Source organism: Dendrobates tinctorius, unplaced genomic scaffold, assembly GCF_039654945.1.
Source record: "Dendrobates tinctorius isolate UK_male_01 unplaced genomic scaffold, ASM3965494v1 ptg000030l, whole genome shotgun sequence".
Classification (NCBI taxonomy): domain Eukaryota; kingdom Metazoa; phylum Chordata; class Amphibia; order Anura; family Dendrobatidae; genus Dendrobates; species Dendrobates tinctorius.
Window position 1 is genome coordinate 62348639 of NW_027361698.1, and position 288358 is coordinate 62636996.

At 42.1% G+C, this 288358-nt stretch overlaps 2 protein-coding genes across 9 annotated transcripts; one reads left to right on the plus strand and one right to left on the minus strand.

Moving 5' to 3' along the window:
- The first annotated feature begins 48218 nt into the window (after nucleotides 1-48218).
- NOCT (nocturnin) lies at nucleotides 48219-60929 on the plus strand. 2 transcript variants are annotated; one of them, XM_073572106.1, is made up of 3 exons: nucleotides 48219-48401; nucleotides 57234-57503; nucleotides 59263-60929. In XM_073572106.1, the coding sequence occupies exons 1-3, from the start codon at nucleotides 48353-48355 to the stop codon at nucleotides 60096-60098; spliced, it is 1155 nt and encodes a 384-aa protein (XP_073428207.1). In that variant the 5' UTR covers nucleotides 48219-48352; the 3' UTR covers nucleotides 60099-60929. The 2 variants fall into 2 exon arrangements, with proteins under 2 accessions (XP_073428207.1, XP_073428206.1); XM_073572105.1 differs by lacking the exon at nucleotides 48219-48401 and adding an exon at nucleotides 49958-50337.
- A 17228-nt stretch (nucleotides 60930-78157) lies between these two features.
- Nucleotides 78158-195973, minus strand: ELF2 (E74 like ETS transcription factor 2). Of its 7 annotated transcripts, XM_073572108.1 has the most exons (10): nucleotides 195853-195973; nucleotides 188445-188524; nucleotides 146219-146376; nucleotides 144351-144516; nucleotides 96413-96529; nucleotides 92530-92703; nucleotides 92288-92374; nucleotides 83597-83789; nucleotides 82470-82799; nucleotides 78158-81686 (listed from the first exon to the last, which is right to left on the minus strand). In XM_073572108.1, exons 3-10 carry the CDS (start codon nucleotides 146291-146293, stop codon nucleotides 81062-81064), a joined length of 1767 nt encoding a protein of 588 aa, XP_073428209.1. In that variant the 5' UTR covers nucleotides 146294-146376; nucleotides 188445-188524; nucleotides 195853-195973; the 3' UTR covers nucleotides 78158-81061. The 7 variants fall into 7 exon arrangements, with proteins under 7 accessions (XP_073428209.1, XP_073428211.1, XP_073428208.1 ...); XM_073572110.1 differs by lacking the exons at nucleotides 144351-144516; nucleotides 146219-146376; nucleotides 188445-188524; nucleotides 195853-195973 and adding an exon at nucleotides 107939-108211; XM_073572107.1 differs by lacking the exons at nucleotides 144351-144516; nucleotides 146219-146376; nucleotides 188445-188524; nucleotides 195853-195973 and adding an exon at nucleotides 107442-107502.
- Nucleotides 195974-288358: the final 92385 nt, after the last annotated feature.

The window sequence follows — 288358 nt, forward strand, 5'->3', positions numbered from 1 at the left end:
TGCCTGCTGCTGCTCACACACGCTCTGTATTAACATCAGCCGACCGCTTGGGGCTGGTGTTAATAATCTAGGAAAGGGGAAAATATCCCTGAAGGTTACCAGGCTATTAATATCAGCTCAAAGCTGTTTGCTTAGCCTTTTCTGTTTATTTTATAGGGGAACCCCAAAAAAATGATATAGGGTCCCCCTATAATTTCAAGCAATCAAAGGCTAAACAGACAGCTGTGGACTGATATGAATAGCTAGGGAAAGGGCCAAGGAAATTGGCCCCCTCCCAGGCTAAGAACATCAGCCTTCAGTCGTCCCAGAAATGACACATCAATAAGATGTGCCAAATCTGGTGCTTAGCCTCGCTCTTCTCACTTGCCTTGGTGCGGTGCCAGGTGGGTTAATAGTTGAGGAGTTGATGTCAGCTTGTATTGTCAGCTGACATCAAGCTCAGGGGTTCGTATTGGAGAGATGTCTATAAGGCACCCCCATTACTAACCCAATAATTAGATTGTTAAAAAAACAGCTAAAATATAGACCTTTAATTGAAACAAAGACACTGACACCTTTATATGAAATAAAAATAAAAAAGCAAAGTTATATTCACTTTTGATGCTCATGTACCCTGTAATAGACAAAAAATAATAAAACACCATATTCCTCACCTGTCTGATGACAATCCCTTATGGGCCATGTCCCACGACAATCAGGGTGATTTGGACAGCGGTCACAATAGTGATGCAACCGCTACCCATGCCAGCCAGCTCACACTGAGACAGGAGCATGAGAACACTCCTGTAGTGTGTAGGGGTGACATGAAAAAGGTCATCGGAGTTCATAGCTGATGATCCCCGGCACCACTCACTTTGTTAGAAAGTTCCAACGAGCGCTGACATCAGTGTGGTGATGGGGATTCTTCAGCTTTGAACTCTGGTGACCTTACTCACTTCACCGTTGCCTGTTTTGCCTGCGCTGGTTATCAAAAATAGAAGGGACCCCACGTAATTTGTTTATTTATAGCACAGGCACCGGCAGATGAATACTCTCAGCAGCAAGAGCAGGAAAGGCTGATATCAGCGACACCTGTGATCGATGGTAACCTTTTTACCACCAGTCATAGCTGCTGACTCACATGCTGTCATCTAACAGCATGGGAACCGCAGGGCTCTGACCGGCGGTAACAATCTTACCGCTGATCAGAGCCCATGTTTTCCGCGCTGTCACGCAGATGACAGCATGGCACACAATGGATGTTTATGCCCACATTCATTTGAATGGGGTCCGGGTTCAGGTACCGTTCTGGTACCCGAATCAAACTTTTTTTTAGATGATCAGCAAAACCTGCCAGGCTCGAACATCTACGGGTTCACCCACCACTAGTTATACACAATTAATTGGCTGTCCTGTATTAGTGAATAAACCACATTACAATTTTCTTAATACAAGCAGATTAATTAATTCAATACGCAACTCAACTATTCATGTCAGCGTCTAAGGGAAATGACATCTGATGCCCTAATACTCTGTCATCAGCACAAATGTAAATGATCAGATTACTCACTGGAGATGTGATGGCAATAAGCAATAAGTCTGAATACTAAAAGCAATTGCCAAAATCGATGCCGCGAGTTGTAAGGCTGTGTGCCCACGATGAGTTTTAGGTAAATTTTTGATTCTGTGTATTTTCTCTGCATAAAAAACATAGGTTCTTATAGTTCCAGCAAAGTGGATGGGATATTTAGAAATTTCATACCAATGGTCTTTTTTTTTTTACTTTTTACAAATCCACAGCACATCAACTTCTCTTACATTTGCGCTGAGTTTCATGACCAGATATTTCCCATAGACTTGCACACCAAAAAGAGACAAAAACTGCAGCGTTAAAAACAAAATGAAAATGCAATGTAAAAAATGTAAGTAGGTAAATTTACTTAATAGGTGCAGAAATGGTGCAGAAAATCTTCAACATCAAAAACTCACCAAAGGGCTCATACTCACATGCGAGAAACTAGGACGAGTCTCGCACGTCAATATCCGGCATTGCCGCTGGCACTTGGACCGGAGCGTTTAGCTGCATAGAAATACATGCAGCTGAACGCTCCGATCTGAGTGCCGGTGGCAGTGCCGAGCATTGACGTGTGAGATTCGTCCAAGTTTCTCACATGTGAGCATGAGCCCTTACCTCTACTATCCTATTTACAAGGGTTTACCTATTTGTGGCTGTGGATTTGTTACTAAGTAGGATGCCTGACTGATCCAACTGTTCATCATTCATTTCAGGTTCGAGCCCCATGAGGAGACTAAAAATAGTGTAAAATCAAAAAATATAAAAATTTCAATGAACCCTTTTTCACCCATTATAAAAAACCAAAAAAAAAATAGACTTATTTGGTATCACCATATCCATAAAAGTCCTATCTATCAAAAGATTATCTTACCTACTGTATACAGTAAACATCATATAAAAAAAATTGAAGCGTCAGAATTTGCAATTTTTCAGGTACCATATTTTTTTTAAATGCAATAAGAGGTGATCAAAACAACGTATCTACCCCAAAATGGTGACATTACAACTGTTAGCTCACCAAGCAAAAAGGAAGCCCTCAAACAATATAATCAATGGAAAAATAGAAGCGTTATTGATCGCAGAAAATTACAATACAAACTAGATTTTTTTTAAAAATTTGATACAAGTTTCAGAATTTTTTTCACCTCTTAAATGAAAAAAAAATCTATGGGAGCTTGGTATCATCTTAACTTACTGACCTGAAGAATCATGTTTCTAGGTCATGAATAGCATCAAAACAAAACCATAAAAAAACTTTGGCAGAATTGCATTTTTCTAGCATTTCATCCCAATTTAATTTTTTTTCTCGTTTTTAAAATATTTTATATGGTAAAAAGGAATGATGCTATTTAAAACCACAACTCGTCCCGAGAAAAAGGAACCTCGTAAATGGCCTTGCTGACAGAAGAATAAAAAAGTTGTGCAAATGTGACAAATCTCTCTGATGTTAAGGGATTAAAGGGTTGTCCAGTCCAAATCGATAAATCTGCACTCTGTATGACTGCAGACTTATGTATCCCTTCCAGAGTACACACTACGCACTTCAGGGATTCACCGATTTCTGAGCAAGCATCGGAGGGTATGTATGAGTTAGGCCGGAGTCACACTTGCGATTGCAATGTGAGAAACTCGCGCAAGTCTCTCACCTCAATACCTGGCACTGCCGCCAGCACTCGGGACCGGAGTGCTCAGCTGCATAGAAAGACATGCAGCTGCACACTCCGGTCCCGAGTGCTGGTGTGGGGAAGGTGACAATGGACAGACTTGACTGGAAGTAGGAGGGGACGGTTTGTGCACTATAGACGGAGATTGGCCATGACAGAAGAGTAACAGCTGGAAAAGATAGAAAAGGGAGTGCAGTACCTAGAATTGACCACAAGATGGCAGGGGGAGTGTAGTACAGGACTTGACATCAGCTTAGGGCTTAGGAAACCGCTTAGTCATGGGGGACAGGGAGATAGGAACCCAGGAGGGAAATTCCCAGGGAGAGAGGGGATAAATAGGACAGGACAGGGTTCCAGGGGAGGTTAGTCCCGGGAGAAGCTCAGGTGGAGAGACTCACTACAGAAAACTGACGTCGGTGGAGAGCTCAACCAAGGGACTGACAGGAGAAGACAGTCAGGGGGGTGGCCCTGACACGACGTACCGCAGGACAGATGAGGCCCCGGGGGTACCGATTGGACGACGACCTCGGGCAGGTGAAGCGCTGGCGGTAGATTGGTCTAGGACAGCCCCAGCGAAAGATCCGCGAGGAACATCACCACAACTGAAGGAAAGGTGAAGGTACCCGGGCCTGGATACGGAGAGCTGTAAAGGTGCTGCGGTGTGTGGCTACGGTAGTCAGGAGGACGGCCAGTAAACTCAGACCTGCTGCTGGGTATTGAGGCGAGACTCAAGAGACTCGCGCGAGTTTCTCACATTACACTCACAAATGTGACCCCGGCCTTATACATACTCTCGGCCAGAGCCCGACTAGTGGGAGCAGTTTCCTGTATAGAGTGAGGCCGCGCCCTGACTAGTGATGAGGCCATCAAGTATGCGTGGTCGACGCCTCGCTCCATACTACAGCGTCAAAAATGCAATTAAAATGCAATAAATACCGCAGTAAAAAAGGAAGTGACCTAATTTACCTAATAGCTGCAGAAATTCTGCAGAAAATCTGCAACATTGAAAATTGCACACTGTCACAATTGGGCAAAATGTAGTTCCTTAGAGTGAACTCAGAAATTGATACAGTTCCCCCAATGAGAAAATTTGTCCTGGATATTATTGGAAACAGTCATTGCAAATTTGGGAATGTCCTGGCCAAATAGCGTGTGGACTCCAGAAACTGGAGTGGGGCTAAACTATCCAGAAATTGCCAACAATGTTAATGTTTATAAGCACATATTTCTCATCTTTAAATGATTGGAAACAGGGACAAGTATTGTGGCCTGCACACAGTATGATGCCTCCCCACATAGAATGACTCTATGTGATGCCTACCACACAATATGAAGCCCCATCAATGCACCCACTTACAGAATGATGCTTCCTCACAAAATATGATGCCCTGCAATATTATGATGCCCCCACCGTTCTTCTCACCACAAACACTGATGCCCCCTCTCAGTATAGTGTCCCTTCCCCCCCTTAATACAGTTTACTGCATAAAAAATAAAAATATTTGCCTAGCCCCAATCCCATGATGAGCAAACGCAAAAACTTTATTTACTTCATACAAATTTCGGAATTTTTTTCACCACTTAAATAAAAAAAAAACTATACATGTTAGGCATCTGTGTACTTGTACTGATGTGGGGATCATATTGCCACATCAGTTTTACCCTATAGTGAACTTGGCAAATAAAAAAAATAAACAAAGAGAAATTGTGGAATTGCATTTTTTTTTGTAATTTCACTGCACTTGAAATTTTTTCCCCATTTTCCGTTACAATATATGGTAAAATTAATGGTCTAATTCAAAAGTGCAACTCGTCCCACAAGAACAAACCCTCATGAGGCTATATTGATGGAAAATCAAAAAAGTTATGGCCCGTTGAAGTAGGGGAAAAACAAAAACAGAAAATGGGCATGGCGTGAAGCGGTTAAAAGAAGATCAAAAAGACTAAGCAATGTTTGACATTGTAGTGCATATGCCTTATGGCGGAATCCACCTGAAAAAGACATTGTGTGCATAGACCCTTATTTGTTTTTCTCTTTGGCAAATATATGGTATTTATTTACATATCATAGTCCAAAGTTACGTGATGAACCAGTAAGTACTGTTCCAAGTCAAAAGTCCATATTTGTCTATTAGTAAAATATCCTTCGGTTCACACCCTGTATAAACCGAGGTTTGTATATAGTTTACTGTTTATCACATTGGGAACAGTTCATTACATTCTGCACTGTTAGGGTTTATCTAATATATAAAGCTCAAGTGTGTGTATGTATGTATGTCCGGGATTGGCATCCGCACCGTCGCAGCTACAGCCACAAAGTTTGGCACAGTCACACGTCTGGACCCCAAAAGTGTCCTAAGCTATGTTGAGAGGCGAAATTTTAACCCCGCGCATTCCAATTCACCAAACAATTTTGCCCCTATCTACATAATGGGGAAAAAGTGTATGTATCAAGCCCCGTCCCTCATTATGATGTCATAATGGTTGCCATGGCGACGCTGATGTCATCGTAGGCTGCAAGCCCCACTGCTCATTATGATGTCAAAATGGTTGCCTATCGGATGGAGGATGTGTGATGGGTATATGGGCACTGGACTATGGGATGGAGGATATGTATGACGGGTATATGGGCACGGGACTAAGGGATGGAGGATGTGTGATGGGTATATGGGCACTGGACTATGGGATGGAGGATATGGATGACGGGTATATGGGCACGGGACTATGGGATGGAGGATATGTTTAATGGGTATATGGGCACGGGACTATGGGATGGAGGATATGTATGATAGGTATATGGGCATGGGACTATGGGATGGAGGATATGTATGACGGGTATATGGGCACGGGACTAAGGGATGGAGGATGTGTGATGGGTATATGTGCACTGGACTATGGGATGGAGGATATGGATGACGGGTATATGGGCACGGGACTATGGGATGGAGGATATGTATAATGGGTATATGGGCACGGGACTATGGGATGGAGGATATGTATGATAGGTATATGGGCATGGGACTATGGGATGGAGAATATGTATGATGGGTATATGGGCATGGGACTATGAGATGAATGATGTGTGATGGGTATATGGGCACTCGACTATGGGATGGCGAATATGTATGATGGGTATATGGGCATGGGACTATGGGATGGAGAATATGTATGATGGGTACATGGGCATGGGACTATGGGATGGAGGATGTGTGATGGGTATATGGGCACTCGACTATGGGATGGAGGATATGTATGATGGGTATATGGGCACGGGCTTATGGGATGGAGGATATGTATGATGGGTATATGGGCATGAGCTTATGGGATGGTGGATATGTATGATGGGTACATGGGCATGGGACTATGGGATGGAGGATGTGTGATGGGTATATGGGCACTCGACTATGGGATGGTGGATATGTATGATGGGTATATGGGCACGGGCCTATGGGATCGTGGATATGTATGATGGGTATATGGGCACGGGACTATGGGATGGAGGATAATTATAATTTGCTATAACTAACCACAGTTAGTTACTATGCCCGGGCAGCGCCGGGCTCTTCAGCTAGTATATAATAAAAGTAGACTAGGGACATTCGCTGCAGTTTCTCAAAGTTCTCAAACTCCCTGTTTGCAGAATGCAATAATGATTTTCATTGTTTACTTTTGGTTACCGTACTAAAATTCTAAAACTGCGATTGCAGTAAAGTTATCTAGCTGGTTTTTTGTAAGCAGCCAAGCCCTTGTGTGTCCATTAGTGATGAGCGAGCATGCTCCTCACTCAGTGTCGGATTGGGGTACCAAGGGCCCACCAGTAACATTGACTTTGGGGGGCCCACTTTTCATCTGCATACAAATATTACATTACCCTCGTTCACAAACTTGCCAATATCTCTATATAATAAACTGGGTACTTTGGGTAATGAATGATGAGATGTTGTTTTTTTCTGTACAGAGTGAATCAAGTGAATTATGCCAAATACTGCCCTTACAATGGGGTTGGTGGTCAAGATCTGCATAGGGGCCCACACTTCCCCTGCTCCCCTGTGGGCCAATCCAAGCCTGTCGTCACTACTCAGTGCTCGCCCGAGCATCTCACTGCTCAAGATGCTCGCAGTTCGCCGAGTATTTCCAGGGTTGCTCGGCGGGAGCTCGGGTCCCCGCCCTGCATGTTTGGTGCTCTTTAGAGAGCCAATGAACATGCAGGGATTGTCTGCCACACACTGTAAGGGTATGTGCACACATTGCGGATTTGCCTGTGGTGTTTTTTATGCGGATTTTCATGCGGATTTGTATGCATTTTTGTAAGCTAAATAAAGATATATTATTTAATAAAAAAAATTGTGATTTCATTTCCTTGCCCAACTTCTTCTTTTACATACTCCATTGAAGACCATAATATCATTACATACCATGTTCACATATAATGTATACAGACACAAAACAAATATAAGTGAATATTATATAGATAGATAATAAAAAGCCTGATGTTTAGTAATGGACATAATAAAATGGTAGACAGAGTTAAATAAAGAAATAAAGACACACATGAAATCTGCATGAAACGCAATATCTGTTTAATTTTAAAAAAAGGAAAAAAAATTGCGTGAGCTTCTGCGTAATTTTCTTAACCAGCAGAGGGAAAGCCAGCGACTGGGGGCAGATGTTTATAGCCTGGGAAGGGTGTAATACCCATGGATCTTCCCAGGCTATTAATATCAGCTCACAGCTGTGTTCTTAGCCTTTACTGGCTATTAAAATAGGCGAGCCCACCAAAAAATGACGTGGGTTCCCCCTATAATTAATAACCAGCAAAGGCTATGCAGACAGCTGCAGGCTGATATTAATAGCCTAGGAAGGGGCCATGGATATTGGCCCCCACCTGGCTAAAAACATCAGCTCTCAGCCACCCCAGAAAAGGTGCATCTCCAAGATGCACCAATTCCCACACTTAAACTTGCTCATCCCACTTTCCCTTACATCAACCCCATGGCTTAGTAATGAAGAGGTGTCAATAAGACACCTATGCATTACTAATCCTATAGTTGTTAAATTTAAATAAAGACACAGCCAGAATAAAGTATTTTAATGAACTAAAACACAACACAGTTTGCCATTTTTATTATTACTCCTAATCCATGCGAAGCCCTCGAACTCCTGCAAAAAAAAAAAAATAATAAACCAACACAAATACTCCTTGTTCCGATTTAATCCATTTAAAACGATTGTTCCACGATAATCTCCCGTGTAGAGCAGTCACATCGGGAGATGTGACTGCCCTACCCGGCCTCCGATACACTGACAGAAGATAATCATCTGAGTTTGTGCTCTCACTTTACGGCACTACCGCAGCATGAGAAATTTTTTATGTAGCGGTGCCGCAAGTGACAGCATGAACTCCGGTGATCTCTAGGCGGCAGAGCGATACACTGCGGGAAGATTATCTCCTGTCAATGTATCACCGGAGCCATGTAGAGTGGTCACATCTCCCGATGTGACCGTTCTACACGGGAGATCGTTGTGGGACACTTGTTATTAAATGGATTACATCAGAACGGAGTATTTGTGTTGGTTTATTATTTTTTTATTTTTTTGCAGGAGATCGAGGGCGTCAGGGATTAGCTGTTTGGTGAGTATGAATGTTTTTTTTACTATTGAACACAGTAGCTGGATGATGGGACTACTATCCCTTCATTGGTTAATGCTGTCACTGTTATATGTGACAGCAGACATAGCCCGATGGGACTAGTAGTCCCATCGGATGATGCCTGCCTACACACAGACACCCGCACACAGCCGTGCACACACCCGCAGATCCCCGCAGACAAACGCAGATACACACAGACACCCACAGACAGACACGCACATATTCTCGGCTCACACATAGTTTCCGCCCAAACACAGTCTCCGACCACACTCTCTTCCTCCTGCCTTTTTCGCCCGCACATCCGCAGCAAATCCGCAAATCTTTTTACAACTGCGGTTTGGCTGTAGATTTGACTGACTCAATGGAAGTCAATGGGTGCAGAAATACTGCAGATCTGCAAAAAGAATTGACATTCTGCGGAAATTAAAACTCTGCGAATCCACATTGATTTTTCTGCAGTATGTGCACACAAATTCTGGATTTCCCATTGATTAACACTGGTTGTGCACTACACTGCGGATTTGGTGCAATTCCGCGCGTCCAAAGACGTTGTGAATCCGCAACAAAATCCGCAATATGTGCACATAGCCTAATGCCGCAGCCATGTTGATTATGGCATTACAGTGATTGGCTGGCTGCACAGCGTCATCAGGTCAATAGCAGAACAGGTGACCCCATGCTCGTCACAGTCTGCTCCAGACTCAGGCAGTGTAGGGAGAGTTGCTGCTGAGCTAGGGAGAGATTTGGTTGTTTATTAGTAAGTGTGGGTATACCATCTCTAAACACAAATTCATCTCAACCAACAGTCCTTCTCAGGACATAAAGGTGCATAGAGATCAGTGGTAGGCAGGCAGGCAGTGTATGTGGGAGACTTCATTGCATATAGCAAGAGGGTCGATTCCAGTCCTGTCTGCTGCTGTTGCCTATTACAGATATTAATAGATATAGCCCCAGGTGTCTAGGGCCAGGAATTTTTTTTTTTTTTTTTTTATCTAAATCCTGATTATTTGCTTTAAAATGAATCCAAAGCACACCTTTTTTCTGCTCCATTTGCTTGTTAGCACTGCAGAATACAGCCAGATCTATTCCATATTATAGCATAAAAATCCAGCTATTTTAAACAGGGGTTTGTCCGTCACATGGATCACATCTCAGTGCACTAAAAATTGTGCCATTTCATGCCTCAATTTATTTTTTTTAGCAGTGTTTTAGGCAAGTTATTAAGACCAGTTTTCTGAGAAAAAAAAATAGTTACCTACAGACCAGATATTTCAACCTGTGGTTTGTCGTCAAACGAATCATATATAAGTTTGCTCAAAATTCAGCCATTCAGCCATTTGTAGTGAACATGGAAAATATTGTCCTCCATTTAAAATGGGCAAGGAACGGGGAACTGGATGTGATGGTGATGGTGCATGCAGAGGCCAAGGTTGAGGCTGTGGGCAAGCTGAAATTGTGCCACAACAAACACCCACATCTTCTCACCCGACCTTCCTGTCCCAATTACTAGGGGACCACAGCAGCACACCGCTATTGAATGCAGAGCAGTGTCAATAGGTTGTTGTTTGGATAGCAGATGATGCTTCCAGTCAGCTTGCTACCACCACCACCCTGTCTTCAACACGGTCAAGTCTCAGTAGCCGTGAGTCTGGACTGAATATTCTTCACCCTGATCCTCTTTCCTCCCACCATGCCGAGTGCCCGGAGACCACTGGTCCCACACTTGGACACTCCGAAGACCTGTTCACTTTTTCATTTATTGATTTGGGCCACTCGCCTGGTCCATTTGAAGCAGGGCAAGATGAGATCGCATGTAATGTAATATTTGAGCAGCCATGGTCACACGAAGGCAATGGTGGGAACGTGTCACTAGAGATGGACGATGATGAGACACAATTGCCAGAAAGTCAGGAGGAGGACCAGGGTGCAGAAGTGGAAGACGAGGTGGTGGATGATATAGTAACTGGCCCAACCTGGCAGGAGGACATGCAGAGCAAGGACAGCAGCACACAGGGGGAGGGAGGCGTAGCACCCCAACAGGCAGGAAGAAGCAGTGTGGTTGGCACAGACAGAAGGCGGGCAACTGTTCCCGTAACACCAACACGACAGAAGTTGCCAGTACAATTGTTAGTACTTCCCGATTTTGGTTGTTTTTTAAAGGCTCTGCCAATAACCTCATCACCTGCCAGGGCAACATCAGCAGTGGTAGCAAAACTACCAGCCTGAACACCACGAGCATGATCAGGCACATAGCAGCAAAGCACGTGACTTTATGGGCTGAACTCCAGGGTCCAGGAACACTGCGGGTGACACCACTGCTTCTTCCGCTGTTGTGCATGCAAGCCAATCCCCTGTCCATAGTGCATGCGAAGAAGACTCCTGCCCTGCACCTGTTGTTGCACACACTCAACTAGCACCATCATCAAGCATGTCCACGTCATTGTCCCAGCGCAGCGTTCAGTTTTCCATTCCCCAGTTCTTGTAACGCAAGCGCAAATACGCAGCCAACGTCCCACAGGCCACACTACTAAATTCACACATTTCGTGACTGCTTGCGCTCGAAATGTTGCCTTTTAGGCTCGTGGAGACGGAAGATTTCTGCAACCTGATGGCGGCGGCCGTCCCTTGGTACTCGGTCCCAAGCCGCCACTTTTTCTCCCAGTGTGCCGTCCCCGCATTACACAAGCACGTGTCCCACAACATTAGCCGCGCCCTCAACAATGCAGTTACTGGGAAAGTCCACTTAACCACAGACACATGGACAAGTACTTGTGGGCAGGGATGGTTCATCTTGTTGACAGCACATGGGTTAACTGTCATGATCCAGGTTGGATATGACAGGTTTTGAATAAGTAACCTTTTTTTTCCTTTGAGCTGGTTGCTTGGAGTTGGTTTTGCCCCCGGTGGTCATTGGGGTTATTGTACAGTGGTGTCTTTTGTTCTAGTTTGTCCACGGTGGTGGTGAGCGTTATTGCATGGGAATCTCTAACAGGTGTGAGACTCTGGCTCCTAACTATAAAGGTGTGTCAGGTGTTCTCACTCACAGTTGGTGATATTGGTGTTTTCCAACCATCCTTGGTGAAGGAAGGAGCTAGAGAGTTCCTGGCAGCTCAGTCAGAATCCTGGAGTGGCAGCTATGGTGTCAGTGAGGAGTTCTGGCAAAGCTTGGAGGAGTGGCAGCTATGGTGTCAGTGAAGAGTTCTTGTAAAGCATGGTGGAGTGGCAGCTATGGTGTCAGCGAGGAGTTCTTGCAAAGCTTGGTGGAGAGGCAGCTATGGTGTCAGCGAGAAGTTCTTGCAAAGCTTGGTGGAGTGGCAGCTATGGTGAAAGCTGCACTCAGATACTGGACTCTGTTGCTGGAAAGCTGCACTCAGATGCTGGACTCTGTTGCTGGAAAGCTGCACTCGGATGCTGGACTCTGCTGCTGTAAAGCTGCACTCAGATGTGGGACTCTGTTGCTGGAAAGCCGCACTCAGGTGTTGGATCCGGTTGGAGGAAAAGATGCACTTAGGTGTCGGACTCTGTTGCTTGGAGCATTAGCAACAGAGCAAAGCTAAGTGGTGTTTCCCTGTTTGTCACTTTCCTCAATGTGTGTTTTACTGCAGTGGTGGGATTAGTTTCTGCACCGTCCACTTCACTAGTAAGGGATTGGTTCAGGGCGAGCTAGAGATTCCAGGTATCCTGATCGGCAACCGCTACGGAACCGGCCTAGGGATTGTTAGGAGTGTAGAGACACTGACTCAGGGGAGTGCAGGAGGTTTCCATGTCCCCGTTCCCTATCGCAGGGCCACCATTGTAATTGTTTTCCTGGTTTTCCCCTTTATTCTGAAATTCACCCTGCTGGAGGCGGTGTATCCAGACATATGTGTACTACTGAAATTCGCCTGCTGGTGGCGGTGTATCTGGCTGCACGTTCTATTATTTAAATTCGCCCTGCTGGAGGCGGTGTATCCAGGGTCACGCGTGTCATATAAATTCGCCCTGCTAGAGGCGGTGTGTCCAGTCTCACGTGACCATGACATTATCACCAACCTTACATTTTTTTTTCTGGTAGGCCTTTGACCAAGTTCAGGCCGGTGAGTAATTGCTGCTGAGCCTCACTGAGGTGAATGAGGAGCTGCATGATGTGTTGAAGCAGTTCCAGCAGCAGTTATCAGGGTCTGGGGCCTTCCCTCTGGCTCAACCAGAAAATCAAATTGCGGCTCTGGCAAAGAAGCCCCCAGAGTCCCTACTGGTGAGCGGGACTTGCTCATGCACGTGGACACATCCAGGCAGGTGGGAGGAGTGGGTGTCCCCATAGTGCTACCTGGCATTCCCCGATGTGAAGGGGTATGCCCCTGTGGTGGGCGGATTTGTGTTATAGTCCGCGGGGCTCACGCCAAACCTTCCATACCATCGAAGAAGCTGCCCCTTCCTGGCCGTGTGGAGGAAGGCGACCAGGGAGTGTAAATTTCCTCCATATCCCTGTCCCCTTCTCCTCCAGTTGTGGCTGCAGGAGTGCTGCCAGGGAGTAGGGGCAAGTCTCAACCCTCGCCATTAGCCAACCCAGAGAGGCGCAGACCTCGTAGTAGGAGGGGTTATAGGGTGGTGTTTCCTTTGGTGAATAGAGGGTGTGTGAGTGTGGTGACACAGGGGGACACCTCTGTTGTCAGTTCCAGTAAAAGTTCACAGTATTTGACAAAGTAATGAGTGGCAATAAACGTTCTGGTCCGGACCAGTGTGTGAACGAGCGTGTATGGGTGTCCACCAAATAACATCCAGTGGAAGTGTGTGCGCATTCTTGTCTACATGTTTTACCTCCAAACATGCTCATACACAACTCGCTTCCCAGGACGGTGCTCTGGGGATGTGCAACGCCGCCAGAACATACATTGCCAATACCAGCGGTGCCCATTTGTCTTTAACCTGAAGTACAGGTAGTTGCAGAGATGAGCTCTGGATCTGGGCATCCCCTCTGTAGGTGTTCCCTGATAAGGAGCGGTCTTGAGGGTCCAGAGGCCCCTCATTGAGGGAGAGTACTGTCAAGATCCAGGTTGAATATGACAGGTTTTGAATAAGTAACCTTTTTTTTCCTTTCAGCTGGTTGCTTGGAGTTGGTTTTGCCCCCGGTGGTCATTGGGGTTATTGCACAGTGGTGTCTTTTGTTCTAGTTTGCCCCGGTGGTGGTGAGCGTTATTGCACGGGAATCTCTAACAGGTGTGAGATTCTGGCTCCTAACTATAAAGGTGTGTCAGGTGTTCTCACTCACTGTTGGTGATATTGGTGTTTTCCAACCATCCTTGGTGAAGGAAGGAGCTAGAGAGAGTTCCTGGCAGCTCAGTCAGAATCCTGGAGTGGCAGCTATGGTGTCAGCGAGGAGATCTGGCAAAGCTTGGAGAAGTGGCAGCTATGGTGTCAGCGAGAAGTTCTTGTAAAGCATGGTGGAGTGGCAGCTATGGTGTCAGCGAGGAGTTCTTGCAAAGCTTGGTGGAGTGGCAGCTATGGTGAAAGCTGCACTCAGATACTGGACTCTGTTGCTGGAAGAGAGCTGCACTCAGATGTTGGACTCTGTTGCTGGAAAGCTGCACTCAGACGCGGGACTCTGTTGCTGGAAAGCTGCACTCAGGTGTTGGATCTGATTGGAAGAAAAGATGCACTCAGGTGTCGGACTCTGTTGCTTGGAGCATTAGCAACAGAGCAAAGCTAAGTGGTGTTTCCCTGTTTGTCACTTTCCTCAATGTGTGTTTTAGTGCAGTGGTGGGATTAGTTTCTGCACCGTCCACTTCACTAGTAAGGGATTGGTTCAGGCCGAGCTAGGGATTTCAGGTATCCTGATCGGCGCACGCTGCGGAACCGGCCTAGGGATCGTTAGGAGTGTAGAGACACTGACTGAAGGGAGTGCAGGAGGTCTCCAAATCCCCAGTCCCTATCGCAGGGCCACCATTGTAATTGTTTTCCTGGTTTTCCCCTTTATTCTGAAATTCGCCCTGCTGGAGGCGGTGTATCCAGACATACGTGTACAACTGAAATTCGCCTGCTGGAGGCGGTGTATCCAGGGTCATGCGTGTCATATAAACTCGCCCTGCTGGAGGCGGTGTGTCCAGTCTCACGTGACCATGACATTAACATAGTGGAAGCCAGGACCCAGTCGGATCTTGGGATGGAACATGTCCTCCCGACGCCAAGGATTGCAGGCCCTAGGTCAATCGGGGTTGCCCCCACAGTCTACAGCTACTGCACCTCATCCTCCTCATCTTCAGCCTCCATCTCTGAAATGACCACATCAGTCACAAGCTGGAAACACTGCAGCACTGCCTCAGACAAGCGGCAACAGGCTGTGCTGAAGCTAATATGCTTACGTGAAAAACCGCACAATGCTGAAGAGTTGTGGACAGCTCTGAAAGAGCAGGCGGATCTGTGGCTGACACCACTAAACCTACTGCCAGGCATAGTCATGTGTGGCAAAGGCCGGAACTTGGTGGTGGCTCTGAGGCAAGGCGAGCTCACACACGTACCATGCCTGGCCCACGTGCTTAACCTTGTGGTTCAGCGGTTTCTCAAAACCTACCTGGAGCTGCTGGATCTACCTGTCAAAGTACGCAGCCTGTGTGCCCATTTTAGAAAGTCAGCTACAGCTTCCCCCACCCTTGCCGTGCTTCAGCAGCGCTTGCAGCTTCAGGCTTACCGACTGGTGTGTGATGTTCCCATGCGTTGGAACTCTACACTGCTGACGATAGGAAGGATTTGTGAGCAGAAGAGGACAGTTGTTGACTACCAGAATCAACAAGGCCGCCGGTATTCAGTTCAGACTCCACACATAAGACCTCAGGAGTGGACATGGATGTCAGACATATGTACCATCCTCCAAAACTTAAAGAACGCCACCAAGATGGTGAGCGATGATGACGCCATAATTAGCGTCACCGTCCCGCTTATCTGTCTTCTGAAACGCTCTCTGCTCACAATCAAAGAGGATGCACTGCAGGCAGAGAACGATGATATGGAGCAAGGAACCATACAGGGTGATTACACACAGCCCAGCCTCATCTCATCCCAACATGATTTGGGTGACAATGAGGAAGAGGAGGAGACGGAGGAAGTACAGGAGCTAGTTTCATGCGCTATAGATGGTACTACCAGCACAACTGTCATACCGTCTGTTCAGCATGGATGGTCTGAGGTCAGGGACGAGGAGAGCATGGTCAGTCATCCTTTTGGTGAGGACACGGAAGTCTTGCCTGTTAGCAGTCTGGCACGCATGGCTGAGTTTATGTTACGCTGCCTTGACCATGAACCTCACCTTCTCAAAATTTGGGGTGACAGTGATTACTGGTTGGTGACACTTGTAGACCCATGCTACAAGGAGAACTTTCTATCGATTATTCCCGAGGCGGACAGGTCTACTAAAAATGGGCAATACCAGAAGACCCTTGTTGCGGAATTATTAAAAAAATTCCCATCTGAAAATGCTGGCGGCAGAGGTCACAGTTCTTTGGACAACCAAGGAGTACAGGCGAGAGAGACACAACTCCAATCCAGCAGAGGCAGGAGAACACTGTCAAAGTTCTGGGAGTTTTCTCAGACCCTCCCATTGCACAGGCCCTAACAAGGAGTGCAAAGTTTTGGAAGATGCTGAGGGAGTACCTTGCTGACCGTACCAAAGTCTCCCGTGATTCCTCTGTGCCTTATAATTATTGGGTATCCAAGCTGGACACGTGGCATGAACTGGCTCTCTACGCCTTGGAGGTCCTGGTCTGCCCTGCCACTAGCGTTTTGTCAGAGCGGATTTTTAGTGCCGCTGGTGGAATTATAACTGATAAGCGCATCCGTCTGCCAACTGAAAATGATTACAGGCTTTTATAAAAATGAACAAGGGCTGGATTGGGCCAGACTTCTCTACACCACTGAATGATAGCAGGGTAACAAACTCAAATCCAGTGTCTTCTTGATTTTGGCTATTTGCTGTTGTCCTCCTCCTTCTCCTCATCCTCATCATCCACCACCACTATATCACCAGGGTGACCGTGATCCGTGATGCAACACCCACATAATTTTTTTACAGGGTGTTTATGATGCCCGTAACAAAAATTTTTATACAGTATGTTCATATATGGGCATTACAAGTATAGGAGACCCGCTCCTTTCTAAAGGGAACATTTTGTTATGAGGCCCTCCTCCACGTCTCTACCAAGGGGCATTGTAGTGCCTCCAAATTTTTGGAAGCTCTTGCATTCACTGCATAGGCAAACACTATGGGAGACCCGCTCCTTTCTAATGGGAACATTTTGTTATGAGGCCCTCCTCTACGTCTCTACCAAGGGCCATTATAGTGCCTCCAAATTTTTGGAAGCTCTTGCATACACTGCATAGGCAAACACTGTGAGAGACCCGCTCCTTTCCAATGGGAACATTTTGCTATTAGGCCCTCCTCCACGTCTCTACCAAGGGGCATTTTATTGCCTCCTAATTTTTGGCAGCTTTTGCATTCACTGCATAGGAAAACACTAAGGGAGACCCGCTCCTTTCTAATGGGATCATTTTGTCATGAGGCCCTCCTACACGTCTCTACCAAGGGGCATTGTAGTGCATCCAAATTTTTGGCAAACACTATGGGGGTACCAAATTCATAATAATGGGAACAGTGCTTTAGGGTGGCCCTGCTGTACGTCTCTTCAAAGGGGTATTGGCTGTGTCTAAATTTAGTTCAGGGCAGGCCTTGCATTCAATGCATAGGCAAACAGTATGGGAGTACCAAATTCCTAATAATGGGAACATTGCTTTCAGGAGGCCCTCATGTACGTCTGTTCAAATGGTTATTTGGGTGCGTCTGTAAGCCGGTGCAGGAATGCAGTAATGCAGGGATTGCAGAACAAAGCTGTATAACAATGCTATTTAATTTTTTACAAAAAGGATGGCAATGGTCTCCTCGCAGGGAGCTAATAAGCAATAAACAAAAGAAGTAAAAGGGTTAACGCAACAGTCTGGTATTGAAACGACACTTATCATCATGTTCTCTGGGCCTCATCCGCATAAAGGAACACAGAGAAACACAGTACAACAAACGTGAAAAAATACTCTGCTGCAAAAAAAATTTAAACAATAAACAGCAAGTGCTAGTAAAAAGATGACAACAAAACAGGGTATTTAGTTGATACGTTTTTTGCAAAAAATGTATGCTAAGCCGCTCTACCAAATGCCAAGGTATACCCATCAGAGCAGTCCTATCCAATGTATTTAAAACCTGACCATGTGAACAGTACCTTTATGAGCAGGATTCAGAGAGGTAATGTCTGATGTGGACACGCTTTGTAAGACGGCTTTATATGTGCATGGCCCACATGAGAGGGGTGGAGACCTCCCAAAAACTTGCAAAAGCAAGAAAACAATAGAATACAAACGCATGGGCCATGCACATACAGTGAACAAGTCGGTAAGACAGTGTTTACACCACCAAGAGACTGCAACATAGAGAAACACAATACAAATGTGAAAAAATACCCGCTCCTCCAGTGCACTCTGCTTGGCCGGGCGCACGGCGCTCTGAACAAAGCTGTATAACAATGCTATTTAATTTTTTACAAAAAGGATGGCAATGGTCTCCTCGCAGGGAGCTAATAAGCAATAAACAAAAGAAGTAAAAGGGTTAACGCAACAGTCTGGTATTGAAACGACACTTATCATCATGTTCTCTGGGCCTCATCCGCATAAAGGAACACAGAGAAACACAGTACAACAAACGTGAAAAAATACTCTGCTGCAAAAAAAATTTAAACAATAAACAGCAAGTGCTAGTAAAAAGATGACAACAAAACAGATGGTAGGACAGTTGTAGGGGAAAAGGGGATTCGTGACGCCACCTGTGGTTTTCGGCTAAGGCAGCCGAAGCTGCTCTGCAGATCCTCTGGGACGGTGTTAGGGCAGCGGGGATGGTAAAGCTCTCCACAGGTAGAGCTGTGTCCCAGGGCAGTTGAGCCGGTGACAGTGATGGTGTTTGCAGTGTGAGGCAGGCAGTTGTAAAATAACTCCAAGGACACAGGTGCAGTTTCTGGGTTTTTACTCACAAGTTTCATGTACACGTTGGTCCACTTAGTGCTGCATCCTCCGAAGGAGGGGTCCGGCAAACTCCCAGGCAGATTGGGTACACCTTTCGGGACTCCTCCTTGTGTCTTCTCTCAAGGCCGTGTCTCTGTTCTGAATTCTCCTTACTTTCCCTGCCCTGCGCCTTCACAAGTAGTGCCCCCAGCTGGTAGCCACGGATCTCCTCAGGCGACGTGGGTCAAGCCCCGAGGTCCGTTACTCATACCGCTGCCTTTTGGAGGGTGGTTGTGGCTGTGGCTGAGGCACTTAAAGTTACCTCAGCCTCTGGCTTCCTAGCTGAGTCCTATAATCCTCCACTAGTTTCAGGGGCCGGCTCCCCCACTTCGGCCAGATCCTTCCCTTCTGGGATGCGGGCTCCACTGGTGGCCAGTCGCACAACCCGTGCCCCTAGGAACCCTTCTTCCCAGTCGAGGAGCGTGGACAAGATGTTTCTCTCACTTCCACCCACAGTCCTCTACAGCAACCTTGCTCTCTCGCTGGTCCTGTCACCGACTGACAGTTTCTGGAAGGCTCTCTTTACCTCAGAACTAGCTCCTCCCACCAACTGTCACCTTTCTCAATCTGATTGGATGCCGAACTATCACTTCACTACCTAAGCTCCTCCCACTCTACCTACCTTCTACACTAACCCCCCACACCCTTTCCTAGCCAGTCTGGGATGAGGCCATCATCCCGAAGGGTACACCCAGGTGCCCTGACTAGCTAGTGTGTGTGTTGAGTGCAGTGTTAGGAGTCCTGGGTGGTAATCCCTCCTTACCTGAGGGTGCGATACCACACCTCTGGATGAGGTGCAGTACCTTTCATTCATTGCCTAGGCAAACAGTATGGGAGTACCAGCTTCCTAATAATGGGAACATTGCTTTCAGGTGGCCCTCCTGTACGTCTGTTCAAAGGGTTATTGGATGCTTCCAAATTTGGGGCAGGCCTTGCATTCACTGCATAGGTAAACAGTATGGGAGTACCAACTTCCTAATAATGGAAGCATTGATTTCAGGTGGCCCTCCTATACGTCTCTTCATAGGGTTGCATTCAAATTTTGGGCGGCCCTGCCACTCACTGCATACATAACAACAGTATAGGAGACCCTCTGTTTAATAAAGGGAACAACAAAGTATAGCCGGCTAATGGCTGTCTAACAATAGTAAGGGCCGACTGCTAGCCCTTAAAGAATAGTAAAGGCCGCCTGATGGCCCTATAAAAATAGGCTTTGTGACTTTCAGAGTCCCTTCTTCATAAATGAAACAGGATGTGTCTGATGATGTGTCACACACCACATGGCCAGATAAGGTTGTAAAATGTCAAAATTACATTTCCAAGTGATTGCATTTGTCTTGGTTGAAAGCAATGCTAAAGTTGGTAAACACATCAAAAACGTTGTTGGTTTTTTTTTGGTTATTTATTTTTCCTTATATACAAGTCATTACCCTGGAAAGGATGATCCTTAACATATTTCCCAGGAAAATCCATTTTGTTTTCGATTTTGTATGTTTTATTGTGAGTCTGTATAAGTGGCGTAAGACAACATTGTTCACAGCAGTGACCTGGGAGTCAGAAAAGCTTCTAGGGGTCTTCCCCATGCTGTTCCCATGTCATTTGAGCACTCTTCCCATTGATTTCCACAATTTTTAGTCCATTTGTAGACCGCCGGGGGGGAGGGGTGCAGAAAAATGCTCGAGTTTCCCATAGACTTACATTGGGCTCGTTGCTCGGATCGAGCACCCAAGTTTTCCAATTTGCTCGACCACAGCAATGAGCACCCAAGCATTTTAGTGCTCGCCCATCACTAGTGTCCATTACCTCACTATGGACCGATTTATAGCCAGAAGAAAAGGACATCAAAGGTCCATAATAAATGACAACAACCAGAGATCTTTAACATTGTGAAATAACGTTATAGAATTATTCTGGTAAGTGTACAACTTTTCATTATAAAATGTAAAAAACAGTTTGCTGATACTTAAATACTCATTGAAAAGTTAAAATAAAATCCAAATCAAGGTTTTCAGCCTCTTTGTGTTTAGCAGACTGTACTAAGGCTGCTATTAACTGTTGCATCGGTTGTGTAACGCTTCCTACAACTTTACATAACAGGAAGACGCTAAGTGAACATTACTCAGGTATAGCTAGGTGGACTTGAGGTCATAGTTTTCAGTGCTTAGAACTTGGATATAAAATGCTGACAACTGTGACAAATGTCAGTGAACTTTGCTCCAGGTGTACACTGATCACTTTTAGGCCATGTTCACACTTTGCAGTCTTGATCTAGTTTTTATACATGATTTTTTACACAAGAATAAACCCTAAAAGAATAGAAAGCATAATTTAATTAGTTTTTAGGTGGTCTCTTTAATAAGAAGTATGATGTAACTAGATCAGGGCTTCTTTTACTGTGATTGACAAGACAGTGGGAAGAAGGATTAGCTAAGCTTTATTTAAAACAAATACTTTATTAAAAAATTAATTTGCTAAACATTATTAATTTACAAATTCCCAAATAAGTAATACAAATATACAATACTCCTTATTAGGCTGGAGTCTCACACAACATATAAAAAATCAGTCCGTTTTTAATGGACCACAATCGCACAAATGTTTCATGAACAGTGATCCATATGTCATCCTATTGTAATGCAAGGATGCAAATTTCTCACATCTAAGCATCCGTGTTACATTTGTATGGCATCCGTATGGCGAGATTTTCTTGCCGTCTTGCAAAATGGACATATAATGGATCCTAATGACAGGTTTTAAAACACAAACAAAAGAATAGATATATACACATGGAATACATATATATATATATATATATATATACACATGTCATTGAGACACATATATATATATTTACTTATTTATTTATAGTTCATAGAGTTCTACATAGCATAAGAGCCGCTAAATCAATTGCCAGCTTCTATGAAAACGTTACAGAACCCAACATGAAATGACACATGGTTTACATACAGTAAGCCATTTCATTTCATTTAGTTTTATAAATGTCATTGACTAATAATTAGATTAGTGTATGTGTGTAAAATTTGGGACAGGTAGGTGTTAAATTAACATGTAAATTCGTTGAAAAATATTGAATGGGCTTGCGCGGTATTTTCTCTGCCAGAGAGGGAAAGCCAGTGACTGAGGGCAGATATTAATAGCCTAGGGAGGGACCATGGTTATTGGCACCCCCGACTACAAACATCTGCCCCCAGCCACCCCAGAAAAGGCGCAACTTTAATAATGGAGAGGTGTCAATAAGACACCTATCCATTATTAACCCTATAGTAGTAAAGGGTTAAAAAAGACACAAACACATTAATTAAAGAATATTTTAACGAAATAATTACACAAAGTTTTTGACCAGATTTATTATGCTGCCAATCCAACAGAATCCCTTGTTCTCCTGTAACAAAAAAAATAAAAAAACAACTATATCCATACCTCTCCGCAGTTCAGTCAGGTCCCCCGCTGTAATCCATCACAAGGGGTTAACTAGTTTACAACAGGGCCCGATGCTAATGCTACGGGCCCCGCTGTATACCACTGCAGAATGAATTAAATCATGTCTGCGCAGCCTTCCCGGCTGACCGGAGGTGAACTGATTAGCGTGGGAAAGTTTCTGAACTTTTTCCCACCATGTCAAGTTCACCTCAGGTCAGCCGGGGACTCCGAGCAGCCTCAGTGACGTCAGCGGTAGTCAGTGAGGCTGCGCGGAGTCCTCGGCTGACCTGAGGTGAACTTGACAGCGTGGGAAAAAGTTCACCACGGCGGCTGTCCCTTCAATCCCTGAGAATCGAACACAGAAAAACAAATACATTCAGATCTAGATGGATTCAATGATTTTGTATCAAATACGCAAAACACAGTTTACCACTAATAAGTATATAGTCTTGGTAATACCTTATTGAGTCTGGGTCAAAGATCTAGAAAGATGTATTCACTGAACAGTTTGTGTGGCTATATAGTTAGTATATAGATGGTGTGCTGTATGGACATAAAATAGCCTAGTCTGTCGGCTCACAAATGACATCTCAGAGGTATAGAATTATTCTGAAGACATAAAAATATTGCATGCAGCTTTAGCAGGATATAGTGAAGAAATGCCCCTCAATGCTAAGACACAAAAAAATCATCCAGAAGTTTATACAACTATAAATACAGCTCAATAAACTGACCCTTATAGGAGTAACCTTTAAGCCTACAGACAAAGGGCAAAGTGGAGGGGTACTCCTACAAAAAAAAGTGCAAAGTGATTTAGAGAACTGGTAGCTCAAAATGAAGCAAAAACAATAACTTAGCTGAATGTTCAAATCGAGCCCCTTGTGTCAGCTGAGTAGGTGGATTCAACCCCGGTCCCGACGCGTTTCTCCCCCATAAATGTTTTATTGAGAGTTCATCAAGAGACTTTTATAATGAAAAACATCTCAATGGGTCCACGAGCTATGGATGGGTGACATTGTGTCCACTCCAAAGAAAAATCTGGGCTGTATATGTCAGGTTCCTGTGTTCTTACATAGCAGGGCACCTGTATGATATCACCTACCTAATTCAAAGCCGGTGTGTCTGAGCATTCAGAATCCATAGAACATGTGCTTCTACAGGCTGCAGGAAGCACTTCCGTACCGGCCGTGACGTAATATCCGGAGTATGGAATGCAGATGCATTCCATAGTGTGGCAATTCTATTTCCGGTCGCGGCAGGAAGTGGAACGGAAATGTGTATCACAATATTGAAACGTCACTTCTGGTGCACCGATGTTGATGCGGAGTCATTGTTACCGTATGCCGATGCTGAAAGATGTTATGAAAAGCTGACACCCAAACTATTGAAGAGCAGGTGGCAGCATCATGGGTAACTCATATGACATATTAAAAAGGAAAATTTTGAATTGCCTGCAGCAGGCTGAACTTTGTATCTTTGTTATTGGTACCCCCTCCTTCTGCATTTATTTTGATTTTTGTCACTAAATATTACTCTTATTATGGCAAAATATGAGCGTATACTTGAGACACAATAAAATGGTATAAATTGTAGGTACAGAACTAAATAGCTCTATCGCTTGGTATATACTTTATCTAAACAACATTCCTCCTTCTTGTAAGCTCAAAATTCATATTTTGTGCATTGACTGTGTATAGTACGCTCCATCTCTTAACTTTTTGTTTGTTTTTGTAATATATTATGTGCATACCAGCACTTTGGATGTACATGCAGTCCCGGTAAAAGTTTACCAAGGACAGGACATTGAGTCTAAATGTTGCTGATTGGGAGGTTAATATTTGTTTGAGTACATAGTTCTGTTCTGACCTTTAGTCTAAAAACAGCAACGTATCAGTGGTTTCAAGACAATAACACCATATAAAGTGGACTCCGTAACCTCTGCCCCCAGTTACCCTAAACTTTCTGTTAGGGCCCCGTCACACATAGCGATCTCACTATCGAGATCGCTGCTGAGTCACAAGTTTTGTGACGTAACAGCGACCTCACCAGCGAGATCGCTGTGTGTGACAACGATCAGCGACTGGCGCCCCTGCCGGTATCGCTGATCGCTCTTGGAAAGCCCTGGACATTTTTTGGTCGCTGGTTTCCTGCTGGCCAGCACGCATCGCTGTGTGTGACAAGCGGGAGACCAGCGATCAGGTGGTATCTAAGGTAAACGCAGGGTTTCTAAGCATGGCGCTGTGCTTAGAAACCCTCTGTGTACCTTAGTTACCAGCGCGCTGATTCAGGGAGCTGGTAACCAAGGTACACATCGGGTTTCTAAGTGACGCACGTCCCTTAGAAACCCGATGTGTGCCTTAGTTACCAGCTCCCTGCATCAGCGCGCTGGTAACTAAAGTACACAGCAACGCCGCGCGCTCGGCGTCGCTGGTCCTGATCGCTGGTGAGGCTGTCTGTTTGACAGCTTCTCTCTCTCTCTCTCTCCTTTTCCCGGGCAGCGGTTCCATTAAAATTCTTCATTCGGCAGATCCGTCAAAAAAACGGATCCGGTGGCATCCGTTCACATCAGTTAGGAATGGATCCGCTTTCCGCCTTTTTGGCGGATTTTAACTGAAACAAAAAACTGAAGTGTGAAACAGGCCTTAGATGTTATCAACTAAAGGGAACCAGACTGATGAAACATGTGAACCAAACCCTGGGCAGCAAGTATCACACAGTGGCTGTATGATTTCAGCCAGGTACGTTTCCTCTGAAACATTGTGGCACACAAAAGACTCATTGGACAGGCGGGTCCCCGGGAACCATGGACGAGTATCTTCGCAACATCGTTCAGTCGCTCAACCCACTCCCACCACAAAATTATTGTGAAGAGAGGGTCATTAACGTTAGTATCTGAAGGATTTCAGTACATTGTAAATGTGGTCTTACTCTCATTTTAGAAATGTTAGTCATCTGATGTACTGGCGATAAAAATAATTTTTAAGCTGGCTTAAAACTCATTACAAATGACAAATGAGCATTTTGCTTGTTTGTCAGGTGATTGCTGGTCTGCTTAGACAGGCCGATAATTGGGAAAGAGCATACTTAACAAAGAACAGACTGATATAACTAGTCCATCTAAATTGGCCTCAAAAAGTAATTAAACATTTTATTTTTTGTCCTTTATCTGCTGATCAGTGCAGGACCTGAGACCCTCACCAATTGCTCAAATTGTTTTTCGAGAACGGCGCCGCTCAGGAGACAAGAGTGCCCAGCTCCCGCCTGGGTGCACACACAGAGAGGAGCACAGATTCAATAGAAAATCTAGGTTCATTTCAATCCATGCTCCACTCTGTGTACTCTCTCAGGCTGGAGCTGGGCTCTGTTGCCTCCTAAAATGTGCATTTGTCGGAGTGAACCTAAAACTGCAACCTTTCATCAATGTTTCTCTGCCATTCATGTACAGGGAGATTAGCTACAGTGCCATGGGTTGTAAACTTCTTGATTATGTTGTGCACCATGGACAAAGGAACATGAAGATCTCTGGAGATGGACTTTGTAACCTTGAGATTGTTAATATTGTTCAACAATTTTGATTATCAAGTCTTCAGACAGTTCTCCTCACTTCTTTCTGTTCTCCAAACCTAGCGTCCAACACACAGACACACAATGCAAAGATTGCGTCAGTTTCTCCACTTTTTATCTGGTTTTAGGTGTGATTGTCATACTGCCCACACCTGTTACTTGCCACAGGTGAGTTTGAACAAGCATTACATGCTTTAAACAAAGTTGTTCACCCACAATTTTAGAAAGGTGCTAACAATTTTATCTGGCCCATTTACTCAACGTGTGCACATAGCCTAATAGATAAAATAATACAAGTGTATACCCAATACAAACAGAACAGCAGGGTTAAGGCCTGTTACTGACATACTGTACATTTTTCACATACATGTTATTTCTGTGTTTTTCATAGATAGCACTTACTCATTATAATCTACTAGATTAAGGCCCGATGCTATCGCATCAAGAGGATAGTGACACACCTCTTGCCATGTTAACCCTCAATACACACACACCTCCTCAACACACACTCCTCTCACCTTTCACCATCTCCACTCACGTCCACTCACTCTTTCACTCCACATACGACCCTTTCTCTCTCACTCCATCTCTCATACTCACACCGTCATCGTCGCTGCCCCGACATTTTCCTCCGCCGCCGCGATCCTGGATCCAGACGTTCTCCAGGCCGCCGACATGTTCTTGCGGCGACGCCATCTTGGATTTCGTGAAATCCCGCGATATTCAAGATGGCGTCGCCGCAAGAACATGTCGCTGGCGTGGACGACATCGGGATCCAAAATGGCGTCGGCGTAATATCGCGAGATTTCGCCGACGCCATCTTTTTGGATCCCGAGTCGTGTGCGTGTGTGTGTGTGGTGACGTCACCGGTTACAACTGGATGGAAGTTGTTACAACCGGAAGCTGCTTAGGGCATTTATTATTATAGAAGAGGTTGTTCACATGTCCATATTTTTACCACACTGAGTTTCCTCAAAAATCCCCAGAAATGTCCATTTTTGATCCAAGTCATAGATCAGACATGCCAATGCAACATTTTTTACTGTTTAAGGTTAAGTTCAAACAATGAGTATTTTGTGGGTTTTTGACGCTGCATATTTTCACTGAGTATTAAGATTCCAGCAAAGTGGATGGGATTTCTCTAGTTGTGCATTGAGAGACGCAATTCTAAAGGTACTGTCACACTTAGCGATGCACCAGCGATCCTGACCAGCGATATGACGCGGTCAGGATCGCTCGTGCATCGCTAAGTGGTCGCTAGTGAGCTGCCACACAGGCAGATCTCACCAGCGACATAGCAGCGGTCGGGGGTCGTTATTTACCTGTCAGACGAGGCGATCCCGACTTCCTCCAGCCCACGTCCACGCGTCGCTCGTCTCCACAGCAGGAAGCCCAGCAGGAAGCTGACGGCGAGAAACGGCCCAGGCCGTTCTCTCGCGATCAGCGATAGCCAGTGGGGGAGCCGGTCGGAGGTAAGTATCACACATAGCGATATCGCTAGCAATATCGCTATAACGTCACAAAACCAGTAACGTTATAGCGATATTGCTAGCAATATTGCTTAGTGTGACAGGCCCTTTATGTAGCACAAAGGATGCAGGCCGTATTTGTTTAACCTTTGATCTCAGTTTCCAGACTGGGATTACGTAATGAAGACAGGAGATGAACCTGCATTTTGAAAAAACAGCACTGGAGCACTCCGTTCCCAAGATTCATGTCGTCTTATGGAGGTTTTCTGGGAATTTTATATGGATGACCTTTTTTGTCTTGCTATCTGATTTTTGCATCTATATCCTTCTCTTAATCCTTCTTAAAACCATGTGTGACTGCCTGCTGACAGATTACGGATATGTTCATTGTGTTTACTAGGGTTTTCTAGACCACTAATATTAATTACCTATCCTTATGATAGGTCATCAATATAAGAACGCTGACTCCTGGCACCCTTCTCATCCCCATCAGCTAAATAAACGGACTGCAGTGTATTAGAACTGGCACGGCTCTGTACATCGAGTAGCGGCCTTGAATGCTCTGTCTCATTTAAGTGAAAGGGAGAAATCTGCTGCACCATTCAATGTCAGAATCCAATACACAAAGCAGAGCCTTTAATAAGTTGGACCCCCACCAATCTAATATTAAAGACATATCCTAAGGATAGGTCAACAATATCAAAGTCCCGAGAAAAAAAAACATTAAGCACAATTTTTGTCACATGCCCTGAGAAAATGAATATGATCCTCCTACTTGGCGTTTGGCCAACGGGTCCACAGGACACACCCATCAGATGTCAGTAGGCAGTCATAGGACAGCATACATGAATTGTTGGGAATAGAATCTACAGTAGTTGAAAAAATCAGATAACAATGCACAAACGTGTCAGACACAAGAGTAACAGAGTGCGCACACTCATCAGCAACGGGCAGAGATGCTGCCAGGCATGAATCCTTTATGGTGAGCCTAGGAGCTTATTATTGCAGCGTTCATTAGTGAATCATGGACAGACACACAGGGAATGACGTCACAAGGATCAATCATCTATGTGACTACTACAGTTTACTGACGGCTTTGTATGCGCTGTCCCATATTAAATGTTACTACTCGTCTGCTCTGTTATTTCCATGCACCTACATTGTAAAGATTTCTACATGTCCAAACTAAAAGGTCACTTCCTTCCACTTCAGTTTTCACAATACTTAGCTCCAATGTAATTGCCCAGTAGTTTACCTAAGGATGAGTGAAATGATGCGATGTGAAACAAAATCATGTTGAATTCTTAGTAATTTGCTGAACCCAGGGTAATCTAACAATTTGTGATTCGCTGTGTGTGAATCGTTAAAAAAATCCCACTGCCAGTTTACATAGTGCAGTAGATTGCATCAGCCAGATAAAACTCACTTTACTTTGGGCACGGCCAGGCGGAATACCTCATAATGCCTGGCAGCTATCACAGAGAGTAGCATATCCAATCAGGAGGGAATCTTATAGCCTTCTATAATATCTATAGCCTCTATAAATACAGACGCAGGGAACGAAGCAGCCATTTTGTGATGAAACTGGATAGTGCGAGGACATCAGCACTTGCATCCGAGCTAATGTAGAGGTTCGGGCCGAGCTGGGGGGATGGTCCCTCATCATACCGCGCAGAGACGAACAGAGACAAGTAGAGGCCGTTTTCAGGTACAACAGGTCCAAGTTTATTCGCTCGCTGTCCGCCTGACAGCCTCACAGCACTCAGCAATTCCCTTCAAGGCTCACCGGTTACAATACTCCACAGAACACCGTACTTTCACCAGGGACGTGTATATACGTCCCGTCCCTTCACTCTTGTTGACGCTTTTGACAGGTCCGTCACTGTGGCCACCTTAGGCCCGTAAACCAACAGTAATGTCACTGGTCACAACGTCTTCTTTAAAACGGTATCCGTAACCTCTGTGCCTCGTCAAAATAACTTCTGTGTTTCGTCTATATTGCGGTATTCCTGTCAGGACCACCCCCCTGACGTTCTCTCTCCTCAGTCCCCCTGGTTTGGTTTTCCTCACAGCGCACAAACTGTCATAGTCCTGTCACTGGAGCTCCCCCTGGGGACTGGAACTTTTTGGAACCCTCCCTCAGTATTTATATCTCTCCCGGTCCCCGGTCACTGTAACTCCGCCCCCCATGACCAACGGTTTCTAAAGCCCTAAGCTGATGTCAAGTCCTTTGCTCACACTCCTCCCTGCCATCTAATGGCCAACCCAAGGTACTGCACACCCACTACACTTTCCTAGCTGTTTCCCCACTGTAGTAACTGACACCTGTCTAAACTGTGCAAACCTATCTTTCTCTATTCTGACACATCCGTCCATCAGGTTACCTTCCCTACACTCCCCCTTCCTTTGTCTATTGTCGTCCTCGACAATTCATAATCCCTGCCTTCGTCGTTCTGAAGCTTCACCTACACTCTGTTGTCGGACCAGCTGTTGGGCCAAACCCACTTCCTGCGGGGGCCGAACCATACTGGGAGCACCATACTCTGAGCAGCCTACTGCTAATCACCAGTGCGCACGCCACATGACAACATCTTTCAAATGGGCTAGGAACACCCATATTCTCTCTATGGCGTGTACCTTCCCCTACTCTCCCCTTCTGTCACCTTCCACTAACCGGTATGCCATGATCAAGGCCTCACACCTACCAGATCATTGCCAGCGCCCGCCTTCCTTCTTCAGGGGTGTCCGTGGTGTCGGGGACCTGACCTAGGATGGCTGTCTTTCTCTCGTCTTCCATCTCTTTTACTTTTCTTTCAGTTATATGTCATGGTCAGCGTCCCGATCTCCCAGACCTTCTCCACACATAGACCCTTCTCGGATCTCACACATCCCTTTGGTCCCTCAGACCTTCTCTTACCCGGACCTGTTGCACTTACTTGTGCATATTAAACAATAAAATAACTTTACAATATCACAAGTTCCCCATTTTTATATTTTTTTTTCCATTTTTCTTTGCTTTAAAACTCAACACACAACAGTATAATATCCCAAGCTCTCCTCCCCCCTTCCTTGGACCTGGACACTCTCCCGCTTCTTCGTACCCCCGCTCTGTCAGGCAAACATTTTTTTCACATTTTCCTTTTAAAAAGATACAGAGGAGAGAAAGAAAGAAAAACAACATAACACATTAAACCAACAAAATTCTCTCTCTCCACGTCACTGTCCATAAGACCTGCACAACAGTGCATCATACTCTTAACAGTTTTTGGTTTTTTTCACTCTCAGTGGTCAGAGGTGAGGGCTCCACAGCCGTGGAACTCCTGGGGGAACCGAGAGTGTCCATGCTAGTCCTTTTCACGGGGGTCCGCTTTCCTCGGGCTCCGCCAGTACTGCCACCGCATAATACCCGCGGGGGCAGTATTCTTTATAACAGGAGACAAAGTCCCCTACTTCCAGGGCCCGGCCGTGGCGTATGGAGGCTACGTTTACGTACACCTTTTGGCCAGTCTGATCACGGATAAAACCGTACCCCCTGTCCATGTTGGTGCACACCAGCCGTCCCCGGGATTTTTCCACCGCCATGCCAGCCTCCCCCTTTGAGTGAAGCAGGCTCCATACCTCCTGTTCCCGGATCTTCTTCTGTTTTATCACCTCCGCAACCCAAACGGAGGGTGTCGCGCCAGTCCCAGAGTCCGGTGGGCGGGACCTTGCCGAGAAAGGGCGTGGGGCAGAGGCAGCCGATGGTTTCTGCGGCCCAGCAGCCGCTGGGGCCTGTTGGCGGATGGGAGCAGCCGTGTTTCCGGAGGGCTGATCCACAGGGCCTGTCAAACAGGCCGCAGCTGGTTCTATCGCTGGCATAACCACGGCCGCAGGGTAGGCCGCATCCAAAACTTCCAGCAGAGCCGGAGTGAAGGCCGGTTCTGGTGATGGAGCTTTTACCAGCTGAGGGAGCGCAGCTGCGTCTTCTGTAAACGAGCTCCGCACTGGTGACTCCGGGCGGGATGGTTCAGGGACGGGGGCAGGGGCCTCGCTCAACTCCGCGTATACCATAGGGCCCTCTGCAGCCAGGCCTTCTGGTACGCAGGAGGCTGGGTGCTGCAGCAGAATGGTGGGGGATGCTTGGGAACCCGCTGCCAGGGTCGGGGAAACTCTCACCTCCCCCGGCGCCGCGGCCTCCATCACGTCGCCACGCGGCTCCTCCCGCAGCCTCCGCTCTCCAACTCGGTGTTCAGCAGGCCTAGCTTCCAGGCTCAGGGGCTCCGCGGGGAAGTTATCCGCTGGTATCAATGGCCGCCGCTCCTTCTGGCTCCGCACGGGCTCCGCACCAGCTCCACTTCTTGCCCAGGGACCCAAGGATGACGTTTTCTGGCGCAGTTCATTCTCCCGCCACCATTGTCACTCCAGGCAGCCGATGCCCCGACACCCGCAGTGTCTCATTCCGACCGGTGGGCAGCAATCAAATGGCGCCAAGCAGCCGCACCCAAGCTTTTCTTCGGTGTCACTCCCTCTGTGGGGTGGGGCGTCGGCAGGCCTCTCCACCCACCTGTCGGGGTCCAATATATGGAAGCGTCGGTCTCTGGGCACATACTGCTTCCTTTTGGGGTACGTTGGAGGGGGTCCCGGTCCATTCTGAACAACTGCAAACACCCGGACCTCTCCTCTGCGCTGAAGCAACACCGCCATACTGCACAGTATCTGGTACCGCCCCGGATCCTCTGCTGACCACGCAGATCCGTCACAGCGCTTCCAATTCATATTCCACAGGTAAGTTATTTGTAATCCACAGGTGTTTTTATTCCAAGCAGCATAGTCCAAGTTCTTTTCCATTATTTGAGGCAGGCCTGCCGCAGAAGATGAGGTATTAGCAGCGGCGATCCTGCCGACTACGCCAAATGTAGAGGTGCGGGCCGAGCTGGGGGGGTGGTCCCTCATCATACCACGCAGAGACGAACAGAGACAAGTAGAGGCCGTTTTCAGGTACAACAGGTCCAAGTTTATTCGCTCGCTGTCCTCCTGACAGCCTCACAGCACTCCGCAATTCCCTTCAAGGCTCACCGGTTACAATACTCCACAGAACACCGTACTTTCACCAGGGACGTGTATATACATCCCGTCCCTTCACTCTTGTTGACGCTTTTGACAGGTCCGTCACTGTGGCCGCCTTAGGCCCATACACCAACAGTAATTTCACTGGTCACAACGTCTTCCTTAAAACGGTATCCGTAACCTCTGTGCCTCGTCAAAATAACTTCTGTGTTTCGTCTATATTGCGGTATTCCTGTCAGGACCACCCCCCTGACGTTCTCTCTCCTCAGTCCCCCTGGTTTGGTTTTCCTCACAGCGCACAAACTGTCATAGTCCTGTCACTGGAGCCCCCCCTGGGGACTGGAACTTTCTGGAACCCTCCCTCAGTATTTATATCTCTCCCGGTCCCCGGTCACTGTAACTCCGCCCCCCATGACCAACGGTTTCTAAAGCCCTAAGCTGATGTCAAGTCCTTTGCTCACACTCCTCCCTGCCATCTAATGGTCAACCCAAGGTACTGCACGCCCACTACACTTTCCTAGCTGTTTCCCCACTGTAGTAACTGACACCTGTCTAAACTGTGCAAACCTATCTTTCTCTATTCTGACACGTCCGTCCGTCCGTCAGGTCACCTTCCCTACACTACAGCGATATAGAGAAAAAGTCATAACAAACTGAATGAATTGTACAGATGGTATGTGCTATAGCAATGAAGAATATTAGTGAGGAAAAGACAATAAGGCAGAGATTCAAGTAATAGAGAGAGATTAGCACTGGCACTGATTGATCGCAGTATTATAATGCTGCTGCATTTCATTAAAACATTTTTGAATTTATACAGAATCAAGCCATCAATCTTGCTGAAGGAGTGAAAAACATTCAATGCCTGTCAGCAATTTTTTAGACCCCAAAGTACTGTCATCACAGTAAAGTACCTGTAATGATGATTAGTTCCACACCATAATATTATAAGTACGTGTCTCCATTGTCTTGTAAATAATTGGTGAATTTTATTCAAATGAGCTCGCAAGTGTAGGTCTCTCTCCCTCTTTCTCCTCCCGGTGTTGGCCTCCTGCCAGTGATTGACAGGTGACTCTTCTCTGTGACCTGCTCTTCCAGCCAACATCTTGTGTAGGGGAGTTGTAGGGGCATCATACTGTGTATAGGGGAGCAGTGGGTCCATCATACTGTGCATGGGGGGACGACTCAAGGGACATTATTAATGATGTTAAGTGGACACTTAAAATCCATTATTACTATAGGGGCATTCAGGGTATTGTGACCGTCAAAGGTGCACATGGGGCATTGTTACTTTCTATGTGCAAAATGTTAACGCTGTTTTCTAGGGCACTTGTCCAGGGCATTAATATTTTCTAGGGGGCAATTTTATCATCTGGACGTCACAAGGGAGACATTTTACTATGTAAGGGGCACAGAGGTGGCCTTACTATGCAGAATAAGATGAACACTGTTTTTGTACCACACAGCAGGTACAATAAGAGAGACACATACAGCAGTGACTCAGCATTGGGGTGACCGCAGGATGAGCAGTGTGGGCAGGTTGGGGATAGATGGGGACGATGTGAACAAATGTGTCTTTGTTGTAATCTCTAAAGGTGAGTCCTGGCTGGAGAAGTTGTCATGTTGGTCTGGGCCAGATGGAAAAGATGGGAAAAGTGAACAACTAAACCACAAAGAACGTCAGCTATAAGTCACCAACATTATCTGTATTGTAATCTTCTGTATGATCTGCAGGACTGGTATCTACCACTATATGGCAGTAATATCAGTGTTGGCTTTTGTGTCAAGATTTTTTTTCAGTAACAGCGGTCATCTGCTGAGGTTCCCCTATACCCACGATTAGGGTGCGAAACCATATTTGTAATTAGGGGCCCACTCAGATGTTTCACCCCTCCAAGCTGAAGTTACACCTCTGGAACTAATAATCCTTATAGGTACTGTACTGTGATGACATTACTTCTGGGTTTAAAAACATGCTGACGGGTGTTTATGTAATCCGGGTGACTGAATCCAATGCACAGAGGACATAAGGCAAGAACAGTCAGTGCAAGGTGTAATTTACAGTGGTTATAAGACAATTGGTGATATTAAACAATGGAAATCAACAATGAACCATATAACGATGCAATTGTAATATCAATGAAAGCTCTTACAAGGTGACTACGCCCGTTCACGGGAGTTACCATGTAAATTCTTCTTGCATCATCCTGCAATTCTGGTCCTCGCGAGGGTCACCGGGGTTTCCTGCTAAGCTGCAAGATTTTCTGACGAAGTCTAGTAAAGCGTGTTGAGCCTCCCATACACGAACCACCCCACTCCACACCTGATGTCCTAGCCCAGACCAGCCCCGGTACAATATAACTGGAAGTGACGCCCTGCTCTCTCGCATTGTCGCTCTGCATCCACAGGCCTGCTCCTCTGGTCGCCGTCCCCTCGCGGGTCTTCAGTGCTTGACCATCAGATGATATGTCCTAGGCCTGGGGCAGGAAGGATTGGGTCTCTACTCTTAACAACTGGTCCCTGGAATTTTACCGGTGTATGGCACAGGTCTTGGTCTTGACTGTCGCATTCTGAGCTCTGGGTCTTGACTAATGCAGTTTGGGACTCTGGATCTTGACTGGTACTGTCTGGACTCTGGGTCTCTCCGGGCGTCGTCAGAACCTTGGCAGGCGATGACAGGCACCTTAGTGGCGTGTGTTTTTTACTGAGGCCTGTCATAATGGCCTCGTCGCCATCCCTGATCCGCGTCTGCTCCGCTTTCTTTCTTGGCGCCAAATCCCTCTGCAGTTTAACTCGCAGGGCTTTTATATCCAGGTTCTCTGTTGTGCAGGTCACCTTACCAGGTCCAGCACAAGAACTTGCTACCCCTGCAATTTTTCTGGTACAAATTGGTTCTACAAGGTTCCGCAGGCCAGCAGATGGCGGTCTTTTCACACTAATGTCACGTTACGCAAGGGCTCTTCAGGGGTATCACTGCGTAATCATACATTTCTTGATTGATCCTATTTGGAAAGGGTGAAATAGTGGTAAAAACTGTAAGAGAATTAAAAAATAAAGATATTTAAACTCTTTAGCACAAAATGACGTTAACTGTATATCCAGGCTGGTGACTGCTAGTGTGGAGGGAGCTAAGGAGCTAAATAGGTAGGAAAAATAGCTGGAATGCTTCTTTAACCCTTTTAATAGATCTCTAGAAATAATATGGTAAACGTGTTCATAAAAGAGAAAAGTGTGTTCAAAAACTTGCAAACTGAAGTGTGTGACCTTGGCTTTAGGGATCAAACTGGCTATTAAGTTACCTAGATTACACTATAACTAAGCAAGTGATGCACATTAAGAAATGCTGGATTAATTGCTGAGTAATCAGAAAAGGATCATTTACTTACATTAATCTATTCTAGCTGCCTATTGTTTCCAGGAAAATCATTTGCAAACACACAGGAAATGTTATAAATGAGAAAACATTTAGAAAGTAATTATGATGATTTTATTATAATAATAACCAATAATAATATGTAGGATTATGTAGCCCCTACTGTAAGTAAGCACAGCAGTAATAGTAATCATCGGAATACCTTTACCAAACAAAACCACGAGGCTGCAGAATAAGAGCATAAAGAGATCATGGAACTCACCGTGGTGAGCTGTAATTGTATAATCTATAGCTATATTCCTTGTAATACACACAACTGCTGCAGAACCTCCTTTTACAGACTAATAGGCAGATTTGTCTCCATGATTGATACAAAATTCCTTCATTTTTTTTTTTTAGAAAGAAGACCTACACAATGTCTATTACCGTATGTTCTAAAACGTGGATTATTAATTTTATATTTATTTCATGTATTTCTGACATTACTGAGGTTATGGAAAGAAACCAAGAAGAGAACACCGAACATATGGTGAAAAAAAGAGTGTGGGACATTAGGCTGAAGGATAAAATACCTTTATTAAACAATAGGTGGTAATTGATGGCACTACACACAGCAAAGTGACCGCACCTGCATAAAGACAAGAAATTATACAAGATAAAAAACAATCATCCAGTGTAGGGTTCGAGCAGGCTCACAGGATGCAGTGACAAGACACGAGACTGAATGTGGGGTGAAATATACTTTTATAAGTTTAAAGCCGCAAGGGCTAAACTGCTTCGATGAAACAAAAGGGGAAACACCTATTTGTCCTCGCAGGGACTCGTAAAACAAACATTCAAAACAAAAAGGGTCCTTATACTCTATAATGCACTTAGCCTCCCGGGCGTCGCTCGAGTCCACGAACACTCAGGGATTGCAGATGTGGCTGCCTTGTAATCCAAGATTTCACGGAAGGACTTGGGCTCGTCCGGCCCTGAAGAAACCAAAACGGTGGGGCGCAGCAGGCCCTGAAGGAACCGGAACGATGGGGCGCAGCAGGCCCTGAAGAGACTGGACGGTGGGGCGCAACGGGCCCTGAAGAAACCGGAACGTTGGGGCGCAACAGGCCCTGAAGAAACTGGTCGGTGGGGCGCAACGGGCCCTGAAGAAACCAGTACGATGGGGCGCAACAGGCCCTGAAGAAACTGAACGGTGGGGCGCAATGGGCCCTGAAGAAGCTGGAATGGTGGGGCGCAATAGGCCCTGAAGAAACTGTTCGGGGGGATTAATCTCCCAGGCGTCCGTTTAAAGGCGCTCGTCCCCCAGCCAGGTCATGACGCAGTCCAAAAACATAAAATCTTAACAAACTCTGCTCAGTGTCCCCTCAGTAAGCGGGACAGGGGCTCTGCGGCCGCCTATAGCGAGGTGGCGTCCCCTGATGTCGGTAATGACGGGGTCGCAGCTGTGGGAGAAGACAGGGGGGCAGTGTCCTGGCCACTATACCGGATTGCTGTCTCGTCGCAGCGGTTGCCTGAGATCCCGGTCCTGTCACAGCACGGAGGGAATCAGCGGGCATCAATTTATCTGTATGTATCCGGGGAGGGACTCCCGGGAAGAGTCTCTTATGCGCCGCTCTTCGGACAGTCTCAAATTTTCCTTTGACAGTCTCCTGCCTGTCTCTCTTCCCCACACCGTCAGTTGCCACAGTCCTCCCCCTGCCACACGGCTCTCTCTCTCCTGTCAGGCTCTCTTCCAACTGCCACCTCAGCGCGTCCCCTGCTCCTTTTACCCTCGCCCCGCCCCCTGTTGCCCTGACAACTTCAGTCGCATGTCTCCCTTTGTAATCCCCCTGATGTGGTTTCTTCAACAACCCTGATGGCGGTCCCCCTGGTTCTAGCCCAATCACTGTATGGGGGTCCTCCTCCCCACATTCCCCCACCCTGTAAGCTCGCCAGTCCTCGGGCGAGGGTGTTAGTCTATTGAGATTGGTCTGTAAAGGTGTCAATATTTGTTGCCATACGAACTGGTCTTGTTCATACCGTTCGGGGGGTTTGCCGGCTGTTGACCGCTCGGAGCGTCTAAGTTCGACTGGGGTGGAATCTTCTGGGGTGGTGGACGTCGGTGAGCTGCAAGATGCCGGTGGGTTAATTGTGTCAACTGGCTCATTATTGGGTGGAGGGCCCTTGGGAACTGGAGGGAAATCCTCGTCGTCTGAGTCCCAGCATATGGACTCCGGTTCGGATGTCTTCGGGACGGGTTCCAGTTGCTTCGGGTCGGAAGAAATACACAGGCGTAACATATTACGATGCACAATGCGAGTGGGCAGTGTTTCATCCTGCTCGGGCTGTATTTCGTACACAGGTCCTTCTGAATGGATACGGCGTAGTACCCGATAAGGACTCTCTTCCCAACGTGACTCCAGTTTATTCTGGGGGCGTTGATCTAGTACAAGCACACGGTCCCCGCTTTGGAGATGGGGAGGGGAGGTTGTATTCTTCCCGGGGTGTTCCCAGTCTTGAAGTTTGGTATGTACAATTCGGTGAAGAGTTTGCAACCTGTGGCGATGATTTCGGACCCAAGACGACACTCCGGTCCAGGGCCGAGGCTCTTCGGGGTCCAACTCTACCTCCGTGATCCCTTTACCCTCTCGTCCGAACAGCAGGAAATAAGGAGTATAGCCCGTTACTCGATGTACCCGATTATTATAAACCCACACTAATTCAGAAACATATTCAGGCCAACGAGCTTTCTTGTCACTCTCCAGAGTGCGTAGCATTTGAATCAATGTCCGATTAAATCGCTCACAAGCCCCATTCCCTTGCGGGTGATATGGTGTGGTCCGGGATTTATCAATCCCATAAAGATGATGTAGTTCCTCCATAACTTTCCCCAAAAAACATGCTCCCTGGTCGGAATGTATGCGTTGAGGACAGCCGTACACTTGTATAAAATTTCTGCAAATTGCGGAGGCGGCTGACTCCGCGGTCTGGTCTCGAGTAGGGGTGACCACAGCGAATTTAGTGAAATGATCCACCATGACGAGGCAGTGTTCGTATCCCTGGAATGCGGGACCAATGTGCAGATAATCCACCGTCAAGAGCTCCAAGGGTTCTGAAGTCACAATCGTCTGTGTTGCGGCCCTCTGAGCAGGCGGTTTGGCCAATTCACATAAGCGGCAAGTACGACAAACTTCGTCCACAACAGCCGACAAGCGTGGGTGATAAACTTTCTGTTGTAACCATTGCAAAGTCTTTTTGACTCCAAAGTGGGCCCCTTTTTCGTGAGCCTCTCGAGCCAGTTCGTGTAGTTGAGTTCCGGGCGTAACCACCTGCCAAACAGTCGTTGAGGTTGTTTGCGAAGTGATCTTACGGTACAGTAATCCCCTTCGGATAATCAGTCTCTCCCATTGTCGCAGCATCAGCGACAGGTCTTGGGTCAAAGCTTGTCGTTGAGTGTCAGTGGGTAATTGACCAGCAGCGACCCATTTCCGGAGAAGTCCAACTTCTTCATCTTCTTGTTGCTGTTGTATCCACTTATTACGAGATTGTTCCAGGATGCCCCTGTGGGCCTCTGGGGAAGATACTTTTGCATCAACATTGGTGAGCACGGCAGCGGTAAGAGCGAACGGTATTTCCTCTCCTTCTAATTCTTCGTCTCGATTCTGTCCAGGAGTTGTATGTCGAATCCTAGAGAGAGCATCTGCATGAACATTCTCGGCCCCTCTTTTGTAAATAATCTTGTAATTGTACTTCGCCATTCGGGCCACCCATCGCTGCTCCAAAGCCCCCAACTTGGCGTTTTCCAAATGAGCCAGTGGGTTATTGTCAGTTCGCACTACCACCTCGGAGCCCGCTAGGTACTCTGCGAATCTCTCCGTCATAGCCCACACCACTGCGAGGAGCTCGAGCTTAAAAGAGCTGTAATTGTCAGGGTTACGCTCGAAGTCATGGAGTGAACGGCTTCCATATGCGATCACCCTTTCCCGGCCATCCTGAACTTGTGACAACACAGCTCCTAGCCCGTGAAGACTCCCGTCAGTGTGCAGGATGAACGGCTGAGAAAAATCCGCATAAGCCAACACTGGGGCATCCGAGAGTGCAGCCTTGAGATCTCGGAAGGCCTCTTCCTGAGGGTGTTGCCACTGGATTTTCCGCCCATTGGCCCCAGCGGGAGCCCCCTTCAGCAGGTCATGTAGGGCTCGAGCTCGACATGCAAAATTCTTTACGAAACGACGGTAATATCCAGCTAACCCCAGAAAAGCCCGCACGTCTTTCACCGTCTCGGGGGTAGGCCATTCCTGGATAGCAGCAATCTTCTCCCGGGATGGCCTCACACCCTCTGCCGAAACGACATGACCCAGATACTCAATCTGAGAGCGAAATAGGTGACATTTCTGAGGCTTCACCTTCAACCCGTACTTTTGCAGCCGGCTGAGTACCTGTCCCAACCGCTTCAGGTGGTCCTCGAAGGAGGCGGCATAGACGATGATGTCGTCCAGGTAGATCAACGTGGCCTCAAAATTGAGATCCCCTAGACATCGCTCCATCAATCGCTGAAATGTCCCGGGGGTGTTGGCCAGCCCGAATGGCATTCGATTAAACTCAAACAGTCCCATGGGCACTATGAACGCCGTCTTAGCTCTGTCCTCTTCTGACATAGGCACTTGCCAGTACCCACTGGCCAAGTCCAGGGTCGAAAAATATGTTGCTTTACCCAATGCAGACAGAGATTCTTCTATGCGGGGCAGTGGGTATGAGTCTTTAATAGTGCAAGCATTCAATTTACGATAATCCACACAGAATCGTAGTGTACCATCTTTCTTCCGAACCAACACGATGGGGGCCGCCCAAGGGCTTTGACTTTCCCGTATCACCCCTTTTTGTAGCATCTGAGCCAGCAAAGTTTTCACCTCCTGATAGAGTTGTGGCGGGATCTGTCGATATCGTTCTCGGATAGGGGCCGCTCCTGCTGTGGGGATCTCATGAGTGATGGCGGTGGTACACCCAAAGTCGTCCTCATGACTAGCAAATACTTCATGGTACTGTCCCAGCAATGCTTTTACTTGTGAAAGTTGGGCCGCAGTTAGTCCAGAAAGCTCGGCCCGCATCTGCTCCAAAATATTTCGGCCCTTCTCTTGTGTCGAGACTTCGTGGGCCTGTAGGGTTCGTATTGTTACCTCCCCGGGATCCTCGGGGTGTACTCGTAATTGAACCGCAGCAGCGGGCAGCACTTCTTCTAGAGGCTTTACTAGTTTGGCCAGTACAGTCCGTGCTTTCAGAATAATATCTCGGTCTTCAAGGTTAACGCAGCGGACCAGGGCGGTTCCTTTTCGCACCGTAGCGAGGGAACGGGCCACCAGTATGCCAGGAGGTAAGTGCTCTGAGTGACACGGCTCCACCTGCACCTCTACGCCTTCCAAAGGTATCGGGGCCCGAATTGGCAGGGCCACCACTGTCTGTCCAGGAGGCAGCACAAGCAGGGGTGCCGCTGTCGCGATGACCTTGCCCAGAGCCTCACCCTCCTGGCAGTCCCGATGCACCCGCGCACCTCGCACCAGCTGCTGGAATACCTGTCCCTGAGCTGTGCGAGAACCCCACTGCTTCAGTGTCCTTTGTATGGGATCATTAAGCAACAGGTTACCAAACTCTTTTAAAATATTCATGCCTAGGGTGACGGGGTGTCGTTGATCAGCTTCTCCTTGAGTCAGCACCACCCCTCTGCGGCCGAGGGGTTTACCGCACAACGTCACCTGCACCCACACTACCCCGGCAACCGGAACCGGCAGTTGGTTGGCGGCTACTAGTCTAATCATGGGCCCCCACTGAGGCCTTGCTGCCTCCGGAAAGTTTTGTTGAAAGTACGCTGCGGGCATAGTGGTTACTTGTGACCCCGTGTCTACCAGACACCGGACGGCCCGGCCCTCTACTTCTGCCCAAACTTCAGGACACTTTGCTACCAAATCTTTGGGACTTCCACCACCCCTAGTTGTGGTTTTCGGCTCCGAGCGGCGTCCCCCCAGCCCGGAGCCCTTTAGTTTTAATGGCCGCCGGGGTGGGTATCTCCCACGCCGCGGACACTCTCGGGCGAAGTGGCCTGGTTCTCCACACTCATAACACCGGGCCGGTAGAGATTGACCACCTCGCGGAGAGCGTGACCCCCAGGGACCGGGATTAGCACTGGGTCGTCCAGTCTCCGGTTCGGTTCTTCTCTTTACTTCAGCCAACTCGCTCTTTATATTTTTCAATTCACGCTTCATCTCCTCCACCCATTGAGGTTCCTCAACTGTGTTCGAGGAGGCCTCCACACCTCGGACCTTCCCCACAGGGACCGCCATCCCCAGCTCTTGCTCCTGAACCCGTGCCTGACTTCCCACTTCTGAAAAGTCGATTTGGGGATTCATTCTGATCCGTTCCCTTAAAGCCTGCTTTATCAGTGGATCTCGCAGTCCAGTCACCAGTAGGTCACGTAGGGTTATGTCAACAGGTCCTACCCCTACCCCATCTTTTCTTTCAATAGCCGTATGCAACTCTTGGAGTACATTCATATACTGAGTAATCGTCTCCCCTTCTGCCTGCATCCGGCTAAACAGTCGGGTCCTTAACTCTCCCACATTAGTGGGATCCCCGTGGGTCTGTTCCACTATCTGCAACACCTTTTCAAAAGTGTTGCGGTGCCCCGGGGGTTTCAACATCACTGACCTCCGCACCTCCCCGTCTAGGGCCATGAGTGCCACTTCAGCTTCAAGGTCAGGGGTCATTGGGTGCATCCGAAAAAGCCCCCTCATCCGCTCTGTCCAGCTCCATAGCATAGTATTTGAGCCAGAGAATCTAGGCAGGTTGTTCAACATGGCCCCCAATGAGATGCTGGTACGGGGACCCTCATTATTTACAGAGCTTACAGCTCCCCCATGTTCGGGGCTACCACTGTCCGCGCTCGGAGACTGCATCCTGCCGACTACGCCAAGTGTAGGGTTCGAGCAGGCTCACAGGATGCAGTGACGAGACACGAGACTGAATGTGGGGTGAAATATACTTTTATAAGTTTAAAGCCGCAAGGGCTAAACTGCTTCGATGAAACAAAAGGGGAAACACCTATTTGTCCTCGCAGGGACTCGTAAAACAAACATTCAAAACAAAAAGGGTCCTTATACTCTATAATGCACTTAGCCTCCCGGGCGTCGCTCGAGTCCACGAACACTCAGGGATTGCAGATGTGGCTGCCTTGTAATCCAAGATTTCACGGAAGGACTTGGGCTCGTCCGGCCCTGAAGAAACCAAAACGGTGGGGCGCAGCAGGCCCTGAAGGAACCGGAACGATGGGGCGCAGCAGGCCCTGAAGAGACTGGACGGTGGGGCGCAACGGGCCCTGAAGAAACCGGAACGTTGGGGCGCAACAGGCCCTGAAGAAACTGGTCGGTGGGGCGCAACGGGCCCTGAAGAAACCAGTACGATGGGGCGCAACAGGCCCTGAAGAAACTGAACGGTGGGGCGCAATGGGCCCTGAAGAAGCTGGAATGGTGGGGCGCAATAGGCCCTGAAGAAACTGTTCGGGGGGATTAATCTCCCAGGCGTCCGTTTAAAGGCGCTCGTCCCCCAGCCAGGTCATGACGCAGTCCAAAAACATAAAATCTTAACAAACTCTGCTCAGTGTCCCCTCAGTAAGCGGGACAGGGGCTCTGCGGCCGCCTATAGCGAGGTGGCGTCCCCTGATGTCGGTAATGACGGGGTCGCAGCTGTGGGAGAAGACAGGGGGGCAGTGTCCTGGCCACTATACCGGATTGCTGTCTCGTCGCAGCGGTTGCCTGAGATCCCGGTCCTGTCACAGCACGGAGGGAATCAGCGGGCATCAATTTATCTGTATGTATCCGGGGAGGGACTCCCGGGAAGAGTCTCTTATGCGCCGCTCTTCGGACAGTCTCAAATTTTCCTTTGACAGTCTCCTGCCTGTCTCTCTTCCCCACACCTTCAGTTGCCACAGTCCTCCCCCTGCCACACGGCTCTCTCTCTCCTGTCAGGCTCTCTTCCAACTGCCACCTCAGCGCGTCCCCTGCTCCTTTTACCCTCGCCCCGCCCCCTGTTGCCCTGACAACTTCAGTCGCATGTCTCCCTTTGTAATCCCCCTGATGTGGTTTCTTCAACAACCCTGATGGCGGTCCCCCTGGTTCTAGCCCAATCACTGTATGGGGGTCCTCCTCCCCACACCAGGAACACACAAGAGTAGTATAAGATATATAGATCAATATGTGTCGTATGCTGGTTAGAAATGTACTATCACAATGGGTAATGTGTATAACCAGAAAGGAGATCTACAGGTGCTTCTCACAAAATTAGAATAAAATCAAAAAGATAATTTATTTTAGTTCTTAAATACAAAAAGTGAAATTCATATGTTATATAGGGTCATTACACACAGAGATTTATTTCAAGTGTTTATTTCTGTTAATGTTGATGATTATGGCTTACAGCCAATGAAAACCCAAAAGTCATTATCTCAGTAAACTAGAATACTTTATAACACCAGCTTGAAAAATGATTTTAAAATCTGAAATGTATGTTCAGTAAATGCACTCAATACTTGGTCGGGGCTTGTTTTGCATCAATTGCTGCATCAATGCGGTGTGGCATGGAGGCGATCAGCCTGTGGCACTGCTGTGGTGTTATGGAAGCCCAGGTTGTTTTGATAGCAGCCTTCAGCTCGTCTGCATTGTTGGGTCTGGTGTCGCTCATCTTCTTCTTGACAATGCTCCATAGATTCTCTATGGGGTTAAGGTCAGGTGAGTTTGCTGGCTAATCAAGCACAGTGATACTGTTCTTTTTACACCAGGTATTGGTACTATGAGCAGTGTGGACAGGTGACAAGTCCTGCTGGAGAATGAAATTTCCATCCCCAAAAAGCTTGTCGGCAGAGGGAAGCATGAAGTGCTCTAAAATTTCCTGGTAGACGGCTGCGCTGACTTTGGTCTTGATAAAACACAGTGGACCTACACCAGCAGATGACATGGCTTCCCAAACCATCACTGATTGTGGAAACTTCACACTAGACCTCAAGCAGCTTGGATTATGGCCTCTCCAGTCTTCCTCCAGACTCTGGGACCTTGATTTCCAAGGTCTAGTGTGAAGTTTCCACAATCAGTGATGGTTTGGGGAGCCATGTCATCTGCTGGTGTAGGTCCACTGTGTTTTATCAAGACCAAAGTCAGCGCAGCCGTCTACCAGGAAATTTTAGAGCACTTCATGCTTCCCTCTGCCGACAAGCTTTTTGGAGATGGAAATTTCATTATCCTACAGGACTTGTCATCTGTCCACACTGCCAAAAGTACCAATACCTGGTGTAAAAACAACAGTATCACTGAGCTTGATTGGCCAAACATCGCTCATCACTGGCCAAACATCGCTCACTGGCCAAACATCGCTCATCACTGGCAAACATCGCTCATCACTGGCCAAACATCGCTCATCACTGGCAAACATCACTCATCACTGGCCAAACATCACTGGCCAAACATCGCTCATCACTGGCAAACATCGCTCATCACTGGCCAAACATTGCTCATCACTGGCCAAACATCGCTCATCACTGGCAAACCGCTCATCACTGGCCAAACATCGCTCATCACTGCCCAAACATCGCTCATCACTGGCCAAACATTGCTCATCACTGGCCAAACATCGCTCATCACTGGCCAAACATCGCTCATCACTGGCCAAACATCACTCATCACTGGCAAACATCGCTCATCACTGGCAAACCGCTCATCACTGGCCAAACATCGCTCATCACTGCCCAAACATCGCTCATCACTGGCCAAACATCGCTCATCACTGCCCAAACATCGCTCATCTCTGGCCAAACATTGCTCATCACTGGCCAAACATCGCTCATCACTGGCCAAACATCGCTCATCACTGGCCAAACATCGCTCATCACTGGCCAAACATCGCTCATCACTGGCAAACATCGCTCATCACTGGCAAACCGCTCATCACTGGCCAAACATCGCTCATCACAGCCCAAACATCGCTCATCACTGGCCAAACATCGCTCATCACTGGCCAAACATCGCTCATCACTGGCCAAACATCGCTCATCACTGGCCAAATATCGCTCATCACTGGCTAAACATTGCTCATCACTGGCCAAACATCGCTTATCACTGGCCAAACATCACTCATCACTGGCCAAACATTGCTCATCACTGGCCAAACATCGCTCATCATTGGCCAAACATCGCTCATCACTGGCCAAACATCGCTCATTACTGGCCAAACTTCGCTCATCACTGGCCAAACATCGCTCATCACTGGCCAAACATCGCTCATCACTGGCCAAACATCGCTCATCTCCGCAGCTCCTGGTATCAGTCGTCAGGGCAGCAGCTGTGGAAATGACGGTGGTAGCGCCATAAAGAACAACACCCACAAGCCATTAGAGCGAGGGTCCCAAGGTCCCCTGTGTGAGTAAGGTGCTAGTGCACGTGTGACCACGGCTCTGCTCACTATTGTGTCTCTGAGAGAGCAGTGGTAGAAATGCACGGTCACTGCGCCCATGGGGAGACCGTGCACCTGTCCTTTATTCATACAGAGGGCGGTTGGACCCACAGACACATCATGGGCCCAGGTCTTGGCCATTATCATGTGTGCCACCTATACTGAGAATAAGTATACAGATGTTTATAGGACAACCGCTCAAAAGTTCTGTTCTAGGAAGAAGCCAAACAGCTCATTCCCGGAGTGACGGAGCCCGTCCCAGCTGAATACTGTGTTGTCCCCACTGTTACGCACGTCCATGGTTTGGGCAGCGTGAGTCTGATGTATTTGCATTATATTTTGTTGTGAATGTTCTGTGCAGAAATCGCCATGTGTGAATATAGGCAGATATTACTGCTTCCTTACACTGTGTCATCATGACTACCACAACAATCGTACTGAGGATAAAAATCTGCTCGCTGGAAAGGGCCGAGTGCTGTTTTGTTGAAAAAATAAAAAATATGTTGTGCACTATTAGGGCCCCGCACTACTTTCCATTATCTCAGTAATATCAGAAATACATGAAAAAAACATAATAAATTAAAATATAATAAATACATATCTGTATAGTTTATATTAAGTGATACTGGGGTTCCATTGATTTCTTCCCTCATATTATATTCACTCTGGTATATTCCTCCACGCTTATGCCGACTTCCATGACTTCAGTGGTTATCAGCATACTTTGCTATCTCTTGATATTTGTAGCCTAATATGATCAGACCGGACACGCACATTTGCGACGCCTGTGTCCTGGATCTTGGCTGCCTCCTGCATCTCTGTGTGTCTGATGTGTCATGTCACATGACTTGTTCCCTGATGTCACCGTCACATGACATGGGTGCCGGCGACTTCCGGGTTCCTCCTGGCGGAGCATGCAGAGGTTCCCTCCCCGGTCTCTTACTATTGGCCATTCAAGGTTTTTAAATTTCCTGATTCACTTGGGACGTCATCGCCAGACAAAGGACTTGTTCCGAAACGCGCGTCAGGGTGTGAGCTGCACTTGCATTGTGGACCACCAAGGTAACTTCCCCTGACTGGATATCTGACATCGTATCTGACTGACATCGTATACTGCTGTGCACTGTGTGCATTGATTCTTTGTATACATATCCGTTATATAGTTGTGACTACCTGATTGGTATTATCTGTTTATGCAGTTTTTCTTGTGCACCTTTCAAACTTTCTGACTATTTTGATACCTATGACACCTCCCGTTGGGCACTATTTTTCTGCACGGTTCACTCATGCTGATATACTAACTGACTCATACTTATCTTACATTCTGTGCAGTTCTTTGGCATGAATCCTCTTTTCTTCAATTATATGTGGTAGGCTTTCAACTATGCATTAGCTATAAATGTGTCACACACATTCAGTCTATCACCTGTATCCTTCTCCCTCAGTTATACTTGGTAGGTCATTGACCATCTGGAAAATCTGAAATGTTGGCCTACTGAAAAGAATAGCCTTCAGCTTGTCTGCATTGTTGGGTCTGGTGTCTCTCATCTTCCTCTTTACAATACCCCATAGGTTAAGGTCAGGTGAGTTTGCTGGCCAATCAAGCTCAGTGATACTGTTGTTTTTACACCAGGTATTGGTACTTTTGGCAGTGTGGATGTCATGATCCAGCGTGAATCTGACAGTTTAAATGGATAAGCGAACTTTTTTTCCTTTGGCTAGGTGCCAAAGTGATGTGATTGCCCCCCGGTGGCCATTAGTATTATTACACGTGGTGTCGTTCATTCTAAGTTGCCCCGGTGGTGGTGAGTGGTAGTGCACTTTAGTTTCTTTGGTTTAAAGTGCACTTAATTAAAAATCAGGTGTGAGGCTCTTTAAAAGAGTTCAGGTGTGTTTGATGACTGTTGGTGATATTGTGTGTTAGTCATTCACAAGGAAGCCTGGGTGAAAGAGGGAGCTGAACATGAGTCCTGCGCAGCGCAGCCAGAGGGGACGAGTGGCAGCTATGTGGTCTGCAAGAAGGGCTGGCATGGCGTGGTGGAGTCACAGTTTATGGTGTCGGCAAGAAGTGCTGGCATGGCTTGGTGGAGTGGCGACGATGGTGAGAGTTGCACTCAGCATGCAGGACTTGGTTGCTGAAAACTGGACTCAAGCATGCTGGACTTTTTGGCAGAAGCTGGACTCATCTTTTGGACTCTGTTACTGGGCAGCTGCAACTGGTGGTGGACTCTGCTCCAAGGCTGCACTATGGTGAAGGATCCAGTTATGGTGATTGGATCCGGGTGGAGAAGATGCACACAGGTGGTGGGCTCTGTTGCTAGGAGCGTACGCAACAGAGCAAAGCTAAGTGGTGTTTCCCCTGTATTGTCATTTTCCCTCATGTGTGTTTAGTGCAGTGGTGGGATCAGTTTCCGCACCGACCAATTCCCTAGTGAGGGTTTAGGGCGAGCTACGGTTTTTAGGTTCCTGTGCGTCGCCCGGTACGGAACCGGCATAGGGAACGTTAGGAGTGCAGGGACTCTGGCTCAGGGGAGTGCAGGAGGTCTCCACTTCCCTATTCCCTATTGCAGGGCCCACCATTGTTAATGTTACCCAGGTTACCCCTTTATTATTTAAATTCGCCTTACTGGAGGCGGGGTTTCCAGACTACTGTAGTATGTATAACGTGAAATACCTAAATTCGCCAGTTGGAGGCGGTGTATCCAGCTGCACGTCCTATTTAAATTTGCCCAACTGGAGGCGCTGTATCCAGGGTCACGTGTGTCATATGGGTTCGCCATGACCGTGACATTATCACCAACCTTACATTTTTATTTCTGGTGAGCTTTGGCCATGTGGAGACCTGTGAGTAATTATTCTATGGGGCAGAGCAGATCTGCGGTTATTCTCTCATGCTGAGAATCGGATCACACGCACCTCTACAAGTCTATGGGTGTGTGCGCGACATGGACTGCACTCAGGTGCCATCCGAGCGCAGTCTGATTGCCGCCGTCTCCTCCACACCTGTGCTGCGATTCTCTGATGTGCGAGACCTGGACACTCGGCTCACACTCGCAGTGAGCCAGGCCCGTGGGTTATTATCGCATCCCATAGACTAGTAGGACCCCGAGCTTGTAGTGTGGTCTGTATCCATGGTAACCAGCAGCATACTGGAAGCTGCTATACAAATAACATTTGTACAGAATCAGCGAGAAATGCCCCACTGCCATCCCTGAGGCGCCTGGTGATACCACGGCCTGCGTGGGCCCGTGTACCCGACCGTCCTGCCCACCACACGCCTCTGCGCCAGGATCTCCGGCTATTTATACGCTCGGTAGACTTTGGCGTCATTACTGCTTTCTGCGCGTGTGACCTTTCCCCCACTTCCCATCACTAATGGAACGATCCTCCCTCAATTCAAGGGAACTCCGATGTGGAAAATACCACTACACTTAATAGGAGGGGAGAGCCAAGTACAGTAACGCACAGCTCTGCTCGCTTTTGTTATGTCCGGTTATTATTCACCTGATATATAGTATATAAAATATTACTGTACATCGAAGAGGGTCATACCCTGACTGTGACTAATTAGAACTCTATTAGCAGGGTGATTCTCCAGCTATCCCCCCCTGCCTCAGTGTGGTACGTCCCTGGCGTGCCGCTGCTGTGACGTCACGGTGAGCGGAGGAGAGCACTGGGAGTGGTGCAGATGCTGAGGAGCCGGTATCGCTCAGTCACGGCGGCGGGGAGCGAGCAGTGAGGCCGCGGGCACCTCCGAGCTGAGCCCGGGATGTATCACAGTCCGGCAGGCAGGCTGTGCTCGGCGCTGAGAGACGTGCCCGCACTGTGCGCCTCCTCTCTGCGGCAGCAGCCACACCACTCCCCGGGGAGGAGGAGAGCGCTCTCGCCGCCCGTCCTGGGCTCCCTGGCTGGCTTCGGCTGCTGTCATAGTCTGGCCGGCTGGATCGGGGACGGAGCGGCCAAAGCAGCGTCTAACCCGGGCACAAGCCCCCCTCCAGTGCCGGCAGGCGGAGCGGCCGGGAGCTCTGCCCGATCAGGTGAGCGGGGTGTGGGGGAGGGAGCGGAGGCTGTGCCGGCGGAAACCATGGCAACACTGCGGGGGGGGCTGCAGTGTGATGTCTCCAGGGCTGGCGGCCCCATCTTGTACTGCGCCGGGGACACTGCAGGGTCATGATGCACAGAGCCGCCTGCTGTGGGGATGGTAGTGGCCCCGGTTCCGTCACACCTAGCGACGCTATAACGATCCCGACAGCGATACGACACGACGGATCGTTGCCGCATCGCTATGTGGTCGCTATAGAGATGTCAGACAGTCCAATCTACCCAACGACGGAGCAACGATCTAGCGTGTCATAGCGACCTTTGTAACGATGTCGGGAACGCTAATCCCCACCTTGTCATGCTTCTGAGTCGCTAACGAGGTCGTTAGGCTAGGTGGCAAACGTGACGATACAAGCGACTCAGCGGGACATGAGCGACCAAGGAATGTCCAGACATTTCGGGCACAATCAGCGATACCCGGCAGGGGGGCCGGTCACTGTCACACACAGCGATCTCGCTGGTAAGATCGCTATAACGTCACAGTTCTAGTGACTCAGCAGCGATCTCGCTTAGTGTGACAGGGCCTTAACCCCCAGCATTGTAATAGATGACCAAACCGTGTATGGGGCAGTGCTGTTCTGGTCCATCCCCAGCTTACACCTTCAGCAGCAGCCTGATGGAAGCAGCTGATCTGGGGGGCTGCGGAGTCAGACCCCACCAATGTGATAATGTCATATTGGCCTATTAAGGCCCTGCTCCTCGCTGTCCTCTACTAGCCATTTTCTCCAGGTCCCTGCAGTTTGTCTTCTGTCCCTGGACCGTGCCTGTGAGCGTGCTTAGTGTTTAGACTGTAAAGTGACATTCGGAGGGTCAGGTCCGTTTTTCCCTCTGCCTTGTGTTCCGCTTTTCTGTGCAGATTTCTCGCGCTCAGACGTAGCCATGCATTATGGGACTCCGCTCCGGGGCATGTGGTGTGCCGACCTGTGCTGGGCTGTCAGGAATGTTCTGTCATTACACCCGGCGCGGTCCTGACCTCTCACACACTAGTCCGGATGTGAGCAGGCAGACGTGTGTCCGGTGTGCGTCAGAAATGGGGAACTCCGTATAGGACTATGGCTGGTGAGTGCGGGGGTCTGTGGTGCCCCGGCCTGGCGATGTGCACTTGTCTGCCCAGAGTGGTGGTGTTGTTAAAGGGAATCTGTCAGTAGGTAGCATCAGCCATCCTAGGCCGTCTATATGGACCTGCAGGTCATAGGAAGCTGAATACACTGATATCTGCAATCCAATGTCTTATTCCAGTGAAATCCTCGTTTCCTTATATGTAAACGAGCTTTTCAGCACTATGGGCCGGACATGGCTCTCCCTGATAGTCTGCTTCCCGAGGTTATTTTATAGGAAAGGGGTCAATATCAGTGTGACACATGTAATGACTGACAGTCTGCTATCTTGATCTACATGTCTCACACTAATAACTCCCACTCTTACAGTAATCCCCGGAGGCAGATTCTCATGCAGATCAGCGACGGCCCCATAGCCTGGAAAGCCTATTTACAAGTAAGGAAACACGGATTTCTCTGGAATAAGACACTGGATCGCATATATCAGTGTGTCATTGCGTTCAGCTACCTGTGACCTGCAGGCCCATATAGAAGGCCTAGGCGGGCTGATCCTACTTCCCTCTCTCCGTGTTTGTACAGATCCTTGAGCTCGTCTTAGCAGACACTGTGGCGGCACAGCACCGTCCTCCACATACACTGGGTGCAGAATTATTAGGCAAATGAGTATTTTGATTAATCATCCTTTTTATTCATGTTGTCCTACTCCAAGCTGTATAGGCTTGAAAGCCAACTGCCAATTATGTAAATCAGGTGATTTGCATCTCTGTAAAGAGGAGGGGTGTGGTCTAATGACATCAACACCCTATATAAGGTGTGCTTAATTATTAGGCAACTTCCTTTCCTTTGACAAAATGGGTCCGAAGAGAGATTTGACGGACTCTAAAAAGTCAAAAATTGTGAGATGTCTTGCAGAGGGATGCAGCAGTCTTGAAATTGCCAAACTTTTGAAGCGTGATCACCGAACAATCAAGCGTTTCATGGCAAATAGCCAAAAGGGTCGCAAGAAGCGTGTTGATAACAAAAGGCGCAAAATAACTGCCCATGAATTGAGGAAAATCAAGCGTCAAGATGCCTTTTGCCACCAGTTTTGCCATATTTCAGAGCTGCAATGTTACTGGAGTATCAAAAAGCACAAGGTGTGCCATACTCGGGGACATGGGCAAGGTAAGGAAGGCTGAAAAATGACCACCTTTCAACAAGAAACTTAAGATAAAACGTCAAGACTGGGCCTAGAAATATCTTAAGACTGATTTTTCTAAGGTTTTATGGACTGATGAAATGAGAGTGACTCTTGATGGGCCAGATGGATGGGCCCGAGGCTGGATCAGTAAAGGGCAGAGAGCTCCACTCCGACTCAGACGCCAGCAAGGTGGAGGTGGGGTACTGGTATGGGCTGGTATCATCAAAGATGAACTTGTGGGACCTTTTCGGGTTGAGAATGGAGTGAAGCTAAACTCCCAGACCTACTGGCAGTTTCTGGAAGACACCTTCTTCAAGCAGTGGTACAGGAAGAAGTCGGTATCGTTCAAGAAAAACATGATTTTCATGCAGGACAATGCTCTATCACATGCATCCAAATACTCCACAGCATGGCTGGCCAGTAAAGGTCTAAAAGAAGAAAAAATAATGACATGACCCCCTTGTTCACCTTATCTGAACCCCATAGAGAACCTGTGGTCCCTCATAAAATGTGAAATCTACAGGGAGTGAAAACAGTACACCTCTCGGAACAGTGTCTGGGAGGCTGTGGTGGCTGCGGCACGTAATGTTGATCGTAAACAGATCAAGCAACGGACAGAATCTATGGATGGAAGGCTTTTGAGTGTCATCGTAAAGAAAGATGGCTATATTGGTCACTGATTTTTTTTTTTTTTTTTTTTTTGCTTTTGAATGTCAGAAATGTTTATTTCTAAATTTTTGTGTTATATTGGTTTCCCTGGTGAAAATAGACAAGTGAGATGGGTATATATTTGGTTTTTATTAAGTTACCTAATAATTCTGCACAGTAATAGTTACCTGAAAAAAAAAAAGCCAAATCTAAAAAAAAAAAACCACTCCAACTTCCAAAAATATTAAGCTTTGATATCTGAGTCTTTTGGGTTGATTGAGAACATAGTTGTTGTTCAATAATAAAAAGAATCCTCTCAAATACAACTTGCCTAATAACTCTGCACACGGTGTAGAAGCCTGACTTGCTAGGCACCGCTCGGGTTTTCTATGGTGACTAATAAATGTGTATATCCGCTCATCCTGCAATCAGTGAATCATCTCCACCCGCTGACACGTGAGAAGCACACTGCAGTAGTTTTCATGTGCAGCTGTAGTTGTTGGTTACATCCACGAGATGGCACTGTGCTTTGCTTTTTATTTTTTTTCCCACCCATGTGACTGAGAAGTTTGAATGTCATGGAGGCCCCCATGGTCAGCTGTGCAGCTCTTCCTAGGTGCGTATGGCGGCCTCTTCCTCCTTGCAGCACAGATGAGTGGCTGCTGCCTTATAGAGCACAGGGAGGTGACCGCTTTCCCCCTACAAGAGCTCCTGTCCCTGTGTAAGGGAATGTCGGCTTCACCCTGATCCCAAGGTCAGTGAGGTCACTCGGGTCCAGGAGGGGCTCTGCTGCCATAACCAAGGTCTTGTGTAATGTGCATTTGGCTGTCACTTTCCGTCACACGGACTCGCTCTACATTTTTAACTGTTAATGCACAAGCGCAAAATAGGAGTTCACACTGCTGACGACTGCTGGTGATGTGAAAAATAATAATGAAGGAAGGTAAATTGTCTGGTACTGAACTGGTTCTAAGTAAAGGAATGCGGTTTACTAGGGACGATAAGAATTCGTAGTATGACCGTGGAAGGAGATTGCTGTTTGTCATTGACATTGGACTTCAGATCAGCCTGAGTGCTGACGCTTTGTACGGCTCTTTGTGGTGTATTTGTAGTCTGGTGAACCTTGTACGTTGTGTAATTAACCAGAACGTTGGGTGTTGCTGTGACCAGAAACCGCAACAACTGCCCGTCAGATGATAAAGGAGCGGGAAGCTTATGTGCGATGCCAGGAGCCTTCATGGATAAGGAAGGGTAAATGCTCTGGAGGTTCTCGCAGCTACTACTTACAAGGGGCACAATTTCCATATTCTTTCTTGTCTAACCTTCTACTGCAGAATATACCTGGATATCTGTACAGTAAAACTGTGCACATACCTGACCAGTGACCACCGCTCCATTCTAACTCCTGTTGGTGTTATTTGGGTCCATACTCCGGATACATGATAAATATTTTTTCTTTGGATAACAGCTAAAAGGGTTTGTCCACTACTAGGAAAACACCGTCTTGATCTAAATGTTTGGCCCTGATAAAATAATAAAGCTTCTACGCTCCTCCAGTACCAGCGCCGTTCCAGCGGTGTCTGCGCTCGTGCATGTATGACACGTGGTGCCCAGCGCCCAATCAGTGCTGGCATCACTGTCTCCACCTTCAAACGAATTGAACATGAAGTGTAAGGCTAGTTTCACATTTGCGCTTTTGAGCGTAGCGACGGCCTGCGCACGGCCGCCGCTAAACCCTGCCGCGCCTCCGCCGGTAGCTCCGCCTACCGGCGCATGATGCTGCATGCGTCCTGCGTCCCCTATCTTTTTCACTGGGGGCGCAGGCCGTGCGCAGTATGCGTTTGGCGGCGCATGCGTCCTTTTCACGGTGCGCCGAGTGCAACCAAACTGCAGCAGGTTGCGTTTGGCGCTGGTCGGCGCACCGTGAAAAGGATGCATGCGCCGCCAAACGCATACTGCGCACGGACTGCGCCCCCAGTGATAAAGATAGGGGACGCATGCAGCGTCATGCGCCGGTAGGCAGAGCTACCGGCGGGGGCGGGGCTTAGCGACGGCCGTGCGCAGGCCGTCGCTGCGCTCAAAAGCGCAAATGTGAGAGATCAGCTGCAGCCCGGACTGCCTCTTCTTGTTCAATTCATACAGAAGTGAAGACAGGGGCGCCGGGGTCACATGTCATAACACTTCACGGAAGTGCCGGGACCACAAGTGCTGACACCACTGACCACTGTAACGGTTCCGGCATGGGAGGCGAGTATAAGCTTATTTTTAATTTATCGGAGCCAAACATTTAGGGGTTGTCCTATTGGTGGATAACCTCTACATTGGCCATGATTAAGGGGTTGTCCGACATGAACCTCCAAAGATGGGGTCCCAAGAATAGAGACATTATCTGTCAGTTGCTCCCAATGTGATGGATTCAAGTTGGCCTCTTAATTACATGGAGGGACACTCATCCGTGTGTCTGCCATGTAATACTACAGCTGGGCTATCGGTTGATCATCCTAGGGACACGTGTTGGAAGGGATGATGTGATTAGAAATACTGTCCTGAGACTGGAGTGGTCTGCTGGACTTGTGGATGAGTTGTTGATGGGCCCATCCATTTATATATTGAGGTAGATTAATCGGTGTACACACTTGTTAAGTAGAATATTATATTTAGGACACCCTTTTTCCCTTTATTTATCTTATACATGCAATTATAGCATTGTTTAAAAAGAAAAAAAAAGTGATGGAAAAAGGACTTACGGTAGTTGTTTTATCCCCCGCACCCTGCCGATGAGTATGGCACATACTGCAGTAAGCCACATTTTTGCCACTGTCTTCTCCAAGCTTGTGCCCCCTCCTCAGTGAGCTGGAAGTCTGGCGGCCTTATTTGCAGTGTCTGTACCATAGCTGTCCTTGAATGTCAGTGACGTGGCTTACGGTCTGATTAACATCCATTATCTTCTGATGGGTTTAGAGGGATTAAGTAGGCTAGGTGATATAAGCCATAGTCAGACATGGCTCTGGTCTAGTGCAGTTGAGTAGACCATTACAGGAAGGATGGATCTCCGCTTTTCAGTTACTTTGCCAGCCAAACAAGGATGCCATGGTCTGCCTGTACAAGGTAAGACCCATGAACCCTAGGCTGGTAGTGAGCGCACTCATAGTCTTACATTTACTCCATTTTACCTGTTATGTAACGTTCTGTATTCACTGTTCATGTAAGAATTTATGTGACGCATAGACCTCAGATCCAGCTTGCAGTGAAGTTATCTTCTCTTTGGTGCCAATGTTCCAGCTCTGTAAATTATCTGTAATTTACATGATGAATTTAAAGGACCTTTTCCTCACAAAAGTTGCAGATCTCAGTGGTGGGTGTCCAAGATGAAAAGTCCCTGCGTTAGGTATGATGAACTCATATTGATGTATTCAGCGGAAATATTTAATTGTATCAACTTCCAGACAAAATAAACGTTTCGGTCAAAGCTAGACCTTCATCAGTCATCTGGAAGAGGCAAAATCGTATAGGGCAGCGTCAGGAGAAAGTCTGCGGTATCCACTGCTCTGGCAACGAGCGCCCCTTAGTCTGAGCGGTGGAGACCCCAGACTCTCTTGATTCTGTCCTGTAAGATTGTGCCACTTCCAGATGACTGATGAAGGTCTCGCTTTGACCGAAACGTTTATTTTGTCTGGAATTTGTTATAAACTATTTTCTTTGAATATATCAATATGAGTGCCAAGTACTTTTGCATCATAACCGACGGCTTTGGATTCTACTTCGGCACCTTTTTCTCCAGAAGTGCCGTGTTTATTGTCACATGTACCTGCGTTAGGTAGAACTTGGTGTTTCCGGAATCGCCGCTTTATCCTTATTGGGTTATTGTTTGTTTTTATGTTTTTTTTATTTTTTTGGTTTGGCAGTGCTCAATATTTGTCTTACCCTGTGTTCTTATTCCCCATAGTGTGTTCCATGGGAAACCGCACCAGCCGCCTGTACAGTGCTCTTGCCAAAACGCTCAGCAGCACAGCTGCCATTTCTCAACACCGGGATTATCTTGATGAATCTGAGCATGAACAGCTGGATCCATTGGACCCCAAAGACCTTCTGGAGGAATGCCAAGTGGCTCTGCGGGAACGGCCCGCCAGGCTCCACAGGGAGTTTGTTAGTCGGACTGATGACTTCAGGGGCCCACACACCTTTCGAGTGATGCAGTGGAATATCTTGGCTCAAGGTATTTTGATTCCTACTACTGACACTTGAATTTTGTTTTATGCCCAGTACCTCTGAGCTTTACTACTTCAATTCCCTGAAGGCTTCATCAGGTTTATTCCTAAAATGAAATGTAAAAGTGTCGGACTCTTGCTAAATTAAAATAACAAAACCAGGTAGCATATTAAATGCAAAGAAAAATGGTGCCAAATGGCACACACACACTAGAACAAGCATTCAAGCTCCATGTATGACATGAGAAAATAGGAGGACAGAGGAGCATAAAAATGGCAAAAGTTTATTAATATCATATCAATAGTATTAAAGCCGCCCTCCTTCGCGTGAGATCCAGGCCCGGGACTTTCTGTCCTGCCCCCCTGTCTCCACGCGATGAGAGGGTGACGCCGGGATGTGTGCAGGACCTGGAGTCATCTCGGCGTATGTGCCGCCCCCACACGCTGCCATTGGTTACAGAAAGCATGTGACTTGGTCACATGATCTATTATCGGTGATATAGGAAGGTCCTCTTTGGCATTCACTCACCATACCCTTGAGAAAGCTATCTGACGCTGGGCGAAACGCGCATCGGGGGTCCTTTCCTGATCTTAATTGGTGGTCCACATCGGGTCCTTACTGGTAAGCACCGCCCGGCACTCTTTTATTCCCACATGGGTCATATTTAGTGCCTTGGGTGGCTCTCTGCGGGGACTGTCACTTTATTGCTGTGGCACACCTATGCTTTGGGGGTTGTATGTGCTAGGGTTCATACTTGGTGCTCCGTGCCGGCTTTTAGACTAAAGTTAGTATTTGCCCCCACTGTGACTTTGTACCAGTCCTATTATTTGTTCAGGACTCGCAGCACCTTATATATGCATATAGGGGCAAATTCGTACATGTCTTTGAGCATTGATCTCTTCTGCTGACACTGTGCTTATTGCAATCTACCCCCCCTCCCCCTTGTTGCCTCTTTTCCTTATTTGTATCTATTACTATGTCATGTTGTACTGATATTTTATGACTTTTTGATACTATTGATATATTAATAAACTTTTGCCATTTTTATGCTCCTCTGTCCTCCTATTTTCTCTTGCTTAATTAAGTTATATACTATGTGCAAGAATTACTTAAAAATATAGCAAAAAAAAATACCAGGATCTGGTTTCTTATGACCACTTGCTTACAGCACTCTTATGCCACTTGGAGAAAGCAGAGATGGTTTATTACCATCTAACTCGAAGGAGCAGGAGCTGTTAGGTCTCACCGGTCCCAAATCAGCTCTCCAGGTCATCCTCTGGGCTGGATTTGCCTCGTAATTGTGTCTAATATGCCAGCCCCAAATACAGGGAAGATCAGAAATGAAAGAATAGTATGTAAATAGTGAAATGCCCCCTAAAGCTATTTTTCTTATATTGGGGGCACATTGTTAGAAATTAGAGAAAATTTAAACGAAAGGCACACACCATACTTGTAGTATGCTGGGATTTTAGAAAAACAATAACCACAATCACCAATACAACTAAAGTGAATCAAAGCCACAAGCAATAAATATAGCGGATGTTTTGTAGTTAATATTTTCCTATCGACTCCCAGAAAAATTTTTTGCTACAAAAATAGCTGTTTTGTTTCCAGTGTTATGTCCCTAGAATTGGAAAAAAAAAATCTATCTATAAATATCATTGTTAGGCCATGGAGACCAATTCAGCAGTTGCCTGTTATCCTTTGTTTTAACACTGCTTAGAAATGCAATGACATTGTGTATCATGGTTTGTCTTTGTCTCCAGCTCTCGGGGAAGGGAAGGACAACTTTATTAAATGTCCGATGGAGGCGCTGAATTGGGAAGAAAGGAAGTATTTGATCCTGGAAGAGATCCTCATGTATCGCCCAGATGTCTTGTGCCTGCAAGAAGTAGATCACTATTTTGATACCTTCCAACCAGTTCTTAGCAGATTGGGCTATCAATGCACTTTTTTGGCAAAGCCATGGTCTCCCTGCCTAGACGTGGAACAAAACAATGGGCCAGATGGCTGTGCCTTTTTTTTCCTTCAGGACCGCTTTGAACTTGTCAGCAGTGCCAAGTTCAGGCTCTCAGCTCGGACTTTAAAAACGAACCAAGTGGCCATTGCGGAGGTCCTCCAGTGTAAGGAAACTGGCAGGATGTTGTGCTTTGCCGTCACTCACCTGAAGGCCCGCAGTGGATGGGAAAGGTTCAGACTTGCACAGGGCTCAGATCTCCTGAGGAATCTCGAGTCTGTCACACAAGGAGCCAAGATTCCTCTGGTTGTTTGTGGGGACTTTAATGCGGAGCCCACTGAAGAAGTATACAAGAGATTTGCCTCCTCTAGTCTGAATCTCAACAGTGCCTATAAGGTGCTTAGTGATGACGGAGAAACTGAACCTCCCTACACCACCTGGAAGATCCGTCCTACCGGGGAGTCCTGCCACACTCTGGATTATATCTGGTACTCCCAGCATGCCCTGAAAGTGAACTCGGCCTTGCGCTTGCTTACTGAAGATCAAATTGGGCCTAACAGACTTCCATCATTTAATTACCCTTCAGATCATCTCTCTTTAGTCTGTGACTTCAGCTTTAACATCGACTCCGATAGATTGTTATAATGGTTTCCAGGCCAGACTATGATGTGGAAATCTGAATAAACCTATATTAAGTTATCTGTGACCATTTCCGTACCAGAGCTGGTCCACCACCACACGGGCTACCATCACGTACTCTGTCGCTAATGTTTTAGACATGTATGTTAATTTTTGTATGGTTTTTCATTTTTTCTGTTTTTTTTCCTTCCACATTGAATTGTAGCATTAACCAAATGCCTTTTTGTAATGAGACGTGCACTTGTATTTAATTTATGGCAAATGTTTGTGGGAATGTCACTTTTTCCAAAGTATTTATTTTTCTACTTGAAGCAAACAGCGGAAAAATATATTTATTCTTTATTTAGATGAGAGCCAATGACTGGCAAACTTTTTGTTCAGTGCAATTATACTAAAGTGCAATATAAAAGAATTTACCAGTCCGAGGACCTAATCTAATTCTTATTATTACAGTAATCTATATGTAACGATTTTTATGGAGCAACCAAACTCTCCAACCGTAGGTTGCAAGACTCCATACAAGAAACCAATGCAGGAATATCTAACCCTAGGAAAGGTTCATGATGAATATATTTTTTTTCCTATGAGCAGAGACCTAGAAATGTCTAATATTTTATGTCTCCTCTATATGGAGTATTTTAAAGTTTTGTTAGTTAGATTTGCCTTTTCACCCAAACTGAGAAGTTCAACGCTGGACACCTGAATATTTTTAGTGTGGATTTATAGAAACGCTCATAATTTCTATTACTGTAATCCGTCTCCACCCGCATAGCATTTGATAAAAGGAGTACAAAACACGTGTAAACATGGAGTCTATAAAGGTTTATTTATTGGAAATGGTGTGTGCAGATTATTTTCTCATTGCAATATTTTCTTACAGTCCCCATAAAATGCAATAACTTCTTCTGTATTATCAAAGTGAATAGCGTTGAGGACATCAGTGGGAAGTTCACTACAACTTGGCATAATACAGACTGCCATGTAAGTACCATTACCGATCTTTTCATGGCTGTCTTCACTGAATACAGATTTTACCCATGAATGAGTGCGAGATCAGTCCTGGAGGAGAAAGAAGCCAGTCTCTCTGATAAGCTATATTACAACGTTTCTTATATTCATGTGTACTGTTGATTTGACATATGAAATAATCTTTACGGCTGATCTGCAATATTTCTGTATTTTGTGGATGGAGCTTATTGGGAGGGCATGGCCAGTCATAGCACAACAGGTTTGTTATAATTTACGACAAAAACTATAGCAGAAATTCTGATGATGGCACATGAGGAGCCTCCAGATCAGCTGGATTGATTACCACTTGCGCCTCCTAAGGAATTTGGTTCTTTTTTTTTTTTTCAAAATGGATATAAGAAACAATCTTTATCATCTCCAGAGGGTCGAACTGTGTGAATCTTAGCATGTTGGCATACGGCATGACTTGCTGCAACGCTTTAGCCATCATGCTTTCAAATCTCCCAAAAACACATTTCTCTTAGGCCAGGTTCATACTGCATTAATGCAGTCCGTCAACGCTATGCGTTGATGGACTGCGTTAACAATATAGCATAACGCGATCGCGTTATGCTATACCACTAGCGCAGATGCTTCATCTGCACTAGCAGTGACGGACCTTCGGACGCTGCAGACCGCGTCCGAGGGCCCGTCACAGAATGACGACACATCGCTAGCGCATGCCGATTATGACATGCGTTAGTGATGTGCTCGGTAATGGGAGTGAATGGCAGCGTTAACGGATTGCGTTACATCGTGTTATAACACAATCCGTTAAACGGACTGCATTAACGTAGTATGAACCCAGCCTTAGTGGACTGCAGTTGTGGGAATATAATTCCTCCCATATGCATGCTAGGAGTTGTATTGTAGTGGTAGGTTACTAATATAACTAAGCACTATTTATATATTTCAGGCTTGAGGTTTAGCATGGAGTACCCGCCGCAGCAGAGACCCTAGTCTCTGCTCTATAATGGACAGAGGCAGCGCTGGCCTCCAGCTTGCAGAGTTACAGGAATCTTTCTGGAAGCAGGATGGTGCGTCTAATCTATACTTGCACTGTTAAGTTGCGATAATGAAGATTAGTAGCAACAATTTCAGATGGGGGGTAGATTCTTTCATCCTGTAGGTTGGCTAAGGATGCTTTCACACTGTGTTCAGAGGCTCAGTTGGGGTTTACGTCCGATCCCCCCCGCAAGCCGGTATTTGGGCGTATGTGCCGACAGGGCCCTAGATGCTGACGTGCATCAATTTTCAGGTGTGTAGACCTACTGGAAATAGACACTCAGAGGTGGTACACTGCCTAAGTGTCCATCTCCAGTCGGCATATACACCCGAATATGATGCACTGCAGAGTGCACGTTCACAGAGTCTGCATCATTATAGTCTATGGACCCGTCTGGCGCATGCGCTCAAATCCTGTTTTGTGTGGGGTTTGGATGTAAGAGCCGACGGAGCCACTGGACACAGTGTGAAAGCACCCTCATCGTGAACAAACGCCATGACTGGCCTTGTAACACCGCCATATCTCTTATGATTCCGAATCTCATTTGTGTTGAAAATCAAAATTTTGTGCTATTGAAATGGCAAATGAATTCCCCAGCTCTCAATGTGGGCCTTACTTCAGAAAGCACAATAAAATATTTCTTGTTCAATATATTGTATACCAGGAAAATGTATGACACCTAAGAGGTCATATGACTGGAGGCATAACAAAATATTTAATTGACCTCTGGCCCAGATGTCACCTCTCTGCTGTCCAGAATCCCGGAGTGTCTATCAGCTGTATCCTCCTTCTCCTCTCGCTTCCTCAAGCTCAATGTAGACAAATCTGAACTCATCATCTTTTCTCCATCTCACAGATCTTCCTTACCTGACCTATCTATCACAATTAATGACATCATGCTTTCCCCAGTACCGGAAGTCTGCTGCCTCTGAGAAATCCCAGCAAAGAGCAAACAGATGAATGGCATACTAGGACACAAATCACCACATTACCATGTCTGGCACCTCCCTCCCCTAGCATTCCTCTAACGTCCTGCATGTCCACACATCCATTGATGGAATTTGTGAAATAAAGACGCACAGTTTTTCAGCTATATCGGTGAGTGCTGCATATTTCTTCTTTTTTGCTTTGGAGTAACCCTTGACTCTGCCCTGTCCTTCAAACCACACATCCAAGCTCTTTCTACCTCCTGTTGCCTCCAGCTCAAAAATATTTCCATAATCCATCCTTTCCTCAACCCTCAATCTACTAAAATGCTTGTGCACGCCCTCATCATATCCCGCGTCGACTAGTGCAACATCCTTTTCTGTGGTCTCCCTGCTAACACCCTCGCACCTTTCCAGTCCATCCTTAACTCTGCTGCCTAATTCATCTCTCTCCTCGCTACTCCTCTGCTTCTCCCCTCTGCAAATCTCTTCACTGGTTTCCATTTCCAGCGTATCCAGTTCAAATTACTAATACTTACCCACAAAACCATCCATAACCTGTCTCCTCCAGATATCTCTGAACTAATCTCTGGTCCTCCCAAGACCTCCTCTCCACACCCAACCGCCTCCAAAACTTCTCCCAAATAGCCCCTATTCTCTGGAATTCTTTGCCCCAACATGTCCAACTATCAACCATATTTGGATCCTTCAGACGGAACCTGAAAATCCACCTCTTCAAGAAAGCCTACAGCCTGCAATGACCCCACTACCTCCTCACCGCTACAGGAGATATCACCTCAACCAACACTGGAACTGCTGCAACCCATCAACCTACTGTCTCCTCCACCATCCTGTAGCATGTAAGCCCGAAAGGGCAGGGTCCTCTCTCCTCTGTATCAGTCTGTTATTGTAAGTTTGTTTACTGTAAGTGATATCTGTAATTTGTATGTAACCCCTTCTCACGTACAGCACCATGGAATCAATGGTGCTATATAAATAATAATTGCAAGTCTATATTAACATACAGAAATATTTGGCAGTGACCGAGTCTTCGTGATTTGCACTCTGCGTGCCACTATATTGGATTTGAAATGAAATAACAGATGCAATTGTAGTGTAGACTTTCAGGTTTAATAATAGTGAACCTGTCCCCAGAAAAACACTACTAACCTGCAGATATGGTGTTAATCTGGAGGTGAATAGTGTTGGCATGCTGGCTGGCTCCTGCATGTAGCAGAATGCTGCTGGGAGAAAATGAACTTTGTTCCTCCGGGCAGCATTCAGGTTTCAGTCATCACTGAGATTACAGAGCTGCTGCTGTAACCACTTCCCTGACTGGCTCTGCAGTGTGGGGCTGGGGTATACTCAGCGGTAATTGAACCCGTGCTGGCGTCGTCCCCGTAACTGAAACGGTGCCCCCTGGCCCTGACTGAGTGGCCCCAATGCACAGAGCCAATGTCGGTCTGGGATGGGGGCGTGGTTTCAGTTTTGGGGCGGTGCCAGCACCGGTTCAGTCACCGCTATCAAAATTCAGAGTGGCGGCTGTAACCACGTCCCCAGCATTAGGTCCGGCTAGTAGTTGGAGTTGCAAAAACAGCCGCCGCCCTGACTGAACCGGTGCTGCCCCCGTGACTGATACTGGAATGCTGCAGGAGGAATAAAGTGCATTTTCTCCCTGCAGAATTAGGCTAAAGGCCCCGTCACACTAAGCGACTTACCAGCGATCCCGACACCGATATCAAGGTGTCAGGATCGCTAGTAAGTCGCTATGTGATCGCTGGTGAGCTGTCACACAGACAGCTTCACCAGCGATCAGCACAGCGATGCCGAGCGTGCGGCATCGCTGGCCATCGCTGTAAAAAATAATAAAAAAAATAAAAAATATAGTTATTCTCACCTTCCGACATCCTGTTCAGCCATCTGGCCTCTCTCCACGCTCCGGTCCCAGTGATCCTTTGCATGAATGACCGCGAGACTTTGTTATCCCTCGAGACCGTGACATCTCGTGGTCATTCATGCAAAGGATCACTGGGACCGGAGCGTGGAGAGAGGCAGGATGGCTGAACAGGACGTCGGAAGGTGAGAATAACTATATTTTTAATTTTTTTTATTTTTTACACCTGATCGCTGGTCTCCCGCCTGTCACACACAGCGATGCGTGCTGGCCAGCGGGAGACCAGCGACCAAAGAAATGTCCAGAGGTTTCTTCCAGCGATCAGCGATACCGGCAGGGGGGCCGCTCGCTGATCGCGGTCACACACAGCGATCTCGCTGGTGAGATCGCTGTTACGTCACAAAAGTTGTGACTCAGCAGCGATCTCGCTACCGAGATCGCTTAGTGAGACGGGGCCTTAACTGCCAGGCAGAATAATACTGTTAACCTTGCATATTAACTACTAGTTCCCTTTAAAGGGGTTTTCTTAGCCTGAGGCTTTGACTAGCTGGCTGTGCACTTGTAAGGCTATGTGCACACGTACCGGAACTCTTGCGGAAATTACCGCGAGAATTCCATTCCGCGGGAAAATCGCATTTTAAATTGCCGCGATTTTCCCGTGGAAAAAATAGCATTTTGCAAGCGTAATTAGCTTGCAAAATGCTACCGTTTTCCAAGCGATCTGTAGCATCGCTTGGAGAACTGATTGACAGGTTGGTCACACTCGTCAAACAGTGTTTGATGAGTGTGACCAACTTTTTACTACTGAGGCCGCCTATGCAGCATCAGTAGTAAAAGATAAAGTGTAAAAAAAAAAAAAAAAAAAAAAAAAAAAATGGTGTTCTTACCCTCTGACGTCCCGCGCAGTCGTTCCCAGTAATCCTTTGCGAAAATGCCCGCGATTACGCCCGTTCTCGCGAGATCGCGACGTCTCGCGGTAATTCGCGATGACGTCACGCGAATGAACGCGAGACTTTGCGATCCCGCGCATTTTCGCAAAGGATTACTGGGAACGAGAGCGTGGAGAGAGGCGGCAAGGCTGTGCGGGACGCCGGAAGGTGAGAATAACAATATTTTTTATTTTGAATTCTATTTTTTACTGGGATATGGTACCCAAAGCCCGAAGGACAGTCTCCTCTCCTCCGGACCGTGGGTACCATCTGCAAATGTTCTGCTTACTTTCTGCATGGTGTGCACAGCCACATGTGGGAAGTAAGCGGAACAATGCATTCCTATGGGTGCGGGATCGCCGCGATTCAGCAAAATTAATGAGCATGCTGCGGTTTTTACCGCGAAGCGAGTCCGCCGCGGTAAAAACCGCAGCATTAGCACAGCATTGCGGAATCCCATAGGAATGCATGGGATGCTTATTTTTCGCGGTTAAAACTGCTGCGGAAACGCGAAAAAAACGCCACGTGTGAACTCAGCCTAAGTCCGACTCTATCACCCTTTTGTGATATGCACTAGACTGGCTATAGCTATGTACACTGAGAGCCGGGTGGGGGCAGGGGTCAGCTTTCTCTGCTCTGCTGTATTGCTAAATCTAAAAACTAAGTGATACTTTGCAGGAATCAAGGTCTCTTTGCTTATATTAGGCTGCTCTCAGATGAGGTAGCAAAACGCTGCAGCCAGATTCCCTTTACACTTTGCCATAAGCACGTGAACAGCATGCGCAATGAGGTTGAGATCTGGTGACTTGAGGAGTCGGCCATGACAGAATATTCCACTTCTTTGCCTTAAACTCCTGTGTTACTTGCTCAGAATGTTTTGAACCATTGTCCATCTGTACTGTGAAGTGCCATCCAATCAACCTTGATGCATTTGATTGAATCTGAGCAGAAAGTATCACCCTATATACACTTCAGAATTCATCCGGATGCTCCTGTCTTCAGTCACATCATCAATAAACACTAGTGACCCAGTGCCCTTTGAAACCTTGCATTCCCATACCATCACACTGCCAGCACCACGTTTTACAGAAGATGTGGTGTGCTTTGGACCATGAGCTGTTCCAAACCTCCATACTTTGCTCTTCCCATCATTCTGATTCAGGTTGATTCATCTGTCCTAAGAATACTATTCTACAACTGCGTGGCTTCTTTAGATGATAGACTTAGATATTGAAACCCCTACTGCCTGGAGAGTGTTCTTTGCTTGGGGGGTGTTGTGATGGGGCTTTCCTTCACCATGGAAAGGATTCTGTAATCACCACTGTTATCTTCTATGTATGTCCCCAAGCTCACCAGTGTTTTGTTTTTTTTTGTTGTTGTAAAGAATGTACTAAACTATTGATTTGGCCACTCCTAACATTTCTGCTATCAGAAAGACTAGCAAAAAAAAAAAAAAAAAAAACTTTCTCAAAATTTACCTTCAATTACCAAAGGGAGTCATTTTGACTCCCTACTATATTTATAGTAGGGACTCACTTTGGTAATTTAAAGGTAAATTTAAAAAAAAAAGATTTTTTTTCAAAAATTATTTATTGGCACAGTCTTTTTTTGCATCCTAAATAAGAAAGTCACCGAGCCTCAAGCCAGAATTCGGAAAAAATGAGTCACAGAAGAGACATAAAAATTGCGAGGAGTCAAAATGACTCCATCGGTAGTTCAAGTGTTAATGAAATGTTGCGGCGACTAAAGAACCGTAATTCTGGCGTTTCGATTTTTTTTTTTTTATTTTTTTACACTGCTGCGCCATTTAGCGATCGGGTTAATTTTTTTTATTGATCGATTGGGCAATTCTAAAAGCGGCGATACCCAATATGAGTAATTTTTATTTTGAATGGGGCGAAAGGGGGGCGATTTGACCCCTTTCTGACTGCTGACGCCATGGAGGCTATTGAAGCATGCCAAAAGTAAAAAAAACAAAAAACCTAAAAGTTCAAGTCACCCCCCCTTTTGCCCCTATCAAAATAAAACTATTAACAAAAAAACACACATACACATTAGGTATCGCCGCATTCAGAATCGCCTTATCAATAAAAAAAAAAAAAGCATTAACCAGATCGCTAAACGGCATAGCAAGAAAAAAAAAATTCAAAACGCCAGCATTACATTTTTTTGGTTGCCGCAACATTGCATTAAAATGCACTAACTGGCAATCAAAAGAACATATCTGCACAAAAGTGGTATCATTGATAAATGTCACCTCAGCCCGCAAAAAAATTAGCCTTCACCTGACCCCAGATCACGAAAAATGAAGACGTAACGGTTCTCTGTTAATGGAATTTTTTTTCACCACTTAGATAAAAGAGAACAGACATGTTTGGCGCCTATGAACTCGTAGTGATGGTGTTGCAGCCTCTGTGGCCTCACAAAATGTGTGAATATACTAACAGTCCATGTGATACTTTGTGAAAGGATGTCCACTTGTGTGCAATCTAATGCTAGGTTCACATTTGCGGATGGCCAAGCTGCGGACTTCCTCCGTGAAGCTCCGCCCACTGCCGCACCACCTCCGGTCAGCTCCGCCTACGTCTGCATGCGGCCTGCGTACCTACCTTTAACATTGGGTACGTAGGCCATGCGGATGCCTCAGCATGTGCCGTTTTGACGATGCGGCGTCCCACGTCTAACGCAACATGTTGCAATTTGATGCGGTCGCCGCATCGTCAAAATGACGCATGCGGAGACATCCGCACGGCCTACGTACCCAATGTTAAAGATAGGTATGCAGGCCACTTGCAGACATAGGCGGAGCTGAACGGAGGTGCGGCAGTGGGTGGAGCTGAAGGGAAGAAGTCCAAATCCCTCCGCAGCTCAGCCATCCGCAAATGTGAACCTAGCCTAAGCATGTAACTTATTAAGGCAAGCTTGCTACAGATTTTTTTTTTAGAAGTTTCATCACAAAAGAGGTGAATGCACATGCTGCTAATTTTTAGTTATTTAATCCCATAAATTTAATTTATGCCTATATTTTTCTCACTACCATTTACACTGTTCCAAATTATTATGCAAAAAATATTTCCTCATATTTTCTCTAAATTACCTATATGAATTGCAGTCAGTTATTTTCCAGTCATCTAATATTCTAGTATAATTGCAATGTTTTTGAACAAACTGCCTATGAAAACAGTATAAAACTCAAAATGCATGTTCCAAATTATTATGCACAGCAGAGTTTTCAACCTTTTTATTTTGAACAAAAAAATGGTCAATTGTGAAATTATAAGCATTATCAGCTTATTACAAAATGAAATCAAACAGTTTTCAAGTCAAAACTTTATTCTAGGTGGTTACATTTGCACATAGGACCCTTTGTTCGAAAGAAGCTTCTGAACTCTCTCGTCCATTGAATGTCAGTTTTTGGATGGTTTGTGCTTCAATTGTTTAGCATGTGGACAGAATACCCTCCCAGAGCTGTTGCTTAGATGTGAACTGCCTCCCGCCATCATAGACACTCCTTTTGATGATGCTCCAGAGGTTCTCAATGGGGTTGAGGTCAGGGGGAGATGGTGGCCACACCATAAGTTTGTCCTCCCATAGCAGCCAGAGATGCAGATGTGTTTTTCCCTTCACCCATGACAGCATCACCTGAGAGAGGGATCCGCCCCGCCAGGACAGGAACCTACTGAGCCATAAGGGGCGGCACCTCTCCCCCGCTTCAGTTGGGTTCCTGTCCTGGAAGGAACCCCACTGTCGGCGGTGCCTGTCATGGGCGAAGAAAATGGACCCAGCCCCGTCCCAGGAAGAACAGGTGTCTCACCTGCAGCGCTGGCCGTCGGGTGCTGGATGCACAGTCCCCGGGCCCTCCGGGGTTCCGGGTTCGTGCGGGCATCGGTGGGATCCCCGGGAAGCCCCCACCGCGCCGCCCTCCCCTCGCGCACGCCGCATCTCGATCCCCATAGCAGGGGAGAGACGCTGGCTTCTTCCGGCCGCTGACGTCAGCGGCGCATTGCATGCTGGGTGCGCCGGCTGACGTCAGAGAAGGGCGACGGTTTAATGGCGCCGGGTGCGACGCCGGCCGGCTTTCTGAAGCGGCGGCCGGCGGTCGCAGGGGGGAGGGGAGAGATGCTCACCTGAGTGGAGGCGCGGTATTTAAAGAAGGAAGGTGGCAGCAGACGGCGGTGCAACATGGAGTCAGAGCAGGAACGTTCAGCGTCCCTGCCTCCCTCTCAGCCCTCTGGCAGAAAGCATGGAAGCCATTCCAGCAGCAGTCGCCCCAGCCGCAGGTCGGGGGATTCAGCAAGATCCAAAGAACGCAGGTCACGTGCCCCGACGCAGCCTCCGAGTCCGGTACCCTTGATTTCGGGTGGTGAGTGATCTTCGTGAATGTTAGCATTTATGTTAATAGGGCTTCTGTTGTATGCTTCACCCTGTAGGAAAGGCCTAGGAAAGCGGGAAGCAAGAAGAACAATAGGGATTGTGCTATATGTAAATCTCCCCTAGCAAGAGATTGGCAAAAAGATCTCTGTGCTGCGTGCATTCGGCGGAGGAAGCGCCTAGTTTCGCAGCCAATCTGATATCTGCCCTAAGGTCAGAAATGGAAGGCTCAATTAAGTCCCTATTGAAAAAAGGGGAAAAAACCAGGAAGGATCCCCCTAGTTCCCCCTCGGATTCCACGTCAATCTCATCTCAGGCGGAAAAATCATCCTCCTCAGACAGCGACATGGGGGGTAAACCATGTTTCCCTGTAGAAGACACAGACGCCCTCCTAAAGGCCATCAGAGCTACAATGGGCCTACAGGAAGAAAAGGCGGCTAAAACCCTAGCGGATGTTATGTTTGGGGGGCTTCAGGAGAGGAAAAAAACGGACCTTTCCGGTAAACGAGAAGATCCAGGCACTTATTGAGAAAGAGTGGAAAAAGCCCGAAAAATCGGGGGCCCTTCCATCCACTTCCAAGAGACGATATCCCTTCGAGCATAAGGATGCAGAGATATGGGACAAAATCCCCAAAATAGATGCAGCGCTGTCCAGATCCTCCAAAAGGTCGGCCCTGCCCCTGGAAGACGCAGGGCTTCTTAGAGACCCACTAGACAAAAAGGCGGACTCATATTTGAGGCACGCATGGGAAGCGACAGCAGGAGGACTAAAACCGGCAATAGCGGGTACTTGTACGGCACGCTCCCTCATGATCTGGCTGCAGCAGTTAGAAGAAAAGCTGGCTTCAAGGGTCCCAAGAGAGAAAATCTTATCGGAGATGTATCTCTTGCACGGGGGGGGCAGCAGCTTTTTTGGCCGATACCTCGGCGGACTCTATGCGGATGACAGCCAGGGCAGCGTCACTATCAAATGCTGCTAGACGCGCATTATGGCTTAAGGGCTGTCCGGGTGACCTTCAGTCCAAGGCCAAATTATGCTCTCTCCCCTGCGACGGTCGATTCTTGTTCGGCAAGAACTTGGACGATATACTGGAGAAAGCAGGCGATAAGATAAAAGGCTTCCCCAGATTTCCTATGGATCAGAGGAGACAGCCCTTTCGGAGGGGAAGATTCAATAGGGGGCGCCCTCCCGCTGACAGGAGAAGATGGGAGGATAAAAGAAAAAAAAGAATCGGGATTTATGTTTGGTGGAGGTACCTCCACCTCAAAAAAGTCGCCACAGTGACGCCAGTATTCCAGGGGGGGGGGGGGGGGGGGGGTGGGGTTGGGGGGGAGATTGGCACTCTTTTTCCAAACCTGGGAGATCTCCTCCAACGCCTGGATCCTAACCATCCTAACAGAAGGCCTGAAAATTCCCTTCATCCATCTGCCAAAATCCGTGGTCGTCATCACACCCATCAGGAAGGTGACCGAAGAGCAGGTGGCCTTAGAAACAGAGATCCTGAGCCTGATAGACAAGCGGGTACTCTCCGAGGTACCACGCCTACAGGAAGGGAAGGGGTTTTATTCACCCCTTTTTCTGATAAAAAAAACCCGATGAAACTTTCAGGACAATCATAAATCTCAAACGGCTCAATCTATGGATAAGGAACTCGACCTTCAAGATGGAATCAGTAACTACGGCGGTGAAGCTGCTACACCAAGATTGCTTCATGGCCGTGGTCGATTTAAAGGATGCGTATTATCACATCCCTATCCACCCAGATTACCAGAAATACTTGAGGGTAGCACTTTATATTCAAGGCACGCTAAGGCACTTTCAGTTCAGGGCTCTTCCGTTTGGCATATCTATAGCCTTGAGTTTTCACCAAAGTCATAGCGGAAGTGACTGCCTTTCTCCGGATTCACGACACGGTCATAATACCATACCTGGACGATTTTCTCATAGTAGGCAGCTCAGAGGACCACTGTACAGCGCAGTTGACCCGGGTGATCAACACCTTGCAGGAATTAGGGTGGATAGTCAATTTCAAAAAAATCAAAATTGCAACCTCTAAAACAACAGACCTTCCTAGGATTCGTACTAGACTCAGAAAAGCAAGAGTGTCTGCTCCCAGAGTCCAAAATAGAAAAGGTGCAGAATCTGGCCTTCACAGGCCAAAACCAACCACGTATGACTTTAAGAAGAGCAATGTCCCTGCTAGGTACCCTAACATCCTGTATTCCGGCGGTCAGGTGGGCTCAGTTTCACACCCGGCAACTCCAGTGGGAGATACTAACAGCACAAAGATCGCTAAGAGGGCGTTTAGAAGGAAAGCTGGAGCTTTCCTTAAAAACCAGAGACTCTCTCAATTGGTGGCTGGACAAGAAAAATCTGACCTTGGGAATACCGTGGGACAGACAGACGTCAGATATAATCTTAACAGATGCAAGCTCCTCAGGGTGGGGGGCACACCTAAGGGGCATCATAGGTCAGGGTTCCAGGACGCGTCAAGAAAGGGAAGCATCCTCCAACCTGAGAGAACTGTGGGCAGTGAGCAAGGCCCTAAGTCACTTCATTCCGCTACTCCAGGGTCGAAATGTACGCATCATGTCAGACAACAAGGTAGTAGTGGCATACATCAACCACCAAGGAGGGACAAGATCACACTCCTTAATGGAAGCGGCGACATTCTGAGCAGAGCAGAAGAACACCTACACTCCTTGACAGCCTTACTTATAAAAGGGGCAGAAAACAGAGGCAGACTTCTTGAGTCGCAATACCCTGAAGCAGGGGGAATGGGCGCTAAACCGGTCCATTTTTCAAAAAATAACTCAGCTTTGGGGGAAACCGGTGATAGACCTCTTTGCCAACAAACACAACAGGCAAACAGAAAGGTTCTGCTCTCTAAACCCGAGAGAAAAACCATGGGCAGTGGACTCATTGCACATCCAGTGGAACTTCAGGCTAGCTTATGTGTTCCCCCCAGTGGCTCTGATCCCAACAGTTGTCAGAAAAATCAGAAACGATCAGGCCAGGGTGATTCTAATAGCTCCATTTTGGCCAAAAAGTCCCTGGTTTGCTCTGCTACGAAGGATGTCCCTCTCCGATCCATGGGTTCTACCAGAAATCCCGGACCTACTAGCTCAAGGTCCAATATTCCACGCTCAGGTCAAAGGATTCCATCTGACGGTGTGGAATTTGAAAGGTCACTTTTAACGGATAGAGGGTTCTCCCCCGGGTTGGTGGCCACCCTGCTAAAGAGTAGGAAACCAGTGACAACTAACATCTACGGCAGAACATGGAATAAGTTCCTGCAGTTCTTAGGTAGGCTGTTAGGGAAAGATCCCCCCGATTAATGCCATCCTGGAGTTCTTACAATCGGGGTTGCAGATGGGGTTAGCAGTGAACACACTTAAAGTTCAGGTGTCTGCACTAGGGGCGCTCTACAACTGCAAATTGGCATCAAATAGATGGGTAGCCAGATTTATTAAATCCTGCCATAGAGCTAGGCCTATCCCAATACCCCGGATAGCCCCCTGGGATTTAAACCTAGTGCTAGAGGCCCTTACAAAAGATCCGTATGAGCCATTACATCAGCTACCCCTAAAGTTTCTGACCCTAAAAACAATCCTGTTTAAGCGATAAGCGATTTACAGGCTCTCTCAGTAAATCCACCTTATACGCAAGTCTTTCAGGATAGGGTAGTGTTAAGAACAGACCCCGCTTATCTGCCCAAAGTAGCATCAGATTTCCATCGGGGCCAGGAAATTGTCCTGCCATCTTTCTGCGAGAACCCAAAAAATCTGGGGGAGGAAAAGTTCCATAATCTGGATGTTAAGAGAGCTCTCGTAGAATACATACCTATGACTAGCCAGTGGAGGAGGTCCCAGTCCCTATTCGTAGCTTTTCAGGGTGCCAGGAAAGGCTATGGGGTTTCAAAAGGGACTATTGCTAGATGGATTAGGGAGGCAATTAGTGTAGCCTACACAGCCAGTGGTATCCTGATTCCTGACGGCATCAAGGCTCATTCCACCAGAGCCGCGGCGACCTCCTGGGCCGAAAAAGCAGAGGTATCGATCGAACAGATTTGTAAGGCCGCTACCTGGGCCTCACCTTCAACCTTTTTTAAGCACTATAGGTTGAATCTATCCTCTGCTGACTTAACCTTTGGTAGAAGGGTGCTGCAATCGGTGGTCCCTCCCTAAGGTGTTTCGAATCTCCAAAAATCTCTCAGGTGGTGCTGTCATGGGTGAAGGGAAAACCACCATGGTTACTTACCGGTAGCCGGTTTTTCCGGAACCCATGACAGCACCCATATATCCCCCCCCCCTTTTCACCATATGGGTGTGCACAATTAGAAGGGTGTTTTTTGAGTGTTGTGGTGTTGGATTAAACATGTAACTAACCGGGAAGTCCTCTCAGTGCTCTGTAACCCAACTGAAGCGGGGGAGAGGTGCCGCCCCTTATGTCTCAGTAGGTTCCTGTCCTGGCGGGGCGGATCGGATCCCTCTCAGGTGGTGCTGTCATGGGTTCCGGAAAAACCGGCTACCGGTAAGTAACCATGGTGGTATTTGCAGCATGAGACTGTGCATTATCATGCATGAAAATGGTCTTGCTACGGAAAGCACGGTTCTTCCTCTTGAACCATGGCAGGAAGTGCTGTTTTAGAAACTCCACATAGATTATGGAGTTCATCTTTACCCCTTCAGGGATCGACAATCTCTCTCCCCATGATTCCAGCCCAAAACATTACTCCACCTCCTCCTTGTTGGCACCTTAGCCGTGTTTTCATGGGGTGTCCATCAAGCAGACATCCTCCACTCCATCCATCTGGACCATCGAGCGTTGCACGGCACTCATCAGTGAACAAAACAGTTTGGAAGTCAGTCTTCATGTATCGTTTGGCCCTCTGGAGCCCTTTCTGCTTGTGTGCAGTGGATAGAGGTGGTCGACAGGATGGCTTACCCACAGCTGCAAACCTCTGAAGGACCCTGCCTCTTGTTGTTCGGGGGCAGTTGGAGGCACCAGCAGCTTTAAAAACTTGTCTGCTGCTATGACAAGGCATTTTTGCAGCTGATCTTTTAACCTGACGCAATTGCCTGTTGGAAAGAGTCCTCAATTTTTCCTTATCAGCACGCACACGTGTGTGCTGGGAATCAGCTACATACTTCTTGATTGTGCGATGATCACGATGAAGTGTCTTGGCAATGTTGATTGTAGTCATGCCTTGATCTAAATACTCCACAATTTGTTGCTTCTCAGCAGCCGACACATCCTTTTTCTTTCCCATTTTGGCAAAAAATGTAGGCTGCTTAATAATGTGAAACAGCCTTCTTAAGTAGTCTTGCCTTTATTTGGACACACCTTCCAAACTAATTTGCACAGGTATCTGCAATTGCTTTCAGTGATATAAAGAGCCCTGACACACACCAGCAATGAGATTAAATGACAAACAAAAAAATTCTAACCTTATGACTCCTAAACTCTTTTTGCATAATGATTTGGAACACAGTTTAGTGCTAACACCCCACAAATCAAATTATTTTTGCAAGCCAATGTATACAGGATGCAGTGTGACTAGAAAGTGGGAATACCACTAGAGGTATGGTACCCATAGGAGTCGACGTGTGTTAAATGGCAGCAGCAGGAACATTTTTTTTTTGTTGAACTAAGGCTAGTTTCACATTAGCGCTTTTGAGCGCAGCGACGGCCTGCGCATGGCCGCCGCTAAGCCCCGCCTCCGCCTGTAGCTCTGCCTACCGGCGCATGACGCTGCATGCATCCTGCGTCCCCTATCACTGGGGCGCAGGCCGTGCGCAGCATGCGTCCTTTTGACGGTGCGCTGACCTGCGCCAAACGCAACCTGCTGCAGTTTGGTTGCGCTCTGCGCACCGTCAAAAAGGCGCATACTGCGCATGGCCTGCGCCCCCAGTGATTAAGATAGGGGACGCATGCAGCGTCATGCGCCGGTAGGCAGAGGCGCGGCAGGGGGCGGGGCTTAGCGGCGGCCGTGCGCAGGCCGTCGCTGCGCTCAAAAGCGCTAATGTGAAACTAGCCTAAGACTGGATGTTGGCTGCCTCTAGTCTGATCTTGGACCCCCTCCCATTTGCCTCACAGGTGCTGCAATCAGCTCTACCTGTCCATAAATTGTAGACTTAGCCCAGTAGTGACATGTTTGTCCAGAATTGTAGGCTGGTGGCCCAGAAGTGGCTTATATTGTAGAGCAGGGACCCATCAGAGGGAGGTCACCTTGCCATGGTTGATGGGCATATATAACTGGCCAATTTATGCACTAAGGACCTTCATTTTTCATCTATGACTGTAAGAAAAAAAAAAAAATTGGGGGAAACTTTTTTGGAGAAGTTTAATCTAAATTGAATGTTAATGTTTTTCGGTGTTTTCACATGGCCGAGATTCACACCAAGTCCCACCCTGGCTCTCACCAGCTCCTTTAAATTTGAGTGAAAACGCCAAGAGTCACAATATTTTTCCGAACTTAGCATTGCGCAAAAATTGTGACTCTTCAAATCATTTCACAATAGTTTTCCAGCCTAAAATTTGATGAATCGACTCGACCTACAGAAATAAGCATAAGTATTGCTGCACTGTTCAACCACATTGGGAACATGTACAGGGAGGACAATCCATCCTAATGTATGATCAATGCCAGCAAACGCCACACATGGTATCAAGAGGAGCTGTAGCGATCATGCCCAGCGTTTGGTATTTCTGTGCTATATTGTAGCAACACAAGATTGAAGCTACTGATCAAACCAGCATTGCTGGAAGGAAAGGATTAATAGGGTTGGCAACAGAGTGCACAATACAAGACATTTGGCAAGTGCAGGATAAACCACAGACTGGAGTATGGCTCCATTCAGAACGCTGTCTTTTTTGGTCAGTATTCTGTCTGTGTGTACAATGAACACCAAACTGAGCCAACAATGACCAAACAGTATAATATACAGCTCTGGCAAAAAGAGACCACCACATCAAAACACTGTCATGGCCAGCCCAATCTCCAGACCTGAACCCTAATGAAAACCTCTGGAATGTAATCAAGAGGATGATGGATAGTCACAAGCCATCAAACAAAGAAGAATTGCTTAAATTTTTGCACCAGAAGAAGTGTGAAAGACTGGTGGAAAGCATGCCAAACACACGAAAGCTTTGATTAAAAATCGTGGTTATTCCACAAAATATTGATTTCTGAATTCTTCCTGAGTTAAAACATTAGTATTGTTGTTTCTAAATGATGAACTTGTTTTATTTGAGATCTGAAAGCACTGGGGGTTTTGTTTTTGTTTTAAATTTTGACCATTTTTCTTTGTCAGAAAAAAAAAAAAAATATATAAAATGTATTGCATGGAAATTCGGAGACATGTTATCAGTAGTTTATAGAATAAAAGAACAATTTACATTTTACTCAAAAATATACCTATAAAGAGAAAAGTCAAACTGAACATTTAAAAGCGGTCTCTTAATTTTTGCCAGAGCTGAGCTGTATATAAAAATCCAATCTAAACAAAAAAAAAAAAAAAAGAATAAATCACATACATATATATTTGTTTTATAATAAGTTGCAGCTTGTAGTAGCGTTAGTACAGACATGACTGGCCTGTTTTTTTATGCAGCCGTCCAAAAGTCACCAAAGGCATCATTGTTACAGATTTATGGGAGTTACAATTCTCCTGACCAGAACTTGACAGCTTCATATTGTACATACCCATGAGGACCATGACCAGTCTGTGAATCACACAGCGAGACACATGGATGTGTGAATGCGGCCTAAAGAGAGCACCTATGACACCACTATCACTTCCTATACCAAATTTCTGTTTCTCTACTGCTATAGGAGAATTAAAAGTTAATAACTAGCCAAAACTTGAGTAATTTTTCAGACTGAAAAAGTCATTCTTGGTAAATAAGTGACTGTTTAACAATCAAGTCTTGAAACCCTTTTATTTGAGAATATTTGCAGCCCCCCCTATTCACTGCTGTTAGAGATCTCTAACTGCGACAATTTACTGGGTACCAAAAGAGGGTAAATCTGGGCACAATAAGCAAAGGTCAGGCCATCTGTAAGAAGCCACGCATTACTACAGGTCTGCCTAGAAAATCATTGACAGATCCCAGTGTGCGTTGTCTATGTGGAACGCATCACTTTACACTGTAGGCTACTTTCAGACTTGCGTTAGGAGGCGCAGCGCCGCCGCTAAGCTCCGCCCCCGGCCACACCTCCTCCGGTCAGCTCCTATGGGCGCATGACGCTGCATGCGATCAGCGTACCCTATATTTAGCGTTGGGTACGCTGGCATGTTTTTGCCAGAATATGTGCCCTTTTTGCACTGCGCCGAGCGCACAAAAATGCAACATGGTGCGTTTGGCGCACGTCGGCACAGCGCAAAAAGGGCACATGCGCCGGTAGAAACATACCCAACGCTAAATATAGGGTATGCTGATCGCATGCAGCGCCATGCACCCATAGGAGGAGCTGACCGGAGGTGTGGCCGTGGGCAGAGCTTAGCAGCAGCCCTGCCCTGTGCCTCAACGCAAGTCTGAAAGTAGAAAATACACAACTGTAGAAAAAAAAAAAAGAACTTTGAATATGATACAACACTGGGAAACTGGACAGTTAGGAAATGCATTGCTATATATAGTGAAGAAATCCAGAGTAAGCGGCATTTTATTAATCAGTTGTTATACTGGGTGTTCTGCAAACTTAAAGGGAATCTGTCACCCCTTTTTTGAGATATCATATAATATCATCATTCAATTGAGTGTCACATATGGATTCTCTTAGTACTTTTGCTTCCCCCTGACCCCGCACCTTTCATGTATAAATACCTTTTTTTATATCGGTTCAGATGTATTTTGTTAACTGCCACGCTCCGGTCCGATGGGCGGGGCTTATTCAACTGCTCCCCCTCCCTGTCTTGCTCTACACAAGAAATGCGTAGAGCAAGACGGGGGGGGGGAGCAGGTGAATAAGCCCCGCCCAGCGGACCGGACAGCGGCAGTTTATGTGACACACAATTGAATGATATCATTATATGATATCTCAAAAAAAGGGGTGACAGATTCCCTTTAAGAATCTGACAGTTTTTGCTACCCTATCTGAGAGGAGCATGAGATACCAATTCCACCAATGGGTGACTTACTGGGATACTTGCTACAGTTTTGATTTAAAAAAAAAAAAAATCCTATTTACCGCAGACCTACCAGTTCTCATGCTAAGCTCTGTAAAACCCTACCCACACCACTGATTGCACCTTTCTGCCTATGCAAGGTGTAGCTAGAAAGCTGTCAGTGGTGGGGGCGGGGTTATACAAAGCTCAGGCATCAGAATGACTACAAGGCAGCAGGTTGACTAGTCCTCTTGATAAAAGTCACTTATCAGCTGGAGATTATCACTTATAATTAACATACTGCTGAAGTCAGGGTCTCTGCCCCTACATTATGCTGCTCTCAAATTAGATGGCAAAAATCTGATGATTCCCTTTAGAGTTCAAGATTCCATGACTTTCCAAGAAATGATAATCCAGAACCTTTCAGGCCCCTATTGTATAACAGTACAATGAAGATCAAGTGATATCATCCATGATGGTAAAACAAAAACAAACCAAAAAGACAAGACAAGGAATGAAATTCATTTTCTATATTGCAGTAAAATCTACTTGAATACACTTTGAAACAAGAGTACAACAAAATAGAATATACTTCAAATGTTGAATATACAAACTATTGTAGTTCATTCTGAACACTGGTACTTTATCCCTCCCTCCCCTAGACTGCCCCAATAACTTCAACTAAAAAAATAGCAGGCTTCAAAATGCTTGCACTCCAAAAAAAATAAAAAAGGGCTCATGCGTGTGGTGACCTCTCAGATGGATAGCAGGAATTGAAATGTATGTCCGGATTCCGTGTGACAGGAGCAAGTTGCCGTACTTTTGCCTGTCGTGCCCATAGTTTAACCCTTCACTGATTAAAAGGCTGGCAGCTCATGTATGCTTTTAGACTTTCAGCCATTTGATATTTAAAAAAAAAAAAAAATCAGACTTTATTCTACCATATAAAATATGTTACAAGTAATTCTATGCCAATACTGTGCTAGGTACAAGTTTCTTTTTTTCTCTCCATATTTTCTATAATATAGTTATATATAAAAAATTGCTTTACACAAGCCTTTAGCTTATTCCGACGAAAAATAAAAATTGAATCAGTCTAAGGCTTCCACATGAAATCCACTTCTTAACCCAAATCTCTTTTGCACATTGCGCGTAAAAATACAACAACTTATAAAAGAAGTCTCTTTTACACGCGCCACGTCACGTACTTGTATAGCAGAGTTGCCACATAGCACCAGTTCAATGAGGGCTATTTGTACACAGTGGTATAAATTGCTGGTATAAAAAAAAAAACAACCAAACATAAAAGAACTCATATATACTGTATATATCTATATAAAGAAATAAAAACCTGATCATATACAATTCCACTTTGACCTAATCTTTGTTTTGGGAGCATAAACAGCCACTCTGCAAAGTAATTTTAGTGTTCCGTCTTATTTAGTGCACCTTAAAAATAGATCTATGTATATATGGATGAACACTTTGGTCCCTTTTCAGTTTTCTTTTGCGGTCACGTTTACTGGTGATCTTAGAGGCAATATTCCCATCAGTATGTGAACCAACATCCATCCGCTCACAGAATTGTCTTTTACACGCCACATATACACATTGTCTGTCACTTGCTTTAAAGTCTCGCTGGACTGGAACCACCTCCTGCAACTTCCACAGAAAATGTTTTGTCAGTTTGACCCAAATCTTACACCCCGCTGGTGGAATGCTCCTCACTTTTCACAGACCACCGTCCCTTCTTGCTTGACAGTCACAGGCAAAGTAATTCCTGCAGGAGAACTAACCACCACAACATGAGTTACTGTATTGCCCCCATCGGATGGATTATCCTCTTTAACCAGCTGATAGGTTTTCATTTCTCCGTCCTGCCTGCTCACCAGTATGTCCGATTTTATTTCTGGTCCTTTAATAAGGGTGCTAATGACTCGGGGTGGCGTCTGGCACCGAGCCTGTTGTGCAGGCATAGCTAGTCTCATAACAGGGGTCCCATGGGCGATGGACACAGGCGTAAGTGCTCTCACAGTCAGTGGTGTGCCCAACAGATTCAAGCCCCCAGCACCACTTAAGTTGGGCTTTGTCTGCAGCTGACACTGGGTGAGCTGAGAGGTTGGGATGGTTATTATTTTGGCAGGTTGCACTGTGAATTTGTCACTTTCTGAGGAAGCTTGCATCATCGTTGGTATTGTCTGGATTACAACCTTTGGAGCCGATGCAGTTGTAGGGCTGGTATTGGCTAACAATGGGGACCCTGGGTTCATGGACTGGACGGCCAAAGTGGAAATTTTCTGGCCCAGGGAAGTCATCACAACAGGCACTTGCATTGCAACACGAACAGTCCTATAAAGAAACGTAAAAATATCAAAATTACTCTGCGCCAGGCTACAAACACCCATACACACAAAAATATCTATCATTATATATCTATCTCTATCTACATACATACACACACGTTGGTAATAACTTTGTGTGGCAAGCAGGGTTGCTAATTAATTCTCAGTAATCCTTGCACAGTCCATAGAAAAGGGACTTTTTCCAATGTCCGCAAAATAGTACTATAATTATATTAGAATTCAATCCTAATCTTATCTTTATACATCAGTGTTCTGCACTATAGACAACATCACTTAACAGCTGAATGAATCTTTACTCAGGAAAGACCACAATGAAAAAACAAATATTCAGGTTGGCAACCCTGGTGGCATGTCTTGGATACCAGGCTATCAGACCGAGTATATTATCCATCCTAACAAGCCTATAAGATAATTGACAGGTGGCCAGCAGAGGGCGCTCTAAGTAAAGCAAGTGCTGCCTGGCACCTAGTAGACATATATGATGGACCATGAAGTTTCTGCTGAAACCAGGGTGAGAATGAAATGTCTTTTTGCTGGTGCTGAAGTAGGCAGGACATATAGACTATAAGGATAACTTAGTAATACCCCATTTATAGAGCAGTGTCAGTATATACATGCTGAGTAAAGAAGCAGGTTATTGGCATATTATCTGGTGGGGTACAGAAGTCTTAAATGATGTGCTCTGCATGGCTCTGTTTGGCGACAAATTCAAAATAATAAAAAAAAAAATTACTCAATGTACTATGAAAACCTGCAATGAGATACTGACCTCTGTGCTGGGTTTGGTGTGGTGCTGGTGGGCGAGAGAGGAGGTGCCTCACTGACCGGAGAAACCAAGCTTACTATTCTAGGCTTTCTTGGCGATGTTTGTTGAGTCGGGTTTTTCTCTATCCGAGCTGGCATAGACATTTTAAGTATGCCCTCTGCGGGAATAGATACACGCTCCAGAGACTTGTCATCAATTGCAGACACCATGTCTTCCGTGCAGGCCTCGGCTTTGTCATCTTCTATGACCACAATGTTCTTGGGCATCTCTTTGAACTGGTACACGAGCCGCTGACCCTCCACTTTTGCTAGAATTCCTCTTTGATAGTAATATCTAGAGGATGAAAGTCAATACAGTAACACGACTACCCGCTTATGTAAGGCAGACAATGTAAGTTGAGTTCATATACGCATTTGCAGTTGAATCTGCTTGTAGACCTGCAGCCACTGAGACACTCATTCAGGATGTGCCTAAATGTTGTATTGTCCACCCGAAAAACACTTTCAATAAGTGACATGCTCATAAGTGAAACCATTTTAACATCCTTGGCTTATAAAAAAAAAAAAAAAAAGGGAGCAGGAGACAATTGTGTTGGTGCATTATACATGCCAGACTTTATTTTTTATATAAACACTCACCATAATGTGTGAGGCTAAGTGCATACGTAGCAGAAATTTTCTACTGAAAAAACAGGACTCCCTTCCCAGAAACCATGCTTTTTTTCCCCGCGATTTTTGCGCGTTTTTTTCCCGCATGGTTTCTAGACACATGGAAAAAGCCAGAAACGCGAAATTAATGAGCATGCTGCGTTTATCGCGATGCGGTTTTTTCGCGGTAAAAAAAAAAAACACGCATCAATGTGCACAAAAAGTGCTAAAAGCATAGAAATGAATGGGAAGCTTTTTCGCATTTTTCCCGCAGATTTTTTGGCAAATTCACGGGAAAAACGCGAAAAAAAACGCTGTGTGTGAACACAGCCTGAACATCCCCAAGAGTATCTCTACAGTGTCTGGGCAGCATTTACAAACACCCTGCACTGCCTTCAGATATGGTTAGGCGTGAATTCAGGGTAATTATTCTGACCGCTCTCACAGTTATGTTCTAGTTTGTAATGGCGGTGTCCTACTTACCGTAAAGCTCTCCCCATAGTCTCATAGTTCATGTCTGGTTTGTTTTTGTGTTTCCCCCAAAGTTTTGAAACTGCTTTAGAATCCACCAGCTTGAAGATGCCCTTCTCCCTTTGTGTCCACTTGATGTACCTGGGGCACGTATTCTTATCTTGAAGCAAGTCTAACAGGAACTCCCACAGGTAAGTTGTATTTCCTAGAGAAACCCAAAAATATTTCTTCAGTCCCAGCAGTCACATGTACTGTACATATCAGCAGAATACATTACTTTCCCCATAAACAGTCCAAAACGAGCAGTGTGCCTCATGATTCTGCAAACTGTACCTCTATTTTCACAACAGCCATCTGGTCTGCAGAACAAGAGGAGTAAGGCCTCATTCAGACGTCAGTTTTTCCTCATATGAGTGCCATCGGTGCTTTTCACCGATACCACTCGTACCTATGACACTCTATGGGGCTTGTTCGCATATCAGTTTTTCCTCAGAACAAGTGGTCCATTTAAAAGAATGGAGACTTGTCCGGGGGGGGGAATCCTACCACACTGGCATGATAGAGCATGGTCTGGTTTTCAAGAGAAGGTGAAGCTGCAGAAACTCTTTCCTCCACGTATGAGAACACTGGCACTGATCAAAGCCTGATCAGTATTTTCTCATACATGGAAAATACTGACATCTGATTTAGGCTGTGTGCACACGATGCATATATCCAGCGTATATCCTTAAAATCAATGAGAAAAAAAAACCGCTGTGCAGACACTGCGGATTTTTCCGCGCGGTTTTCCTGCGGCACAAAATCCGCAGCATGTCACCACACAAAAACCGCAAGGAAACCGAAGGAAAAATGGAAGAAATCCGCAGGAAAAATGCAGGTCATTTGACCTGCGGATTTCTTCCATTCTGCACAGAAAAATCCGCAGGGCTAAAAACTCCATCTGCACTCAGCCTTAGGTCCAACTTATTGGAGTAAATATAAAAACAAAACAAAAAAAAACAAAAAACACAACAACAACAACATAACAGGAGACAACGGCATCTACTAGCCAATCTGTAAGAGTGACCTGTTCTATCTACATAGTCTGCATGTGTGCACACTGATGATCTAATACAGAACTCGCAAAAAGTAGTAGATCCCTAAACCCTAAGGGTATGTTATGTGCACACAGAGTTTTTTGGCTCTGCGTATTTTGTAGTAAAAACCTTTGCCCTGCGGCTTCACACCTCATATTGGATGAGGTGTGAAACTGCAGCGTTTCTGCACTAAAGAATTGACATGCTGCGGATTGTAAACCGCGGAAAAATCCGCAGCATGTGCACTGCGTTTTCCAGTTTATCATTGAAAACAAAGGTACTGTACAACGTACCTAAATCTGCTGCGGACCCGCAGCTGCATAAACGCTGCAGATCTGCAGCAGAATCCGCACCGTGTGCACATACCCTTAAAAATGAGACCAGATTAATTTTTTCTGTTGACAGCCATATGAGGACCTGTGTTGTAGTTTTTGATATCAGTAACTTTATAACAGAATGCACTGAAAACGGAGTCATGGGTGGGGTCGATTCAAGTGAGGTGAAACTGTAAAAAAAAAAAAACAAAAAAAAAAAACATGCAAGTATTGTCTTTTTATTCCATTTTATTTGGTTAATTGTGCTATAAAAATGGCCTGCCAAAATGATTTTCCAGGTCAGGACAACTACAGTGATACAAAACATCGAGCTGCCATTTTATGAGACGCATATTTTAGTGGTAGATGTAGTTCTTACAATATAGAGGTATATACTATGTTTTGATCACATTATTGCATTTTTTCTGGATAGTGCGGTGACCAAAAAAATGGAATTTGGCGCTTAATTTGTTTTGTTTTTTCCTTTCCCACATTTTTATACAGCTCTATTTTATATTTTGATATTGCGGACTTCTACAGACACAGAAATAACAAATCTATTTTCTTTTTTAATCTATTTTTAGATTTTGGTTTAAGAGGACTTGAACCTGCAAACATTTGCTCACAAGTACCATATACTGCAATAGGTCAGGGCCTTGTCTTATGGAAATCAATCAAAACCATGAGAGGGCCAAAGAGTGCCTGGAACAGACACCTGGTCAGGATCATTCGGTTTAACCCCTTCACCATCTTGGGATTTTCAGTTTTTCTTCCCAGAGCCATAGCTTCTTATTTTTCCATCAATATGGCTGTGTGAGGACTTTTTTTTTTTGGAGGAACAAGTTGTACTTTTGAATTACACTATTGGATTTACCAAAAGTGTACTAAAAAAACGGAAGAATCCAAGTGCAATGAAATTGCAAAAAAATGGGCAATTGCACAATTTTTTTTTTTTTTTGCCGTGTTCACTAAATGCTAAAACTGACCTGCCATTATGATTCTCCAGGTCATTACAACTTCACAGATACCCAACATGTATAGGTTCTTTTTTATTTAAATGGGAAGGAAAAAAAAAAAAAAACAAAACACTAAGAATGTGTATTTTTAAAAAAAAATAAAATAAAGAAAGCACCATTTCCAAGACCCACAGCATCTCTATTCTCCAATATCTGGTGTTGAATGATGGCTTTTTTTTTTCGTGTGTGTGCCGAGATGACGTCTTCATTGATACCACTTTAGAATAGATATGATTTTTTAATCACCTGTTATTGCATTTTATTGCAATGGTGCAGCAGCCAAAGAACCATAATTCTGGTCTTTTAATTTTATTGTTACGCTGTCTAATAAATTCTTTTTACATTTTAATACATCGGGCTTTTCTGAGCGCGATACCAAATTTTTTTATGGTTTTATTATGAATGGGGAAAAAGGGAGCAATTTGAACTTATATTTATTTTTAAATTTTTTACTTGCTTTAACCCCTTCACTACCAAGGGTGGTTTGCACGTTAACTCCCGGGCCAATTTTTACAATTCTGACAACTGTCCCTTTATGAGGTAATAACTCTGAAACGCTTCCATGGATCCCGGTGATTCTGACGTTGTTTTCTCGTCACATATTGTACTTCATGTTAGTGGTAAAATTTCATTCATATAACTTGCGTTTATTTGTGAAAAAAATGGAAGTTTGGCGAAAATTTCACAATTTTCCACCTTTGAATTTTTATGCCCTTAAATCACAGAGATATGGCACACAAAAAACTTAATAAATAACATTTCCCACATATTTACTTTACATCAGCACAATTTTGGAACCAAAATTATTTTTTGTTAGGAAGTTATAAGGGTTAAAAGTTGACCAGCGATTTCTCATTTTTGCAACACCATTTTATTTTTACGGACCACATCACATTTGAAGCCACTTTGAGGGGTCTATATGATAGAAAATACCCAAAAGTGACACCATTCTAAAAACTGCACCCCTCAAGGTGCTCAAAACCACATTCAAGGAGTTTATTAACCCTTCAAGTGCTTCACAGGAATTTTTTGAGTATTTAAAAAAAAAATGAACATTTAGGCTGAGTGCAGACGTACTTTTTGGTCCTGCGGATTTTTCCGTGCAGAATGGAAGAAAACCGCAGGTCAAGTGGCCTGCATTTTTCCTGCGGATTTCTTCCATTTTTCACGCGGTTTTCCCCCTGCGGATTTGGTGACAGGGGAGATAGAAAACCGCACAAAAGTAGTAACATGCTGCGGATTTTGTACCGCAGGAAAAATCCGCAGCGTCTGCACAGCTTTTTTTTTTTCCATTGCTTTTAATGGTACTGTACATCACAATGCGGATATGCAATGTTTCTGCGCGGTAAAATCCGCTGCAAATCTGCATCGTGAGCACACAGCCTTAACTTTTTTTCACAAAAAAAAATACTTCAGGTTCATTTTTTTTTTATTTTACCAAGGGTAACAGGAGAAATTGGACTGCAAAAATTACTGTGCAATTTGTCCTGAGTACGCTGATACCTGATATGTGGGGGGAACCACTGTTTCGGCGCATGGCAGAGCTCAGAATGGAAGGAGCGCCGTTTGACTTTTACAATGCAAAATTGGCTGGAATTCAGATCGGACGCCCTGTCACGTTTGGAGAGCCCCTGATGTACCTAAACAGTGGAAACTCCCCACAAGTGACCCCATTTTGGAAACTAGACCCCCCAAGGAACTTATCCAGATATGTGGTGAGAACTTTGAACCCACAAGGGCTTCACAGAAGTTTATAACATACAGCGGTACAATTAAAAAAATCATATTTTTTCCACAAGATGATCTTTTCACCCCCAATTTTTATTTTCCCAAGGGTAACAGGACCCCAAAAGTTATTGTGCAATTTGTCCTGAGTACGCTGATACCCCATATGTGGGGGTAAACCACTATTTGGGCGCATGGCAGAGCTCGGAAGGGAAGCAGCGCCATTTGACGATTTTGGCTGGAATTGAGATCGGATACCATGTCGCGTTTGGAAAGCCCCCGATGTACCAAAACAGTGGAATCCCCCCACAAATGACACCATTTTGGAAACTAGACCCCCCAAGGAACTTATCTAGATGTGTGGTGAGCACTTTGAACCCCCAAGGGCTTCACAGAAGTTTATAACACCCAGGCGTGAAAATAAAAATATCTTTTTTTTTTCCACAAAAATATTTTTGCCCCCAATTTTTTATTTTCCTAAGGGCAACAGGAGAAATTGGACCCCAAAAGTTGTTTTGCAAATTTTCCTGAGTAGGTTGATACCCCATGTGGGGGTAAAACACTGTTTGGGCACATGGCAGGGCTTGGAAGGGAAGGACCACCATTTGACTTTTTCAATGCAGAATTGGCTGGAATTGAGATCAGACGCCATGTTGCATTTGGAGAGCACCTGATGTGCCCAAACAGTGGAAACCCCCCAATTCTAACTCCAACCCTACCCCAACACACCCCTAACCCTATCCCTAACGGGAAAATGGAAATAAATACTTTTTTTAATTTTATTATTTTTCCCTAACTAAGGGGGTGATAACGGGGGGTTTGATTTACTATTTATAGCGGGTTTTTATGTTTGGCAGCTGTCGCACGCTAAAAGACGCTTTTTATTGTAAAAATAGTTTTTGCATCACCACATATTGAGAGCTATAATTTTTCCGTATTTTGACCCACCGAGTCATGTGAGGTCTTATTTTTTGCGGGACGAGTTGACGTTTTTATTGGTACCATTTTCGGGCACGTGACATTTTTTGATCGCTTTTTATTCCGATTTTTGAGACGCAGAATGAGCGAAAACCAGCGTTTCATGAATTTCTTTTGGGGGGGGGGTGCGTTTACACCGTTCCGCGTGCGGTAAAATTGATAAAGCGGTTTTCTTCTTCGGGTCAGTACGGTTACAGCGATACCTCATTTATGTCTTGTCGCTTTTATGCAATGAAAATTTTATATAAAAAATAATTATTTTTGCATCGCTTTATTCTGTGAGCTATAACTTTTTTATTTTTTCGCTGATGATGCTGTGTGGCGGCTCGTTTTTTGCGGGACAAGATTACATTTTCAGCGGTACCATGGATATTTATATGCGTCTTTTTGATTGCGCGTTATTGCACTTTTTGTTCGGCGGTATGATAAGAAATCATTATTTTTTGCTTTGTTTTTTATTTTTTGAAGGGGTTCGCTGAAGGGGTTAACTAATGGGACAGTTTTATAGGGTGGGTCGTTACGGACGCGGCGATACCAAATGTGTACTTTTATTTATTTTTTTTTATTTCCAAAAAATGAATTAATTGTGGAATATTTTTTTTCTTGAATTTAGCGTTTTTTTTTAAATTATTTTTACACTTTTTTTTTTTACTTTATTACAATGTCTCAGAGGGGACATAACTGTCCTGTGACAGATCCCAGATCTGTCACATCACAGATCGCTGTGACAGATCAGCAATCTGTCAGAGGCAGTGTGCAGGTTTCCTCCTTGCCTGCGCTTTGCAGGTATGAGGAAGCCAGCTTCCTGCAGGCCCCCGGAGGTCCCCGCCGCCATATTGGATCCGGGGACCTGCAGGAAAGGAGATCCCTGCAGCAGCGCTGCACATTGCGCTGCTGTGGGGGGCTCAGGGAAGCACGGAGGGAGCCCCCTCCCTGCCGATGCTTCCCTTTAACCCCCGGTACACCGCGATCATGTTTGATCGCGGTGTACAAGGGGTTAACGTGTCGGGGGCGGTCCGTGACCGCCCCTGACACATTGTGCCGGGTGTCTGCTATGATAATTAGCTAACACCCGGCTGCGATCAGTGGCGCTCACCACGTGGGCGCCGCTGATCGCATTAGACGTAATATTCCGTCCATGGTAATTAGGGCCCAGGGCACATGGACGGAATATTACGTCCAATGAAGGAAAGGGGTTAATAGTTTCCTTAGGAGACTTGATGCTGCTATCTTCTGATCGCTTGTGCTACACATAGTAGGGCTTCAGCCCTGCTTTGTGTAATAGAAATGATCATCTGCAAGGAAAGTTGGCCACAGGTCAGGGTTCATAGCAAATCTGCAATGACAAGCACAGGGGGTCTTCTGCAGACCCCCAGTTGTCATCCTAACCCATTGGCGTCCGGCCAATTTGTGACACACTTCCGGTGCACTCGTGTTAAATGCCACATGTTAACAGCCTTAGGTGGGTCGAGACACCACCCTCGGCTGTTAGGGGCACGTGTCAGCTGATTAAATCTGAGGCAGGAAGGGGTTAAAAGCAAATTGAACAGCACTCCCTGCCACCTTGGGTTTGCCTCAAGTGATTTGTGAACTGCTAGCACAGCTGGTAAGTTCTTAGAATATCAAGTATTTGTAGCTCATTTCTGATCGCAATTTATTAGGCCTGCATAGCTGGTGATTGTGGATGGAGATGTTCAACGTTCCCCATTTGATGTTGAACTACAGGATTTCCAGTATATAAGCAGATCCCTGAACATCTCCAGTCAAACATCAGCCATAAATGCCTAGAGAAGAGCTTTGAGAAACCAGAAATGTTTCCTAGGGTTTTTTTTTGTTTTAAATAAAAACAAATACTAGATTTCCTGTGATGGATATCTCCATTAACCTCTATATTCTCCAAATAAACCTGTGCACAAGCAGAAATAGACTTTCTTTTGTATAAACTGAGTATACTCTGATATGAGCAGTGGTCATTGCGCAGGGGATAGGGAAAGTGGGGGGTTAGGGAAGGTGAGCGTGATATTGCACATTGTAAGGGCCTCGTCACATATAGCGACGCACCAGCGATCCCGATAATATGACCTTGTCAGGATCGCTGGGGTGTCGCTACATGATCGCTGGTGAGCTGCCAAACAGGCAGCTTCAGATCAGCACCAGCGACACGCGGGTAACAAGCAACGCACGTCGCTTTGTTACCTACTGTGTACCTTCGTTACCAGCTCGCTGGTGCAGGGAGCTGGTAACCAAGGTAAACATCGGGTTTCTAAGCGGCGCGCGGCACTTAGAAACCCGATGTGTACCTTGGTTACCAGCTCCCTGCACCAGCGCGCTGGTAACTAAGGTATACATCGGGTTTCTAAGCGCTGCGCACCGCTTAGAAACCCTCTGTTTACCTTAGTTACCAGCTCTTGCTCGCTGATCTCCCGCAGCGATGCATGCTGGCCAGCAGACCAGCGATCAAAAAAATGTCCTGGCCATTCCAGGACGATCAGCAATACCCGGCAGGGGGGCCGGTCGCTGGTCAGTGTCACACACAGCGATCTCGCTGGTGAGATCGCTGTTGCGTCACTAAACTTGTGATTCAGCAGCGATCTCGCTAGCGAGATCGCTATGTGTGACGGGGGCTTAAATGGTGGCTCCTGCATTATCTACTTCTCTCATTGTAAACCTGACAGATGAGCCTGCTGAAAAGTCTTTAGCAAATAACAGGAAATGTGAAAACTGCAAAATTTAGGACCAAGTCACACTACTGTATAACACAGCCACGTGATAAGATAAAACATCACACAGAACTCTGTCCAGTGTTATTATACGGGGCAGCGCAGATCTTTGATTATTTTCTTATGCTGATTCAGCGGAGAGAACAATCACAGCATGCTGCGATTGGTAGCGAGACTCTACTCACTCGCACCCATATGGGTGTGAATGAAACATTGCACTGCACTCAGATATCACCCAAGTGCAGTGTGATTCCCACCGACAGCAGAGGAGATGGAGAAATTAATTACTGTGCTATCCGGTCATGCGAGAGGCTCGGAGCACAGTAGCCTAACACTCGGCTCCCACTCGCAGCAGAGCAGGAGCAGAGAGTCATTAGGATATCACATCCCATGCTATACGACGATGTGGCTCCAGAAAATGAGTTGTAAAAAGGAACTTGTCATTAGATTCATGCTGCCTGAATTACAAGCAGCATGAATTAGACAATGGCTTTGTGGTGGCAGCCGGGTATGTATTACTCTGAAAAGCTAGCTGGGGGGGTTATAGAGAGATCTGACTAGTCTGGTGTAGCCCCCCCACTGGCTTCTTTCATCCCTCTTCCAGTCGGCTGCCATTCTCTCCCATACGTGTACAATGGGAGCGACCTGTCAAGTAGAGCAGGGAGAAACCAGTCCGGGACCGCACCGGACTAGTCAGAAGTCTATAGTCCCCAGATGGCTTCTCAAATTACATGTTCTCCGAAACGCTGCAGCTTTTCAGAATATATTACCTAGCTGCGATCACACAGGCAGACTGATTCATGCTGCAGGAATCAGGAAATCATGACAGGTACCATGTATTGTTTTTTCTTTCTTTGCTTTAAGCTCTTTTTACCTTTTCCTTCCCGTGGTTTCTTCTTTATTCCCAAATCTGGTGAACCGTTGGCAAATGTTGGCTGCTGTATCTTTGGTTTACGACCAGCTGTACATGGAAATACAGTAAAGGTCATTAGAACACTTAATTGATAGAACAGGATACATCTAAAGTTATTACTGCTCCCTACTGGAATACAGCACTCCATTTTAGATGCAGGCATCAGAAAAAGATAAAAGTCTGTAGAAATGAAGTGAAATTACCTTTTTTCTTTTTCATGGGCTCTCCAAGCTCAATAGATATCGGGATGGGGGAGGAATCCATGGGCTCAGAGTCCTCAGTGGACACTTCCACCACAGTCTCCGTGATCACGTCTGGCCTCATGGCAGCATGGATGAACTCTGGGGTGGACACACATGGTGGTACATACACTTCTACTGTAATAGGAAAACAAATACACACATCAATTTTCCCCATCATGAACCTTAGGTGTAACACTGCTGCCTACCTGTTTAATGGAGTGGATGGCGTTACCATAGCTAGTGAAGCTGTACACAGGGCCAGCTCTGAGAAGCTGCCATCTAACTGGACTATATTTATTGGGCAATAATATTACTAATGTGTTTGCACAAGAAAACAAATCGCTGGTGTTAAAGTGCTTCTCCATAGATCTACTTCACAGTAGCAAAAACAGTGACAGCTGTCTTTCCATGTACACATAGTAAAATGCTAGGTGTGCGTAAAAGAAGTTGTATGGGGGTTATTAACAAATTTTAATTATTAGGGCAACAAATACACATTTTTTCAATCAGTGCTTAATATTAACCCCGTAACGAACAGGCATACTTTTGTTTTTGCATTTTCATTTTTTTGCTCCCCTTCTTTCCAGAGCCAGAACTTTTTTAATTTTTTGTTCAAAATAGCCTTGTGTGGGCTTGTTTTTTGTGGGACGAGTTGTAATTTTGAACAGCACCATTGCCTTTAACATATCATGTACTAGAAAATGAGAAAGAAATTCCAAGTGCGGTGAAATTACAAAAAAAAGTTCAATCACACACTTGCTTTTTGGGTCTTTTATTTTTTTTTAACCATGTTCACTAAATGCTAAAACTGACCTGCCATTATGATTCTCCAGGTCATTACGAGTTCATAGACACCAAACATGTCTAGGTTTTTTTTTTATCTAAGAGGTGAAAAAAATTCCAAACTTTGTTTTTAAAAAAAAAAAAAAAAAAAATTTGTGCAATTTTCAGACACCCGTTGTGTCCCCATTTTTCGTGATCTTGGGTCGGGTGAGGGCTTGTTTTTTGTGTGCTGAGCTGACATTTTTAATTATACTACTTTTGTGCAGATACGTGCTTTTGATCGCCCGTTATTGCATTTTAATGCAATGTCATGACGACCAGAAAAACGTAATTCTGGAGTGATTTTTTTTTTCCCACTACGCCGTTTAGTGATCAGGTTAAACCTTTTTATTTTTATTGATAGATCGGGCAACTCTAAAGCGGCGATACCAAATGTGTATGCATGATGTTTTTTTATTGTTTTATTTTGAATGGGGCGAAAGGGGGGCGATTTGAACTTTTATATTTTTAAAACTATTTTTCTTTAACTTTTGGCATGCTTCAATAGCCTCCATGGGAGGCTAGAAGCTGACATAGCCCGATCGGCACTGCTACATAGAGGCGATTCTCAGATCGCCTCTATGTAGCAGAATTACAGACTATGAGCACCAACCACCGGGTGGCGCTCATCGCAACCCAGCATCAACAACCATAGAGGTCTCAAGACGACCTCTGGTTGTCATGCCGACACACCGGTGACCCGCAATCACGTGACGTGGTTCACCGGTGAGCGCATTTCCGGCCGGAAGCACTTGTTAAATGCCACTGTCAGAGTTTGACATCGGCAGTTAACTAGTTAACAGCCGTGGGCGGATCACTACTCCGCCCACGGCTATTGCAGGAACATCAGCTGTTCAAAACAGCTGACATGTCTCGGCTTTGAGTTGGGCTCACCACCGGAGCTCAAAGCGGGGGATACTGCCATCGGACGTACTAAACCGTCTGATGTCAGTAATGGGTTAAATCTTCACTTTGTTTCATTGCAGCCATTTGGTAAATTCAAAAAAGTTCATTTTTTTCTCATTAATGTACACTCTGCACCCCATCTTGACTGAAAGAAACAGAAATGTAGAAATATTTGCAAATTTATAAAAAAGAAAAACTGAAATATCATATGGTCATGGTCACATGCTGTCCATTTCCTTGTGACCCTCCTTGAGATGATTCTACTCCTTCAATGGAGTCCAGCTGTGTTTATTTAAACTGATAGGACTTGATTTGTAAAGGCACACACCTGTCTATACAAGACCTCACAGCTCACAGTGCATGTCAGACCAAATGAGAATCATGAGGTCAAAGGAACTGGCCAAGGAGCTCGACAGAATTGAGCCAAACTGAGCAATCGTGGGAGAAGAGCCTTGGTGAGAGAGGTAAAGAAGAACCCCAAGATTACTGTGGCTGAGCTCCACAGATGCAGTAGGGACATAGGAGACAGTTCCACAAAGTCAACTATCACTACAGCCCTCCACCAGTCAGGCCTTTATGGCAGAGTGGCCCAATGGAAGCCTCTCTTCAGTGACAGACATATGAAAGCCAGCATAGAGTTTGCTTAAAAAAAAAAACAAAAAAAAAAAAAAAAAAAAAACATGAATGACTCCCAGCCTCTGAGAAATAAGATTCTCTGGTCTCATGAGATGAAGATAGAACTTATTGGAGATAATTCTAAGCAGTATGTGTGGGAAAAAAAACAGATACTGCTCATAATCTGCCCAATACAATCCCAATAGTGAAACATGGTGGTGGCAGTATCATGCTATGGGGATGTTTTTTAGCTGAGGGGACAGGATGACTGGCTGCAATTGAAGGAAACATGAATGTGGCTAATTACTGAGATATACTGGATGAAAACCTCTTCGAGTGCTCAGGACCTCAGACTTGGCCGAAGGTTCATCTTCCAACAAGACAATAACCCTAGGCACACAGCTAAAATAACAAAGGAGTGGCTTCAGAACAACTCTGTGACCATTATTAACTTGCTCATTTTGAGCCCTGACCTAAACCCAATTGAGCATCTTTGGAGAGATCTGAAAATGGCTGTCCACCAACATTCACCATCCAACCTGACGTAACTGGAGGGGATCTACAAGGAAGAATGGCAGAGGATCCCCAAATTCAGGTGTGAAAACCTTGTTGCATCATTCCCAAGACGACTCATGGCTGCACTAGTTCAAAAGGGTGCTTCTACTCAATACTGAGAAAAGGGTCTCAATACTTACGACCATGTAATATTTCAGTTTTTTTTTTAATTTGCAAAAATTTCTACTTTTTTTTTTTTTTTTTTTAGTTAAGGTGGGGTGCAGAGTGTACATTAATGAGAAAAAAAATGATCTTTTATGAATTTACCAAATGGCTGCAATGAAACAAAGAGTGAAAAATGTAAAGGGGCCTGAATACTTCCCTTACCCACTTGTAGGATGTAATATTCGAGACCCCCAGTACAAGCACAAAAACAGTTTTGGAGTATTCGAGCTGTGCTTGTATTACAGGGGCAGGATTTATCAGACCAGACACCATGTATTACTTACATTGGACTGTCCATAAGTTTAGAGGGGCTGAACGCCATAGTGGCCATAATTTACCTACAATTTTATCTGATGACAAACCGCATAAATGGATTGTCCACTACTCAGGAACAGTTTATCAATTACTATATTCCGCCATGTAAAATAACAGCCTGTACACCCCTAAGGTGTTGGCGCAGGGTCTCCCAGGAATTGCATGATGTCATGTCAGATGAGCACTGCAGCCAATCTATGGCAGCTAATGGATGGCATCACTCCCTTCAGACCAAACTGCCATCAGGAAGAAGTTACCAGCTATCCTGTGGATTGGTGATAAAGGGGTTGTCCAGTGAAAACAAGTTAACTTGCTCACTTCTACTGTGCTTTTGCTTGGATCCAGGAGTGAGCAAAGTGGTAAGTGGCACAGGACAGGAACTGGTTAATTTCATATTTGTTCAACTGTGCAAGAATCAAGCTTGTAAGCATGTCAACACAGCAAGTGAAGGGAAAACAAAGAGTACCTGGGGGGCTCCTGGAATCCCGGAGGATGGTGGGGGACTCCATGTGTAGCAGAGCCTCGGCTGCCTCAATGGTCTTATCTGTGCAGTGAACATTGCTGCTGTGTACAGACGCTTCGACTGTGAATGCAGAAAAACGGGTCATTAGAGATGGAAAAGTTTTCTCACGTAATACTTTAGGATCATTCTGGTCGTAATTACATACAAATTCAGATAGGAGTGAGTTTATGTTCCTGATATACAGCACTGAGGCACCTTAATTCCTTCTTTCACAATCCAGAAGTACTTGTAGCCTCCACTATGGAGAACATCACTCTGCAGGCTTGTCACTTTTCTCATCCAGAGGCAGTCATAATATAAAAGGTGGCTCTTGCCAACGCCCAAACTACTAATTGGCAGTAATGAGTTTAGTTTTTCTCAATCGAGATGTTCCTGATTTGTGCTGATGAATAATGCACTTCACGACTACACAAGCCTGCAGAGCATGCACATGGAGAGACGAGTTATACTTCACCGTAGCCTGAAGCAACAGTTTTCCTCTGCAGTAGCGTGCAAATCCATTCCAGACTCCAGAATAGCGACTGTGCCTTGTTAAGCAGTGATATGGAATTAGGGTGGAACGGTGCACAACCACACTGGGAGCATAGTGAAGAACATGCTGGCTGAATTAACCAGAAACTTACAGACCCAGTCACCACACAATGTTTATGCTATGCATTGCAATATAGTGTAAGTTTTACAATACCTACTAATCGCCATCTTGCCTGGTTTCTAGAGCTCTTTTGCCCCATGTGCCCCGCTTTACTGGCTCTGTGCTGCTCACCCAGTGTCTATAGATGCGAAGGCGACATCCAGCCATGGCTCCACGTCATGTGCGTAAGAAGAGGACCCCCGAGTGGTCTTGGCAGCCAGGGAAAGTGGCGATAGGTATATTTTAATACATTTACACTACATATGCAAATTCTGCTGAGACTTCTTTATTTGCTGCTGAACAGACAATACAAGAACTTTTCTTCCCCCTATTTCACACATGGCTGAAAATGGTCAATTTACAGTGTAAAATAGCAGCCACAACAGTCACCCACCACATAACAACTATGGACATTGATTTTGGCTTTTCACAATGGTGAACACTTGGTTTTTGAAAAGAAACTTAAAATTAAGAAGAAAAAAAAAAAAATCATTTATTCACTTCAAGTTAGCAGGTTTTGATCACCCGTCTTAAATTTACATAAGGTTCCAGAACATGGCTGGTGGACAGAGAAGTTACAGGGAATGGGAAGGCGAGTAAAGGTACTGTCACACTAAGCGATATCGCTATAACTTGTGACGTTATAGCGATATTGCTAGCGACATCGCTGTGTCTGATACTTACCTATGACCCGCTCACCCGCTGGTTATCGCTGATCGCGCGAGAACGTCCAGGACCGTTTCTCGTCGTCAGCTTCCTGTGGAGAGATGAGCGTGGAGCCAGGCGGTAGGACGCAGGATCGCCTAGTGTGACAGGTAAGTAGCGACCCCCGTCCCCTGCGATGTCGCTGGTGAGATCTGCCTGTGTGGCAGCTCACTAGCGACCACTTAGCGATGTACCAGCGATCCTGACAGCATCATATCGCTGGTCGGGATCGCTGGTACATCTCTAAGTGTGACAGTACCTTAAATGTCATTTTTATTTGCAGCATTATGGCCATAAGTAACGTTAAAGGGGGTTCTACGTTTTAAAGTAGTTACCACCCAGCCACGGGATAGGTGATAACTTGTTGACTGGTGGGGATATGACTGCTCGACCCTGCACCAATAAGCAGAAGAAGGAACTATTGTCCTTGTTAAAATGGAGTAGCAGAGCACACACTCAACCACCGCCCCATTCCTTCCCTATGCGCTCAGCTTTTTTTCTCATTTGTCTATCGACTTGCTAGGCAATTTCAGGAACTCTGCACCAATGTTTTGCTGTGACAGGTACTGTGAACAAAGTATCCAGAACATGTGCCATACTTTACGGTAAACATATTTCATAGCTTTGCACGTTATTGGTGTTCACTGATTGTAGGAGATTGGAACGCAACATATTGCACGCTTATGTATATCTTCTGGCAGAAAAATGTGGCTTTTTATACTTGCGCTGCATTGTGTACTGATCTGTAATGAGAGCTGTGTGCAGTAGGTTGGGAAGCCGGTGTCACTTCATACACAGGGCAGGCATAGCAAACTAGGGGAGCATCTGAGGACAAGAATGCAACAGCAAGAAGGAGACTAAACGAGTGAATCACTAGCTTTTAGCCAAGACTGAATTAACAGGTAAGGAATCATATGTACAGCTGATTGCTGACAGGTAATGCTTCAGGGAATTCAGGAGAGATGGAATGAAAAATAGCGGTGCTGAGAAAACAGCAACAGCAAAAAACACTAAAGCCATGCTGTGTAACCAACAATACAGAATTGGGGGGAATGTTGATTTTGTGACAGACTTTAAAAAGCGTTTAAAATCGGCAAGCCAGCTCAGCACCTGCTGCCACCCACCCACCCTGAAGCAAGGTGCCATCTCCTATTCCTCTGGCCATTTATGGCTATGTGCACACAGCTGATCCCTTCCAGCAGCGAGCGGTGCATGAGCCTATCTTTAGGTGACCCTTTCTTATTCTTCCTGCACAACTATTTCAAAGCAGGCCACTTTACAGACCATACTGACTGACCTGGACACGCTAGAATATACAGTATAAAAGGCTGGGATTTGTCAAGACTCATTCATGCTGTGATTAACCATAGCATCTCAGGAGGATACTGGCACTTCAGCAAACACTGTACTGTATTCCAGCCTGTTCTCATTGATATATACCGTACCCAACGTGTCAAAACTTCTGACATGCCAATTTTCATATGCAAGGTTCTGAGCGGCCACCACAACTGAAACAAAGAAGCACAAGTGCTCCTTTGGCAGTAAGAGGCCCCCTCCTGAGCTCGTGGACTGCTCGGCTCCGAGACGAGAGCTGAGCAGAGGTCATAGATGATTGGGCAATTTTCAGTTGTACACTTGGGCCAATCTGTTTCCACAATCAGTGGGGGTTCACCACTATTGAAAACAGGATCTGCAGCACTGGGCAGCAGCCATACACTGTTCACATGCAGTGGTGATAACAGCTGATGGGTGGGGGTGTAGGACCCCCACTGTTCTTGTGCAGGCAAGTGCAGAGCGGCGCTGGAAGAAAACAAATTTGCAAGATGACTTCACCACATTCAAACAGGCAACACTCGATTTCAAATCTGCCCTCACCTCTGCTAAACAGGCCTACTTCACAACCCTCGTATCTTCCCTATCTTACAACCCCAAACAGTTATTCAAAACTTTTAACTGCCTTCTCCGCCCACCACTGCCTCCTCCAACCTCTCTCATCTCTGCTGAGCACTTTGCCACACACTTCAAAAATAAGATTGGCCAAACAAGGCAAGTCTTCATCGCTCAACCACCACAACCCCTTTGTATACCAGACCAATGCCCAAACCCCATAACCTCACTCTCCAACATCACTGAAGGGGAGCTTAATTGTCTCTTCTCCAAATCGCACCTCACAACCTGTGCACTCTACCCCATCCCATCTCCTCTCCAGCCTCACCATCACACTTATCCCATCCCTAACCCACCTCTTCAACCTATCACTAACGTCCAATACCTTCCCTTCTGCTTTCAAACATGCCACAATCACGCCTATCCTTAAAAAGCCAACCCTCGACCCAACCGCTATGTCCAGCTATCGCCCAATATCGCTACTCCCATTCGCTTCCAAACTCCTGGAACAGCACGTACACGCTGAACTTTCCTCCCACCTATCATCTAACTTGCTCTTTGACAATCTACAATCTGGTTTCCGCCCCCATCACTCCACTGAGACAGCCCTGACCAAAATTACTAACGTCCTACTTACAGCCAAATCAAATGGACAATACTCTATACTCCTGCTTCTAGACCTGTCCTCTGCATTCGACACAGTTGACCACTGCCTCCTACTACAGATCCTCTCCTCCTTCGGCATCAAAGACCTCGCCCTATCCTGGATCTCCTAATACCTTTCCACCTCCTCATCCCACCCTCTCTCTGTTGGAGTCCCCCAAGGCTCTGTTTTAGGACCCCTACTCTTCTCAAACTATACACTTAGTCTGGGGCAACTCAAAGTCCCACAGATTCCAGTACCACCTTTATGTGATTACACTCAGATCTACCTCTCTGGCCCAGATGTCACCTCTCTGCTGTCCAGAATCCCAGAGTGTCTATCAGCCATATCCTCCTTCTCCTCTCGCTTCCTCAAGTTCAATGTGGACAAATCTGAACTCATCATCTTTCCTCCATCTCACAGATCTTCCTTACCCGACCTAGCTATAACAATTAATGACATCACACTTTCCCCAGTACCGGAAGTCCGCTGCCTCGGAGTAACCTTTGACTCTGCCCTGTCGTTCAAACCACACATCCAAGCTCTTTAACTCCTGTCGCCTCCAGCTCAAAAATATTAACAGAATCCGTCCTTTCCTCAACCCTCAATCTACTAAAATGCTTGTGCATGCCCTCATCATCTCCCGCCTCGACTACTGCAACATCCTTTTCTGTGGTCTCCCTGCTAACACCCTTGGCACCTCTCCAGTCCATCCTCAACTCTGCTGCCCGACTAATTCATCTCTCTCCTCGCTACTCCTCCGCTTCTCCCCTCTGCAAATCTCTTCACTGGCTCCCATTCCCTCAGCGTATCCAGTTCAAATTACTAATACTGACCTACAAGGCCATCTATAACCTGTCTCCCCCATGTGTCTCTGAAATAATCTCCCGATACCTTCCCTCACAATCTCTGGTCCTCCCAAGACCTCCTTCTCTCCTCCACACTTATTCGCTCCTCACCCAACCTCCTCCAAGACTTCTCCCGAATAGCCCCTATTCTCTGGAATTCTTTTCCCCAACAAGTCCGACTATCAACCACATTTGGATCCTTCAGACGGAACCTGAAAACCCACCTCTTCAAGAAAGCCTACAGCCTGCAATGACCCCGCTACCGCCTCTCTAATCACTACCGGTGATATCACCTCAACCAACACCGGAACTGCTGCAACCCATCAACCTACTTGCTCCTTCCCCACCATCCTGTAGCATGTAAGCCCGAAAGGGCAGGGTCCACTCTCCCCTCTGTATCAGTCTGTCATTGTTAGTTTACAGTAAGTGATATCTGTAATTTGTATGTAACCCCTTCTCATGTACAGTACCATGGAATCAATGCTGCTATATAAATAAAATAATAATAATAATGGCCAATCATAACGACAGGTCATTGATATAAAAGTAGAGGACAACCCATTAAAGTCTTTTTTTTTTTTTTTTTTAAAGATTGGCAGAGGCCTACAAATACTGAAAGTTGTACATGGGAGGCAATTTTTATTGAATACGGTCATTTTCCAGATCTGTACACATATGTATGGAGGATGTCGTGTTCCATCTGCATTGCTTTGCCTCTTAGACAAGAGAATGAAAATGCAAGGCTATAGTAAGCAAATCCATAGGCATTACTACCACAACATGACCACCAAGTACATGTGTGTGAATTATAAATAATGTAACAAAACCGCAAAAACTACAAAAAAAAAAAAAAAAAAAAAAAAAAGGGGGGGGGGGGGGGGGAAAATCAATGCTTTCTTCAAATAGTGGATATGCGCTAGTAGTTTAACCAACATCTGTCGTCTCTACCTTGATAGCAGCAGGGCCAGGCAACTCCATTTATAAAGGGGTCCACAGGGTTAAACCAAGGTGCCCTTTTACACAGCTGTATGCAGCGCTACATTTCCAGGTAAGATCTCTGTAATATGTTAAACAAGCTCTAACGGATATATGTGACCACAATCTAAAAAAAAAACCTTAGCGAGAGAAGCAACAAATGTAAGAAGAAAGTCTGCACAGCGGTGAAGACTGGACAAGCTCTACTGAAGAAGCTGGATCCTGCCCGAAAAACCGCTCACCCTGCCAGTAGGATAATAAGCAGTTAAGACCTTTAGAGAAAAAAAAAAGAGCGGCCACATTTGGCAGGCGGCCTGAGTCTGCTCCTGGTAATCAGTCACTAGTGGGTGTTTACTATGAATATCACAATGCCAAATCCAGGCGGCAGGAGGAGCCGGGAATGTGCCAATCCAGGCTTACACAGCACTCACTTATGTAGTAAACGTGACTCGGATTACTAATCTGCATCTATAGATAGAGAAGAAACACACAAGCAGAATAATAAAACCTCTAGCGCACACTGGCAGCAGCAGAACCACTCCGAAAAGTGAAAGCCTCAACAAGCCTGTGCTGATCCTGGCCCTTGGGTGCCAGCAGGCAAGATATGCATCCTACATATATTATCTCTATCCCGAACCTCTAAAAATGAAGGCACATGGTGACAGTGATGGAAACAGCATGTCAGTGAGGAAAGACGTCTAAAAGGGACTGACAGACGTCATTTGTGTCTCCTGAAAGGCTGGACCTTTCAGGAGGCCATTATGATAACCACAAGTTTACAGCTCAGGACAGAAGCAGAAACCGGAGGTTTATTTCTGGAAACAGGCAATATGAAGTGATAATCCCCGGCACGATTAGTGACAATGCTCCGCCAACATTTCTGGAGTGTGCGGCTAGACTGACATGATGACTGCACTTAGTTTGCCCCATTAGAAAAGCATGATGTCCTACATCATCGCTGAGGTGCAGCTAATAATAAATCCTCAGGCTTTGTGGATCTGTCACCAGATTTCACAACATGAACAGCATAACGCACATAGATACGCTACACCTAATGAGGCTGTGATACTTGTTTTGAAAATACATGTCAGGAATATCTGGACGATTCTATTTTGAAAGCTTTCTTGCTTAATAAAATGCCTTAATGTTTTAAAGTCAGGATGATAGGTCCATTCAGACATGAATTTCCAAGTGAGTACACCTGTCTCTTCAGGTCTAAGATATATTTGATAGTGCAAGATCTGGTGATAGACACACTGAAATGCTACATATAATCAAACAGTTAATTTTGGAATATGGTTGAAGCAGAAAAAAATGCAAAAACAGGACAACTTTCCATATAAAGGCATTTATGTTTCTAAAAACTCAAGACTATAAACTCAGCATGAAAAGACCACAATAGAATGTATTCACTGTATTCCATAATGGGTTTGACAGTGCCACAGAAGCCAGGAGTCTGTCACTCCAAAATGCAAACTAAACCACTTAAACATTTATATAGGTGATGTAACCGCTATAAAAATCAGGCCAACCGTATACATTTTAGTGTATTAGTGGCTGAGAAATTGACTTTTTAATTCATACGCAGGAGTCTTTGAAGCTCTCTTAGCATGGCCAACACCTCAGTGAAGTTACGCCCACCACATTTTGCATGTTTAACACCCCCCTAATTCACAATGCTCACTTGCCCAGAGTGAGCGCTCCTGAACGCCATCTGCGTCCCTGCATATTGATGGAGTGACCTCAGGAGTAACACAAGAGATCTTCTCCACCCTCTCTGAAGTCACTTGTTACACATCCAGGTGCATCAGTGTAGAAAGGGTCAGCCATAATCAAGATTTAGGGCTCATAGCAGGCTGAATCCACATAGTGGAGGAACCGCTGCCATAGACACTGTGTGCGACTGAGCTCTGGCAGTGTCAGAGCAAAAGCAAGCAAATAGCTCAGACAGGGCTTACTCTGGTGAAGCGAGGGCTGTCAATCAGGAAAAGAGCTAAAAGTGCAAAAAGGGTTGGGGTGCAACTGCACTGAGTCACTGACACCATGGGTGCACAGAATCACCCTCATTTGCATATGGACTAAGTTAATTTCCCAGCCATCAACCCTCTTTGTTGGCGCAAACCTAAAATGGCATGAATGCCAAAAAAATATAAATTTTAGTTTAGCACTAAAATTTTGCAACCATTCAAAGCTTTTCAAACCAGCATTCTGGCAGAAAAGCTTTGATGATACAAGCCCCAGGTATATACTGCTAGAATGATTTTTACAGGAGATATTTACCCAGTTATAAAGGGGATGGATGTCATTTGGGGTGACAGACTAAGTTTAAAGGAGTGTTACCATTTGCTAAAATGAAGTCATATCGCCTAGAGCAGGGTTCCCCAACTCCAGTCCTCAAGACCCACCAACAGATCATGTTTTCAGGATTTCCTGAGTATTGTTCAGGTCATAATTGCTTCTGTGCAATACAAAGGAAATCCTGAAAACATGATCTGTTGGTGGGCCTTGAGGACTGGAGTTGGGGAACCCTGGCCGAGTGCTGCCATATCATGGCCAATCTTCCATTGCAGGATACAGTACATACATCTCCTTGGGGTCTATTCAAACTATGCTTGCAGTATGTGTCAGTAGAATTTTTGCCATGAATGCCCCTGATGTATGCCACTATATGCTCACGTTAGAAAGATAACTGTACATTCACACAGTACAAGATATCGTATTTTCCCCCGTATGGAAAAGCACAGTAAGGGGTAAAAAAAAAAGTTATTCTCTTGCATAACTTGTATGTCCTTTAGGTCTCTCATCCAAACCGGGACCTAATGGACTCTACTTTTGCCTCCATAGATGGTAATGTGAATAATTGTATAGATTTCACTGAAACTCAATTACACAAAATACTGAATGTTCACAAAACATCAGTAACCAAAAACAGCTGCTATATTACTACTGATTTCCATGGAAGAAATCCAATGCTTCAATGCCCCACAGGCTGCAGTTACAGCCATGTATTAATATCATCTACTAATATAAAGGGAAGGTGTGTGGCCATCAGAACTGTGTAACCCCGGGCTATGATCCAGTCTGTTTCCATTCAGGGTAACATTCCTAAAAGGCAAATGCAAAAATCATGTGGCCTTCAGCTACAACTCTCCTTTAAGCCCCCCGTTACTCACTGCGATATCGCTAGCAATATTGCTGTAAAGTCACCGATTTTGTGACGTAGCAGCGATATTGCTAGCAACATCGCTACATGTGATACTTACCTCCTACCGGCTCCCCCGCTGCTCATCGCTGGTTGCGGAAGAAGGTCCTGGATCATTTCTCGTCGTCAGCTTCCTGCTGTGACGACGAGCGACGTGGGCGTGAGGACATCAGGATCGCCGCGTCTGACAGGTAAGTAGCGACCCCCGACCCCTGCTATGTCACTGGTGAGATCTGCCTGTGTGGCAGCTCACTAGCGACCACTTAGCGATGCACCAGTGATCTATATCGTTGTCGGGATTGCTGGTGCATCGCTGTGTAACGGTACCCTTAGGTTAGTTTCACATTAGCGTTTTTTTTGCGCAGCGCATCGGGCGCAAAGAAAAACGCGTTTTTAGGTGTGTCATTTTTTCCATTGTCTAGAGAACATTCTAGACTTGTTTTACTCGAAAACGCATGCGCAAAAAAACGCAACCGTGCGCAAGACCATGCGCACGCATGCGTTCCCATAGACTTCAATGTGTTGTTTTTGCGCATTCCTTGCGCATGCGTTTTTTTGCCGAGACAGGGCGCACCAAAAAATGCAATATGTTGCGTCTGGCGCGAAAGACAAAAAAACGCATGCGCACGAAAATGCAAGTGTGCGCAAGACCATGCGCACGTCATGTTAAATATAGGTGCGCTGTGCGCATGCGCACGGCTGCGCACAAAAGCGCAAATGTGAAACCAGCCTTAGTAATGAAGAGCCGTTTAACATCCTGCTTATCTTGATGGATGGGCCAAGATGACAAAAGCTGGAAAGAAAGCGGAAAAAACAGTCTTTCCAATACACTGAAAAAAAGAGTAAACCAATTTTTTAGAGTTGCACTGTCAGGTTATGCATGTGTCCAGTTCCAAAATAATTATTCATAAATGCGTTAGTAGCAAAAACGGCACCATTTCCCAAAGTGATGGGAGCCGTTTGTTACCGTGAGATGAGATAACGTCTGTATGTGCTCTTTACAGCAGTGTCGTCTTTTTTTTCCCCAGAGGGTCCCAAGAACATAACGGTAGTTTAAATGATCCTCTTGTACTCTTCCAAAGAGAGATATCTCAAAAAAAGTACAAACGCCTGAATCACAGTTTTCACACTAGTGTCAGTCCATTAGTAAAGGCCCCCTAATCCGCAGATATCCAGGCACGCTTACATGAAAGTTTTGAACCAGTTCAGAAAGTTGTAGTCTGTCCTCGGGATACTTGGTGATCACTCACTGGGGGTCCTACTAGTAATGACAATGGAGCTCTGCGGTGTCCCGTCAGAATGAGCCCCATCCCGATCATTCACCAGTTGTGTAAATTTCGGCCGAAACTAGAAAATGCCTCTCTGACAGCTTACAGCCTGCACTAGCACCACGGTCCCCTCACCACCACCCTACTGTCCCCTTCCACAATCTCCGGTAGACTGGAAGCCCCTGTGGGATTAGAGCTTGTTCTCTGCAGTTTATATTTTGTATGTAACCCCTTACGTAAACACCATGGAATCAACGGTGCTCTAAAAAGAAATAAGCCGGGTCCATTTACAGTCTATGGAACTGCCAGAGGTAAATCCGAGCCCAGCACCATCTTCAGCGGCCCCATTGACCATAAATGGAGCAGCGGGGCGCATGCTGGGGGGCTGCAGACCTCCATGCTTAAGATGAGATGGTGTCTCAGTGGTAGCACCCCCTGAAATCAGCAAGTAACGCCGTGGGTACTTAGTAGACACCATGGTGCGCTGCAGGCAGCCTGTGCTGGGGGACAGGGAGGTTTAGCACCTGACAGATATTCTATATACTGTGCCACCACCATGGGGTACAGCAGGGCCACTGACAACTCTCTCACACACAGCCATTGTGCGGGGCCACAGCGCTGTCCCGGGCTCCGCACGCGCTCACAGCCCTGCTGCTGACGCCCCGCCCCGCACTTCCGTGTTTACATCTCTTCTCTTCCCTCCAATTCCATCCGCATTGTGAGCTCACACTCCGCTGCCAATCAAAGCCGTCCTGAGCGCCCATTGGCCCGCGGCCCATCCTCTCCGCCGCACCCTCATTGGTTGGCGCTCACATTTCGAACCATCCCCGGGAGCGGATTGGCTGCGGGCGCTGTCCATCTCACGACCCTCCTGCCCGTTTGATCTCTGCGCTTCCGCTATGAACGGGTTTTTTTTAAAGGTTACATAAAAAAAAAATAAAAATGGCAAAATCCCAGCTGCCGCGCTCCCCGCTAGCCGGCCGCCGCGCAGGCGCCGCAGCACCAGGGCCGCACAACCCGCGGAGCGCTGCACTCGGCGCCGGACCGCAGCGCTGAGCCATGTGTAGAGCCCGGGACGCGGCCGCAGCAGACAGCGTGGCATCACAAACACACTTCCTGGTCCGCTGCCTGCACAGCCCCACCGCTGCGCCCGGCCAAGGTGATCACTTCCTACCCGTCCTCCATCACTCACTGCCTGCAACGTGCGCAGCTGCATCCCACCCCCTTCCATCTCAGCCAGTGCCCAGCACTGGGCCGGGGCAGGCGGTGCATGCTCACTGTGCTGCCCGCGCTCGCCTGCATGCGCTCACCGGCTCTGATGAGCAGGTCCAGCTGGTTGGTCGGTCCTTCATGCAGCGACGTCGCCATGTTTATCCCGGAGCTTGTGCTTCACATTGAGTCACAGCAGCAGCACAGAGGAGGAAGCGGGTACAGTGCGTGTGCGGGGGGGCGGAGCCACGGCGGATCCTTCCGCAGCCACAGGAAGGCGAGCGCTGCCCCCACCGCGCGTGCTGCGGCCGATCCCTCCGCCTCTCATAGGAAGTGCCCGCACACTGTATGCTCTCCTCCCGCGGAGGGCACCCACTTGGGACCGAAGCTGCCGGCATTAAATGCAGGTCTGGGCCACAATGCCAACTCTACACCTGCCCTGCCGGGACTACGCAGAGGAAATGGCTACAGCTCCAGGCGAATGGATGTGTCTCCATGGTTACGGAGTACAAACAAACCCTGTGGGGTCCGCCCTTGGGGGGCCCATGAATCCCAGGCTCCAGCCTGTATGGGGCCCGCTCAGGAGCTGAGTCTGTAGGATAGGGAGGGCAGCGGGGCACGCTTATTAGGTTTAACCTCTTCAATGCTGTGGCCAAGCTTGAAGCAAGACTTAAAAGACTGCAAGGGATGGTGGGGGCATCAGTCCCTCATGCAATGCACAGTGGGGTACACACCACCTCCCCCAAACAAACAGCAAAGTGAAAATAATAACCTCTGGCATTGGGGACTATGGAATTGGCAGAATAAAATAGGGGCACTGATAAGGTGAATGACTGCCAGATGGGGGGAAATAATAAACCAAGAATAGCAGTGTGACCAAGAGATGGTCATAAAGAGCGGTCAGAGGGTCGTATGTAGCGATGAGCGAGCGAATAGTAGTGAGGACACTATGTTCGAGTCCCCCGTGGCTGCATGACAGCCGCAACACCTGCAGGGAGCGGCGGTGTGCCAGGTAAACTCCTCCAGGAGTTGCGGCTGTCATACAGCCAGGAGGCCCTGGACCAGGAGGATGTTGCCTGGTTACGGGAGGGGCAAAAAGGTGGGTATTGGTGTGTGAAGGCACTATGGGGCTTTATTGCTGACTGCATTACAAAATGTAACATTTCATTATGAAAAATGAATTAAAGGGCCACCTTCAGTTTAATTTTTACTTCTTAAATCAATAGGACACTGGAAAGATTTTTCTGATAACGGTCATATTTCTCCTCCAGGATTGATTATTTTTTAAATTGGCAATTCATGGGTAATATCGGTGTTCAATGAGGAAAGCTTGTTCCATTACTGAGATAGGAGATGGCTACTGCTGAGAGGTGGCGCTGCAGGCAGAGTTCCTCTCCCTACTCTTACATTGAATTTCATAAGCACCACCTGCCATCATCTACCGCAGTAATATCATCTGTCCTCACTGAATACAGATTTTACCCATGAATGGACAATTTAAAAAAATAAATGATCAGTCCTGGAGGAGAAAGCAGCAGATTTCTATGATGAGATATATTACAAAGTTGCTTCTTTCTGTGTATACTATTTGTTCATTTAAGAATGAAAATTAAAATGACGGCTACTCTTTAAGCTTTGGGAAATCTTTAGCTTTTTTTATGGGCAGCTTGTTAATATATGATTAATATACCACACCACCCATTAGGTTCTTTTGTGTAAATATATTATCGGCACCTCCAGCACTTTGGATGGGTGCAGTGGGTGCTGGAAAGCAATGAGCCAAAGACATCCCATCCATGCATTACATTCTGTAGAGAGGAGTCTAAGAAGTGATTATGGCGGTCTGGGCCAGTGGAAAAGTAAAGGGAAAGTGATAACCCAAGCTACTGTCACACATTCAGTATTTAGTGAGGGTTTTAACTCAGTATTTTTCACCCAACACCAGGAGGGGAACAATCAAAGGAAAGTATAATAGAAACACGTCGCCACTTCTGGATCTAACACCCACTCCTGGTTTTGGCTTACAGATACTATGTTAGCAATAGGGTTACATAGGACTGAAAGTAGCATCTACTATAGTTGCAGAATAGGAAATGTGCCTTTATTTTGGCTGTCATTACTTTTATTTTTAGAATTGAGGAAGGGGTGTAGCCAACAAACATGGAGTGGTTTCTGCCAAAAATTGTGCAACTCACTTTGCTATATCTCCGCAAAGGCAATTTTTAAGAGTTAGCAAGTATGAGTTTTTCACATGACAGGTTCCCTTTAACCTGCAGGTATGGGGTATATCTGCTGGTTAGTAGCATTCAGAAACCATGCGGCTGCCGCATCAGGACCCGGACTGCCGGGGGGAAATGAACTTTAATCCCATCAGCAGCCTTGGGCCTTTCAGTCATGGTAGTGTGGCTTTAATCACCGCTCAGTGCACAGCGACTGTTATCTCACTCCCAGCATAGACTGCTCTGTACTGATTTACTGTAGAGCCAGCAGTCGGTCCTGGGTGCACGGTCACAGTCGCTGCTCACTGTGCACTGAGCGGTGACTAAAGCCACACTACCATGACTGAAAGCCGGAGGCTGTCAGGAGGAATACAGCTCATTTCTTTCCAGCAATCAGGCTCTCAGTGCGGAGACAGAACGGCTTCTGAACGCCACTAACCTGCAGACTGACCCCATACCTGTAAGCTAATAACAGTTTTTCACATCACAGGTTCCCTCTGAAGTATCATGACAATTTAAGAAGTTTATCAAATCTCAGAAATTTTAGTTAGTAGGGTCTGGGAGCTAAATTCCACTGGTTGCTGAAATGGCCAGATGAGAGCTGTGGCCTTTTGGCTGCTTTGATGATAAACTCTCCCTTTAAAAAAGACCACGTACAGACTAAAGCCCCATTCAGACATCAATGTTTGTTCACATAACCAAAAAACTGTAGGAGTGTCATCAGTATTTTGGATCCAGTAGTAATCAGTGTTTGGCCAGTGTTTTATATGGAATTTTCATGTATGGATAAATAAACTATAAAGCTTCTCCTAAATATTGCAATGAATATCAAGGACTGCACACGTCATAGTCTGATTGGCCATCTGTGTGCTATGTGTTTATCATGAACTGTTGAGAAGAAAAGGTGAAGAAACCTTTATCATTTTTTTTCACATATAAGAAAATCAGACCCCATTCTGATGAAACTCGGACAACAATCACAAAATTATCAAAGCTAAGTAACAGAAAGCATACAAAAGAAAGTTTTATTTAAAACAACATACCAAAAAGACACAGCTGAAAAACCCAGGTATATAACAGCAGGACAAGGACGTAAAACGTCTTGCACACGTGCACACTGATGACATCAGTGTGTCATCAGTGTGACACGTACCAGGAATCAGTGGTACTGTTCAGCACCCGATGCCGGGGAAAGCGTGAAGACACCTCACATCATTGTCCCCTGCTCATGCAGCGATCAACGCAAGTAGGGGACAAAGTTGAGAGTTGTATTCAACTAATGACAGTGAGAGCAGGTGGCGGCTGATTGGAGTATTTATCAGCGAGCACCTGCGCTCTAAATAAATAATTTATCAGAAATGCAGGGGAATCCACAACAGTTTTAATTTTTTTAACCAGCCAGTAGTGATGAGCGAGTATACTCGTTGCTCAGGTGACCTCTGAGTATTTTGACGTGCTCGGAGATTTAGTTTGTGTCGCCGCAGCTGCATGATTTGCGGCTGCTGGACAGGCTGAATACATATGTGAGGAATGCCTGCTTGTTATGGAATCTCCATATGTATTCAGGCTGGCCAGCAGCCGCAAATCATGCAGCTGAGGCAACGAAAACAATCTCCGAGCATGCCAAAATACTCGGAGGACACCCGAGCAACGAGTATACTCGCTCATCACTACCAGCCAGGCAAAACTGACAGCTACGGGCTGCAACCCTCAGCTGTCAGCTTTAGCAATGCTGGTTATCAAGAAAGGTCCCCATGCGTTTTTTTAATTATTTCAATAATTAAAAAAAAAACGGATTGGGGTCCCCGCCTTTTTGACAACCAGTCAAGCTAAAGCAGACAGCTGGGGGCAGGTATTCTCAGGCTGGTAAAGGGCCATGGATATTGCCCCCTCACCCAGCCTAAAAACAGCAGCCGCCCCAGAAAAGGCGCATTTATTAGATGCGCCAATTCTGGCGCTTTGCCTGGCTCTCCCTACTTGCCTTGTGTCACCTTTGTATTGTCCGGTGACATCAAGCCCATGGTTTAGCAATCGAGAGATAAGACATCTATCCATCACTAATCCTATACCTATATGGTAAATAAAGACAAAGTCTTTTATACGAAATAAAAACAAAACACACGTTTCGTTTTTTATTTAATAATAACAAAGACAGTTATACTCACCTAACGCCCATTCCATTGAAGCCTTCGTCTCCTGTAATAAAACAAAAACAACCATTTCCCTCACTTGTCTGTCATTCTGTCTCACGCTGTAATCCATATCTAAGATACCTAAATAGTATTCAACCTGGACGGTGCCAAGATGAGACCGTCCAGGCTGAAGACCACTGGAGAATGAGCTGCTGCGAGTTCATCCTCAGTGGAGCAGCGGTGACCTCATTGAGGTTACCGTGGGTCACTGAGGCTGCGTTCCCAGACTGGCCCCTGAACTGTGGTGACCTCAGCACCATGAGAAAAAGTCTCAGTGCAGCGCTCAGCTCAGCAATTTCACCGTGAGACATTTCTCACAGACAGTGAACTCACTGAGCTGAGCGCTGCACTGTGAGATTTATTTCTCACGATGCTGTGGTTACCGCAGTTCAGGTGCCCATTGGGGACACAGTCTCAATGATGTCACAGCTGGTCACTGATGCTGCGCATGCAGCAGCTCATTCCTTAGTGGTTCTCAGCCTGGACGGCCGCATCTTGGCACTGTCCAAGTTGAAAACTACACTGCTCAAAAAAATAAAGGGAACACTTATCAACAGAATATAACTCCAAGTAAATCAAACGTCTGTGAAATCAAACTGTCCACTTAGGAAGCAACACTGATTGACAATCAATTTCACATGTTGTTGTCCAAATGGAATAGAAAACAGATGGAAATTATTGGCAATTATCAAGACACCCTCAATAAAGGAGTGGTTCTGCAGGTGGGGACCACAGACCACATCTCAGTACCAATGCTTTCTGGCTGATGTTTTGGTCACCTTCTTGCCACAGCTCGCATTGATGTGCCATCCTGGATCAGCTGCACTACCTGAGCCACTTGTGTGGGTTGTAGAGTCAGTCTCATGCTCCCAGAGTGTGAAAGCACAACCAACATTCAAAAGTGACCAAAACATCAGCCAGAAAGCATTGGTACTGAGATGTGGTCTGTGGTCCACACACATTCAGTTTTATATATAGAGATTTATAGTGCAAGTGGCGGCTGATGAATACTCCCATCAGCAGCTCCCTGCTGACACGGTTGTTAGTGGCAGCAGGTGTAGGCTGATGGGAGTAATAGTCCCTGCTGTCATTTTGATCACCTGAATGCAACTCATCATTCTCCCCTGCTTGCGCTGATCGCCGGCAGAGCAGGGGAGAATGATGAGAGCTGTCTTCAGCACCAGGGATGAGCGCTTACTGTAGCGCTTCTTCCCTGGTGCCTGTCATGTGATACTGATGTGGTACACGTGTGCCGCAAGTACTACACACACAAACACATGGACACTGATATCTCTGGTACCGGATATATCAGGACATGTGAAACCAGCCTAATGGCAGATTTGCAAGTTTCTGGAAAACGCCCATGGAGTCAAAATTGTCAGTACACCTGCAGATAAATTCCGAGAGAGGTGTAATTTTATAAAAATGGGGTCACTTGAGGAGGGATTCTGCTCTTCTGGCACTTAGGGGCTCTATATATTTGCAAAGTATTCTATGAAAATTTATTCTCCAAGAGTCAAATAGTGCGCCGCCCCTCCCAAGTCTCGTCATTTGGCTTAGCAGTACTGTACAACCACATATGGGGTATTGCCACATTCAGCAGGAACTGAGTGACAAGTTTTGGTGCCATTTTTACCCATTTTCCCTTGTGACAATGTGAAATCTGGGGCTAAAACAAAATGTTTGAGGTAAAACTAATTACTTTTTCTTCACCGCCCAATGGTATAAACTTCTATGACATACCCATTGAGTCAATATGATCATTTCCCCCATAGGCTATGTTCACACGTTGCGCTTTTGCTGCGTTTTTTTCTGCAACAAAACCTGCTCTCTTGGCAGTAAGAAATTTACTGCTAAGAAGCAGGTTTTGCTTGTTTTTTGTAGCATTTTTGTCATGCTACGTTTGTCTCTTGTTCATGCTGATAAAGTTTAGTGCCCACCCCCCAAAAAAAACTACAGTATATACTCGCGTATAAGCCGAGATTTTCAGCCCATTTTTTACTTACCCCCCCGGCGCGTCTCTGCAGCCCCCCCGCTTCTCCAATGCCTTCCTTCAGCGGTCACGTGGTACCGCTCATTAAAGTCAAGAATATGCGCATATTCATGACTTTAATGAGCGGTACCACGTGACCGCTGAAGGAAGAGTTGCCGGAGACGCAGTGGCTGCAGAGACCGCGCCAGGAGGGGGTAAGTGTATGCGATATTCACCTGTCCCCGGACCATCGCTGCATGCTGCTGTCCTCCGCGTCCTCTGTCAGTGATGTTCAGGCAGCAGAGGGCGCGATGACGGAGATAGTGTGCGCCCCGCCCTCTGCTGCCTGAACGTCACTGACAGAGGACCCGGAAGACAGAACGGGCGCAGCGATGGACCAGGGACAGGTGAATATCGCAGATGCCGGGGCCCTGAGCCAGCGGTGGCAACGGCACCTGTCCCCACCTGCTCAGGACACCGGCACCTGGCCCCCAGCGACGAGAGGTGAGTATGTCATTTTTTATATATTTGCAGCAGCGGCATATGGGGGCATAATCTATGGAGCATTTTATGGGGCAGCATATGGGGGCATAAGCTATGGAGCATCTTATGGGGGAATAACTCGGGTCGGCTTATTCATGAGTATATACGGTAATTCTACATCAGGTTTTGGGACAAAAAAAAGCAGGTAAAACCTGATACCTGCATTTTTTCACCACCCATTATTGTCAATGGATGAAAAACGCAGAAAGAAGTGACATGCACAAAATACGGATGACAAAAAAAACAAGCTATGTGCATGAGATTTCTGAGAACTCAGACATAGCTGGTACTGTCAAACAACTCAGAGATCAAAGGAAGAGGGTATTTGTTTTTTACAGCAATGGTGTTGAGACGTCTGTAGTCAATGCAGGGGCGCAACTCTCCACTCTTCTTCTGCACGAAGAAGAACCCTGCACCAGCCGGCGACACAGATTTTCTGATAAAACCTCTTGCCAGGTTCTACCGGATATACTGTGACATAGCTTCCATCTCGGGAAGAGATAGAGCATACACGCGGCCTCTAGGAGGTTCCGCGCCTGGCAATAGGTCTATCGGGTAATCGTATGGACGGTGCGGCGGAAGCGTCTCCGCAGACTTTTTGGAGAAAACGTCCGCGTACTGCCGGTAGAGTGTAGGAAGCGCGGAAAGGTCCACGGACACTTCTGTGGAGGCTACTTGGACACTGCCCCTCATGCACCTCCCCTCACAGTCCTTGCTCCAACCCAGTATATTCCCCGAAGACTGAGAAGCACCTGGTCGATGCCATCTGGCAAAATGAACAGGGACAAGGTCTCATGGTGAGATAGAGAGACCAAGAGGTGCTGTCTGGTGGGTGACCTGAGATGGTAAAGGCGCACCATTAACCACCCTGATAGTCATGGGATGGGGCAGTAGCACCAGCAGAATAGCGTGCTTTTGGGCAAAGGACGAACACATGAAATTTCCTTCTGCCCTGGAGTCCACCGTGACCTATACCTCCCAGGTGGAAGCACCGCTATCTAACATCCCTCTGAATACCGGCTTGGGAGAAAAGGGTTTCATATCAGATAGACCCCCTCCTACGACCACGGGGCGTGGTCGTTTTTTCGACCGCTGTGGACACGTGTTAGCCGAGTGACCAAACTGCCGGCACTGATAACAGCATGCGGAGCTTCGCACCGAACGCGGCTTACAGCCGGTGCGAGACACCTCTGTGGGTTGAAGAGGTGTGGAGAAGGCAGGAGCCAACCTAACCCTCTGTCTGGATTGAGCTCGCTTCAACCCGCGCTCTATATAACGGAGATCAATGCGGGTGGAGATAGTAATCAGCTCCTCCAGAGTTACGGGAACCTCTCTGGTAGCTAAAGCATCTTTAACATGCTCCGCCAAACCCCTCCAGAACACAGGGACGAGCGCCTTATCAGGCCACCCCAACTCGGAAGCCAATGTCCGAAAACGAACGGCGTAGTGGCTGACCGAGAGGTAGCCCTGTGTTAAAGCTAATAGCTGGAGAGAGGTGTCGTGAGTGACCCGTGGTCCCAAAAAGTCCTGTTTTAGAGAGGTGAGGAACTGAGCAGCGCTCAGAACCACGGGGTCACCACGCTCCCACAGCGGCGTGGCCCATTCTAGCGCCGTGCCCGACGAGGGAGATGATAAACCCCACCTTAGCCCGCTCTGTAGGGAATCAGCGGCCAGTAACTCAAACTGGATAGAGCACTGGCTCACGAAACCCCTGCAGGCGGCGCTGTCGCCAGAAAATTTATCGGGCAACTGGAGGCGGGACATTGTCGGAACTGGCGTGGGTGTGGGGACACGCGAGACAGCCTCTTCGACTGCCTGGACAGCGGCCACTGTAGCATTCGCAGCTGAGGTTGAGCTCTCATGATAACACAGGCCCCACTCTCATACATAAGAAAAAAGGACACAGGACACCGAGTTCTAAGTTTGGCATAAAATGGCCATGGCGTTTATTTTGAGTTACTCAACAACCAATTTTATTTTATCATAACCATTAAAAACCATTAAATACCTCCATCACTGAATAAAATTATTACTCTCATGACCCAATCCTCCCTAAAACAGGGAGATTATCTCACAAATAAACGACACGACAATACAGTGAAATACTTTTAACAGGGCGGGAGGGAGGGATCTTGAAATCTTCTTGAGGTAAACTGAGGTAACTGTCTCACACAGCTGATTATATATATAACAAGTTCTTCCTGCTCATACTCTGTCAGCCAATCAAAACAGGTTTAAAAAAAAAAAAAGAGCGGGAAGCCAAATCTGCCTGACAACAGTGAACCTGCTCATGAAATATCACAGCTTACTGAAACTTTAACTCTTTGTAAACCAGAGCTTAACAAACCAACTGAACACCATCAAATTAATAGTTATGGGAGCCGCGTTATCATGTGACCCCCCTTGTATTCACTAAGGGGAGGGCGTTCAATAACCGCCAAACTGCTCTCCAGCTGCCGAATGTACTGCTGTAGCTGCTGCAGGTCCGCCATTACTAGCCAGACTCTGGCACTAGCATAATGTTAGGGACGGCGGAATGCGCTAAAAATTAACCCCTTTCTGCCATGAGACGTACTATCCCGTCCATGTGCCATGGGACTTAATTCTCAGGGACGGGATAGTACGTCATGGCATTTAATGCGACATCGCGACGTCAGTCGCGATGATCGCATTAAAATTCCGACGCCATCCTACCTTATGGTAGATGGCCTCGGCATCCAGGGGTCTGTCACCGCCCTCCATCCCGATCGCTGTGATTGGCTGTTGAAATCGAAACAGCCAATCACAGCGCTTCTCATTGTTTCAGCCAATCGGCGCGGCTGAAACAATGATGTGCTAGGCTGGGATCGAGTACCGGAGTGGCATCGATTGCGCCAATCGCAGGGGACAGCGGCGCTATAGCGCCGCTCTGCCCTGCCAGTATCGGTCCGGATCGGTGCTGTATTAGCACCGATCCTAGGCAGGGACCTGATACAGGACCAGTAGGGCCTGCAGGAGCTGGTTGGCGCGATCGATTAGATCGGCGATCGCTCCAACCACAGGGCACAGCAGCTGTCACTCTGTGACCGCTCTGTGCCCTCCTGATGACCTGGGCATGACCTTCCTTTGAATCGGAGCTGTGAGCTCCGATCCTAGGCGGTTGCCATGGTCACAAGGCAGTGCAGGGATTGGTGGATCGATATTATCATTCGATCCCACCAATGGCAGGTCACAGCAGCGATGTGACCGCTCTGTGACCTGCCCCTGACCTGTATGACAGCTCTGCAGGGGGTCCTCACACTAGCTGAGGATTCCCTAGAGAGCGGTCATACGTCTGGATCTCCTGGTGTGCTGGGTATTGTGGAGCCACAGCAGCTTGTAGCATCACAATACCTGCTAAAGAAAAAAGAAAGAAAACCTTACAACTGTAAGTATTGCCTGATCCCCGATCCCTGCCCAATCTAGCTTCACCCCCCCAATCTAGCTTCATCCCCCCCCAATCCCCCTTCCCCCTACCCCCTCTTTTTACCCCCCTCCACCCCCCCTTTGCACCACCTCCGTGCGCGCACATTTAGCAGCCGCCGAGCGTTGATTGGTGATGCAGTTCACCAAGCAACACTCGTGCTTGCTTTTTTTCCCAAAGCCCCCTTTGCGCCAGCTCCGTATTCGCATCCTACAGCCGCCAAACTTTGATAAGTTGACATAGTTCACTTATCATAGCTTGTGCTTGCTGATTTCCTTTTTTTTTTTTCACCCCCTCTTTGCACCACCTGACTACAAGCGTAAGTGCTAATCCCTGTCCGATCTCTCTTCATCCCCACCCTTCCCCCTTCCCCCTCTTTTTACCCCCTCAATCCCCCTTTGCACAGTCTCTGTGCACATTTAGCAGCCCCCTTTGCGCCACTCCGTATTCGCATCCCACAGCCGCCAAACTGTGATAAGTGACATAGTTCACTTATCATAGCTTGTGCCTGCTGATTTCCTTTTTTTTCACCCCCTTTGCGCCACCTAACTACAAGTGTAAGTGCTAATCCCTGATCCCTGTCCGATCTCTCTTCATCCCCCCTTCCCCCACTTTTTACCGCCTCCATCCCCCTTTGCGCCGCCTCTGTGCGCACATTTAGCAGCCACCTTTGCGCCAACTCCTTATCCGCATCCCACAGCCGCCAAACTGTGATAAGTGACATAGTTCACTTATCAGAGCTTGTGCCTGCTGATTTCCTTTTTTTCACACACCTCCCTTGCACCACACCTGTACGCACACCCAGCAGCCGCCACTGAACTTTGATAAGTGACGCCGTTCACTTATCAGAGCTAGGGCCTGCTGTTTTAGACTTTTCTTTTCACAGGTATTTTTCTCCCCATTTCCTATTTTCTTTTAGCTTTTTCTTACAGGATAGTGTGCACCAATCACTAGCCCCCCACACATACACATAGTTCTAAATAAAGTACACCCAAGCACCACTTTCACAAAAAATGTCCCGCCCATTGCGTTCGTCCCAAGAGCGCTATTCAATGGAGGAGGCATATTCTTACCTTGCCTCCGACACTGATAGCGAGGATGACGATCCGACTTTTCTTTATTTTTCGTATTCTTCATCCTCTTCCCCCTCCTCATCTTCCTCCTCGGGTCCTGCGGAACCGCCACGCAGACGCTCCAGGACAGAAGATGAGGCAGCGCCCACCATGCCTGAAGCTGATTCAGTAGACCCTGTATGGACTTCGCCCCCCGAAAATTATGAGCCACTGATTCCGTGGCAGAATCAGGAATCAAGTTTGACACCACCGGCCTCACAGAAATTGACTTTTTCAAAGTCTTTTTCTCTGAGGATTCTGTTAACCTCATGGAGGAGCAAACTAATTTGTACGCTCGTCAATTTTTGGCGGAAAACCCGATTTCAACATATTCCAACTGGTCTCCTGTGGACGCAGTTGAAATGATGCAGTTTTGGGGCCTGGTCCTCCACATGGGGATACTGAAGAAGCCGGAAATTCGGCAATATTGGAGTGTTGATATTTTATACAACACTCCAGTGTTCCGAATGGTCATGGTCCGGACGCGTTTTAAGGCCATCCACAAGTTTCTGCATTATACCGATAATGCACTGTGTCCCGCACGAGATGACCCCAACTTTGACCGTCTGTTCAAAGTTCGGCCGGTCATCGAACACTTCACCAAAAAGTTTGCTGAAGTGTAAGTGCCCCAAAGGAACATCAGCGTGGATGAGTCCTTGGTCCATTTCAAGGGAAGGCTCGGATTCCATCAATACCTGCCCAGTAAGAGGGCCAGGTACGGAATCAAACTCTACAAACTTTGTGAGAGTACCTCAGGGTACACTCACAGGTTTAGAGTTTACGAAGGAAAGGACACCAGGATTGAACCCCCTGAGTGTCCCCCTGTCCTGGGAGTGAGTGGGAAAATTGTGTGGGATTTGATTCACCCACTGCTGGATAAAGGTTATCACCTCTACACTGATAACTTTTATACCAGCATCCCACTCTACAAATCCCTCTCTGCGCCAGGTACCGCAGCCTGCAGTACTGTCCGCAAAAATCAGAGAGGCCTTCCGAAGACGCTACTTGGGCAGATGCTCAGAAAAGGTGAGAGCAGAGCCCAATGTAGCGACCACCTACTGGTGGTCAAGTACAAGGACAAGAGGGATGTCCATCTCTTGACCACCATACACGGTGATGGCAGCACCCTCTCTGCACTGTACGGGGTACCTCCACACAGGTCAGAAAACCGACCTGTGTAGTGGGGTACAACAAAAACATGGGGGGGCGTTGATCTCTCCGATCAATACCTCCAACCGTACAATGCTCTCAGAAAGGCAAGGGTGTGGTACAAAAAGCTGGCCGTGCACATCGTCCAAATGGCAATGCTCAACGCATTCCTGCTGTCACAATGTGCACACCCCACCAATACGTTGTACCTTCATTTCCAGGAGGTAGTGCTCAGGAAGGAGCGGGTCCCAGTACTTCCGGAACTGAAGGTACTCGTATCGTACCAGGTCAGCATTTTCCGGGGGTGGTCCCGCCAACTGGTAGAAAAGGTAAGCCGCAGTGATTTCAGGTTTTTACCCTCACTCATGCCTTTTTAGTTTGTGATTGTTCAGGTTGGAACTAAGATTGCCACCAGCATCTATATTCTTTTTCCCTTAAGCACTTCTTCTGAGGTCTTACAATTGACTATTACTAATTGCTATTTTCTCGCTATTATCCAGCTACATAAAGAGAACTTATAAGAGGATTTTTTTTTTTTTCTATAACCACCCAATTTAGATTTCCCTCTTCTTTGAGTGTTCCAAGCGCACACTAATATTATTAGTTATTTTACCTTATTTCTTTGACACCCTTGTGACAGGTGTCTTAGTGTTTGCTGCTGGAATTACACTCATACACAAGCGCCACTGAATCTCCATTTGTATATGGGAAATGTTATTTAGCAATTACTTTGTGTCACATATTTCTCTATTTTAAGGGCATAAAAATTCTAACGTCCTGCATGTCCACATATCTATTGATGGAATTCATGTGAAATAAAGACGCACAGTTTTTCAGCTATATTGGTGAGTGCTGCATATTTCTCCTTTTTTCGCTTCACATTGAAGTACTGTTGATTCACAGAGTCGCTAAAATCATGAACATAAATGCCGAGCCTGTTGACCTCACAGGACTCAGCGGAGTGCACGCACGGTATGTGGTCACAGGACTAAACCCAAGACTCAGGGCGATGTCCGTCTAGACCTACTGTGCGTGCGGCATCGCTACCGCGGACGCCAACTAGTGCTGCTACAGCAGCGTGGCACTGAGCCAGCCGCAATGCAACAGTGCCCAAGAGGGGCGCACTGTCTGACGCTAGTACTGTGGAGGATGTGCCGTGTGGCCAGTAACTTGCCACTGACTGGCGCTGACTCTATAACTAGATACCTATACGCGCTCGTAATATCAGAGGGAGGGGAATCTTAATGAGTCATTTGCAGTCCATACATCCATCACCATTCACACAGTAGCAATTAGAGTCTATACTAGCACACGGCCATGTGGACCTTTAATAGCCGTGCACTTCCGGGACCTTCCAGATCTCTGAGAAGGACCAATCAGATCAGAAGAAGGACCTGAGCACGTGACTCCCAATCTCCAATGGGAGATCGTCTCGTGAGCATGCCCAGTAGCGTGACAAGAGGACTTAGCCTCTGGGGTTGCTTGTTGCAGGACAGCCTGCTTTGCTATTGTTGACCCAGAGGTGGAAGCAACAACCAGTCCTACAGAGCTGGTCTGAGCAGAGCGCCTGAGACGCCGAGATTGCTGTGCAGGCTCCTGAACGGTCGGTGGAGAATGGGAGACCGCTAGATGCAAGGCTCTGGATTCCCGCTGTGCAGCTGCAGGAACCCGACGCCTAACAGAAACTTGGCAAAGCAGATGCATGATGCTTGCTTCTCTTTGACATCAAAAGATATCCAGTAGTGCCATCAGCTCAGAATTTGCAGTAACCAGTGGAACCCAGCTCTGCCCATCTAATTTTTGAGGAAGCCTGGCCAGAGCCAGAATTTCTTACATGGTTACATAGGTCGATCAAGTTTAACGTTTCTCCACCAGTTATACATTCTTTATCACTAGATTATTCATAACCCACAATGCCATTTGTTGTGAAATAATCATGCAGCTATGGTGTCTGCCATTACTACCTCTTGGGGTAGGTCATTCCACAGTCTGATAACTAACTGTAAAGAGCCCTTTCCTATTTAGATCCCAGAATTGCCTTTCCTCTAACTGTAATGAATATCCCCATGTCCTTTATGCCATCTTTTGAAGGAATAAATCATGTCATGTCAGTCCTTTGTAGTGACCACACATGTAAATGTCATCTCCTCTGAGGCATCTTTTTTCTAAGCTAAACAAGAATTGCAGGCAAAAGCCATACCTTTATCATAGAAACAAGACTAGGTGACTCATTATGCACAAAAACATAGGAACTAAGATGCAGAAAAATAGCAGCAAGTGCTCTGGACTGATGAGTGAAAATGTGAAATATCTGGCTGTAACAAAAGGCTGTTTTTTTCGCCAGAGCGCTGGAGAGTGGTACAATAATGAGTATCTGCAGGCAACAGTCAAGCATGGTGGAGGTTCCTTGTATGTTTGCGGCTGCATTTCAGGAAACGGAGTTGAGGATTTTGTTTTGATGAGTAATGGTGTCCTCAATGCTGAGAAATACAGGCAGCTACTTATCAATCATGTAATTCCAGGGGTAGCCGAGATCCCAGAGAACATGACTCGGGACAATTTTTACCGTCTCCAGTCTTGGGATCGCCGTTATTCACCGAATAACGGCGATCGAAAAAAAAAAGTCCGGTTTACCATTCATTTCTAGGAGAGAAAAATTGGGTCCTCTGATACCACCGCCATCCCCGGACCCTCCTCATCATCTTCCTGGAAGAAAATGGCGGGCGCATGTGCAATGCGCCCACCGAGATCTGCCGGCCGGTACCCAGCAACAATAGGATATTTTTCCTATTGGTTCATTTTGATCACTGTGATAGGGTCTATCACAGTAATAAGAAAAATAGTAAATCAAACCTCCCTTTGTCACCCCCTTAGGTAAAAATATTGAAATAAAATTTTTTTTTTTCATTATTTGTGACTAGAGTTAGGGTTGGGGGGGCTAGAGTTAGGGCTGTGGTTGTGTTGGGGTTAGGGTTGTGATTAGGGTTTTGGATTAGGGTTAGGGGGATTTCCACTGTATAGGCACTTCAGGGGGTCTCCAAACGCGACAGGATGCCTGGTATCGATTCCAGACAATTTTGAGCTCACTCCCTTCTGAGCCATGCCATGTGCCCAAACAGTTTCTTTCCCCAACGTACGGGTTATCGGCATACAACAAATTGTGTGGTTCATTGGGTATTTTCTGTCATACTGACCCCCAAAGTCACTTCAAATGTGAGGTGGTCCCTAAAAAAAAAAATGCTTTTGTCAATTTTCTTGTAAAAATAAGAAATAGCTGGTCAACTTTTAATCCTTATAATGTCCTAACAAAAAAAATTGTTTCCAAAATTGTGCTGATGTAAAGTTGAAATATGAAAAATTTTATTTATTAACTATTTTGTGTGACAAGACTCTCTGATTTAAGGGCAAAAAATTAAAAGTTAGAAAATTGCCAAATTTCCATTTTTTTTCTATAAATAAACGCAAGTCATATCGAAGAAATTTTACCACTAACATGAAGTATAATATGTCACAAAAAACAACCTCAGAATCAGTGGAATCATTTGAAGCATTCCAGAGCTGTAACCTCAAAGTGAAAGTGGTCAGAATTGTAAAGTTTGACTTGGTCATTAAGGTCAAAATTGGCTTGGTCACTAAGTGGTTAAATAAAACAGCTTTGTTTTTGATACTCTGGCTTTGACAAAACTTTATTGAAATACTTGCATGCAGATTACATGTGTTTTTTATGCAGAAACTCGTAAATGCATTTTTTTTTAATAATGGAATTTCTGCACCTAATGCAACTAAGTGTATGGGGAAATTCTGCACAGAAAACTCAGCCTACCCGCAAGAGAAAGTGACATGTTGCGGACTTGAAACACACCACAGGTCAGTTTACGCTGTGTTAACAGGGGGCACAGGGTGCATGAGATTTCTATAAATCCCATCCACTTTGCTGTAACTGTAATACACTGTGTTTTTGACCTAGCAAAAGTACATAGTGTTAAAAAACGCACCAAAAACTCATAATGGAAACGTAGCCTTAAGCTTCAATAAATGCCATGTAGGTGCACAAATGCCAAATGTGGGTTGGTCCGTTTTCCCAAGCAACATCCAACTAAAAGGAGCATCCAGTAGTGATCATCTCGCTTTATTATGGCATCACAATTACAGAAACCCCAGTATAGATCTGGCTCTTGGTGAAACTGCCACCTTCTTTTACTTGAATCTGCAGTCGTCCGATTGTTTATACTATATACTGTAGCAGTATACAGTAAAAAACTTACGGTCTCGTATGAATACTAGCCAGAGGCTAGTCGTCACATGAGCACAATCCTGGCAAGCAGAAGGTCATTCATCAAACTCATGTCAGCCATAGCAACCCATTAGCACCCCACCATAGCATTGCAGGGGGACCAATGGGCGCATGGAAAAGCATATCCTCACCTTTGAACTGTGCATTGTAAATGCTACTGTCAGAGATTGAGAGCAGCAGGCATAGCTCAGGTCCACTTGCTGTTAAAGGCAGAGGAGGGCTGTGTAGTACAGCCATCTTCTGCCGGGAAACTTGCATGCTCAGTTCCTGGACTTGCATGAAAAACAGGAACCTGACATACGACGGCAGGATCCAGGCAGAGGAGGAGAGTGAAGTCTGATCTGTGCTCAGACTGCTGTCACTCACAGCGGTAGCTCCGCCAATGACGTGTGCTACGCAATTCGTCAGATTCTTGTTTCGAGATTGGAAGTAGAAGAGCCAGAATCACAACATAAGATTAGATGCCCCACAAAGAAATGAGCTTACAGGAGCAGGGCAGGCAATAGGAGGATATTAGAAAACTGATTAGTTAGGGAGTGTTAGGGGAAATGTAAGGGGGTGAAATGAGTAGTGAAAACCACGAAACTATAGTACAACGCAGGTGCCGCATTTCAAAAGAAAACTGAGGAGGCGGCGCCAAATACGAAATGAGTGATGGATGCGAGGCGACTGTCAGAGGGGGAAAGACCTGCCCCCTGTCAAAATTCAGGTATTTTTGAACAATTTTATTAACGATTATTTCTGCGGTGGAACGGAAGCTAAGTAACAGAGCCCCCTTGACAGAATGCAGCATTAGTGCTGCACAAGGTGTCTCTTTTACTTAAAAAACGCCTGAGGGGTGACAGGTTCCCTTTAAGTTATGAAATGGCCAAGTCAAAGTCCTGACATTAACTTGGCATCACAGCCAGTTTTGGCCTTTATGATAGACTTTTACCCCCCCACTTTTCTACTGTCAGCTCCAACATACCTTAATTTTTTCTGAGACAGTGAAGAGAAGATTTTTCCAAGATTAGTGGTTAGTCAGTCAGTGGCATCATTTTGGAGAACATATAGCTTATTGCCTAAATTTTATGAACACCTTATGGGAAGCAATATAAACAATTTTTTTTTATTTTTCGTTGTAAGGCCACATGCAAACGTTGAGTATTTGTTGAGTTTTTTTATCTCCGTATTTGTCAGCCAAAACCAGGAGTAAGTAAAATATTCAAAAGTGTTGCACGTGTTTCCTCTGATTGTTCCACTCCTGGTTTTCTCTTACAAATACTGAGGTAAAAACACACCAAATACTCAACGTGTGCAGGTTCCCAATGGCCACGAGCACACCTTCTGTATTTAGTCAGTATTTTATATCAGTATGTGTAAGCCAAAACCAGGAGTGGAACAATCAGAAGAAAAGTATAATAGAAACACGTCATCACTTCTGTATTTATCACCCACTCCTGGATTTTGGTTTAACCCCTTACTGACATCAAACGGTTTAGTACACCGATGTCACTATCCCTCACTTTAATGTGGGCTCCGGGGGTGTACCCACCTCAAAGCCGGGACATGTCAGCTGTTTTGAACAGCTGACATGTGCCCATAATAGCTGCCCGCAGCTATTAACTAGTTAAATGCCGCTGTCAAACTCTGACAGCGGCATTTAACAAGTGTTTCCGGCCATCTGGCTCTTGATCGCGGGTCACCGGTGTGTCGGCATGACAACCAGAGGTCTCCTTGAGACCTCTATGGTTGTTGATGCTGGATAGCTATGAGCGCCACCCTGTGGTCGGCGCTCATAGCAAGTCTGTAATTCTGCTACATAGAGGCGATCTGAGCATCTAGTCTCCCATGGAGGCTATTGAAGCATGCCAAAAGTTAAAGAAAAATAGTTTTAAAAATTTTTTAAAAAAAATATAAAAGTACAAATCACTCCCCTTCGCCCCATTGAAAATAAAAAAAAAAACACCCAGATATGATATCGCCGCGTTCAGAATCGCCCGATCAATAAAAAAAAAAAGGATTAACATGATCGCTAAATGGCGTAGCAGAAAAAAGAATCAAAACGCCAGAATTACGTTTTGTTTGGTCGCCAGAACATTGCATTAATGCATTAACGGGTGATCAAAAATCGTATCTGCACAAAAATGGTATCATTAAAAACGTCAGCTCGGCGCGCAAAAAATAAGCCCTCACCCAACCCGAGATCATGAAAAATGAAGACGCTACGGGTCTCAGAAAATGGCGCAATTTTTTATTTTTTTTTTTTTTTTACCAAAGTGTGTAATTTTTTTTCACCACTTAGATAAAAAAGAACCTAGACATTTTTGGTGTCTATGAACTCGTAATGACCTGGAGAATCATAATGGCAGGTCAGTTTTAGCAATTAATGAACCTAGCAAAAAAGCCAAACAAAAAAAAAAACTGTGGGATTGCACCACACTTGGAATTTTTTTTCCCGTTTTCTAGTACACGACATGGTAAAACCAATGGTGTCGTTCAAAAGTACAAATCATCCCGCAAAAAATGAGCCCTCACCCGGCCATATTGACGGAAAGTTAAAAAAGTTATGGCTCTGGAAAAAAGGGGATCGAAAAACAAAACGCAAAACCAAAAAAAAGCTCAGGTCATGAAGGGGCTAAAATACTGATTCAATACTGAATGTGTGAACGTCACCTTAATCTGTGGTCCGTACAAATATGGCGATACCAAATTTATATAGTTTTATTCATTATTACCTTGTACAATTACTTCACTGAAAAAAAAAAAAAAATTATATACACACTATATATATATATATATATATATATATATATATATATATATATATATATATATATATATATATATATATACACACACATACACATACATACAGAGCTTGGCCTAGTGCTTTTTCTGTGGGGATGTTGCAACGACATATTGAGTGAGGACAAGTCCAGGAACAGAGGGGACCACAAGGCTCCCCCGCAAGCCAGGCCTTTCAGCTACTAGTAACTGACTCATATGTTCTGCTTATATCTTTTGTGCTACCACTATTGCATATCTGACCATTGTAAACGTATAACCGTTGTGTATACAGTGTCTTGTCTAGTGTGCCCTTAAAGCAATTAAATATATATTTTTTCCTTTGTCTGATCTTTTATCTCAATCCACGCATCCATCTCTCGGTTTAATTTTCCATGCTACCGGGGCTGGTTTTCTGGCCCGATATAATTCACGTTAACGGATCGGGCTTCTATCGAACGAGGAACTGTTGGCAGTTCTCCCGGCTAACAAAGTTCTGTTTCACTGGGGCTAGTGAAAAGGGTTTCTCAGCTTGTCAGGGTTGTAGGCGAGTGTGATGCCAAGTCAGGGACTGTGTGGGCCACCTCCTCTCACTCTCTGGGCCCAAGAGGACAGGAGGTGTCTGTGTAAAACTATGCCAAGCTGACCTTGCGTGTCCCGAGGGGGTTGCTACAAGTGCAGACACCTTACCACGTGATCTCGCTGACGTAATATTGACGTCAGGCGGGGTGGTGAGGTGAGGATCCTTCACACATATATACAAATAATAAAAGACTGACAATCACTACCAAACAGAAAACAGGTGTGTACAGGTGCATACTAATAGTAACAATCCCCATATATAACCAACAAATGTCCCTGTCTGCAGTCTGAGGTGAGGGGTGAGCGGTGGGGTGTGGCCATCTCCCTGCTAGCAGTAGTAGCCCACTGATAATGTCTCCTTCACTGCAGGGCTACTAGCAGGGAGCAGGCCATGACCCCTGACTGCAGACAGGGAGACATTATTAGGGGGCTGGTTTGACAGCTGCTGCTCCTCACTGCTCAGCCCTCCATCTGGGACATTACAGCAGTGTGCAGCTCCATGCTGTTACTATCAGCCAGTCTGATAGCTGTATCTCCTCTTCTCAGGCTGGCTAACCAGGGGGAGCAGCACACTGGTGTGTGATGTATTGTAAACTGCACTGGGCATCTTATCTTTATAGTGCATGAGAGAGACACTACAAAAAAAAAAATTTTTTTAATCTCCCCAGAATACCCCTTTAAACCACATGCACATGTTCAGTTTTTGGTCAGTATTTTACCTCAGTATTTGCAATCCAAAACCAGGAGTGGGTGATAAATCCAGAAGTGATGACGTGTTTCTATTATCCTTTTCCTCTGACTGTTCCACTCCTGGTATTGGCTTACACATACAGAGGTAAAATACTCAAATACTCAACATGTGCACATGGCCTGTAATATTAACTGGTGCCCTTTTGTGGTAAATGTGACTTTTTGATCACTTTTTATTAACTGTTCAGGCAGCATTAAAAAAAAAAAAAAATACAATGTTTTTATTTTTTTCGAAACTCCAGGTTGTCAGGTTACCTTTTTGTTGTGAAGTGATAAAAACATGGAATTACCAAATTATAAAAAATTTTTGCAATGTTTTGCTACTTTTCCCATTTATTTACTTTTTTGTTACCATATTGCGATACCTAAAACTTTTTTCCACAGATGGAGCTGTACAAGGCCTAGTTTGTTTGGTGGGACGCGCTGTACTTTAAACTGGTCCCAGCAGGGGGAATGTCTCAGGCTATGAAGGCCGTCTTCAGCTCTTCCCGGCGCGGCTCAGGTCCTGCCCCGCCATCTTGTGACTGCAACTTCTGACTGACCAGAAGTCAGAGGTAACGGTTACAAGCTCTCAATGCAAATCTATGCGAGACATAACCTTACTGTGAGGAGGTGACATGCCTAATAATCCATGCACAGAAAATGGTTGAACGCTTGTGTGATGACAGATTAATAATTTGGTTTTTTGAGCTTTACAGTACAGTTAAAAGGGTTTTCTGCACCATGCAACAACTTTGCAGAGACTGGATCATGCTGAATCCTAAAACCATTAAAGAGCTCTAGGATGAACATTGTAAATCATTACAATACATGGAGAATCAGAACTATATGGTAAACTAGTAATTAGGTCCACGGCTCCAAAACCAAAAAAATAAAAGGGGAAAATTAATAGGCACAAAAGAGATAGAAATTATTATCATTAAGATAATAGTCAAGAATAGCTACATGAAGGAAATATACACGCCCCTGTGTAGTGGACATGTGCCTCTCCAGGGTCCTGTGAGGACACACGGTGTACAGTATGCACTCCCACTGAACTAGACAGCAGGGTGCCGGGTATGCCATACACCTCATCCCATACACATGCGGTACTGTAAGTATGCTGGAATAGTAGAAATTGGATATTTTCTGGGGTAGTTTCTAAATGAATATTTATTAAAACAAAAATGTGAACACAGCCTAAATGTATGGCATCAATTGTCTATAACAGAGGTTCACACATGCTGGATTTTGCGGAGCATTTACACCGGATTTCACCCTTGCTGCATTAAAAGGGTGAAATCTGTGGTGAAAATCAGCAACAGAAATGGTCATTCAAGTACATTCAAGGGCTAGTGCAAAAACGGGGGGTTAGTTTGTTTTTTTTTATCTACAGGATAGGGGATAATCTGTTAATAATTTGGGGTCTGATCGCTAGGAACCCCAGCCTTCTCGAAACCAGTCCTGTGCTGAATGGAGCAGAGGTGTGCTCTGCCGCTGAGCCAGTCACTGCCTCTGCTATATCCGGCAGTCCAACAGACAATGAATGGAGCAGAGGTGTACTCTGCCGTTGAGCCAGTCATTGCCTCTGCTATATCCAGCAGTCCAACAGACAATGAATGGAGCAGAGGTGTACTCTGCCGTTGAGCCAGTCACTGCCTCTGCTATATCCGGCAGTCCAACAGACAATGAATGGAGCAGAGGTGTGCTCTGCCGCTGAGCCAGTCATTGCCTCTGCTATATCCGGAAGTCCCACAGAAAATAAATGGAGCAGAGGTGTGCTCTGCCACTGAGCCAGTCATTGCCTCTGCTATATCCGGAAGTCCCACAGAAAATAAATGGAGCAGAGGTGTGCTCTGCCGCTGAGCCATTCATTGCCTCTGCTATATCCGGAAGTCCCAAAGACAATGAATGGAGCAGAGGTGTGCTCTGCCGCTGAGCCATTCATTGCCTCTGCTATATCCGGAAGACCCACAGACAATGAATGGAACAGAAGCTGAGCATATGTATCTCGATTTTATTCAAGACCACTTGGGGTCCTAATACGGATATTCCCAACAATTCTGAGAGCAAGGCTGTGGAACTCACAAAACGGGGCTCTGCTAGATAGATAGGATAGAAAATTGTTTTTGTTGAAATGACCCTTTAAAGGATCTGCATGGCAGGTCAGTGTATGTTTGGAAGAATGCAGCTGAGACGTGTTGGGGCTCATACTCACTGGCGATAAAATCGGACGATTGCAATCCGATTTTAAATCGGATTGCACTCTGACCAATGTTAGTGAATGGGTGACATCTCACTTGCGATTTTTTTCTCAGCCAAAATCGGTCTGAGAAAAAAAATCGCAGCATGCTGCGATTTGCAGCGATTTTTGCCAATAGAAGTCAATGGGTGCGATTAAAAAAACGCACCAAAAACGGACCATCTGTTTTCCATCCGTTTTTAATGGATACATCACCATTCTGTGGTATAGAACACTGTAAATGGTCCTGTAAATGACTGTAGAAAAAGAGTTGCAGGGGAAAAAAAACGGATGGAAAAATAAAAAAATCGCATAAAAATCGCATGACGCTGGCATAACACTCCACCCTTTTTTCCAGTCCAGAAATCGGACCGTTTTTTTAATCGCCAATGGGTATGAGGCCTTACAATCATATACACATGCCTGCTGCTATATTCTACTGCAGATTTTACCTTTGTAAACCTACAAATGAAATCCACAGCAATTCCACTCCATGTGGACTCACTGATAAAGAGTCAGATTACAGTCAATAATTAATATTTAAAAAAACATTGTGTAAACCACACAAGATCTGAGATCAAGATAAACCCCTTGTATGACTGGTAACAAATATGAGACTCCAGGCAGTTTCACTTACCCGAGGTCAGCCGCTTAGTGTACATTAGTACTTCTTGTATGATTAATAGCTGTTTGCAATACAATATATATTCTATTAAAATATGTTAATGTCACAGCCCATGCAACTTCTGATAGTGTGTAGTTTTCCCACCTACAAAGAATGGAGACGTCTGTAATTTTTATCACAGGTACACTTCATCTGTGAAAGAGAATCTTACAAAAATCCAGAAAATCACATTGTATAATTTTTACATATCTAATTAGCATTTTATTGCATGAAATAAGTATTTGATACAAAAATAGAACTTAATATTTTGGTACAGATGCCTTTGTTGGCAATTATAGAGGTCAGACGTTTCCTGTAGTTCTTGACCAAGTTGGCACACACTGCAGCAGGGATTTTGGCCCACTCCTCCACCCAGATCTTCTCCAGATCTTTCAGGGTTCAGGGCTGTCACTGGGCAATATTGAGTTTCAGCTCTCTCCAAAGATTTTCTATTGGGTTCAGGTCTGGAGACTGGATAGACCACTGCAGGACCTCAAAATGCTTCTTATGAAGCCACTCTTTAGTTCCCCTGGCTGTGCGTTTCGGGTCATTGTCATGCTGGAAGACCCAGCCACGACTCATCTTCAGTGCTTACTGAGGGAAGGAGGTTGTTGGCCAAAATCTCTAGATACAGGACTCCTTCAATACAGTTCAGTCGTCCTGTCCTCTTTGCAAAAAAACACCCCCAAACTACAATGTTTCCCCCACACGTTCCTTTGTCAAACCACAGGCGAAATACGCGCTGGGCACACGCAGTGAGTGTTGGGTTAGTATATTTATCAGTCCTCTCCATGCTTTCTTACATTGTTTGTATTCCATTTGTACCTTTATACTCCTCTGTACATCTTTCTGGGCAACTGGCAATTCCTAGGCATTTATCACTTTATTTTCTTCTCGGAAGTTTGTCAGTTACTTCTATGATATTATACATCATAATTTTCTCACTAAGTATTTAACTATATTGAAACAGTCTGTGAGCACTAAGCATTTTACCTCGTCTTATGAACTGTGACAGTCACTTTAATCATGCTGTACAATGTTCCATATGGATTGCATATTATCTCATTCCTCTACTTATTCTGCCAGTTTTTTCCTGTACATTTTTCATTATACCCTTTAAGTCGGGACTGATCTTGATTTGCATGGCGCCATCTCAAGTTGAATCATTAGACTAATATAAATTCAGAGTTTACTAATATTACTATACTTACCTGACTCTGGTTACCCATTATATCATACATGTACAGTGCGTTGAAAAAGTATTCAGCCCCCTGGATCTTTTCAATCTTTTCCCACATATCATGCTTCAAACATAAAGATGCCAAATGTAAATTTTTGGTGAAGAATCAACAACAAGTGGGACACAATTGTGAAATTGAACAAAATGTATTGGTTATTTTAAATTTTTGTGGAAATTCAAAACTGAAAAGTGTGGCGTGCAATATTATTCGGCCCCTTTACTTTCAGTGCAGCAAACTCACTCCAGAAGTTCATTGTGGATCTCTGAATGATCCAATGTTGTCCTAAATGACTAATAATGACAAATATAATCCACCTGTGTGTAATCAAGTCTCCGTATAAATGCACCTGCTCTGTGATAGTCTCAGGGTTCTATTTAATGCACAGAGAGCATCATGAAGACCAAGGAACACAACAAGCAGGTCAGTGATACTGTTGTGGAGAAGTTTAAAGCCGGATTTGGATACAAAATGATTTCCAAAACTTTAAACATCCCAAGGAGCACTGTGAAAGTGATCATATTGAAATGGAAGGAGTATCATACCACTGCAAATCTATCAAGACCCGGCAGTCCCTCTAAACTTTCATCTCAAACAAGGTGAAGACTGATCAGAGATGCAGCCAAGAGGTCCATGATCACTCTAGATGGACTGCAGAGATCTACAGCTGAGGTGGGACAGTCTGTCCATGGGACAACAATCAGTCGTACACTGCACAAATCTGGCCTTTATGCAAGAGTGGCAAGAAGAAAGCCATTTCTCAAAGATATCCATAAGAAGTGATGTTTAAAGTTTGCAACAAGCCACCTGGGAGACACACCAAACATGTAGAAGAAGGTGCTCTGGTCAGATGAAACCAAAATCGAACTTTTTGGCAACAATGCCAAACGATATTTTTGGCGTAAAGGCAACACAGCTTATCGCCCTGAACACACCATCCCCACTGTCAAACATGGTGGTGGCAGCATCATGGTTTGGGGCTGCCTTTCTTCAGCAGGGACAGGGAAGATGGTTAAAATTGATGGGAAGATGGATGGAGCCAAATACAGGACCATTCTTGAAGAAAATCTGTTGGAGTCTGCAAAAGACCTGAGACTGGGACGGAGATTTGTCTTCCAACAAGACAATAATCCCAAACATAAAGCAAAATCTACAATGGAATGGTTCACAAATAAACGTATCCAGGTGTTAGAATGGCCAAGTCAAAGTCCGGACATGAATCCAATCGAGAATCTATGGAAAGAGCTGAAAACTGCTGTTCACAAACGATCTCCATCAAACCTCACTGAGCTCGAGCTGTTTGCCAAGGAAGAATGGGCAAGAATTTCAGTCTCTCGATGTACAAAACTGATAGAGACATACCCCAAGCGACTTGCAGCTGTAATCGCAGAAAAAGGTGGCGCAACAAAGTATTAAGTTAAAGGGGCCGAATAATACTGCACGCCCCACTTTTCAGTTTTTGAATTGCCACAAAAATTTAAAATAACCATTAAATATCGTTCAACTTCACAATTGTGTCCCACTTGTTGTTGATTCTTCACCAAAAATTTACATTTGGTATCTTTATGTTTGAAGCATGTGTGGTGTAGTGACCACTGTGTCCGCTAGGGGGTGCTGTGTGGGTGTCCCAGGATGGGTGTACAGGCACATCCAGTGTGGTAACAGGAGTAGGGTGCTAAAGGACCATTATGTATCCCAAGGTGGGTGGGCCTTGGGATGAAGGCTTGATTATGTACTGATCAGCAGAGCTACTGCTGATGTTTTGTTCCAAAGTGTTAGGGAGAAGCCTTCAGGTGATTGGTGAGACGGGTGGGATCAATCACCTACAAACCCGGACAGGGGAGTATGTCTAGAACGCCATAGTATAGTGTATGTGTGTGAATGGTTGTAGGATCTGCGATGAGGTCATAGCCATGTGATCCGGTGGGCGTGGCTACGGACCATATAAGGTGACCAGGGTAGGTCACATGAGTGAATGCTTGGACCCGGTTGGTCCGTATGAAAGGTCTCGATAGACCGACTGCAGGAAGATGTGTCTGCCTTCCTGAGTGCACGTGGGGACGCTGTGTATCATGGCTGCATGTGTCTGAGAGTTCCCAGGAGAGGGAATGAACGTCAGGACTGAGAGCAGCTATGAGGTAACCCGGACAGGGGAAATAACTGTGAGGCTAGAGAGCCTGTGTACCGGACATAACAAAGCCTGTATGACCACAGGGATAACAGAGCGGAGCTCTGTCATGGACGCTATGCTGTTTGGATATGAACTTTCTGTTGCATATTGCTTTGGTTTATGATGACGAAGAAACCGCATGGACTATGTTGATGTTTTTATGAAAAACCCGTACCGGACCTGGTTATTTGGCTGCAAATCGAGTAAACCCCTACCAGAATGACAAGTGCTACCTTACACATGATATGTGGGAAAAGGTTGAAAAGTTCCAGGGGGCTGAATACTTTCGCAAGGCACTGTATGTAAAGATTATGTAATTTTTCAAAATCCACTACATGTGCATTTCATTATTCTTTTACCTTGCCGAGTCTTTTTTAAATTTTTTCTTTATGTAATTGTTGTTATTCTGTGATGTAATTAATAAAATGTATACTGTTTCTTTGACATAGATTGTGAATCATGTTATAGGTTACAATTCTAATAGGATACACAACGGAGTTGGTTATTTATGCATTTATTTCTTATATAACGTGTTTCTCCAGCAATGCTTCAAGGTTGGGATGATGTTCTTGGGGTTATACTCATCCTTTTTCTTCCTCCATATACGGTGAGTGGAGTTGTTACCAAAAAAATTCTAGTTTCATCTGATCCCATGACCTTCTCCCATGCTTTCTCTGGTTATCCAGATGATCATTGGCGAACTTCAAACGGGCCTGGACATCTGCTGATTGGAGCAGGGGAACCTTGCTTGACCTGCAGGATTTTGATCCGCGACGATGTAGTGTGTTACTAACGTAATGTTTTAGTCTGGGGTCCCAGCTCTCTTTCAGGTCATTGACCAGGTCCTCCAGTGTAGTTCTGGGCTCATTCCTGAGCTGTCTTAGGCCTGTTTCACACTTCCGTTTTTGTGTCCGCCAAACGGATCCGTTTCCGTTTTTTTGACGGAAACTGATGCAAACGGATCCGTTTTTAAAAAAACGGATCCGTTTTTTTGACGGATCCGCGGTAACCACTAATGGAAGTCTATGGGACAAAAAAAACGGATCCTGCAAAAAATGGCGGATCCGTTTTTTTACGGAAACCAACGGATTTTGACGGATTTGAAAAAACGGAAGTGTGAAACAGGCCTTAGAATCGTTCTTACCCCATAAGGTGAAATCTTGCATTGACTCCAGACCGAGGAAGATTGACAGTCATCTCATGTTTCTTCCATTTTCTAATAATTGCGCAAACAGTTGTTGCCTGTTCACCAAGGCCATGGAGGAGAGGTTGGAGTATAATTCAGTGACTGTGTGAACAGCTGTCTTTTATACAGGTAATGCATTCAAACAAGTGCAATTAATACAGGTAATGAGTGCAGAGTAGGAGGGCTTCTTAAAGAAAAACTAACAGGTCTGTGAGAGCCAGAATTCTTGGATTGGTAGCTGATCAAATACTTATTTCACGCAATAAAATGCAATTTAATTACCGTATATACTTGTGTATAAGCCAAGATTTTCAGCACCTTTTTTTGTGCTGAAAACGCCCCCTTCGGCTTATACACGAGTCACGGTCCAGAAAGCCGGCGGTGGAGGGGGAGCGGCGGAGCAGTGGCAGGAGCCGGCGGCTGTGGCACAGTGACAGCTGCAACTACAGCCACCGGCTTCTTGAAGACATCATACCCACCCTCCTCGTGCGGTCCCTGGTCCCTGCATCTCCGATGGTCTCGGCGTTAGCATCTTCTTCCTGTGCAGACTGGTCACGTGGTACCGCTTATAAAAGTAATGAATATGCACGCGTCTCCACTCCCATAGGCGGAAGCACATATTCATCACCTTAATGAGTAGTATCACATGACCGCTCTGCACAGGAAGAAGATGGCCGCTACCATCGGAGATGCAGGGACCAGGGATAGTGCGACGAGGGTGAGTAGAACGGCGGGGGGTGAGCGAGCCAGCCAGCCAGCCAAATACAATGATGGGGACAATGATGGTGCACAATACAATGATGGGGGACAATGATTGTGGCGTGTGTGTGAGAGCCCAGCCAGCCATGTATACAATGAGGGGACCGGAGGAGCCATGCATACAACAGGGGGAGCCACACATACCAGTCACAGGGATAAGGGGACAACAGTACGGGGGTGCCACACATAGCAGGATGGTGATGAGGGGACAATGCATACCTGGATTATACTCGAGTCAATAAGCTTACCCAGTTTTCAGTGTCAAAATTAGGTGCCTCGGCTTATACTCGAGTATATACGGTATGTAAAAATCATACAGTGTGATTTTCTGGAACTTTTTTTTAATGATTCTCTCTCTCACAGCTGAAGTGTACCTGCGATAAAAATGACACACCTCTCCATTTTTTTGTAGCTGGGAAAACTTGCAAAATCGGCAGTTTATAAAATTCTTATCTTGCACACTTATACATTTATGTGTACAAAACTTGATTAAAAAGAAAACTGGGTAATTAAAAACAAAGCCATGAGCAGTGTGAATAAGACACCACAGAGACAAAAATGGAGACCAAGATGGTATTGCAATGAATCATCGTACAAGGCCCCCTGAGAAAGCAATGCCAAAACGTTTCTTGGAGCTGACGCCACCACAGGGACTAGGAAGACCAACGGGTATGGAATCTTAATGATCATTGTCACAATGCTTATGTGCACTTTGGCATGGCTGTGTAGTGCACTGGGCACTTTATATTACCTCTTGTTAACTCCGTGCTCCAATTTGACTGCAGGAAATTTTATTTATGACCTCCAGGTGATCACATCTCTGCAAGGTCTCCTTTTCCTTTGCATTGGCACAAGCATTTCAGACATTTTATGCATTGGAAATGTGATTCATTTTGCAGTCATAATTATATATACTTATAACTCATGTACTGCTGGTTTTGCACATTATTAATCTAATTCACTATATTATGTATACATATTTGTCTCCCACCCTATTTACAATCATTCATAGGATTACGATCTTGGGCTCCATTATTATCTCTACGGTGTCTTATTGACGCCAATCATGGCTTTGTTGTTAATTAACCCATTTTCTTTTTAATCATGTGTTGTACTCTAGTTAATAAATAAATATAAATATATATATATAAATATATATATATATAAATATATATATATATATATATATATATATATATATATATATATATACATATATACACACACACACACACACACACACACACAGTACCGACCAATATATTATATATCTTATATTCTAGGTTCTTCAAAGTTGCCACCTTTTGCTTTGATTACTGCTTTGCACACTCTTGGCAATGGTTTTCACTTCACAGGTGTGCCCTGTCAGGTTTAATAAGTGGGATTTCTTGCCTTATAAATGGGGTTGGGACCATCAGTTGTGTTGTGCAGAAATCTGGTGGATACACAGCTGATAGTCCTACTGAATAGACTTAGAATTTGCATTATGGCAAGAAAAAAGCAGCTAAGTAAAGAAAAACGAGTGTCCATCATTACTTTAAGAAATGAAGGTCAGTCAGTCTGAAAAATTGGGAAAACTTTGAAAGTGTCCCCAAGTGCAGAGGCAAAAATCATCAAGCGCTACAAAGAAACTGGCTCACATGATGACCGCCCCAGGAAAGGAAGACCAAGAGTCACCTCTGCTGCAGAGGATAAGTTCATCCGAGTCACCAGCCTCAGAAATCGCAGGTTAACAGCAGCTCCGATTAGAGACCAGGTCAATTCCACACAGAGTTCTAGCAGCAGACACATCTCTACAACAACTGTTAAGAGGAGACTTTGAGCAGCAGGCCTTCATGGTAAAATAGCTGCTAGGAAACCACTGCTAAGGACAGGCAACAAGCAGAAGAGACTTGCTTGGGCTAAAGAACACAAGGAATGGACTTTAGACCAGTGGAAAGCTGTGCTTTGGTCTGATGAGTCCAAATTTGCGATCTTTGGTTCCAACTACCGTGTCTTTGTGTGACGCAGAAAAGGTGAACGAATGGACTCTACATGCCTGGTTCCCACTGTGAAGCATGGAGGAGGAGGGGTGATGGTGTGGGGGTGCTTTGTTGGTGACACCGTTGGGGATTTATTCAAAATTGAAGGCTTACTGAACCAGCATGGTTACCACAGAATCTTTCAGCGGCATGCTATTCCTTCCGGTTTGCGTTTAGTTGGACCATCATTTATTTTTCAACAGGACAATGACCCCAAACACACCTCCAGGCTGTGTAATCATAGAATCATAGAATCGTAGAGTTGGAAGGGACCTCCTGGGCCATCTGGTCCAACCCCCTGCTCAAAGCAGGATTCGCTAAATCATCCCAGTTAGATGTCTGTCCAGCCTCTGTTTGAAGACTTCCATTGAAGGAGAACTCACCACGTCTCGTGGCAGCCTGTTCCACTCATTGATCACGCTAACTGTCAAAAAGTTTTTTCTAATATCTAATCTGTGTCTCCTCCCATTCAGCTTCATCCCATTGCTTCTAGTCTTTCCTTGTGCAAATGAGAATAAAGTTGATCCTTCTACAATGTGACAGCCCTTTAGATATTTGTAGACAGCTATTAAGTCTCCTCTCAGTCTTCTCTTTTGCAAACTAAACATTCCCAAATCCTGCAACCTTTCCTCATAAGACAGGGTTTGCAGACCGGTCACCATTCTGGTCGCTCTTTTCTGAACTTGCTCCAGTTTGTTGATGTCTTTTTTAAAATGTGGTGCCCAAAATTGGACACAATATTCCAGATGAGGCCTGACCAAAGAGGAGTAGAGGGAAATAATTACTTCACGTGATCTAGACTGTATGCTTCTGTTAATACATCCTAGAATTGCATTTGCCTTTTTTGCTGCTGCATCACACTGTTGACTCATATTCAGTCTGTGATCTATTAGTATACCCAAGTCTTTTTCACATGTGCGGTCACTTAGCCCTATTCCTCCCATTCTATATATGCTTTTTTCATTTTTATTGCCCAGATGTAGTACTTTGCATTTCTCCCTGTTAAAAACCAATTCTGTTAGTTGCTGCCCACTTCTCCAGTTTATTTAAATCTTTTTGAATCCTCTCTCTCTCTTCTCTAGTATTAGCTATCCCTCCTAGCTTTGTGTCATCAGCAAATTTAATCAGTTTACCCTCAATTCCTTCATCTAAATCGTTGATAAAGATGTTGAACAATACAGGGCCCAGGACAGAGCCCTGTGGTACCCCACTTGAGACATTCTTCCAACTGGATGTGCAGCCATTTACGACCACTCTTTGGGTCCGATCACTAAGCCAGTTATGAATCCACCTAACAGTTGCCTTGTCCATTCCATACTTAGTCATTTTTTCAATAAGGATTGTATGAGAGACTTTGTCAAATGCTTTGCTGAAGTCAAGATATACTATATCTACAGCATTTCCTTGATCCACCCAATCAGTAATACCGTCATAGAAGGAAATTAAATTAGTCTGACATGACTTATTAGTTACAAACCCATGCTGACTCTGTTTAATCACTTCATTCTTATCCAGGTATTGACATACATGTTGTTTAATAATTTGTTCAAAGATCTTTCCTGGTATAGAAGTCAGACTCACCGGCCTATAGTTGCCTGGGTCCACCTTCTTCCCCTTTTTGAAGATAGGAACAATATTTGCTCTTCTCCAGTCTTCTGGCACTTCTCCTGTTCTCCAAGAATTTTCAAAGATTATGGAGAGGGGTTCAAAAATTTCTTCTGCTATCTCCTTCAGTACTCTGGGGTGTAATTCATCTGGACCTGGAGACTTGAATTCATTTAGGTTAGCTAAGTGTTTCCTCACTATCTTTCTGTTTATAGATATCCTGGATTCTTCTATTCCCTTAATAGGACAGTGAATAACAGTTGATGTTACATTTCCTTTCTGAGAGAAAACAGATGCAAAATAGGAATTTAAAAGTTCAGCCTTCTCAACATCCTGTCTTACCATTTCATAATTTTCATCCTGTAAAAATCCAATAGCATCTTTGACTTTTCTTTTACTTTTGACATATCCCCAAAATCCTTTATTATTGCTTTTGACATCTCTTGCAAGCCTCAATTCATTTTCAGCTTTAGATAATCTGATTTGTGCCCAGCAGGTTCTGCAGACAGCATTATATTCTTCTTTAGATATGCCTCCCTCTTTCCATTTTATAAACATTTTTTTCTTCCTTTTTAGCCTGTGCTTAAGTTCTGTGTTCATCCATCCTGGTTTCCTTAAATGCTTCCTATTCTTCCCTCTTTTCGGAATTGTTAACAACTGTGCTTTGAGAATTTCATTTTTAAAGATTTCCCATCCTTCCTGGACATTTTTGTCTTTAAGGATATCCAGCCATTGGATCCCTCCAATTCTCTTTCTGAATCCCTTAAAATCTGCCTTTCTGAAATCTAACCTTGACGTCTGAGTCTTCACAGGTCTTCCGCCTCTAGTTATCCAAAATTCTAAAATAGCATGGTCGCTACCTCTTAGGGTCCCAGCCACTTTTACCTCCTCAACCATTTCCCCCCTGTTTATAAGGATTAGATCCAAGAGATATTTGACCAAGAAGGAGAGTGATGGGGTGCTACGCCAGATGACCTGGCCTCCACAGTCAAAAGACCTGAACCGAATCGAGATGGTTTGGGGTGAGCTGGACCACAGAGTGAAGGCAAAAGGGAAAACAAGTGCTAAGCATCTCTGGGAACTCCTTCAAGACTGTTGGAAGACCATTTCCGGTGACTACCTCTTTAAGCTCATCAAGAGAATGCCCAGAGTGTGCAAAGCAGTAATCAAAGCAAAAGGTGGCTACTTTGAAGAACCTAGAATATAATACATATTTTCAGTTGTTTCACACTTTTTTGTTAATTATATAATTCCACATGTGTTAATCATAGTTTTGATGCCTTCAGAGTGAATCTACAATTTTCATAGTCATGAAAATAAAGAAAACTCTTTGAATGACAAGGTGTGCCCAAACTTTTGGTCTGTACTGTACATACATACATATATAAATTCTCAATTTGTGTGCATTAGCACTGGAGAAGCGTAGGGGAATTGAGGGTGGTCATATCCAGGTATCTTCCGAGCGGCACAAGCACACAATAGAGCCTGCTAGCGGCACATCACTCCTCATCTAACTAACCAATCTGAGACTGCAGCAATGATCGATTACCTAGGAATTGAACTGTACCCTACAGAACTAAAAATTCTGCTATACTTGAGAAAAAGGATTTCTAAAAAGAGATAGTTACCGTATTTGTGTTTGCAAGCACGTTACAATTTTTACCATTTTAGAATTAAAAAACCTCTATAGAGGGAACATGTTAGTAAGATCAAACCTCCTAACCCATCTCTGTGGACACGAAAGTTGTAATAAATGACACCTTGATACCTCCGATCCAATATCTTATTCCATATCCAAGAAATCCAAAATTTCTTAATAAGTAAATGAGTTGTTAAGATCTATGGGTGGGTACAAATCTGTATGAGAATCTGCCACCAAAGTTTATTTTAAGTAAAAGTGGGCACTACCAGTGTGAGACATATAACTAACACAGAACGGTAGAACTGAACTTTGTCTCCTTACAAACTCATTTTCTGTAGCTCTCACTGCTCAGCACTGGTTACCTGTGAAATGGAACCTGAAGCACTGAGAGGAACCCGAAGATGTGTCAGTAAAGGTGCAGTCAGACTGACAAATTACTCGAGCGAGGATCGCATCGCAATCCTTGGACTGGTCGTCAGCTCTCCGGACCCGAGCATGACAGATGCATAGAAATACATGGTGGCATGCTCAGGTCAGGAAAGCCGTCTACCAGTCCTAGGATTGCGATGCGATCCTCTTGCGAGTAATACAGCAGTCAGACTGCACCCTTATAATCACACAAAGCTCTGCAGTGAGAGCAGAGCACGCCTATTACACATCACATGGATATTGCCCCTTCATATAAAATAATCACTGGAGGCAGATTGTCATGGAGATCAGTGTTCAGGCCATAGCCCTGAACAGCTCATATTCTTATAAGAAAAATGTGGATTTCTGTGAAATAAGTCAACGAACTTCAGATATCAAGGTAAAGTTCTACATAACTTTCCATGACTAGCATGTCCATATAGATGGCTTGGGAGGGTTGATCCTACTGATGACAGATTCCCTTTAACCCTTCCTCTAGACCAGACTACCAGCATTACCACTGTAGCTAACCACTAAGCTCAGCCACTGTGCCAAGGCGGGAGACACACATCTCTGAGCTCACTCATTGGTTAGAGCAGTGATGTGTGCTCATTATGTCACTGCTACAGCCAAAGCACTGAGACCGGAGCAGTGATGGGAAGGAGAGGCTGAACCCAGAGAGGGCGAGAACCTGTTGAGTTTGTTATTTTCCGCAGCTTAGGGCCTATTTTCCTGAACGTGTACAACCCCTTTAAGCTGCTTTACTACCCTAGGCCACCAAGTATGGCAGCGTTAACTCATTTAATACATTAGCACAACAAGGAATACCTTGTTAACACTCATCCAGCACCTTAGACCACCAAGGATTAACTCTTAACTACTCTAAACCCAAAAATGAATGCATTAAAATGGTCTTTGTGTTCAGCCTAACACATGCTTGAAAAATGGGCACTCATATTTAAGTGAAACGCTCTATGTTTGAGAAGTGGGCACTCCTATATATGTTCAAGCCAGCAACGCAACATCGTTGGTGGCCTGAACATGTGTGCTCCCGATGCAGCTATAACGCAGCCTTATCGTGACAACCAGAGCGTGGTTGCCACAATGCCCCTTGGAGCTGAACTGTCAGCAACACTATAGCACTACTCCTTGGCTACTGCGCAGACCCAAAAAGCCGTTCTACTGCAATCTATAAGGCTGGAGGATACCCCTAGACCCACAACAGTAGTCAGTCAGTTTGCCCGTGAACTGTAAAGAATAAAATCTAAAAGGCCAAATAATGAAGGAAAAGGTAACAAAGAGGCAATTCATAAAGTTGCATCTTTTTACAACTATTACCTAACCAGACCAAATTAAGATAATGGGAATGACCCTTTATATGTTCCACTATTCCTGCCCACCAGGAAAATCTACAGTATTTCCTAATTAACGTTGACTATATTTTCCTTGCTTTCTATGGTCTAAAAGTTAATAAAATGCAAAATATATAGTGCATCTAAAATCACTGCTAAAGTTAATTTCCAAGTACTATGTGACATAAATAACTATAACAGTCCAGGAAAAGCAGGTGGCACCAACCTATCTCCACGGTCTCAGTCTCTACCTCCTGTTCTTCTGCTACATCTTGCATCATGAAGGTCTCGTCATCATACACCAGGACCTGAGCAGCGTACCCTTCCTCCAGGATGGCACTGGGAACTGGCTCCACAATGACAGCTGGGTACTCAATTTCCTGAACGTCTTCCTGTCAGGACCAAAATAATGTAAGAGATGGGAATGTATGGTAAGAAACACGACCTCTGAAATTAGTTCTATTTTGGGGAAGATTATTGGTTTATAGAATTCTATAGTTCTGACTTGATGAACCTAAATAATGGAATGATGTCATGAGACAGTTTAAATTAAAAGTAGGAAATACCTATTAGTCATGGGTATATATATCCTATCTTTATTCAGATCCTACCACTTCCACTGGTAAATTATCTTACATGACCAAATGGGAATAGGAGGTTTGGCAGGGATCAAGCCAGATCCTGCAATTGTTTTATACCTTACATACAAACACTGACAGAAGTCATTTTGGGGTGTTATATCGTTCCTTCCCATCTGTCCAAGCATATGCTTTTTCAGACTCACATTTTTTAAGGCAATGTGGTAGAGAAAAGACATTAGTTCAGGTTAGTACTATCTATTCGGGATAAGGATAGATGACCAACTAACAAGTATCTTGTCTGATTCCCAGGAGAAGTCTGATAAGATAAGGTATCATGGAAGCCATATTAGCGTTTATGGTGGTGTAGACTTTTACTAGTTTATCTGTGTCTCCAGTTTACTGATCTGCAGAGTTGAGCAAAAAGACTTGCAGGATCCGAATGTAGCGGCCACATTGGTAGTCTGTAGCTGTTAAACCAGAGCCTTGCAATTCTTTTTTGCAGAACTCATGTTTAGCTTCCTTTGTAATACATTGCTATACACATTCTTATACAAGGCTGAATGTGGTATTTTACTGGTCTTTATACCGTAATGTTTTCTATCACTTATAGGGGTTGTCTGGGACTTAAAAATTGATGATCTGTGGTTAGAATAGGTTATCATTATGAGATAAGTGGTCTGACAACCAGTATCCCCAGAATAAGCTCAAATCTGATCTGGCAGTGGACGAACATAAGCTATGTATGAGGTGGAACGCAGCAGTCACCAAGTGTTAAGTCCTGACTAATCCCTTTAATGTAGTTAAAAAAAAAGGAAGGTGGACACATCTGTAGATAACCATGTGCTCACTCCCCTACTATCTACTGAGCACTGATTTTACCTTTAATGCAAAGTCATAAAAATTGAAGGAAACAAACTAAAAATCGAGATGCAAAATGTCACAAGCTGCGTTGACCTTAGTAAGAGGGAGCCTGCAGCGTGTGATGTTTTACCACTCAATTTTACTTGCTATTTTATATTTGTTATTTTTTATTTAATAGATCTGTGACATTACAATAAAGAGAGTTTCAGTATGTGCTAGAGATGGTAAGACTTAATTCTCACGTCCCTTTCCATCAGACACGAGAGAGGTATGTGGCCACTGCATGGTAGTGGGAGTACTGCCCCTTCCCAGATGACATCCAAGGCTCTTCTTTTGATTAGCTGCCCTGGCGAGATATCACACGATTGTCACACAGCAACAATGGCCAGTGAATCAAAAAAAAAAAAAAGAGCCATACAGGTAAGAGGCGGTATTCCCACCAAGCGTAGCAGCCACAGACTAATGTCGTGACCAATAGAATGGGGTGCACGGGAAAATTCACACCATCTGGAGTATTTACTGCACCCATCAGTTTACCTCTTTGTAGTTTGGTATAGTTTGAGGTCAAGGTCCCAGTTTGTATTGTGTTATATATTGCCCTGTATATAGGTGAACTGATTGTACCTAATTATAATGTCAATTTTTTCCTCACCTGCTCAGGATTTTCCACGCCATTGCTGACATAGCTCCCCACTGATCCACCACCATCTAACACAGCGGAGGTCATGTTGCATCCCCTGACTCTCGCTGCAAGCAAACTGGTCAACCAGTCGTCCCAAGAACCACTTGAATCAGAAGTTCACAATGATCCTGTAAAAAAAGAAAAAATATGGCAACTTTAAAAAACATGTTTAACCTGTGTTGGATACACCTCATACACACCTTACCTTTATGTAGCAATATTCTGACTTGGATAGATAATGTGCCAAATATACAGAAGTACAAAAACTTACAAAATAGAAGCTGCAGACACACAACAGAAAATGTAGACTACTATGCAAATGGCCATAATTTAAAAAAAAATATATTTTCATGACTTCATGCTGCAGCTCCTTTACTAATCGATTCCACAGCAAAATCCACATACATGCAAAATTTATTTTACTTACATAGGTATAAATCTTTATATATAAATAAATGAATGTATGTGTGTATGTATGTTTGTGTGTGTATGTATGTTTGTATGTGTGTATCAGCCACGCCCACTCCACACAGACCCACTCAATCAATAAGCATCTTTAATTTCACCAGAGCTGTGATTGGTTGCTATGAGCAACAGTTTTCCCACTCCACAACACCTCAGCAGACACTGGCCGGATGGGAGAAATCTAGCATCCCCGGGAACATAAGCTCCCAGCCATTGTCTGTTCCCCCAGAAAGGAGCAGAGAGCACATGACAGAAATGAATGCCCCCCCTGCCCATATACCCATCACACATCCTCCATCCCATAGGCACATTTTCCCCCTTAAAGGGATCTCCAGTATGGAAGTTCGGATAAATCCCTCAGCGCTCTGATTCTGACCCCAGACTTCTATTAAAGGGATCTCCCAAATGGAAGGGAGGGCAAATCCATTCAGCACTCTGGTTCTGACCCCAGGCCCCTCTTAAAGGGATCCCCGGCATGGAAGTGAGGGCAAATCCACTCTGCGCTCTGGTTCTGATCCGAGGACTCTTTTAAAGGGATCCACGGTATGGAAATTAGGACCGTTCCACTCAGCGCTCTGGTTCTGACCCCAGACTGACGGGATGATGTGGCATATTAGGGGAAGTAGTCTGGTGGCTCTGACGGGATGATGTCAGATATTAGTGGTAGTAGTCCGGTAGCTCTGGCTGACAGGATGATGTGGGATATTAGCGGTAGTATTCCGGTGGCTGTGGCTGACGGGATGATGTGGGATATTAGTGGTAGTAGTCCGGTGGCTCTGATGGGATGATGTGGGATATTAGTGGTACCGTGTTTCCCCGAAAGTAAGACCCTGTCTTACATTAATTTTACCCCAAAAAGTCCCACCCTGTCTTACTTTCGGGGGAGGTCTTACATTAGCCGAAAAAAAATGACAATTTCTTTTTAACCAATAAATTAACATTTATTAACATGCTGTTATACCCCATAACAGTGCCGTATCCCACTGCACACAGCCCCACACCCCATAACAGTGCCGTATCCCACTGCACACAGCCCCACACCCCATAACAGTGCCGTATCCCACTGCACACAGCCCCACACCCCATAACAGTGCCGTATCCCACTGCACACAGCCCCACACCCCATAACAGTGCCGTATCCCACTGCACACAGCCCCACACCCCATAACAGTGCCGTATCCCACTGCACACAGCCCCATACCCTATACAGTACATGTTTCCCTACTTGGTTTTTAAATGCTGGACGTTTTCCTCTGCGGTGCGGCTGTGGGTGCGGAAGGCCTGTGCTGCAGGGAACGCTGTGCCAATCAGCAGGGAAACAGCGGTGACGTGGGGCTGGGGCGGCCAATTACAGCCCGAGCTGCTGGACCAATCAGTGCTCGAGCCGGGGGCCGGCGGTGACGTGGGGAACAGGGGCGGCCAATGAGCTGTTGAGCTGGGCGGATTGCGGGGTTAACACGGCGAGTTAACCCCATGAGCGCTGGACCTGCCCAGCTGCACCTGAGGACACCTCTGGAGCCTGGGGACCCAATGGGGGACAGCGGCGGCCCAAAGGTAAGGGCCTTACATTTCACAGCGGCCCCCAACCCTGCCTTACATTCGGGGGAGGCCTTACATTGAAGGACCCCCCCGTAACCCCCACCCTGTCTTACTTTCGGGGGGTCCTACTTTCGGGGAAACACGGTAGTAGTCCGGTGGCTCTGGCGGGATGATGTGGAATATTAGGGGTAGTAGTCTGGTCGCTCTGGCTGACAGGATGATGTGGGATATTAGGGGTAGTAGTCCGGTGGCTCTGACTGGATGATGTGGGATATTAGTGGTAGTACGGTGGCTCTGGCTGACGAGATGATGTGGGATATTAGGGTTAGTAGTCCGGTGGCTCTGGCTGATGGGAAGATGTGGGATATCAGGGGTAGTAGTCCGGTGGTTCTGGCTGACGGGATGATGTGGGATATTAGGGGTAGTAGTCCAGTAGCTCTGGCTGACGGGATGATGTGGGATATTATAGTGAATGTGGCTATGCGGAGTGGGTGGGGCTATACACCCAGAGATTATCGCTGGACTCTTCAGCTAGTAATATTAGTAATATATATTTGTATAAACTAGAGTTGAGCGACTTTTGGTTTTTTAGGGTCGAGTTTCGTTTCGTGAAACCCGACTTTTCCAAAAGTCGGGTCGAGCAAGATCGGCCGATTATAGGGAAAAGTCGGGGTCGTCCCGAAACACGAAACCCAATGTAAGTCAATGGGGAATAAAAGTCGGCAGTGAGAGGAGGACAGGAAACACACCTACAGTGCCCATTTGAATGCCAAAAGCATCAATTCTTCTTACTTAAGCTTGTCAACCTTAATTAACTTCATAATACAAGTTATGCACTGAAAAATGGGGGTTATTTGGCTAAAGTTGTGGGGGGGTAGGGCTGGCTCCAGGTTTTCATGTGCCCTGGGCGAAAGAGCGCCCCTTTAACACATACCACAACTCATCATGCTCCGATACGGCAGAGAAATAGCGGTATAGTACAATGAAAAATACTTCACTTTTTACATGTCATGACGAGGCCCATCTATTTCTCCATACAGAATCATTGGTCCCATATAATGTTTGAAACAGTATATGATGAGCTCCACATAATGCTACAGTATATGTTGGTCCCCATGGATGAAGCTCCACTGTCTTATGGGCCCAAGTAATGCTCCAAACATAATGGGCCCCATTTCTAATGCTCTAATGTATAATGGGCCCTGTAAATGCTGCTCCAGTGTCTGATGTCCACCTTTGGAATGTTCCAGTGTATGGTGGGCCCCATCTATCATTTTCCAGAGTATAGTGCTCCCCAAAAATTGCTGTCCCAACATTGAAAACAATCAAATAAGTCTCCTCGCTAGGGAATCCCTGTACTAGTCTGGACTCCTCGTCGTCCCCATCTTCCATCTCACTGCACAGTATTTCAACCTTGCAAGTGCTGTGATCCTGAGCAAGCAGGGGGGGCCCACTCGTTGGCACGGGAATGGCACAGGGCCCCTGATAGTACGGTGGTGTGTCTGATGGCGGGTGGGCCGAACCTGCACTTTCATCTGCAGCTTCCTCTTTGTCACTGTGTAAGATGGAACTGTATATGGGAAGGGTAACCTGAGTTTCATCAGGGTCAGATTCAGGCCGTGTAGCGTGCGAGGGGAATATAGTGGTCTGGGTCAATGTACCAGCAGATTCATCGAGCAGTGGCTGGGCATCAGTGCACTTGTGTCGCCCCCAGGAGTACGGTCGCCACAGTGGCATTACCTTCCTCCTAGGGAGTGTGATGTCATGCTTTGGAGCAACGAAGGATCTCTCTAGCAGGTTAACTGATTGGGCGGCGTTATTCCCACGAGTCATGACCCTCCAAACAGCGTTCATGAAGGCAAAGTGTTTGTTTTATGTGGGCAGTATGGTTGCAAAGCTGAACCTTAAAGGAATGTCCAGAAGGGCACCACCAGGAGTGGAGCCTACGGTTAAATTCGACTCCACCTGGGAAACCTCAACCATGCCAGCTACAGAACAGATGCACACATTGCAAGCTTAATTCCGTTAACGAATGAGACTCCGTCATGCCCCGCGGTCCGAGTCCGGCTTACTAGAGGGACACGTGAGGCTCTGGCACATGAGATTGGCCAATAACTGGTGTGTCATGCCCTTACATGTCCGTGGCTGCATGTGCGCTACACTGAAAAGGCCAGCGTTTGTCGCTTACAGGTGCAGATAACCCGCTGAACAACGTTAGTGATGGGGATCACTGATTACAATTATTACCCGCGAACGATGATTTCCCAGTAAATGCAGGTCAACTGCAGTTCCGGAATTAGGCCTAACCGTCATTCCTGAAAAAATGAAAAACTTACGTGTGCAAACCACAGGTGCTGTAGCTTGCTTAACAGCTCGCCAGCCGTTCTCATGCCCAGTATGGATTACACGTGATTGCACAAAGGTGAGAAAGGGTACCGTATCCCCGGATAACATGTATGGATAGCGTACACATTCAAAATATATGCCTATACATCAGGAGGCAGGCTCAGACGGTGTTAGGCCCAGTATGGATTGCACGTGATTGCACAAAGGTGAGAAAGGGTACCGTATCCCCGGATAACATGTATGGATAGCGTGCACATTCAAAATATATATCTATACATCAGGAGGCAGGCTCAGACGGTGTTAGGCCCAGTATGGCTTGCACGTGATTGCACAAAGGTGAGAAAGGGTACCGTATCCCCGGATAACATGTATGGATAGCGTACACATTCAAAATATATGTCTATACATCAGGAGGCAGGCTCAGACGGTGTTAGGCCCAGTATGGCTTGCACGTGATTGCACAAAGGTGAGAAAGGGTACCGTATCCCCAGATAACATGTATGGATAGCGTACACATTCAAAATATAGGTCTATACATCAGGAGGCAGGCTCAGACGGTGTTAGGCCCAGTATGGATTGCACAAAGGTGAGAAAGGGTACCGTATCCCCGGATAACATGTATGGATAGCGTACACATTCAAAATATATGTCTATACATCAGGAGGCAGGCTCAGACGGTGTTAGGCCCAGTATGGCTTGCACGTGATTGCACAAAGGTGAGAAAGGGTACCGTATCCCCGGATAACATGTATGGATAGCGTACACATTCAAAATATATGTCTATACATCAGGAGGCAGGCTCAGACGGTGTTAGGCCCAGTATGGCTTGCACGTGATTGCACAAAGGTGAGAAAGGGTACCGTATCCCCGGATAACATGTATGGATAGCGTACACATTCAAAATATATGTCTATACATAAGGAGGCAGGCTCAGACGGTGTTAGGCCCAGTATGGATTGCTCGTGATTGCACAAAGGTGAGAAAGGGTACCGTATCCCCGGATAACATGTATGGATAGCGTACACATTCAAAATATATGTCTATACATCAGGAGCAGGCTCAGACAGTGTTAGGCCCAGTATGGCTTGCACGTGATTGCACAAAGGTGAGAAAGGGTACCGTATCCCCGGATAACATGTATGGATAGCGTACACATTCAAAATATATGTCTATACATCAGGAGGCAGGCTCAGACGGTGTCAGGCACAGTATGGATTTGACGGCCCAGACTACACAGCGGAGGAGCAGGGAGACGTAAAGATTGCAAATGCTGGGGCCCTGCCCAAGCAAGGGGGGCCCACTCGTGGGCGTCGGTACTGGCACTGGGCCCCTCATAGTACGGCGGTGTGTCTGACGGCGGGTGTGCACCACCACCGTCAGAGACACTTGATTGCACTATGAGGGACCCTGTGCCAGTGCCCGCGCCCAAGAGTCGGCCTACCCACCTGTCCAGGGCAACGGCACCACTAGGTGGTGACCCCGGCCATGGGGGGGGGGGGGCAGCACAGTTAGGGAGTTTTAGAAAGTGGCATATGTTGATGTTGGACATTCAGCTGATGCAAAAGGCGAAATAGGTCAAGTCCCAGGAAGAGGTGGACCAAAGCAAGCCATTTTTCTGTCACCCTATGTGTCATCGGGGGAAGGTGGGACAAAATCCTTGGAAACCCATGCATGGTTCATTTTAATGAAGGTTAGATCATCCACATTTTGGGTTGACAGACGGGTCCTTTTTTCTGTCAGGATTGATCCAGCTGCACTGAAGACTCTTTCCGATAGCACACTTGCAGCTGGGCAAGCGAGCTCCTGTAAGGCATATTGTGCCAATTCAGGCCAGGTGTCCAGTTTAGCGGCCCAATAGTCAAAGGGGAATGACCTGTGTGGGAGAACATCAATATGGGAGGAAAAGTAGTTTGTAACCATAGTTGACAACTGCTGTCTCCTGTCACTTTCCATCGATGCAGTATTACCAGTTGTGTGAGCGGTACTTGAAAAATCAGTCCACAACATTGTCATGAAACCCCTGTCTCCAACGCCACTTCTGCTGTGTGCACCATGAACACCTCTGCCAAGCTGCCCCCGGCCCATACGGCTCGTGTGAGAACCATCACCGCTGCTGTGTGCTGGGAATGCCTCAAGCAACCGATTTACCAGAGTTGCTTGTTTATTAGCCAATATTAGGTCAAGGTTCTCCTGTGGCATGATGTTTTGTGATTTGCCTTTATAGCGTGGATCCAGGATGCTGGCCAACCAGTAGTCGTCATCGTTCATCATTTTGGCAATGCGGGGGTCCCTTTTTAGGATCTGCAAGGCATAATCTGACATGTGGGCCGGTGTCAATGATGCACTGCGAGTGCTGGGTGAAGGAGCACTTTCTGGCAAATCCACATCCCTCCAGTCACGCACAAACCCTGTACCAGACCTTGCCACGGCAACATTTTCACTTGCCCCACGAGATGCATCCTCCTCCCCTAAGTAATCATCCCCATCATCATCCTCCTCCTCCTCCTCTTCTTCCTCCACCTCGTCCAGGAGAGGTCCCTGAGCAGACAATGGCTGAATGTCATCAAGGATTCCCTCCTCCTCTTCCTCCTCATCAACATTGGCTGCAGACGCCTGCTCCTTAAGGTGCGTCAAAGTTTGCATGAGCAGACGCATAAGTGGGATGCTCATGCTTAGGATGGCGTCGTCTGCGCTTACCAGCCGTGTGCATTCCTCAAAACACTGAAGGACTTTACAGAGGTCTTTCAGCTTCGACCACTGCACACCTGTCAACTCCATGTCTGCTCTCAAAGTGCCTGGCCGTGTATCCTCCCACAAATGCATTATGGCCTGCCTCTGCTCGCACAGCCGCTCCACCATGTGCAGGGTGGAGTTCCACCTTGTTGCAATGTCGATAATGAGCCGGTGGTTGGGAAGGTGGAGCAATCGCTGCAGCTTCTGCATACAAAGGGAGTGTACAGGCGACCGGCGGATGTGCGCGCACAGTCTTCGCACCTTCTGGAGCAGGGCTGTTAACTCCGGATAATTTTTGAGGAAGCACTGCACCACCAGGTTCAAGGTGTGAGCCAAGCAAGGTATGTGGCTGAGTTTTGAAAGGGCTATGGCTGCCACAAAATTACGGCCGTTATCACTAACTACCTTGCCTGCCTCAAGATGTACACTGCCCAGCCATGACTCAGTTTGTCGCTTCAAGTACTCGGCCAGCACCTCGGCGGTGTGTCTGTCGCCCAAACACATCATCTGCAACACAGCCTGCTGACGCTTTCCACTAGCTGCTCGATAGGGGGACACCTCGTGTGCAACAGTGGCAGCTGCAGATGGAGTGCTCGTACGACTGCGCTCTGTGGACGAGCTTTCGCTTCTGGAGGAGGAGGAGGAGGGTCGAACGCCTACAGCCAACTGTTTCCTATACCGTGGGCTAGGCAGCACTGTCCCACCACCGCTGTCCCCTGTGGACCCTGCATCCACCACATTAACCCAGTGCGCAGTGATGGACACGTAACGGCCCTGGCCATGCCGACTGGACCATGCATCAGTTGTGAGGTGCACCTTTCCACTCACTGACTGCTTGAGTGCATGGACAATGCGGTCTTTTACATGATGGTGGAGGGCTGGAATGGCTTTGCGAGAGAAGAAGCGGCGACTGGGTAGGTCATAGTGTGGTACTGCATAAGCCATGAGTTCGCGGAAAGCTGCGCTTTCCATCAACCGATAGGGCATCATCTCAAACGAGATTAGTTTGGCAATGTGGGCGTTCAAACCCAGTGTACGCGGATGAGAGACTGAGTACTTTCTTGACCTACTCATAGTGTCTGGGAGGGTGAGCTGGACTTGAGAGCTGCATATGGTGGAAGTAGCGGTGGACAGGGCGGACTGAGAGAGGGTTGATGATGGTGATGGAGTTGGTGTTCTTTCTGATGGCCTAGATTCAGTATTTCGTTGATATAACAGTGGGATTCCCTGACTGCTGTGGCCTTGCAACGACACCTCAACATTTGCTGCTGTGCTAACCGGTGGGCTTACAGTGGGGGAAACAATGTAGCGTTGCTGACTACCTTCTTTGTGATCAGTTGCACATGTGGCACTTGTGGTTTGGTGTTGTGTCCACGCTTGCAAGTGCATGCTGGTTAAATGTCTAAGCATGCAACTGGTATTCAAATTTTTCAGATTTTTCCCTCGGCTAAAGGTCTTTGCGCACTTCTTACAGATAACCTTGGCCTGATCATGAGGATTTTGTTCAAAAAAGTGCCAAACTGCACTCTTCCTACTTTGGCAGACATTTTGTGGCCTAGCACGCTGTGATCTTTTGACCCTCTGGACAAGCTGTCGAGCAACTCTTTTGATTTTTGGAACCTGTCTTTGGAGTGCTCCGGGCCTGCCAGATAACAGCTGTTGCGATGTCGATGTCTGCTGTGGATGCTCCTCATCTGAGCTATTGGAAGCAGCACCCTCTTCCCCCAATGGATGCCAATCTGGGTCAACAACTGGGTCATCCATCACCTCCTCTTCAATGTCATGTGCACCTTCCTCTGTGTCACCGTGTATGGTGGTATAGTGTGCGGGAAGGGGCACTTGAGTCTCATCAGGGTCAGAATCTGGCTCTGTACACTGCGAGGACAATGTAGTGCTCTGAGTGAATGTACCAGCAGAATCATCCATCAGCGGCTGTGCATCAGTGCACTCCATGTCAGATTCATCTTGGCCTGGGTAATTCACCATTTCACTTGATAATCCAGGCATGGTATGTGAAAACAGCTCCATGGAGTAATCAGTATTATGGCCTGCGTCATCCTTCAATCTTGGTTGGGGTGAAGGACACAAGGAAAGGTGTGGTTCATGAACATGAGCCTCCAATGACGACTCAGTGCTTTTATTTTTTACAACTTCAGAAGAGGAGGCGATAGAGCTGGAGGCTGAGTCAGCAATGTAAGACAAAACTTTTTCCTGAAGCTCTGGCTTTAAAAGCGGTTTGCCAACTCCTAGAAAACTAAGCCTTCGAGGCCTTGTGGAGCCAGACGATGATGCAGGCTCAACACCTCCTGCATTCGGTCCTATTTTGCTTTTGCCACTACCATCAGATCCACCACCAACACCATCATTACCAGCTGCCAACCCCCGCCCAATTCCACGGCCTCTTCCACCAGCCTTCCTCATTTTTGGTAGAAATGTAGACAAAATCCAACAAACTATATAGTAATGTAAAACAAGGTACAAGGTGTCTATAGGACAGGGCAGATTTTGAGTTTCTGTAGACACTTGTGGACACTGGACACTTTTGGATTGTGTGAGGCCCACTGAATATCACAGCGCTATGTCACTGGCTCGATGTCGCAGGTGTGAAAAATGTTACTAGAGGATAACGGAGATTTTGAATTTCTGCACACACTTGTGGACACTGGACACTTTTGGATTGTGTGAGGCCCACAGAATATCAGAGCGCTATGTCACAGGCTCGATGGCACAGGTGTGAAAAAAGTGACTACAGGATAAGGGAGATTTTGAATTTCTGCACATACTAGTGGACACTGGACACTTTTGGATTGTGTGAGGCCCACTGAATATCAGAGCGCTATGTCACAGGCTCGATGGCACAGGTGTGAAAAAAGTGACTACAGGATCACAGAGATTTTAGAATTTCTGCACACACTAGTGGACACTGGACACTTTTGGATTGTGTGAGGCCCACTGAATATCAGAGCGCTATGTCACAGGCTCGATGGCACAGGTGTGAAAAAAGTGACTACAGGATAAGGGAGATTTTGAATTTCTGCACACACTAGTGGACACTGGACACTTTTGGATTGTGTGAGGCCCACTGAATATCAGAGCGCTATGTCACAGGCTCGATGGCACAGGTGTGAAAAAAGTGACTACAGGATAACGGAGATTTTGAATTTCTGCACACACTAGTGGACACTGGACACTCTTGGATTGTGTGAGGCCCACTGAATATCAGAGCGCTATGTCACAGGCTCGATGGCACAGGTGTGAAAAAGTGACTACAGGATAAGGGAGATTTTGAATTTCTGCACACACTAGTGGACACTGGACACTTTTGGATTGTGTGAGGCCCACTGAATATCAGAGCGCTATGTCACAGGCTCGATGGCACAGGTGTGAAAAAAGTGACTACAGGATAAGAGAGATTTTGAATTTCTGCACACACTAGTGGACACTGGACACTTTTGGATTGTGTGAGGCCCACTGAATATCAGAGCGCTATGTCACAGGCTCGATGGCACAGGTGTGAAAAAAGTGACTACAGGATAAGGGAGATTTTGAATTTCTGCACACACTAGTGGACACTGGACACTTTTGGATTGTGTGAGGCCCACTGAATATCAGAGCGCTATGTCACAGGCAGAAATTGGCTAGTGTATCACAAACTACAAGGTGTATGTAGAATTGGGCAGAATAGGAATCTCCCTAGAGTGTAGGTCTGTAAGAACGGAACAAGTCCTCCACTTATCCTTCCACAGTGACACACAGATAGCTTCACTGTGGCCGTGATAACAGCCGTTACACGGTACTGAGAGGAGCGTGCACGTACACGGCTGTCCGGTGTACGTAAAATTGTCAAGCTCCGTGTTTTTTAAGTATACGGACTGACACACGCTGTCTCTCTATAGTTTTGAATGTGATCAAACAGCAAATATATTTAACTGTTTGAAAGCTAGACAAAACTAGTAGGTGCAGGTCTGTAAGAACGGAACATGTCCTCGACTTATTCTCACAGAGTGACACACAGATAGCTTCACTGTGGCCGTGATAACAGCCGTTACACGGTACTGAGAGGAGCGTGCACGTACACGGCTGTCCGGTGTACGTAAAATTGTCAAGCTCCGTGTTTTTTAAGTATACGGACTGACACACGCTGTCTCTCTATAGTTTTGAATGTGATCAAACAGCAAATATATTTAACTGTTTGAAAGCTAGACAAAACTAGTAGGTGCAGGTCTGTAAGAACGGAACATGTCCTTGACTTATTCTCACAGAGTGACACACAGATAGCTTCACTGTGGCCGTGATAACAGCCGTTACACGGTACTGAGAGGAGCGTGCACGTACACGGCTGTCCGGTGTACGTAAAATTGTCAAGCTCCGTGTTTTTTAAGTATACGGACTGACACACGCTGTCTCTCTATAGTTTTGAATGTGATCAAACAGCAAATATATTTAACTGTTTGAAAGCTAGACAAAACTAGTAGGTGCAGGTCTGTAAGAACGGAACATGTCCTCAACTTATTCTCACAGAGTGACACACAGATAGCTTCACTGTGGCTGTGATAACAGCCGTTACACGGTACTGTGTGAGGAGCGTACACCGCTGTATGGTGTGAAAAAATGCACGCTCAGTACCTCAGCAGGACAAAAAAAAAAAACTGGGATTGCTTTTAAAAAAGCAGTTTGCAGAGCAGTGGGTAAACAGCAATGCAGCTGTCAGGAAGCCTTAGAAGGCAGCCTAACAACTAACACCGCTGATCCACCACAATATAGCCTCCCCTTGCACTGCACGCACAGTGACTGGTGTGTTGTACAGGCAAAATCGCTAGCAGCAGAAGCAGTTTTTTTTCTTCTTCCCTGCCTAACGCTCTCCCTAAAGAATCAGCAGCAGCAACCTCTCCCTATGCTAAGATCGGCAGAAGTAAGATGGCGGTCGGCGTGCACGCCCTTTTATAACCCCTGTGACTCCCACCAAAGCAAGCCAATCACTTGCATGCCCTTCTGAAAGATGGTGGTGACCCCTGCCTATGTCATCACGTTGCCCACAGTGTCCGTGGATCCTGATTGGCTGAAAAAGAGCGCAAAACAAACTTTTGAAACGCGACTTTGGCGCGTAAGTCGCCGACCTCGTGACCGACCTCATCCTAGGGTCGGGTTTCGTTTCATGAAACCCGACTTTGCCAAAAGTCGGTGACTTTTGAAATTTTTCGACCCGTTTCGCTCAACTCTAGTATAAACTATTTGTTGAGAATTTCAGCCCGAGTATGGCAAGGGGTGAAATCCGCAATAAATACCAAACAAGGAAGTGACATGCTGCAGACTTAAAAATTTACAGTGCAGATCAGAGATCTGATATTTTTTAATCTTATTAATCCTTTAAAAGACCAGACTGAATTTAACCTTAAAGTGGTTGTCTGATATGTAAAATGTCTTTTGCACATATCTATTTTAAACCCCTAACCACTTCTGTAATTTGCTTAACTTTAAAATACCCTACAGTTCTCCTGAAACAGTAAATCACTTTATGTGCTTTTTTTTAACTCCATTTCCTCTGACGTTTTGTTTTAGGGGAGTCACAAACAGGATGATGGCCCTGCAGTCACTTCTCCCTTCAAGTTACCCCTCCTAGATCAGAACGTCATTATGGTACAGCGCTGTGGTCACTTACCACAGTTTTTTTTCATTGCTGCCCTCTGATGACAGTGAGGTGATGGAAACTGTGAGAGAGGTCAACGCCGGCCCGCAGCTTGTTTCCATGATTTAAAACATCATCGGGTGGCAGTGATACAGGGTGAGTGACCCAGCTTGTGGATGGGAGTTTGTCTATCCTGCTCTGCTTTTTGCCTTCTCTTTGGTATTTATTTACCCGGCGGTAATGATTCTACTGCTCATCAGAGACAATGTTTGCCACGCTGTTATGCACATGTCAGCATGGCAAATGTTGGATGCTTGGGGACCTCATTAAAGTGAATGGGGTCCGGGTTCGGATACTGTTCGGGTACCCGAACTTTTTTTTTTTTTTTTTTTAAACTGTTCGGTCGAACTCGAATATTCAGGGGTCCACCCATCTCTACTATCCAAGTTTAGCACATGTTTACAAATGTTCTATGTGTCCTCATTTTGTCACACAACACACATCTATGTAGTAATCCAGTTCAACCCAAACATGCTGCAGTATGTCCCCATCGATGGTCATTAAAGCAGCGGTAAAGCTCATCCATTATTGCTAGCAGCACGGAAACAATGTCCTTGAAGTACCCTCAAATAAAGAAGTCAAGCACTGTCACACCGGGAGACCTGGGGGGACATCTGAAGAGTGCTGAGTCAACACCAGTACAGCGCCTAATCCACCAGTTGGGGAGGTCATCGTCAAAATAGCGATGCACCTCTAAATGCTAGTAGGGCATCCTGTGTCCCAACCACAGAATGCTCTGGACGACAGGTGGGTCACTTTCATACCATCTTCGGAACGCTCACTGCACGGTAACGATTGATTTACTCTTCTGTTACTCAAACACAAAATGCTTTCTCTTGCATAGTCGCCATTTTAGGATCTGATGCCACCCTGCCACCTGGCGAGTCTCAAGTGAGTCTGCACGCGCGAGTTACAAACTCTAAAACATGACCTTTCAATACGTTCTCATTACAAAACAAGTTAAATGTATAAATTTGCAACAATATGAATGCAAAACCTGATAAATCTTTTATAATCACCCTGTATTTATTGCCACCCACTATGATAGTGGTATCTCTGGAGCCTAAAAAAAAGAATCAAATCCCTATGTATTAAAATAATTTAAAAAAAATAAACACAAGAAAAATCTCAAATCTGCACCAAAAACACACAAAAAAGGGGATGGAGGGGAACGAATAAAAAAAGGTGCACAAACAAAAAGAAACAATATAATCAGAAAAGATTGTGATTGCAGACACCTGCAGAAAACATGCAGGATAAGTGATCACAATATTATCAAACTGAATTTTACTTTACTTGGATGTGATAATCACAGCTAAAGCTAATCTGTTAGCAAGAGATTGCTCCAGCGCTACTTGAAAATACGAAAAATAACTATACAGCGTAGGATACACACAGACAGAGACTCGCTAACCTCATCAATTCACCTTACCTTGCTCTATTTCCAGGTATTATAGTAGAGATTATTTGATTATCATTTTTATGGATTATTATGTAAATATGAGCAAAAAATCTTTTCAAGGTTAACAAATTTGGATAAGAAAAAAAGTGCAAATACTTGCTCCGATTGCAGTAGTTTAACCTCATATAAATGGCAGTCAAAAGTGACCATTGCATCTCTTTGATTTGACAGCAGGACTCTGTGACTCCAAGGTGTCACCATCACCCCAGGTTACATTCGTTAGGAGTGGACGGCGTTGTTATGGCAGCCTCAGGATGTTATGGCAACAAAGGGGGCCTGTGGCAGGTCCTTCATGGGGAAGCGATAAAATGACAACTGATACAATGCATTACACAAGTAGTGCAATGTTTTGTACAAGCGATCAATCCACCTTAGGTTCAAGTCCCCTAAATGGACTGATAATGAATGTGGAAAAAAAAAAGTTTTACAGAATTTTGAACTATTAAAAAAAAAAAATATTTTTTTTAAATGCGTCTTTAAGGGTCCAAACAAATAAAATATACCGTAATATTTCTCACACAAAGTGAAAACTGTAAAGAGAAAAAAAAATGTAAATCCATTGTCAATCCATACCCTCATATTCCATCAAATGAAAAATTAAAAAAATAAAGTCACGGCTTCCAGAATTTTCAACACAAACTAATTTTTGAAGTGTTTTTAAATGTAGTTAAAAAAAGACGAAAAAAAGCTATAGAAACTTGTCATCACCACATCCGTACAGACCTACAGAACAAACTAAACGTGTCATTTTCACTGCAAAGTGACCATCGGAAAAACAAGACCAAACACAATGACAGCAATTTCCAATTTTCCAGTATTTTATATGGTTAAAGGGATGTTTAGGTACCCAAAATGTATTTTCTACTTATCCTTACACCCTGACCACTTTTGTAATTTTGTTTATGAAACAGCATTCTACACTTTTCCCTATCTTAGAAAATACACCATTCATAGCAGCTACTACTGTATTGCTGCCAGAAAAAAGAGATTCCAGCTAAAATCAAAGAATATTTAGAATTTAGAGTCCTCAGTGGTTGACACCTTTTAATGGCTAACTGGAAAGGTATCAACCACTGAGGACTCTCCGTTCTAAATATTCTTCTATCTACTGGCTAACAGGGTACAAAGATATACAGTATATCTTTGATGTAGCTAAAATCATTCATCATTTAATGTTAATAAATTGTTAATGCACCTGTTAAGAGTGAGTCACCGTAGGAGGCAAAAGCAGAAATACAAGCCAAGTCCAGAAAACCAGAGAAGTTGGCAACTATCAGATTGCAGACCCCTGAACCTATCAACACAACTAGCAGTAGCCGTGGGGGTTTCCTACGATGCCCTAGACCCCTCGATCACAGCCGGAGAATTACATAGGCCTAAAGAAAGAAAGGGGAAATCTAAGCTGCCCCAGAGCAGACCCCAAAGCAATAGGCAGCCCCCAACATATAATGACGGTGAAGCAAGATGAAAATACTAACACAGACAGAAAGATAGACTGAGCAGAGACGGGGCCCAAAACTACCTAGATAGGAAAGGACAGGAAGGTTGCTGTCTGCAATCTGCCAAAACCCTATCAAAGACATAAGCCAACAAGCTGGTATGAAAAAGGCCCTGAAGCAGCTAGGCTTCAAAAACTAAATCAGCACTCAGGTATTTTCAGAAGACAGAGCTAAATGAATTCAGCACACCCCAGCAGGGAATGGCAGAAATCCAGAAAAACAAAGCAAAACAAAGTCAAAGCACCAAAGCAAAAGGCTGAGCAGCAAACTTAGCTTTACAGGCGCAGGAATTCAGACTGGTCTCCAAGGATCCCACAGAGAAATCACCCGCAGGGCAGAAGGGCGTCGGCAGCCTTATATCCAGTCAGTAACTCCACTCAGCCAGTCATCATCATCAGCCTCAGGTGTTTGATAATCAGGCTCACTACCTTTCTTTACCAGAAGAGGGAGTTCCTCGGGCCTCAGTAATGAAGGGGAAAATTAACTCACAACATGCACCTATATGTAAGGCCTGCACCTATGGATACACATGAGTCATTATCAGCCTATATCCCAACATTTAGGACCATTCTCATTGGACTATGTATACCAGGGTTCCCCAACTCCGGTCCTCAAGGCCCACCAACAGATCATGTTTTCAGGATTTCCTTAGTATTTGCAGGTGATGATAATCGCTTCACCTGTACCTGTACAATACAAAGGAAGTCCTGAAAACATGATCTGTTGGTGGGTCTTGAGGAATGGAGTTGGGGAACCCGATGTATACTATATAAAGGACCTCCCCCTTGTACTAAGACACACCCCCCAGAAGAAGCACAAGCGAAACAGCGCATGGGTCTGGGGAGGAGCAGCTGTTCCTTGGTCGTCCTGCTTTATCCTGGCTGTTTCCACTGTCTAAGGCGAAGCAGCTCTGTCACTATCATGATACATGTCTTGTTTTGCTAATGCCATGCTAGCTGAAACCACAGACATTGACTGATGTTTAGGAGGCATTGAGATTTAAATGCAAAACATTGTATACAACAAGCTACTCTTATATTTTGATTTGAGCTTTTTCTTGTGGATTTCTCTAGGCTGCGGTAGTGCCATGTCAGTTTTCAGCACTTACATGCTGTAGGTCACTATACTTACAGGTGGTTGGTATCTACTTAATGACTTTGGCCACTGGCCTCTTGTGTGGACTTCTGGAGACTTCCCCTGTGAGTGAAGAATATCTCCACAGTAATTATACCCCAGAATTTTCAGGCAACCCAGCTTTTTCATGTGCGCTTCCTCCATTGGAGGCCTTTTGTTTTTCCCCATTTAGTTTTTTTTTCCCGTTTTGTCTTTTGAATGTGTTTTAACAATAAATGATAAATGATTTTAGCTAGAATCTCTTTTTTTCGGGCGGCAATATGGTAGATGCTATGATTGGTGTATTTTCTATGGTTGTAGGAAGTGTCTAGCATATGTAGGGATGTGACTCGCTTAGGTGCAGCGGGAGACAAACATGAGGCACGTTCCTTTAAAATTTCACCAGGTTTATTACTCCATAAACCATAGACAGCATAACACTGAAATGTAACCTTCACTTCAGGCAAAGGAACAGAAATGTCCGTGGCTTCAGACTCGGACTGAGAGTCTCAGCACATGCTGGGAGCTGTAGTCCTCCCCATATACACTCTCTGTAGTGTCCCACCTGGACACATGGAAGTCTGTCCACACTCAGACAGACTCACTCTCACACTCTCTCACATGTGCCAAACACCTCAATTACATAGCCCTGTAACCACACCCAAAGGGGATCACATGGCTATGACATCACTAAAGGTTGTATAGACACACACAGGCTTCCCTGACACAGTGTAACAGAAAGATCAGCAGTACCTCTGCTGATCAATACACCCTGGAGCCTGCATCCCAAGGCCACCCACCTTGAGACCCATAATGGTCATTTAGGACCCTGCTCCTGTTACCACACTGAATGTGCCTGTACACCCGTCCTGGGACACCCACACAGCGCCCCCTAGCTGACATAGTGGTAACTACACCACACATAGTATATGCTCTTTTTTAGGCATTGGTGATTAACTTTTCCCTATCTACCTAATCTCTGAAAGGGAATCTGTCAGCAAGTTATCTAAGGACAGCATGAGGTAGGGGTTAAAGCACAGAATTAAACGATGTGTCAATTATCATGTTGTGTGCTGTTTTCTTACACTGAAGATTTGATCACTGGGACATATCATTACTGTGACTAGCTGGCAATGAGCACTAGTCTGACTCCGCCCCCTCCTCTGATAAGCAGCTCACTATGTACATACAGAGCCTGGAGTGGGCGGGGGCAGCTTTCTCACTGAATCCGATTGAAAAATCCTCCAGTCAAATTTCCAGACAAAAATTGAAAACATTATCCCAGTACGATTAAAATAGACTGGATACCAGTCCTTAATCATGGATGACTAGTATATAGTCTGAAATGTGTAGGGAATTTATATACCATTGCTGGATGCACCAAAACTGAGGATGGCACTCTTCAATTTTTTATCTGGATATTTGGCTGGAGGATTTTTCCACTGGATTCAAACAGCAGTGGATGTTGCCAGTGTCTGCAGAATCATAGCAGGGCTGAGCTGGTTTCATTCTACTACTCAGCTTTCTTAAATCTGCTACATACTGCGTCTAAGAACTCTGCGTCAGAACTGGTGCACCCAGTAAACTAAGGAATACATCAAAACATTCAGGGTCTCTGCATCACACCGCTCTCAGATGAGGTAGAAAAATGCTGCTGACAGATTCCCTTAAATGTGATTTTTTACTGTTCTTACTGTGACATTTCGTTTGAGAGGAGCTTCCAACGTGAAATCACAGGAGGCGGGCACTGCACTCGCTCCCCCCAGCGTTTATCGTCCTTCCTGGAACAGGACGTCACATGGGGCAGAATTTAAGTTACTCACCAGTTTGTTGCATGGTCGCCCCCTCTTAAGATGTCCTGGATTCTGGACGATGGACACTGTGGCCGATGCAAATGCAGCACGTTATGAATCCCCCCAGCACACGCATTGTGCACTGCGGGGATTCGTTGGTTTCAGACCGGGGGGTATGTATGTGCTATACCTACTCCAGGCCAGTTGCCGCAGCCTCTGTACACTTGTATATGTGTATGGTGTGATGCTGCGCCCACTGGCCGGGGGGTATACATAACTCATACATATCCTCTGGTCCCTGAGTCACAGAGGGACTGCAGACTTATTTTTTACTGGATAACCCCTTTAAAGAAGCAGTCCCATTAATATTCTATTTTAGTGTGAGTGTATTAATACCGCTGCTAACTCCGGTATGCAGCTCTGTTCTTCCCACGTCACCGCAATTGTGACTAGCTGGCTCGCTCTATGTTTGCGCCGGAAGTCTCGTTTACAATGTAATCCTATGGAGCCACAATAACACCACTGCTATCTCCGGTATCCAGCTCTGTTCTTCCCACGGTCTCTTTTGCAAGTCTACGGAGCCACATTTTGACACTCCACAGACCTACACTGCAAAAGCTACTTCTGGGTCACGCAGGACACAGCTTGATCCGGAGAGTCTGCAGAGCTGTGACGTCACCGAAGAGAAGTGACGTCACTGAGAAGAGGAGCAGAACAGTGCTGGACACCGGGGAGAACAGCAGCAGGTGAGTATATCAATACACATGCACATATACACAGATTTTGTGAAATAAAAAATATTAAAAACAAATATTAATGGGAGAGATTCCATCAGTCAGCCCGCCATGATGGCCCGAGTTTGATTTCTGAGCTCCTCTTTGGTGATTGATGACCACAGAACAGAATAAAGTTGAATGTGCAGGGAAACAATGATTCAGTGAAAGCTAAACTAAACCCGATTGCAAAATTGATTTTTAGCCCCAACTACATGCATTTAAAAGGGTTGTCTGATACCAAAAATGCCCTTTTATCAATGTCTGTCTTTAACCCTTAACCACCTTTGTAATTTGCTTTATTATAAAATTCCCTACCATTCTTTCTATACAGGCAGCAGTAAAGGAAGAGCATGTTTACCCCCAGGATTTTACTTCTTACTTATTGCCTATAGCTAAGAAAAGCTTTACAGGTTGTCTAAGGGTACTGTCACACTTAGTGATGTACCAGCGATCTCGACCAACGATATGACGCGGTCAGGATCGCTAGTGCACCGCTAAGTGGTCGCTAGTGAGCTGCCACACAGGCAGATCTCACCAGCGACATCGCTGGGGTCGCTACTTACCTGTCAGACAAGGTGATCCTGACATCCTCCCGCCCGCGTCGCTCGTCGTCACAGCAGGAAGCTGACGACGAGAAACGGTCCAGGACTACCGATATCGCTTACTGTGACAGGCCCTTAAGGCTCGGATCACAGCTTGGCTTTTGATGTCATATGAGGTGTACACAAGCTATTGCTTCTCATTCCAAAAACACATATACCGTGTGCCTTACTTTTATTGCTGCGTTCCCCTGTACAGAAAAGGCTGGGCAGGCTATTCTTTCCTGAAGGATTAAAAAAAAAAAAAAAACTCAGAGTATGGCATATGCCAGAAGGGTATTCATTTGGCTCACACTTGGTACATGGGGCCTAGGAGACGTACTGCCGCAGCGTACACACTCTGAATTCCTGGCACTTCCATCAGACGTTTAGGAAAAATGAGATTTAGAGAAAAAGGGTATTAAAAATAATCTAAAGTCTTACTCTCAGCATTTCAGACCAGAAAGAAAATTGTGCAGCATTACCTTTGTAACACTACGGTGAGATCCCTAAATTTATTAGTAAGAATCAGAATGTCCATTCTCTCCCATAAAGTTGAAATACAGGGTAAATGGCACTTTTCCATTGGTAAGCGTTGTATGGACATTTTGATAATATAAACTTACAATGAAATCTGCACCAAGGACTCGCTTTCAGACCCTTCTCCTCGTTCCAGAACATCCACTTTTACTGTCCTCTTGATGCAGGCAGGTCATAGTGGCAATGACCATCAGAACAAAGCTAATCATCAATCTATTGTTAAAAACAAATCTGAAAAGCAAACAATGCTGGAATTGTGCAAAAGCAACCAGTTACCTCTAAAAATGGTATTTACCTGTAGATTTAATGGTAATACACAGGTAAATAGCATGCAAATGCTGCACAGCCGGCTAACTGGAGTAGTAGCAACGGGTAGAAAGTGAAGGAGGTGCAGGGGGCGGTTACTTAGTCATGGCTCACTACAGTGAGGGCACTGTAATCACTCTCTGACATACTGACTGATATTCAGCTCTGCGCATACTCTGTCAGCTGTCAATTAAAGAGCAGGAGAGTGATTACAGCAAGCTCACTGTATAGAGAGCGCTGATTAACTGCTCCCTGCACCACCCAATGACTGCAAGCAAGCAGCTGCAGGGAGAAATATGAATGTAACTTATTTTCTCCCTGTAGACACTGCTCCAGTAAGCTTGGAATACATGATTTAAATAATATTTACCTTAGATTAACATTAGAGCTGTAGTTAAATATTTTTAAAAATGTTTTAGTCCCTTTAAAGGGGTTGTGTCATGTGGAAAAACTCCCATCTGCCATGGCCTACTCAAGTCATCTGGCATAGGCCCTGCAAAAGTAGTTGGCTAAAGGGAACAGATCATTAGAAAATTAGATAATTTAAAGGGGTTATCCAGAGTTTTGGTTATATTTTGATCTAGGACTAAGAATTTACAGGCAGGTAAATTGCTAATTACGGTACCTGCCTGTTCTGCTCCTGTTGTCAATTCTCCTTCTTCTGGCGACACAATGCTGAATGACAGCCAGCTGTTAATCAACATGATGTTGTCAGTGACGCCCCATTGACAGAGCAGACTGGAAGTGAAGGCACTGCTCTGTTGATATGAAGCCATAGAGTCATCAGCTAAGTAAGCAGAGATCATCACCGTACAGAACAGGCTGGTAGTTAGCAATTACCGGATTTTAAATTTTTAAACCAATAGGAAAGATTAACCAAAGTCCTGGATAATCCATTTAAATCCTGCTTTTAGTGTTTAATAAATTAAAAAATAATTTGTTTGATTTTGTTAGTATTTTACAACTCCCTATAATCAATAAAGGAATCTTCACCGCGGTCACTGAGCCTCACAACAAGCAGAAAATCAGATCCCCAATTCTATTGGTTCTTCTACGGGGTCTGGAGGGCTTTATTTCTGCTGTATAGCTAAATGCTGGCATGACATGACTGCTCCATAATTATGTAGAGAAAATAAAAACAGCATTATGGATCAATGTCTGTAAGCCACAGCCATGCGTAAATCAGTGGAACATAAACAAGAAAAACTGTAATTAAAATATTTGTATATCTTCCACGATTTTGCTTTCATACCCTTTGCAAAATACACTTGTATGAAAGTGGCCAATCACAGGATTCAGCAATCGCCTCCGGTCTTGGCAGAAACCACCAAGCGGTCAGGGCTGGAGCTATGGGGTTTCAGCAGGTGGGAGGGTCATAATGTCATAGACACTGCTCACTTCTGGTGGAGAATGAAAGGATCCGAATATCTCTGGAAAACCTTGTTAACTAACAGGACTGATTCTTGTGAGCCAGCCCTCTTAAACCAGTGAAAGACATATGACATGAGATGCAAATAAAATGGTGGCTCCCTAACAAGTCTATACATGTATAACTAAGAAATCAAGATGGAAATTAAAGGGTACTTTTTAGAATTAACTGTCCTGTGATTGCATATAATGAAAAACACCACATCTGTCCACTATAAGACTTTAGCCAGTATCTCTGAATTTGCAATTGACTGAGCTGCTGGGAGGCGATCAGCTGTTATGCTATACACATCACAGCACACAGAGAGATGGATTCCTGCTTATTGTTCGTTACTACACTTCATTAGTGCACAGAAAAAAAGCATTAAAAACATATGTGACATGCACAAGTGTGAACAAGTCAGTAAGACAATGCTCACACCACCCAATGGCTGAAACACAAGAGAACACAAAATGACAAATTTGCAAAAATACTCTGCAGTAAAAAACATAACAGTGATCAGCAAGTGCTGTATAACAAATACAGGGTATTTGGTCGATACGTTTTTTTGCAAAAAATGTATGCCAAGAGTATTTTTGCAAATTTGTCATTTTGTGTTCTCTTGTGTTTCAGCCATTGGGTGGCGTGAGCAGTGTCTTACCGACTTGTTCACACTTGTGCATGTCACATATGTTTTAATCCGTTTTTCCTTGCTAAGCATGGTTTGGGAGACCCCACCCCTCTCCTGTGTGACATGCACATAAATGAGCTGTCTTACACCACAAGCCCATATACTAGGAGGCGCCTGTCTGTATCCTGTTCATTTAGACACTGTTCACACGTTCAGGTTTTAAATAGAATAGATAGGGACTGCTTCGTGAAGGGTTACCGTGACGTGGTGAAGCGGCTTGGCATACATTTTTTGCAAAAAACGTATCGACCAAATATCCTGTATTTGTTATACAGCACTTGCTGATCACTGTTATGTTTTTTACTGCGGAGTATTTTTGCAAATTTGTCATTTTCTGTTCTCTTGTTGTGTTACAGAAAAAAAGCAGCAGCAATGAGGAAATTACACAGTGACACTGAGCTGTGTAGATGTGAATCCAGCACCAGGGGCTAAATGAGTTCTTAGAAAGCTCAGCCAAATCTTTTTGTGTCTCCCCGCTGCTTGCTTTCTCAGTGTGCTCCTGAATACCTCTCCCTTTTTCATAGACTATAATGGGTTCTGTAATGTAATGCCACTATGAGTTGGCAGTCTTTATTGTCTGAATAAGACGGAGCTGAGCTGGGGTTTTGTTTTTGTTTTTGCTTTTTGTAAGATTAGTAAGCAGAATAGACAGGAAAAATGTGTCATGAGTGCAGAATAAAGATGAACACATCAGTTCACGTAAGCCTGGTCCAGCAAGCAGTAATCCGTGGCCACCACACGAGAGCACTGCCGGAATCCCCGACACCTCTTCCAATTTGTAGGATCAGCGTTATATTATCATTGCAGTGTGATGCACACATAACGTTGTGTGAGGCCTACTAATCCGAATAGGCACAGAGGATGCTAGCAAGCAGATGGTTAGCAGGGCTCCTGTCCAGTGGTTACAGACTGCTGACATGGCAGCTGGATCAGAGTGCAAAGATTCTATTTGCTCATTTTTAGCGGGGAAGGAAGCAGATTTCCGTGATAAAATGTATTCCAAAAGATTCTTATATTCACCTGTACTAATGATTTATGGAAACTCTGCTGAAAGTACAGTGCCTTTTTAAGTTTATTAAACAGAAAATGATTTCAATAAGTAAAAAATTAATAAAGCGGGACTCCCACTAAATGAACCTCTCTCGCCAGACAAAGATGTGCGCTTTTCTATACCGTAATTATTTCACTTCATTATCTCCAAAAGAATTACGGTATGTTACTACTTGCTACGATGGCAGAAATAAATGTTACTGTTTTTTCCTCACCATGTAGTTATTGAGCTCCGTTCTAATATAGGCATAATAGAAAGAATAAATCTGCGTTCCTAAACACTGCTCGGATTCTTTGTAGCTACAATATGGGCCATTGTTAGAGCCTGGCCTAGATCCAGGGCTCCGAGACAGATGTGCAGAAAGAGTAACTGGGGAGGGAGCCCATGGAAAGGGAGCGGCTCTGCGCGGATCACACTACATGTCCCTGCGCTCCCTACCCAAGCTGCTGCCAGGCGACCGGTAATCTTCCCGTTTGGCTCAGCACTTCCGACATTCACCCATCAGAGAACAACAGCAAGTGTAAACAGGCAAAGGAAATGCACCGTAATCAGCCGGTTTAGAATCCGGACACACCATAGATAGAATGGGGGAATACACCACCTATACGCTCTATGAATTGACCTGCGCTGCGGATTTTAAATCAAACGCCAAAACAAACTCCATTTGTTGCATATTTTAAAGAAACCTGCAAAGTTGAAAACATCAGAACACACTGTACTCCACTCCGCCGGTGCTCTCTAGGCGAGTCCTTGCCAGTCTCTGTATACAATGGCCTCCTGCAATGACATCTTGTCCTGTGTGACCGCTGCAACAGCAGTCAGGGTAAGAGGTCGGGTGGTGCGAAACCAGCAGGGGACCAATCAGGAGACACAGATTTGCCAGAAGCGAGCAGTGTTTCTTGTTATTTTGGTGCCTGCACAACAGCAAATCAGCAGAGAAATCTGCACCAAAATCCTCCCAATTTGATGGGGATTGCTGCTACACCCGTCCCTGGTGGAATTGCTACAGAAATCTTTCTCTGTGTGAACATACACGTACAACTCCAAAACATCAAGAAATGTATATGTAAAAATCATGGCATCATTCACTACCAATACAATTTACATTCAAGATTGTCCTCAATTTCACATCAAAGCATAGCATTGTCAATAAAGACAATAGATAAGTACAATAAACATGAGCAATAGAAGACGCACATAAGTACAGAGGAGAGAGGACCCTGCCCGCAAGGGCTCACAGTCTAATATTCTCGGAAGGAGCCAATAGCCATAAAAGTTCCCAGGCTATTAATATCAGCTCACAGATGTTTGCTTAGCCTTTACTGGCTAGTTTACAGGGAACCCCAGAAAAAAATTGACATGGGGTCCCCCTATAAAATCGAACCAGCTAAGCAGTCATCTGCAGGCTGATATTAATAGCCTGGGAAGGGGCCATGGATATTGGCACCACCCAGGCTAAAAACATCAGCTCTTAGCCACCCCAGAAATGGCGCATCTTATAGATGCGCCAATTCTGACACTTAGCTTCACTCTTCCCACTTTCCCTGTAGCGGTGGCAAGTGGGGTTCATATTTGTGGGGTTGATGTCACCTTTGTATTGTCAGGTGTCATCAAGCCCACGGCTTAGTAATAGAGAGGCATCTATAAGACACCTACCCATTACTAATCCTATAGTTGCATGGTAAATAAAGACACAGTCAGAATAAAATCCTTTATTTGAAATAGTCACACAGACTCCTTTATTGAATTTTAATTTACCATAATTACTGAATGCCCAATCCCCGACGCCCTCATCTCCTGCAACAAAAATAAAATAATAAACCAACATATAATACTCCCTGTCCAAAGTAGTCCATTTACCGAGTGTTCCACGATGAACTCAGGTGTAGAACAGCCACATCGGGAGATACACTGACAGGAGCTAATCGCTCCCTTAGTGTATCATTGCACTGCAGTGAGAACTTTCGCACGCAGCGGTGCCGAAAGTAAAAGCACTGGAGCTGATCAGCTGATGTACTCCGGTGAACTCACGCCGGTACCGGAGGTAGCGTTACCGCACACACGCAGACACCTACATACAGCCGCACACACACACACAGACACCCACATATTCTCCGCTCACACACTCTTCCTCCTTCTGACATTTCCTTTTCTGCAGCGTTTTTGCCAGTACATCCGCAGCAAATCCGCAAACCTTTTTACACCTGGGGTTTTGCTGCGGATTTGACTGACTCAATATAAGTCAATTGGTGCAGAAACGCTGTACTGTAGATCCGCAAAAAGAATTGACATGCTGCTGAAAATAAAATGCTGGAAATAAGGAGGGAAATATTCGTAGCATGTGCACATCAATTCAGGAATGCCATTGATTAACATTGTAAGTAATCACTTGGGTTTTTGGAGCATTTCCGCACAGAAGAAAACGCTGCGTAAACACAACAAATACGCAACGTGTGCACATAGCCTTAATAATATTCTAATTCACCGCACACTCAAATGGGTTTCATGCGAATAAGTGTCCATTTTATTATGCATAAAATATCGACATGTCGCCATTGCAGCCAGGCGCGGGAGCGCTGCTTTACAGCAATATAACACCAGCCACCGTTCTTGGGCTATTTTCTTGGGAGTTCTATTCTTCCCTCTGCACCTTATCCAAAGATCCAACTCTGGATTCAGCGATAAAGTGATAAAGGCTCGGACTGAGCCGAAACGTCGTGTTTATATCGCTTCTACTTTATGCTATATATTCTTGTTTGGCTCCCACATATTTTATGCATAATAAAATGGACACTTATTAGCATGAAACCCATTTGAGTGTGCGGTGAATTAGACTATTATTGGGATTAGGACCTATTGGTCCATTACACCTGCACCTCGTTATTGGACTAGAGTGCACGCTAACCTCCCAGTTTGCACATAGCCTTAGGGTGTGTGCAGACGCTGCGGAATCCGCTGCGGATTAATCCGCACGGATTTTGCAAAAAACACAGGTCAAAAAACCTGCGGATTATCTGCGGTTTGGTCCTGCGGATTCACCATCTCCACAATGGTGGAGATAGGAACCCGCTGCGGATTACGCAGAAAGAATTGACATGTCAATTCTTTCTGCGGTTTCAAAACCGCAGCAAATCCGCGCGGATTTTTCCGCAACGTCTACACAGCGTTTTTTTTTTACCATTCATTTGAATGGTACTGTACACCGCAGCTAAAACTGCTGCGGGTCCGCAGCGTGTGCACATACCCTTAGACAGCCTGAACACGTGGGGATTCAGTAACAAACTGGCAATGCCCACGTGTTCAGGCTAACAGCCACAGATCATACAGCCGCAGGGACTTGAACATAATATACGAGCACTCCCAGATACTCTGATAACACCCAAGCATGCTCAGATAAGACGTCCGAGAACGTTTGCTCATCACCAATTTACCGTTTGTTCCAAAAACACAAACCTGCAGTCGTAAAGTTTAAACAGGTCAATAAACGACAGCTGATCAGTTTGCAAGTAGCCAATTGGAGTTTGATTAATGGCCATGGTCCATTTGTCTAAAACCAGCTTTAGGCGCAGTGGGTAATTAGAGTCGTAATTGCTCGGTTTTTTTATTCCATTGGAATTAAAGCCCCCCCCCCTCCTGAATGCAGGCTGTATACAAAGGTCATGAAACACACAGTCAGTCGGATATTGTAAGGCCTCTTTCACACTTCAGTTATTTGCATCAGTCATAATCTGCCAAAAGGACGGATGGCGGATCCGTTGTAGTACTGATGAGAACGGATGCCACCCGTCCGTTTTTTTGACGGATCCGCAAAATGAGAGAGAGAGAGAGAGAGAGAGAGATTGTTTTTTTTGTCCGGCACCCAGAAAGAATTTCAGGTTAAATCAGTGTCTGGAGGATCCGCCAGAGAAAAAAACGTTGCAAGCTCCGTTTTGAAATCTTTGGGGATGGTGACGGACAGCAACTTTTGGCGGATCCTCAAAAAAAACGGATGCAACGGACGGCAATCCGTCACAATCCGCCATTAATGGAAGTCAATGGGGGAAAAAAACGGATCCTCAGAAGAAAATTGAGGATCCGTTTTTTTCAAAACCTGGCGGATTGTGACTGATTGTAAAAAACTGAAGTGTGAAAGAGGCCTAATCCATAAACAGGCCCCGAGATGCGGCCATCCTAACCTAAAGGAAATGTGACAAAAAAGGGCAAAGGGTTGTATGACAAAATGAATACATAGTTACTGTAGTTTTCCCTGGGACAATGGGGACTGGACTGGAGAAGCCTCTGCAAGAGAAATATGCGCCTAAACCAGTAACCATAATTTTAATTTTTATTTCAGATATCAATATTACACATGGAAATAAGATATGGCATATTAAAGATTCTTAGAGAATTTGGCTTCTTTCTCTGCCAGGATTGATCATCAGTTCTCATAATTGTAAATTCACGGGTAAAATCTGTATTGGGTGAAGACAGATTGCAATTTTGCTGAGAGGAAATGGCATATTATAGTGATGAGATTCTATGTGGCGGGGGAGACGCGATAAGGAGGGAGGAGTTGAGGCAGAGTTTTGCCCCTCCCATAAATGGCCCTTTAAGTCAATATCCAGCTCTTTACGAGTTTACAGATATGACAAGGGAAATACCAAGGCCAGGTATCCATCCACAGACAGCTGTTTCGGGGTGTTGCCCCTCATCAGTGTGGAGTAGGATTCTGGCTAGGTGGGGGCAATGCCTATTAGACCAACATCACAAAACAATCACTGACCTCACGGAGACCAGTCAAAGAAAACACTGCGGCAGCCGGCAAAGGTGCTCAATCACAGTGAAATCCTAGGTGCATTGCTCCCTGGGAAATACGAATATGCAAATAAAGTCTGTGGAGCCTCATTTAAGAGTCTCAAACACGGGACTAGCCAGATCTTCCTCCAGGAAAGGACCCAGCCAAGGAAACCCAGCCAAGGGAAGGAAACAGCTGTCTGTGGATGGATACCTGGCCTTGGTATTTCCCTTGTCATATCTGTAAACTCGTAAAGAGCTGGATATTGACTTAAAGGGCCACTTAATATGGTGGCAATGGTGGTTCCCGAAAGGAGCCACTCCTTGGCTGGGTCCTTCCCTGGAGGAAGATCTGACTAGTCCCGTGTTTGAGACTCTTAAATGAGCCTCCACGGACTTTATTTGCATATTCGTATTTCCAAGGGAGCAATGCACCTAGGATTTCACTGTGATTGAGCGCCTTTGCTAGCTGCCGCAGTGTTTTCTTTGACTGGTTTCCCTGAGGTCAGCGATTGTTTCGTGATGTTGGTCTACTAGGCATTGCTCCCATCTAGCCAGAATCCTACTCCACATTGATGAGGGGCAACACCCCGAAACAGCTGTCTGTGGATGGATACCTGGCCTTAGTATTTACCTTGTCATATCTGTAAACTCGTAAAGAGCTGGATATTGACTTAAAGGGCCACTTAATATGGTGGTAATGGTGGTTTCCGAAAGGAGGCACTCCTTGGCTGGGTCCTTCCCTGGAGGAAGATCTGACTAGTCCCGTGTTTGAGACTCTTAAATGAGGCTCCATGGACTTTATTTACTATTGATTTATGAAATAAAAACTAAAACCCCGTACCAAAATACAGTGGGGAAAATGAGTATTTGATACACTGCCGATTTTGCAAGTTTTCCCACCTACAAAGAATGGAGCGGTCTGTAATTTTTATCATGGGTACACTTCAACTGTGAGAGACAGGATCTTAAAAAAAAAAAAATACATAAATTACATTCTATGATTCTTATATAATTTGTATTTCATTGAAGGAAATAACTATTTGATACAATAGAAAACAGAACTTAATATCTGGTACAGAAACCTTTGTTGGCAGTTATAGAGGTCAGACGTTTCATGTTGCTCTTGACCAGGTTTGCACACACCGCAGGGATTTTGGCCCACTCCTCCATACAAACCTCCTCCAGATCTCGGGGCTGTCGCTGGGCAACACTGAGCTTTAGCTCCTGCCAAATATGTTCTATTCATTTTATTAAACAGTATTGCAACAAGTACAAATCATGATGAACCATACAGATTACAGCATATCATTCAGTATCACAGTTGAAAATTACAGACCCTCCATTCTTTGTAGGTGGGAAAACTTGCAAAATCGGCAGTGTATCAAATACTTTCCCCACTGTATAACACACAGTTATGTCACATGTCATGTCCCTGACTTCGATGCGGGCTCACAACCCGAGCCCGCATGTTTGTTGGCAGATAATGGCTGAATTATTCAGCCATTATCAGCCTCTAACATCTGCAAGTGGAGTCCTGCCCGCGGCTGTTAACTTGTAAAATGCCACTGTTAAGCTCTGGCGGCAGCATTTAATCCGCGCCGGTAAAAATGACAGCTCAGGCAACAAAAAAATCCCTCACGCAGCCCCACATTCTGAGAATGGAAAACTTTATGGGTCTCGGAAAATGACGGCATAAATTGTTTTTGCTTTTTTTTCCCACCACTGACTTACAGAATGATTTTTTGAGCACTGAGCAGGGTTGTGTGGTCTGTAAGCAAAACCTCCAACTCCAACTGCCTCACTGCTGAGCATGTACATAAAGTGCAGCACAGCTTCATCTCAACTAAAAGCCAAGATCAGGAACAGAACAGACATTTATACAGTTGTGGCCAAAAGTATTGACACCCCTGCAATTCTGTCAGGTAATACTCAGTTTCTTCCTGAAAATGATTGCAAACACAAATTCTTTGGTATTATTATCTTCATTTAATTTGTCTTAAATGAAAAAACACAAAAAGAATTGTCCTAAAGCCAAATTGGATATAATTCCACACCAAACATAAAAAAGAGGGTGGACAAAACTATTGGCACTGTTCGAAAAATCATGTGATGCTTCTCTAATTTGTGTAATTAACAGCACCTGTAACTTACCTGTGGCACCTAACAGGTGTTGGCAATAACTAAATCACACTTGCAGCCAGTTGACATGGATTAAAGTTGACTCAACCTCTGTCCTGTGTTCTTGTGTGTACCACATTGAGCATGGAGAAAAGAAAGAAGACCAAAGAACTGTCTGAGGACTTGAGAAACCAAATTGTGAGGAAGCATGAGCAATCTCAAGGCTACAAGTCCATCTCCAAAGGCCAGAATGTTCCTGTGTCTACCGTGCGCAGTGTCAAGAAGTTTAAAGCCCATTTCACTGTGGCTAACCTCCCTAGATGTGGATGGAAAAGAAAAATTGACAAGAGATTTCAAAGCAAGATTGTGCAGATGTTGGATAAAGAACCTCGACTAACATCCAAACAAGTTCAAGCTGTCCTGCAGTCCGAGGGTACAACAGTGTCAACCTGTACTATCCGTCGGCGTCTGAATGAAAAGGGACTGTATGGTAGGAGACCCAGGAAGACCCCACTTCTTACCCCGAGACATAAAAAAGCCAGGCTGGAGTTTGCCAAAACTTACCTGAAAAAGCCTAAAATGTTTTGGAAGAATGTTCTCTGGTCAGATGAGACAAAAGTAGAGCTTTTTGGCAAAGGCATCAACAAAGAGTTTACAGGAGAAAAAAAGAGGCATTCAAAGAAAAGAACACGGTCCCTACAGTCAAACATGGCGGAGGTTCCCTGATGTTTTGGGGTTGCTTTGCTGCCTCTGGCACTGGACTGCTTGACCATGTGCATGGCATTATGAAGTCTGAAGACTATCAACAAATTTTGCAGCATAATGTAGGGCCCAGTGTGAGAAAGCTGGGTCTCCCTCAGAGGTCATGGGTCTTCCAGCAGGACAATGACCCAAAACACACTTCAAAAAGCACTAGAAAATGGTTTGAGAGAAAGCACTGTTGACTTCTAAGGTGGCCAGCAATGAGTCCAGACCTGAATCCCATAGAACACCTGTGGAGAGATCTAAAAATGGCAGTTTGGAGAAGGCACCCTTCAAAATATCAGGGACCTGGAGCAGTTTGCCAAAGAAGAATGGTCTAAAATTCCAGCAGAGCATTGTAAGAAACTCATTGATAGTTACCGGAAGTGGTTGGTCGCAGTTATTTTGGCTAAAGGTTGAGCAACCAAGTATTAGCCTGAGGGTGCCAATACTTTTGTCTGGCCCATTTTTGGAGTTTTGTGTGAAATGATCAATGTTTTGCTTTTTGCTTCATTATCTTTTGTGTTTTTTCATTTAAGACAAATTAAATGAAGATAATAATACCAAAGAATTTGTGTTTGCAATCATTTTCAGGAAGAAACTGAGTATTATCTGACAGAATTGCAGGGGTGTCAATACTTTTGGCCACAACTGTAGGACATTTCCCCTATTCCCGACCCCACAGCACTGGTCACTACTGAGCATGTACATAAAGTGCAGCACAGATTCATCTCAACTAAAAGCCGAGATCAGGAACAGAACAGACATTTATAGGACATTTCCCCTATTCCCGACCCCACAGCACTGGTCACTACTCAGCATGTGCATAAAGTGCAGCACAGATTCATCTCAGCTAAAAGCCGAGATCAGGAACAGAACAGACATTTATAGGACATATCCCTGACTCCGACCCCACAGCATTGGTCACTACTGAGCATGTGCATAAAGTGGCAGCACAGATTCATCTCAGCTAAAAGCCGAGATCAGGAACAGAACAGACATTTATAGGACATTTCCCTGACTCCGACCCCACAGCATTGGTCACTACTGAGCATGTACATAAAGTGCAGCACAGATTCATCTCAACTAAAAGCCGAGATCAGGAACAGAACAGACATTTATAGGACATTTCCCTGATTCCCGACCCCACAGCACTGGTCACTACTGAGCATGTACATAAAGTGCAGCACAGATTCATCTCAACTAAAAGAAGATCAGGGACAGAACAGACATTTATAGGACATTTCCCGGATTCCCAACCCCACAGCACTGGTCACTACTGAGCATGTACATAAAGTGCAGCACAGATTTATCTCAGCTAAAAGCCGAGATCAGGGACAGAACAGACATTTATAGGACATTTCCCTGACTACGACCCCACAGCATTGGTCACTACTGAGCATGTACATAAAGTGCAGCACAGATTTATCTTAGCTAAAAGCCGAGATCAGGGACAGAACAGACATTTATAGGACATTTCCCTGATTCCCAACCCCACAGCACTGGTCACTACTGAGCATGTACATAAAGTGCAGCACAGATTCATCTCCGCTAAATACCGAGCTCAGGAACAGAACAGACATTTATAGGACAATTCAGAACTTTCCCAAATTCTTATGAAAATATTAACAGCACATCCTGCATTGCACTGTACTTCGGTACCTAATTTATTATCTATATTTTAGGAATCGGTCCATTTTATACAGACTCTGCATAAAGTGCAGCACAGATTCATCTCAGCTAACAGCCGAGATCAGGCCCAGAACAGGCATTTATAGGACATTTCCCTGACTCCCGACCCCACAGCACTGGTCACTACTGAGCATGTGCATAAAGTGCAGCACAGATTCACCTCAGCTAACAGCCGAGATCAGGAACAGAACAGACATTTATAGGACATTTCCCTGATTCCCGACCCCACAGCACTGGTTACTACTGAGCATGTGCATAAAGTGCAGCACAGATTCATCTCAGCTAACAGCCGAGATCAGGGACAGAACAGACATTTATAGGACATTTCCCTGATTCCCGACTCCACAGCTCTGGTCACTACTGAGCATGTACATAAAGTGCAGCACAGATTCATCTCAACTAAAAGCCGAGATCAGGGACAGAACAGACATTTATAGGACATTTCCCTGAGTCCCGACTCCACAGCTCTGGTCACTACTGAGCATGTACATAAAGTGCAGCACAGATTCAGCTCAACTAAAAGCCGAGATCAGGGACAGAACAGACATTTATAGGACATTTCCCTGATTCCCGACTCCACAGCTCTGGTCACTACTGAGCATGTACATAAAGTGCAGCACAGATTCATCTCAACTAAAAGCCGAGATCAGGAACAGAACAGACATTTATAGGACATTTCCCCAATTCTCAACTCCACAGCTCTGCCTCACTAGTGAGCATGTACATAAAGTGCAGCACAGATTCATCTCAGCTAACAGCCGAGATCAGGAACAGAACAGACATTTAGGCTATTTTAAAACCACACTGAAAACCGGACTCCTTCCCAGAAATCGCGTGGTTTTTTCCACGCGATTTTATCGCGATTTTGCCGCGATTTTCTCAAGCACTTTCCAAGCGATTTGAAGCATCGCTTGGAAAGTGATTGACAGGTTGGTCACACTCGTCAAACATAGTGTTTGACAAGTGTGAGCAGCTTTTTACTATTGAGGCCGCCTATGCAGCATCAATAGTAAAAGATAGAATGTTGAAAATGAGAAAAAAATAATAATATCGGGGTATATTTACCTTCCGATGTCCCGCGCTGCCTTCCCGGGCCTCAGCGTTCCCAGCGATGCCTTGCGAGACCTGTGATGACGTTGGTCTCGCGTTGCTATAGCGATCTCACGAGACCGCTAGAGTCACGCGAGACTACGTCATCACAGGACCTTGCCACAAGGCATTACTGGGAACGCTGAGGCCCGGGAATGCAGCGCGGGACGTCGGAAGGTAAATATACCCCGATTTTTTATTTTTTATTTTTTTTACAGGGGTATGGTACCCAGGGCCTGGAGGACAGTCTCCTCTCCTCCACACCGTGGGTACCAACCGCACATGAAACGCTTAACTTCGCGCATGGTGGGCATAGCCACATGCGGGAAGTAAGCGATTCTCATGCATTCCTATGGGTGCGGAATCGCGGCAGTTCTTTGCGATTCCGCACAAAAGAATGAGCATGCTGCGATTTTTTCCCAAATTCTTATGAAAACATTTACAGCACATCCTGCATTGCACTGTACTTCTGTACCCAATTTATTATATATATTTTAGGAATCAGTCCATTTTATACAGACTCTGACTCCACATCCCTGATTGCGAGGTCAGTTTTACCGTATTGTGAACATTGTAAATAATAAACCCAAAATACAACTGGGAAATTGAACTCTTTGAAACACATGGAATGACATGACATGTTAAAAATGAGAAAAAAATAAAATCGGGGTATATTTACCTTCCGACGTCCCGCGCTGCCTTCCCGGGCCTCAGCGTTCCCAGCGATGCCTTGCGAGACCTGTGATGACGTTGGTCTCGCGTTGCTATATCTCGCGGTGCAATATGTATATTATTTCTTTATAGATAGTACCTGGGGTATTGTATTTTAACACTGATCAATTTTTCATATAGATTTTTTATTTATCCATAATTAATCTACATTTTTTTTATATATTTCTGTGTTTATTTGCTGTCTTTGTGGGCACCTTGTTCTTCTTTATAGTGTTACATTTTACCCTCACTAAAAGATAGTTTAGCCTAAAGTTTTCTTTTTCTTGTCCAACTACTTCTTGACCCTTGTTCGGTGTTTTTCTCTTTGGTTTTAACACTATTTCCAAATGGTCTGCCATTCTTTGTGATACAGCAGATAAATATCACCTTTGACTATTTCAATACCTTCATCATCGGTGATATACATCTATTGCCGTGTCCAATACGTGCTCTTTTTTAAATTTTGAGCTCTGTGTAACTTCCACACCTCTGATTGGCAGCTTTCTGCCTATGCACAGTGTACAAAGCTGCCAACCAGTGATGGGGTGGAGTTATGCAGAGATCATGAACAATGAGGAATACATGGTAGCAGGTTACTAGCCCTTTAGTGAGAATTTCCTGCTGATAAAACAAGATTTTATCAAAACTACAGCAAGTAGCACAGTAAACGACATATCGCTGTTGCTCTTAGATTAGCTGGCAAAAACAAGGTGATAGATTCCCTTTAAAATGGCTAAACATTTACAATTTCACAATGCTATGAGAACGGCTTGATCTCTGCTGTGATCTTTGGCCTAGCTTTGACATTATGCAGACCTGTTATTCAGCATGAAAAAGTTTTGCACTCCAGCAGCGGATAACAACTTAATAAATCCAAAATTGGGCAGCATCGGTCATTCTCATCCTTGTCATAAGAATACAATGATAGTTGGCAGAAAATGGCCTAACTCAATTTTCTAGCCGTCCATAATCTGTAATGTATGGGACAGCTAAGAAGTACACATAAGGGCACAACATGCAGAGTTCACTGTAGGGAAGGTAATGTTATAAAATAAAGAAATCATCATTTCCTACCCCTTCAATCTCCTGCTGCTGTGGTGGTCCCCACCAGTACCAGAAGTGATGACATCCCACCCATGAGTCACCTGACGTGGCAGCCAGTGCTGTCATAATCCTTTCTGGGGCATTTGAGGGGTGATAATGCGTATTATATTATGATATTCCTTACCCCAAATAATAGAAATACCTACCACTGCAGCTAATACAATTACTTTATAGGATTACACGATGGCTCCCACCAGCCAACCATCATTGTCAGACAAGCCCTTGTGGCCAGTGCCAGAGTCACCGGACCGGCCGCCCGCAGAATGAATCAGAAGCAAGAACCATGTAAATCCAGAGTCCTGCAGACGTGTCCTTATAATGTGCATCTGGAAAACACAACAGAATGTATCTGGACCATCAGCACTGACACAAAGCCAAGGGGAGACGCTGCAGCAAAGGGGACGCTGCTTCAAGAGCCGCAGGATTCAGCAGAGAATCTTTACAGCCATAGGTGGCTGTTCTAGAAGGACAGAATACCCGGCGAGTCCATCGGCCTACACATTGCTGCTCATTGTACTCTAATCCATGCTAATCTGAGAAACTTACCCAGCAATGGTGCCCTCCACTAAACACATTACATAAGCATGAAACACAATGTAAACAGAAGGCACAAAGCCTCACTCTCCGAGTCACCGCACTTCTCTACAGATTGGTTACCCTGATGGAAATCATTAACCCCTGGGCCTCACGGCCTGTTCTAGCCTTTATAACAGACTTTTTAAGATACCAAATTTATATCTCTTTGTTACTTTGTACAATAAATACATTGTATACACTTGAGAAAAAAAAAACATGATTTGTTTCTGTGTGGCCACATTCTGAAAGCCATGCGTTTTACAACTGTCCCTCAGCAGCGCCGTAGAGAGCTTATTTTTGGCGTGATAAAGTGTACTTTTCATTTATATCATTAATGCCGCATACAGCTTTTTGGTCGCTTTTTATTATTCACTCATTGGAGGCAAAATAAACAAAATAAAATATTTCACTTATAAATAAACACCGATCACAGTTAGGTATAATCATCATGTTATCTTTACTCTGTTTTTTGATCACCATATTTTGATATCCTTTAGGCTGTGTGCACACGCTGCGGATTAGGTGTGGATTCATCCGCGCGGATTTTGTAAAATCTGCAGGTGAAACCGCAGGTCAAAAGACCTGCGGTTTTACCTGCGGATTGCTCTGCGGTTTTGCCCTGCGGTTTTTCATCTCCTCAATAGAGGAGATGGCAAACCGCAGGAGAATCCGCAGAAAGAATTGACATGTCAATTCTTTCTGCGGATTGAAAACCGCAGATAATCCGCGCGGAAAATTCCGCACCGTCTGCACTGCGGTTTTTGATTCCCATAGGGAATCATGGTACTGTACACCGCAGCAAAAACTGCTGCGGGTCCGCAGCGGCCAAAACCGCTGCGGAACCGCAGCAAAATCCGCAGCGTGTGCACACAGCCTAATATGTTTTATTTTTGTGTAGACGTGTGAGGGCTGTTTTTTTGCCGGAAAAGCTGTAGTTCTTATTAATCCCGTTTTTAGGTACATATATTTTTTCAATCACTTTTTCATTCATTTTTAATAGTAGATACATACAAAAAAAAAGGGTTCACCTTATAGTATAAGGCCTTATTCAGATGTCAGATTTTTTGTGTCCGAGAAAATCAGACCAATTGCTCTGATCAGAGTGAGGTATAAGAGTCATCCGATTTTCTCGTAGTTGGAGGAATAAAAAAAGAAAGAAAAAAAGTTCCTCGACCAAGTGGAATTTGGCATTTTGAGGAGTTATTGGACTGAACGGGCCAATATACTGTGTCTTGCACAGGGACCTTTTTCGGTCTCTGTCTGCCACTGGAAAGGTTGGATAAAAATGTATATATATGTATATATATACACCTTTATATCTGCAATCTCATTTTATTCCAGAGAAATCCACATTTTTCTTAATATGGAAATGAGCTGTTAAGATCTATGGGCTGGACCTAGATCTCCCTCAGGATCTGCCTCCAGAGCTTACTTTAAATGAAAGGGGTGTTACCAGTGTGAGACATGTAATGACTGACAGTCTGCTCTCCTGATCTACATGTCTCACATCGGTAATACCATCTTTCCTTTCAAATAAGCTTTGAAGGCAGAAAATGTAGATTTCTTCAGAATATAAAGGTATCATTTTATTCACCCACCTATGACCTGCGTTCCCACACAGATGTCTTAGGAGGGTTGATCCTAAGATTCCATATAAATCAATTTAGCCTAAACTATACAGCAGTAGGTCATATTATAGGTATCACAAAACTCAAGATAAAAACTCGAGCAGCGCGAAACGGCCGTTGTCAGCCTTTCTTGCACTCCTTATGTCAATCCCCCGACTTGACATGTTTATGATATGTCAATAAATCAGTGAAACTTCCATCTCGATGAGTGCGACCTTTTCTCTTTGCATATTATAGATATGTAAACATTTGTTTTCACTTTTTAGTTAAAAGCTGAAAAATCCACTCTACAAGCCATATCTACAAAAAGTTTTTTTTGCGGCACACTGTAAACAGTAGGACAAGAAAGATATGTTAGAGAACAGTAAGGCTGTGTTCACACGTAGCGTTTTTTTTTTGCGTTTTCACAGTGATTTTAAACGCGCGATTTTGCCGCGAAAACGCAAAAAAAAAAAAAACATCCCATGTATTCCTATGTGATTCCGCACATGCTGTGCTAATGCTGCGGATTTTTCCGCGGTGGAATTGCATCGCAGAAAAATCCACAGCATGCTCATTCTTTGCATTCCTATGTGTGCAGATTTTCCCGCGATTCCGCACACATAGGAATGCATTGTTCTGTTTACTTTCCGCATGTGGCTGTGCCCACCATGCGAAAAGTAAGCAGAACATTTGCGGATGGTACCCACGGTCCGGAGGAGAGGAGACTGTCCTCCGGGCTGTGGGTACCATATCCCTGTAAAAAAATAGAATTAAAATAAAAAAATCGTCATATTCTCACCTTCCGACGTCCCTCGCAGCATCACCAGGCCTCACCGATGCTCCCGGCAGGTCCCATTCCCAGTGATACATTGCGACAATGACCTTTGATGACGTCGCGGTCTCGGGAACGGGACCTGCCGGGAGCATCGCAAGGTTCGGGAAGGCTGCGGGGGACGCCGGAAGGTAAGGAAAATACCATTTATTTTTTTTGATTATTTTTAACATTAGATCTTTTTACTACTGATGCTGCATAGGCAGCCTCAATAGTATAAAGTTGGTCACACTCGTCAAACACTATGTTTGACGAGTGTGACCAACCTGTCAATCAGTTTTCCAAGCGATGCTGCAGATCGCTTGGAAAAAGCTAGCATTCTGCAAGCTAATTACGCTTGCAAATCGCTAGTTTTTCGGCGGGAATTAAAATAAAAATGCGGTTTTCTCGCATATTTCAGGCGGAATGGAATTATGGAATTCCCGCAGAAATTTCCGCGGCAATTCCACAATGTGTGCACATAGCTTTAAGGTCCTGTCACACACAGCGAGATCACTAGCGAGATCGCTGGTTTTGTGACGCAACAGCGATCTCGCCAGTGATCTCCCTGTGTGTGACACGCATCAGCGACCGGCCCCCCCACGGGTATCGCTGATCATGCAGCAATGTCTTGGGCCATTTTTTGATCGTTGGACTCCCGCTGGCCAGCACGCATCGCTGCGTGTGGCAGCGGGAGACCAACGATCAGCGAGCTCCCAGTGCTGTAAGCAGACGCTGGGAGCTGGTATACAAGGTAAATATCGGGTAACTAAGCGCGCCGTCACTTAGTTACCCGCTGTGTACCTTAGATACCTGCGTGCTCGCACAGGGAGCTGGTAACCAAGGTACACAGTGGATAACTCAGTGACGCGCGCGCTTAGTTACCCCGCTGTGTACCTTAGATACCAGCTCCCAGCGCAAGCACACAGGTATCTAAGGTACACAGTGGGTAACTAATCGACGTGCTTGCTTAGTTGCCCGATATTTACCTTGGATACCAGCGTCCTCACTGGTCCTGATCGCTGGTGAGTCTGCCTGTTTGACAGGTCACCAGCGATCATGTAGCGAGGCACCAGCGATCCTAACAAAGTCGTATCGTTGTCGGGATCGCTGGTGCATCGTTTAGTGTGATGGGGCCTTAATTACAGCATCTGGTAACTAATCAGCAATGTTTCTTCCTGTATCTTAGGCAATCATTATCTGAAAGACTTACATGAGGCTGAGTCCAAGCCCATGATACCAATAAAAAGGCCATCAAAAGTTCAGATCAGAGACACGCTGGTACAAGTGAGGACAGTTTTGGCCAATAAAGGACTGATGCTCTTTCTATAGTTCTAGGACTGTAGCTTATTTCCATCAGTCCTGTCCTCACGAATACAATCAGATGAGGGACCAGGTCACTGCTTTTCACATTATCAGCACACGGAATTCTCTGAATCGCTGTAATAATATATACTAGTCTCACTATGGCTCTCCCCATCACATCAGTCTAGTTCAGATAGCAGCCTTAATTACAGAAGTTAGCCTCCGGAGACATACTAATACACAATCCTGCCCTTGTACCTGTGATCTCTGCCCTCTCCACCCCCCCCCCCCCCCCCCCGTGTGATAAATAGGAATCACCAAGCTTCTATTCTGCCGCGGGCCAAAAGGTATACCGGTAATTTCTCTTTCAGACACTTTTTCAGTCTTTATGTGAAACTGACATCTTTGGATGCAAATTTATGAAGGTACTTTTGGTGGAAAACCCTCATTCACGACAGGTCTACTAGTCAGCCCATTCAAGCAGCAACAAACCCGAGACCTGTCACCACTACTGCTGCTCCACATGAAATACCATTTCTGGAGCGACTACTGTTGAGCAAGGCTGAGGTTGAGGTTTGGAGATGTGCACAAGGTATCTTGAGGTTTAGGCTTCCAGGATATCCAATTTGCACACATGCCTTGTACCACATTTATTTGTGTTTTAAGACACTCTTTATACCTTGAAAGGCAAGAGGATGGCGCTTAAAATGGCACATTCTGGCAACATTTTGGCCCACAAAAATTGTCTAATGCAAGCCTATCAAGAGATGGGATAAATCTAGACACAGGTCTATGTGTTTCAAGCTCACACACTTTTAGTCCTGACCAAGGCTCCCCCGATAGCCTATTTTTTTTTTTTATATTTGTTTTAACATCTCAATAAAACTCATGTTTTAATATATTAACCCATACGCTGCGGGTGTTGGATTTTTTCTGCCTTCTTCCGTCATCTCTACAGATGCGTCATACGTATCATGAAGCACGAGCCCCGTTATATATTTGGCACATTTTGTCCAAGATGTCTACATACCAAAGTGATACCAAAATCTGCCCCAATCTATTGTGATGTTCCTGTTATTCCTCTGGAGTATTCATGAAAACACTGACAAATAGGCGGACAGACTGACAATCGCTTTGTTCTCCCAGAGATAAGCCGCCGGCAAAGATGTCTGTCGGTGGCTTTCTCATACAGAACACAGAAGCGCTCGGACAAACAAGCGCTTCTGTATATGGGAAAGTCGTCTGAGATGGCCGTCAGCCAAACGATCAACATAAGAATCATTCGACTGACAGCCATCTAATGTGGATGGCTTTATAGACACTAGACACACACCCAAATGGTTATACCCATATTCCAATTTATTCATAAATTTCTAGGAGGAAAATCAGAGGAACAGCACAATGCAGATTTATATAGAGAGATGATCCGAAGCAGCAATTTCATTAACTACAATTACTTCCTAATGTAATTTCACGGAATAAAAGTACAACACTGCAACCACAGTCAGCAGGAAAGTACACAATGCGCAGCACATGGTGATGGCGTTGACTCATCTGACTTCTGCACGGTAATGGACAACTTTCCTTGACATTAGCCTCCTTCATATGCTGAATCACACAGTCCATGCACAGATGTTACAGGCAACGGATAACAAAAAATAGGCTATTGCAGCTTACCAGGGCTGTGTTGGTGTATTCTGGGTAAGACGTCAGGGCTCACACTAATGATACGCTACAACAAGTCCATCAAAGCATACCTAAAAAAGAAGAAAGCCTGTCATTTATGGAGTAATAATAGCCCCAAATTATCACTGCAATGAAATCCCAATTCACATAATGCATGCAAAGGTGCAACGCAAGGATCCGCAAGTTAGAACACGATATTCTTGGGTAAGTCAAGCGTTCCAGTCTGCAGTCTGGTTGTTATCAATTGCTATACACTGCTGCTAAATATAAAGGGGTTTTACTATCTTGTAATGGATTGGCCATCACTACATGATTGATGGGAGTCTCAGCTCTGGAACCAACAATAAGGCTAGAAAATAGTGGGGGTCTCTATCCTGGGAAGGAGCCCATTCTTAACCTACCAATTATAAAATGATGGCATATCATTACCTATCACTTTAAAAGGGTGTAAAACAAAAAGTGTATTCCAGAAGGGACCTCCAGTACTTTTATATTGATGATCTGTCATTAGGTATCCAGTAGGAGCTGATCTGCAGTTTTGGGAAGCAGCCCCTTACCAATATATGAAGCTGTGCTGTATAGTGTCTTACAGTTCCAGCATCATGGATGGGATTTATAGAAATCTCACACCCAATGTGATTTTTTTTACTCAGCGTAAACTGACCTGCGGTGCGGCTACCAAAACCACGACATGTCAATTTCTCTTGCGAGTACCCGAGTTTTATGTGCAAATTTTCCCCAAAGAATTGCTTTAGATGTAGAACATCAGCTTCTAATAAATTTATAAAAGTTTTTTTCGCTGCAGAAACATCTGAAAGCACATTAAAGCCGCACATGACTACATCAATAACGTTTTAGCCAAGCCAAATACTAGGCGGTATAAAAAAAAAACAATTTTCATTAAAACGTGAAATACCAAAAGGAGACAAGAAAAGCAGCGCCAAAAACAAACTAAAAAATGCCATGAAAAAAAAAAATCATCGAATTTACATAGTAAGGCCGGGATCACACTACCTTGTGTGATGCCAGAAACTCGTACGAGTCTCTCACGTCAAGACCGGGCACTGCCGCCGGCACTCAGGACCGGAGCTGCAGCTGCATAGAAATACATGCATAACAATACATGCAGCCGCAGCTCCAGTCCTGAGTGCCGGCGGCAGTGCCCGGTGTTGATGCAAGAGACTCGTGCAAGTTTCACACATCACACACAGTAGTGTGATCCCAGCCTAAATGAAATATCGGATGCAACTCTGGAATGCTGCAATTTTTTTCCTCGAAGAGACCCTGTCCAATCAAAAAATTGGAAAACTGTACAGTATAATAGAAAAAGTGGTCCAAGTGCGATCCAATATTTTGTCAGATCGCACTCGGAACGAAAATACAGTCGTCTGCACGACCCCTTACAAGGATTCTTTTTTCGGGGGGCAATCGCCATCTTACCAACGTGGCTGGTTACAATGGCTGTGCAGTTTTTCCGGGTAGAACACTTGCAAAATCAAATAATCATTTAAAGCAGAAATTAAAAAACCGCAGCGGCTGCCTGGGCCTGTTAATCTACTAAAGGATCAGTCATTTATTCAAGTGCTATCGCGGGGGTAGGGCAAGACCACAAGCTGCAGATGAAACTTAACAATCGTGCATCTGTTGGCCAGCCACATGTGTGCAGGGTATGTGCACACATAGCGGATTACCTTTTCGGCGCGGATTTGGCTAAATCCGCAGGTAAAATGACCTGTGTTTTACATTCGGATTTAGTGCAGATTTTGTGCGGATTTCCCCTGTGTTTTGACACTTGCGGATTCCTATAATGGAGCAGGTGTCAAAACGCAGAGGATCTGCACAAAGAATTGACATGCTGCGGAAATGAACCCGCAGGGTTTATGCTGCGGATTTTTCCGCAGCATGTGCACAGCGTTTTTTTATTTGAGCTTGACTTTAATGGTACTGTACACCGCAGCAGAATCCGCTGCGGATCCGCACGGTAATCCGCAACGTGTGCACACACCCTTAGAGAAGCCCAGCATGGAGCAATCAGCTGGTCATGGGGCCAGCTACTACCGTATTTGGACAACCCCTTTAATTTTTGTCTTTTCATCAATTATCATGAGTGGCATGGGTCTTCCTAGGGTAGGGGCACATGTAGCAGTCGCTGCGTGGCTGAGATGAGGCCACAGTGTGGTCCTGTAAGAACAGTTATAGCTGCTGTCGATACATTGTAAGGCTAGGTTCATATTGCGCTATGGCGCTGCGTTTAACGTATCCGTTACATAGCGGCATTAACGCTATGTAACGGATGTGTTAATGCACCCATAGACTGCCATAACGTAGAGCATTGCTAACGCATGTCATAATCGGCATGCGGTAGCGATGTGCCGTCATTCTGTGATGGACCCTCGGACTCGGTCTGCAGCGTTCGGGGGTCCGTCACTACCAGCACAATTGCATAACGCAATCAAAAATAAGGAGTAGCGCTAGCACAGTCCGTATAACACATGCATTGAACGGACTGCTCTAACGCAAAATGAACCTAGCCTTAGTGAGTGAAGATGTTTTTGCACCACCGCACTGTCATTAACGATATGCAATCGATTTGCACTCACTTTCTTATACCGGGTTGTCACTGAAACGGTCATGTCGGTGCCATACCACGTCTGCACCCCGCTCATGCTCTGACCGTAGCACTACGTATGACCCTTAATGAAATTAATCTAATAAAAATACAGCCCCCTAATCGCTCCCCATATGCGACTAACACTATCCTCACAAGGATAAAGTGACCAAAAGCAGCAGCTGAAAAATGATGCAACTATACGAAATACATCAGAATCCATTTTTTATCCTGCAGTGAATAAAACATAAGACGGCTTTAAGGCATGATCTAATTGGAAATTCCAGCAACCTCAGCAGACAGGCATCATCCCCCAGTAAGCTGCTTCACGTACTCGGAGGGTTCCCTCTCCTTTGGCCACTTTAGACTACAAGGACAAATGTAAGAAGCCCATATGCCCGGCAAGACTGTCTATAGTTCATGAATCTTAGGCTCTGTCCATACTGCGCTTATGCCCACTTATAGAAGCATAAGCTCAGGAAGTATGCACCCAATACTAGTCACTGTCAGGATGGGTCCGAGACATCCGTCCACCATAAAGACCCACTGTAATGAAACACATACACACACGTGGTCAAAATTGTTGGTACCGCTTGTTTAATGACAGAAAAACCCACAATGGTCACAGAAATAACTTGAATCTGACAAAAGTAATAAATAAAAAAAATCTATGAAAGTGAATTTAAAAAAAAATAAAACTCATGAAATAGGCCTGGACAGAAATGATGGTACCCCTGAAAATAATGTGACAAAAGGGACATGTTAAATCAAGGAGTGTCCACTAATTAGCATCACAGGTGTCTACAATCTTGGAGTCAGTGAGTGGGCCTGTATAGAGGGCTACAGATACTCACTGTGCTGTGAGGAAGCGAAGGAAAAAGTTGTTTCAGGAGATTAGAAAGAAAATTATAGACAAACATGTTAAAGGTAAAGGTTATAAGACCATCTCCAAGCAGCTTGATGTTCCTGTGACTACAGCTGCACATATTATTCAGAAATTTAAGCTCCATGGGACTGTAACCAACCACCCTGGACATGGCCACAGGAAGAAAAGTGATGGCAAATCAAAGAGACGGCTAATATGAATAGTAACAAAAGAGCCCAGAAAAACTTCTAAACAGGTGAACTTCAAGCTCAAGGAACATCAGTATCAGATCGCACAATCCGTCATTGTATGACCCAAAGTGGACTTCATGGGAGATGACCAAGGACGACACCACTGTTGAGAAAAAAATCATAAAAAAGCCAAACTGAAATTTGACAAACTACATGTTGACAAGCCACCAAGTTTCTGGGAGAATGTCCTATGGACAGATGACACAAAACTGGAACTTTTTGGCAAGGCACATCAGCTTTATGTTCACAGATGGAAAAATGAAGCATATCAAGAAAAGAACACTGTCCCTACTGTGAAACATGGAGGAGGCTCTGTTATGTTCTGGGGCTGCTTTGCTACATCTGGCACAGGGTGTCTAGAATTTGTGCAGGATACAATAAAATCTCAAGACTATCAAGGGATTCTAGAGAGAAATGTGCCTGCCCAGTGTCAGAAAGCTTGGTCTCAGTCGCAGGTCATGGGTCTTGCAACAGGTTAGTGACCCAAAAAAACACAGCTGAAAACACCCAAGAATGGCTAAGAGGAAAACATTGGACTATTCTGAAGTGGCCTTCTATGAGCCCTGACCTAAATCCTATTGAGCATCTTTGGAAAAAGCTAAAACATGCCGTCTGGAAAAGGCAACCTTCAAACACGAGACAACTGGAGCAGTTTGCTCTTGTGGAGTGGGCCAAAATACCTGTCAAGAGGTGCAGAAGTCTCATTGGCAGTTACAGGAATCATTTGATTGCAGTGATTGCCTCAAAAGGTTGTGCAACAAAATATTAAATTAAGGGTACCATCATTTCTGTCCAGGTCTATTTCATGAGTTTTATTTTTTTTTAATTCTGTGGAAGCATGGTTGAAAAGCAATGTCTGACTTTCATTTGATCATTTTCATAGATTATTTATTATTACTTTTGTCAGATTTAAGTTATTTCTGTCACCATTTGGGTTTTTCTGTCATTAAACGAGGAATATCAACAATTTTGATGTGTGTATACTGCATGCTATAGCACACTGTGTAGCAAAGTGCAGTCTGATGCCCAACCCTACACAGGAAAATTAACTTATGCCAACAATGAAGACACTTTTGGCCTCTGCCTGGTGACTGGGAGCCTATGGGTGTGTTACAGTATATGCCAGGAAAAGTCCCGCATGTACACTGTAGGCTCAAGGTACAGACTGCGTATATAGGTGAGACATGAACACTAGACAGTAAGTGGCCCCCTCCTGCCCACTGAACTTATAGACAACTTACATGGGTGTTTAATAAAAATTGTGCAAACATTCGCTGCCACCATAAAGCCGCACCGTATGGTGTACGGTGCATCCATTCCAGTGCATTAATGGCTCTGGGTACTGGGCCATGCATCCGTACAGATGTTACTGCCACATCCCACTGGTATTTTAGAAACCCACAATCACTACTAGAACTAGAATGGCCCTCGGTGTAGATTTTCACCCCAAAACACATGGCGAAAAACAAGTCTACCAAATCTACGTCAAAATCACAGACTAAAAAATAAACATCCTTACCAGATCTAAACGAGGCTGTCATTTTTAGGCCGAGATCACATTACCGTGTGTGATGCAAGAAACTCGCACGAGTCTCTCACATCACCACCCGATGCTACCGCCGGCACTCAGGACTGGAGCTGTGGCTGCATGTATTTCTATGCATGTATTTCTATGCAGCCGCAACTCCGGTCCTGAGTGCCGGCAGCAGCGTCGGGTGGTGATGTGAGAGACTCGTGCGAGTTTCTTTTAGTATCACACATGGTAATGTGATCCTGGCCTTACAGAGAGACCACTAGTAAATAAAAATCTAGCCACCTTATGTACATTTATAGCGGCTATCCAGGATTGTATTAATTTTTTACTATGGACTCAAGAACTAACAGACAGGTACTAACTGCCATCTGTTCTGCCCAGCACAGATCTCTGCTGGCACAGGGCGGTCACTGGCTGCTCCTGACAGCGATTCTGCAGTTTCTGCTGATGTTATGTCAACAGAGCAAGACAATTGGCTCCCTGCTGCCTAACTGCGGGGAGCCAGCTCTCAAACAACGTGATGTCAGAAGTCACGCCCCATCGACAGAACACCCTGGAAGAATAGCTGCTTTTTTGACGTGTAGCAGCTGAATCAGTGGCAGGAACAGTTAGTGATCTCTCTGATCCCCAATATGCAGTGGTTGGTACCTACTAAAAATAGTCCAAGAACCAGAGTCAGGGTGATGGGCACCAAAAGCCCACTAATACAAGTGGATAACTGAAGACTGTCAGGGGGTCCGATCCTGTAAAAACTACTGTAGCAGAAATTGTTGGATAAAAAAGTGACACTCACTTGCTACATAGGGGTTGGAGTGCCCATGCTAACCCTGTCCTGAAAGTGCCCACAATGAGCCCCGGAGGTGGTCCATGGAAAGAAGCGACCTAGTCTGATGAATCGCCTTACGTCGTGTGTGCATTGTATCATTGGGAACAGGTGGCACCACCGTGGACTATGGAGAAAAGGTAAGATGGTGTGGTGCCCTGACCAATGTTCTGCTGGTAAACCTTGGGCCTCATGTGGACGTTACATGGCAGGTACTGCCCTCTGATCCTTCATGGCCCCAGTAGTCACCAATGGCAGCGCCGGCTTTCATCGGACAAACGAGTTTCGTGTTCAGGAAAGGTCTGAGTAGCAAACATGACACAGAGCACCAGGAGATGACCGGCCATAATAGACCTGGATCACTATGTGACGGCACATCTGTGCCCCGTGCAGGAACAACAAGTCCAAGAAGAAGCCCGGCCGTGCAGCACACCCCAACTCTCGCTCCACACAGGACTTTTCAGCCACATGTTAATGACTGTGGGAACCATTTCAGGGGAGCGGGCACCAACTGCTGGGTATGAGCGCAGTCATCTGTCTTAATATGTCCGCCAGCCTTGTTCCCGTGGCAGTGACCACAAGCTTTGCCAGTCTTACTGTACGTGGTAATGGAGGAGTCAGGGGACAAGAATGGTGGCCCAATGAGCAGCCATGTAAGCGTGTGACAACCGCCGGAAGGTCCATGACAACGCTGCTCTGGAAAGGCGTCACCAGCCGCGCACCTACAGGGCTGACGCTAGTGCACACAGCTGTCACCAGTGACGGCAGGTCTTACCTGTGGGCAGCCTCATGCCCTCACCAGTAATGGACTCCTCATTGGGGCACAAGTAAAAAGCGAAAGGAGCAAACAAGTGAGAAGCAGAAGTGGCAGCAGCAGCCAACTTCCCAGGCCATGGAGTGACAAGCCCTGGGTGCTGTGCCCACATCCTGCAGCTCCCCGCCTCTCCCCTCCCAGGCACGCTGCACTGGGTTCCACAACAAACATGTAGGCCCCAGTGACACCAGGCACATCCCCACCGGCCGGGACTCGGCGCCCAGGGCTCAGGATGGCAGGCTGCGAGGCGCTGCGGTGGAGGGACGCGGACCCCCGGCCTGTTAACCCCTAAACGTGCGGAGGGGAATCGCAGGCACTGGAGGGGTTAAAGGGCAAGGGCGGCAAAGCACAGATAAGCGGGGCACACGGGTGACCAGAGCAGGGCACAAGCCTCGCACCCCAGGAGCACCGGAGCTGCCATCATGCCCGCCGACTGCACGGGGCGCTGTCACACAGGGCAGTGAGGGGCGCAGCGCTGCGCTCTCCCGGCCGCGGCACCCTTACCTTGCCGAGAATGAGGTCCCGGGGCACGGAGCGACCGCTGGAGAGTGGGGGTGGCAGCGGTGACAACAGAGCGTCAGAGGCGGGGAGGAGGCGATGTCAGAGCGGAGATACACCGACTGTGTCACAGGAGGAGGAGGCGGGACCACGGCAGCTCTGCCCCCACCAGCCGAGCCCACCGGCCCCGGGACTGGAGGACCTGTCACCCACGCGTGTCCTCCCACTAATAACCACTACTAATAATAACTAGTACTAACCATCACTGCTAATAATCTCCGCTATTACTAATCATTGCTACTAGTAAAAATAGCTGCAGTGCTGATAATCTACTAATAATACTGATAATCTCCACTACTAATAATACTGATACTCTCCACTACTAATAATACTGATAATCTCCACTACTAATAACACTGATACTCTCCACTACTAATAATACTGATAATCTCCACTACTAATAATACTGATAATCTCCACTACTAATAATACTGATACTCTCCACTACTAATAATACTGATAATCTCCACTACTAATAATACTGATAATCTCCACTGCTAATAATACTGATACTCTCCACTACTAATAATACTGATAATCTCCACTACTAATAATACTGATAATCTCCACTACTAATAATACTGATACTCTCCACTACTAATAACACTGATACTCTCCACTACTAATAATACTGATAATCTCCACTACTAATAATACTGATAATCTCCACTACTAATAATACTGATAATCTCCACTGCTAATAATACTGATAATCTCCACTACTAATAATACTGATAATCTCCACTACTAATAATACTGATAATCTCCACTACTAATAATACTGATAATCTCCACTACTAATAATACTGATACTCTCCACTACTAATAATACTGATAATCTCCACTACTAATAATACTGATACTCTCCACTACTAATAATACTGATAATCTCCACTACTAATAATACTGATAATCTCCACTACTAATAATACTGATAATCTCCACTACTAATAATACTGATAATCTCCACTACTAATAATACTGATAATCTCCACTACTAATAATACTGATAATCTCCACTACTAATAATACTGATACTCTCCACTACTAATAATACTGATAATCTCCACTATACTCTCCACTGCTAATAATACTGATACTCTCCACTGCTAATAATACTGATAATCTCCACTACTAATAATACCGATACTCTCCACTACTAATAATACTGATAATCTCCAATACTAATAATACTGATAATCTCCACTACTAATAATACTGATACTCTCCACTACTAATAATACTGATAATCTCCACTACTAATAATACTGATACTCTCCACTACTAATAATACTGATAATCTCCACTATACTCTCCACTGCTAATAATACTGATACTCTCCACTGCTAATAATACTGATAATCTCCATTACTAATAATACTGATAATCTCCACTACTAATAATACTGATAATCTCCAATACTAATAATACTGATAATCTCCACTACTAATAATACTGATACTCTCCACTACTAATAATACTGATAATCTCCACTACTAATAATACTGATACTCTCCACTACTAATAACACTGATACTCTCCACTACTAATAATACTGATAATCTCCACTACTAATAATACTGATAATCTCCACTACTAATAATACTGATAATCTCCACTACTAATAATACTGATACTCTCCACTACTAATAACACTGATACTCTCCACTACTAATAATACTGATACTCTCCACTACTAATAACACTGATACTCTCCACTACTAATAATACTGATAATCTCCACTACTAATAATACTGATAATCTCCACTACTAATAATACTGATAATCTCCACTACTAATAATACTGATAATCTCCACTACTAATAATACTGATAATCTCCACTACTAATAATACTGATAATCTCCACTACTAATAATACTGATACTCTCCACTACTAATAATACTGATAATCTCCACTATACTCTCCACTGCTAATAATACTGATACTCTCCACTGCTAATAATACTGATAATCTCCACTACTAATAATACCGATACTCTCCACTACTAATAATACTGATAATCTCCAATACTAATAATACTGATAATCTCCACTACTAATAATACTGATACTCTCCACTACTAATAATACTGATAATCTCCACTACTAATAATACTGATACTCTCCACTACTAATAATACTGATAATCTCCACTATACTCTCCACTGCTAATAATACTGATACTCTCCACTGCTAATAATACTGATAATCTCCATTACTAATAATACTGATAATCTCCACTACTAATAATACTGATAATCTCCAATACTAATAATACTGATAATCTCCACTACTAATAATACTGATACTCTCCACTACTAATAATACTGATAATCTCCACTGCTAATAATACTGATACTCTCCACTACTAATAATACTGATAATCTCCACTACTAATAATACTGATAATCTCCAATACTAATAATACTGATAATCTCCACTACTAATAATACTGATAATCTCCACTACTAATAATACTGATAATCTCCACTGCTAATAATACTGATACTCTCCACTACTAATAATACTGATAATCTCCACTACTAATAATACTGATACTCTCCACTACTAATAATACTGATAATCTCCACTACTAATAATACTGATAATCTCCACTACTAATAATACTGATAATCTCCACTACTAATAATACTGATAATCTCCACTACTAATAATACTGATAATCTCCACTACTAATAATACTGATAATCTCCACTACTAATAATACTGATACTCTCCACTACTAATAATACTGATAATCTCCACTATACTCTCCACTGCTAATAATACTGATACTCTCCACTGCTAATAATACTGATAATCTCCACTACTAATAATACCGATACTCTCCACTACTAATAATACTGATAATCTCCAATACTAATAATACTGATAATCTCCACTACTAATAATACTGATACTCTCCACTACTAATAATACTGATAATCTCCACTACTAATAATACTGATACTCTCCACTACTAATAATACTGATAATCTCCACTATACTCTCCACTGCTAATAATACTGATACTCTCCACTGCTAATAATACTGATAATCTCCATTACTAATAATACTGATAATCTCCACTACTAATAATACTGATAATCTCCAATACTAATAATACTGATAATCTCCACTACTAATAATACTGATACTCTCCACTACTAATAATACTGATAATCTCCACTACTAATAATACTGATACTCTCCACTACTAATAACACTGATACTCTCCACTACTAATAATACTGATAATCTCCACTACTAATAATACTGATAATCTCCACTACTAATAATACTGATAATCTCCACTACTAATAATACTGATACTCTCCACTACTAATAACACTGATACTCTCCACTACTAATAATACTGATACTCTCCACTACTAATAACACTGATACTCTCCACTACTAATAATACTGATAATCTCCACTACTAATAATACTGATAATCTCCACTACTAATAATACTGATAATCTCCACTACTAATAATACTGATAATCTCCACTACTAATAATACTGATAATCTCCACTACTAATAATACTGATAATCTCCACTACTAATAATACTGATACTCTCCACTACTAATAATACTGATAATCTCCACTATACTCTCCACTGCTAATAATACTGATACTCTCCACTGCTAATAATACTGATAATCTCCACTACTAATAATACCGATACTCTCCACTACTAATAATACTGATAATCTCCAATACTAATAATACTGATAATCTCCACTACTAATAATACTGATACTCTCCACTACTAATAATACTGATAATCTCCACTACTAATAATACTGATACTCTCCACTACTAATAATACTGATAATCTCCACTATACTCTCCACTGCTAATAATACTGATACTCTCCACTGCTAATAATACTGATAATCTCCATTACTAATAATACTGATAATCTCCACTACTAATAATACTGATAATCTCCAATACTAATAATACTGATAATCTCCACTACTAATAATACTGATACTCTCCACTACTAATAATACTGATAATCTCCACTACTAATAATACTGATACTCTCCACTACTAATAACACTGATACTCTCCACTACTAATAATACTGATAATCTCCACTACTAATAATACTGATAATCTCCACTACTAATAATACTGATAATCTCCACTACTAATAATACTGATACTCTCCACTACTAATAACACTGATACTCTCCACTACTAATAATACTGATACTCTCCACTACTAATAATACTGATACTCTCCACTACTAATAATACTGAGAATCTCCATTACTAATAATACTGATACTCTCCGGTACTAATAATACTGATATTCTCCACTACTAATAATACTGATAATCTCCACTACTAATAATACTGATAATCTCCACTACTAATAACACTGATAATCTCCATTACTAATAATACTGATACTCTCCACTACTAATAATACTGATAATCTTCACTACTAATAATACTGATAATCTCCACTACTAATAATACTGATAATCCCCACTACTAATAATACTGATAATCTCCACTACTAATAATACTGATAATCTCCACTACTAATAATACTGATAATCTCCAATACTAATAATACTGATAATCTCCTCTACTAATAATACTGATAATCTCCACTACTAATAATACTGATACTCTCCACTACTAATAATACTGATAATCTCCTCTACTAATAATACTGATAATCTCCAATACTAATAACACTGATACTCTCCACTACTAATAATACTGATAATCTCCACTACTAATAATACTGATAATCTCCACTACTAATAATACTGATAATCTCCACTACTAATAACACTGATAATCTCCATTACTAATAATACTGATACTCTCCACTACTAATAATACTGATAATCTTCACTACTAATAATACTGATAATCTCCACTACTAATAATACTGATAATCCCCACTACTAATAATACTGATACTCTCCACTACTAATAATACTGATAATCTCCAATACTAATAATACTGATAATCTCCTCTACTAATAATACTGATAATCTCCACTACTAATAATACTGATACTCTCCACTACTAATAATACTGATAATCTCCTCTACTAATAATACTGATAATCTCCACTACTAATAATACTGATAATCCCCACTACTAATAATACTGATACTCTCCACTACTAATAATACTGATAATCTCCACTACTAATAATACTGATAATCTCCACTACTAATAATACTGATAATCTCCAATACTAATAACACTGATACTCTCCACTACTAATAATACTGATACTCTCCACTACTAATAACACTGATACTCTCCACTACTAATAATACTGATACTCTCCACTACTAATAATACTGATAATCTCCACTACTAATAATACTGATACTCTCCACTACTAATAACACTGATACTCTCCACTACTAATAATACTGATAATCTCCACTACTAATAATACTGATAATCTCCACTACTAATAATACTGATAATCTCCACTACTAATAATACTGATACTCTCCACTACTAATAACACTGATACTCTCCACTACTAATAATACTGATAATCTCCACTACTAATAATACTGATACTCTCCACTACTAATAATACTGAGAATCTCCATTACTAATAATACTGATACTCTCCGGTACTAATAATCCTGATATTCTCCACTACTAATAATACTGATAATCTCCACTACTAATAATACTGATAATCTCCACTACTAATAACACTGATAATCTCCATTACTAATAATACTGATACTCTCCACTACTAATAATACTGATAATCTTCACTACTAATAATACTGATAATCTCCACTACTAATAATACTGATAATCCCCACTACTAATAATACTGATAATCTCCACTACTAATAATACTGATAATCTCCACTACTAATAATACTGATAATCTCCAATACTAATAATACTGATAATCTCCTCTACTAATAATACTGATAATCTCCACTACTAATAATACTGATACTCTCCACTACTAATAATACTGATAATCTCCTCTACTAATAATACTGATAATCTCCAATACTAATAACACTGATACTCTCCACTACTAATAATACTGATAATCTCCACTACTAATAATACTGATAATCTCCACTACTAATAATACTGATAATCTCCACTACTAATAACACTGATAATCTCCATTACTAATAATACTGATACTCTCCACTACTAATAATACTGATACTCTCCTCTACTAATAATACTGATACTCTCCACTACTAATAATACTGATAATCTCCTCTACTAATAATACTGATAATCTCCACTACTAATAATACTGATAATCTCCACTACTAATAATACTGATAATCTCCACTACTAATAATCCTGATACTCTCCACTACTAATAATACTGATAATCTCCACTACTAATAATACTGATAATCTCCACTACTAATAATACTGATACTCTCCACTACTAATAATACTGATAATCTCCACTACTAATAATACTGATAATCTCCACTACTAATAATACTGATACTCTCCACTACTAATAATACTGATAATCTCCACTACTAATAATACTGATACTCTCCTCTACTAATAATACTGATACTCTCCACTACTAATAATACTGATAATCTCCTCTACTAATAATACTGATAATCTCCACTACTAATAATACTGATAATCTCCACTACTAATAATACTGATACTCTCCACTACTAATAATACTGATACTCTCCACTACTAATAATACTGATAATCTCCACTACTAATAATACTGATAATCTCCTCTACTAATAATACTGATAATCTCCACTACTAATAATACTGATACTCTCCACTACTAATAATACTGATAATCTCCACTACTAATAATACTGATAATCTCCACTACTAATAACACTGATAATCTCCACTACTAATAATACTGATACTCTCCACTACTAATAATACTGATAATCTCCTCTACTAATAATACTGATAATCTCCATTACTAATAATACTGATACTCTCCACTACTAATAATACTGATACTCTCCACTACTAACACTGATAATCTCCACTACTAATAATACTGATAATCTCCACTACTAATAATACTGATACTCTCCACTACTAATAACACTGATAATCTCCACTACTAATAATACTGATACTCTCCACTACTAATAACACTGATAATCTCCATTACTAATAATACTGATAATCTCCATTACTAATAATACTGATACTCTCCATACTAATAACACTGATACTCTCCACTACTAATAACACTGATAATCTCCATTACTAATAATACTGATAATCTCCATTACTAATAATACTGATACTCTCCACTACTAATAATACTGATACTCTCCACTACTAATACTGATACTCTCCACTACTAATAATACTGATACTCTCCACTACTAATAATACTGATAATCTCCACTACTAATAATACTGATAATCTCCACTACTAATAATACTGATACTCTCCACTACTAATAATACTGATAATCTCCATTACTAATAATCCTGATAATCTCCACTACTAATAATACTGATAATCTCCATTACTAATAATCCTGATAATCTCCACTACTAATAATACTGATACTCTCCACTACTAATAATACTGATACTCTCCACTACTAATAATACTGATAATCTCCACTACTTATAATCCTGATAATCTCCACTACTAATAATACTGATAATCTCCAATACTAATAATGCTGATACTCTCCACTACTAATAATACTGATAATCTCCACTGCTAATAATACTGATAATATAATAATAATAATCTTTATTTATATAGCGCCAACATATTCCGCAGCGCTTTACAGTTTAACAGTTTCAAAACACAAGTCATAAGTAACAACGCTAACAATACAATAATTAAAGCAAAATAAGACGAAATAAGACGACCCTGCTCGTGAGAGCGTACAATCTACAATGAGGTGAGGGAGATACAGAGTACAGGTGTGTATTTACAATGGTGTATTTACAATGAAGGTCCAGCCATCTTGCAGGAGTGAAGGATGGATGGAGATAGTGAATGGGCTACGCACACACACTTACACAGAGAATGACTTTGATTAGTGAATGTGATAGGCCGCTCTGAACAGGTGTGTTTTGAGGGAGCGCCTAAAACTATGCAAATTGTGGATAGTCCTGATTTCTTGGGGTAGAGCATTCCAGAGGATAGGAGCAGCACGGGAGAAGTCTTGGAGTCGGGAGTGGGAGGTACGGATTAGTGCAGAGGTTAGTCGAAAGTCGTTTGCAGAGCGCAGCGATCGGCTAGGCCGATAGACAGAAATGAGAAAAGAGATGTAAGGGGGTGCCGCACTGTGGAGATAATCTCTGATAATCTGAGATAATCACTGATAATCTCCACTACTAATAATCCTGATACTCTCCACTAATAATAATACTGATAATCTCCAATACTAATACTGATACTCTCCACTACTAATAATAACTAGTACTAACCATCACTGCTAATAATCTCCGCTATTACTAGTCATTGCTACTAGTGATAATAGCTGCAGTGCTGATAATCTCCACTACTAATAATACTGATAATCTCCACTACTAATAATACTGATAATCTCCACTACTAATAATACTGATAATCTCCCCTACTAATAATACTGATAATCTCCACTACTAATAATCCTGATACTCTCCACTACTAATAATACTGATAATCTCCACTACTAATAATACTGATAATCTCCACTACTAATAATACTGATAATCTCCATTACTAATAATACTGATAATCTCCACTACTAATAATACTGATACTCTCCACTACTAATAATTCTGATAATCTCCACTATTAATAATACTGATAATCTCCACTACTAATAATACTGATAATCTCCTCTACTAATAATACTGATAATCTCCACTATTAATAATACTGATAATCTCCACTACTAATAATACTGATAATCTCCACTACTAATAATACTGATACTCTCCTCTACTAATAATACTGATAATCTCCACTACTAATAATACTGATAATCTCCACTACTAATAATACTGATAATCTCCTCTACTAATAATACTGATAATCTCCACTATTAATAATACTGATAATCTCCACTACTAATAATACTGATAATCTCCACTACTAATAATACTGATACTCTCCTCTACTAATAATACTGATAATCTCCACTACTAATAATACTGATTATCTCCACTACTAATAATACTGATAATCTCCACTACTAATAATACTGATACTCTCCTCTACTAATAATACTGATAATCTCCACTAATAATAATACTGATAATCTCCACTAATAATAATACTGATACTCTCCACTACTAATAATACTGATAATCTCCTCTACTAATAATACTGATAATCTCCACTACTAATAATACTGATAATCTCCACTACTAATAATACTGATACTCTCCACTACTAACAATACTGATAATCTCCACTACTAATAATACTGATACTCTCCACTACTAATAATACTGATACTCTCCAATATTAATAATACTGATAATCACTACTAATAATACTGATAATCTCCTCTACTAATAATACTGATAATCTCCACTAATAATACTGATACTCTCCACTACTAATAACACTGATAATCTCCATTACTAATAATACTGATAATCTCCATTACTAATAATACTGATAATCTCCACTACTAATAATACTGATACTCTCCACTACTAATAATAGTGATAATCTCCACTACTAATAATACTGATACTCTCCACTACTAATAATACTGATAATCTCCACTACTAATAATACTGATAATCTCCACTACTAATACTGATAATCTCCACTACTGATAATACTGATAATCTCCTCTACTAATAATACTGATACTCTCCACTACTAATAATACTGATAATCTCCTCTACTAATACTGATAATGTCCACTACTAATAATACTGATAATCTCCTCTACTAATAATACTGATAATCTCCACTACTAATAATACTGATAATCACTACTAATAATACTGATAATCTCCTCTACTAATAATACTGATAATCTCCACTAATAATAATACTGATACTCTCCACTACTAATAACACTGATACTCTCCACTACTAATAATACTGATAATCTCCATTACTAATAATACTGATACTCTCCACTACTAATAATACTGATACTCTCCACTACTAATACTGATACTCTCCACTACTAATAATACTGATAATCTCCACTACTAATAATACTGATACTCTCCACTATTAATAATACTGATACTCTCCACTACTAATAATACTGATAATCTCCATTACTAATAATCCTGATAATCTCCACTACTAATAATACTGATAATCTCCATTACTAATAATCCTGATAATCTCCACTACTAATAATACTGATACTCTCCACTACTAATAATACTGATACTCTCCACTACTAATAATACTGATAATCTCCACTACTTATAATCCTGATAGTCTCCACTACTAATAATACTGATAATCTCCACTAATAATAATACTGATAATCTCCACTACTAATAATCCTGATACTCTCCACTAATAATAATACTGATAATCTCCAATACTAATAATGCTGATACTCTCCACTACTAATAATACTGATAATCTCCACTGCTAATAATACTGATAATATAATAATAATAATCTTTATTTATATAGCGCCAACATATTCCGCAGCGCTTTACAGTTTAACAGTTTCAAAACACAAGTCATAAGTAACAACGCTAACAATACAATAATTAAAGCAAAATAAGACGAAATAAGACGACCCTGCTCGTGAGAGCGTACAATCTACAATGAGGTGAGGGAGATACAGAGTACAGGTGTGTATTTACAATGGTGTATTTACAATGAAGGTCCAGCCATCTTGCAGGAGTGAAGGATGGATGGAGATAGTGAATGGGCTACGCACGCACACTTACACAGAGAATGACTTTGATTAGTGAATGTGATAGGCCGCTCTGAACAGGTGTGTTTTGAGGGAGCGCCTAAAACTATGCAAATTGTGGATAGTCCTGATTTCTTGGGGTAGAGCATTCCAGAGGATAGGAGCAGCACGGGAGAAGTCTTGGAGTCGGGAGTGGGAGGTACGGATTAGTGCAGAGGTTAGTCGAAAGTCGTTTGCAGAGCGCAGCGATCGGCTAGGCCGATAGACAGAAATGAGAGAAGAGATGTAAGGGGGTGCCGCACTGTGGAGATAATCTCTGATAATCTGAGATAATCACTGATAATCTCCACTACTAATAATCCTGATACTCTCCACTAATAATAATACTGATAATCTCCAATACTAATACTGATACTCTCCACTACTAATAATAACTAGTACTAACCATCACTGCTAATAATCTCCGCTATTACTAGTCATTGCTACTAGTGATAATAGCTGCAGTGCTGATAATCTCCACTACTAATAATACTGATAATCTCCACTACTAATAATACTGATAATCCCCACTACTAATAATACTGATAATCTCCACTACTAATAATACTGATAATCTCCACTACTAATACTGATACTCTCCAATACTAATAATCCTGATACTCTCCACTACTAATAATACTGATAATCTCCACTACTAATAATACTGATAATCTCCACTACTAGTAATACTGATACTCTCTACTACTAATAATACTGATAATCTCCACTACTAATAATGCTGATAATCTCCACTACTAATAATACTGATAATCTCCTCTACTAATAATACTGATAATCTCCTCTACTAGTAATCCTGATACTCTCCACTACTAATAATCCTGATACTCTCCACTACTAATAATACTGATAATCTCCACTACTAATAATGCTGATAATCTCCACTACTAATAATACTGATAATCTCCACTACTAATAATACTGATACTCTCCACTACTAATAATACTGATAATCTGCAATACTAATAATACTGATAATCTCCACTACTAATAATCCTGATACTCTCCAATACTAATAATACTGATAATCTCCACTACTAATAATACTGATACTCTCCACTACTAATAATCCTGATACTCTCCACTACTAATAATCCTGACACTCTCCACTACTAATAATCCTGATAATCTCCACTACTAATAATCCTGATACTCTCCAATACTAATACTGATAATCTCCACTACTAATAATACTGAGAATCTCCACTACTAATAATACTGATAATCTCCACTACTAATAATACTGATAATCTCCACTACTAATAATACTGATAATCTCCAATACTAATACTGATAATCTCCACTACTAATAATACTGAGAATCTCCACTACTAATAATACTGAGAATCTCCACTACTAATAATACTGATAATCTCCACTACTAATAATACTGATAATCTCCACTACTAATAATACTGATACTCTCCACTACTAATAATACTGAGAATCTCCACTACTAATAATACTGATACTCTCCACTACTAATAATATTGAGAATCTCCACTACTAATAATACTGATAATCTCCACTACTAATAATACTGATAATCTCCACTACTAATAATACTGATAATCCCCACTACTAATAATACTGATAATCTCCACTACTAATAATACTGAGAATCTCCACTACTAATAATACTGATAATCCCCACTATTAATAATACTGATAATCTCCACTACTAATAATACTGATAATCCCCACTACTAATAATACTGATAATCTCCACTACTAATAATACTGATAATCCCCACTACTAATAATACTGATAATCTCCACTACTAATAATCCTGATACTCTCCACTACTAATAATCCTGATACTCTCCACTACTAATAATCCTGATACTCTCCAATACTAATAATACTGATAATCTCCACTACTAATAATCCTGATACACTCCAATACTAATAATACTGATAATCTCCACTACTAATAATCCTGATACTCTCCACTACTAATAATACTGATAATCTCCACTACTAATAATACTGATAATCTCCACTACTAATAATACTGATAATCTCCACTACTAATAATACTGAGAATCTCCACTACTAATAACACTGATAATCTCCACTACTAATAACACTGATAATCTCCACTACTAATAACACTGATAATCTCCACTACTAATAATACTGATAATCTCCACTACTAATAATACTGATAATCTCCACTACTAATAATCCTGATATTCTCCACTACTAATAATCCTGATACTCTCCAATACTAATACTGATAATCTCCACTACTAATAATACTGATAATCTCCACTACAAATAATACTGAGAATCTCCACTACTAATAACACTGATAATCTCCACTACTAATAACACTGATAATCTCCACTACTAATAATACTGATAATCTCCACTACTAATAACACTGATAATCTCCACTACTAATAATACTGATACTCTCCACTACTAATAATACTGATAATCCCCACTACTAATAATACTGATACTCTCCACTACTAATAATACTGATAATCCCCACTACTAATAATACTGATACTCTCCACTACTAATAATACTGATAATCCCCACTACTAATAATACTGATACTCTCCACTACTAATAATACTGATAATCCCCACTACTAATAATACTGATACTCTCCACTACTAATAATACTGATACTCTCCACTACTAATAATACTGATAATCTCCACTACTAATAATACTGATAATCTCCACTACTAATAATTCTGATAATCTCCACTACTAATAATACTGATACTCTCCACTACTAATAATACTGATAATCTCCACTACTAATACTGATAATCTCCACTACTAATAATACTGAGAATCTCCACTACTAATAATACTGAGAATCTCCACTACTAATAATACTGATAATCTCCACTACTAATAATACTGATAATCTCCACTACTAATAATACTGATACTCTCCACTACTAATAATACTGATAATCTCCACTACTAATAATACTGATACTCTCCACTACTAATAATTCTGAGAATCTCCACTACTAATAATACTGATACTCTCCACTACTAATAATACTGAGAATCTCCACTACTAATAATACTGATAATCTCCACTACTAATAATACTGATAATCTCCACTACTAATAATACTGATAATCCCCACTACTAATAATACTGATAATCTCCACTACTAATAATACTGAGAATCTCCACTACTAATAATACTGATAATCCCCACTATTAATAATACTGATAATCTCCACTACTAATAATACTGATAATCCCCACTACTAATAATACTGATAATCTCCACTACTAATAATACTGATAATCCCCACTACTAATAATACTGATAATCTCCACTACTAATAATACTGATACTCTCCACTACTAATAATCCTGATACTCTCCACTACTAATAATACTGATACTCTCCACTACTAATAATCCTGATACTCTCCAATACTAATAATACTGATAATCTCCACTACTAATAATCCTGATACTCTCCAATACTAATAATACTGATAATCTCCACTACTAATAATCCTGATACTCTCCAGTACTAATAATACTGATAATCTCCACTACTAATAATACTGATAATCTCCACTACTAAAAATACTGAGAATCTCCACTACTAATAATACTGAGAATCTCCACTACTAATAACACTGATAATCTCCACTACTAATAACACTGCTAATCTCAACTACTAATAACACTGATAATCTCCACTACTAATAATACTGATAATCTCCACTACTAATAATCCTGATATTCTCCACTACTAATAATCCTGATACTCTCCAATACTAATACTGATAATCTCCACTACTAATAATACTGATAATCTCCACTACAAATAATACTGAGAATCTCCACTACTAATTATACTGAGAATCTCCACTACTAATAATACTGATACTCTCCACTACTAATAATACTGATAATCCCCACTACTAATAATACTGATACTCTCCACTACTAATAATACTGATAATCCCCACTACTAATAATACTGATACTCTCCACTACTAATAATACTGATAATCCCCACTACTAATAATACTGATACTCTCCACTACTAATAATACTGATACTCTCCACTACTAATAATACTGATAATCTCCACTACTAATAATACTGATAATCTCCACTACTAATAATACTGATAATCTCCACTACTAATAATTCTGATAATCTCCACTACTAATAATACTGATACTCTCCACTACTAATAATACTGATAATCTCCACTACTAATACTGATAATCTCCACTACTAATAATACTGATAATCTCCTCTACTAATAATACTGATACTCTCCACTACTAATAATACTGATACTCTCCACTACTAATAATACTGATACTCTCCACTACTAATAATACTGATAATCTCCTCTACTAATAATACTGATAATCTCCTCTACTAATAATACTGATAACCTCCACTACTAATACTGATAATCTCCACTACTAATAATACTGATACTCTCCACTACTAATAATACTGATACTCTCCACTACTAATAATACTGATAATCTCCACTACTAATAATACTGATACTCTCCACTACTAATAATACTGATACTCTCCACTACTAATAATACTGATAACCTCCACTACTAATAATACTGATAATCTCCACTACAAATAATACTGAGAATCTCCACTACTAATTATACTGAGAATCTCCACTACTAATAATACTGATACTCTCCACTACTAATAATACTGATAATCCCCACTACTAATAATACTGATACTCTCCACTACTAATAATACTGATAATCCCCACTACTAATAATACTGATACTCTCCACTACTAATAATACTGATAATCCCCACTACTAATAATACTGATACTCTCCACTACTAATAATACTGATACTCTCCACTACTAATAATACTGATAATCTCCACTACTAATAATACTGATAATCTCCACTACTAATAATACTGATAATCTCCACTACTAATAATTCTGATAATCTCCACTACTAATAATACTGATACTCTCCACTACTAATAATACTGATAATCTCCACTACTAATACTGATAATCTCCACTACTAATAATACTGATAATCTCCTCTACTAATAATACTGATACTCTCCACTACTAATAATACTGATACTCTCCACTACTAATAATACTGATACTCTCCACTACTAATAATACTGATAATCTCCTCTACTAATAATACTGATAATCTCCTCTACTAATAATACTGATAACCTCCACTACTAATACTGATAATCTCCACTACTAATAATACTGATACTCTCCACTACTAATAATACTGATACTCTCCACTACTAATAATACTGATAATCTCCACTACTAATAATACTGATACTCTCCACTACTAATAATACTGATACTCTCCACTACTAATAATACTGATAACCTCCACTACTAATAATACTGATACTCTCCTCTACTAATAATACTGATAACCTCCACTACTAATAATACTGATAACCTCCACTACTAATAATACTGATAATCTCCACTACTAATAATACTGATACTCTCCACTACTAATAATACTGATACTCTCCACTACTAATAATACTGATACTCTCCACTACTAATAATACTGATACTCTCCACTACTAATAATACTGATACTCTCCTCTACTAATAATACTGATACTCTCCACTACTAATAATACTGATACTCTCCACTACTAATAATACTGATAATCTCCACTACTAATAATACTGATAATCTCCACTACTAATAATACTGATACTCTCCACTACTAATAATACTGATACTCTCCACTACTAATAACACTGATACTCTCCACTACTAATAATACTGATAATCTCCACTACTAATAATGACTAGTACTAACCATCACTTCTAATAATCTCCGCTATTACTAATCATTGCTACTAGTAATAATAGCTGCAGTGCTGATAATCTCCACTACTAATACTACTGATAATCTCCTCTACTACTAATACTGATACTCTCCACTACTAATAATACTGATACTCTCCACTACTAATAATACTGATACTCTCCACTACTAATAATACTCATACTCTCCACTACTAATAATACTGATACTCTACACTACTAATAATGCTGATAATCTCCACTAATAATACTGATAATCTCCACTACTAATAATACTGATAATCTCCACTACTAATAATACTGATAATCTCCACTACTAATAATGCTGATAATCTCCACTACTAATACTGATACTCTCCACTACTAATAACACTGATAATCTCCACTACTAATAATACTGATAATCTCCACTGCTAATAATACTGATAATCTCCACTGCTAATAATACTGATACTCTCCACTATTAATAATACTGATACTCTCCACTACTAATAATACTGATAATCTCCACTACTAATAATACTGATACTCTCCACTACTAATAATACTGATAATCTCCACTACTAATAATACTGATAATCTCCACTACTAATAATACTGATACTCTCCACTACTAATAATGCTGATAATCTCCGCTACTAATAATCCTGAAAATCTCCGCTACTAATAACACTGATACTCTCCACTACTAATAACACTGATACTCTCCACTACTAATAACGCTGATACTCTCCACTACTAATAACGCTGATACTCTCCACTACTAATACTGATAATCTCCACTACTAATAATACTGATAATCTCCACTACTTATAATACTGATAATCTCCACTACTAATAATGCTGATAATCTCCACTACTAATAATACTGATAATCTCCACTACTTATAATACTGATAATCTCCACTACTAATAATACTGATAATCTCCACTACTAATAATGCTGATAATCTCCACTACTAATAATACTCATACTCTCCACTACTAATACTCATACTCTCCACTGCTAATAATACTGATACTCTACACTACTAATAATACTGATAATCTCCACTACTAATAATACTGATAATCTCCACTACTAATAATACCGATACTCTCCACTACTAATAATACTGATAATTTGAGTTGAGCGAAACGGGTCGAAAAATTTCAAAAGTCGCCGACTTTTGGCAAAGTCGGGTTTCATGAAACGAAACCCGACCCTAGGATGAGGTCGGCCACGAGGTCGGCGACTTACGCGCCAAAGTCGCGTTTCAAAAGTTTGTTTTGCGCTCTTTTTCAGCCAATCAGGATCCACGGACTCTGTGGGCAACGTGATGACATAGACAGGGGTCACCACCATCTTTCAGAAGGGCATGCAAGTGATTGGCTTGCTTTGGTGGGCGTCACAGGGGTTATAAAAGGGCGTGCACGCCGACCGCCATCTTACTTCTGCCGATTTTAGTTTATGGAGAGGTTGCTGATTCTGTAGGGAGAGCGTTAGGCAGGGAAGAAGAAATAAAAACTGCTTCTGCTGCTAGCGATTTTGCCTGTACAACACACCAGTCACTGTGTGTGCAGTGCAAGGGGAGGCTATATAGTGGTGGCTATATTGTGGTGGATCAGCGGTGTTGGTTGTTAGGCTGCCTTCTAAGGCTTCCTGACAGCTGCATTGCTGTTTACCCACTGCTCTGCAAACTGCTTTTTTAAAAGCAATCCCAATTTTTTTTTTGTCCTGCTGAGGTACTGAGCGTGCATTTTTTCACACCATACAGCGTCAATGGGTCTCACACAATCCAAAAGTGTCCAGTGTCCACTAGTGTCTGCAGAAATTCAAAATCTCCCTTATCCTGTAGTCCCTTTTTTCACACCTGTGCCATCGAGCCTGTGACATAGCGCTCTGATATTCAGTGGGCCTCACACAATCCAAAAGTGTCCAGTGTCCACTAGTGTCTGCAGAAATTCAAAATCTCCCTTATCCTGTAGTCCCTTTTTTCACACCTGTGCCATTGAGCCTGTGACATAGCGCTCTGATATTCAGTGGGCCTCACACAGCGTCGGACTGGCCCACCGGAGAACCGGTGGATTCTCCGGTGGGCCCTGGCATCTGGTGGGCCCTGGCACCTGCTGGCATACAGGGCCAGCAGTTGCCTAGGTCCCCCGCTGCTCCAGGGGCCCCCAGCCAGTGGTGTGTCGCACACCATGCAGCTGCTATGGGGGCCCCTGCCAGCGGAGCAGCAGCGGGTGTCAGGAGGCAGGAGCCCCTGTCCCCGCTGCTAAAGAGAAATGAATATTCACTGCGAAGCAGTGAATATCATTTCAGGTCTCCACCCCCAGAGGCCCCGCCCCCAGCCCAGTAAGCCGCTCTGCATCAGGGCCGGCGCCGCCCTCAGTCCTCTCTGCTCCTGGCTCACAGCCAGTGCGCGATGACGTCATTACATCGCGCACCCGCTGTGTGTCTGGCAGAGGGGGCAGCTCCTGACACTGAAGCCGGGATCAGCGTGGGAGCGAGGAGGAGAGGTGAGTATTGTGTTTTGTTTGTTTTTTTTATCTCTCTCTATCTGTCTCTATCTATCTATCTCTCTATATATCTCTCTCTCTCTTCTATCTATCTATCTATCTCTATCTATTATCTATATCTATCTATCTCTATATCTATCTCTATCTATTATCTATATCTATCTATTTCTATATCTATCTCTATCTTTATATCTATCTTATATATCATCTCTATATCTATATCTATTTCTCTCTATATCTCTCTATATCTATCTATTTATCTCTATCTCTATATCTCTCTGTATATCTATCTATCTTTCTATCTCTATATCTATCTATCTTTCTCTATCTATCTATTTATCTCTATCTATTATCTATATCTATCTCTATATCTATCTTTCTATCTCTACATCTATCTCTATATCTATCTATATCTATCTATTATGTCTATCTATCTATCTCTATTATCTATATCTACCTATCTCTATATCTTACTCTATCTCTATATCTATCTGTTATCTCTATATTTATTTATTTATCTATCTCTATCTATTATCTATATCTAAATCTATCTCTATTTATCGATCTCTGTATCTATCTATCTCTCTCTATATCTATCTCTCTATCAACTCTATATCTATCTACCTATCTATCTCTATATCTATCTCTATATCTGTTTCTCTCTATATCTATCTCTCTATCTCTCTCTCTATAGCTATCTATCTCTATATCTATCTATCTATCTCTCTATATCTATCTGTTATCTCTATATCCATATCTATCTCTATATCTATCTATCTCTATATCTATCTTTCTATCTAACACTATATCTCTATATCTATCTCTATATCTCATTATCTATCTATCTATCTATCTATCTATCTCTATCTTTATCTATCTGTCTATTGATCTATCCATCTATCTCTATATCTATCTATTATATCTATCTATTATCTCTATCTATCTATCTATCTAGCTATCTCTATATATCGATCTATCTTTCTAACTCTATATCTATCTCTATACATATCTCTATATCTAGCTATTATCTCTATATCTATCTCTATATCTATCTTTCTATATCTATCTGTCTCTATATCTCTCTCTATATCTATCTATCTATCTCTATATCTATCTATCTATCTCTATATATCTCTATATCTATTTTTATTTATAGCCATCTATCTATATATATTTATCTCTATATCTATCTATATATGTCTATATTATTATTATTATATCTGTATATCTCTTATCTATCTCTATCTATTATCTATCTCTATCTCTATATCTTTCTATCTATAGCTATCTATCTCTATATCTATCTATCCATTATCTATTTTCTATCTATCTCTATATCTATCTACCTATCGATCTATCTATCTTTCTTTCTATATCTATCTTTATATCTATTTCTATCTATCTATCTCTATCTATCTCTATGAATCTTTCTATCTATATCTATCCATTATCTACTTTCTATCCATTATCTATTATCTATCTCTATATCTATCTATTTCTACATCTATCTTTCTATCTATATCTATCTAACTCTATATCTATATATCTATATAGCATTATACCCTATGAGGGGGTGCATTATTCCCTATGAGGGGGGCAGTATTATACCCTATGAGGGGGCAGCATTATACCCTATGAGGAGGCAGCATTATTCCCTATGAGGGGGTGCATTATTCCCTATGAGGGGGGCAGTATTATTCCCTATGAGGGGGGCAGTATTATACCCTATGAGGGGGGCACAGTATTATACCCTATGAGGGGGTGCATTATACCCTATGAGGGGGTGCATTATTCCCTATGAGGTGGGCAGTATTATACCCTATGAGGGGGGCAGTATTATATTCTATGAGATGGCTGCATTATACTATGTGAGGGGGCTGCTTTATATTCTATGAGTGGGCTACCCCAACTCCTGCAACATAATTAAGACATGTACAACCTTATATTATACCCGGATATTAGCGTGTTTTACCGCATAATTGGTGGTCTGGTATTTAACTCTATGCAGCTACATAGTGGGCCCCAAGAATGATTTTCTCTGGTGGGCCCAAGGTGTTCCAGTCCGACGCTGGCCTCACACAATCCAAAAGTGTCCAGTGTCCACTAGTGTCTGCAGAAATTCAAAATCTCCCTTATCCTGTAGTCCCTTTTTTCACACCTGTGCCATCGAGCCTGTGACATAGCGCTCTGATATTCAGTGGGCCTCACACAATCCAAAAGTGTCCAGTGTCCACTAGTGTCTGCAGAAATTCAAAATCTCCCTTATCCTGTAGTCCCTTTTTTCACACCTGTGCCATCGAGCCTGTGACATAGCGCTCTGATATTCAGTGGGCCTCACACAATCCAAAAGTGTCCAGTGTCCACTAGTGTCTGCAGAAATTCAAAATCTCCCTTATCCTGTAGTCCCTTTTTTCACACCTGTGCCATCGAGCCTGTGACATAGCGCTCTGATATTCAGTGGGCCTCACACAATCCAAAAGTGTCCAGTGTCCACTAGTGTCTGCAGAAATTCAAAATCTCCCCTGTCCTATAGACACCTTGTACCTTGTTTTACATTACTATATAGTTTGTTGGATTTTGCCTACATTTCTACAAAAAATGAGGAAGGCTGGTGGAAGAGGCCGTGGAATTGGGCGGGGGTCGGCAGCTGGTAATGATGGTGTTGGTGGTGGATCTGATGGTAGTGGCAAGAGCAAAATAGGACCGAATGCAGGAGGTGTTGAGCCTGCGTCATCGTCTGGCTCCATAAGGCTTCGAAAGCTTAGTTTTCTAGGAGTTGGGAAACCGCTTTTAAAGCCAGAGCATCAGGAAAAAGTTTTGTCTTACATTGCTGACTCAGCCTCCAGCTCTATCGCCTCCTCTTCTGAAGTTGTAAAAAGTAAAAGCACTGAGTCGTCATTGGAGGATCATTTTCATGAACCACACCTTTCCTTGTGTCCTTCACCCCAACCAAGATTGAAGGATGATGCAGGCCATACTACTGATTACTCCATGGAGCTGTTTTCACATACCATGCCTGGATTATCAAGTGAAATGGTGAATTACCCAGGCCAAGATGAATCTGACATGGAGTGCACTGTGTTATGATGTGAGGCTGGGAACCTCCGGGAGCTGAACCCTCAGGACCGCGACGACGAACCTCCCCTAGGCGAGCTGACCAGGTGGACCACCCCCTATACAGGGAGTGTAAGGGGCAGACCCAAGGGAGACTATCGCCGCGGAAGCTGATACCCGGGGACAACCGGAGGATGACGTAAGCCGGGGGAGGACTGGAGAACCGGTGGGAATGAAGACGACCACTGGGGAGACTGCTGTTGCCGCGAGGAGGAAGGTGACCACCAGGAGGGATGCTGGAACATGTAGCAGAAGGGAAGCTGGAACAGGCGGGCGAGGACAGGAACGGAGTAGACCTGGAAAGGAACACGAGAGGGTAACTGACAGGCAGACTAACGGGAAGTCAGGAGGAGTACAAGGCACAGAGACAGACAGAGCGCTAGGAGACATGGACCCGATATCAGAGCGCGAAGCACAATTGATAATCAGGCAGGGAGCCTAGGGAGAGGCTGCCTGATATAGGGCACGCAGGAGGACTTCCGGGTTAGGGAGAGGCGGAGTCTGGGATCCGAGGGATAGGACGCCTGGACAGGGGGGGCGTTCGCCTGCGTACCTGGAGAGAGGCAGAGGAGGCGGGCCGAGAGGACCGGAAGTGCCTGGACAGCGTGGAGCCAGGGAGGAGAGCGGAGACCGCCGGCGTCATGGCAACAGGGGACGCAGCCGAGGCGGGCGGCGCGGCGGCGGCAGGAGCAGGGCCCGAAGCAAGGTCAGGACGCGCTGTGGTGGCAGCGGTCCGAGCGGCGGCTGCAGAGGCCGGAGGACGCGCTGGGGAGGTGAGCGTGACACACTGATGCACAGCCGCTGATAGATGATTCTGCTGGTATATTCACTCAGAGCACTACATTGTCCTCGCAGTGTACAGAGCCAGATTCTGACCCTGATGACACTCAGGTGCCCCTTCCCGCACACTATACCACCATACACGGTGACACAGAGGAAGGTGCACATGACATTGAAGAGGAGGTGATGGATGACCCAGTTGTTGACCCAGATTGGCATCCATTGGGGGAAGAGGGTGCTGTTTCCATTAGCTCAGATGAGGAGGAGCATCCACAGCAGACATTGACATCGCAACAGCTGTTATCTGGCAGGCCCGGAGCACTCCAAAGACAGGTTCCAAAAATCAAAAGAGTTGCTGGACAGCTTGTCCAGACGGTCAAAAGATCACAGCGTGCTAGGCCGCAAAATGTCTGCCAAAGTAGGAAGAGTGCAGTTTGGCACTTTTTTGAACAAAATCCTCATGATCAGGCCAAGGTTATCTGTAAGAAGTGCGCAAAGACCTTTAGCCGAGGGAAAAATCTGAAAAATTCGAATACCAGTTGCATGCTTAGACATTTAACCAGCATGCACTTGCAAGCGTGGACACAACACCAAACCTCAAGTGCCACATGTGCAACTGATCACAAAGAAGGTAGTCAACAACGCTACATTGTTTCCCCCACTGTAAGCCCACCGGTTAGCACAGCAGCAAATGTTTAGGTGTCGTTGCAAGGCCACAGCAGTCAGGGAATCCCACTGTTATATCAACGAAATACTGAATCTAGGCCATCAGAAAGAACACCAACTCCATCACCATCATCAACCCTCTCTCAGTCCGCCCTGTCCACCGCTACTTCCACCATATGCAGCTCTCAAGTCCAGCTCACCCTCCCAGACACTATGAGTAGGTCAAGAAAGTACTCAGTCTCTCATCCGCGTACACTGGGTTTGAACGCCCACATTGCCAAACTAATCTCATTTGAGATGATGCCCTATCGGTTGGTGGAAAGCGCAGCTTTCCGCGAACTCATGGCCTATGCAGTACCACGCTATGACCTACCCAGTCGCCACTTCTCTCGCAAAGCCATCCCAGCCCTCCACCATCATGTAAAAGACCGCATTGTCCATGCACTCAAGCAGTCAGTGAGTGGAAAGGTGCACCTCACAACTGATGCATGGTCCAGTCGGCATGGCCAGGGCCGTTACGTGTCCATCGCTGCGCACTGGGTTAATGTGGTGGATGCAGGGTCCACAGGGGACAGCGGTGGTGGGACAGTGCTGCCTAGTCCACAGTATAGGAAACAGTTGGCTGTAGGCGTTCGACCCTCCTCCTCCTCCTCCTCCTCCAGAAGCGAAAGCTCGTCCACAGAGCGCAGTCGTACGAGCACTCCATCTGCAGCTGCCACTGTTGCACACGAGGTGTCCTCCTATCGAGCAGCTAGTGGAAAGCGTCAGCAGGCTGTGTTGCAGATGATGTGTTTGGGCGACAGACACACCGCCGAGGTGCTGGCCGAGTACTTGAAGCGACAAACTGAGTCATGGCTGGGCAGTGTACATCTTGAGGCAGGCAAGGTAGTTAGTGATAACGGCCGTAATTTTGTGGCAGCCATAGCCCTTTCAAAACTCAGCCACATACCTTGCTTGGCTCACACCTTGAACCTGGTGGTGCAGTGCTTCCTCAAAAATTATCCGGAGTTAACAGCCCTGCTCCAGAAGGTGCAAAGACTGTGCGCGCACATCCGCCGGTCGCCTGTACACTCCGTTCGTATGCAGAAGCTGCAGCGATTGCTCCACCTTCCCAACCACCGCCTCATTATCGACATTGCAACAAGGTGGAACTCCACCCTGCACATGGTGGAGCGGCTGTGCGAGCAGAGGCAGGCCATAATGCATTTGTGGGAGGATACACAGCCAGGCACTTTGAGAGCAGACATGGAGTTGACAGGTGTGCAGTGGTCGAAGCTGAAAGACCTTTGTAAAGTCCTTCAGTGTTTTGAGGAATGCACACGGCTGGTAAGCGCAGACGACGCCATCCTAAGCATGAGCATCCCACTTATGCGTCTGCTCATGCAAACTTTGACGCACCTTAAGGAGCAGGCGTCTGCAGCCAATGTTGATGAGGAGGAAGAGGAGGAGGGAATCCTTGATGACATTCAGCCATTGTCTGCTCAGGGACCTCTCCTGGACGAGATGGAGGAAGAAGAGGAGGAGGAGGAGGATGATGGAGATGATTACTTAGGGGAGGAGGATGCATCTCGTGGGGCAAGTGAAAATGTTGGCGTGGCAAGGTCTGGTACAGGGTTTGTGCGTGACTGGAGGGATGTGGATTTGCCAGAAAGTGCTCCTCCACCCAGCACTCGCAGTGCATCATTGACACCGGGAACATTGGCCCACATGTCAGATTATGCCTTGCAGATCCTAAAAAGGGACCCCCGCATTGCCAAAATGATGAACGATGACGACTACTGGTTGGACAGCATCCTGGATCCACGCTATAAAGGCAAATTACAAAACATCATGCCACAGGAGAACCTTGACCTAATATTGGCTAATAAACAAGCAACTCTGGTAAATCGGTTGCTTGAGGCATTCCCAGCACACAGCAGCGGTGATGGTTCTCACACGAGCCGTACGGGCTGGGGGCAGCTTGGCAGAGGTGTTCATGGTGCACACAGCAGAAGTGGCGTTGGAGACAGGGGTTTCATGACAATGTTGTGGACTGATTTTTCACGGACCGCTCACACAACTGGTAATACTGCATCGATGGAGAGTGACAGGAGACAGCAGTTGTCAACTATGGTTACAAACTACTTTTCCTCCCATATCGATGTTCTCCCACACAGGTCATTCCCCTTTGACTATTGGGCCGCTAAACTGGACACCTGGCCTGAATTGGCACAATATGCCTTACAGGAGCTCGCTTGCCCAGCTGCAAGTGTGCTATCGGAAAGAGTCTTCAGTGCAGCTGGATCAATCCAGACAGAAAAAAGGACCCGTCTGTCAACCCAAAATGTGGATGATCTAACCTTCATTAAAATGAACCATGCATGGGTTTCCAAGGATTTTGTCCCACCTTCCCCTGATGACACATAGGGTGACAGAAAAATGGCTTGCTTTGGTCCACCTCTTCCTGGGACTTGACCTATTTCGCCTTTTGCATCAGCTTAATGTCCAACATCAACATATGCCACTTTCTAAAACTCCCTAACTGTGCTGCCTCCCCCCCCCATGGCCAGGGTCTCCACCTAGCGCACAACACCGTGCGAGTGCCGTTGCCCTGGACAGGTGGGTAGGCCGACTCTTGGGCGCGGGCACTGGCACAGGGTCCCTCATAGTGCAATCAAGTGTCTCTGACGTTGGTGGTGCACACCCGCCGTCAGACACACCGCTGTACTATGAGGGGCCCAGTGCCAGTACCGACGCCCACGAGTGGGCCCCCCTTGCTTGGGCAGGGCCCCAGCATTTGCAATCTTTACCTCTCCCTGCTCCTCCGCTGTGTAGTCTGGGCCGTCAAATCCATACTGTGCCTGACACCGTCTGAGCCTGCCTCCTGATGTATAGACATATATTTTGAATGTAAAAAAAAAAAAAAAAAAAAAAACAAATCTGAACTGAGACAAGTAAGTTAATGTGTATGCACAATGTAAGTGCATTTTAACACATGACCATTAACCAGAGAAAACAGAAAGCAAAAAACACAAATATCCTGAACTAAAAGTAAAAAATATACTGCAAATAATGCATAAAGGTAATAATAATAATAATAAGGGTATTTAGTAAACATAATTTTGATCAAAATAATGTACAAGCCATCCCGCCACGTCACGGCAACCCTTGTGGGACAGTCCCTACTCTAGTATTTAAAACCTTATCACTTGCCAAGTGGCGTGAATGTGAATAAGGGTCGAGCGGCTGACCCACTTGTAACAGCTTAGGCCAGACTGGATGGCTTTCCCAGCTCAGAAAAAGGGCGGTCACACCCCTATATGCACTGAATGCACAATGAAATGAATAAAAAAAAATAAAAAAACAAATCTGAACTGAGACAAGTAAGTTAATGTGTATGCACAATGTAAGTGCATTTTAACACATGACCATTAACCAGAGAAAACAGAAAGCAAAAAACACAAATATCCTGAACTAAAAGTAAAAAATATACTGCAAATAATGCATAAAGGTAATAATAATAATAATAAGGGTATTTAGTAAACATAATTTTGATCAAAATAATGTACAAGCCATCCCGCCACGTCACGGCAACCCTTTTGGGACAGTCCCTACTCTAGTATTTAAAACCTTATCACTTGCCAAGTGGCGTGAATGTGAATAAGGGTCGAGCGGCTGACCCACTTGTAACAGCTTAGGCCAGACTGGATGGCTTTCCCAGCTCAGAAAAAGGGCGGTCACACCCCTATATGCACTGAATGCACAATGAAATGAATAAAAAAACAAATCTGAACTGAGACAAGTAAGTTAATGTGTATGCACAATGTAAGTGCATTTTAACACATGACCATTAACCAGAGAAAACAGAAAGCAAAAAACACAAATATCCTGAACTAAAAGTAAAAAATATACTGCAAATAATGCATAAAGGTAATAATAATAAGGGTATTTAGTAAACATAATTTTGATCAAAATAATGTACAAGCCATCCCGCCATGTCACGGCAACCCTTGTGGGACAGTCCCTACTCTAGTATTTAAAACCTTATCACTTGCCAAGTGGCGTGAATGTGAATAAGGGTCGAGCGGCTGACCCACTTGTAACAGCTTAGGCCAGACTGGATGGCTTTCCCAGCTCAGAAAAAGGGCGGTCACACCCCTATATGCACTGAATGCACAATGAAATGAATAAAAAAACAAATCTGAACTGAGACAAGTAAGTTAATGTGTATGCACAATGTAAGTGCATTTTAACACATGACCATTAACCAGAGAAAACAGAAAGCAAAAAACACAAATATCCTGAACTAAAAGTAAAAAATATACTGCAAATAATGCATAAAGGTAATAACATTATTTTGATCAAAATTATGTTTACTAAATACCCTTATTATTATTATTATTACCTTTGTGCATTATTTGCAGTATATTTTTTACTTTTAGTTCAGGATATTTGTGTTTTTTGCTTTCTGTTTTCATATATTTTGAATGTGTACGCTATCCATACATGTTATCCGGGTATACGGTACCCTTTCTCACCTTTGTGCAATCCCGTGCAATCCATACTGGGCCTAACACCGTCTGAGCCTGCCTCCTGATGTATAGACATATATTTTGAATGTGTACGCGATCCATACATGTTATCCGGGGATACGGTACCCTTTCTCACCTTTGTGCAATCACGTGCAAGCCATACTGGGCCTAACACCGTCTGAGCCTGCCTCCTGATGTATAGACATATTGTGACATCTGCCTGCGGTCTGGGCTGCAGCCGGACAACACCCCGAGAAACACTGATACCCTTTACCCCTATACAGGGATCTGGATTTATAGCAGAGCCCAGGAGGTGCTGTCTGAATAGGAGCAAAGACCAGAGCAGGACGGTCGCCAGAAAGGTGTTCCAACACAGGACACAAAGGCAATGATATCTGAGACTAAACCAGTCAGGCAGAAATGGTATAAGCACGGTAGACAGCAGCAAAGATAGATACCAGGTCGAAGCCAGAGTCATAAACCAGGAGAGTCGCAGAGGTACCGAATCTTTAGACAGAAGCAGAGTCAGAATCCAGGCCGAAGTCAGTGTCATAAACCAGGAGAGTCGCAGAGGTACAGAATCGTTAGGCAGAAGAAGAGTCAGAATCCAGGCCGAAGTCAGTGTCATAAACCAGGAGAGTCGCAGAGGTACAGAATCGTTAGGCAGAAGAAGGGTCAGAAGTCCAGGCAAAAGTCAGAGTCAGTCAACAGTAATTTACACAGTAACACGCAGGGGAACCAAGAATATATTCGGCGGCCTGCAAGAGCAGTCCCAAGGTATTTGAGGGATCAGGTCATCCCTTACAGGCCCGTGGCCTGATGATGTCATCCGGACCGCCCCCAGGACCAGGCTGGATGGTAATGCACCAGCCCCTTCATGACTGACCGAGTAGGGAAGCCTGCGTCCAGCGGACGCCTGCGCAGGAGCCTCGTGACTATCGCTGCCACCACTCGGGGTTGAAGCACAACGCCTCCCAGAGACCAAGGCCGAGACTGCAGGCCACGGGTCAGACGTGATAGGACAGTCCGGCGCCTCCTAGTGGTCGAGGCTGGAACAGCAGGCCCTGAGTCTGACGGTGATGTGATAGTCCGGCGCCTCCTACTGGCCGAGGCCGGGACAGCAGGCCCTGAGTCTGACGGTGATGTGATAGTCCGGCGCCTCCTACTGGCCGAGGCCGGGACAGCAGGCCCTGAGTCTGACGGTGATGTGATAGTCCGGCGCCTCCTACTGGCCGAGGCCGGGACAGCAGACCCTGAGTCTGGCGGTGCCGTGACAGTACCCCCCCTCTAAGAGGGGCCTCCGGACCCTCAAAACCCGGTTTGTCAGGGTGGAGGAGGTGAAACCTCCTAATCAACCGCTTTGCACGAATGTCACTAGCGGGGACCCAGGACCTCTCCTCTGGGCCGTAGCCCTACCAATGCACCAAATATTGTACCGAGTTTCTCACTAGACGGGAATCAAATATGCCCTGGACCTCGTACTCCAAGGCGCCCTTGACCAAAACTGGAGGAGGAGGGGACCGGACGGGACGAATTGGGGAGCGGTATACCTTGAGGAGGGACTTATGAAAAACGTTAGGAATTTTAAAAGACTGCGGGAGCTTTAACCGAAACGCTACTGGGTTAATTACCTCTAATATTTCATATGGGCCGATGAACCTGGGACCCAGTTTGGCCGACGGTACCTTAAGTTTGATGTTTCTTGTAGAGAGCCAAACCTTGTCACCAACTCCCAGGTGCGGCCCCTGGGATCGTCGTCTATTGGCTGCCGAAGTCTGTCTAATTTGAGCCCCTTTAAATTGGAGTTTACTTCTGACCAAATAGTCTTTAGACGATGTATATTTTGCTCAACCCCTGGGATTTCCGACATCTTGGCCGAAAATGATCCAAAGCGCGGATGTAGTCCGAGGTTACAGAAGAAGGGGGTGGTTTTGATGGAGTCTTGGTATCTATTATTGAGAGCGAACTCTGCCAATGGCAAATGTTCCACCCAATCTGACTGATGTGCTGAGACATTTCAGCGGAGGTATTGCTCCAGCGTTTGGTTGGCACGCTCAGTTTGACCATTCGTCTCGCGATGGTATGCCGAGGAAAAGGACAACTCAACACCAATACGTCTACAGAACGCCCTCCAGAACTTCGAGACGAACTGGGTACCCCTGTCGGATACGATATTTGCCGGAACGCCGTGCAAACGTACAACGTGAAGAACAAACAACTTACTTAAGGTTTCAGAGTTGGGTAAGCCAGACAGGGGAACAAAGTGAGACTGTTTACTGAACCTGTCCACCACCACCCAAATACAAGTTTTCCCCTCGGAGGGTGGCAGGTCTGTAATGAAGTCCATGGAGATGTGGGTCCATGGACTTTCAGGGGTGGGCAAGGGCTGAAGCCAGCCGGCAGGATGGTTATGGGGGGACTTGGCGCGGGCACAGACTTCACACGCTGAGACGTACTCCTTACAGTCCTTGGCCACCATTGGAATCCAAAAGTTCCTGGTTACCAGCCTAGTGGTATTATTGAGACCAGGGTGGCCTGCCAGGACGGAGTCGTGAGATTCTTTTAACACTCGTAAGCGAAAGGTAGCTGGGACGAATAATTTTTTGGGGGGCGTAGTGTCAGGAACTTGTTCTGATGACCTACGGATCTCCTCCAGAAGGTCCAGAGATACTGCCAACACGACAATGCCATTAGCCAATATGGGAGCTGGTTCATAGTCCTCGGTGTGTGTGTGACAAAACCTGCGGGAGAGGGCATCTGCCCTCACATTTTTGGTTCCGGGGCGAAAGGTGATTAAAAAATCGACCCTGGAGAAAAACAAGGCCCACCTGGCCTGCCTAGGGTTTAGTCTTTTAGCCGACTCTAGGTAGGTTAGGTTTTTCTGATCGGTAATAACAGTAACTTTGTGTTTGGCGCCTTCGAGGAGCTGGGTTTTTCTTTGTAGAGAAAAAAGATGGTGGACTCAGACCATGCATTGACTACCGTGAGCTGAACGCCATAACCGTAAAAAATCAATACCCGCTGCCACTCATTCCAAAGGTGGACATCAGACACTGGAGCAGCATTTACAGGGCCCATTATACACTAGAGCATTAGAAATGGGGCCCATTATGTTTGGAGCATTATTTGGGCCCATAAGACAGTGGAGCTTCATCCATGGGGACCAACATATACTGTAGCATTATGTGGAGCTCATCATATACTGTTTCAAACATTATATGGGACCAATGATTCTGTATGGAGAAATAGATGGGCCTCGTCATGAGATGTAAAAAGTGAGGTATTTTTCATTGTACTATACCGCTATTTATCTGCCGTATCGGAGCATGATGAGTTGTGGTATGTGTTAAAGGGGCGCTCTTTCGCCCAGGGCACATGAAAACCTGCAGCCAGCCCTCCCCCCCCCGACAACTTTAGCCAAATAACCCCCATTTTTCAGTGCGTAACTTGTATTATGAAGTTAATTAATGTTGACAAGCTTAAGTAAGAAGAATTGATGCTTTTGGCATTCAAATGGGCACTGTAGGTGTGTTTCCTGTCCTCCTCTCACTGCCGACTTTTATTCCCCATTGACTTACATTGGGTTTCGTGTTTCGGGACGACCCCGACTTTTCCCTATAATCGGACGATCTTGCTCGAACCGACTTTTGGAAAAGTCGGGTTTCACGAAACGAAACGCGACCCTAAAAAACCAAAAGTCGCTCAACTCTAGTGGTGAGTATCAGTGTTATTAGTAGTGGAGAGTATCAGTATTATTAGTAGTGGAGATTATCAGTATTATTAGCAGTGGAGATTATCAGTATTATTAGCAGTGGAGATTATCAGTATTATTAGCAGTGGAGATTATCAGTATTATTAGCAGTGGAGAGTATCAGTATTATTAGCAGTGGAGATTATCAGGATTATTAGTAGTGGAGATTATCAGTATTATTAGTAGTGCAGATTATCAGTATTATTATTAGTGGAGATTATCAGTATTATTAGTAGTGGAGAGTATCAGTATTATTAGTAGTGGAGATTATCAGTGTTATTAGTAGTGGAGAGTATCAGTATTATTAGTAGTGGAGATTATCAGTAGAGTTGAGCGACTTTTGTTTTTTTAGGGTCGAGTTTCGTTTCGTGAAACCCGACTTTTCCAAAAGTCGGGTCGAGCAAGATCGGCCGATTATAGGGAAAAGTCGGGGTCGTCCCGAAACACGAAACCTAATGTAAGTCAATGGGGAATAAAAGTCGGCAGTGAGAGGAGGACAGGAAACACACCTATAGTGCCCATTTGAATGCCAAAAGCATCAATTCTTCTTACTTAAGCTTGTCAACCTTAATTAACTTCATAATACAAGTTACGCACTGAAAAATGGGGGTTATTTGGCTAAAGTTGTGGGGGGGTAGGGCTGGCTCCAGGTTTTCATGTGCCCTGGGCGAAAGAGCGCCCCTTTAACACATACCACAACTCATCATGCTCCGATACGGCAGAGAAATAGCGGTATAGTACAATGAAAAATACTTCACTTTTTACATCTCATGACGAGGCCCATCTATTTCTCCATACAGAATCATTGGTCCCATATAATGTTTGAAACAGTATATGATGAGCTCCACATAATGCTACAGTATATGTTGGTCCCCATGGATGAAGCTCCACTGTCTTATGGGCCCAAATAATGCTCCAAACATAATGGGCCCCATTTCTAATGCTCTAGTGTATAATGGGCCCTGTAAATGCTGCTCCAGTGTCTGATGTCCACCTTTGGAATGTTCCAGTGTATGGTGGGCCCCATCTATCATTCTCCAGAGTATAGTGCTCCCCAAAAATTGCTGTCCCAACATTGAAAACAATCAAATAAGTCTCCTCGCTAGGGAATCCCTGTACTTGTCTGGACAGGTGCTGTAGCTTGCTTAACAGCTCGCCAGCCGTTCTCACGCCCAGTATGGATTGCACGTGATTGCACAAAGGTTAGAAAGGGTACCGTATCCCCGGATAACATGTATGGATAGCGTACACATTCAAAATATATGTCTCAGGAGGCAGGCTCAGACGGTGTTAGGCCCAGTATGGATTGCACGTGATTGCACAAAGGTTAGAAAGGGTACCGTATCCCTGGATAACATGTATGGATAGCGTACACATTCAAAATATATGTCTCAGGAGGCAGGCTCAGACGGTGTTAGGCCCAGTATGGATTGCACGTGATTGCACAAAGGTTAGAAAGGGTACCGTATCCCCGGATAACATGTATGGATAGCGTACACATTCAAAATATATGTCTCAGGAGGCAGGCTCAGACAGTGTTAGGCCCAGTATGGATTGCACGTGATTGCACAAAGGTTAGAAAGGGTACCGTATCCCTGGATAACATGTATGGATAGCGTACACATTCAAAATATATGTCTCAGGAGGCAGGCTCAGACGGTGTCAGGCCCAGTATGGATTGCACGTGATTGCACAAAGGTTAGAAAGGGTACCGTATCCCTGGATAACATGTATGGATAGCGTACACATTCAAAATATATGTCTCAGGAGGCAGGCTCAGACGGTGTCAGGCACAGTATGGATTGCACGTGATTGCACAAAGGTTAGAAAGGGTACCGTATCCCCGGATAACATGTATGGATAGCGTACACATTCAAAATATATGTCTCAGGAGGCAGTCTCAGACGGTGTTAGGCCCAGTATGGATTGCACGTGATTGCACAAAGGTAAGAAAGGGTACCGTATCCCCGGATAACATGTATGGATAGCGTACACATTCAAAATATATGTCTCAGGAGGCAGGCTCAGACGGTGTCAGGCACAGTATGGATTTGACGGCCCAGATTACACAGCGGAGGAGCAGGGAGAGGTAAAGATTGCAAATGCTGGGGACCTGCTCAAGCAAGGGGGGCCCACTCGTGGGCGTCGGTACTGGCACTGGGCCCCTCATAGTACAGCGGTGTGTCTGACGGCGGGTGTGCACCACCACCGTCAGAGACACTTGATTGCACTATGAGGGACCCTGTGCCAGTGCCTGCGCCCAAGAGTCAGCCTACCCAACTGTCCAGGGCAACGGCACTCGCACGGTGTCGTGCGGTAGGTGGTGACCCCGGCCATGGGGGGGGGGGGCAGCACAGTTAGGGAGTTTTAGAAAGTGGCATATGTTGATGTTGGACATTCAGCTGATGCAAAAGGCGAAATAGGTGAAGTACCAGGAAGAGGTGGACCAAAGCAAGCCATTTTTCTGTCACCCTATGTGTCATCAGGGGAAGGTGGGACAAAATCCTTGGAAACCCATGCGTGGTTCATTTTAATGAAGGTTAGATCATCCACATTTTGGGTTGACAGACGGGTCCTTTTTTCTGTCAGGATTGATCCAGCTGCACTGAAGACTCTTTCCGATAGCACACTTGCAGCTGGGCAAGCGAGCTCCTGTAAGGCATATTGTGCCAATTCAGGCCAGGTGTCCAGTTTAGCGGCCCAATAGTCAAAGGGGAATGACCTGTGTGGGAGAACATCGATATGGGAGGAAAAGTAGTTTGTAACCATAGTTGACAACTGCTGTCTCCTGTCACTTTCCATCGATGCAGTATTACCAGTTGTGTGAGCTGTATTTGAAAAATCAGTCCACAACATTGTCATGAAACCCCTGTCTCCAACGCCACTTCTGCTGTGTGCACCACGAACACCTCTGCCAAGCTGCCCCCGGCCCGTACGGCTCGTGTGAGAACCATCACCGCTGCTGTGTGCTGGGAATGCCTCAAGCAACCGATTTACCAGAGTTGCTTGTTTATTAGCCAATATTAGGTCAAGGTTCTTCTGTGGCATGATGTTTTGTAATTTGCCTTTATAGCGTGGATCCAGGATGCTGTCCAACCAGTAGTCGTCATCGTTCATCATTTTGGCAATGCGGGGGTCCCTTTTTAGGATCCGCAAGGCATAATCTGACATGTGGGCCAATGTTCCCGGTGTCAATGATGCACTGCGAGTGCTGGGTGGAGGAGCACTTTCTGGCAAATCAACATCCCTCCAGTCACGCACAAACCCTGTACCAGACCTTGCCACGCCAACATTTTCACTTGCCCCACGAGATGCATCCTCCTCCCCTAAGTAATCATCCCCATCATCCTCCTCCTCCTCCTCTTCTTCCTCCACCTCGTCCAGGAGAGGTCCCTGAGCAGACAATGGCTGAATGTCATCAAGGATTCCCTCCTCCTCTTCCTCCTCATCAACATTGGCTGCAGACGCCTGCTCCTTAAGGTGCGTCAAAGTTTGCATGAGCAGACGCATAAGTGGGATGCTCATGCTTAGGATGGCGTCGTCTGCGCTTACCAGCCGTGTGCATTCCTCAAAACACTGAAGGACTTTACAAAGGTCTTTCAGCTTCGACCACTGCACGCCTGTCAACTCCATGTCTGCTCTCAAAGTGCCTGGCCGTGTATCCTCCCACAAATGCATTATGGCCTGCCTCTGCTCGCACAGCCGCTCCACCATGTGCAGGGTGGAGTTCCACCTTGTTGCAATGTCGATAATGAGGCGGTGGTTGGGAAGGTGGAGCAATCGCTGCAGCTTCTGCATACGAACGGAGTGTACAGGCGACCGGCGGATGTGCGCGCCCAGTCTTCGCACCTTCTGGAGCAGGGCTGTTAACTCCGGATAATTTTTGAGGAAGCACTGCACCACCAGGTTCAAGGTGTGAGCCAAGCAAAGTATGTGGCTGAGTTTTGAAAGGGCTATGGCTGCCACAAAATTACGGCCGTTATCACTAACTACCTTGCCTGCCTCAAGATGTACACTGCCCAGCCATGACTCAGTTTGTCGCTTCAAGTACTCGGCCAGCACCTCGGCGGTGTGTCTGTCGCCCAAACACATCATCTGCAACACAGCCTGCTGACGCTTTCCACTAGCTGCTCGATAGGGGGACACCTCGTGTGCAACAGTGGCAGCTGCAGATGGAGTGCTCGTACGACTGCGCTCTGTGGACGAGCTTTCGCTTCTGGAGGAGGAGGAGGAGGAGGAGGGTCGAACGCCTACAGCCAACTGTTTCCTATACCGTGGGCTAGGTAGCACTGTCCCACCACCGCTGTCCCCTGTGGACCCTGCATCCACCACATTAACCCAGTGCGCAGTGATGGACACGTAACGGCCCTGGCCATGCCGACTGGACCATGCATCAGTTGTGAGGTGCATCTTTCCGCTCACTGACTGCTTGAGTGCATGGACAATGCGGTCTTTCACATGATGGTGGAGGGCTGGGATGGCTTTGCGAGAGAAGAAGTGGCGACTGGGTAGGTCATAGCGTGGTACTACATAGGCCATGAGTTCGCGGAAAGCTGTGCTTTCCACCAACCGAAAGGGCATCATCTCAAACGAGATTAGTTTGGCAATGTGGGCGTTCAAACCCAGTGTACGCGGATGAGAGACTGAGTACTTTCTTGACCTACTCATAGTGTCTGGGAGGGTGAGCTGGACTTGAGAGCTGCATATGGTGGAAGTAGCGGTGGACAGGGCGGACTGAGAGAGGGTTGATGATGGTGATGGAGTTGGTGTTCTTTCTGATGGCCTAGAATCAGTCTTTCGTTGATATAACAGTGGGATTCCCTGACTGCTGTGGTCTTGCAACGACACCTCAACATTTGCTGCTGTGCTAACCGGTGGGCTTACAGTGGGGGAAACAATGTAGCGTTGCTGACTACCTTCGTTGTGATCAGTTGCACATGTGGCACTTGAGGTTTGGTGTTGTGTCCACGCTTGCAAGTGCATGCTGGTTAAATGTCTAAGCATGCAACTGGTATTCAAATTTTTCAGATTTTTCCCTCGGCTAAAGGTCTTTGCGCACTTCTTACAGATAACCTTGGCCTGATCATGAGGATTTTGTTCAAAAAAGTGCCACACTGCACTCTTCCTACTTTGGCAGACATTTTGCGGCCTAGCACGCTGTGATCTTTTGACCCTCTGGACAAGCTGTCCAGCAACTCTTTTGATGTTTGGAACCTGTCTTTGGAGTGCTCCGGGCCTGCCAGATAACAGCTGTTGCGATGTCGATGTCTGCTGTGGATGCTCCTCATCTGAGCTATTGGAAGCAGCACCCTCTTCTCCCAATGGATGCCAATCTGGGTCAACAACTGGGTCATCCATCACCTCCTCTTCTATGTCATGTGCACCTTTCTCTGTGTCACCATGTATGGTGGTATAGTGTGCGGGAAGGGGCACCTGAGTCTCATCAGGGTCAAAATCTGGCTCTGTACACTGCGAGGACAATGTAGTGCTCTGAGTGAATGTACCAGCAGAATCATCCATCAGCGGCTGTGCATCAGTGCACTCCATGTCAGATTCATCTTGGCCTGGGTAATTCACCATTTCACTTGATAATCCAGGCATGGTATGTGAAAACAGCTCCATGGAGTAATCAGTAGTATGGCCTGCGTCATCCTTCAATCTTGGTTGGGGTGAAGGACACAAGGAAAGGTGTGGTTCATGAACATGAGCCTCCAATGACGACTCAGTGCTTTTACTTTTTACAACTGAAGAAGAGGAGGCGATAGAGCTGGAGGCTGAGTCAGCAATTTAAGACAAAACTTTTTCCTGATGCTCTGCCTTTAAAAGCGGTTTGCCAACTCCTAGAAAACTAAGCGTTCGAGGCCTTATGTAGCCAGACGATGACGCAGGGTCAGCACCTCCTGCATTCGGTCCTATTTTGCTCTTGCCACTACCATCAGATCCACCACCAACACCATCATTACCAGCTGCCAACCCCCGCCCAATTCCACGGCCTCTTCCACGAGCCTTCCTCATTTTTGGTAGAAATGTAGACAAAATCCAACAAACTATATAGTAATGTAAAACAAGGTACAAGGTGTCTATAGGACAGGGGAGATTTAGAATTTCTGCACACACTTGTGGACAGTGGACACTTTTGGATTGTGTGAGGCCCACTGATATCTGAGCGCTATGTGACAGGCTCGATGGCACAGCTGCCTGTGACCAAAGTGACGAGAGGATAATGGAGATTTTGAATCTCTGCGCACACTTTTGGACACTGGACACTTGTGGATTGTGTGAGGCCCACTGATATCTGAGCGCTATGTGACACGCTCGATGGCACAGCTGCCTGTGACCAAAGTGACGAGAAGATAATAGAGATTTTGAATCTCTGCGCACACTTTTGGACACTGGACACTTGTGGATTGTGTGAGGCCCACTGATATCTGAGCGCTATGTGACACGCTCGATGGCACAGCTGCCTGTGACCAAAGTGACGAGAGGATAATGGAGATTTTGAATCTCTGCGCACACTTTTGGACACTGGACACTTGTGGATTGTGTGAGGCCCACTGATATCTGAGCGCTAAGTGACACGCTCGATGGCACAGCTGCCTGTGACCAAAGTGACGAGAGGATAATGGAGATTTTGAATCTCTGCGCACACCTTTGGACACTGGACACTTGTGGATTGTGTGAGGCCCACTGATATCTGAGCGCTATGTGACAGGCTCGATGGCACAGCTGTGACCAAAGTGACGAGAGGATAATGGAGATTTTGAATCTCTGCGCACACTTTTGGACACTGGACACTTGTGGATTGTGTGAGGCCCACTGATATCTGAGCGCTATGTGACAGGCTCGATGGCACAGCTGCCTGTGACAAAAGTGACGAGAGGATAATGGAGATTTTGAATCTCTGCGCACAGTTTTGGACACTGGACACTTGTGGATTGTGTGAGGCCCACTGATATCTGAGCGCTATGTGACAGGCTCGATGGCACAGCTGTGACCAAAGTGACGAGAGGATAATGGAGATTTTGAAAATCTGCGCACACTTTTTGACACTGGACACTTGTGGATTGTGTGAGGCCCACTGATATCTGAGCGCTATGTGACATGCTCGATGGCACAGCTGCCTGTGACAAAAGTGACAAGAGGATAATGGAGATTTTGAATCTCTGCGCACACTTTTGGACACTGGACACTTGTGGATTGTGTGAGGCCCACTGATATCTGAGCGCTATGTGACAGGCTCGATGGCACAGCTGTGACCAAAGTGACGAGAGGATAATGGAGATTTTGAATCTCTGCGCACACTTTTGGACACTGGACACTTGTGGATTGTGTGAGGCCCACTGATATCTGAGCGCTATGTGACACGCTCGATGGCACAGCTGCCTGTGACCAAAGTGACGAGAGGATAATGGAGATTTTGAATCTCTGCGCACACTTTTGGACACTGGACACTTGTGGATTGTGTGAGGCCCACTGATATCTGAGCGCTATGTGACAGGCTCGATGGCACAGCTGTGACCAAAGTGACGAGAGGATAATGGAGATTTTGAATCTCTGTGCACACTTTTGGACACTGGACACTTGTGGATTATGTGAGGCCCACTGATATCTGAGCGCTATGTGACACGCTCGATGGCACAGCTGCCTGTGACCAAAGTGACGAGAGGATAATGGAGATTTTGAATCTCTACGCACACTTTTGGACACTGGACACTTGTGGATTGTGTGAGGCCCACTGATATCTGACCGCTATGAGACAGGCTCGATGGCACAGCTGCCTGTGACCAAAGTGACGAGAGGATAATGGAGATTTTGAATCTCTGCGCACACTTTTGGACACTGGACACTTGTGGATTGTGTGAGGCCCACTGATATCTGAGCGCTATGTGACACGTTCGATGGCACAGCTGCCTGTGACCAAAGTGACGAGAGGATAATGGAGATTTTGAATCTCTGCGCACACTTTTGGACACTGGACACTTGTGGATTGTGTGAGGCCCACTGATATCTGAGCGCTATGTGACACACTCGATGGCACAGCTGCCTGTGACCAAAGTGACGAGAGGATAATGGAAATTTTGAATCTCTGCGCACACTTTTGGACACTGGACACTTGTGGATTGTGTGAGGCCCACTGATATCTGAGCGCTATGTGACACGCTCGATGGCACAGCTGTGACAAAAGTGACTAGAGGATAAGGGAGATTGGATTGCTTTTAAAAAAGCAGTTTGCGGAGCAGTGGGTAAACAGCAATGCCAGCGTGTCAGGAAGCCTTAAAAGGCAGCCCAACAACCAACACCACTGATACACCACAATATAGCCTCCCCTTGCACTGCACACACAGTGACTTGTGTGTTGTGCAGGCCAAATCGCTAGCAGCAGAAGCAGTTTTTTTGTCTTCTTCCCTGCCTAACGCTCTCCCTACAGAATCAGCAGCAACCTCTCCCTATACTAAGATCGGCAGAAGTAAGATGGCGGTTGGCGTGCACGCCCTTTTATACCCCCTGTGACGCCCACCAAAGCAAGCCAATCACTTGCATGCCCGTCTGAAAGATGGTGGTGACCCGTGCCTAGGTCATCACGTTGCCTACAGTGTCCGTGGATCCTGATTGGCTGAAAAAGAGCGCAAAACAAACTTTTGAAACGCGACTTTGGCGCGTAAGTCGCCGACCTCGTGGCCGACCTCATCCTAGGGTCGGGTTTCGTTTCATGAAACCCGACTTTGCCAAAAGTCGGGGACTTTTGAATTTTTTCGACCCGTTTCGCTCAACTCTACTCACCACTACTAATAACACTGATAATCTCCACTACTAATAATACTGATAATCTCTGCTACTAATAATACTGATAATCTCCATTACTAATAATACTGATACTCTCCCCTATTAATAATACTGATAATGTCCACTGCTAATAATACTGATAATCTCCACTACTAATAATACTGATAATCTCCACTACTAATAATACTGATAATGTCCACTGCTAATAATACTGATACTCTCCACTACTAATAATACTGATACTCTCCACTACTAATAATACTGATAATCTCCACTACTAATAATACTGATAATCTCCACTACTAATAATGCTGATAATCTCCAAAACTAATAATACTGATACTCTCCACTACTAATAATACTGATAATCTCCACTGCTAATAATACTGATAATCTCCACTGCTAATAATACTGATAATCTCCACTACTAATAATACTGATAATCTCCACTGCTAATAATACTGATACTCTCCACTACTAATAATACTGATACTCTCCACTACGAATAATACTGATAATCTCCACTACTAATAATGCTGATAATCTCCAAAACTAATAATACTGATACTCTCCACTGCTAATAATACTGATAATCTCCACTACTAATAATATTGATAATCTCCCCTACTAATAATGCTGATAATCTCCAATACTAATAATACTGATACTCTCCACTACTAATAATACTGATACTCTCCACTACTAATACTGATAATCTCCACTACTAATAATACTGATAATCTCCAAAACTAATAATACTGATAATCTCCACTACTAATAATACTGATAATCTCCAATACTAATAATACTGATACTCTCCACTACTAATAATACTGATAATCTCCAATACTAATAATACTGATACTCTCCACTACTAATAATACTGATAATCTCCACTAGTAATAATGCTGATAATCTCCAATATTAATAATGCTGATACTCTCCACTACTAATAACACTGATACTCTCCACTACTAATAATGCTGATAATCTCCACTACTAATAATACTGATACTCTCCACTGCAAATAATACTGATAAGCTCCGCTACTAATAATACTGATAGTCTCCACTACTAATAATACTGATAATCTCCACTGCTAATAATACTGATAATCTCCACTGCTAATAATACTGATACTCTCCACTACTAATAATACTGATAATCTCCACTGCTAATAATACTGATAATCTGCACTGCTAATAATATTGATAATCTCCACTACTAACAATACTGATGCTCTCCACTACTAATAATACTGATACTCTCCACTGCTAATAATACTGATAATCTCCACTGCTAATAATACTGATACTCTCCACTACTAATAATACTGATAATCTCCACTGCTAATAATACTGATAATCTCCACTGCTAATAATACTGATACTCTCCACTACTAATAATACTGATACTCTCCAATACTAATAATACTGATACTCTCCACTACAAATAATACTGATAATCTCCACTACTAATACTGATAATCTCCACTACTAATAATACTGATAATCTCCACTACTAATAATACTGATACTCTCCACTGCTAATAATACTGATACTCTCCACTACTAATAATACTGATACTCTCCACTACTGATAATACTGATACTTTCCACTACTAATAATACTGATAATCTCCACTACTAATAATACTGATAATCTCCAATACTAATAATACTGATACTCTCCACTACTAATAATACTGATAATCTCCACTACTAATAATGCTGATAATCTCCAATATTAATAATACTGATACTCTCCACTGCTAATAACGCTGATAATCTCCAAAACTAATAATACTGATACTCTCCACTACTAATAACACTGATACTCTCCACTACTAATAATACTGATACTCTCCACTACTAATAATACTGATACTCTCCACTACTAAAAATACTGATAATCTCCAATACTAATACTGATACTCTCCACTACTAATAATACTGATACTCTCCACTACTAATAATACTGATGCTCTCCACTACTAATAATACTGATAATCTCCACTCCTAATAATACTGATAATCTCCACTACTAATAATACTGATAATCTCCAATACTAATAATACTGATACTCTCCACTACTAATAATACTGATAATCTCCACTACTAATAATGCTGATAATCTCCAATATTAATAATGCTGACACTCTCCACTACTTATAATACTGATACTCTCCACTACTAATAATGCTGATAATCTCCACTACTAATAATACTGATACTCTCCACTGCTAATAATACTGATAATCTCCGCTACTAATAATACTGATAATCTCCACTACTAATAATACTGATAATCTCCACTGCAAATAATACTGATAATCTCCACTGCTAATAATACTGATACTCTCCACTACTAATAATACTGATAATCTCCACTGCTAATAATACTGATAATCTCCACTACTAATAATACTGATACTCTCCACTACTAATAATACTGATACTCTCCACTACTTATAATACTGATAATCTCCACTGCTAATAATACTGATAATGTCCACTGCTAATAATACTGATAATCTCCACTGCTAATAATACTGATAATCTCCACTACTAATAATACTGATAATCTCCACTACTAATAATACTGATACTCTCCACTACTAATAATACTGATACTCTCCACTACTAATAATACTGATAATCTCCACTACTAATAATACTGATAATCTCCACTACTAATAATACTGATACTCTCCACTACTAATAATACTGATACTCTCCACTACTGATAATACTGATACTCTCCACTACTGATAATACTGATACTCTCCACTACTAATAATACTGATACTCTCCACTACTAATAATGCTGATAATTTCCAATACTAATAATACTGATACTCTCCACTACTAATAACACTGATACTCTCCACTACTAATAATTCTGATACTCTACACTACTAATAATGCTGATACTCTACACTACTAATAATGCTGATAATCTCCAATACTAATAATACTGATACTCTCCACTACTAATAATACTGATAATCTCCACTACTAATAATACTGATACTCTCCACTACTAATAATACTGATAATCTCCACTACTAATAAAACTGATAATCTCCGCTACTAATAATACTGATAATCTCCACTACTAATAATACTGATAATCTCCAATACTAATAATGCTGATAATCTCCTATACTAATAATGCTGATAACCTCCAAAACTAATAATACTGATACTCTCCACCACTAATAATACTGATACTCTCCACTACTAATAATACTGATTTTCTCCAATACTAATAATACTGATAATCTCCACTACTAATAATACTGATAATCTGCAATACTAATAATACTGTTACTCTCCACTACTAATAATACTGATAATCTCCAGTACTAATAATACTGATACTCTCCACTACTAATAATAATAATGATAATCTCCACTACTAATAATGCAGATAATATCCAATATTAATAATGCTGATACTCTCCACTACTAATAATACTGATACTCTCCACTACTAATAATGCTGATAATCTCCACTACTAATAATACTGATAATCTCCAATACTAATAATACTGATACTCTCCACTACTAATAATACTGATAATCTCCAATACTAATAATACTGATAATCTCCAATACTAAAAATACTGATAATCTCCACTACTAATAATACTGATACTCTCCACTACTAATAATGCTGAAAATCTCCAATACTAATAATACTGATACTCTCCACTACTAATAGTACTGATAATCTCCACTACTAATAATGCTGATAATCTCCAATATTAATAATACTGATACTCTCCACTACTAATGATACTGATACTCTCCACTACTAATAATGCTGATAATCTCCACTACTAATAATACTGATAATCTCCACTACTAATAATAATGATACTCTCCACTACTAATAATACTGATAATCTCAAATACTAATAATACTGATAATCTCCACTACTAATAATACTGATAATCACCACTACTAATAATACTGATACTCTCCACTTCTAATAATACTGATAATCTCCGCTACTAATAATACTGATAATCTCCACTACTAATAATACTGATAATCTCCACTGCTAATAATACTGATAATCTCCACTGCTAATAATACTGATACTCTCCACTACTAATAATACTGATAATCTCCACTGCTAATAATACTGATAATCTCCACTGCTAATAATACTGATAATGTCCACTACTAATAATACTGATACTCTCCACTACTAATAATACTGATACTCTCCACTACTTATAATACTGATAATCTCCACTGCTAATAATACTGATAATGTCCACTGCTTAAAATACTGATAATCTCCACTGCTAATAATACTGATAATCTCCACTACTAATAATACTGATAATCTCCACTACTAATAATACAGATACTCTCCACTACTAATAATACTGATACTCTCCACTACTAATAATACTGATAATCTCCACTACTAATAATACTGATAATCTCCACTACTAATAATACTGATAATCTCCACTACTAATAATACTGATACTCTCCACTACTAATAATACTGATACTCTCCACTACTGATAATACTGATACTCTCCACTACTGATAATACTGATACTCTCCACTACTAATAATACTGATACTCTCCACTACTAATAATGCTGATAATCTCCAATACTAATAATACTGATACTCTCCACTACTAATAACACTGATACTCTCCACTACTAATAATTCTGATACTCTACACTACTAATAATGCTGATACTCTACACTACTAATAATGCTGATAATCTCCAATACTAATAATACTGATACTCTCCACTACTAATAATACTGATAATCTCCACTACTAATAATACTGATAATCTCCGCTACTAATAATGCTGATAATCTCCTATACTAATAATGCTGATAACCTCCAAAACTAATAATACTGATACTCTCCACCACTAATAATACTGATACTCTCCACTACTAATAATACTGATAATCTCCACTACTAATAATACTGATAATCTCCACTACTAATAATACTGATAATCTCCACTACTAATAATGCTGATAATCTCCAAAACTAATAATACTGATACTCTCCACTACTAATAATACTGATAATCTCCACTGCTAATAATACTGATAATCTCCACTGCTAATAATACTGATAATCTCCACTACTAATAATACTGATAATCTCCACTGCTAATAATACTGATACTCTCCACTACTAATAATACTGATACTCTCCACTACGAATAATACTGATAATCTCCACTACTAATAATGCTGATAATCTCCAAAACTAATAATACTGATACTCTCCACTGCTAATAATACTGATAATCTCCACTACTAATAATATTGATAATCTCCCCTACTAATAATGCTGATAATCTCCAATACTAATAATACTGATACTCTCCACTACTAATAATACTGATACTCTCCACTACTAATACTGATAATCTCCACTACTAATAATACTGATAATCTCCAATACTAATAATACTGATAATCTCCACTACTAATAATACTGATAATCTCCAATACTAATAATACTGATACTCTCCACTACTAATAATACTGATAATCTCCAATACTAATAATACTGATACTCTCCACTACTAATAATACTGATAATCTCCACTAGTAATAATGCTGATAATCTCCAATATTAATAATGCTGATACTCTCCACTACTAATAACACTGATACTCTCCACTACTAATAATGCTGATAATCTCCACTACTAATAATACTGATACTCTCCACTGCAAATAATACTGATAAGCTCCGCTACTAATAATACTGATAGTCTCCACTACTAATAATACTGATAATCTCCACTGCTAATAATACTGATAATCTCCACTGCTAATAATACTGATACTCTCCACTACTAATAATACTGATAATCTCCACTGCTAATAATACTGATAATCTGCACTGCTAATAATACTGATAATCTCCACTACTAACAATACTGATGCTCTCCACTACTAATAATACTGATACTCTCCACTGCTAATAATACTGATAATCTCCACTGCTAATAATACTGATACTCTCCACTACTAATAATACTGATAATCTCCACTGCTAATAATACTGATAATCTCCACTGCTAATAATACTGATACTCTCCACTACTAATAATACTGATACTCTCCAATACTAATAATACTGATACTCTCCACTACAAATAATACTGATAATCTCCACTACTAATACTGATAATCTCCACTACTAATAATACTGATAATCTCCACTACTAATAATACTGATACTCTCCACTGCTAATAATACTGATACTCTCCACTACTAATAATACTGATACTCTCCACTACTGATAATACTGATACTTTCCACTACTAATAATACTGATAATCTCCACTACTAATAATACTGATAATCTCCAATACTAATAATACTGATACTCTCCACTACTAATAATACTGATAATCTCCACTACTAATAATGCTGATAATCTCCAATATTAATAATACTGATACTCTCCACTGCTAATAACGCTGATAATCTCCAAAACTAATAATACTGATACTCTCCACTACTAATAACACTGATACTCTCCACTACTAATAATACTGATACTCTCCACTACTAATAATACTGATACTCTCCACTACTAAAAATACTGATAATCTCCAATACTAATACTGATACTCTCCACTACTAATAATACTGATACTCTCCACTACTAATAATACTGATGCTCTCCACTACTAATAATACTGATAATCTCCACTACTAATAATACTGATAATCTCCACTACTAATAATACTGATAATCTCCAATACTAATAATACTGATACTCTCCACTACTAATAATACTGATAATCTCCACTACTAATAATGCTGATAATCTCCAATATTAATAATGCTGACACTCTCCACTACTTATAATACTGATACTCTCCACTACTAATAATGCTGATAATCTCCACTACTAATAATACTGATACTCTCCACTGCTAATAATACTGATAATCTCCGCTACTAATAATACTGATAATCTCCGCTACTAATAATACTGATAATCTCCACTGCAAATAATACTGATAATCTCCACTGCTAATAATACTGATACTCTCCACTACTAATAATACTGATAATCTCCACTGCTAATAATACTGATAATCTCCACTACTAATAATACTGATACTCTCCACTACTAATAATACTGATACTCTCCACTACTTATAATACTGATAATCTCCACTGCTAATAATACTGATAATGTCCACTGCTAATAATACTGATAATCTCCACTGCTAATAATACTGATAATCTCCACTACTAATAATACTGATAATCTCCACTACTAATAATACTGATACTCTCCACTACTAATAATACTGATACTCTCCACTACTAATAATACTGATAATCTCCACTACTAATAATACTGATAATCTCCACTACTAATAATACTGATACTCTCCACTACTAATAATACTGATACTCTCCACTACTGATAATACTGATACTCTCCACTACTGATAATACTGATACTCTCCACTACTAATAATACTGATACTCTCCACTACTAATAATGCTGATAATTTCCAATACTAATAATACTGATACTCTCCACTACTAATAACACTGATACTCTCCACTACTAATAATTCTGATACTCTACACTACTAATAATGCTGATACTCTACACTACTAATAATGCTGATAATCTCCAATACTAATAATACTGATACTCTCCACTACTAATAATACTGATAATCTCCACTACTAATAATACTGATACTCTCCACTACTAATAATACTGATAATCTCCACTACTAATAAAACTGATAATCTCCGCTACTAATAATACTGATAATCTCCACTACTAATAATACTGATAATCTCCACTACTAATAATGCTGATAATCTCCTATACTAATAATGCTGATAACCTCCAAAACTAATAATACTGATACTCTCCACCACTAATAATACTGATACTCTCCACTACTAATAATACTGATTTTCTCCAATACTAATAATACTGATAATCTCCACTACTAATAATACTGATAATGTCCACTGCTAATAATACCGATACTCTCCACTACTAATAAAACTGATACTCTCCACTACTAATAATACTGATAATCTCCACTACTAATAATACTGATAATCTCCACTACTAATAATGCTGATAATCTCCAAAACTAATAATACTGATACTCTCCACTACTAATAATACTGATAATCTCCACTGCTAATAATACTGATAATCTCCACTGCTAATAATACTGATAATCTCCACTACTAATAATACTGATAATCTCCACTGCTAATAATACTGATACTCTCCACTACTAATAATACTGATACTCTCCACTACGAATAATACTGATAATCTCCACTACTAATAATGCTGATAATCTCCAAAACTAATAATACTGATACTCTCCACTGCTAATAATACTGATAATCTCCACTACTAATAATATTGATAATCTCCCCTACTAATAATGCTGATAATCTCCAATACTAATAATACTGATACTCTCCACTACTAATAATACTGATACTCTCCACTACTAATACTGATAATCTCCACTACTAATAATACTGATAATCTCCAATACTAATAATACTGATAATCTCCACTACTAATAATACTGATAATCTCCAATACTAATAATACTGATACTCTCCACTACTAATAATACTGATAATCTCCAATACTAATAATACTGATACTCTCCACTACTAATAATACTGATAATCTCCACTAGTAATAATGCTGATAATCTCCAATATTAATAATGCTGATACTCTCCACTACTAATAACACTGATACTCTCCACTACTAATAATGCTGATAATCTCCACTACTAATAATACTGATACTCTCCACTGCAAATAATACTGATAAGCTCCGCTACTAATAATACTGATAGTCTCCACTACTAATAATACTGATAATCTCCACTGCTAATAATACTGATAATCTCCACTGCTAATAATACTGATACTCTCCACTACTAATAATACTGATAATCTCCACTGCTAATAATACTGATAATCTGCACTGCTAATAATACTGATAATCTCCACTACTAACAATACTGATGCTCTCCACTACTAATAATACTGATACTCTCCACTGCTAATAATACTGATAATCTCCACTACTAATAATACTGATACTCTCCACTACTAATAATACTGATAATCTCCACTGCTAATAATACTGATAATCTCCACTGCTAATAATACTGATACTCTCCACTACTAATAATACTGATACTCTCCAATACTAATAATACTGATACTCTCCACTACAAATAATACTGATAATCTCCACTACTAATACTGATAATCTCCACTACTAATAATACTGATAATCTCCACTACTAATAATACTGATACTCTCCACTGCTAATAATACTGATACTCTCCACTACTAATAATACTGATACTCTCCACTACTGATAATACTGATACTTTCCACTACTAATAATACTGATAATCTCCACTACTAATAATACTGATAATCTCCAATACTAATAATACTGATACTCTCCACTACTAATAATACTGATAATCTCCACTACTAATAATGCTGATAATCTCCAATATTAATAATACTGATACTCTCCACTGCTAATAACGCTGATAATCTCCAAAACTAATAATACTGATACTCTCCACTACTAATAACACTGATACTCTCCACTACTAATAATACTGATACTCTCCACTACTAATAATACTGATACTCTCCACTACTAAAAATACTGATAATCTCCAATACTAATACTGATACTCTCCACTACTAATAATACTGATACTCTCCACTACTAATAATACTGATGCTCTCCACTACTAATAATACTGATAATCTCCACTACTAATAATACTGATAATCTCCACTACTAATAATACTGATAATCTCCAATACTAATAATACTGATACTCTCCACTACTAATAATACTGATAATCTCCACTACTAATAATGCTGATAATCTCCAATATTAATAATGCTGACACTCTCCACTACTTATAATACTGATACTCTCCACTACTAATAATGCTGATAATCTCCACTACTAATAATACTGATACTCTCCACTGCTAATAATACTGATAATCTCCGCTACTAATAATACTGATAATCTCCACTACTAATAATACTGATAATCTCCACTGCAAATAATACTGATAATCTCCACTGCTAATAATACTGATACTCTCCACTACTAATAATACTGATAATCTCCACTGCTAATAATACTGATAATCTCCACTACTAATAATACTGATACTCTCCACTACTAATAATACTGATACTCTCCACTACTTATAATACTGATAATCTCCACTGCTAATAATACTGATAATGTCCACTGCTAATAATACTGATAATCTCCACTGCTAATAATACTGATAATCTCCACTACTAATAATACTGATAATCTCCACTACTAATAATACTGATACTCTCCACTACTAATAATACTGATACTCTCCACTACTAATAATACTGATAATCTCCACTACTAATAATACTGATAATCTCCACTACTAATAATACTGATACTCTCCACTACTAATAATACTGATACTCTCCACTACTGATAATACTGATACTCTCCACTACTGATAATACTGATACTCTCCACTACTAATAATACTGATACTCTCCACTACTAATAATGCTGATAATTTCCAATACTAATAATACTGATACTCTCCACTACTAATAACACTGATACTCTCCACTACTAATAATTCTGATACTCTACACTACTAATAATGCTGATACTCTACACTACTAATAATGCTGATAATCTCCAATACTAATAATACTGATACTCTCCACTACTAATAATACTGATAATCTCCACTACTAATAATACTGATACTCTCCACTACTAATAATACTGATAATCTCCACTACTAATAAAACTGATAATCTCCGCTACTAATAATACTGATAATCTCCACTACTAATAATACTGATAATCTCCACTACTAATAATGCTGATAATCTCCTATACTAATAATGCTGATAACCTCCAAAACTAATAATACTGATACTCTCCACCACTAATAATACTGATACTCTCCACTACTAATAATACTGATTTTCTCCAATACTAATAATACTGATAATCTCCACTACTAATAATACTGATAATGTCCACTGCTAATAATACCGATACTCTCCACTACTAATAAAACTGATACTCTCCACTACTAATAATACTGATAATCTCCACTACTAATAATACTGATAATCTCCACTACTAATAATGCTGATAATCTCCAAAACTAATAATACTGATACTCTCCACTACTAATAATACTGATAATCTCCACTGCTAATAATACTGATAATCTCCACTGCTAATAATACTGATAATCTCCACTACTAATAATACTGATAATCTCCACTGCTAATAATACTGATACTCTCCACTACTAATAATACTGATACTCTCCACTACGAATAATACTGATAATCTCCACTACTAATAATGCTGATAATCTCCAAAACTAATAATACTGATACTCTCCACTGCTAATAATACTGATAATCTCCTCTACTAATAATATTGATAATCTCCCCTACTAATAATGCTGATAATCTCCAATACTAATAATACTGATACTCTCCACTACTAATAATACTGATACTCTCCACTACTAATACTGATAATCTCCACTACTAATAATACTGATAATCTCCAATACTAATAATACTGATAATCTCCACTACTAATAATACTGATAATCTCCAATACTAATAATACTGATACTCTCCACTACTAATAATACTGATAATCTCCAATACTAATAATACTGATACTCTCCACTACTAATAATACTGATAATCTCCACTAGTAATAATGCTGATAATCTCCAATATTAATAATGCTGATACTCTCCACTACTAATAACACTGATACTCTCCACTACTAATAATGCTGATAATCTCCACTACTAATAATACTGATACTCTCCACTGCAAATAATACTGATAAGCTCCGCTACTAATAATACTGATAGTCTCCACTACTAATAATACTGATAATCTCCACTGCTAATAATACTGATAATCTCCACTGCTAATAATACTGATACTCTCCACTACTAATAATACTGATAATCTCCACTGCTAATAATACTGATAATCTGCACTGCTAATAATACTGATAATCTCCACTACTAACAATACTGATGCTCTCCACTACTAATAATACTGATACTCTCCACTGCTAATAATACTGATAATCTCCACTACTAATAATACTGATACTCTCCACTACTAATAATACTGATAATCTCCACTGCTAATAATACTGATAATCTCCACTGCTAATAATACTGATACTCTCCACTACTAATAATACTGATACTCTCCAATACTAATAATACTGATACTCTCCACTACAAATAATACTGATAATCTCCACTACTAATACTGATAATCTCCACTACTAATAATACTGATAATCTCCACTACTAATAATACTGATACTCTCCACTGCTAATAATACTGATACTCTCCACTACTAATAATACTGATACTCTCCACTACTGATAATACTGATACTTTCCACTACTAATAATACTGATAATCTCCACTACTAATAATACTGATAATCTCCAATACTAATAATACTGATACTCTCCACTACTAATAATACTGATAATCTCCACTACTAATAATGCTGATAATCTCCAATATTAATAATACTGATACTCTCCACTGCTAATAACGCTGATAATCTCCAAAACTAATAATACTGATACTCTCCACTACTAATAACACTGATACTCTCCACTACTAATAATACTGATACTCTCCACTACTAATAATACTGATACTCTCCACTACTAAAAATACTGATAATCTCCAATACTAATACTGATACTCTCCACTACTAATAATACTGATACTCTCCACTACTAATAATACTGATGCTCTCCACTACTAATAATACTGATAATCTCCACTACTAATAATACTGATAATCTCCACTACTAATAATACTGATAATCTCCAATACTAATAATACTGATACTCTCCACTACTAATAATACTGATAATCTCCACTACTAATAATGCTGATAATCTCCAATATTAATAATGCTGACACTCTCCACTACTTATAATACTGATACTCTCCACTACTAATAATGCTGATAATCTCCACTACTAATAATACTGATACTCTCCACTGCTAATAATACTGATAATCTCCGCTACTAATAATACTGATAATCTCCACTACTAATAATACTGATAATCTCCACTGCAAATAATACTGATAATCTCCACTGCTAATAATACTGATACTCTCCACTACTAATAATACTGATAATCTCCACTGCTAATAATACTGATAATCTCCACTACTAATAATACTGATACTCTCCACTACTAATAATACTGATACTCTCCACTACTTATAATACTGATAATCTCCACTGCTAATAATACTGATAATGTCCACTGCTAATAATACTGATAATCTCCACTGCTAATAATACTGATAATCTCCACTACTAATAATACTGATAATCTCCACTACTAATAATACTGATACTCTCCACTACTAATAATACTGATACTCTCCACTACTAATAATACTGATAATCTCCACTACTAATAATACTGATAATCTCCACTACTAATAATACTGATACTCTCCACTACTAATAATACTGATACTCTCCACTACTGATAATACTGATACTCTCCACTACTGATAATACTGATACTCTCCACTACTAATACTGATACTCTCCACTACTAATAATGCTGATAATTTCCAATACTAATAATACTGATACTCTCCACTACTAATAACACTGATACTCTCCACTACTAATAATTCTGATACTCTACACTACTAATAATGCTGATACTCTACACTACTAATAATGCTGATAATCTCCAATACTAATAATACTGATACTCTCCACTACTAATAATACTGATAATCTCCACTACTAATAATACTGATACTCTCCACTACTAATAATACTGATAATCTCCACTACTAATAAAACTGATAATCTCCGCTACTAATAATACTGATAATCTCCACTACTAATAATACTGATAATCTCCACTACTAATAATGCTGATAATCTCCTATACTAATAATGCTGATAACCTCCAAAACTAATAATACTGATACTCTCCACCACTAATAATACTGATACTCTCCACTACTAATAATACTGATTTTCTCCAATACTAATAATACTGATAATCTCCACTACTAATAATACTGATAATCTGCAATACTAATAATACTGTTACTCTCCACTACTAATAATACTGATAATCTCCAGTACTAATAATACTGATACTCTCCACTACTAATAATAATAATGATAATCTCCACTACTAATAATGCAGATAATATCCAATATTAATAATGCTGATACTCTCCACTACTAATAATACTGATACTCTCCACTACTAATAATGCTGATAATCTCCACTACTAATAATACTGATAATCTCCAATACTAATAATACTGATACTCTCCACTACTAATAATACTGATAATCTCCAATACTAATAATACTGATAATCTCCAATACTAAAAATACTGATAATCTCCACTACTAATAATACTGATACTCTCCACTACTAATAATGCTGAAAATCTCCAATACTAATAATACTGATACTCTCCACTACTAATAGTACTGATAATCTCCACTACTAATAATGCTGATAATCTCCAATATTAATAATACTGATACTCTCCACTACTAATGATACTGATACTCTCCACTACTAATAATGCTGATAATCTCCACTACTAATAATACTGATAATCTCCACTACTAATAATAATGATGCTCTCCACTACTAATAATACTGATAATCTCAAATACTAATAATACTGATAATCTCCACTACTAATAATACTGATAATCACCACTACTAATAATACTGATACTCTCCACTTCTAATAATACTGATAATCTCCGCTACTAATAATACTGATAATCTCCACTACTAATAATACTGATAATCTCCACTGCTAATAATACTGATAATCTCCACTGCTAATAATACTGATACTCTCCACTACTAATAATACTGATAATCTCCACTGCTAATAATACTGATAATCTCCACTGCTAATAATACTGATAATGTCCACTGCTTAAAATACTGATAATCTCCACTGCTAATAATACTGATAATCTCCACTACTAATAATACTGATAATCTCCACTACTAATAATACAGATACTCTCCACTACTAATAATACTGATACTCTCCACTACTAATAATACTGATAATCTCCACTACTAATAATACTGATAATCTCCACTACTAATAATACTGATAATCTCCACTACTAATAATACTGATACTCTCCACTACTAATAATACTGATACTCTCCACTACTGATAATACTGATACTCTCCACTACTGATAATACTGATACTCTCCACTACTAATAATACTGATACTCTCCACTACTAATAATGCTGATAATCTCCAATACTAATAATACTGATACTCTCCACTACTAATAACACTGATACTCTCCACTACTAATAATTCTGATACTCTACACTACTAATAATGCTGATACTCTACACTACTAATAATGATGATAATCTCCAATACTAATAATACTGATACTCTCCACTACTAATAATACTGATAATCTCCACTACTAATAATACTGATAATCTCCGCTACTAATAATACTGATAATCTCCACTACTAATAATACTGATAATCTCCACTACTAATAATGCTGATAATCTCCGCTACTAATAATACTGATAATCTCCACTACTAATAATACTGATAATCTCCGCTACTAATAATACTGATAATCTCCACTACTAATAATACTGATAATCTCCACTACTAATAATGCTGATAATCTCCGCTACTAATAATACTGATAATCTCCACTACTAATAATACTGATAATCTCCGCTACTAATAATACTGATAATCTCCACTACTAATAATACTGATACTCTCCGCTACTAATAATAGTGATAATCACTACTTATAATACTGATAATCTCCACTGCTATTAATACTGATAATCTCCACTGCTAATAATACTGATAATCTCCACTACTAATAATACTGATACTCTCCATTGCTAATAATACTGATAATCTCCACTATACTCTCCACTGCTAATAATACTGATACTCTCCACTGCTAATAATACTGATAATCTCCACTGCTAATAATACTGATAATCTCCACTGCTAATAATACTGATAATCTCCACTACTAATAATACTGATACTCTCCACTGCTAATAATACTGATACTCTCCACTAATAATAATACTGATACTCTCCACTACTAATAACACTGATAATCTCCACTGCTAATAATACTGATAATCTCCACTGCTAATAACACTCATAATCTCCACTACTAATAACACTGATAATCTCCACTACTAATAACACTAATAATCTCCGCTACTAATAATACTGATAATCTCCGCTACTAATAACACTGATAATCTCCGCTACTAATAATACTGATAATCTCCACTACTAATAATACTGATACTCTCCACTACTAATAACACTGATACTCTCCACTACTAATAACACTGATAATCTCCACTACTAATAATACTGATAATCTCCAATACTAATAATACTGATACTCTCCACTACTAATAATACTGATACTCTCCGCTACTAATAATACTGATAATCTCCACTACTAATAATACTGATACTCTCCACTACTACTAATACTGATACTCTCCACTACTAATAATACTGATAATCACTACTAATAATACTGATACTCTCCATTACTAATAATACTGATAATCTCCACTACTAATAATACTGATACTCTCCACTACTAATAAAACTGATACTCTCCACTACTAATAATACTGATAATCTCCACTACTAATAATACTGAATATCACTACTAATAATACTGATACTCTCCACTACTAATAATACTGATACTCTCTACTACTAATACTGATACTCTCCACTACTAATAACACTGATAATCTCCGCTACTAATAATACTGATACTCTCCACTACTAATAATACTGATACTCTCCACTACTAATTACAATGATAATCTCCACTACTAATAATACTGATTATCTCCGCTACTAATAATACTGATAATCTCCACTACTAATAATACTGATAATCTCCACTACTAATAATACTGATAATCTCCAGTACTAATAATACTGATACTCTCCACTACTAATAATACTGATACTCTCCACTACTAATAATACTGATAATCTCCAATACAAATAATACTGATACTCTCCACTACTAATAATACTGATACTCTCCACTACGAATAACACTGATAATCTCCACTTCTAATAACACTGATAATCTCCGCTACTAATAATACTGATAATCTTCGCTACTAATAATACTAATAATGTCCAATACTAATAATACTGATACTCTCCACTACTAATAACACTGATACTCTCCACTACTAATAATACTGATAATCACTACCAATAATACTGATACTCTCCACTACTAATAATACTGATACTCTCCGCTACTAATAATACTGATAATCTCCAATACTAATACTGATACTCTCCACTACTAATAATACTTATTCTCTCCACTACTAATAATACTGATAATCTCCTCTACTAATAATACTGATAATCTCCACTACTAATAATACTGATAATCTCCACTGATAATAATACTGATAATCTCCACTACTAATAATACTGATAATCTCCACTACTAATAATACTGATAATCTCCAATACTATTAATACTGATACTCTCCACTACTAATAATACTGATACTCTCCACTATTAATAATACTGATAATCTCCACTACTAATAATGCTGATACTCGCCACTACTAATAAAACTGATACTCTCCACTACTAATAATACTGATACTCTCCGCTACTAATAATAGTGATAATCACTACTAATAATACTGATAATCTCCACTGCTAATAATACTGATAATCTCCACTGCTAATAATACTGATAATCTCCACTACTAATAATACTGATACTCTCCACTGCTAATAATACTGATAATATCCACTATACTCTCCACTGCTAATAATACTGATACTCTCCACTGCTAATAATACTGATAATCTCCACTGCTAATAATACTGATAATCTCCACTGCTAATAATACTGATAATCTCCACTACTAATAATACTGATACTCTCCACTGCTAATAATACTGATACTCTCCACTAATAATAATACTGATACTCTCCACTACTAATAACACTGATAATCTCCACTGCTAATAATACTGATAATCTCCACTGCTAATAACACTCATACTCTCCACTACTAATAACACTGATAATCTACACTACTAATAACACTAATAATCTCCGCTACTAATACTACTGATAATCTCCGCTACTAATAACACTGATAATCTCCGCTACTAATAATACTGATAATCTCCACTACTAATAATACTGATACTCTCCACTACTAATAACACTGATACTCTCCACTACTAATAACACTGATAATCTCCACTACTAATAATACTGATAATCTCCAATACTAATAATACTGATACTCTCCACTACTAATAATACTGATACTCTCCGCTACTAATAATACTGATAATCTCCACTACTAATAATACTGATACTCTCCACTACTAATAACACTGATACTCTCCACTACTAATAATACTGATAATCACTACTAATAATACTGATACTCTCCACTATTAATAATACTGATAATCTCCACTACTAATAATACTGATACTCTTCACTACTAATAAAACTGATACTCTCCACTACTAATAATACTGATACTCTCCACTACTAATAATACTGATTATCACTACTAATAATACTGATACTCTCCGCTACTAATAATACTGATACTCTCCACTACTAATACTGATACTCTCCACTACTAATAACACTGATAATCTCCGCTACTAATAATACTGATACTCTCCACTACTAATAATACTGATACTCTCCACTACTAATAACAATTATAATCTCCACTACTAATAATACTGATTATCTCCGCTACTAATAATACTGATAATCTCCACTACTAATAATACTGATAATCTCCACTACTAATAATACTGATAATCTCCAATACTAATAATACTGATACTCTCCACTACTAATAATACTGATACTCTCCACTACTAATAATACTGATAATCTCCAATACTAATAATACTGATACTCTCCACTACTAATAATGCTGATACTCTCCACTACTAATAACACTGATAATCTCCACTTCTAATAACACTGATAATCTCCGCTACTAATAATACTGATAATCTTTGCTACTAATAATACTAATAATCTCCACTACTAATAATACTGATACTCTCCACTACTAATAATACTGATACTCTCCGCTACTAATAATACTGATAATCTCCAATACTAATAATACTGATACTCTCCACTACTAATAATACTTATACTCTCCACTACTAATAATACTGATAATCTCCACTACTAATAATACTGATAATCTCCACTACTAATAATATTGATAATCTCCACTGATAATAATACTGATAATCTCCACTGCTAATAATACTGATAATCTCCACTACTAATAATACTGATACTCTCCACTGCTAATAATACTGATAATCTCCACTATACTCTCCATTGCTAATAATGCTGATACTCTCCACTGCTAATAATACTGTTAATCTCCACTGCTAATAATACTGATAATCTCCACTGCTAATAATACTGATACTCTCCACTACTAATAACACTGATAATCTCTGCTACTAATAATACTGATACTCTCCACTACTAATAATACTGATACTCTCCACTACTAATAATACTGATAATCTCCACTACTAATAATACTGATAATCTGCACTGCTAATAATACTGATAATCTCCACTGCTAATAATACTGATAATCTCCACTACTAATAATACTGATAATCTCCGCTACTAATAATACTGATAATCTCCACTACTAATAATACTGATACTCTCCGCTACTAATAATAGTGATAATCACTACTTATAATACTGATAATCTCCACTGCTATTAATACTGATAATCTCCACTGCTAATAATACTGATAATCTCCACTACTAATAATACTGATACTCTCCATTGCTAATAATACTGATAATCTCCACTATACTCTCCACTGCTAATAATACTGATACTCTCCACTGCTAATAATACTGATAATCTCCACTGCTAATAATACTGATAATCTCCACTGCTAATAATACTGATAATCTCCACTACTAATAATACTGATACTCTCCACTGCTAATAATACTGATACTCTCCACTAATAATAATACTGATACTCTCCACTACTAATAACACTGATAATCTCCACTGCTAATAATACTGATAATCTCCACTGCTAATAACACTCATAATCTCCACTACTAATAACACTGATAATCTCCACTACTAATAACACTAATAATCTCCGCTACTAATAATACTGATAATCTCCGCTACTAATAACACTGATAATCTCCGCTACTAATAATACTGATAATCTCCACTACTAATAATACTGATACTCTCCACTACTAATAACACTGATACTCTCCACTACTAATAACACTGATAATCTCCACTACTAATAATACTGATAATCTCCAATACTAATAATACTGATACTCTCCACTACTAATAATACTGATACTCTCCGCTACTAATAATACTGATAATCTCCACTACTAATAATACTGATACTCTCCACTACTACTAATACTGATACTCTCCACTACTAATAATACTGATAATCACTACTAATAATACTGATACTCTCCATTACTAATAATACTGATAATCTCCACTACTAATAATACTGATACTCTCCACTACTAATAAAACTGATACTCTCCACTACTAATAATAGTGATACTCTCCACTACTAATAATACTGAATATCACTACTAATAATACTGATACTCTCCACTACTAATAATACTGATACTCTCTACTACTAATACTGATACTCTCCACTACTAATAACACTGATAATCTCCGCTACTAATAATACTGATACTCTCCACTACTAATAATACTGATACTCTCCACTACTAATTACAATGATAATCTCCACTACTAATAATACTGATTATCTCCGCTACTAATAATACTGATAATCTCCACTACTAATAATACTGATAATCTCCACTACTAATAATACTGATAATCTCCAGTACTAATAATACTGATACTCTCCACTACTAATAATACTGATACTCTCCACTACTAATAATACTGATAATCTCCAATACAAATAATACTGATACTCTCCACTACTAATAATACTGATACTCTCCACTACGAATAACACTGATAATCTCCACTTCTAATAACACTGATAATCTCCGCTACTAATAATACTGATAATCTTCGCTACTAATAATACTAATAATGTCCAATACTAATAATACTGATACTCTCCACTACTAATAACACTGATACTCTCCACTACTAATAATACTGATAATCACTACCAATAATACTGATACTCTCCACTACTAATAATACTGATACTCTCCGCTACTAATAATACTGATAATCTCCAATACTAATACTGATACTCTCCACTACTAATAATACTTATTCTCTCCACTACTAATAATACTGATAATCTCCTCTACTAATAATACTGATAATCTCCACTACTAATAATACTGATAATCTCCACTGATAATAATACTGATAATCTCCACTACTAATAATACTGATAATCTCCACTACTAATAATACTGATAATCTCCAATACTATTAATACTGATACTCTCCACTACTAATAATACTGATACTCTCCACTATTAATAATACTGATAATCTCCACTACTAATAATGCTGATACTCGCCACTACTAATAAAACTGATACTCTCCACTACTAATAATACTGATACTCTCCGCTACTAATAATAGTGATAATCACTACTAATAATACTGATAATCTCCACTGCTAATAATACTGATAATCTCCACTGCTAATAATACTGATAATCTCCACTACTAATAATACTGATACTCTCCACTGCTAATAATACTGATAATATCCACTATACTCTCCACTGCTAATAATACTGATACTCTCCACTGCTAATAATACTGATAATCTCCACTGCTAATAATACTGATAATCTCCACTGCTAATAATACTGATAATCTCCACTACTAATAATACTGATACTCTCCACTGCTAATAATACTGATACTCTCCACTAATAATAATACTGATACTCTCCACTACTAATAACACTGATAATCTCCACTGCTAATAATACTGATAATCTCCACTGCTAATAACACTCATACTCTCCACTACTAATAACACTGATAATCTACACTACTAATAACACTAATAATCTCCGCTACTAATACTACTGATAATCTCCGCTACTAATAACACTGATAATCTCCGCTACTAATAATACTGATAATCTCCACTACTAATAATACTGATACTCTCCACTACTAATAACACTGATACTCTCCACTACTAATAACACTGATAATCTCCACTACTAATAATACTGATAATCTCCAATACTAATAATACTGATACTCTCCACTACTAATAATACTGATACTCTCCGCTACTAATAATACTGATAATCTCCACTACTAATAATACTGATACTCTCCACTACTAATAACACTGATACTCTCCACTACTAATAATACTGATAATCACTACTAATAATACTGATACTCTCCACTATTAATAATACTGATAATCTCCACTACTAATAATACTGATACTCTTCACTACTAATAAAACTGATACTCTCCACTACTAATAATACTGATACTCTCCACTACTAATAATACTGATTATCACTACTAATAATACTGATACTCTCCGCTACTAATAATACTGATACTCTCCACTACTAATACTGATACTCTCCACTACTAATAACACTGATAATCTCCGCTACTAATAATACTGATACTCTCCACTACTAATAATACTGATACTCTCCACTACTAATAACAATTATAATCTCCACTACTAATAATACTGATTATCTCCGCTACTAATAATACTGATAATCTCCACTACTAATAATACTGATAATCTCCACTACTAATAATACTGATAATCTCCAATACTAATAATACTGATACTCTCCACTACTAATAATACTGATACTCTCCACTACTAATAATACTGATAATCTCCAATACTAATAATACTGATACTCTCCACTACTAATAATGCTGATACTCTCCACTACTAATAACACTGATAATCTCCACTTCTAATAACACTGATAATCTCCGCTACTAATAATACTGATAATCTTCGCTACTAATAATACTAATAATCTCCACTACTAATAATACTGATACTCTCCACTACTAATAATACTGATACTCTCCGCTACTAATAATACTGATAATCTCCAATACTAATAATACTGATACTCTCCACTACTAATAATACTTATACTCTCCACTACTAATAATACTGATAATCTCCACTACTAATAATACTGATAATCTCCACTACTAATAATACTGATAATCTCCACTGATAATAATACTGATAATCTCCACTGCTAATAATACTGATAATCTCCACTACTAATAATACTGATACTCTCCACTGCTAATAATACTGATAATCTCCACTATACTCTCCATTGCTAATAATGCTGATACTCTCCACTGCTAATAATACTGTTAATCTCCACTGCTAATAATACTGATAATCTCCACTGCTAATAATACTGATACTCTCCACTACTAATAACACTGATAATCTCTGCTACTAATAATACTGATACTCTCCACTACTAATAATACTGATACTCTCCACTACTAATAATACTGATAATCTCCACTACTAATAATACTGATAATCTGCACTGCTAATAATACTGATAATCTCCACTGCTAATAATACTGATACTCTCCACTACTAATAATACTGATAATCTCCACTACTAATAATACTGATAATCTCCACTACTAATAATACTGATACTCTCCACTACTAATAATACTGATACTCTCCGGTACTAATAATACTGATACTCTCCGCTACTAATAATACTGATACTCTCCACTACTAATAACACTGATAATCTCCGCTACTAAAAACACTGATAATCTCCACTACTAATAATACTGATAATCTCCGCTACTAATAATACTGATAATATCCACTACTAATAATACTGATAATCTCCGCTACTAGTAATACTGATACTCTACACTACTAATAATACTGATAGTCTCCACTACTAATAGCACTGATAATCTCCACTACTAATAACACTGATAATCTCCGCTACTAATAATACTGATAATCTCCACTACTAATAATACTGATACTCTCCACTATTAATAACACTGATAATCTCCGCTACTAATAATACTGATACTCTCCACTACTAATAATACTGATACTCTCCACTACTAATAATACTGATACTCTCCACTAATAATAATACTGATGATCACTACTAATAATACTGATACTCTCCTCAACTAATAATGCTGATACTCTCCGCTACTGATAATACTGATAATCACTACTAATAAAACTGATTCTCTCCACTACTAATAATACTGATAATCTCCACTACTAATAATACTGATAATCACTACTAAAAATCCTGATAATCTCCACTACTAATAATAATGATAATCACTACTAATAAAACTGATACTCTCCACTACTAATAATACTGATAATCTCCACTACTAAAAATACCGATAATCAATACTAATAATACTGATAATCTCCACTACTAATACTGATACTCACTACTAATAATACTGATACTCTCCACTAGTAATAATACTGATAATCACTACTAATAATACAGATAATTTCCACTACTAATAATACTGATAATCACTACTAATAATACTGATACTCTCCACTATTAATAATACTGATAATCTCCACTACTAATAATACTGATACTCTTCACTACTAATAATACTGATAATCTCCACTACTAATATTACTGATACTCTCCACTACTAATAATACTGATAATCTCCACTACTAATAATACTCATACTCTCCACAACTAATAATACTGATAATCTCCACTGCTAATACTACTGATACTCTCCACTACTAATAATACTGATACTCTCCGCTACTAAAAATACTGATACTCTCCACTACTAATAATACTGATAATACTGATACTCTCCACTATTAATAATACTGATAATCTCCACTACTAATAATACTGATAATCTCCACTACTAATAATACTGATAATCTCCAATACTAATAATACTGATACTCTCCACTACAAATAATACTGATACTCTCCACTATTAATAATACTGATAATCTCCACTACAAATAATGCTGATACTCTCCACTACTAATAAAACTGATACTCTCCACTACTAATAATACTGATACTCTCCGCTACTAATAATAGTGGTAATCACTACTAATAATACTGATAATCTCCACTGCTATTAATACTGATAATCTCCACTGCTAATAATACTGATAATCTCCACTACTAATAATACTGATACTCTCCACTGCTAATAATACTGATAATCTCCACTATACTCTCCACTGCCAATAATACTGATACTCTCCACTGCTAATAAAAATGATAATCTCCACTGCTAATAATACTGATAATCTCCACTGCTAATAATACTGATAATCTCCACTACTAATAATACTGATACTCTCCACTGCTAATAATACTGATACTCTCCACTAATAATAATACTGATACTCTCCACTACTAATAACACTGATAATCTCCACTGCTAATAATACTGATAATCTCCACTGCTAATAACACTCATACTCTCCACTACTAATAACACTGATAATCTCCACTACTAATAACACTAATAATCTCCGCTACTAATAATACTGATAATCTCCGCTACTAATAACACTGATAATCTCCGCTACTAATAATACTGATAAGCTCCACTACTAATAATAATACTGATACTCTCCACTACTAATAACACTGATACTCTCCACTACTAATAACACTGATAATCTCCACTACTAATAATACTGATAATCTCCAATACTAATAATACTGATACTCTCCACTACTAATAATACTGATACTCTCCACTATTAATAATACTGATAATCTCCACTACTAATAATACTGATACTCTCCACTACTAATAATACTGATACTCTCCACTACTAATAATACTGATAATCACTACTAATAATACTGAAACTCTCCACTACTAATAATACTGATAATCTCCACTACTAATAATACTGATACTCTCCACTACTAATAAAACTGATACTCTCCACTACTAATAATACTGATACTCTCCACTACTAATAATACTGATTATCACTACTAATAATACTGATACTCTCCGCTACTAATAATACTGATACTCTCCACTACTAATACTGATACTCTCCACTACTAATAACACTGATAATCTCCGCTACTAATAATACTGATACTCTCCACTACTAATAATACTGATACTCTCCACTACTAATAACAATGATAATCTCCACTACTAATAATACTGATTATCTCCGCTACTAATAATACTGATAATCTCCACTACTAATAATACTGATAATCTCCACTACTAATAATACTGATGATCTCCAATACTAATAATACTGATACTCTCCACTACTAATAATACTGATAATCTCCAATACTAATAATACTGATACTCTCCACTACTAATAATACTGATACTCTCCACTACGAATAACACTGATAATCTCCACTTCTAATAACACTGATAATCTCCGCTACTAATAATACTGATAATCTTCGCTACTAATAATACTAATAATCTCCACTACTAATAATACTGATACTCTCCACTACTAATAACACTGATACTCTCCACTAATAGTAATACTGATAATCACTACCAATAATACTGATACTCTCCACTACTAATAATACTGATACTCTCCGCTACTAATAATACTGATAATCTCCAATACTAATACTGATACTCTCCACTACTAATAATACTTATACTCTCCACTACTAATAATACTGATAATCTCCTCTACTAATAATACTGATAATCTCCACTACTAATAATACTAATAATCTCCACTGATAATAATGCTGATAATCTCCACTACTAATAATACTGATAATCTCCACTACTAATAATACTGATAATCTCCAATACTAATAATACTGATACTCTCCACTACTAATAATACTGATACTCTCCACTATTAATAATACTCATAATCTCCACTTCTAATAATGCTGATACTCTCCACTACTAATAAAACTGATACTCTCCACTACTAATAATACTGATACTCTCCGCTACTAATAATAGTGATAATCACTACTAATAATACTGATAATCTCCACTGCTAATAATACTGATAATCTCCACTGCTAATAATACTGATAATCTCCACTACTAATAATACTGATACTCTCCACTGCTAATAATACTGATAATCTCCACTATACTCTCCACTGCTAATAATACTGATACTCTCCACTGCTAATAATACTGATAATCTCCACTGCTAATAATACTGATAATCTCCACTGCTAATAATACTGATAATCTCCACTACTAATAATACTGATACTCTCCACTGCTAATAATACTGATACTCTCCACTAATAATAATACTGATACTCTCCACTACTAATAACACTGATAATCTCCACTGCTAATAATACTGATAATCTCCACTGCTAATAACACTCATACTCTCCACTACTAATAACACTGATAATCTCCACTACTAATAACACTAATAATCTCCGCTACTAATAATACTGATAATCTCCGCTACTAATAACACTGATAATCTCCGCTACTAATAATACTGATAATCTCCACTACTAATAATACTGATACTCTCCACTACTAATAACACTGATACTCTCCACTACTAATAACACTGATAATCTCCACTACTAATAATACTGATAATCTCCAATACTAATAATACTGATACTCTCCACTACTAATAATACTGATACTCTCCGCTACTAATAATACTGATAATCTCCACTACTAATAATATTGATACTCTCCACTACTAATAATACTGATACTCTCCACTACTAATAATACTGAAAATCACTACTAATAATACTGATACTCTCCAATACTAATAATACTGATAATCTCCACTACTAATAATACTGATACTCTCCACTACTAATAAAACTGATACTCTCCACTACTAATAATACTGATACTCTCCACTACTAATAATACTGATTATCACTACTAATAATACTGATACTCTCCGCTACTAATAATACTGATACTCTCCACTACTAATACTGATACTCTCCACTACTAATAACACTGATAATCTCCGCTACTAATAATACTGATACTCTCCACTACTAATAATACTGATACTCTCCACTACTAATAACAATGATAATCTCCACTACTAATAATACTGATTATCTCCGCTACTAACAATACTGATAATCTCCACTACTAATAATACTGATAATCTCCACTACTAATAATACTGATAATCTCCAATACTAATAATACTGATACTCTCCACTACTAATAATACTGATACTCTCCACTACTAATAATACTGATAATCTCCAATACTAATAATACTGATACTCTCCACTACTAATAATGCTGATACTCTCCACTACTAATAACACTAATAATCTCCACTTCTAATAACACTGATAATCTCCGCTACTAATAATACTGATAATCTTCGCTACTAATAATACTAATAATCTCCACTACTAATAATACTGATACTCTCCACTACTAATAATACTGATACTCTCCACTACTAATAATACTGATAATCACTACTAATAATACTGATACTCTCCACTACTAATAATACTGATACTCTCCGCTACTAATAATACTGATAATCTCCAATACTAATAATACTGATACTCTCCACTACTAATAATACTTATACTCTCCACTACTAATAATACTGATAATCTCCACTACTAATAATACTGATAATCTCCACTACTAATACTACTGATAATCTCCACTGATAATAATACTGATAATCTCCACTGCTAATAATACTAATAATCTCCACTACTAATAATACTGATACTCTCCACTGCTAATAATACTGATAATCTCCACTATACTCTCCATTGCTAATAATACTGATACTCTCCACTGCTAATAATACTGTTAATCTCCACTGCTAATAATACTGATAATCTCCACTGCTAATAATACTGATACTCTCCACTACTAATAACACTGATAATCTCTGCTACTAATAATACTGATACTCTCCACTACTAATAATACTGATACTCTCCGGTACTAATAATGATACTCTCCACTGCTAATAATACTGATAATCTCCACTGCTAATAATACTGATAATCTCCACTACTAATAACACTGATACTCTCCACTAGTAATAACACTGATAATCTCCGCTACTAATAATACTGATACTCTCCACTACTAATAATACTGATACTCTCCGCTACTAATAATACTGATAATCTCCACTACTAATAATACTGATACTCTCCACTACTAATAATACTGATACTCTCCTCTACTAATAATACTGATACTCTCCATTACTAATAATACTGATAATCACTACTAATACTGATACTCTCCACTACTAATAATACTGATACTCTCCGCTACTAATAATACTGATACTCTCCACTACTAATAATACTGATACTCTCCACTACTAATAACACTGATAATCTCCGCTACTAATAATACTGATACTCTCCACTTCTAATTATACTGATACTCTCCACTACTAATAATACTGATACTCTCCACTACTAATAACACTGATAATCTCCACTACTAATAACACTGATAATCTCCACTTCTAATAACACTGATACTTTCCACTGCTAATAACACTGATAATCTCCACTACTAATAACACTGATAATCTCCGCTACTAATAATACTGATAATCTCCGCTACTAATAACACTGATAATCTCCGCTACTAATAATACTGATAATCTCCACTACTAATAATACTGATAATCACTAATAATAATACTGATACTCTCCACTACTAATAATACTGATACTCTCCACTACTAATAATACTGATAATCTCCAATACTAATAATACTGATACTCTCCACTACTAATAATACTTATACTCTCCACTACTAATACTGATGATCTCCACTACTAATAATACCGATAATCGCTACTAATAATACTGATACTCTCCACTACTAATAATACTGATACTCTCCGCTATTAATAATACTGATAATCTCCAATACTAATAATACTGATACTCTCCACTACTAATAATACTGATACTCTCCACTACTAATAACACTGATAATCTCCGCTTCTAATAATACTGATACTCTCCTCTACTAATAATACTGATAATCTCCACTACTAATAATACTGATAATCTCCACTGCTAATAATACTGATAATCTCCACAGCTAATAATACTGATACTCTCCACTACTAATAATACTGATAATCTCCACTGCTATTAATACTGATAATCTCCACTGCTAATAATACTGATAATCTCCACTGCTAATAATACTGATACTCTCCACTACTAATAATACTGATACTCTCCACTACTAATAACACTGATAATCTCCACTACTAATAACACTGATAATCTCCACTTCTAATAACACTGATAATTTCCACTACTAATAATACTGATAATCTTCGCTACTAATAATACTGATAATCTCCACTACTAATAATACTGATACTCTCTACTACTAATAATACTGATAATCTCCAATATTAATAATACTGATACTCTCCACTACTAATAATACTGATAATCTCCACTACTAATAATAATGATACTCTCCACTACTAATAATACTGATTATCTCCACTACTAATAATACTGATAATCTCCAATACTAATAATACTGATAATCTCCACTACTAATACTGATAATCTCCACTACTAATAATACTGATACTCTCCACTGCTAATAATACTGATACTCTCCACTACTGATAATACTGATACTCTCCACTACTAATAATACTGATACTCTCCACTACTAATAATGCTGATAATCTCCAATACTAATAATATTGATACTCTCCACTACTAATAACACTGATACTCTCCACTACTAATAACACTGATACTCTCCACTACTAATAATACTGATACTCTCCACTACTAATAATGCTGATAATCTCCAATACTAATAATACTGATACTCTCCACTACTAATAATACTGATAATCTCCACTACTAATAATACCGATACTCTCCACTACTAATAATACTAATAATCTCCACTACTAATAATACTGATAATCTCCAATACTAATAATACTGATAATCTCCACTACTAATAATACTGATAATCTCCAATACTAATAATACCGATACTCTCCACTACTAATAATACTAATAATCTCCACTACTAATAATACTGATACTCTCCACTTCTAATAATACTGATAATCTCCACTACTAATAATACTGATAATCTCCAATACTAATAATACTGATACTCTCCACTACTAATAATACTGATAATCTCCACTACTAATAATGCTGATAATCTCCAATATTAATAATACTGATACTCTCCACTACTAATAACGCTGATAATCTCCAAAACTAATAATACTGATACTCTCCACTACTAATAACACTGATACTCTCCACTACAAATTATACTGATACTCTCCACTACTAATACTGATACTTTCCACTACTAAAAATACTGATAATCTCCACTACTAATAATGCTGATAATCTCCAATACTAATACTGATACTCTCCACTACTAATAATACTGATACTCTCCACTACTAATAATACTGATAATCTCCACTACTAATAATACTGATAATCTCCAATACTAATAATACTGATAACCTCCACTACTAATAATACTGATAATCTCCAATACTAATAATACTGATACTCTCCACTACTTATAATACTGATAATCTCCACTTCTAATAATGCTGATAATCTCCAATATTAATAATGCTGATACTCTCCACTACTAATAATACTGATACTCTCCACTACTAATAATGCTGATAATCTCCACTACTAATAATACTGATACTCTCCACTGCTAATAATACTGATAATCTCCGCTACTAATAATACTGATAATCTCCACTACTAATAATACTGATAATCTCCACTGCTAATAATACTGATAATCTCCACTGCTAATAATACTGATACTCTCCACTACTAATAATACTGATAATCTCCACTGCTAATAATACTGATAATCTCCACTGCTAATAATACTGATAATCTCCACTACTAATAATACTGATACTCTCCACTACTAATAATACTGATACTCTCCACTACTAATAATACTGATAATCTCCACTGCTAATAATACTGATACTCTCCACTACTAATAATACTGATAATCTCCACTGCTAATAATACTGATAATCTCCACTGCTAATAATACTGATACTCTCCACTACTAATAATACTGATACTCTCCACTACTAATAATACTGATACTCTCCACTACTAATAATACTGATAATCTCCTCTACTAATAATACTGATAATCTCCACTACTAATAATACTGATAATCTCCACTACTAATAATACTGATACTCTCCACTACTGATAATACTGATACTCTCCACTACAAATAATACTGATACTCTCCACTACTAATAATGCTGATAATCTCCAATACTAATAATACTGATACTCTCCACTACTAATAACACTGATACTCTCCATTACTATTAATTCTGATACTCTACACTACTAATAATGCTGATAATCTCCAATACTAATAATACTGATACTCTCCACTATTAATAATACTGATAATCTCCACTACTAATAATACTGATACACTCCACTACTAATAATACTGATAATCTCCACTACTAATAATACTGATAATCTCCGCTACTAATAATACTGATAATCTCCACTACTAATAATGCTGATAATCTCCAATACTAATAATGCTGATAACCTCCAAAACTAATAATACTGATACTCTCCACCACTAATAATACTGATACTCTCCACTACTAATAATACTGATACTCTCCACTACTAATAATACTGATTATCTCCACTACTAATAATACTGATTTTCTCCAATACTAATAATACTGATAATCTCCACTACTAATAATACTGATAATCTGCAATACTAATACTGTTACTCTCCACTACTAATACTGATAATCTCCAATACTAATAATACTGATACTCTCCACTACTAATAATAATGATAATCTCCACTACTAATAATGCTGATAATATCCAATATTAATAATGCTGATACTCTCCACTACTAATAATACTGATACTCTCCACTACTAATAATGCTGATAATCTCCACTACTAATAATACTGATAATCTCCAATACTAATAATACTGATACTCTCCACTACTAATAATACTGATAATCTCCAATACTAATAATACTGATAATCTCCAATACTAAAAATACTGATAATCTCCACTACTAATAATACTGATACTCTCCACTACTAATAATGCTGAAAATCTCCAATACTAATAATACTGATACTCTCCACTACTAATAATACTGATAATCTCCACTACTAATAATGCTGATAATCTCCAATATTAATAATACTGATACTCTCCACTACTAATGATACTGATACTCTCCACTACTAATAATGCTGATAATCTCCACTACTAATAATACTGATAATCTCCACTACTAATAATAATGATACTCTCCACTACTAATAATACTGATAATCTCCAATACTAATAATACTGAAAATCTCCACTACTAATAATACTGATAATCTCCACTACTAATAATACTGATAATCTCCACTACTAATAATACTGATAATCTCCAAAACTAATAATACTGATACTCTACACTACTAATAATACTGATAATCTCCACTACTAATAATGCTGATAATCTCCAATATTAATAATACTGATAATCTCCAATACTAAAAATACTGATAATCTCCACTACTAATAATACTGATAATCTCCAATACTAATAATACTGATAATCTCCAATACTAATAATACTGATAACCTCCACTACTAATAATACTGATAATCTCCACTACTAATAACACTGATACTCTCCACTACTAATAACACTGATACTCTCCACTACTAATAACACTGATAATCTCCACTACTAATAACACTGATAATCTCCAATACTAATAATACTGATACTCTCCACTACTAATAATACTGATAATCTACAATACTAATAATACTGATACTTTACACTACTAATAATACTGATAATCTCCACTACTAATAATACTGATAATCTCCACTACTAATAATACTGATTATCTAGACTACTAATAATACTGATAATCTCCACTACTAATAATACTGATAATCTCCACTACTAATAATGCTGATAATCTCCACTACTAATAACACTGATACTCTCCACTACTAATAACACTGATAATCTCCACTACTAATAATAATGATAATCTCCAATATTAATAATACTGATACTCTCCACTACTAATAATACTGATAATCTCCAATACTAATAATACTGATACTCTGCACTACTAATAATACTGATAATCTCCACTACTAATAATACTGATAATCTCCACTGCTAATAATACTGATAATCTCCACTACTAATAATACTGATAATCTCCACTACTAATAATACTGATACTCTCCACTACTAATAATACTGATATTCTCCACTACTAATAATACTGATACTCTCCACTACTAATAATACTGATAATCTCCACTACTAATAATACTGATAATCTCCGCTACTAATAATACTGATAATCTCCATTACTAATAATACTGATACTCTCCACTACTAATAATACTCATAATCTCCACTGCTAATAATACTGATAAACTCCACTACTAATAATACTGATACTCTCCACTACTAATAATACTGATAATCTCCACTACTAATAATACTGATAATCTCCACTGCTAATAATACTGATAATCTCCACTGCTAATAATACAGATACTCTCCACTACTAATAATACTGATAATCTCCAATACTAATAATACTGATACTCTGCACTACTAATAATACTGATAATCTCCACTACTAATAATGCTGATAATCTCCACTGCTAATAATACTGATAATCTCCACTACTTATAATACTGATAATCTCCACTACTAATAATACTGATACTCTCCACTACTAATAATACTGATATTCTCCACTACTAATAATACTGATACTCTCCACTACTAATAATACTGATAATCTCCACTACTAATAATACTGATAATCTCCGCTACTAATAATACTGATAATCTCCATTACTAATAATACTGATACTCTCCACTACTAATAATACTCATAATCTCCACTGCTAATAATACTGATAAACTCCACTACTAATAATACTGATACTCTCCACTACTAATAATACTGATAATCTCCACTACTAATAATACTGATAATCTCCACTGCTAATAATACTGATAATCTCCACTGCTAATAATACTGATACTCTCCACTACTAATAATACTGATAATCTCCACTACTAATAATACTGATAATCTCCACTACTAATAATACTGATACTCTCCAGTACTAATAATACTGATACTCTCCGGTACTAATAATACTGATACTCTCCGCTACTAATAATACTGATACTCTCCACTACTAATGACACTGATAATCTCCGCTACTAAAAACACTGATAATCTCCACTACTAATAATACTGATAATCTCCGCTACTAATAATACTGATAATATCCACTACTAATAATACTGATAATCTCCGCTACTAGTAATACTGATACTCTCCACTACTAATAATACTGATAGTCTCCACTACTAATAACACTGATAATCTCCACTACTAATAACACTGATAATCTCTGCTACTAATAATACCGATAATCTCCACTACTGATAATACTGATACTCTCCACTATTAATAACACTGATAATCTCCGCTACTAATAATACTGATACTCTCCACTACTAATAATACTGATACTCTCCACTACTAATAATACTGATACTCTCCACTAATAATAATATTGATTATCACTACTAATAATACTGATACTCTCCTCAACTAATAATGCTGATACTCTCCGCTACTGATAATACTGATAATCTCCAATACTAATAATACTGATACTCTCCACTACTTATAATACTGATAATCACTACTAATAAAACTGATAATCTCCACTACTAACAATACTGCTAATCACTACTAATAGTATTGATACTCTCCACTACTAATAATACTGATAATCTCCACTACTAATAATACTAATAATCACTACTAATAATCCTGATAATCTCCACTACTAATAATACTGATGATCACTACTAATAAAACTGATACTCTCCACTACTAATAATACTGATAATCTCCACTACTAATAATACTGATACTCTCCACTGCTAATAATACTGATAATCTCCACTATACTCTCCACTGCTAATAATACTGATACTCTCCACTGCTAATAATACTGATAATCTCCACTGCTAATAATACTGATAATCTCCACTGCTAATAATACTGATAATCTCCACTACTAATAAAACTGATACTCTCCACTGCTAATAATACTGATACTCTCCACTAATAATAATACTGATACTCTCCACTACTAATAACACTGATAATCTCCACTGCTAATAATACTGATAATCTCCACTGCTAATAACACTCATACTCTCCACTACTAATAACACTGATAATCTCCACTACTAATAACACTAATAATCTCCGCTACTAATAATACTGATAATCTCCGCTACTAATAACACTGATAATCTCCGCTACTAATAATACTGATAATCTCCACTACTAATAATAATACTGATACTCTCCACTACTAATAACACTGATACTCTCCACTACTAATAACACTGATAATCTCCACTACTAATAATACTGATAATCTCCAATACTAATAATACTGATACTCTCCACTACTAATAATACTGATACTCTCCGCTACTAATAATACTGATAATCTCCACTACTAATAATACTGATACTCTCCACTACTAATAATACTGATACTCTCCACTACTAATAATACTGATAATCACTACTAATAATACTGATACTCTCCACTACTAATAATACTGATAATCTCCACTACTAATAATACTGATACTCTCCACTACTAATAATACTGATACTCTCCACTACTAATAATACTGATTATCACTGCTAATAATACTGATACTCTCCGCTACTAATACTGATACTCTCCACTACTAATAACACTGATAATCTCCGCTACTAATAATACTGATAATCTCCACTACTAATAATACTGATAATCTCCACTACTAATAATACTGATAATCTCCAATACTAATAATACTGATACTCTCCACTACTAATAATACTGATACTCTCCACTACTAATAATACTGATAATCTCCAATACTAATAATACTGATACTCTCCACTACTAATAATACTGATACTCTCCACTACGAATAACACTGATAATCTCCACTTCTAATAACACTGATAATCTCCGCTACTAATAATACTGATAATCTTCGCTACTAATACTACTAATAATCTCCACTACTAATAATACTGATACTCTCCACTACTAATAACACTGATACTCTCCACTACTAATAATACTGATAATCACTACCAATAATACTGATACTCTCCACTACTAATAATACTGATACTCTCCGCTACTAATAATACTGATAATCTCCAATACTAATACTGATACTCTCCACTACTAATAATACTTATACTCTCCACTACTAATAATACTGATAATCTCCTCTACTAATAATACTGATAATCTCCACTACTAATAATACTGATAATCTTCACTGCTAATAATACTGATAATGTCCACTACTAATAATACTGATACTCTCCACTGCTAATAATACTGATAATCTCCACTATACTCTCCACTGCTAATAATACTGATACTCTCCACTGCTAATAATACTGATAATCTCCACTGCTAATAATACTGATAATCTCCACTACTAATAATACTGATACTCTCCACTGCTAATAATACTGATACTCTCCACTAATAATAATACTGATACTCTCCACTACTAATAACACTGATAATCTCCACTGCTAATAATACTGATAATCTCCACTGCTAATAACACTGATAATCTCCACTACTAATAACACTAATAATCTCCGCTACTAATAATACTGATAATCTCCGCTACTAATAACACTGATAATCTCCGCTACTAATAATACTGATAATCTCCACTACTAATAATAATACTGATACTCTCCACTACTAATAACACTGATACTCTCCACTACTAATAATACTGATAATCTCCACTACTAATAATACTGATAATCTCCAATACTAATAATACTGATACTCTCCACTACTAATAATACTGATACTCTCCACTACTAATAATACTGATAATCTCCAATACTAATAATACTGATACTCTCCACTACTAATAATACTGATACTCTCCACTACGAATAACACTGATAATCTCCACTTCTAATAACACTTATAATCTCCGCTACTAATAATACTGATAATCTTCGCTACTAATAATACTAATAATCTCCACTACTAATAATACTGATACTCTCCACTACTAATAACACTGATACTCTCCACTACTAATAATACTGATAATCACTACCAATAATACTGATACTCTCCACTACTAATAATACTGATACTCTCCGCTACTAATAATACTGATAATCTCCAATACTAATACTGATACTCTCCACTAATAATAATACTTATACTCTCCACTACTAATAATACTGATAATCTCCTCTACTAATAATACTGATACTCTCCACTACTATTAATACTGATAATCTCCACTGATAATAATACTGATAATCTCCACTGCTAATAATACTGATAATCTCCACTACTAATAATACTGATACTCTCCACTGCTAATAATACTGATAATCTCCACTATACTCTCCACTGCTAATAATACTGATACTCTCCACTGCTAATAATACTGTTAATCTCCACTTCTAATAATACTGATAATCTCCACTACTAATAATACTGATACTCTCCACTACTAATAACACTGATAATCTCTGCTACTAATAATACTGATACTCTCCACTACTAATAATACTGATACTCTCCGGTACTAATAATACTGATACTCTCCACTGCTAATAATACTGATAATCTCCACTGCTAATAATACTGATAATCTCCACTACTAATAACACTGATACTCTCCACTAGTAATAACACTGATAATCTCCGCTACTAATAATACTGATACTCTCCACTACTAATAATACTGATACTCTCCGCTACTAATAATACTGATACTCTCCACTACTAATAATACTGATACTCTCCACTACTAATAATACTGATACTCTCCTCTACTAATAATACTGATACTCTCCATTACTAATAATACTGATAATCACTACTAATACTGATACTCTCCACTACTAATAATACTGATACTCTCCGCTACTAATAATACTGATACTCTCCACTACTAATAATACTGATACTCTCCACTACTAATAACACTGATAATCTCCGCTACTAATAATACTGATACTCTCCACTTCTAATAATACTGATACTCTCCACTACTAATAATACTGATACTCTCCACTACTAATAACACTGATAATCTCCACTACTAGTAACACTGATAATCTCCACTTCTAATAATACTGATACTTTCCACTACTAATAACACTGATAATCTCCACTACTAATAACATTGATAATCTCCGCTACTAATAATACTGATAATCTCCGCTACTAATAACACTGATAATCTCCGCTACTAATAATACTGATAATCTCCACTACTAATAATACTGATAATCACTAATAATAATACTCATACTCTCCACTACTAATAATACTGATACTCTCCGCTACTAATAATACTGATAATCTCCAATACTAATAATACTGATACTCTCCACTACTAATAATACTTATACTCTCCACTACTAATAATACTGATGATCTCCACTACTAATAATACTGATAATCGCTACTAATAATACTGATACTCTCCACTACTAATAATACTGATACTCTCCGCTATTAATAATACTGATAATCTCCAATACTAATAATACTGATAATCTCCACTACTAATAATACTGATAATCTCCACTACTAATAATACTGATACTCTCTACTACTAATAATACTGATACTTTCCACTACTAATAATACTGATAATCACTAATAATATTACTGATACTCTCCACTACTAATAATACTGATACTCTCCGGTACCAATAATACTGATACTCTCCACTGCTAATAATACTGATAATCTCCACTGCTAATAATACTGATAATCTCCACTACTAATAACACTGATAATCTCCACTACTAATAACACTGATAATCTCCACTACTAATAACACTGATAATCTCCGCTAGTAATAATACTGATACTCTCCACTACTAATAATAGTGATACTCTCCGGTACTAATAATACTGATACTCTCCACTACTAATAACACTGATAATCTCCGCTACTAATAACACTGATAATCTCCGCTACTAATAATACTGATAATCTCCGCTTCTAATAATACTGATAATATCCGCTACTGATAATACTGATATTCAACGCTACTAATAATACTGATGCTCTCCACTACTAATAATACTGATACTCTCCACTACTAATAACACTGATAATCTCCACTACTAATAACACTGATAATCTCTGCTACTAATAATACTGATAATCTCCACTACTAATAATACTGATACTCTCCACTACTAATAACACTGATAATCTCTGCTACTAATAATACTGATACTCTCCACTACTAATAATACTGATACTCTCCACTACTTATAATACTGATAATCTCTACTACTAATAATACTGATAATCTCCACTACTAATAACACTGATAATCTCCACTTCTAATAATACTGATACTTTCCACTACTAATAACACTGATAATCTCCACTACTAATAACATTGATAATCTCCGCTACTAATAATACTGATAATCTCCGCTACTAATAACACTGATAATCTCCGCTACTAATAATACTGATAATCTCCACTACTAATAATACTGATAATCACTAATAATAATACTCATACTCTCCACTACTAATAATACTGATACTCTCCGCTACTAATAATACTGATAATCTCCAATACTAATAATACTGATACTCTCCACTACTAATAATACTTATACTCTCCACTACTAATAATACTGATCATCTCCACTACTAATAATACTGATAATCGCTACTAATAATACTGATACTCTCAACTACTAATAATACTGATACTCTCCGCTATTAATAATACTGATAATCTCCAATACTAATAATACTGATACTCTCCACTACTAATAATACTGATACTCTCCACTACTAATAATACTGATAATCTCCAATACTAATAATACTGATACTCTCCACTACTAATAATACTGATACTCTCCACTACGAATAACACTGATAATCTCCACTTCTAATAACACTGATAATCTCCGCTACTAATAATACTGATAATCTTCGCTACTAATAATACTAATAATCTCCACTACTAATAATACTGATACTCTCCACTACTAATAACACTGATACTCTCCACTACTAATAATACTGATAATCACTACCAATAATACTGATACTCTCCACTACTAATAATACTGATACTCTCCGCTACTAATAATACTGATAATCTCCAATACTAATACTGATACTCTCCACTAATAATAATACTTATACTCTCCACTACTAATAATACTGATAATCTCCTCTACTAATAATACTGATACTCTCCACTACTAATAATACTGATAATCTCCACTGATAATAATACTGATAATCTCCACTGCTAATAATACTGATAATCTCCACTACTAATAATACTGATACTCTCCACTGCTAATAATACTGATAATCTCCACTATACTCTCCACTGCTAATAATACTGATACTCTCCACTGCTAATAATACTGTTAATCTCCACTTCTAATAATACTGATAATCTCCACTACTAATAATACTGATACTCTCCACTACTAATAACACTGATAATCTCTGCTACTAATAATACTGATACTCTCCACTACTAATAATACTGATACTCTCCGGTACTAATAATACTGATACTCTCCACTGCTAATAATACTGATAATCTCCACTGCTAATAATACTGATAATCTCCACTACTAATAACACTGATACTCTCCACTAGTAATAACACTGATAATCGCCGCTACTAATAATACTGATGCTCTCCACTACTAATAATACTGATACTCTCCGCTACTAATAATACTGATACTCTCCACTACTAATAATACTGATACTCTCCACTACTAATAATACTGATACTCTCCTCTACTAATAATACTGATACTCTCCATTACTAATAATACTGATAATCACTACTAATACTGATACTCTCCACTACTAATAATACTGATACTCTCCGCTACTAATAATACTGATACTCTCCACTACTAATAATACTGATACTCTCCACTACTAATAACACTGATAATCTCCGCTACTAATAATACTGATACTCTCCACTTCTAATAATACTGATACTCTCCACTACTAATAATACTGATACTCTCCACTACTAATAACAATGATAATCTCCACTACTAGTAACACTGATAATCTCCACTTCTAATAATACTGATACTTTCCACTACTAATAACACTGATAATCTCCACTACTAATAACATTGATAATCTCCGCTACTAATAATACTGATAATCTCCGCTACTAATAACACTGATAATCTCCGCTACTAATAATACTGATAATCTCCACTACTAATAATACTGATAATCACTAATAATAATACTCATACTCTCCACTACTAATAATACTGATACTCTCCGCTACTAATAATACTGATAATCTCCAATACTAATAATACTGATACTCTCCACTACTAATAATACTTATACTCTCCACTACTAATAATACTGATGATCTCCACTACTAATAATACTGATAATCGCTACTAATAATACTGATACTCTCCACTACTAATAATACTGATACTCTCTGCTATTAATAATACTGATAATCTCCAATACTAATAATACTGATACTCTCCACTACTAATAATACTGATACTCTCCACTACTAATAACACTGATAATCTCCGCTACTAATAATACTGATAATCTCCACTACTAATAATACTGATAATCTCCACTGCTAATAATACTGATAATCTCCACTACTAATAATACTGATAATCTCCACTACTAATAATACTGATACTCTCCACTACTAATAATACTGATACTCTCCACTACTAATAATACTGATAATCTCCACTACTAATAATACTGATAATCTCCGCTACTAATAATACTGATAATCTCCATTACTAATAATACTGATACTCTCCACTACTAATAATACTCATAATCTCCACTGCTAATAATACTGATAAACTCCACTACTAATAATACTGATACTCTCCACTACTAATAATACTGATAATCTCCACTACTAATAATACTGATAATCTCCACTGCTAATAATACTGATAATCTCCACTGCTAATAATACAGATACTCTCCACTACTAATAATACTGATAATCTCCAATACTAATAATACTGATACTCTGCACTACTAATAATACTGATAATCTCCACTACTAATAATGCTGATAATCTCCACTGCTAATAATACTGATAATCTCCACTACTTATAATACTGATAATCTCCACTACTAATAATACTGATACTCTCCACTACTAATAATACTGATATTCTCCACTACTAATAATACTGATACTCTCCACTACTAATAATACTGATAATCTCCACTACTAATAATACTGATAATCTCCGCTACTAATAATACTGATAATCTCCATTACTAATAATACTGATACTCTCCACTACTAATAATACTCATAATCTCCACTGCTAATAATACTGATAAACTCCACTACTAATAATACTGATACTCTCCACTACTAATAATACTGATAATCTCCACTACTAATAATACTGATAATCTCCACTGCTAATAATACTGATAATCTCCACTGCTAATAATACTGATACTCTCCACTACTGATAATACTGATAATCTCCACTACTAATAATACTGATAATCTCCACTACTAATAATACTGATACTCTCCAGTACTAATAATACTGATACTCTCCGGTACTAATAATACTGATACTCTCCGCTACTAATAATACTGATACTCTCCACTACTAATGACACTGATAATCTCCGCTACTAAAAACACTGATAATCTCCACTACTAATAATACTGATAATCTCCGCTACTAATAATACTGATAATATCCACTACTAATAATACTGATAATCTCCGCTACTAGTAATACTGATACTCTCCACTACTAATAATACTGATAGTCTCCACTACTAATAACACTGATAATCTCCACTACTAATAACACTGATAATCTCTGCTACTAATAATACCGATAATCTCCACTACTAATAATACTGATACTCTCCACTATTAATAACACTGATAATCTCCGCTACTAATAATACTGATACTCTCCACTACTAATAATACTGATACTCTCCACTACTAATAATACTGATACTCTCCACTAATAATAATATTGATTATCACTACTAATAATACTGATACTCTCCTCAACTAATAATGCTGATACTCTCCGCTACTGATAATACTGATAATCTCCAATACTAATAATACTGATACTCTCCACTACTTATAATACTGATAATCACTACTAATAAAACTGATAATCTCCACTACTAACAATACTGCTAATCACTACTAATAGTATTGATACTCTCCACTACTAATAATACTGATAATCTCCACTACTAATAATACTAATAATCACTACTAATAATCCTGATAATCTCCACTACTAATAATACTGATGATCACTACTAATAAAACTGATACTCTCCACTACTAATAATACTGATAATCTCCACTACTAATAATACTGATACTCTCCACTGCTAATAATACTGATAATCTCCACTATACTCTCCACTGCTAATAATACTGATACTCTCCACTGCTAATAATACTGATAATCTCCACTGCTAATAATACTGATAATCTCCACTGCTAATAATACTGATAATCTCCACTACTAATAAAACTGATACTCTCCACTGCTAATAATACTGATACTCTCCACTAATAATAATACTGATACTCTCCACTACTAATAACACTGATAATCTCCACTGCTAATAATACTGATAATCTCCACTGCTAATAACACTCATACTCTCCACTACTAATAACACTGATAATCTCCACTACTAATAACACTAATAATCTCCGCTACTAATAATACTGATAATCTCCGCTACTAATAACACTGATAATCTCCGCTACTAATAATACTGATAATCTCCACTACTAATAATAATACTGATACTCTCCACTACTAATAACACTGATACTCTCCACTACTAATAACACTGATAATCTCCACTACTAATAATACTGATAATCTCCAATACTAATAATACTGATACTCTCCACTACTAATAATACTGATACTCTCCGCTACTAATAATACTGATAATCTCCACTACTAATAATACTGATACTCTCCACTACTAATAATACTGATACTCTCCACTACTAATAATACTGATAATCACTACTAATAATACTGATACTCTCCACTACTAATAATACTGATAATCTCCACTACTAATAATACTGATACTCTCCACTACTAATAATACTGATACTCTCCACTACTAATAATACTGATTATCACTGCTAATAATACTGATACTCTCCGCTACTAATACTGATACTCTCCACTACTAATAACACTGATAATCTCCGCTACTAATAATACTGATAATCTCCACTACTAATAATACTGATAATCTCCACTACTAATAATACTGATAATCTCCAATACTAATAATACTGATACTCTCCACTACTAATAATACTGATACTCTCCACTACTAATAATACTGATAATCTCCAATACTAATAATACTGATACTCTCCACTACTAATAATACTGATACTCTCCACTACGAATAACACTGATAATCTCCACTTCTAATAACACTGATAATCTCCGCTACTAATAATACTGATAATCTTCGCTACTAATACTACTAATAATCTCCACTACTAATAATACTGATACTCTCCACTACTAATAACACTGATACTCTCCACTACTAATAATACTGATAATCACTACCAATAATACTGATACTCTCCACTACTAATAATACTGATACTCTCCGCTACTAATAATACTGATAATCTCCAATACTAATACTGATACTCTCCACTACTAATAATACTTATACTCTCCACTACTAATAATACTGATAATCTCCTCTACTAATAATACTGATAATCTCCACTACTAATAATACTGATAATCTTCACTGCTAATAATACTGATAATGTCCACTACTAATAATACTGATACTCTCCACTGCTAATAATACTGATAATCTCCACTATACTCTCCACTGCTAATAATACTGATACTCTCCACTGCTAATAATACTGATAATCTCCACTGCTAATAATACTGATAATCTCCACTACTAATAATACTGATACTCTCCACTGCTAATAATACTGATACTCTCCACTAATAATAATACTGATACTCTCCACTACTAATAACACTGATAATCTCCACTGCTAATAATACTGATAATCTCCACTGCTAATAACACTGATAATCTCCACTACTAATAACACTAATAATCTCCGCTACTAATAATACTGATAATCTCCGCTACTAATAACACTGATAATCTCCGCTACTAATAATACTGATAATCTCCACTACTAATAATAATACTGATACTCTCCACTACTAATAACACTGATACTCTCCACTACTAATAATACTGATAATCTCCACTACTAATAATACTGATAATCTCCAATACTAATAATACTGATACTCTCCACTACTAATAATACTGATACTCTCCACTACTAATAATACTGATAATCTCCAATACTAATAATACTGATACTCTCCACTACTAATAATACTGATACTCTCCACTACGAATAACACTGATAATCTCCACTTCTAATAACACTTATAATCTCCGCTACTAATAATACTGATAATCTTCGCTACTAATAATACTAATAATCTCCACTACTAATAATACTGATACTCTCCACTACTAATAACACTGATACTCTCCACTACTAATAATACTGATAATCACTACCAATAATACTGATACTCTCCACTACTAATAATACTGATACTCTCCGCTACTAATAATACTGATAATCTCCAATACTAATACTGATACTCTCCACTAATAATAATACTTATACTCTCCACTACTAATAATACTGATAATCTCCTCTACTAATAATACTGATACTCTCCACTACTATTAATACTGATAATCTCCACTGATAATAATACTGATAATCTCCACTGCTAATAATACTGATAATCTCCACTACTAATAATACTGATACTCTCCACTGCTAATAATACTGATAATCTCCACTATACTCTCCACTGCTAATAATACTGATACTCTCCACTGCTAATAATACTGTTAATCTCCACTTCTAATAATACTGATAATCTCCACTACTAATAATACTGATACTCTCCACTACTAATAACACTGATAATCTCTGCTACTAATAATACTGATACTCTCCACTACTAATAATACTGATACTCTCCGGTACTAATAATACTGATACTCTCCACTGCTAATAATACTGATAATCTCCACTGCTAATAATACTGATAATCTCCACTACTAATAACACTGATACTCTCCACTAGTAATAACACTGATAATCTCCGCTACTAATAATACTGATACTCTCCACTACTAATAATACTGATACTCTCCGCTACTAATAATACTGATACTCTCCACTACTAATAATACTGATACTCTCCACTACTAATAATACTGATACTCTCCTCTACTAATAATACTGATACTCTCCATTACTAATAATACTGATAATCACTACTAATACTGATACTCTCCACTACTAATAATACTGATACTCTCCGCTACTAATAATACTGATACTCTCCACTACTAATAATACTGATACTCTCCACTACTAATAACACTGATAATCTCCGCTACTAATAATACTGATACTCTCCACTTCTAATAATACTGATACTCTCCACTACTAATAATACTGATACTCTCCACTACTAATAACACTGATAATCTCCACTACTAGTAACACTGATAATCTCCACTTCTAATAATACTGATACTTTCCACTACTAATAACACTGATAATCTCCACTACTAATAACATTGATAATCTCCGCTACTAATAATACTGATAATCTCCGCTACTAATAACACTGATAATCTCCGCTACTAATAATACTGATAATCTCCACTACTAATAATACTGATAATCACTAATAATAATACTCATACTCTCCACTACTAATAATACTGATACTCTCCGCTACTAATAATACTGATAATCTCCAATACTAATAATACTGATACTCTCCACTACTAATAATACTTATACTCTCCACTACTAATAATACTGATGATCTCCACTACTAATAATACTGATAATCGCTACTAATAATACTGATACTCTCCACTACTAATAATACTGATACTCTCCGCTATTAATAATACTGATAATCTCCAATACTAATAATACTGATAATCTCCACTACTAATAATACTGATAATCTCCACTACTAATAATACTGATACTCTCTACTACTAATAATACTGATACTTTCCACTACTAATAATACTGATAATCACTAATAATATTACTGATACTCTCCACTACTAATAATACTGATACTCTCCGGTACCAATAATACTGATACTCTCCACTGCTAATAATACTGATAATCTCCACTGCTAATAATACTGATAATCTCCACTACTAATAACACTGATAATCTCCACTACTAATAACACTGATAATCTCCACTACTAATAACACTGATAATCTCCGCTACTAATAATACTGATACTCTCCACTACTAATAATAGTGATACTCTCCGGTACTAATAATACTGATACTCTCCACTACTAATAACACTGATAATCTCCGCTACTAATAACACTGATAATCTCCGCTACTAATAATACTGATAATCTCCGCTTCTAATAATACTGATAATATCCGCTACTGATAATACTGATATTCAACGCTACTAATAATACTGATGCTCTCCACTACTAATAATACTGATACTCTCCACTACTAATAACACTGATAATCTCCACTACTAATAACACTGATAATCTCTGCTACTAATAATACTGATAATCTCCACTACTAATAATACTGATACTCTCCACTACTAATAACACTGATAATCTCTGCTACTAATAATACTGATACTCTCCACTACTAATAATACTGATACTCTCCACTACTTATAATACTGATAATCTCTACTACTAATAATACTGATAATCTCCACTACTAATAACACTGATAATCTCCACTTCTAATAATACTGATACTTTCCACTACTAATAACACTGATAATCTCCACTACTAATAACATTGATAATCTCCGCTACTAATAATACTGATAATCTCCGCTACTAATAACACTGATAATCTCCGCTACTAATAATACTGATAATCTCCACTACTAATAATACTGATAATCACTAATAATAATACTCATACTCTCCACTACTAATAATACTGATACTCTCCGCTACTAATAATACTGATAATCTCCAATACTAATAATACTGATACTCTCCACTACTAATAATACTTATACTCTCCACTACTAATAATACTGATCATCTCCACTACTAATAATACTGATAATCGCTACTAATAATACTGATACTCTCAACTACTAATAATACTGATACTCTCCGCTATTAATAATACTGATAATCTCCAATACTAATAATACTGATACTCTCCACTACTAATAATACTGATACTCTCCACTACTAATAATACTGATAATCTCCAATACTAATAATACTGATACTCTCCACTACTAATAATACTGATACTCTCCACTACGAATAACACTGATAATCTCCACTTCTAATAACACTGATAATCTCCGCTACTAATAATACTGATAATCTTCGCTACTAATAATACTAATAATCTCCACTACTAATAATACTGATACTCTCCACTACTAATAACACTGATACTCTCCACTACTAATAATACTGATAATCACTACCAATAATACTGATACTCTCCACTACTAATAATACTGATACTCTCCGCTACTAATAATACTGATAATCTCCAATACTAATACTGATACTCTCCACTAATAATAATACTTATACTCTCCACTACTAATAATACTGATAATCTCCTCTACTAATAATACTGATACTCTCCACTACTAATAATACTGATAATCTCCACTGATAATAATACTGATAATCTCCACTGCTAATAATACTGATAATCTCCACTACTAATAATACTGATACTCTCCACTGCTAATAATACTGATAATCTCCACTATACTCTCCACTGCTAATAATACTGATACTCTCCACTGCTAATAATACTGTTAATCTCCACTTCTAATAATACTGATAATCTCCACTACTAATAATACTGATACTCTCCACTACTAATAACACTGATAATCTCTGCTACTAATAATACTGATACTCTCCACTACTAATAATACTGATACTCTCCGGTACTAATAATACTGATACTCTCCACTGCTAATAATACTGATAATCTCCACTGCTAATAATACTGATAATCTCCACTACTAATAACACTGATACTCTCCACTAGTAATAACACTGATAATCGCCGCTACTAATAATACTGATACTCTCCACTACTAATAATACTGATACTCTCCGCTACTAATAATACTGATACTCTCCACTACTAATAATACTGATACTCTCCACTACTAATAATACTGATACTCTCCTCTACTAATAATACTGATACTCTCCATTACTAATAATACTGATAATCACTACTAATACTGATACTCTCCACTACTAATAATACTGATACTCTCCGCTACTAATAATACTGATACTCTCCACTACTAATAATACTGATACTCTCCACTACTAATAACACTGATAATCTCCGCTACTAATAATACTGATACTCTCCACTTCTAATAATACTGATACTCTCCACTACTAATAATACTGATACTCTCCACTACTAATAACAATGATAATCTCCACTACTAGTAACACTGATAATCTCCACTTCTAATAATACTGATACTTTCCACTACTAATAACACTGATAATCTCCACTACTAATAACATTGATAATCTCCGCTACTAATAATACTGATAATCTCCGCTACTAATAACACTGATAATCTCCGCTACTAATAATACTGATAATCTCCACTACTAATAATACTGATAATCACTAATAATAATACTCATACTCTCCACTACTAATAATACTGATACTCTCCGCTACTAATAATACTGATAATCTCCAATACTAATAATACTGATACTCTCCACTACTAATAATACTTATACTCTCCACTACTAATAATACTGATGATCTCCACTACTAATAATACTGATAATCGCTACTAATAATACTGATA

Bases quoted from the DNA above. Each gene is read 5' to 3' on its own strand.
- NOCT (XM_073572105.1), top strand. From the start codon at position 50,070: ATGTATCACAGTCCGGCAGGCAGGCTGTGCTCGGCGCTGAGAGACGTG. The intron at 50,338-57,233 runs GTGAGCGGGGTG...TATTCCCCATAG, and splicing joins CGGGAGCTCTGCCCGATCAG to TGTGTTCCATGGGAAACCGC. The intron at 57,504-59,262 runs GTATTTTGATTC...CTTTGTCTCCAG, and splicing joins GTGGAATATCTTGGCTCAAG to CTCTCGGGGAAGGGAAGGAC.
- ELF2 (XM_073572108.1), bottom strand. From the start codon at position 146,293: ATGACCTCCGCTGTGTTAGATGGTGGTGGATCAGTGGGGAGCTATGTC. The intron at 92,704-96,412 runs GTACTCTTTGTT...TTCCTATTACAG, and splicing joins GGATTCCAGGAGCCCCCCAG to TAGAAGTGTATGTACCACCA. The intron at 82,800-83,596 runs GTAAGTAGGACA...TTCATCCTCTAG, and splicing joins ACTATGGGGAGAGCTTTACG to ATATTACTATCAAAGAGGAA.